Source organism: Molossus molossus, unplaced genomic scaffold (assembly GCF_014108415.1).
Source record: "Molossus molossus isolate mMolMol1 unplaced genomic scaffold, mMolMol1.p scaffold_m16_p_6, whole genome shotgun sequence".
Classification (NCBI taxonomy): Eukaryota; Metazoa; Chordata; class Mammalia; order Chiroptera; family Molossidae; genus Molossus; species Molossus molossus.
Window position 1 is genome coordinate 109,133,194 of NW_023425399.1, and position 242,554 is coordinate 109,375,747.

A 242,554-nucleotide genomic window follows, 5' to 3' on the forward strand; every position below is an offset into this window, starting at 1 on the left:
AATGCATGCGCATTAAGATATAATGGAGAAACAAAAGACCATCAATAATGACCCGGCCATGTCTCGGAGAGTTCGAGCTCCGTGGGAAAGCAGAAGCTGCCTTCAGATCCTTTGTGCTCAGAGAAGCCAGAGTTTCTAGAAGGGATTGTGTTAAAGACCAGTTTGGGGAGAGGGGGTCTGCTTCTTCGGAGTGCATAGCAGGTAACGTTACCCTACTACGAGGTATCCCCAGATGGACAGGATTGGAAAGATGCTGAAAAGACGGAAGATTTGGGGGGCACAGAGGGGCTTCATTTGAGAGAGAGAGAGAGAGAGAGAGAGAGAGAGAGAGAGAGAGAGAGAGAAAACACACTTCAAAACGAGGAAGGAAGCTTAATGTGTCTCATGTGGGCAGCCTGGTAGCCTCCTTCTCCAAGAGAAGCAGATCTCAAACCTTGCTCCCTGGCAGTGCTTGGTGATGGGGCAGAACTTCTGAAGAAATGGATTGTGGGGTATCTGATGAGGCTCAGTCCTGGATCCTGGGGCTCCCAGACTTGTCAGAAATCCCTGCTCAAGCCTAACCCAGAAGCAATAGGGTTACCTTCCTTCAGGAGATCCCCTTGGTTCTGGGAAATGACATCGGTGTTGGCCATGATAAACTGGAGTCCCTCCTCCATTTCTAAGCCAGAACCTCGATTCTTCTGTTCTAGGGAAAGGGAGAACTGCCCCCTGCCAATCAAGAGTGTAGTTATGTTTTTCTGCCAGCCCGGTAGTGAAAGGCAGGTGTAGCATCTTATTTAGTTTTATTTAAATAAAATAAAGAGATGTGTTATTTATTGCATAATTGAGTTTGTGGCATGAGCTTCTTACACCCAAGTAATCTCTGTACCTCAAGGGGATTTAAAGAAGGATTTCCCCCATGTATGCCGGGGGAAAACACCTTCCATGATCACTAGGTCCTGGCACGTCCTGTGCAGTCATAGCGTGTGCTTGCTCCACAGAAAGGCGATTCTCCGTCTGCAGTGAGCCGGCTGCCAGAGGGGCCAGGCTCGCCTTTGCTTCTGGTATGTGGGGAACTGTGAAGCTGGTGGGAGGACAAGGAATAGGAAGGGAATTCATAAGATGACGGGAGACCGAAACACCAACTCATGTGCGAACTGCAGGCCGGCAGGGACACGGCCGGCGTCCACCACCTGGGAGCAACTCTGTTCCACGGGAAGATGGAAGAGAGTCTGGGTATTCCATTTAGTGCTTGGAAACAAAAATAGAACGCAAGGAGCCTCATTTCTTTAATGTTCAGTTAATTCCTGGGACATCTGATTCAATGTCAATGGCTTTGCGTTACCATGGTTAAGGAATCACTGGAAGAAGTAATTTGTCCCAAAGCAATTTTCGTTTTAGCAAGATTCATGGTTATACCTATTCTTTTTTGTCCTTCCTGACTCTTCCTGGTTGAGAGAGCTCTTTAGTTCTATGTGGTAGGAGGGAACTTTCTACCTACACAAAAATGGCTACTTGCTTGGGAAAAGAAAGTTCTAGAAAACCAATATTAAGGGTTTTTTTTGTTTGTTTTTTAGCATTCCTAAACAGGATTTTCACATTTCTATTATAAGCCTGTTTTTCTTGATGGAAAAGAATATTAGGATCTAACAACAACAACAAGGAAACATAACAACTTAAAGGGAAACACATTGTCCATACAGTTCTTCTTCTAACCTTTGACAGGTAGAAAAGTTGGTAAATCAGCCCCAAATCTCATGCAGTTTCTTTAACCGGTTGTCCTCTTTGGAATAGACACGTGAGATGTGGCAACAAGCTCTTGGCTTATCTTCCATGTCGATGACTCACACTAAGGATTTGCTTTGGCCATTTCAGTGATGTCTTGTGGAGCCTGAACCGGACCATCAGACATAAATGTTTCGCAGTGTTTCCCACAGGGGGCACTAATGTACTGAAAAGCAGGCATCCTTGGCAGGCAGCATGAAGTCACACACAGCTTCTGCCTTTAGCTCACAGTTCCAATTAATATACCTCCACAAGCACCATAGCTACAACCTTGGTGGTTTCCATCTCCCACCTAGACTAATAAATTGATGTCTTGGAAATGAACTGCGAACACAGTTTTAAATTTAAATATTGTGTCACCCAGATCGAATGTGCTTTCAGTCATGATATGAGCTCAAATGAAGGACATACTGAATTGAAGATCTGGCTATGTTGGCAGAGGCCTTTAGCCTAATCAAGAAATTTATGGGCAGACAAATCTGCTAGGGAGCCAGACATCTACTCGAAATCGAGACATCACAAGTCATTTAGCAGCTGATCTACAGTGTCCCTGAGCTTCCTCGAGGTCAATTAGAGGACCTTATCCATTTAGTTCAGCTTTATGACTTTAACAAATGACTTGCTGGGTTTTTTTTTTTTTCTTCTTTCTTTCTTTTTTTTTTTTCTTTCTTGGTTACCAGAACTAATAAAAACTTCATGGAGATTTAGAGACACCTAATGAAATCAGGAGGGTTGGATTTCATGCCTACCTGTTCTAGTTCTTGCTTGGAAATTCCACATGCCCTGCTTGAAGACAGAGTGGAAAGCAGTCGAGGAATTGGGCATATTGTTGTCTAGCCTGCAGGATTAGGGAGACCTTGAAAGGTATGCAGAACATCACAGAACGTTCGTTGGCTGCCACTCAACATGGAGCAAGTGACTCGTGGGTGTGATAACTTTTCTGGCTTCTGCCTCTGAAAACATTCGGTGAAAGTTGGTGACTTGGCCGGTATTTCAGACAAAGAAATGAGGGCATGGATTGGAAACAGACAGGGCTCCACGGCTTTAAGAATGGCAGCTTTATGTCAAAATTCCAACAAAAATAGTTATTGGAGATTTTTTTTTTTTTTTATGGCAGCAGAAGAGCCTAGATCCAAAATTCTGTGTAATCCCTCTCAACTGAAATGGACGACAAACAGTTCTCTCCTCAGCTCGAGTTATTCTTGGCAGTGTTCACGCTCAGGTGGCATCAGAGGTGACCATACAGATGTATATGTACAATGAAGTCAGCTTATAATTAACTTCTGTTAGAGTTACAAAGTTAACCGCATGGGGGTCAGAAGTTCCCGTGAGACAGGCGATTCCACAAACAGGTAGATCAAGGCATGTGACAGGTAAGAGAGACAAGTGCTGGTTTCCTTAATATACAAAGAGCTCTTCAAGGTAAATAAGAAATAAGTCACCCAGTGGAATAATGGGCTGCGAACGACCTCACATGTATTACAAATATTTCCATGTGGTGTGACAGTTCCTCTTTGATTTTATAACTTTGGTGATTTTCACAGGCTTGGTGTTTTATGTGGTCACATCTACACTTTTTTCTCTCCATCACCTTAAGGCATAGAAAGGCCTCCTTTGTTCGGAAATACATCTATTTGACTTTGGATTTGGGAGGGCATTAATTTCTGATTCATCTGTAAAATTGGTGTGTGGTTAAAGAGTAAAAATAGACTCATTCTCCTAAATCATTAGGAATAATTGTTCTAGCTTCGTCTGCTGAGTGCTCCTTGCTCTCCCCACCGACGTGGAGTGGAACCTTTATCATGCATTAAGCATTTTTGTGTGCCAAAAATAAAACGTGATTTCGGGGTGTGTGTGCGCACCGTGAGTTCCTCGGAGGTGTGTGCAGGGTGGTGTTTGTCACACGTGCGTGGCCTTCTTCCTCTCTCCCCGCCTCCTCCCCGGAGACCGAGCACAGAGGGAAGGAAGCCAGGGCCGCATTCAACAGCTCTGCTGCTCTGGATGTTGTCTGCAAGGAAAAGACGCAGGCTGAGGTTTTATGATTCGAAAATGATTACCCTGCTTTAAGCATCCTTCGAGGGACAGTCCCTGCCCTGTCCTGGGTGCTCACCCCACGTCAGACACTGTTTTGACCACTTCCACAGACCACATCGCTGCGTCCTCATGACCACCCACAATGTGGGTGCTGTTGCCATCACCTGATTTTAGAGATAAGGAAACTGACGCCCCGAGTCTTGCCGTCACTTCTCCCCAAATCATTTAGAAGGATCACCACCTATGCCAGCCAATCAACAAAGGTACTGGGGTAATGACCTTCCTCTGAACAGTGCCCCTCGGCAAAGACCTCAAGTGTCAACCAACACCTGGAGAAAGGTCCCTGCAGAGGGACTTGTCTGCCGGAAAGGTCGTGAGGATAAAGCGACCACCAGGCGATTCTGTCGTCGTGGGGAACGTGGGCACCACGGATTTCTAGGCCCCCATTCCACTCGCGTTCCTTTCAGGTCAAGGCGTCTCCCCAGGAAAGCGGAGAAAGGCGGTTCCCTGTGTCTCCCCGCCTGCAGAGGGCAGCACCGAGCGCTCCCCACAAGCGCCTTGGGGAGCTCGGGGGTTCTGTGTCTGTACCTGCGGCCTCTGGGCGTCTTCATCACTGACCGTCAGCCGTTGGGTTAGCAGATTCTGAGTGTCTCCGTGGCCGGGAGGTGACAGGCCTTGGGGCGCACGGTGGGGGGTGGGCACGGCCCCGGCCAAGGCAGCCGGGCGCGGGCTGTGACGATCTGGGCGGCCTCTGGCTTGGGGACCACGGCCTGCGTTCTCGGGGTGTCGCAGCACCGGGGGCATGCGCACGCGTGCACATTTCCTGTATGGGGGCCGCGTCTTGCTCCCGGAGTAGAAATATGTCCAGTCCGTGTGTCTGGATGTCGTGTGCACACGTGTCCGAGGGTGTTTGTTACCTCCTTCCTCGGATCAGCAGCCCGTTGGGCCGATGCGAACCCGACTGGCCAGTCGGCTGCACGCCCGAGCCCCTGGTCTGACCCTTGCCAGGGCGTCACGGTCCCCGAAGAAGAGTGAGCTGTCTCCTTTCTTGTCAGCTCAAACCACATCCTGCCCGTCTCCACTTTCCACAGGGCAGCTCGCGACACCGGCGGTTTCAAGACGCGCGGCGATGGCAGGGGCCTTTGTCACGGTGACGGCAACTCAGCCTCGGTCAGCCGGTCAGGCCGGGCTCACCCGCCCCCACCCGCGCCCGTCGGGGTCTGGGGACTGACTTGTACCGCCGCTCGCCTGCGTCTGGCAGCTTTCTGGGTAAAACAGCAAGAGGCAGGGTGACAACGGTCCCCTGTGAAAGGGCTGCGTGGCCAGGGCGTAGCTGCCGCCCTTGGAAGCAACCTCAGGGGCCCTCTAGTCCCTTTGCAGATGAGGGAAAGTCTTCATGTCACCCCCGAGGAACCGGAGTCCAGGGAGGGTCAGTGCCGGGCGAGGACACAGGCTTGTTGGAGCAGAGCCTGGGATGGTACCTGGCTCTCAGGGGCCCTGGCTCAAGTTCATTCTCAGGAGCCAGGGGAGCCCACAACTGCCATGCAAGGACCAGTGGCCTCACTGGAACTGGAGACTCCGTCCTGGTGGACAGGTTGGGTCCCGGGTCCGAGGGGCACATGTCACAGCTGGAAGCTGTTGCCCAGAGCAACGATGGGGCCAGCTGGAGTTAAGCCCAGGCTCGGGACGCCACATGAAATAAATGTTCTGGAAGCATCTGATGCTTGAAGAAGAAAGAGGAGGAGGAGAAAGAGGAGGAGGAGGAGCATTCGTATTAATGATGGGAATATCGGAAATCTGGAATTCGTCAACTGGCAGTCTGGAATCCTTTTCATTTTTCAGGGCATGGTGGCAGACACCCCAATCCTTCAGTGTTCACAGGAAACCGGGCGAAGTCATAGAAGAGCCACAGCCTAGGGCGGGGCTGAGAAGGAGCCAAGCCCAGGAGAAGGACTCAGGGCCAGTCCTCCTGCAAGTGCCCCCGAGTGTGCAGCCCACGGCCCCTGACGTCCAGTGCCTGCTCCAGACCTGCCCCGAGCTTCCTTCCCAGAGGGCCTGGGTGTCCCAACCTTAAGGAGAAAGCTTTTCCAAAGACATGTCCCCAGAGACTTCGGACTCCAGACATTGTTTACACCAGGCGGAGGGGGCTCCCCTACCTTTCAAAGGTACCAAGTGGCCTGTAATGGTTAACTTATTAATTCGGCTTTGATTGTCTCTGGGAAGCCAAGACTGATCGGCACCCTCGCTCCACGCACCCATGGCCTCCAGGTTGGCAGCCTGGGGGAGCCGAGGGAGCCCTGAGCTGGGCCGGGAAGGACTCGGGGGGCCAGCAGAGCCAGCGCCTGGGGAGGGCCCATCCCAGCCCTGCCCCAGCGTGAGGCAGAGCTAATTGTGGCTCCGTTGTGGGGACAGTTCCCCTTTGTCAGTTTAACTGCCATGACAGCCCAGATAAGATGTGCTGTGCTGGGTCCCCTGGTTTCGCAATCAACCACTCTGCCAGCTGGGGAAGAGACTGCAGCCCCGACGGTCAGAAACGGCGCGCCTTCGGGCCCGTCTCTCCCTCTCCTCTCCAGCCCCTATCTTTAGTCTTCAGCTTGGTCTTAACTAGATGTTGGGTTTTGGGGGGTGGGGGTGGGGAGAGCAAAGGGGGATTTGCCTTTTCTTCCTTCAAGCTCCAGCCTGGTTTCTGCCTCCGGCCTCCTGCTCCCTTTCCTGCCCCACGATGTGCCCGGGGCTGCTGTTCACTGGGGACCAGGGCTGGGTGCCTGCAGGGGCCTGGTCACAGGTCCCATGTGGGCCGAGCCCATGAGCTTAGCAAGCAGTGAATTTGGGGCTGCGGCAGGCCAGCCAGTCACAGAGCCTTCTGCTCGCTCAAGAAGGACACTCTCTGGCAGCTGCACCCCCAAACTCACACCCAACAGCTCGCCAATCAGGCCCTCGTGCTGCCACGGAGAGCCATTCGCCTTCCCTCGGATGAACTCAGCCAGCACCCTGGCTCCGACGCCATCTGCCCTGCCTCCCATGTGACGGCCACTCATTGACTGCACCCCCAGCACGGCCGTCTGTCTGGCAGTGGGTGGGAGACTGCGCAGAAGCAGCGAAGATAGAAAACTTGTGATTTTACCTGATAAGCTAACTCAGCCTACACGCTTGGGTGACGTGGGACCCGGGTGCTTCAGCCTCGTGGTGGAGGAACTGTGTGTCCCACGGACCATCCATGGCAGAGGGCTTTTCAATTCCAAGGCAGGGTGAGCCACGGCTGTGATTGCACTGATAGGCCCAAAGGCTCCAGAAAACAGAAAAAGTCCAGGACAGGCAAACAACCCACAAATGAGCGAGACGGAGAGAAAGCGGGAGAGGGAAGAGGGGGTGGAGGGCGCACGAGGAGGTGCCATCTGCAGTTTGCACAAACTTCAGCCCTGGGCTTGTTCAACCCGATGCTGCTGCGGCCCTGGTGCAAAGCAGCCAGACCCCAAGGCCAGGAGAGCCAGCCGCCAGCCAGGGCTCAGCCTCCGAGGCCACACCTCCTCCAGGTCTGCCTGGGACACGGCTGGCATTGCCCCCTGGACGGTGTGGAAGGGGGTGACCAACTCGAACGACCCGTTGTTCCTTGATCTCTGCTCCTCTGGGCTCCTCCTCCTCAGGTATGAAGGACCAGCCACTGGCTCCCTACCCGTGGGGCAAGGGGGGGCCCTGGGGCCATGGTCATATCACTTCCGTTTCCGGACATCAAGGGGAGGAGGCTCGATGAAGCTCCAAGTTCCTAGCAAAACGGCCTTAGGCAGATCCTGTGACATATTCAAGGATATTGAAGCTCTAACTGGAGTAAAGGCTGTGACGACCACACAGCGGTTTAAACCAAGCCTCATGGGGTGTCTGCACTAAACATTGCATTCCCACTGCTCCCCCTTCTCACCTGGGGGACACAGGCGAGCCAGCCAGGTCCCTGACTGCCTGGTTCTGTCTCCCACCTCGGCTGTCACCTGTCTGCATGGATCTGATTCTTGTTCTGGGCTGGAGCCTGGGGAAGGGGTGGAGAAGGTCGCCCTCTTCCCGGCACAATTCAGACAGCTTTCCTGTGGGCTCATGTTTTACCATCGCTGAATTTAAACAGATGTGGTCAAGGATGGCAGGTCCCAGCCTGACCTCCCTGCTCTGCTCCGCATATCTAATCCGCAACCCCCACAATCGATCATCCTCCTTGGGCCACGTCTGCCCCATCCTGGGCGACCACCAGCTGCTCCCCAATAATTCAAACTGTCTTGTGACAGAGACAGTAAGTGCCGGCAGTTCATCTCTTGTGCATGATTCCAAGACTAAAAAGAAAAAAAGGCCAAGAGAGAGTGTTGATAACAACAGAGTTCACTGCTAAGCTGTGAAAATATTCCTGGAGACTTCCTCTTCACCTGGGACAGGTAAAGAAGTATAAACACGTCTTCATCTGAGTTCCCTTTATCACCACGGAGTCTTTTCCGGGTTGATGTTTTTGGCTCCTCTTGAGACATTGCGCTCCTCCTTCTCCACACCTCGTCATCACTCCCAGCCGCAGGGCACCGACAGGCGCTTGCCACCTGTGCCCACCTGGGAGGGACAGCCTCTTGTCACCATGCTGTGGGCAAGTATATGAACATCTGCAGCCGAAAAAGATCCTCCTGGGGTATGGCCGGTGGGAGGCAAAGTCTCCACATCTTAAAAGAGCTCGTCCGTAATGAAGAGGTGCTGACAGACAGATGAAGAAATCCCTACCTTTTCTACCAGGCATTCTGCGGAGAATGTGCAGAGTTGTCTGCACCTACATCAAGGTTGGAAGAAGGATGGTGTTCCAGATTAGAATGGGACTTGGTGGGAGTCCAGGAGTGCATGTGTGTGTGTGTGTGTAGGTGTGTGTGCATGTGTATAAGCAGATGTGCACGTGTGTGTGCACACATGTACATGCATATAGGTGTGTGTGCACGCATGTGCGCACACGCATGTGTATGTATGTACGCATGTGTGAATGTATGAACTTGTGTGCATGTGTGTGTGTGTATGTGCATGTGTATGTGTGTGTGAATATTTGAGAGAGAAGGGAACTGTTAGGCATCACGGGAGAGGGTCAGAGTAAATTACTACTAAGGACCTTGGTTAGTGATCAGAGGAGCCAGGAGAGAAGGGGAGGGACAGGCCCTGTAGAGCACTAGAGGACTGGGAACCAGGAGGGAAGGGGAGAGACGGGCCCTGTAGAGCAGTGGAGGACTGGGAACCAGGAGGGAAGGGGAGGGGCGGGCCCTGTAGAGCAGCAGAGGACTGGGAACCAGGAGGGAAGGGGAGGGGCGGGCCCTGTAGAGCAGTAGAGGACTGGGAACCAGGAGGGAAGGGGAGGGGCGGGCCCTGTAGAGCAGCAGAGGACTGGGAACCAGGAGAGAAGGGGAGGGGCGGGCCCTGTAGAGCAGCAGAGGACTGGGAACCAGGAGGGAACGGGAGGGACGGGCCCTGTAGAGCAGCGGAGGACTGGGAACCAGGAGGGAAGGGGAGGGGCGGGCCCTGTAGAGCAGTGGAGGACTGGGAACCAGGAGGGAAGGGGCGGGGCGGGCCCTGTAGAGCAGTGGAGGACTGGGAACCAGGAGGGAAGGGGCGGGGCGGGCCCTGTAGAGCAGCGGAGGACTGGGAACCAGGAGGGAAGGGGCGGGGCGGGCCCTGTAGAGCAGCGGAGGACTGGGAACCAGGAGGGAACGGGAGGGGCGGGCCCTGTAGAGCAGCGGAGGACTGGGAACCAGGAACAGAACACCTCTGCCTCGGCTAGAATCCAGTTTGAGAGGCCCCTTCGGATTCCTTAGGACTCCCATTGTGTTAGACAAGACCTCGTACTTTATTATTTTTTTTAACTTGTTTTTATTTTATTTAAAATTTTTTTTTTTATTATTGAGTTTAGGGAGGGAGAGAGAGAGAGACATCGATGAGAGAACATTAACTGGCCGCCTCCTGCATGGCCCTAACTGGAGATCAGGCCCACAACCTGGGCATGTGCCCTGACCAGGAACGAACCCGTGACCCCTTAGTGCACGGGTCAATGCTCAGCCACTGAGCCACACCGGCCGGACAAGATCTCTTCCTGTAAAATAGAAACTGGAGAAAAACTCTCTTTGAGGGAAAAGGGAGAGAAGAATCAGGAACTCCTGTGAGGTGGGGTAAACCAGGCCCACAATGGAAACAAGCGACCACGTAGGGGGTTGCCGGCCGGGGAGGAACAGTCTCCACCACCCTGGGGGCCGGGAGGTCCTGGGGGCCTTGAAACGATGAAGATCTTCCCCGGGTTACTCCCTTCCAGTATCAGCTGGGAAGCCTTTTCTGGGAAACAACACAGTAAGAAGACAAGACACCCGAGGTCAAGACCAGGAGGCCAAGGAGAGTGCCGGGGAGGGGTGCCGAGAGCGGAACCCAGCTTCGGGGGGGCCTGGGACACAGCCTCATCGCCCCTCTCCCGGCCTGTTCTGAGGGACGTAGTCAGTGTGGGGTAAAGGAGGGGGTACAGGAGGCCCTCCCCCTGGTGGAATTTTGGGAGAACCGGGGTAAACAAAGGACGGTCCTTCATTGTGGCACTTCTCCTGGCTCTGCTGTGCGAATGTGACTCGGCAAGAGGGAGATGTGATCTGTGGTCTTCCTCAAACTCTTGCCAATGGTTCCCCATTTCTGCAAAGCGCCTCCTGAAGCTGGTGTCCCGAGGAGCACTCTTTGGGAAACACCGACACGGCCAGTCACGGGGAATGTGGCTCCCGCGCTACCTGAGAAACCTGGGTGGAGAGCCGAGTGTCACTCATCTGTGGGCTTCTCTTATTTGTTTTGTTTTCTTAATCTTGTTTCGTCCCCTTCTGGAAGCCAAGACCCCTTTCCTCGGAGTGTCCCCTTCTCTGGAGAGGCAGACAGCACCCGTGAGCTGTCCTTGACCGGCCTGCGGGCAGGGATGGGTTCACCTTGACAATGGCTCTCCTCTAGGCTTAGCCCGCTTGGCAATCCTGTGCCAAGCTGGGGAAGGGCTCTCCCCGACCCTCACCACACCTGGATAGGTAGATAGACCTGGGAGAACCCACTCTGTCTGAGTGACACTCTGCCCGGAGGAAGATAGCCAACGGGGTCTTTGGAACAGCCCAGGGGGCACGGCCAGATCATAGTAACAATAATCATATGACTTATTCGTTGTAGAAGAGAATTCAGAATAAGGAGGATCCTGGACTGCATCCAGGTGGTGTCAGTTACAAAGGAATCAAAGGCAGTTCCTTAGGAGGAAGGGCTCCCTCTCCAGGAGGTCCTGAGCCTTGGGGCCGCGGGATGGGGAGACTGGGGGGTACTTAGGGAGAAGAATGGGCTGTGGGCATAGTTACTGGTTGCACAGCCCCTGGAGGTGTGTCCCTCTGGAGACACAAGGGTTGGCTCCAGAGACAATTTAGCTCGTTGGGAATCTGGAGACCAGAACGTCTAACCCTAGTCCAGCCACCGAGGAGCTGGCTGACCCCAGGGCAAATCACTTTGTGTGGTTTCCTCATTTGGAAAGAAAAAAAATAAAAGAGATAACATCTGATCTACCTTTCAGAGGTTTGGGTGGTTTCTGTTTTGCTTTTTGTGAAGAGCAACTAATAAAAATGATACCAAACCCCTCTGAAAATAAATACAGGCTCCATGCATTTCTAGCAATAATAGCACGTACTCTCATTGGGATCGTGGCTCCATTTACCATGATAAAATCACTGGTAAATTTCTAAAAAGTCACCCCTTTGTACACATACCTTCCCCGCAGAAAATGGTTTTCTGTTAGGAGAAAGTTAACGGTCACTCCAAGTCATTCACTGGGGGGCTTATGTATTTCTTTCCCCTGGTTGAATAGTCTCTCTCTCTCCGACTTTCCATTTTGGTCATATTTCAGAAATGGCTGAACTTCAGATTCTGAACTCTCGCTTACTGAGAGCGAACTTAGAAGAAATAATGAGATCAACAGATAAGTAAACAAACATTTTGATTGAGGCTGGAACTCTAGCAGTGCTCTGGGCAGTATGGAATTACATGTTTCCATATTCTTCGTTGGTCTGCGTGAAACCAGAACCCGGAAGGTTATATTAAACATAATCACTTCGCTCCTCGGGGCCCAAGAAAGAGTTTTCAATGTGGCAACTTAAAGGTGAGCGATTGTACGAAACACAATGACACAAACGAGTGTTTTTGTTGCTTTTGTTTCTTTCAGAAAGAAAGTTAGCTCGTGGGGAAGGTAGAAAAGTACCCGTTTCAGACCCCGGGCCCACGAGGGGGAAACACCTCGACAGACCTCGCTGGTCCCTTAGGAAAGGCAGATTACGGCCCAGCACGCAATGAGGTCTAATGCGAGTTTTCTTTTGTGAGAACCTGGAGTCTGGCCCTCAGGGGCGCTCCCAAGTTGATACTACACTTCATACGAGATATATATATATATATATGTACTTAGTACATCTTTCATAGATCCCTATCTTAAAAGCTTTCCGATTGGCGGCGGGGAGCCAAGTCCCTTATCTCACTGGACGGGGCTCCGGCTGCCTCTCCCGGAGCCCGGAACGTCCAGGACACGGACAGCCTGTTCTGTTCTCTCCCGGCTGACGTCATGCTGTTGTGGAGTTGGGACTACAGAGTGCTCACCCCGATCCTCTCTCCCTTCTCCTTTGGACTCGAGACGGTCTTGTGGTCAACAGCACGCGGCCAGCAGAGGAGTAGCCCTCCGTCAGAGGCTCGCGGCAGACGGGTCACAGGCCACCAGTCCGAGAACATCAGCCTCCACCTCCCTGCCGACTTCCCTGACATCAGGAGGGACCCCTCAGAGCTGCCCTGTCCCAGGTACAACCACCAGCCTCATGGGCCTCTACGCTTGGAATGAAATCAAGTTAAATAAAATTTAAAATGTAGTTACTCGGTCACACCGGTCACAGGTCAAACACTGATGGCATCGGACGGTGCAGGCAGAGGTCAGTGCCGTCCCCTGGACAGCCCCTTTGGGCTCTGCTGCCCGGATTCTCCAGCCCAGACCTTCATTTAAATTCACTGAATTTAAAAAAACTGAGACCCATCAAGGTTAAGTGACTTTTCCAAGGATATGAAGGGATTTATGAGACTATTTCTTGGCCATTTTGGAATCCTGGAGGGTGTCCTTTGTTTTCATCTTGAATTTTTAAAAGAAATATTCTATATGAAATATATAGTTGATTTTATTCAAGTAAAATAATCTACTAGCCCAGTTGGTGTGGCTCACTGGTTGAGCATCAACCCATGCACCAAGAGGTCGCCAGTTCAATTCCTGGTCAGGGGACATGCCCAGGTTGTGGGCCCCATCCCCAGTGGGGGGCATGCAGGAGGCTGCCAATCGATGTTCTCGCTCATCGATGATCTCTCTCTCTCCCCCTCTCCCTTCCTTTCTCTCTAAAATCAATTAAAAAATATTTAAAAAGATAATCTAATACAATGGTGGTCTTGTAGTATAAAAACACTGATCCTTTTTGGAGATGCTCAACAAACACTGTATAATCCATTCTGTCTAAATATTTTCCTATGTTCAGTGACCTGTGAATTTCATAAGAAAGAGGAAGTCTGGAGACCAAGACTTTATTCCGTTTTGGAGACCAAGAAACATCTCTGTAGTTATTCCCTACATTGTGCTGGCAGCACTGTGATGCTGCTAAAGACACCAGGAGCACGGGAAGCAATGACCCGGGAAGACGGGCCGATCGGCTGTGCCCGGAGTCACAAGACCATCACTGTGACATCCACAGCCAGTCCACATCAGTGGTCAGACTCAGGTGCGTGGTACCGGCTTACGACAGCTTGTGTGTCCCCAACAGTCTTCACAGACACTTATCCTCACTTGGTGCAAGACAGACAATAAATGTCTCTCCCTCCACCAGGGCCCCATGCAGGATCTCACGGGGGCAGAGTTCACAGTGGGCCAGAGGCTGGAGACTTGCTCAGCTGCAGAAATCAAAGAGTCGGAGAGCATTAAAGATGGGGAGTTCAGGACTCAGAACTCTTGAACAAGGTCCCCACGATGTACGGTGCCAGGTGGGTATTTAACACATCAAGGGGATCACTTTGTAAAGCATATGACTGTCTTATTGCTATGCTCTACACCTGAAACTAATACAAAATAATATTGACTGTGGACTGTAATGGAAAAATAAAAATTTAAAAATATATTGTTCAATAACTTACCAAATAAAAAATGTATATAAAATAAAAGAGAGCTCTGGCCAGGTGACTGTTGGTTGGAGCGTCTTCCCACACACCAAAAGGTTGTGGGTTCGATCCTTGGTTAGGGCACATACTGGAAGCAACTGATCAGTGTTTCTCTCTCACATCAATGTTTCTTTCTCTCCCTCTAAAAATCAATAAAACAATATCCTGGGGTGAGGATTAAATAAAAAAAGAGAGAGAGAGAGAAAGCTCTCCCCAGGGAAAGGGCCCAGAAATGTCCTCTGAGAGTGACCTTTCCTGGTAGAGTCTTCGTTGTATGCAATTTGTCTCCGTAGAGATCAAAGGAAATTCTGGGCAATTGTTTTAAGTTATTAATCAAGTGAAATTGATCTGCAATTATTCCAATGGTTAACCAAACCATGATATGGAGAGAAGATAAAAGAAAGTATCTGGGCTCACCGTGGTCTTTATTAATCTCCTGGTTCTAATGAATACCGCCCCTTATGTTCTTCCAAGTGCTTGCCCACCCATCTGCAACCAGGAAATACAAAAGGAAGCAATGGAGCATCTCCTCTTGGCACAGTGGGCTGTGTTTCTCTGTGCTGGGGCCCTGACTTGCTGCAGAAGACACGGTGAAAGGCCACCGTCCCCATGGGTGTGATTTCATTGAGCGGACACTGAGAACTGAGGCAGCGGAAGTCCCGGCCAGTATTTCTAGTGGAGTCCATGATAAAAGGGTGCATTCCAGATAACAAACCAGCTTGTAAGGACCCGAAAGACAAGAGGCCGGGGTGAGGAAGGCCAGATGAGGCATGGAGCAAATTGCAAATACGATAGGTTGGGGCAGCCCGGAAGTTCAGAGAATTAGCACACCCGGCAGTCGGGCTCTGTTCCGTTCTGTAATTCCGTCCTGTGTGGCCGAGCAAGGGCTGGCTGGGTTTTCCTGCAGGCCCGAGGGAGGTCGAGGTGAGCAGCGGGTGGAGCCTTGGTGGCAGTGCCCAGAGCATCGCCTCCTCCCGGGAGCCCTCTCGCACCTGTGCCGCGCTGTGTGGGTGCCTGGCGCGGGTGCTCCGTGCCCAGCGCCCTGGCCCTCCGGGTGCTGTTACACTCACATTTCTTGGAAATGATTGTTGGTTCAATCAGATTCTTTCCTAACCGTGGCCCTGTTGGACGAAGGAAACAGAGCGCGGAAGAGCTGTAGGGAGGACAGTGTCCCCGGAGGCTTGAAGGGTAGAACCAGGAAAGGGTTTTGAGACCAAGGCAAACTGCCGGGCGGTGGCTGTGAACGTGAAGGCTGAGTTTTAAAGACGGGAACCTCTGGCCACCAACCTGGTCCCCATAGACTTAGGTCTCTGAGCCCTAGAGCTCCCGGATCAAGATGTGTGGATGGCCAGACGCTGCCTGCACCGGCCGACGACAACGAGGACGGTGGCTGGAGAAGGGACGGGGGAGAAGGTTACCCTCTGCACACACGACACTGCTGAGTTCGGCCTCGTGGGCAGTTCGGGTGAACTCGGAAAGGGGTCTGAGGCGGTTAGAAAACTCAACCCTCAGCTCCAGTACGATGAGCTAGGAGGCTTTGTGAAAATAAATGTACATTTCTGACCCTCAGTTTCTTTATCTGTATGGCAGGCTGGAGGTCCCCAAAGATATCCATGTCGTAGTCTCTGGAACCTGTGAATGTGCCTCCCTGCAGGGGAAAAGGGGTTTGCAGATGGTTTAAGCAATGATCCTGGGTCGTCTGGGTGGGCTCAAGGCCACCCGAAAGTTCGTACGAGAGATGCAGGTGCGTGTGAATGAGAGCAGGGGCGTGATGGGGGAGCGAGGTGCAGGGGCGACTGGGAGGGACACGAACCAGGAGCATGGGCAGCTTCTCGAGGCTGACACCTCGGCTTTAGCCCAGTGGGACCTATGGGATTCAGTAATAGTGCCCCCCCGATAGGGCTTCTGCCACAGGTTAAAGAAGACAAGTCATCAAGAGCACATAACACAGTGTCGGCCAGGAAAGTGGCAGATGGTTTGACTATGTGTTTTATTATTATTAATAGTCTGACTTAAAGCCCGCCCACTATGCTGTTCTCAAGCCACCTGGGGATGGTCGGAAGCGGATGCAACTCTTCCAAAGAAACCATCGTTGAGTATTTTAGAATTACCGGGACCCAAGAAGATGCCTCCGAGTCTTTATCTCAGAAAGCGTTGGGGACCCCAGAGGTCCCGCGTGCCAGCCCCGCACAGCCATGTTCTCGGCGGTGTTGGCAGGATTCCGTGCACTTGTGCCGCTTCCTCAGATGATGTGGCATTAAAGACTCCACGCTGCCAGCCAGCTCCGTGGCCCGGAGCGGGCGAGGACTCCGAGGATGTTGTTAACAGGGCAGCTGCCAGGGTGTTGCATAGCTCCGGTGACTTCACTTGATGACTTCCCGATCACTCCTGTGGGTCCCTTCTAGGTTCCTGCCATCCTCATTGGCTTTGTTTTGCACCTGAGAGACGAAATATACAAACGGGCAAGGGTCAGACCATACATAAAAATTGACCTCTGAGCCACAATCCCCAGCCAGCAGCTCAGGAAACCAAGACACTGGCTACAGTAACCAGCCCAGGAAATCAGCCTGCTCTCCATAAATCAGACTGTGGGGAGTCACACCTCTATCTCCAGTAGGAAGCCAAGCAATAACCCCTGAAACCGGCAGCCCTGGAGGGCCAGGATTTGATTAATAACTGACAGCTTCCCTGATTTTTGACCCCACTTCCACCTGAGGACCTACCAGAGAAAACCAAATATGCTCTCCAACCAATCACATAGGATGCATCGCTTCTAGTTGGCCTTCCTGTGGCTTCCCCATTCCCAGAGCCCCCAAAGCTTCCTCTACAAAGCTTTCCCTCTCCTCTGCCTGCCTTTGAGTCTTTGCCAAACGTCAGTGATGATCGCAGACTCCCTTTGCATAAAAAGCAAGTTCTGAGTAAATGGCCCTTGCTCATTCTCATTGGGTTGGTCTTCATTTATTTCCACACACCACGCAATGGCGAGTGTGGATTTCGGTGTGAAACCATGCTCCATGCACCTGGACAGATCTGGTTTCTGTCTTTGCGACGTGCACACGGCTTTCCAAGGAGCAGATGAGTGTGATGAAATAATGACTAAGTTCTGTTCGAACTTGAATTAGTTCTGGTATCACCGGGTAGAACATAAAGGAAGTAATTAGTGAAGGCAAATGGGAAAAGCCCAAAATTGGAATTTTGTTTTTAACTAACACTTGGGAGAGGGCAGTTAAGAAATGAAGACAACATATTTCCCTAGTCCCCTGCACACAGATCTCATTTTAAAGAAAACAATGAGAAGGTAAGTTTTAAGTGGTGTCACAGGGAATGTTAGAAGCTAATGTTACTAATAGAAAAGCTATCAGGGCAAGGAGTATCCAGGTGGTTATGGGACAGAGATATTGCAGGAACTCTCTGCAGACATCTCAAATTGCTGGTCTTTGAAAATAAGGTCCACGTGCAATGTTCTCCGCAGTGTCATTGTCAAGACTGTTACTCAGTTTATAGCTAAGTGTTACCAAGATAGATTTGCATGATGTGTGCCTGGCTCCAAGGACCACAGCTGCTTATTACCCTGGGGTGTCATTTCTCCCTCTCTTTCTCTCTGTTTATAAAAATGAAAAGTCAAGGTTTGGTAATGATTAAGAAAATTGTTGACACTGGGGGTAATTATAGGAATTTGCTTCTTTAATTCAGTTTTGTAAAATGTAAATCCTTACTCTGTGTTTTTAGATATTGTGGGTTATTATTTTCTGTGGCTGCACAGCTTTTAGTGGTTTAGAATAATCAATAATGTGATTTTTCATTTTATAGGCCACCATAACACCTGTACATTTACCACTTTGATGTCCTCACACCCCTGACGCAGGAGGCTGGTAGGACGCGGTAGGGCCGACAGTCTACCCGTTTAGCTATGAGAAACCTGAGATCCTACGAGGGAGAATGCTTTACCCAGTTCATACTCTAGCAAGCCGGGATTTGGATCCCAGTCTTTTTCTTTTTTTAATGATTTAGAGAGAGAGAGAGAAACAGAGAGAGAGAGAGAGAGAGAGAGAGAGAGAGACATCTATTTTTTGTTCCACTCATTTATGCACTCATTGGTTGCTTCTTGTATGTGCCCTGAACCAGCAACCTTGGCATATTGGGATGATACTCTAACCAACTGAACCACTTGGTCAGGGCACAAACCCCAATGTTCTGAGATCAAGCATTCAACTCCCACCAACAGGGTTTGCAATACTTTTATTGAACACGATGCAATCTAGTTCCCCCTCTCACCTGACCGCCAGTATTTCATAAGTAAGAACACTTTTGGGTAAGTCTGGAAACGAACACTTTAGGGAGAAGGAGGGAGAGATGCTTTTGCAGCATCTTAATTAAGCCTTAGCAACTTAATTAGTGTGCGGGGGTGAGGGGATGGGGGCAGGCAGGCACGTATTTCTCAGACATGTTATTTGTGTATGAGGATGAAAAGTCCAGACCGAGTCTAGAGTTGTGCTGTCCAACCAACATGGTAGCCGCCGGCCACACGTGGCCATTGGGTGCTTGACATATGCGCGTTTGAACTGAGATGTGCTCCAATTGTCAATTTCAAAAGCTTCCTATAAAAAAGAAAAAAGAAACAAACTCAATGATTTTTATATTGATTAAATAAAATATATGATTAAAATGAGTTTCATGTATTATTTTTAAGTTTTAATAAGACTGCTAGAAAATGAAGAATTGCATATGTGCCTCACATTTGATGTCTATTGGATGGGGCTGGCCCAGAGGCTTCCCCTTTGAACGAGACAGTCACTGGGGAGGTGAGGGGCAGGGAGGCCAGGCGTCCACTGGTGTCTCAGACAGGATGGGGACTCTAGCTGCAGAGGCAGGAAAGGCGTGTCCACCCTGCCCTTGGGAGTGGGGCTCTTATTATGCAAGACATATTCAAGAAGCAGCAAGACTTCCACGAGGCAATTTCAATGGAAACATTTTTACTTCTGAAGCCGAGTTTCTTTCCTAAACTCCCCCCAGGCCAAATGGATTATTGCTTCCTGGAAATCGAAGCAGGGGACTTGAAAGTGTTTCATATTAAAAACAGAAAAGCCCAAGGAGGAGGAAAATAATTATGTTTCTAAAAGCTTTTTAGAACAAATGCTTGCTTGTGAGAAATAATTTTCCTATAAATATTTTATTCCTCCTTTTCTTTCTTCTGTCCCCCAGCTGAGGATTTCCACATGGACACAGGAGATGATGTTCCCCTTGGGAGAGGAGATCAAAGCCCCCGGCCTACTTGCTGCTGAGTTTCACTCAAGGCTCTGCAGCCTCTGCTTCCCCCCGCCTGCAGGGCTGAGACGAAGTGGGCTCCAAACTTTGGAAAAACAGACAAGAATGCAGAGAAAAATTCGTAGCTGCGTTGTATCTGAGCCAGTTTCTAACAAAAAGGTTCAAGGCTTGGCGAGAGAGAGAAATGCTCATGGTTTGTCTGTGGGAACCTGTCCATCGGGACAAACTGTTAGTAACATAAATGGGAACTTACTCCTGATGGATGCCCAAGACGACTACAGAAAACAAAGAGCCGGTTAAATGGTGTTCCCCATCCAACGACCATGTGCCCCACGCTTCGAAAGCCCAAAACTCAAAACATCAGGGTTTGGCGTAAGGAGGTTTATTGATGGAGAAGGTGCCAACCCCCAACATGAGAAACCTAGCGGGGCTCAGATCCATCTTGCTCCTGGACCAGGCCAAGGGTTTGGAGGGGCTGGGGACAGGTGTGCGGAAGTGCTGGTGGGCAAGTTCTAATTAAAGGACCTTGGGGCTTGGCCATTCGTGGTAAAGGGGCGTCAACGCTGGATCTTCCCGGACAGAGACCCCTGGGTTCCGAAAGGGCCCGGTGTTCCAGCGGCGTAGGTCCAGGACTTTAGTTCCACGCTGTGGGCGGCAGGGAGGGTGAGGCTGTGCCTGCAGGTGCAGGTGCAGGGCCGCGTGCTCTCCTCTGCGCATGCCCCGCTGCACGACCTGCAGTGTGGGTCTGTTTTCTCGGAAGAGCAACTCAGCATCTCGTTAACCAGGATAGGACCATTTTGACCTGGTTCTGCAATTACAGTGGGACTTGAAAAATATCTGAAGAATAGAATACAGGGAAGGCACTAGCACAAGAGTTTCTGAGGCTAAAGACTGGGTCTTGATAATTCCTAACACCTAGAGCCCAGCCCCACTGTCCTCGGAGTGAAGTTCAGCAAGTGTCTGGTAGATCCATTAATCAACCCATTAAAAGAGCTTTGAATGGGAATACGTGCCCAAGGTGTTTAAGCTGGAAAACTGAGGAAATGATGGTACCACTGACAGAAAAGGGGAAGCTAGGGAAAGACCTAGTCTTGGGAGTAGATGGTAACTTAGATTTGGTTGATATGTCGAGGTGATAGTAAATATTCAACTGCCCACGGACAGCAGGTAGCTGAAAAGAGAGGATTCAAGGTTATCTTTGATGAGCAGCAGCATCGATCCCCTCTGAGCTAAGAAACCGTAATCATATTTGGTATAATCTTTTTAAAGGGATGTTGAAACGTGGGGTGTTTCCAAATGGGGGAAGATGGCGTAGGGCTGAGAATTGTGGCTAGAACTTTCAGCTTCAAGGAGCAAAGCTACAGGTGTATCATTTGCTCCCTGCATTCAGGGGCCTGACCTGTAGTAGGAGTTGTTCTGTGCCTCCTGGGGAGACGATTTGCATGGGTCGCCCGTGTTTCTGCTCATGTTGCAATCAAGACACCAACTGCTCTTGGTTCCAGATGATCCTTCCAAGGATGACGTACAGAGAACAGCTTTGGGAGGCCGAGATAAGGTCTCCCTCCAGAGCAAAGCACAGATTTGCTCGCAGCCTTGGGAGTCACACGTGGTATCTCTTCCACAGCAAAGGGCAGACGTGCTTACTGCTCGTAAAAGATTCGCGTTTTCTAAACTCTTGAACTCAGAGTTCCTCTCCCGTATCACAACTCACTGTGTGTGTAGCTGTCAGCAGGTCCTCTTCACGTTGTCCTGTGGGAACTGGGGGTTGGGGACCTGGCTCCAACAGTGCTGATATTCTGGCTGCGGCAATGGCCACGAGCCTTTGTCTCTGACCCAGGAATCTCATGTTTCCAACCAGCATCCGTAAGATGGTGGCAGTCTGACTTGTCTCAGGCCCTTCAGAGTTTTTGAAAGTCACTCTCAGGGATTCTTATTCCGGTTCCATGGAGGAACTGTAGGAGACCCCGAAGGGAGTGTATAATTAAAGCCAAGTCAGAGAGAGTTCTCTGGGGGGTGAAAAAAGAGAGAAGGAGAAAAGGGCCTCGCTGCTTTGAGGCATGCCTTTCATCACGGGCGTGGGCTCAGATGAGGGCGGTAAAGGAGCAGGCACCCAGGACACAGAATGACAGACAGACAGACAGACAAATGGCAAGTAGGATAGGTGGGCATTGGGCTGCAGTTGTTTTTTTTTAATGCAAAACCAAAAGAAAAGAAAAATTTAACATAAATTTTGCAACAAAAGGAAGACATTTATAATTAATTAGGCTCTCACACTTTTTATAACAAAAGTAAGTCTATGCATTTAAATTAATTTTTGTGGCTCTTTTGGTCCTGGAATGAATATTTATTATAATTATTATTACCCAATTACCTGCTTCCTTGGTGCTGACAAAAAGATATATTTCTATACAAAACCCTGCTAGGCCCGGCCGGTGTGGCTCCGTGGTTGAGCGTCGACCCAGGCACCAAGAGGCTGCCCATTTGATTCCTGGTCAGGGCATGTGTTCAGGTTGTGAGCCCGATCCCCAGTGGGGGGCATGCAGGAGGCGGCCAGTCGATGTTCTCTCTCATCAATGTCTCTCTCTCTCTCTCTCTCTCTCTCTCTCCTTCTCCCTTCCTCTCTCTAAATCAATAAAGAAAAGGACAGAAGCCCTGCTGGGTCCTGGAGGAGGGAGTGTACCTTCTGCCCCTTCCATCCCCTCCTCACTTCTCAAACCTTCACCCCATCCACCTTGGAACTTCCAGGGGAGTGCTGAGAGGGAACAGAGGGTAGGGGTCTTCCAAAATGTTGCCACTAAAGGAAGTTTAAGCCCTGGCTGGTATGGCTCAGCCACACGCTGAAGGGTCTTGGGTTCGATTTCCGGTCAAGGGCATGTAACCTGGGTTGCAAGTTCAATCCTGGGCCCTGGTCAGGGCGGGTGCAGAAGACAACCAACTGATGTCTCTCTCCCTCCCTCTCTCCTTTCCCTCCCCACCTCCCCTCCCTTCCGCTCTCTCTAAAAATCAATGGAAAAAATATCCTTAGGTGAGCATTAACAAAAACAAACAAAAAAAGGAAGTTTAAGTTGACATATAATGTTCAAAATTTAAATGTAAATAGTTGCAAAGGATTTAATATCCAATGCATTGTTAATAGTATGAAAGAGAAAATTGTCCCCAAATTGTTGGTGGCAGGACTTTTTGTTATGATGTAATTTATAGCCCATTCCATGAAGTAATTATATTCCTGATAACATGCTTGAGTAATTTCTGGACAGACTTTAATGGGATTAAGAAATCCTGAGAAGTTAGGGTTCCCCACTTAGCTACCTTAAAACATGTCAATCAAACTTTGGTTATTCTTTGGTTATGGCACCTTTTTTTTCTTTTTTTCTTCTTCTTCTCTAGGTATGTGTTCCAAGAGAGAATCCCTGAACTGAGGTCAGTTTGAAGAATCTTTACACATACTAATGACAACTTTGAGAAGGTATTTTAACAATTGACACTTAAAAGTAAATTTGCTACATCACTTTTAGTTTTTGACATCTAGAAAGTTTACATTTTCCTTTTTTCCCCTTAAAGTCATATTTCTACCTTCCATTGTATCCTAATATGATAGTTCTTACAACTAAAAGCTTAAAATTAACTTCTCATAATTTTCTACAACAAAAGTGAAGTCTATAAATTTTTGTGACCATGAGATTTACTTTTTTGTTTCTGGGTTGAGTAATGACAATTTTTATTACCCAATTGATAAAAAATGTACAAATGTGTTACACATTTTTATAAGTATTAAATATAAACTTTAAATTTTATTGGAAATAGGCCTCTTAATGAAATGAATGGGGCTGGTTTATTCCACCTCCCAGAGAAGGCCATGTATCCATAAATAGAAATGACCTATTACCAGGGAGAGCTAGGGTTCACCGTCAAGTCTATTCTTGTTTTTTGTTTTTAAGATGTGAGCTCTGAGGAGTGCTCACATGACAAGTACATGGGAGTGGAAGTTCGTTATAGTAATATTACTCAACTCTTTGGACTTCTGAGTTATATTCTGAAATCACATTTAAAATAACATATCTGCCAGCTGTCATGACTAGCTACTCTTTCAATTTTGTTGAAAGCAAGGAATTGGAAAAAACGTGTGCAAAAGGATTCGTTCCTCCTCCTAAGGATTCAAACCAAACCTTCTGGTAACCCGACAGTTTTAATACCCAAGGCCAGTACCCAGGAATGTGAAGGTAAATTGGCTCAATAGGAAAAAAAGGGGGGGACTTACCAAAAAAAGCTCTGCTTGGTAGGTTTTGCTCATTTCCTTGGTGGAAATGCTTTTGTGCCCGCAGAACCAGTCTAAGCTGGCCTCCTATTTCTAATAAGATACCAGGCCGTTTTTCAGAGATAACAGAACAAGGCCGAAAATCTTGAAGTTGGACTGTAGACATGTGCTACAAAGAAATAATTCACCCCAGAATAATCTTTCAATGTCAAAGGGTCAAAATCCACCAGGGGTGCATCCTAACCCCACAAAACTGAAACACACGAATCATGAAAAGCAGTGATCCCCTAGCGCCTGCGCAGTAGGCGCGCCTGCCCTTGGCGCATGCGCACTAGGCTCTTGTTGAGGGCTTTATTTCTTCCAACACCTGCTCATCCCTTGGAAAGGCTGTGCCCCAAGGCTCCATGGGCAGCCGTTTGAAGACCGCCACTGCTTGAGAGAAGCATGGGTTTTCTTCACTGAACCACAGCTCAGATCCTGCCTCCTGTAACTTGTGTTTGAGGACATGGGCATGTGTGTAACGTGATGCTCCACCGATGGGTGTTGCTATCAGAGCCCTCTAAATTGATGAAGGGAAGAGACTTGGAGTCTTGACGCTTGGGGAATCCGTACAAGGGAGAAACACAAGAGCCTTGCTACCTGGCTGTTGTTTTCTCTCTCCAAAGCAAGTGACTGCTTTGGTTGTCTTAAAATGCTCACTTCGAAACTTCAAATCTGAACTTTCAGCTTGTTTCTCTCCTTTTTATACAATCTTTCCTCTTATGCACTACAGGTAGAGGCTGGGATCTCCACTTGCTGTGGACAAACACACCGAACGGCAATGATGGCTCTCTCCCAAAGCAGAACCCAAGCCCAGTCCATCTTGGACCTAACTAACCAGGAGGTTTAGAAACCAAAAACAGAAGGGCCTCCTTCTAAGGTGGTTTCACCTGTAAGGCAATCCCGAGCCTGGTCCCCTGGGGCTTCATTAGTATGTGGTTTCTGGGGGCTCTACTGGCTTGTTAAGAAGGCCTTTTAAAATCTTGGGCAGTGACTATGAATGTCAGGGCAAAGTCTTGTCACCACATTATAAACAATTCTAGGGCACAACTGATATCTCACACTGTACTGTATTTTTCTTCACAGTATTAACTGGACAGATAAGAAAAGTTTAATGGCAATGTGGCTTTTTCTGATAACACAAAGAAAGTGCTCTTATATTAATGCTGCTCAACTGGAGACTTACTCTATCTTAACCATAGAAAATATGCTTACCATGAATGTGTGTGTGTGTGTGTGTGTGTGTGAAGTGTTGCAGGATAGCAACCACCCTTAAAAAGTATTTATCACAAATACTTTTTTTTTAATCATAAATACTTTTTATCATAAATACTTTTTATTTATCATAAAAGCAGCTATGGAAGGTAAAAGTGGAATCGTGATAACAAAAGCTTTCAATACAAAAAATCTTTTTATACACTTATTTTATTTCAAACAAAAATAATCTCAAAACAAAAGCAAAGCTTGGTTGAAAACTTAAGACAGTATAATAAAGACAACCACCAACACTTCCCTGAAAGAAATTTGATTGGCTATCACTCCTTCAAATGGTGCTTGGAGGGAAATACGTAATCAAATGAGCTAGCTTGGAAGGCCACTGCAGGTTCCCCCGAAGGTTTGGGTATATGGCATTACTCAGTCTCTACATCACAGTCATTTTGAGTAACAGTCCCAGGATCTTTTGATTAAGCCTGTCTTGCATAGGTGGTTTTAACGGTGGGCTTACATTGGTACATGAAACAAATGTGTCAGCAATAGGATACTGGCTTTAAGTTATTTTTCTGGGGTGGTCATGAGGAATTGGTGCAATACCATTCATACTCCATCTGGTTTCTTTTGTGTCTCATGGGATGCATATTTCATGGTTGTCCAAGGTCTGTCCTGTGAGCACAGACATGGAACAGAATGATTCTTTGGGTAAGGACAGGGACCTGTATTATCACTTACCCAACTGAGCTTCACATTGTTTTGTTTTTTATTTTCTTTCTGAATTGTGCATAATAAATATTTAGAAACAGATGTTTCTACCAACCAGAAGGTTTTCATTAAATATCCTGTTGTTTGAAACTGCAAATTTATTGTTTAAGTAGCCATTAGACATAAACAGGCTTGAAATCTATGCCGTTGCTGGCAAATGTTTAGAAGAGTTTTCGTCCTTCTGCACTGCTGTACAGAGCTGGATTTTGAATTGTTCTGATGTCTGTAGAATCTAAACATATCACAGAACGTTTCTCACTTGTTACATAAGGTCCTTCTTGGAGGTATGACATTGACCCTGGTGAAGGTCACACTTGTTTCCATTTTATACCCCATAGTTTTGGCTCTTCTGAAACCTCCACGCCCTGATCCAATCTTGGGAATGTTTTGCTCATTTGCAAATTTCTCCCTCCCACCCCTGCAACAAATGTTCTTTGTCCCATAATAATTAAAAAAAAAAAAAAATCTCTGGAAGATCCAAATTGAATAACAATAAAGATCTGGTTGGAACCTTCACAAGCCTGACAAGGTAGAATTGTATTTCTTAAAAAGTGTGCAACCACATTTGTCTGGGAAGCAAAAGACACCACAGAATAAGATCAGAATAGAATTTCAGCTGACTCCCTAATTTCCTTAGGATGGCTTGTATTTCAAGCCCTTCCTGTTTCTTTCTGATAGAGCAGGTGTACATTACTAACTATAAGTGATAAGAAAGCATAAAAACAACCACTGCCTTAGAAGTTCAATTAAAATTAGAATTTAAGTCCACATTTGTAAACTCGTCATTTTAGCATAAGTTTAATTGCAAGGTAGACTACTTGCAATTCTGTTCAACCAGTAGATCCTTAATATGAAAGCCAGACATATGTCAGGACTACCTTACTTATGTTTCATCCTGATTATTCTAACTCCTCTTGATTTATAATCACTTCCTAATTTCCCACCCTGGGCCAGGACTAGGTCTTTAAATGATAAGCATGAAATATTCACGAATGAAATAAAAGTCACATCCAAATGTTAGGCCTTATCTGAATATGCAGAGATAAGTGGGCTGAAGGAGAACATGGGTTTTTTTTGTTTGTTTGAACTACTGAGAGGTGCTTCCTTAATTCAAAATGTGAGTTTAACCCAAATCTTAAACGTATAAGAATTTTCAGCCACTAGAAACTGAGACGAACTGTTTGCTGTGGGACATGTGGGTTGTTTGGCTCTCTTTCCAAGCGCTTCTGCACGGAGGAGCCGGGAACACTAGGAGGTTGTTGGGGGATTTTCTCCTGCTGGTTCTTTGCAGAGCCCTCGACCCCCATTGGGAAAGTGCATGTGTCCTGTCTAACCTGCATCCCGGCCAACATCCACACCAGTGCGAATCCCTTCTCAACAAGAAATAAGTAGGTATGGTTCTCTGGTTGTCTGATCACAAAATAATTGAGACAATGAAAAAAGGAGGAGAAAAAAAACACTAGTTGAAGCTTTTATATACATTCATTGCTTCTAACATGTTTCCAATAACAAGAAAAATGCAAATAACTACTCTTAGAGTGAGTGCAGCCACAATACTGTACAGTTCTGGGGGCAGGCGGCTGGGCACACTGACCATTCAAACCAGATAAACAAAACCCCACAGCAAAAGGAAACCAGCCAGAAGCCAACCCCTGTGAGTTTTTTTTTTTTTTTTTAATATATATATACATTTTTTTGAATATTCTGCAAATCCCAGTTTGAACAGTAACAAAAACAACAATAAAAGACAAACAGACTCTGTATTAAAAACGTCCATGTTCTTCATTGTTACTCGGAAAGCAGCGTGGAGGCTGTCGCGGCGCGGAGTGTACTGCACACTGACTCCATTAAGATGATCTTGGCAGAATAGCAGCACAGGATTTGATATTCCATATTCATCACTTTTGACAATGTAAACCTTTTATAAAATAATATTTCTCTTAAAAATTAGAATCATTCAAAGGTCTGATCGTCCTGTTCCCTGAGGCCCGCCAGGGAGGTCTGGCTCATACCGTGGGTTTCTTGCTTTCTCGGTGTGGGGCGTGGGGTGTAAGTGCCGCTGCATTTCAGGAAAAACCTGAAGGACAGCCAGGGAAAGGGCCCTGTGGCAGGAGGGCGGGGGGCTCTAGACGAATCTATGTGGAAACAGGCCATGTAAAGAGACTCGGAAGGTCAAACCCTCGGAGCCAGAATTTAATCCCCTGGTCACTTCCCATCTAGATTCTCAACTGAATGAACCTCATGGGTTTAACCAAACATGTATGCAATCCTAAATAATGTGAGTTAAATCCTGATTTGCCCAGGGACAAATAAGCCCTCAAGGAACAAGGGCAAAGGGACAACAGATATATCCCTCACAATAAACAATTATGTTGTCATGGAAGCAACTCTTATGGTTAAGTCTTACTGGTAACTCTTACTGGTAACTCTTACACTCGCCTTGTGCCCAGCATGCTCCAGGGTTTCTCAGGTAGCCGAGACCCGCCCGGGGCTTAGCTCATCTTCTCAGAAATGCTTTTAAAGAATTAAGAGACAATAATTTCAAATGGAAAAAATGTTCATTTTTGCTAACAAGTAATGTAGAGGCTATAACTAAGTACAACTTTTAAAAAAATGATGAGATGCATGTATTTTTTTTTAAAGCAGCTTTCAAAATATCAACCACAGCATTAAACATTGAACATAGTACATTCCAAAGTTAATACAGATAAATGATATATAATGCAATAATGCCACAGTTATTCCATGTGTGTCTCAGGCTTTCTAAACTTGAAAAAAATATTTCCTAGTTTATTAGCTGAAGATCACTTCTTTTGCTATTTCTCTAGAGTTGTCCATTAATGTTTTTCCCCCTCTTTTTTTAATGCCCAGGATGTACAGATAATCTCCACATCCCACACCTGGAACTTCCCCCCCACCCCCACCCCGTCAGGTTTTCAAATAAAACCAAACTACAATGACAAGCTAATGTTTTACATCATAATTCCATAGACATAGGTCAATTAATCCATGATACATCATTTCAACGCTTCTTTCGGGATTTATGACCCTCCCCTAAGTCATTTAAAGCCTTGCTTTAAACTGCTGAGACAGGTGGGGGGACAGGCAGCCAACGCGCATGCGCCGCGGCTGCAGGGCGTCTGGCCGCACGTGTCTCGTTTCTCTGGTTCCCGCTGGGTGGTGGCGCTCGCGGCCTTCGCCACCTCCCTCTGCCCGGAGAGGCGGTGCCTCTGTTTCCTTCCCTCCCCAGTGACAAATGTCCTAAGAACGTTGGTTCCCAGGCTCCACACTCCACGTGGAAAAGGGCGTTTCTGGAGGAGCCCCGGGTAGCAGGCCCACCCCTACTGTTCTTGCGTGACAGTGGCATCCTGAGCCCCGCCAGCTCCCAGAGCCGGGAGACCATGCTCTGCGGAAGCCCCGGAGCCGGCCAGCGAGGGCCCGGGCTGCTGCAGGACCAGGCCTCCTGCGGGAACGTAGGCACCTGCGGCGGCCTGATGCTCGGGCACTGGAGCCTTCCTGATGCCGGAGGAGTCACCAGAACCTGCCCTTCCTCGCATCCAGAGGATTCTGTTTCATGCACAGAGCCAGTTTTTGGAGGGGGAGTGTATCCAAAATATATGACTATACACATCCGGGCTTAAGGTACTGGATGGTTTTGTATAAATTGCTAAAATGCTTCTCGGCACAATCGGTAGCTTAAAAAAATACTTTCCTATGGTTTAACGGCATTTTTCCTATCACTGTCCTTCAGGGTGGAAATCTCGGCAGATACCAAGTCCATCTGAAGTTCCCGACTTTTTTTTTTCTTCCAACCGGGCATGTACCATGTGAGCCATATGCAAAGTGTAGGTTTTTCTGGCCGGGAAAGAAAACACTTCCTCCAAGCACCTCCCTCTCTTAGTATCCCAGCCCCCGGGGGCAAATAAATGCAAGGAAAATGAACACCTTCCAAACCTCCAGCAGCCAGAGGCTTCTGGGACCGTCGTGTCCTTCGTCAGTCTGTTTGCTCTTCAGATGGTGAGTCAGTCCGGCGGAACATGGAAAGCGAATCCGTTTATAGGCACAGGAGATCCAGGTGGAGCCACACCGGTGGGGCTTGGCAATGACGGGTCGGCTTTCCCAAGATAGATTGCTTCATGGGGCTGTCTTAAATAAATAAATCTTTTTTTTTTTTTTTTCAGTAATGTAAAAAATAAATGGTATTTCCCTTTGGCAGTAAATAGCTGATTTGACGTTGCGCTGAAAGCTGTTTTTGTTGTTTGTGTGTTGCTTGTGTTTTAGAGATCGCAGCTCCGCTTCATGGTACAGCCCTAACAATGCATATATTTCTACTGCTTTCGTGAACCTTTTGCGCGTGTGTTTGGGGCGAGCCTGCTGACTTCACTTGTGGCCCAGATAGGCACCCAGGGTGATGCAGGCTCCCACCAGGGCCAGACTGAGCAGCGCCTTGAGAGACAGCCAGGAGAAGTCGAACAGGGGCCGCATGTTGGGGCCGTACAGTTCCACAAAGGCGTCCTGCAGGGGGGAGAGGACAGGGAAAAAGGGAGGACATTAGAGACAGACAGCAGACCACTCCTTTCACTTTCACTCAAGAACTGTTTACTGAGACCTTATTTATGTGCCCGGCACCACAGAGAAACAGCAGCGAATGGCACAGACGGAAAGTTCCTGCCTCACGAAGCTTTTCTCCCGCCGCGTGGTGCGGATAATAAACAAAATAAATGTATCCTGTAGTGTATGCGAGAGTGGCAGGTGCGAAGGGAAAAGTAAAGCAGCAAAGGCGGTAAGAAATATGGGCGGCTTTGCCATTTTCGCGGGCTTGGCCATTCATAAGAATAATATAAACCCACGACTAGGACTGCATCCCCTTACTGAATGCTTGTATGTGCCAGGCACTCGTAATGAATGCCTAAGGGGCATTACTTCATTTACTGTTCATACCAATCGTATGGGGTCGTTTTATTTATTCCTCTTCTGAGAGGAAAAAAAACCCCGGAGACTCACAGAGATGAAAGGATTTGTCTAATCAATGGTAAGGTCAGGATTTGAATCCAGATCCAGACCGGCCCCCTTCCGTCTGCTGATGCCCTAACAGCAGCTCTGTGAGTGCTTGATCTGCCCGGGAGGCTGAGCTGGTGGACGCAGCGGGGTGGCACGCCTAGCCTCTGGGGTCAAGGACGGGGTGCTCCGTGGGAAAGGAAGCCACCCAGATGGCTAGAATGGATGACCACAGCTCCACGTTTAACTCGAGTTGTGACCTTTCAAGCATGTGGTCATTTATGGTCAGATGGTGCCCATGGACACAGAGGTTCCTGAGCAAAGAAGGCAGCTCCTGTGTCTCCTGGGAAGCCAAGCCTGCAGGGTGTCGAAGCAAAGGTCTCTGGGTTGTCTTAGCTCATTTCTCAGATTTGCTGGGGAAGATCAGTTTCCACATTTGGACCCAATTAGTATTTGGACAACTCTGTAAATCTACCCAAATATATAAATCAGTAAATGAAATGCTTCTTCACATGGTGTGATTTATTTAGGCGCTCCAGCAGCCTGGGGTTGGTGCACACGGTTTCCTTAGGGGAGACGGTAACATGTGAGACCCTGGCGCTGCTGTGCGGAGGAGGTTCTGACAACCTTCTCAGTGTTCCCGCCTGTTCAGGGCACGTACTGCAGTGAAGAGACCAGGTGTCATCTTCGTCTCCCAGGGCTGTGCAAAGTCTTATAGGTGCAGGTGCTTAAAAAACGCTTGTTCAATGAACAATTCAAGTTTTCTGAATTCAATCACTTGTTTCAATTCTGTTTGGCCTAATACGTCACCCAGATGCTTATTCTTCCTGTTTGAAATTATTCCTTCTAAATACAACCACCTCTGAGAATCTTGGAGTAGTCTTGGAGGTGTGAGTTTAAGGTATCATTAGGGGAACTTCCCACATTATTAAATACCGATTTACACAATTATTTTTCATGACTACATACTATTCCATATATATATATATATATATATATATATATATATATGCGCTTTTTCGAACCAATTCTTTATTTGGGTTGTTTTAAACTTTTACTATTTAAACGCTATTATGATACATCCCTTACATAAACATTTATGTACTTGTTCAGAGCTGTTCTTTCTTTATTTTTGAGACAAATTCCCAGCAGGTGAACTCACTTGACCAGCCGTCAGAATTGTTTACTGAGTCATCCCCACTCTCTCTGGTTGCCCTGAGACCAGTGACGCCTTTTACAAAAGGCAGACAGGGGTTTAGGGCAGTGGTTCTCACTGTGGGTGGTCTTGCCCCCCCCCCCCCCCGGGGACATTTGGCAATATCTGGAAACATTTTTGATAGTCATGATTTGGGGTGGGGTCATTTGTGGGTAGAGGCCAGGGATGCTGCTCAACACCCCAAGATGCCCAGGACAGCCCCCATCACAAAGATCATCCAATGCGCTGAGGCTGAGAAACCCTCTGAAGAAAGGTTTTGAAGAACCACTGTGATCATGGACCACAGAAGACCCAACGGCCTATCTAGTATGTCAACAGGTTTGGTCCAATTAGCACAACACAAGGGGGTTAGCCAACAAGTGGGAGAGCTGGACCTTCAGATGTACTGGATTAACTTGTACCAGGAGAGGGCGCAAGGGTTTTCTTCTTTTCAAATCTATTGTTAACATGTTCCAAATCTGAGCCTTAGCAAAGCCAGGCTCTAACAGACACAACGAAGTATGGGCTCAGTGCTCTTCGCACAAAGCTCGGGTAACAATCGTGCCTGCTTGCGGAGAAGCATACGTCCCCTACTTATAATCGGGGACAAAAGGGGCAGAAAGAAACGAGACATATTTACGGGCTGGAGAAACTGCTTCTTGCCAAGGGCATTCTCGGACCACAGACACAGCTGGGGACATCTAAGAGCCCTCCCCTCCACGATGCTCTCTCTGAGGGATGGGCAAGCTGGAACCCCCAACAGGCCAGCAAAAGGACACCCTCAGAGCACTGACACTGGGAAAGAAGGTCCGTGGTGGGACTCACATTTCTTTCATCACCAATGGAGTTTTCCATGGCTGACTATGAAACTAAGACACTGGCCGTCTGACCTTTCTGCACAACGAGCCATCCTGGGAAAGTGGAGGAAGCAGGGACAGACAGGCTGGCATTCCCTCTCCACCTGCCTGGTGCACAGTCCGAGAGGGCAGAAGACATGCCTGTCCAAATCCCCCCCCCCCCCGCCACGGGCTGCCATAACTCCCTACCCTAAGCCCCATCACCTCACGTAAATACTGTACTTCTGATGGGCCAGTTCTGATGTGCATTACAAAGAAAAACATAATATCTAGGGTGGGATGAGCTAACAAAGCATCTTTTGACCCGAAGATTGAGCACAGAGTTGCTGACGCAGCCCCCAGGGTCTGGGAATATCTCTGCGCGCAGAGAGAAGGTCTGGGTGAAATCCCAGTCTTGACATTTTATTGCTTTTGACCTTGAACAAATTACCCAATCCTGAGCCTCATTTATTTCACCCATAAAATTGGTTATTGTGAAGATTAACGTAGGTGACTCAAAGCCTTTTGTCAGCGTGGCCCAGGATACGAGCTAGTGGCAGCATGAACTTGTTCTCTGGCCTGCCCCCCGCAAACCCGCCCTTCCCCCCGGGGACCCCAGAGCGCCTGACTGGCTCCCTCCAAAGACGCGTGGTGATGTCTATCGAAATTGTGAATTGAAATGCACACATGATGTGTTCTGGTGGAAGACAGGAAGTGAAAATACAATGTTCATCTACACTTCCTCATCAATTGTCAAGTCAGGTGGTAGGGCGGAGGGGCCTTATTACCCCCGAGGTTGGATCCGGCTGCTGAGCTTTGCCCACCTAGGTTCCAGTGCCCAGCAGACCCTGTGGTCTCAGGACTGAAGGCCCTCACGGCTACTTTCATGCCGTCTTCTTGCTTTTTCAAACATCCTGATTAGGGCGATTTCCGAAGTCTGTTTGCACAGTCTGTCATTATTTGTTTAAGTTTGAAAGCTGTATTAAATAAACACACGCTCATTTTATGTATGAGAAGCAACAAAGAGGGAGAAAGAAAACCTGGGCTGTCATCATGTGACTCAGACAAAATCCCTGTCTACACGAGGAGGAGGCCCCGCAAGCCTGGCTCCGGCCCGGCCCGGCAAGGGGTGCCCGATCTCGGGGGTGCCAGCGCAGGTGCCCGGGGAGCTCCCCTTTTGCTGGCCCCTTGCATCCCAGAGGAGGCAGGCGGTGCCCCAGCTCCGGTGGCTCTTTCGAGCCAGCTCTCCACACACTTCAAACTCGGAGACCGCGCATGGTCCGAGTTTGAATGTCACCCAGGGCCGGCATCAAGGGGGCAGGAAGGCCCAACCCCACCCCCAGACCCGAGCTGCAGGGCTGGAAGCGAACCAGGGGGTGTGGCCTGGAAGGGACCAGGTTTAGACTCCTAAACTGGAGGGTGGGGGTGGCAGCAAAAGCGTTCTCGTCCCTCCCACACTGGGACCAGTCCTGGGTCCACTGTCACCCCTTTGCTCCCTCTCTAACCCCCCACTTCCGTGGGACAGCCTACCCTCCGAAAGCTCCCTTTTCCTCTTAAGAACGCTTCAAAAAGTTTCACTTAAATCTGATTCCAAAGACAATGAGATTTAAGGAGAAACGAGTCCGATGGGCAAAGACTGGAAAAGAAAGCTGAGTTCTGCCCAAGCCCACGCTGGGGGTTGGGGCGGGAGCCCCAGGCGCTCGCATTTGGCCATGCGTATCCAAGGCTTTAAACAGATTGTCCTTTTGTTAGTGATTCCCCTTCTGGTTGTTTATCTTGAAAAATTAATCGATAAAATGCACAGGTTGTTTATAAGAAGCTGAAACCTGAAAAACAACTTAGATGTCTGCGGATACGATTGGGTGAATAACTTACGGCACATTCACACAACAGCATGGTTCGGCCGTCGATTGTGTGACAAGGGAAGATGTTCCCGACATAAGATTGAGTGGCACAGGTTACAGCCAAACCAGGGGCGGCACGCTCAGCACCCCTCTCCCCCGCCGCCCCGCTCAGTGTTGGGTCTCAGCTCTCCTTAGCCCGTGGGGAATTGAACAGGGTTCGGTTGGCTATAACCAAATGAGAAATTGAGCTTCATCCCACCATCTTTGGGCTGACTGTGGATACCGGTGCATGTGGTCATGGAAGATCCCCAGGGGAACACCATCTTGCCCTCAAAGAGCACACAACGCGGAGGGAGACGCCGCCTCTGTGTGCACCTTGGCACACACCAAACCCAAGTTGTGCCATGCTGTACCCTGCCCAGAGAGGGCCTGTCGGCGGTACGAAGGAAGTAAAAGGAAAATCGGATGGTGCCAACAGGAAATCAAACACTGCTATCAGACGCCCTCGGTATTTTCCATTTCTCATGGCTTTATAATTTTGTCTCCATGGGGATCACCTCTCTCCTGACAACCCGAGGGTTAGTTGGGGAAGGAAAAGAAAAAGGCGAGGACGCACCACAGTCACACAAAACCTGAGCCGCAAGGAGTGGTGTACTAATGCCCGATAAAGACACTAGCACTTTTCTTCCTTTATTGCTATTAAGAGAGAGAGGAAGAGAGAGATAGAGACATCGATGAGCGAGAACACCGATTGGCTGCCTCTTACTGGGGATCAGGCCACAACCTGGGCAGGTGCCCTGACCGGGAATCGAACTGGTGACCTCTTGGTGCCTGGGCTGATGCTCAATCACTGAGCCACACCAGCCGGGTAAGATACTAGCACTTTTCAAATAGGTGAGGCAAATGAAATTTAGACAGGCAGCGTGAGCTATGTACAGTAGGTACAAATAAGCCGATCGGAGGCGGAGGAGAGGAGAGGCCTCCTGTGCTCCAGGGTCAGGGCGCCTGCAAACAGTGGTCCTTCTGTCTCTCTGGGTGCCTCCTCCCTGCCTCCCTCAACGTGCTTCCTCCCGTCCTGACCTCTCTCTGCTGCCAACCCTGACCCCATCCGCAGCAGCCTCCTCTGGCCTTCAAGTGTTGCCGAAGAAAGTTGCCCAACCGTGCAGACAGGGTGGCTCTCAATTCCTGACCTCCAAACTCAGGGAGTTCTTGAAACCACTTAACGCGCCCTTCCCCTTGCTCAGATGCTTCCTCTGTTCCTTTGCGGCCTATTCCGAACAGTCGCCACGTTGCTCGTGGGTTCTCCTCACTGTCCAGCAACCGATATTGCCTCTTTCTCTTCGGAGGAGCTGGGGGCCCTGGTGAGGATTACCGCAGCTACCTGTCCTGGTGCACCCCTCGCCTTACACCTCTGTCTGCCCTTCCCCAATCTTGTGTACCCTGCACCCTCATCCCACGGTCTCCCGTTGCTTCTAGAACCTTCCTCCATCAACTGTCCCTGCCTTCAACTACAACGTCAGCCTCACCCTCCCTTTGGTCTCTTCTTCCTTGGCATATAAACATTCAGATTTCTTCAGTAGAGAAAACATATTTCTGAGTTCATCCCTGAAGGACAAGGAAGTTGGGAGTATTTATCCACTGACCAAAAAAAAAAAAAATGTAAATTCAGATTTCCTCAAAATGACCATGCTGATGCTGTGTTCCACCCTGACCAGCATCTTCTCTCTCCCTGCCGTCCTGGACAAGTTGCTCACCTTTCTTCCCGGCTGCCTTCCACCCTCCTTTTAATCCACTCAGTCTGGCTTCTTCCTCCATTGTGCCTTCGAAACCACCACCCAGGGACCAGAAGTACCCTCCGCGTGGGTCTGCTCACGGGATGCGCTTCAGGTTGATCTGGCTGGGTCGCCGAGCCTCCTGGAGAACTCCTCCTCCGTCTCCACGGCCCCTCCTCCTCTGCTTGCCCTCACAGGTGCTTGATGCGCCCGGGCTGTCCGGACAGTTGTCTCTCTCTTTGGCCATTCTCCTTCACTCTCGTGGTTGTAGATACCATACCTGTGATGGTGTCTGACGTCTTCACATCCAGCCCCACTTGATCTTCTGACTACCCGACTCCAATCCCTGTCACTCCCCAAGAGGTCCTCCTGGAAGTCACAGTGCAGCCTGTCCCTCGCCTCCCCAGCCGGCACGACCCCTCCTGAGAAGGAGCCCTTTGCTGTGTCCACTCTGTTCAGTAAGCCTACACTCTGGGAGGCTTCTAGATGTTTTCCTCTCTCCCCCCTCCCCCACCATCCATTCCTTGGTAAATCCCATGGTCTTAGGTGGGGGTCCTCCAGAAGCAGACCCTAAAACAAAGACTTGAGTGTGAGCAGTCTATTTGGGAGATGATCCCAGGAACCACTACAGGGGGGCCGGGAAGGAGAGCAGCCATGAATGACCTTACCCAGCAAGTTGCTGCTGCTGATAACTGGAACTTAATCCTGCTGGGAAATCTGGGGGCCAGAGCAGAAAATGCACCTTTTGTTATTCCACAAAGGCGCTAGGGCACTGGGGTATTTATACACCAACTCCTTGCACTCGTTGGCTGAGGGTTGCTCCTATGGAGGCGTCAATACCCCAGCAGTTCTGGCCCATCATGTGCACAGGCAAAGTGGGCTCTGGAGGCCAGAGAAAGCCCACGGGCAAGGAGATGCAGATGCGGTACCTCTTGTAGCTAGAGGTCAGCTTCAGAGCCCCGAGGGGCAGGGGGATTGGGCACAGCAGTGTGTATGCACCACCCGTTCCTTCATCCCCATTACTTTCTCTCCCCAGCATTACAGCTATGATTTCCCATTTGCTCCCTCCTCCAGTCTGTCCTGCCGCTCAATACCCTTTCCATATTGCAACCCAAGTTATCTAGTCAGATTCAAAGCTGTCAGTTCCATGTGTAAGTCCAAATTCATTCCCGTGCCAGCCAAGGCTCCAGTGCCCTGGCCCCAACCTAGCTGTCCGGCTCCGCTTCGGTCCCCTGTAAGTTAACTTCGGTTCACTCGGGGATTCCGGGCAATGGTTTTCTGCAGGCAACGTTCTCCGAGCCCCCAGGTTGAATGAAATAACCCCGCGCTGTTCCCTGCTCACAGAATCATCTGAATCATCTGTTCACATGTCTGTCTTCTCCCTGGTAGCACCTGGAGGTGCAGGACACACATTTTATTTATCTTGGGATCCCTGGAGCATGTGTCTGTCACATATTAAGCACCCAGCAAATGTCTGTGGATCTCAAATAAACTCTTTCCAAACGTATCTTAATAGATACTATTTTTGTTGAAGGGAGGTGTTCAAAGGACAAATAAGTGGTGACAGTCTTAGACAAAATTCAGTGTTTTTTTGCGGCAGACTCCAGTCTTCCTATGAGGGGCTGATGTTCAACCAGGACCACCGGTCAGTGTCGGATCGGATCGGTCAGCGTCTGTGCGTTTGGTTGCTGCATATATCGAAGCACACCCTACCTGAATGCCTGGGCGTCTCCAAGGGCATTTTTCACACTCATCGGACCATCTAGCCCTCTGTCATGGAGGTTTCTGCTGGGTTATGGAGGCACACTTGGACAATGCTGTGTTATAGAAGGTTATAGAAGCATTAAACCTGGGCACTCACAGGAGAGGCCGCTCTGGTGCCCGCTGTCCAGGATAGGGGAGGACGTTCTTGGGAAACAGAGACCCCCCCATGGGAACTGTCCTGCACTCTACTCGGGGTGTGCGGCTTGTGCCCAGTGCTGTCAGTGACTGCTGCAGCGCAGAGCTTACTGACATGCCCGCCAGGCGGGGGCACGTGGGCAGGAAGAGAGAGAAGGCAGGCGAGGCACACACAGCGGAGAGGAGAGTCCCCCCGAAGCCCAGGAAGTGCGACTCTCCGGACACCAAGGTGCCTGGGGTGGAAAGGGGAAGCCAGCAGCCCGGCCGCTGTGCGTGGTGGCCAGCAGAGCACACGCGAGGAAGTGAGGGCTTTTTCTGCCTGAATAAAGCAGCTGGTGAGGAAGTGAGTCCATTTCCTCCTTATCATTGGCTGGGCAGGATTTCCTTTGCAGCCGCTTTGTGCTGAATGAGTCTTGAGGGTTCCGCCTGCAGATCCCAGCCCCTGTGGCAGTGGCTGGCTTCTGTCCCTTGCTCTTCCTCTCGCCCCGCCCCCTTACTCCCAAAATATTGATTCCAGGTTTGAGGGAAAAGAAAAGGAGAAAAAAATAACCCATGAACATGTAACTGAAGGACACACAGCTGCCCAGCCTGCAGGAGTGTGGCGACTGGCCACCAGGCTCGCAGGACCACCCTGAAGCCATCTCCCGTGAAGGGGGCCGGATCCTGGAGGGTCTGAGCCCAGGGGGAGGGGCCAGTTGAATCACAGGCCAACGACATAAAATGAAACCTAATCTAAGTGTCATCTGGATGTAACTAGAAACCTGCTAGAGACATGGCAGGAGATGAAAAACCCAAACAAAACAAAAAACAAAACTCGCCCGCCTACCACAGCAGGTCCAGGGACATTTGGGTGTATTTTGTGATGCAAATTGAGCTGAAGATGCAAATTAGGCAGGGCCCTCAGGAGCTAGGGGGAGAGAAAAAGAAAAGCCTGGATGTCACTTCTGTTCCAGAGCAGGGCACAGTCTGAAAATAATTTGCAAAGGAGTCTGATGCTCTGGGGACCCTGAAGCCAAGCAGCTGGGTCAAAGGCCACCTGCCCTGTCCACCTGCTGGAAGAGAGATGAGCCACCGCTGGCTGTTCCCAGGTTGGGACTGCAGAGGCTGTTAGTCTAACTGCCTCCCAGGCAGGGCAGGAGGTACTCTGGGAGGAAGACCACAGACGAATCCCACCGTGGGCTTAGGTCATTCCTACCAGGAGGTGCCAACAACCCAGTGCTTCCAAAGACCACAGGTGAAGCCTTGGCCGGTGTGGCTCGGTTGGTTGGAGCGCTGTCCCATACACTGAAAGGTCACAAGTTTGATTCCCTGTCAGGGCACATACCCACGTTGCAAGTTCGATCCCTAGTTGGGGTGCTTAGGGGAGGTAACCAATTGATGCTTCTCTCTCACATGGACGTTTCTCTCTCTGAAATCAATGAAAACATATCCTCAGGTGAGGATTTAAAACAAAGAAGACCGTAGGTGGAAATGGGCAACACAATGCATCTATAGCAAAAGGTGCTAGAAATATGTTAATACTTGTGCTCTTTGGTTCATTGTGTTCATATAATAAACCACAGCAGGAGAGACGAGAGGCCATATCTATACTAGACCTTCACATCTTGTCTTCTGGTTGCTTATTCATTCAGGAACCAAACATTTTTATAAGACGTTAAAGCACAATGAGACCCAGGCCCTGTCCTCTAAGAACTGCTGGGTAATATTCTCAGGCATTCACAGCAACTTTAATGGGCCGGAGAGTTTTCTCAAGACATTCCAAGCAGTGTGTGTGTGTGTGTGTGTGTGTGTGTGTGTAGGTGCATTTATCCTGCAGGGCTGTGGGGAGGAGAGGGGGCCCAGGCACCTGACCTCATTTTCAGGGTGCCTTCCGCAGGATCTAACAAGCAGAGGCCTCAGTAACCTGCCTGAGCGTTTGGCTTTAAAACAAAGTTTCTCTATTTTGCTTCCTTACCTTCCTCATTCCACTACCTTCTTTTGGCTAAAAGCTTCTGAATGACCTGCAGCTGCTGGCGTTTGGCCTTTTCTTGCTTCGGGCTTATACTGTTTTGGGGGAAATACTTTATAATATTTTGTTGGGCATGAAAGTATGTGGAGTAAAGAAAGGGTAATTATTGCAACTCAACAATAAAGAGACAAGTAGCTCAACTAAAAAACAGGCAAATATTTGAATGGACATTTTGCCAAAGAAGATACACAAACTGCCACTAAGCTCAAGAAAAGATGCTCAACATCATTAGTCACGAGGGAAAAGCAAACCCAAACCACAAGGAGATGCCACTTCACACCCACTAGCTGGCTACAATGTAAAAAATAGACAATAACAAGTGTTGACAAGGAGGAAGAGGAACTGGAGACCTCACACCCAGCTGGTGGAACTCAAAAACAGTACAGCCCCTGGGGAAAAGGGTGGTTTCTCAAAAATTTGAACAGCTACCATACAATTCAGCAATTCCACTCCTAGATATATACCCAAGGTACCGGGAAATACATGTTCACACAAAAACATGTACACAAATATTCACATCAGTTTTGTTGGTAATAGCCTGAAGTCGGTCACTACCCAAATGTCTATCACCTAATGAAGAGATCAACAAAATGTGGGCTCTCCTTACAATGGAATGGTCTTCAGCCAGAGAAAGGAATGAGGTACTCATACCACACGGATGAACCTCGAAAACATTATGCTCAGTGTAAGAACCCCTTGGATGATGCCATTTATATATAATTGCTGAAATAAGCAAATACATAGGAACAGAAATGATTTAGTGGTTACCAGGGGCTGGGGAGAGAGGAGAATGAAGAGTGATAGAAAGAAAGAATGAAAGGAAGGAAGGAAGGAAGGAAGGAAGGAAGGAAGGAAGGAAGGAAGAAAGAAAGAAAGAAAGAAAGAAAGAAAGAAAGAAAGAAAGAAAGAAAGAAAGAAAGAAAGAAAAGTTCTGGAAATAGATAATGATGAGAGTTGCACACACTTGTGAAATACTAAAAACCAATCACTTTAAATGGAAGTTTACGGTATGTCAGTTATTAAAAACCAAAACACTGCCCGGCCGGTGTGGCTCAGTGGTTGAGCATGGACCCATGCACCAAGAGGTCGCCAGTTTGATTCCCAGTCAGGGCACATGCCCAGGTTGGGGGCCTGATCCCCAGTGGAGGGCATGCAGGAGGCGGCCTATCGATGTTCTCCCTCATCGATGTTTCTATCTCTCACTCCCTCTCCCTTCTTCTCTCCCTAAAATCAATGAATGAACAAACAAATAAAACAACGACATTTCTTACACTGCATGCAGAAGGGGCTAAACTATTTGTACTGCATTCGATAGAAGGCCTCAGGGCTTCTATAGTTCTTGCTCACGGGTGTAGGAGATCGGGCTCCTTTGGTTAGAAAGTTTGTACAATTGTTATCCTCCTTTTAATTAATTTTTTAAAACGTAGGAGGTGGCGTGGTGGGTGAGAACTGCTCTGGATGAGAAGTTAGGAAGGCTGAGGGCCAACCTGGGTGAGCCACTCGCTTGATCTCCCGGGCCTCTGAGTTCCCTCATCGAACTTGATCGGTTGCTCATCCCAAGGATCCTCTCTCCAACCTGCCATCCTGGGTCACACAGCCAATGCCCTTATTCTGCTTCTTTTCTCGTGCATCTCTTAGGATGTGATTTGAGATACTGAGATGCATGTCACAGACTGTTACCCCAACTACTATATATGACTGACCCTGTCTCCGTGGGATCTGTCTCTGCCTCCTCTGGCCTCTAAGACCCTTTTGTCCCCCAAATCCAGCGTGGCCACCTCGCCTCCTGCTGAGAACTTCGTCCTCTGGGCCTCTGACAGCCAGTCCCTCCTCTCTGCAGATGGTGGCCAGGCTGCCGTGGCCTCGGACGCCCCTGGGTGCTCCCCATCTCTGATTTACGGCCATACTCCAGGCATTTGTCCCACGGAGCCTCCGCCACTCACGTCAGTGTGCCCCGCGCGGGAACGGTGGGATGCCCTGCTCCTCCGCATCCGTCAGACGGGACTCTGTCTGCGTGGGCCGGGGTTCCCTGGGCAGGCTGGTGCTGGAATATATCCACCGAACGTTCTTTCCTGGGTTCTGGAGCCACCGGGGTGGTGTGGCCCCCCTCCCCCTCCCCGCAGGCGTCGGCACCTGGCCTGGGGTACGTGGCGTGTCCTGCGTTCCTGTGGGCCGTGCCTGGGCCGAGCAGGTGGGCTGCGATGGCACCGCCAAGGTGCTTACCCCTCTCGCTGCCGCTGCAAGAGTTAATTCAGGAAAATATGCCAAGAATGGGAACTGAAAGCAGATGCCTGCTGAGTTCTGCGGCTTGGCCTAATCACTGTCATCAGGAGGGCGGAGGGGGTCCTTCATTTATTAAACGCGGAGGGCTCGAGTTGGGGGCCAAATGTCTGATTCTCACTTGTTTAAATCAGCAAGTGTTGACTGAGGTGGGTAGTGCGGGGTGGGGGGGGGGGAGTACAAAGAACCCGCGTTTCCTAATGGGAACCTGCCGAAAGTGGCCTGGGGCCCGCAGTGGGCACGCAGAGCGACAGGAGGCGCGGAGGGAGTTGGCGAGGGCGGCACCTTGCGGGCATCGCCAGCACCCGGTCAGGCCTGCTCCGACTCTCGCTTTGAGGGCGGGCTGAGAGGTCAGAACGAACAGCTCTTCTGGAGGCTCTGAATGTCGCTGGCCCCGTGGCCTTTGCCTCGACGACAGGCCCAGACATCTGCCCACGCCAGGTTCTGCCCCTGACGCTGCCAGCCTGGCATTCCAGTCAGCAGCAAATGAATCGCAAACTCTGCTTGAACTTCCCGAGCTGCTAACATCGCACTCCAAAGCGCCCTGAGGTAGAGCCAGCCTTACCCTGTTCCCAGCTCCCCAATTCTGCAGCCTGGGAGTCACTGTGTACTGTGTGTACTGGTCAACATGACCGAGGTGATCCGCCAGGCTGCCCCGAGCGCGGACCCCCCTCCCTAAGATGCGCAAGTGTGCGGTCTGCGTGCACCGGGGGACGGGGCGGGCGCGCTGGGGAGCTCGCTCAGTGGGCTCCAGATGGGCGTCCCAAGAAAAATCTGCTTTCACTTTGTAGTTTATGATTTAGTTCAGTTCACCTGGAAAGACTCAACATGAATAGAAACAGATGCATGTCAAGGCGCACTGCCTGGCTCTCTGACAGTCCTCTTCCTTCCCCAGGAGATGGCCTTCCTGTGTCCAGGCAGGGCGACAGGCCTGTCCAGCATGAGGGAAATGCTAGACCACTGTCAAGGGCAGCAGCTGCGGCCGCTGGGGCGTGCAGGGCCCAGCAGGGTCAGCACTGTGATCTGGGTTCAGGCTGGTGAACACGCGGATGCAGGTGGCCCAGGGTGGCCTCTGTCCGAAGGGATGTGCACTGTGAAAAACTCGTGATCACGGGTGAGCCTCAAGTGAATGAGGGGCCAGAGACAGCGAGACAGAGAGACAGAGAGATGGACAGAGAGACAGACACAGAGAGAGACAGAGGTCCGGAAACATCTTCCATCAGCACAGCCTCCAGGGGCACCGTTGACGGCTGGCTGACCTGGGACACGGACACCCTCTTGCAGGGAAGCGAGCCTGCTCTGGACATCAACAAGGTCAGAGGACGACAGGTGCACAGTGAACAAGGCCCGTTAGAGTCGCCGGCAGGGGGCACTTCCAGGGCGAGAAGCTGTACTGAGCTCAGACACGTTTGCCACCCGCAGGGCAGGCCTGTGAGCACGAGGTGCTGGCGCATTTGCCGCTGGACCCCAGCGGGCTCTGAGCCGCGCTCCGGGGCCTTACTGCACGACCACCCTCAGGTCGGGAGCAGAGCTGGTGGCCCTGGCAGGTCCGCGTCGGTGCCCTCGCCGGCACTGACACCTGGGAGGGCATCGGCTCGACTTGCATTCAGTGGTGCAAACACGCACGGCACCTGCTCGGCACGCAGGGCTCGGGGACGCAGTGACCACAGCGTCTGTAGCAGGAACCGAACCCGGGTCTCTCAGTACCGCAGGCCGACGCTCCAACCGCTGCGCCAAACCGGCCAGGGCACCACAGCGTCTGTAGGACGGCGAGCTCCTTGGACCCCACACACTGCCTCACCCGGATCAAGGACTCAGTCAAGGCTCCTCCGGGGGACAGCTCAGAGACGGCAGTGTCTTGCTGGAAATATCGATCACCCCTACGGTCACAGGAAGGAGCTCACGTTTGGGCTGGCGAAGCCTTCAGGAGGGACTTTGGGTCTAGCAAACTGCTATTCCCACCACGGGAACGCCTGGGCCGGGTGGGCGAATCTTGGATCCATGCGCAACGTGCTTTTCATAGCAAGATGGTGCCAACTTTGGCGGCTCTGGCTAGCACTGCTTTCATGAGTGTGGCCATGCCTTCCCTTGCTTTGATCTCTCCTTTGGGCATGTCTGACTGCAGTTAAACCACTAATCTAAGTATTTATTTAGTGTCTACTTGTGGGACGAGGAGAGAGGACGAACTGTCGTGCCAAACGCCACGAGGTGGCTGTCCTAAGAGACTAATTACCAACGGTTCTCAACCTGTGGGTCGCAACCCCTTTAGGGGTCCAACGACTCTTTCCCAGGGGTCGCCTAAGACCATGGGAAAACACGTATTTCCGATGGCGATTCATAACAGTAGCAAAATTACAGTTATGAGGTAGCAGCAAAAATAATTTTATGGCTGGGGGTCACCACAACATGAGGAACTGTATTGAAGGGTCGCGGCATCAGGAAGGTTGAGAGCCACTGAATTCTGCAAAGGGGACAGGCCCCGTGGCTTGCCCAAGGTCACGCGGCTCAGAGGGCCGAGGCTGCCATTTGAATCTAGGTCTGCGCAAGCCCTTGGCACGTGCTCTCTCAACTACACCTCGCTTCTCCTATTGGGAAAGAGGCCTGAGGTCTCGGCCTTGGGGACACGAGCCAAGAGGCTACGGAGGACGTCCTGAGGGGTGACGGGAAGGCTCAGTGAAGGCATCGAGAGTCTCGGAGGTGGGATGGAGGGGCAGACGGGGAGAAGGAGCTGAGCTTGAAGGGCTCTGTATAGGACAGAAAAGCAGGGATGGCATTTCAGGGCACAGAGTCAAGGGGGTTGGGGCCCTGCTGTGGCGGGTCCACAAGTGGGCTTGTGTCCGCAAGCAGGGTCACCCCTGTGACCACAGAGCAAGCACGAGTCTCAGGGACCCTCTGCCACACACACCCAGTGGGGCGCTCGGGGACCTCTCAGCCTGTGGTTTGGCCCTGGCGGGTCACACTGCACACGCCACCTCGAGAGTATTTACAAACGCCACATGGACAGTCATGAGCAGCTCCCCGCAGGGGCTGAGGAAAAGCCTCCTATTGATGGGGCTGCTTCCCAGGGGATTCCGGGATGTCAAGAAGAGCAAAACTTCGGGTCACACAAAGAAGCCAACTGGAAGCCTCTTCAGAATATTAAAACAGGTGAACCAAGAACCTCTCCCATGGCGACTGGATTTCCATCCTTCCGCGGGCTCTGCTCGGTGGCTCCTGGAGAACCAAGAGCAACGGTGGCCCCGGCGGAAGCCAGCGGCTCCCCACACGGGCAGAGCCACCCGCACCCCGACCCTGCCCACAGCCTGCCACCCGGCCGGGGTCCCCGGGCTTCCTTCCGTCTCCGGACTAGTGAGTTTGCTCTGCCGACTTAAACTTCGAAAATTTTCCTCACTTCACAAAGCCGGGGGCCTTTAAACTCCTAGGAGCCTGACCACAGAGCATTTTACAAGAAGCCATCTGCTTGCCGGGGATTTAATCCTCTGATGTCCTGTGTTTCTGGAAGGCTGGAGTGTGAGGGGCAAGTTTGTGCTGCATGACAGGCTGAACAAGTCCGGGACACTCTCCTGCACAGTTCAGCGGCTGCAGCGGAGAGCTTGCGTCCGGGGCGATGCAGAGCCACCGAGTCTGGCAGGACCCCTTCCTTCCTGCCCGCTGGGCTTACGGAACGGTGGGGTGCAGGGGTGGACAGCGAAGGCTGGGCCTGCGACCTCCCTGGTGTCCTGATCCCAATGCAAGGCCCACAGGATGCCTCCTTTATCCCACACCCCTTCCCCCTGGAACTCCCTTTCTGTTGTTCTTTCTTATCTTTGTCTTTGCTTTCCTGTTCTCTCCTGTTCTTGCATCTCATCAACTGAAGCTTGTTCTTCAGCTCTGGTTTTGTTCCTGGTCTCCATTTGTCCGTCCGTCTCTCGGACGGGCTGCTCCGAGTTTTCTGGAGGACAGCGGTGCCCACCTCTGGGACGGCTCAGTGAGCACCTGAGGCCTTTGCAGCCACGGGAAGGGCTTGGCCGCAGCTGCGTGGGGACCTTCCGGCCCTCGTCCTGGCGACCGGACCCTGGTCGTGGGTGCTGATGGGAGAACCTGGGCTGGATCTGACACCCGCAGGAGGGGACGCGAGGGCAGCAGCCTGCTGTCCCCACTGAGGTCTGGGCCACATGCTTGTTCCACAAGCCTCATCTGCCCTTTCTGGGTAAACCACCCGATGTCCTGACGGGACAAGTGCACAGGGACCAGTGTTGGAGAAATGAGCAGATGAAAGCGTCTAAACGTCCCGTTCCCTCGGTGAGTTTCCACTCTTCCAGGTCCCTGGAATTCCTGTCTTACAGCTTTATGTGCCGTTCATTTCTGAAGCATCGTTTAGCTGTCTGCAGAGGCAGTCCCGGCCTCCCAAAACAACCGAAAACACTGCGAGAAAAAGTGTTAGGGTTATTCCGCACACACCTGGAGGGTTTTCGAGAGCGATCTGAGCCCGGGCATACATGCATGGCTGATGGATTACAGATTTGAATAGCTGAGTTTAACTAACTCTGGTACATCCTTTGGAAAGGGTAATTTTATTGAGGGCAATTTTCAATGTTAAAGCATTATAATTTCCCTGCCCTGTCTGCAAGAACCTTCGATAAGAAAGTAAGAATTCCGAGTTTTAATGTTTGATGAGGGAGCAGACTCTTTCCAAGCAAGAGACGTTGCACAGCTGGGTCCTGGCTCCGGAGCACACCACGCCTTCCCCCACTGACATCGGGGGGTCTTGCTGTTCTGCTGTCCTTGTCACATCACAGTGCACACAGTGGCAGGACAGTGGCATCTGGGTGCCAACTCCCCCTGGCTCAGGCTCTCTCCTTGTCAAAAGGGGAGTCACCTCTCCGGGTTCCAAGGGCCTCGTCTGCAACAACAGAAGGCCCACGGGTCCTCCAAGGGCCTTTCCGGTCCTCAGGTCACAGACCTTGCAGGTTCTCGGACGTTGTTCTCCTTTGTGTAGGAAAAGCAGGAAGGAGGAAAAGGGCGACGTCACTGGGAGCCTGGCAGAAACAGGCCACCGGGCATTCGGGGTTCTCACAAAGCCCCCGAGCTGTCATTCCTGCTGCTCTGGGTACAAATGGAGGTTTGAACACTAAGCTGGTTTTACAAGAGGGAACCTGGAAGTAACTAACCTAGTGGAGAAGCCAGGCCTGTGCTGATACTCCAGACACCAAAAGAAAAAGGCTCCAGAGCCGAGAGTCACAGGTGGGCTTCCGGAGTCCCAACGCTCCACCCCAACTCTCCGTGCTTAGTTAGGGGTCCACGCAACAGCCGGCGAGGATGGCGGCTCAAGTGGAACAAAACTACATTTCGATGATTTTCTAAAAAATTAAGGTGATTTTATGAAAAATGAGGAAGTACCTTCCTGGGATGTGTCCTACTCACCACTCATAAATAACGAGCATTCGTGGTCACTTTCAATGATAATTTAATACATCGATCAAAGGAACTTGATGGTTTTCAGATAATAGAATCCCATGATACCAGTATCACCACATCTTCCCGGACCCCCTCGAACTCAGACTTCCATCCTGAAGTCTTTTCCCAGAGTATTTTCCCCTCCTAGGACCCCCTCTGGAAATTACAAAGAAAATCCGTTCAGTCATTTTCAGGTTATCAGACTGTGAAAATTTTGTTTTTCAAGCTTCAGAAGATTGTTGAGCTGCCTTTTTTTTTTTTTTTTTTCATTTCAGATAACTCAAAAGTGGTCTGGATTCATGACATCAGCTTTGGCAGGTACGAAGAATCAGGAATGAGGGCTTCGCCTTGTCTGGAACCAAAAGAGAGGAATGTCCACTTTTTCTCTCTCTCTCTTTTCCATTTTTATTAAGACAGTATTTTTTCCTTTTAGCTGGATGATGTATACTTTTAACATTCCAGGAAAAAAGTGTCAGTGATATGCAAGTCATAATAAAAGAAAATCAAAAGTAATGCAATTACGAGGAACAAGAACTTCATCATTTTCAGTATGAAATGCCCAGAGGAAAATCTAATTTTAAAAATTACCAGCACCATATAAATGAGAAGAGAATATATGAAGAGATTTGTTATTCTAAAAAATTAACTTAATCCGTCATCTTCCTGGCTCTTGGGCTTTCATCCCGATTTCTCAAAGCCAGAAGGATCGTTTGGTGCGAGGGAAGGGTTAGCCTCTCACGAGTGCACCATTCATACCAGAAATGGCAACAGAGAGCCTCCTGGTCCCTGGGCCCCCGCCTGGCACACAGCGAGGCCCCCAAAGCGATGCTAAATGGAGTGAACTATATCGGGGGTGGAACAAGAGCCTCCTCTTTCTCCTGATTTTACCTTTATAAACAAAAACAAATATTCACACGACAGACCTTGGTTGACACAGAGCGTCCATATCTTTCTATTGCTTTGACCCCCCCACAACAACAGGTAAGCGATGACTGCTGTCACCCCCTCTTCACAGGCGAGCAAGCACCCATGGTTAATCGATGGTGGAACCGGGATTCAAACTCAGAATTCGGACATCCACTATCTTGCCTTCCCCTCTCTCACAACGGCCTCCCCAAACGACTCCCAGCTCAACGGGCTTCACGGAGTCAGGGTGGCCCAAGCTTGAAGAGAGGGGTGACTTGCCTATTTCCAACAGCTCTCTCTTGGAGAAAGTTTAAATCATGAGAAAAAAAAAAAATCAAGCTCATTTCTATCGTAAATGTTGGACTGACATGAGGGGGTTTTGACTTGTTTCTGACTGAGTCACTGTTCTAACCCGGAGAGATCTAATTCCACCACCCTCACACCCATATTAAAAATTTGGAATCATTCATATATTTAGAGTGCAAGTCCAAATAATAACACAGTAACACAGCCTTCCTTTAAAAGGCGTTTCTTGATGGAATCTCTTATTTTCCTTTCTAGCGTGAGAAACAACACTGTTATTATAGTGGCCTGGCAGATGGTTAGAGTGAGGAAGAGATGAGAGGCCACTAATAATATTGATTTCTGACTGTTTATCTAGTTTTTGTTTGGAGTCAAACACAACGCTAAACTATATCCTGCTCTCCACAGAACGGGTTCTCCTGCCTAAGGCTGTCAGATTTGGGGAGAGAGCTTTTCTTTGTCCAGAGGTGATCTGTTTACCCCTTTGCTAGTATCAGCCTAAAAATGAAAGAAATGGAGATCTGGTAGAAAGACTGCAACGATTTCTCTCCTCTTCCTTCAGGAATGGATTCCACAGAAAGCACTTTTCTGTCCACGGGGCATTGTAATAATTTTTCTTTTTTTATTGCTATGGATATCTACTCTTTTTTTCCCCTTCTCTTACCCCAGTTAATTTGCCACCCTCCCAGTTGGTCTTAGCGATTGCTTTTGTTCCCATAGCCCTCTCTGTGTCCCACCGCTGGGCACACACTCTGGAACCAGCCTTCTAGAAAGCTGTTTTAGTCTGACACACCAGCCGTCTCGGCGGAGGACGAGGACGCATATCGGGATTCCTCAAGACACTGATGTTTAGCAAACACATTTTGGAAAACTGGCAGGAGACGTTCTGGGAATGTTAGATTGCAACTAAAGTCTGATGCTCAGGAAGAGGTTATCTGGGTTTGGAGGGTGGGGACTGACTTTCCACCCTGCCCTGGGCGACTCCTGCCCTGTGTCTCTAGTTCGACAGGAAGGCTCCTTGGAGGACCAAGTGGAATCTCCACTGAGAAGGCAGAGAAGCCTGTTTTCTTTTTTTTTTTTTATCCTCACCCGAGGACACTTTTTCATTCCTTGTTCAGATGGAGCAGGAGGGAGAGAGAGAGAGAGAGAGAAACATCGACGTGAAAGGGACACATCGAGTGGCTGCCACCCGCACGACCAACCAGGGCCGGGGACAAACTGCAACCGAGGTACATGCCCTTAGCGGGAACCGAACCCGAGTCTCTCCGGACCGCAGGCCGACGCTCTAACCGCTGAGCCAAACCAGCCAGGGCGAGAAGCCTGTTTTCATTGTGACTCCTCTGAGCATCCTTTTTAGCTTCAACAACTGGGCAAGCCATCTTGGTTTCCTCCTCTGTAATGCCATCAGGGGCACCCCCCGCTGCCCTTTCATCTCTCTATTGCTCAGAGGGAATTTTCCCCTTCTGTGCTTCTTCTATAAATTAGCCTCATAGGCGGGTCAAATTAATCTGTGCAGATTTCCCCCCCAAAATTCCCTTCCCCGCACTTTCCCCTGTGGCCCATCTCCCTCCCGCCATGCCATTCTGCCCCCTGACTGACACAACCTCCATCTGCATGCTTTACTGGGCACCGGCATGACGAGCACGACCCCAGCTCCGGGGTGGACTCAAGAGAAAATGACAGTCATTCCCTCTCGTTCGTTGGAGGCGAGTCTGTGGGAAGCCAGGAGGGGGCAACCCCAGGGGACATCTAAGAGGCAGACCGTGTGACACTGTGCCACAAGAGTTCTGAGAAGGACAAGTTGGAACGGGTCAGCTCATGCAGGCGAGGGGGCCACAGGGCGAGGGGCGGGGGCGAGGGTGACAGCCCAGGCCGGGGGTGGAGGGAGAGACGAGGGGGATTGCCTGCTGAGTGGGCTTCAGAACGAAAATCTCACGGAGAAGATCACTGAAATGAAAGTCGGGGCTTATTAAATTTCTGTCGGCCCAGCGCGATTGCTCCTCATTCCCAGTCATGTGGATACATGCTAATTTCCTTGGCAGCCTCAGATAAAGCTCTTAATGTGATTTGAGTCCCTTTGAGATTAGCACCATTATAAATATAAATGTTCAAACACAAGCAAGTTGAAACCAAATGCCCCTCAAACACTGGCTTTCTGTTATAGGAAGGTTTTCCGTGATGCACTGAACCCTTGAACAGACGAGCTAGAAAACAGAGCTCAATGGGCACGTCGGCTAATTCTCCAGGCCAGGCTCCTTCTGGGGAAGTAACCAGCTTCGCAGCTGCTCTCTCTGTATGTAATCTGCAGCCGCTGGCCGGACAGCTTTGGAGGACCATCTGAGAACTCCTCCATCAGAACTTGGGCTTGGGTAGGCTGCACGAAGACCCTGATCCACAGATACTCTCCACTCAACAGCCAGCCTGCAAAACACCCCCCTCATGCCCTAGCTGCTCTGTACCACTTACGAGAGACTCACCGACAAATCGTTATAAACAGACATCAAGGAGTTTGTTTACATAACTAAAAGAAAACAGTGTTCAAATTCTTTAGAAATACGCAGTTGACACCACGCCGACGTAAACGCCCTGGGAGCAGAAACGAAGCGCTTGTACCGAGCCTGGTGTTTTGATGTGGTCACTATTCGCTAAGCAGAACCACCACTTGGCAACACCTTGTGTACCCAAAGCTAGGTACTTGAAAATTTTAAAAACATATCTCTTTCAAGAAAATTCTAAAGGGGAAGGTTCTTTTCGCTGGTTTGTAAACACGTTCCCCAAAGTTGACCCAAATGCCTGAGATGTTACCATCAAGTCAAGTGAAGGCAGAAGGGATTGTGATGACCGAATCTGTTCTTTAACCCTCTAACATTTGTGCACAGGGCTCTTGTCAAGCTAACCAACCAACAGAGTGCTCCTCCCAAATGTCCTTACTACTAAATAACGAAGTGCCAAGTATTCTCAGGAGGCAAAACATAAAAATAAAAACCAAACACCGAAGAAAAAGAGAGAATTCATGGGCCTGTCCTCAGCACCTACTAGAGGCCCCTTCCTTACTGACAGACGTAATCACTCAGGTCGGTGAAATTTGCAGGACATCTGTTATAACTGTATGGGGGGCTGGTCAGGTGACGATGACTCACCATGCCTTCGATCTTAGCATGTCCTACCTGTTTGACATTGGTTTCCCCAGCAGAGACTCCAAGAGCTATCAACGTACGTAACTTCAGCTCAGACTTCAGACAGCCTCCAATTGCTTGCCTGAAGATGCACAGCCCCCCGTCCCCTCACCTGAGGAAACACCCCACTCAGCCTCTGGGTCTGCACCTCCACTTCCCATCCTCTAGGAGGCAGCTTGACGGAGAGCAAGGGCCACAGACTTAGAACAAGGCAGAACTGGACTTGAACCTTGACTCGGCAAAGTACTAGCTGTGTCAACGAGCTGGGTGAGTTACTTGCCTGTTCTCCTTTCTTTACCAGGAATTCTTAAATCCAACTCATGTTCGATGAGATCTTTAACCTCTCTGAGCCCCAATTTCTTGATTCATGAGACTCTATTCTTGAGTTGTCATCAGAAGAAGTGACTTCCACGTGTAGCACAGGGACGGACACTAGTGATTGTGATCCCCTTCCATTCCTCTCAACGCTGCATCTACCTGTCAGAGATCGCAGCTTCCCTCTCCTGGGGGCCTTCTCTTTTTTTGACATTTCTTTTTTTTTCTTATTTATTTATTTTTAACTTATAATTTATTTTTGTTACAGATGTTTCTCCTTTTACCCCCCACCCAGACATCCTCCTCCCACCAAGCATTGTTATTTATGTCCATTGGTTATGCATATATGCATATAAGTTCTTTGGTTTATCTCATCCTTCCCCCCTAACCCCCACTCTGAGGTTTGTCAGTCTGAACTGTACTCTTTTCTATGTTTTCAGGTCTGTTTTGTTTATCAGCTTTTTTTGTTCATTATATTCCACAAATAAGTGAGATCATGTGGTATTGGTCTTTCTCTGGCTTGTTTCGCTTAGGATAAACTCTCTAGGTCCCTCCATGTCGTCTCAAAGGATAAGAGATCTTTCTTTCTTACAGCTGCATAGTACTCCATTGTGTATATGTACCACAGCTTTTTTATCCATTCGTCTACTGATGGACACTTGGACTGTTTCCAGATCTTAGCTATTGTAAATAGTGCTGCTACGAACATGGGGGTACATATATTCTTTCTGGTTGGTGTTTCAGGCTTCTTAGGGTATATTCCTAGAAGTGGGATCACTGGGTCAAATGGCAGTTCCATTACCTGGGGGCCTTTTTTACCACAAGGAGCGAAAGGAAACGCATGGATGAAAGTGTGAAACGTGTGAAGCTGGTTTGTAGTTTTGATTTTATTTTAGAATCTTATTTCTTAATACCATTAGTCAAGGTGCGTTCTAAAAAAAAAAAATTAAAACCAGATTTGATACCTTTGAACTATGAGCTACAAGCCAAGAAGAGTTCTGGAATCAGCAGAGCTATTTCTTGAAGACCTCAGTGCAGCAAGGGCAGCCGAGTCCTCACCAGGAAGGGATTTCCCATCCCCCAGGAAGAACCTGACCTTGCACTGCGCCCCGAACCCACCTGGAATGCTCTATGCAGAGAGGGTACTGCAAACGCCAACGGCAGGTCCAGAGAAAGACAGCTGGCATAGAGGGGAGAGGACCTTCTATAAGACAATAATATATAAAACTCAGGTGTGGCCCTGGAAAGGGGCAGCCCGAAGGTGGGTGCTGGGGATATTCGCAAACCCTCAAAGGTACAGAAAGGATGACCATCACGTATTGATCGCACACCTAAACCTGAACGGATGGCCCGTCAACTTGAAGAGGCAACCTATCCCCAACTTGCACGTTTGAGAAACCATCCAGCAAGTCAGTAACGTGAGATGCGTCAAGTAGACCAAACCCAACCCGTTGACGGGTCAATGTAGAACACGGGGTGCACTGAGGGGGGAGGGCTCTCTGAGGGATGAGGGTGGGGTGAGAGGCTAGTGGAAGAGGGGGGTCTCCGAAAGTCAGTCTGCTGGTGGGGAAGACAGGGTGCTAGGTGACGGGGTGGTTCAGAGCTTGGGTGCATCACTTTTAGACTTGTTTGCTGCTCTCTGCTGCCCCCTGTTGGTGTGGAGAGGGAAGAGCAGATGGTGGCTGAGATGGAGAGAGGGAGGGGCAAGCAGGTGAGGGACAGAAATGCAGCGATGGGGGCAGGTGGTGGAGGTGGGGAAGACTGCTTGTCACGTTGTCCCCCCAATCCCCTTTCTCTTGGCCGGTCCGAGGCATCTTCCGTCTCCCAGTGGACCACTGGTAAGCAAGGTGAGATGTAAGGCCAGAACCATTGTAGCCCTGAATAATGCCCAGTCATAGTAATAAAGTTTGTTGAAAAGCAGGGAAAAAAAAAAAAAAAAGACAGGGAGGCACAAAGAAGTGAAGGCAGCAGGAGGTGACACAGGTTCGTCCAGCAGCAAGTGGCAGTGGGTTGCCCCTTGGAAGTGGGGGTGAGGGGACAGCAAATAACTTGCCCATTCATGTCAGCCCAGTGCTCCCTGCTTACAAAACGTGAGGAGGCTGTGGGACTTAGATCAGCTGATATATTGGGCCTCATAGTCTTTATTGGGGAAGGGCATTATGGGATGTTCAACAGTATCCCTGGCCTCTACCCACTGGTAGCCCCTGCCTTGTTGGGACAACACAGATGTCTCCAGGCCTTGCCCTGGGGAGCAAACTCACCCCCCGCTGAGAAGCCCTGCCTGGGAGTATCGGGAGGCCCTCCCCAAATGTCCACAGGCTCCTTTCCCATCTCACCCTCACCTGAGCATTGCGAGAATGCTGCGTCTACCTGCCCGTCCACTTGACATTCACAGGAAAACAGACACAGGCTTCCTTCCGACGCCCGGGAAGGCAGGCCCTTCTCTGCTCAGTAACTGCAAACCAGTGGACTTCGTGAGCCCCGGGGGGCCCTGCGCCCCAAGTCCCGATTTCCTGGGGGACCAGAGGGCCAGGGAGAAGATTTGCCCAGAGGGGCAGCTCTGGGCTGGAGGTGTAAACCTTGGAGACTGCTCTCTCTTTCCTCCCCTCATTTTCTCCTCCATCCCCCCAAAGCTGGTGCTCAGCATGAAAAAAACACTGCAGCTCCTCGTGTGAACAGGAATCTGGGGCCACCCCCTTCCACAGATTTAGACAGCAAGTCCTGGAGCTCAGTAAGAAAGCCTTTGCACAAATAAACAATTACGTTAATTGTGGGTCTGACCATTTTATTTTTTCCTAAGGAATTAAGTACGCAAATGGGGTTAGGTTCCCAGGCTGAGCCTCGATCCGGAAAAACCAGAAACTGAAGGAGCAGGGTCTGAGTCTCTTTCTTTTGTGAGTGAGAAGCTGAGTCCGGACAAGCGCGACGCCAGCCAGAACGGAAGCCAGGACCGGCTGCGTCGCGGTGCCTCGCTGGAGACCAAGTTCCCAGGCTCCCCTGCACCCAGGCGGACATCGGGAACACGCCCCGGGAGGGGGCCCCGGAGGGTGTCAGACTGTCACCAAGCACGTCTGCACCTCAAGAGATGGCTTATTTCATGGAAACCCTTAGCTTGGGGCTGGTCATAAAACCACGCAAGAGGGAACAGGACAGAGTCCCCCTACAGAGACACCGAGCATGGCTCTGTGACATTGTTTTCAGTGAAAATTAGTATTAGCTGTTTTCGGCTTTAACCTTAAACTCCAGCTGGCTTTATCTTCTCTCACTTATTATAATTGTAACGCTGTGCACACTGTAAAGGTCACACCTGTGTTTATACACCATGTGCTATCAAAATACCGTGAAGAGAACACTATGTGGTCTCCATCAGAACGTCAGGCTCGCGTCCTAACGGGCGCGCAGGCATCAGCCGCCCAGCCAGGCCGGCCGGCTCTGCCCCGGGCCCACACGCGCTGTTTATTGACAGAGAGGCAAACAGGCACCTGTCCGGTTTCAGGATGACTAGGGAGTTTCCAACGTGGACATGAAAAAACTTTTACACTGTACCCAAACATTCTTCTTTTTTTTTTTTTAAAGCCAAAATTAGAAAGAAAACAAACATATTCAGGGCACAACGTGGCAGGAAAAGAAACTCAAAGTCAAGACATTTTGTAAGAAAGGCTCTGGCTAGGTCTGAACCCACCTGGCCTAGAATCTGGGGTGCCTCTGTTTGAGGTGGGAATAGGCTGCAAACCCCAGAGGCCTGGGAGAAAATCCGTCCCGGGGAGGAGGTCCCTGCTGTTTCCCACGCTGCAGGGGTGCAGGGGAGGATGTTGGGGAGAAGGACCTCGGAGAGAATGGCTACAGCAGCATTTTTCTAGACTAACCTAGTGGTGCCTTGAGGTGCAATTAATAAATAACTGGCAAGAACAGCTCAGTGAGGGGCATTTAGCCCTCTGCCATCGAAAAAATAACCCGACACCTTTACCTGGCCTCCAAGTGACCTGACCCGAGTGGGGATCTCGCTAATTAGCATAGTCCCTCCTAGCCCAGCCCAGGGACTGGCTGTCACACACTCTCCCACATTCCAGCCACCAGTCAGGCAGCCGGCCAGCCAGGCCCAGGACCAGCGAGACCCACCTTCCTCCAGCGGCCCTTCTGCCTGCTGGCCCGGCGCTGGCCCTGTCCACCTGGGGCACAGGATCCAACGCCCACCTCCATCTCTCGGGAGGCATCCTCGGAAGCTGTGTGGGGGGAAAGCTTTTGGCTTTAAAATAGCCTGGCATTATACCCACTTGCAAACAGGTCGGCCAGCTCCAATGGAGCCAGGCTGGACGTGGAACTGATGGATACATTAACACACAGCACGCCCACAGAAATGCACAGAGCTGTCCGTCCACCCGCCCGCCTTGCAGGCTGGCGTGAGTCACTGTTTCATGAGAGAGTCGCCCGTTTATAAAAGGTCCTGGATACGTTAATGATTTAAAATCACGCGAATCCAGATTTATGCTCAGGTCATCTGCTTTTTACAGAAATATCGATGGCGGGCTCTTCTCGCCCAGGCCGTGCAAGTCAAGTCATCCTCTCTCCAGCCTCACACCCGAAAGAGGGCGAGGATCACGTCAAGGAAACCAGAGGTATGGCTGGGCAGAGAGATGTTCACCCAAATCACAAAAACACAACTGAGAAAACTATTCTTAAGAAGACTCATGTACCATAAAAGGGGAATTTCCAGAAGCCTCTGATATTAGCAATTCGCCCTTCCATTCCCTTCCTCTCTAGTTTCAAGATGAGGTGATGAAAAAAGAGACTGACTTGTCACACACACACACACACACACCCACGAAACTCTATACAAACGTGGAAACTGACACAATGTAACTTGTGGGAATTTCCACACCTGTTCTTCGGATGTGTGAGGAGGAGGAGGAAAGACAGAAAGAGAACAAGCAAGGGCACCTTTGTCCCCAGCCACCCACATTCAGACAGGACCGTGAACTCCGTTCTCTCCCTTTGAAACAAATGTCAGTGCCTGGGAGCACAGGCTTGACTTCTCTGGATGGGCAGAAACGGTGTTTCCAAAGTAAAAGTTCTGAAACGGGCTTCGTAGAGGCAGAGATGGCTGGGAATTTTCTCAAAACCAGTGTAAGTATGGATGTTCCTCCTTTCACTTTCCATTCTTACATATGCCTTGACGGCCGATGTGTACTGGCTAATTTCAACAGAACGTTCCGGAGCGAGGGGCAGCACCCCATCTCGGGAGGAGCGGACGTTTCTTGGGCACTCACTTTTCACAGGCCTGGGATCGTAGGTACTGCGGGGGAGTCATGTTCAGGAAATAGAAGACAAAGTCCAATTGCATAGGGAGATGAGCCAGACAAAAATGGACGTAAAGATTAAAAGAAAAAAAAAAAACACAAAAAACACCTACAAAAACACAGACGCATGCATATAGCCAGCTGCCGTCTCTCTACACTGGGCTGAATCTACCCACCACCCTGCAAAGATTTCCCGGACGGCGGGGCTGCCCACGTGCGTTTCTTAGTTTCTGCTGGCCAGCCCAAAAGTTTCTAAATCCTTTTTAATGGGGCCATTTACAGCACGTCTACTTTTTATTTTTCTTGCCAAACTCCAGCCACTTTATCTTTTGAAAAAATTCTCATGGAGGTAAAATTTACATACTGCAAAATGAACACGTCTCCTGGGTACAGCTGGCTGGATATTCACCAAACACACACCCCTGGAGCCCGCACCCCCATCCAGATAGGGGGCATTTCCATCCCCCAGAAGGATTGCTCGGAGCCACTTTGTTTGGAAATTATTGGCATCCGAACGTCTTTGCGTGGGGATTATCAAAGCCAAATGTGTGGGAAGACAGCCTAATCATCAATCATCCTCCGCAAACACAGGTAGTGGAGCTCTGGAGGAGGGGCCGGGCCTGCTCGGGCGCGTCTGCAGGGACGGGCGCTTTCATGCAACGCCACGGGCCTTTCGGGGACAGGCGCACGGGCCTCTCGGCCACTCTGCCGGCTCTGCGGTGGAGCTGAGCCCGAGAGGGTTTCTTGTCTGGTTCTGCGCTTTGGGCATCAGGCAAGGGCTAGAAAGAGAGAAGTTGGGGCTGGATAGTCAAATCGACCATATTCTCAAAGGAGCAAATGTTCTCCGACGAGGAGGGTGCAACCACAGCTCAGAGCACGGCTTTCCAAAATTCTGTTGCAACATCGACACAGGAGTCCACATGACCAGGCAAATCAGACATTTTCTTGACATTTCCTGTTTCCCAAATTTCCGAGGCGCTCTTCAGGGAATGTCTGGCCCACAGGCGCACACGCAGGGTGAGGGACGATGTCTCCACTCTGGCAAAATACTGCCCCAGGGGCCTGTCAAGGGGGGAGGGGCAGGGCTAGGAGGAAGACCAAGGCTAAGGGCACTTCCTCTGGGGGTGGGGTGGGGGCACCCCTGCTCCAGCGAACAGAACTGGCACAGGGACCAGGAGCCGACACCCCTCCACTTCTGGGCGTGAGTTTCTCACGAAAGGTTGAGCTACTTCGTGGACCTTTGAATTGCGTGTCTTCAAAGTAAAAACAGAATGAAAAAAAAAAAAAAGTCCCAAAATATTATGCAGGAAGCAGGTTTTTTTGGTTTCAAACATCACTTTTCCAAAATGGTACCCCAAGGCGATCCTTGCTTCAACCCCCCAGCAATCAAAACAATGTGGTGCAAAAGGTGACAACGGTGAAGCCTCTCAAAGGTCACCTCCCTGCCTCACCCCCTCTCACATCAAGAGCATAACGGATATTTTGAGTCACATGCATTGTTCTTTGTTCATTTGCATTTGGTGAAATCCCTCCTTTGGACCGATTTAGTAAGCGGGGCCTCGGTCTTCCTTGTGGTTGTCTTGTCTGCCATATGTATGTTTTTTTCTGTCAAAATAATTGAGACTCCCAACGGATAGAACGGAGGTGCAGGCTGTACCCCTGCTGCTTTCTTTCTGTTCAGACGGTTCTCCCATCTTGCTCGGCGTGGAATCTCTTCTCCGTCACCATGAACTACGCCCTCCAAGGCTCGCTGAGGTTCGCCTGCATGCGGCGCTGGGCCCTCTCTCTCCTTGCCCACTCCCACCTGACCTTTGGTTGAACTGACAGACTTCTCCACGTTTCGGGCTCAGATGGGTTGGTCTGCACACTGGACTGTGCCACTGGAGGCCTTACTCAAGAGTTCCAGTGCCAAAGTGAGACTGTGAGAGCAGCTGGTTAGATGGAAACTTTATCCTGAGCACCCAGTGCCCCAAGGCAGGGGTTCCCACGATGGAGCTTCTCACCTCCAAAGATAAAGCACAGCCAGGAGCTCACAGGTCCGGGGCCCCTCATCCCACCCGGCGCCCCTGCTCGCCAGCTGCCCGGAGGCCGAGTGCTCAGAGCTGCCTGCTCACGCCCCCGGCTCCCTGTGTAAGCCGACGGTGCTGGCTTTCAGAATCATGTTTCTTTCTCTGTGAGTAATTTGAAAGTGACTCAGGCTCAGCTTCACCAGCCGGTCCATGTGACCCACAGTGCTGGTTGAGTGTATCTATAGAGGTATAAACCAAAGCAGTTCTTAGAACACAGATTTCCCCCTCCCACGTGCTGTTTATCTCCCGTCGCTTCACAGGGACTGAGCGGTGATACCGGGGACTGCCTGCTTCTTACTCGAACTGGGGTGGGCCCACTAGAGGAACAGACATCATCCGACAGGACAAAATAAGAGAGACCTGGGGAGGAACGGGACGGGCAAATGGCCTGACAGATTTATTTTGTAGATTATCAAGTAGCTCTGAGAAAAAGCCCTACAAATCTAATACAGTGAGGATCCACGTAAACAAACACTATTCTAAGTTCTGTCTCTTTCTGTCCCAGTAGAAATCGAGACCCAAAAAGCAGAGAAGACACACACACACACACACACACACACACCACGTAACCCATTTCTTCATTTCTAAAGCAGAGGCACATTCCTGGGATGTGCTGAGGCTTGACTTGCAGACTCACATACATGAACATGTTCCTTATTTCTCCAAGTGGCTCTATTCCTCCGTCACCGGGCAAGGGACGAGGCCCGGCAGGAACGCCACCACTGCAGGAAGGGCACAGTTGGGTGACAGCTGCCGAGCCTTCTAGAGAACATTTCCCACCTCCTTCTCACTTCCTTTTTTCTAGTCAACCAGATCTGAAAGCTCTCTGGCCTTCTTGGTGAAGACCTCCACCATCTCACCTGTCTCACTTCCTAGCACGGTCTCTGTCAACTGCGCAATGTGGCCTCGGCCACGGCTGCGTGACGTCTTCACTGCCCCTCCAAGAAGCTGAGTCGTTGCCACCCCAGAGTCTCACCCTTCCCTCCGAACCCCCAGCACCCCGCGTCACTCTCCATCTCTTCCACTCGTGGTGGTTTCTTGCCTTCATCGCCCGAGGCCTACCCCAGTCCTCCAGCTCAGCCCACGCCACCTGACGACCCTGGCCATCCAGGTGGTCCGAACATTCATGTCTGCTAAGGGAGACAACTTCATCATGTTCAAAGTAATCAAAACCTAGGGGGGCCCTTTGTCTAGAGTGTCAAACTCCTAAACGTCTGTTACCAGCTTTCCTCAGTTCGACGGCAAGGTCTTCGAGGAGGGAGTGACATCGTGTATTCCTGCGTACATATTCTCACAGGACCTAGCACCACAGCCACAGGCGAATGGAGCTTGTAGATAAAAATAATAATAATACTTCTGTTTTTGCCAAAAAAAGTGTAATATGCAAGCTCTTTCCTAGCTTTTAGCCCTCTGTTAAATCAGACCACACACCAGCTGAAAGATACACTACTATCATCCTACTTGGAGGCAGTGTGGAGAGAAACAAGTGCACTGAAGGGTCAACTAAATGACAAACGCAGGAATAAATGCATTGAAGAGTCAACTAAATGACAAATGCAGGAATAAATGCATTGAAGAGTCAACTAAATGACAAACGCAGGAATAAATGCACTGAAGAGTCAACTAAATGACAAACGCAGGAATAAATGCATTGAAGAGTCAACTAAATGACAAACGCAGCCAACAACAGGCATTTCTACAGCGCCGTGTACAAGCACTGATCTCAGCATTTAGCAAATATCAACTCATTTGACCTTCATTCTGACCCAGCAATGTAGGTCCTATTATTACCCCCACTTCACATGGGAGGAGGCAGCAGAGCAGGTCACCTGTCCAAAGTCACACAGCTAGGAAGTGGCCAAGCTGTATTCAAACTCAAGCCAGTGAGGTTCCAGTCTGTGCTCTCAGGTGCTGAGCTATAGTCCTGTCAACAGGTGCGTGTCTTTAACAGTCTGTCTTCTCCACAGACACCTTGTCAGTTATGGATACGAAGACTCATCATCACTCAAGTCCAACGTAAAGAGAACTGATGGTTAGATGTCACCTTCCACGGAAACTTAAAAAGGAACATGGTGTGTGGAAGCTGAACCAACAGCATCTTGTTTGAAGTGTAGGGGACAGAAGTCTGCCAGTTCATCCTGGGGACCTCACAACATGGCACGGCCCATACTCCACAGGAATACCAGTTTGAACCTTGGGGCAACTTTGAGGTTGGATACCCTTTAGCCAAATGTTACTACGCACCCAAAAGAATCCCCCCAAATCCTTAATTTCTCAACATAAAGAAAGTCAACAGAACCCAAATCATAGCTGCCCTTAGATTTGTTCACTATATTTTAAATAGGATCTTACAGGCCCACACATGGCATGTTTGAGAACTCCAGATGAAGTACCAGAAGAAAAAAACCTCATCCTGGTGGTCAAATCATGGCAGGAAATGATGCCACCAGCAATTATTCATGTATTAGCAGTCGCTTAAGTACCATAAGGCTTTTAGGGGGAAAGATTGGGAGGCAGTGGTTGGAAATGAAGCCCCATTATTAATGCAGTCAAGCTATTCAGCTGGATTCAATAAAATAAAAAGCCCTGCCCAGACCAGTGTCTGTAGTAGAAGATGCTAAGAGCTGTTTTTAAAAATCTGGTTTTATTGAATCCAGGCTTTATACACAGCATTCCTTCTTCCTGAATGGCTGAAAAACCATCCCAAGCCTTTTAAACCACTGGAGAGGAAGTGGACTTAAGCTGTGTCAAGAAAGCAGAGTTAGATTTAAGGGAGACAACTTCATAATGTTCAAAGTGATCACCACCGAGGTAGCTCTTTGGCTAGAGTGTCAAGAACGGCTGGGGCAGCCTCTTCTATCAACTCAGTTCAGTCCGAGACCATTCCTGAGAGCCGACCACAGCAGGCCCCGTGCAGACTCTGCCAGCCCCGAGCACACGGAGATGAACTAAATAGCCCTGATATGAGGAATTCACACCCCTGGGGAGGACGCAGGAGTCCGAGCTGGTGAGCAATGGGGGAAGTGTTGTGGTTTGGATGGACATCGTTTTGTTGAGCTGTCTGTCTGTGAGTCTGTCCTTTCCCCTGGACTCGCCACTGTCACTGTTCATGCCTCTGGCTGTCGTCATTGTTTGGGGCCTGTTTTGTCCCCATCTCCCAGGCGCCAAGCCTCAGACCTCCCTGGCCTAGGGAGCCCACAGGCAACTTCTGTGTTTATCCCTCCAAACCACATCCTAGGCAAACTGCTGCTCCCATCCTGCTGCCTGCTCAGCGGCCCAATTCCACTGGTCAGGAAACCGGGGGACCTCTCTGTCCCAATCTCCCTTGCACTACTTGTCTGTACAACCCGGGAAGAAGCCGCAGAGGAGCTGACTCCTTGGGGAAGGCATCAGGCCTATGTGGTACACATTCACCACCTCAAAAAACATTTACAAATGCCAAGAGCCCAGGTGCAGGGAAGGGGGAAGAAGGTCTGTGCAAGACTGTCCGAAGGGACCCTATGATCTGGAGAAGGAATAAAAAAGACCTTGGCCCCAAGGAAAGTGCAAATAACAAGCAAACTCTATGACAATGTTAAGAACAGAGATGAGTCCCAGGAGGGTCTAACTGAACCAGAAAGTTATTGTTGAATATTAAATGTCCCAAATGAGCAGAGTTCTTGTGCCAAATCATCTTCCACCTGTGCTGTCTACCTCGGAGCGAGTTCACTGACTTGGTTAAACCATGGGTTTCAGTCCAGTACTGGTCATGGTCAGGGTTGCAGGCGCACAAAATACAGCACCAAGCCCCTTGGGGTAAGGGACAGTGGCTAGATGCCCCTCTCAGTAGGGAACTGTGGGTGTGGCGGGCAGCTGAATACAATGACCCAGACAGATGGTTAGCTGGGAAAAGAGGGGTGCCAGGAGGTGCTAAGGAGGTCGGAGACAGCTCCCAAGATGTTCTGCGGAGGAGAAACTTGGCCAAACCTTGGACTGGGCCTTGAAAGATGATGGACTTGGATTCGGGAAGAATGAAGGGGAATCCCTCTAGACCGATGGAAGGCAGGTGCTCCGGAGGGGTGTGGATAATACACACACCCTGACAGGCTCAGGGCACCATCTTGGGCATATAGGGTCACTGTGGAGTGACGTCCCTAGCATCTCACTCTGTCACTTCCCCTTGTCCTAAAGTCCATAGTCATGCCATGCCTCCAGCCTCCTTCAGTTACCCCTTCAAGCTACAATGATGCGGATGACACCCTTCTCCAGGTCCCAGGACTTCCCCACAAACCTGAATTGCCCGCTGATCTTTGCCCTGTGTTCCTTAACTTCCCATGATGGCATTTGGAGCCGGTCCTTCTACCCACACACGTCTTTCATCAGACGGTGTGGCAACGGCAGACGGAGCCAAGGAGACAGCACACGCAACGATGGAAAACGCAGAGAAATCACTGGCTGAGAACATTCGCGCAAAGTGCACTGAGAGTCATCGGCAGAGAGGATGCCCTCCCTTCTGCCACACCAGCCCTCACTGGCTGAGACCATTCAACAGTACCCAGATCATGGAGAACGTACATAGATCAACAATGGGCTGTAATGAAATACGCTTGGGGGGAAATTATTTCAGAGACAAATAGTTTTATAATGAGCTGGTATTCCTTAGAATAGTGTTAGTATTAACAAACCCTTTCAACACTAGGCAGATTTTATTAATATGTTGACGTTGAGTGTGATAGCTAACCGAGGAGAAATGAGATAGCAGATAGATAAAATTGGGTTAGGAAAACATGAAGCACCTCACTATTAGGAATGGTGCATGCCGCAGGGGCGTTATCATCTCACACGAATTTATTTAGCATGTTGGTTGACCTGCTTATTCCCTTTCTCCTTTCCTCCCTTCCTTCTGTGGAGCTAGGCACTGGGCTAGATGCTGAGACCACACAGCAGGACAAGGTTCACACTCCAGCTAAAAAATTCTAACGCAACATGGTGAGGTGCTATGGTGGAGGCACTGCACGAGGAAAATGCTGTGGCCAACGACGAAGGGTGGCATCTGTTTCGAATGGGTGTTAGAGGACTCCTTGCATCTGATTCTGTAAGAAATGTTTCTCATATGTCTCATTGCTAAGGGTTTAGCTCTCTCAGTCACCTACTCACATTCTCTCTCTAATCGCCTACTCATATTCTCTCTCTAACATCTATTCATCTATCTACATCTATCTATCTATATCTATCTATCTATCTATCTATCTATCTATCTATCTATCATCTATCTATCTACCTATCATCTATCTAGAACATTTTCAATCACATAATTTTCTAGGGCAGTTTCCTCTCCTTGCTCCAAGGACAACCGAGCTACCAAAGACCATTCTGCCAAAGTGAAAGCTGACAAAGGGATGCTGGAGTTGCTTCTCCGGAGGTCTTTCAAAACGGGATGTTCTCATTGGCTGGGGTGGTTGGCTGGGTGGTCCTGCTCGAAGGCGGCGGGGCCGACTAGAGGACGTTTCAAGGGCTCCCGTACCTCCTTATTTCCTTCATTGCCAAGAACCCCTAAGTCCCCTTGGACCACGAGCAACTGCTACCTTTTCATACTGGGTCTGGCTGCCCGGACCAAGGTGAGGTGAGGAATGGCAGCCCTGGAGGGCACATTTCCATAATCTTCGAGGTCACCGTCGCAGCTGGCTGCGGTTCTAATAGAGACTGCCAACTCCGCACGGAGGCGCACAGCAGGGTTATAATCATCCAGGGCTGACATCAAGAGCCAAAAATCCATGCGATGCTTGAACTTAGCATTTGTTATGTAGCTTGCATTTTCTAATGCTCTAAAGCTTCTGATCTGTTTCCAGCTGGAGGGGAATGCAGACTGCTCTGTTCGCTGGTAAATCTGGCCTCTGTAGCACAACATTCCCAAGGTTCCCTCATCTTCCATTAGGTATAAAGTCCTCCCGAACGTCAGGGCTGTTTAGGTGGTCTGTGTGTCCACGGGAAGAGGAAAGGTAACCCAAGGGTGGTATCTAGAAACATTGCTAACATGGTTACTGCCCTTCCTCTACCAGTAAGATCTGCAGCTATTCATTCCGCAACTGATTCCACGGAGGACTTCTTTGGGACTGTCAGAAGCAACCAGGCTTTGTTTTCTAGATGCCTTTTCTTTTAGAGGTAGATATAATGGCCATCAATGAGGTCATTTCAACCCTGTTTTGGGGAATCAGAAGCGATCTGTTCATACTCTTTAACATTTTTCTGTTTTCCTTGTAATGAGAACAATCACACTAACAAAACCAATAGTCGTATTATGGTTATAATCAGGGGTCAGTATTGAAGAGGGAGTCTGACATGGTGACTAAAAGCAGAAACACAGGTTGAATCCTGGCTCAGCCACTTAGTACTGCCTGATCTTGGGCAAGGTGCTAACCATCTCTGCACCCCAGTGTCTTCATTTGCAAAGTGGGGATAATGATAGAACCTATCTCATTAGGTTTAATTGAGTTATTATATGGAACATGTTTAAAGCAGTGCCAGGTACACTCTGTTAGTTATTGTTATTGTTATTATTATTGTTAGGAAAGAATGTATCATGGAGCTAATTAACACCAAGCAGAAGAGGCAGCATCTAGAAAGATGGGTTATAAACAGGACACTACTCCAGCAAAGAGCTCAGTGCATGGTACCTGCTCAGTGTTAGCAATGAAGACCGTGGGCACCTGGACCCTACTTTCGTTTGGAACACGTTTATATCTGAATTATTTATTTTGACGACCTTGACTTATCCTTGCAGAGTTCCATGGTACCATTTTACATTTTGCTTCCTCTCGGCCATGTCTGGGGTTTGGAGATAGAGAGTTATGCTCCCATACGTGACCAGTAAGTTGGGTCCCACTGTGGAATCCTCTCCCCTCCCTCACTGTCCTGAAGTCTTCAGATCTTGGAGCCCTCTGCACCCTTTGAAACCTTCATTCACTCATCCTTCTGTTTGGCACACGAGGAAACATTGGTACAGATGATAACGAGCTAATCACAGAAGGTCCCTGTGCTCCCACGATACCTGTCTCACGTGCTGCTGTTGGGAGCAGCTGGGCGTCAGTACAAAGAGAATTACACCAATCAGGTGCCTTCTTCCAAACACTTAGAATCAGAGGGGACGACCCTTTCATCGGGAGTTCTTGGTAGACAGATTTTTGTGGAGAAGGTCAGAAAAGAGTTGATTTACTTTTGAGACAATGTTAATAAAATTATAATATCATACACCGAGTTTCTGTGAGATTTTTCTCACTGTTAAAATTAATGTCTTCTTCTGTTTTGAATTCAAAGTGGACCTTTTTGCATAAGTTTAAAAACCACGGGCTGCCTACGCATGCGCAGCCACGTGTGATGCGTGCTGACCACCCTGCCGATGGCTTGAGTTTACTGCACACTTTCCAAGGTGCAGCTCCTGTGCCAGCCTGATGGGCTTAAAATAGAGACCACCTCGAGTTCAAAGATCTGGCCTTTGAACCTTTTAGGGAATGAAAGGGTTTAAAGAGCCTGCTGATAAATTCCGTGGTGTCTGCTGTGCATTTCTGCAGGCAGGGTGTGAATGACCCTGATTCACTGCCAGGGTTAGGAAGGTTCGGAGATCCTGATAAATTCAGATCAAGGGTAATGAAAATGCTTAGCAACTGGGGTCCCAGCAGGGTTCAGAAGGCTTGCAAGAGAAAAGCACTTAGAATCATGAGATGAGAAGGGAGGTTAATGACAACAACCAACAGACCGATAACGTCATTTATTCTCGTACCGATCTGGTTAAGTGCACTCACAAAAGAGCTATGTGGCACAATGGGTTAAGGGGAAGCTGGAACATCTTTCGGAAGAAAGTGAGTCCAGTATGCACGGTAAACAGGCTTCGAGTTATAGGAGATCAACATAATAAATGCAATGAATAGAACAGAGATTTCAACTCTGACCTATAGTTGGGGTAACACGCACAAGCACCGACTATTCCAACTGACCCCCGGAATGCAGAGCACCGGGCCCATTTGTGTCTATGTAGTTAAAAGCTCAGTGAATGAAGGAACTGCTTCTAAAGACAGAATAGGTACCTCCTGGATAATTACTTTATTCATCCTTTTATTCACCTCCTTGCTCAGTGAATTCTGTTTACTCATTCATGAGTATCAACCACAGTCCTAATGGAACAGGAACAACGCAGACATTAAAGACGGTGGACAGCTTGGCCCTGAGAACTGTGCGATGAATTCTGCTTTTTAAAAAAATTTTATTGATTGATTTTTAGAGAGGGAGGAAGAGAGAAAGAGAGAGAGAGAGAGAGAGAGAGAGAGAGAGAGAGAGAGAGAGATCAACTTGTTGTTCATTGGTTGATTCTTTATGTGTCCTGACCAGGGATTGAACCTGCAACTTGGTGAATTTGAACATCACTCTAACCAACTGAGCTACCTGGCCAGGGCCTTGCTTTTTCATGAAGATATAATTATTTCCTCACCTTCGCTGTTTGAGATGTCAAGGATCATTTGCCCTTAGAGTAGGGATCAAATGGAAAGTGAAGAGTTTTAAACCATCGACTGCACCTAAAAATTTAAAAAGCCTCCTATGAGGTCATGAAGGCAGAAATGTCTATTATATGGTGCATGGATGACTCATTTTTATTTATTTATTTGTTTGTTTTTTGGAGAGTCAGCTCTTTATGGTGACTTGGGCAGGATAATGGGAATGATGCATTCATTCCTCTCCAAACTCATCTTTTTCTTCATTTGCACCATTACCTGCATTTTTACTGGCTCTGCTCAGGATGTCTATAAATAGTAATTAAAAACTGGGGGGGGGGGGGGGGGTATGGCTTGAAATCACTTTCCAAAACAACAGGAAAGTTTAGTTCCAACATAAAATTGTGATCAATTGGTCTCTGTTTTATTCCTGAAAGACATTAACATATTTCAGATGAAGAAAAGGTTTTGTCTCAGTACCTTCCCGGCTCACTGTTAAAATACGCAGGCACCGAAAACATCAACTCTACCTCAACAGTTTGGGTGTTATTTGTTCAAACATGTTTGTTTTCTCAGTTGAGTTAAAAATATTTTCCCCGGCTGTTTCCGAAGGGACATTTAGGCTAAAATAAAAATAAAAATAAATGACATGTTTGAAAAGTTGTATTCATCAGACCTGGACCGGAGCACAGAACATGAATGCAGGAAGTAAATTTAGGACCTGCGTAGTACTTTTCCTATTTTGGTTGCTCTAAATAGGTGTGGAAAAACAAATTGAAATAATAAAGTACATCGCCGCCCCTGCACAAGGGAGAAATGAAAAACGAGTCTTTGTATCAAGCTAAGCTTCGAAATGAATTAATATATGTCCATATAATAATTTTTCCTGTTAGTATGTGTCAAACCCTGTTACCAGGAACTATAAAACCCCTTCTAAAAATGTCTATGGTCCTGCCATTTTACCTAAGACGTCACCCTGAGCCACAAGTCAAAGTTAAGGGGAATCTCGACATTCTGTATAAGTCTACCATACTCTGTCAAAAGTCAACTTCCTCAAGTTATAATCTCACTCAAAAGGTCGACATGAGTCACTCTGTCAGGTTCAGATAGGGTTCATTCCCCGGAACCTGGGGGAGCCACACCACTCATGAAAAAGCACTGGACAGAAATATTTGACTAACCGTGGCGGTAACTCTCCGGTCTTGAGCCTCAGAAGACACAGGCTCCAATGTGCAGACTGTTAATTTGCCAACGAATAAGAAAAATGTAGGTCGGGAATATACAGTGTAGGTTGGATGGGACATGACGACTGCCCCAACGCCACAGCTGAACTGGCTGAGGGTGCACTGTACTGTCTACAAACGTTCACCTCAATGTTCTCCAGCAGCTATGCTCAAAATAGCGAACAAGCCGTGCATTGTGCCCGGTCCCACCAGCACAGACTGCAGCCGGCAGAGCTGGGCTGGGCGTCCAGGTGAATTCCGGCCCTGGTTAGTTCATCTGAGGTCTCTCTCGGTGTGAACCCTGCTTTAGCAACAGGTTCGAGAAGAAACTCAGAGGGGAAGAATCCAAGTTCAGAGCAGTTAAGAGGCGTCCGGGGCCCACCGGCTGGTCCCTGGTAAACGTGAGATTCAAATTCAGACCTGAGCCCCGCTCCAGCCTCCCACCACTACCCAGGTGACCGAAAATGTTCTCTGGGAGCCTGGGTTGCCGGAAGCCCCAGGCCACACGGGACGGCGAAGCGACTGGGATCACTCAGGAGATGATCTGTTTAGACACGATCTTTGTAGAGCCTGTGGGACAGGTGACCCCTGCTCTCGAGCTTCCGTGGGGCTGGCTCCTCTCAGAACAGAGGGATGGATGTTGAGTCCAAAGCACCGGAGCCGTGCTGGGCATCCAGAGCTCTGACGTGGGGGGCGGGGGGGAAGGCGTGAATGAAGTGGACTTGGGATGACGGGAAGGTGGGGGAAGTTGTGGATGGCACTTTCAAGCAGAGGTAAATCTCAACTGTCACTTGGTCCTGTACTTCCCCGGATGGACACTTCAGTTTGCTCCGGTCAGCACCTGCATGGTCCACTGATAAGACAGCACCTGGTCAGACCCGTGGTGGGAGTGCAAACAAGTGTTTCGAGAACCCTTGTGACAAAATCACCTGAGACTCACCGGTATTCTCCACAATACTAAAACCCGGCCCGAGCCACGGGGTCTGTGGCTAGTCCTCGCCACACATCTCTGACACTCGAGACCCAGTGGGTGTGGAGAGGGGGGCCCAGGAGGCCAGTCTAGGTGGTGGAACACAGAGGGGACCAGGGTCCTAAAATGTTCCGGCTGTTGGCTCATGATGGGATGTTTGTCTGTCCTGCAGCACCCAAGGCACAGTAAGTGCTTGCTTGGAAATCGTTTGTTGATTGGATAAGTAAGTGAGTGGCTGAATGGGTGAAATAATGAATGAATGAGTTTGTGAATGAGTGAGTGGTAGGTATGTAGGTAAGTGGCCAAGAGCAGTAATAATTCAGATTTTAGTCCATTCCTTGAACCCCCTCCAGTAGAATGTACCAGAAATGCCTTTCCTAAGGACAGGTGAGGGCCAAACATTCAGCGATACCTTTGCATTTCTCATCTAATTCACTCGCCCAAGATGCTCTCCCACAAAATGAAGACCAGCAAAACACCTGAAAACAAAACCTAGCCCAGGACCTCCGACAGGAGTGCAGCCCCTCTGAGCTATGTCAGGGGGTCCCCGGCATGTCTCTGAACGTCCCCCCTGGTCCTCCCGCTGTGATGCTGTCTGCCCAGGCAGGGGACCCTCTCTGCGCGGGCTCTCTTTCTGAGCTAGCCCGTGTCAGGAGGCCGGGCACCTTCCGTCCCGGGAGGCCCTCCCAACACACTCCCCTGGCGACGGCTGGCTCCTTGGACTGGACTCTCTGCTCATGTCTGAAATTGGATCACGACTCCTCCAGTGTTGTAATGTCTTGTAATTCATCATCAAATATCCGTCTGTCAGGCCTGGTGTGACGGATATTTGATGATGAATTACAAGACATTACAGACACTTCGACTTTTCCCTTCCAGTGTCCCAGCTTTTATGTTGTCAGGGACCCGCAGGAAACAGAGCCCCGCACATCGGGGAGACGTGAAGCTGGGCGCTGCGAGCGGCCAAGGAGCGGGGCACAGGACCGCTCTGGGGGTCGAGGCCCACTGTTCGCCAGGGAAGGGCTGAATGTGCGCGCCCCGAGGACACTCTCCCCTCCCCCGAAGAACAGCACCCCAAAGCCAGCCTGCACGGGTGCGGGGCATCAGCACGCCTCTCAGCAATCTTTGGCCATCAGTCGCTCCCCGAGGCCACAGTCCCGACATGCCGTAGGGGCTGCTGGGGGTCCAGCCCTGAGTGGTGTCCTCTGAGCAAGCGCCCTCATCATAGACTCACGGGACACGAGGGCCACGGGAGAGCTGGGTGGCATAAATGGCCACACGTGTCATTCTATGCTACTTGGCTTAACACTGGCCCCGAGTGCCGGATCCTGCCAGTTCTCATTCTCGGGAGATCACCCGCCAGCTGAACTCGGCCCGCCGCGTAGTAGGAAAGGCGTTCCAAGATGCCAAGGCACGACAAGGCACAGACTGCTGCTGAGAAATGTAAATGGACCCCGAATTATAAGCAGAGGGCAACGCACGGAGGGTGGGAAGGACATCGGGTGCTGGCCTCGCCGACGCACTGGGCGAACGCGACCGTTTGTAGATGTGGGTGAAGGTTCTCAGAGCAAGGCGCGCCCACTGCCATCGGAGATTAAAATGCAGTTTGGGAAAACAATTACCTGCCCGGGGTCCTGGGAAAGTAAAACTTCCTGGTGTGTTCGCCAGGAACAGCGATTGTAAAACAAGGGCTGAGAATCTCACAAACAAGATTTTAGAATTTTATCCAAACAGCTGCAGTTCACCTTCAAGGAGCCCAGACTCACTTGGGTCTGAGGGATGTTGCAACACCAAGTCTGAGGTCTCCCCAGTCTGGTGCCAAGAGCTGGCCCCACGGGACAAAGAGAGATCAGTTGCTCTCTTAATGGGAGCAGAAAACACAGCTCCCTGCCCCCCAACCAACCTCCCTGCCCTGTTGTGAAATTGTCACTGTGCCTTTGAGGAGAGATTAAAATCCTAGCCATGTCAAATTTAAAGGGCAGGTTCCCAGGCGCAGAAGGGAGAGGGGTTCGAGGAGGGGGGAAAAAAAAAGTCAGTTGCAGCAAATTTATGGAGGATTTGAGGATCACAAAAAGTCATGGGACTTGACTCAATTAAAAATAATGGAGATCACAAGCCCGCAATTTAAAAATCGTCGTGAAATAAAAGCGGCGAGGGTATTCTGGCCCGTTCTCTGCTTTCCATTCTCGAGCCTGCCTGGGAACGTGGGGGCAACTTCCTGGAACACAGCTCGGGTGCCGAGCGAGCGGCTGTGTTTACCCACTCTCCTGCCCCGGACGCACCAAGATTGGGATGGAGAGTGAGAATGAATGGTCCACCCGCCGCTGGACACTTCCTGAGAGCTGGGGACGTGCTCAGCTAGTGGCTGGAGTGGGGGGGAGGACGCAGCAGGGCTCCCAGTGGGCAGAAGAGACAGACGCGAGCTGGCTGGCTTCCCGGCCGTGCCAGGCTCTCTGGCATACAGGGTGCCTGGCTCTGCAGGGGGCAGCCCTGGATTGGCCAGGGCCCCGCGTCAGTCACCTGCTTCCAGATCTGCGGAAGTGAGTGTGCCCGCTGTCCCCGGGAGCCGTCCACGTGTTCTCCCCCAGCGCCGTTTGCAGAGCTGAGGAAAGAGGGGTTTGGCTCCCAGGGAGCACGTGCCAGCTGCACCGTAGGGAGGGAGCACATCCTCTCGAGGGGCCTGAGCGTTACTCGAGCTGAATAGTACCACCTTTGGACGGACAGACACTGAAGAACTCCTCCTGAACTGCTCGAGTCAGGAGATTTCTCAGGTCCAGCCGGTGTGGCTCAGTGGTTGAGCACTGACCCACGCACCAAGAGGTCGTGGGTTCGATTCCTGGTCAGGGCACATACCCAGCTTGTGGGCACCATCCCCAGTAGGGGGCATGCAGGAGGCGGCCAATCGATGTTCTCTCTCATGGATATTTCTCTCTCTCTCTCCCTCTCCCTTTCTCTCTCTGTAAAATCAATAAAGGAAAAAAGAAAAAAGAGATTTCTCAGGTGGGCTCATCCCCCTTTCTAAGTTGAAGATACTGCTGTACCTCTCATAGGTCAGGGTCCCTGTGAAGATGAAACCAGTTGATACACGTGGTGTTGCAAGTGGAACGAGGCCACCACGTGACATTCCACTCTGCTGCGAGGCCATCATTTTCTGTTCGTTAACTTGGCATCCTGCCTTCCCGCTCAGTGAGATTTCTGTTTTGACACATGTCAAAAAGGCACTTGGGTGAATACTGCACACCCCCCTTCATCCCTGAAAGAACTCCAGGGTCCCCGGCTAAACGGGCCAATGGCAATCTATGCGAGTCATCTATCAATCAAGCACAATTCTTCACATATTTCTGCAACATTCCTTCCTTCCTTCCCCTTCACCCTTCTCCTTTCCAAGGCCCCTAAACAAGAGTCCCGGCAGATATTTCATTAACCCCTGACCGGTTACGGAAAATGAGTTTCAGTACAATGAAGATGGATGTCACGTATAAAGCTGTGTTTCTGAATCAAACATCAGCACCCTGGCCGAATCGTGCAGAGCAGAGGAGAAAAAGAAAATGAAAATCCTGCCACACAGCAGAGCTCTGGGTGTCGCGAGGAATTCCGGTCCTTCAGCAAAGCCTGCAGCAGGGCTGCCCTCTCCCCTGTGGTCAGGAGCCCTTGCACTTGGGGCTCCTGGGCAGCTTTCACCCCCCTGGAAAGAGGGGCGGGGTGGGCTGTCTGCCCGCCCCGCAGTCCAGGCTTAGTCTCCATGGCTTTTTCCACTTTCCCAGACCAACCAGGGCAGCGAGAATGATTTGCTGCTGGCCTGCTGAGTAGGGGGGTGAGCAGTCTCCCTCCCAGAAGCAGCGGGGCTGCCGCTACCTGGGAGAGTAGGGTCGCCCACCTGTACTCCGGAGACCCGCCCCTGCAGCCGTGGGGCTGCCGGAGCAAAGCTCCGACCTCTGAGCGCCCCGTCCTCGGAGCAGGGCCCACAGTAGCGGCTCCTGTGGGCAGACACATCCTTTGTCCTGTTATAGTTACGACAAGAACAATAAGCAGTGCGTCCACCGAGGGTCCTTGCAGGCTCCCACAGACCAACATTCTCACACCACCCGCGCAAACTTGTACATGCACAGAGCCTTTGATTCGCTGCAGTCCAAGGGGCTTCTCACGCTTTGCAAATAAATATTAACGCTGAGCGGGGGCTTTGTTTCACTCTGACTCCCAGCGCTGATGATCGAAGGTGGAAATAAGAGGCTCACGGGGCGACCATGGGTAAAAAGGGTGTGAAATCACTCATTTTTGCCTCTGCAGTAAGAACCCAGAACTGAAAAGGTTTTCGCCTTGTTGGCTGGGGGTTTCTATTTTGGAGGATGCCGGTTTTAGAGTTCACCTGTTTGACTTGTAAATGAAAGGTGTAACCCTCACCAAAATTACCCCTCTGTGTAGCCCCTACCCCAACACGCCTCACACACCCCTCTTTGCTATGCTGGGGTGGGGCAGAAGTTCACTGAAATCTTTAGAAAGTTCAGGAAACCAGGGGGTGAAATGCAAGTCCGCTCGGTGCAGACAGATGCCGGGCCCTTCCAGGAGGCAGGGCTCCATCCTTTCTGCTCGCGTCCTGGACAGCATTCAGAACCACGGCCGCTCGGGGAGCGCAGAGGAAGAACAGTGGGGGATGTTGGTGAAGCGGGCAGAATGCCTGGCCCGTGCCCAACCTCACCACCATTCCATCAACTCCATAGCCACCCCCGAAGGTGGGACTGAACCTCTCTCCTTGTTTTGGGGGCGAGGGCCCGGAAGTTCAGAGAGGTTAGCGTGAACCCTATGTCTAAGGATGCTCAGCCGCTAAGTAGTGCGTCCGGGGGCAAGCCAGGGGCAGAACTCCCAAGTGAGTTCCAGTTCTTCCAGCTCTTCCCATTCGGGGTGGGGGCGGGGGCGGGGGTGGGGCGGGGGCACCGGGCACATGCTGGTGGCTCCACCACACCCGGGCAGCCCGTCCTTTCTTCTCCTCTTCCTGATCATTCTCTCCTCCTTGCTTTGCCCTGACCTCGTCTCCTTTCCGGTAAACCAGTCGCTCTGTCTTACCCACACGGTGACCTCTCTCAGGGGGTCCTGATTGCCACCTGTAGACGGTCTCATGACATTTGTTCAGTGTGGAGCCCGGGCATCGGGACTAATAAGTATTCCTGGGTGATGCCTGCACACATCTCAGACTGAGACCTGCCTTACTGAATCCAGCCAGACACAGCTGCAGAATCCAGAAACCCACCCGGACGCACTCAGCTTGAAGAGGTGGCCGACCACCGGGCCAGCCTCCAGCAGCCGAGAAAACACCTGAGCACGTGGGGCGCAGAGTCCCCCGCTGGAAGGGCCACGCGTGCCTTGGCTGGTCTCCGAAGAGGGACTCTGGGAACACACACGCTGCTCCCTTGGGACCAGGGGACAGAAGCGACTCCTTGCCCAGCAAAGGGCCGGAAGCAAGGCCTTGCTGTGCAAGCTCAGCTCTCCCAGTGGGACCAGCACCATGGAGCGGATCATGAACCTGCCTTCATCGACCTCTTCGGCAAACCGGCTCCCCAGCCTGTTCCACATCCAAACCCCGTGCAGGGCAGAACATGTCACCCCGAGCCCTGGTCTGCACCTGCCTCCCTAGGGAAGGTGGCAGCATGCCTGGCATTTCTCTGGAACACACCTTGGTTCCTTCCTCGGGCATTTGCCTGTGCACGAGAATAAGTCACCGCCAAGGATTCCGTGTAGAATAGACAGCAGCCGTGAGGGAGGAGCAGGCTGGACACAAAAGCCACGCTACCGCCGTGGAAGGCACGTGTTGCATAGACCGTGCTTGGCACCAAGCTGGTGCACACAGGTGACCAGTGAATGAGCACATGCCTGTCGTACTGAAAGTGGGACCTCAAGCCACGAGCAGGAAATGCTAGGGAAGGAAAACAAACACGACCCTGTCCTCCAGGAGTCAGTAGGCTGGCAGATCAGGGTGCAGAATGAGCTAGAGCGCCTCACGAGTGCAGGCCACGGGGGGCTGGAAAGGACCCCTCTGACAGCCCTCCGCTGGCCGTGGCCAGGACCCAGGACGAGAAGGGCAGAGGTGGGTGCCTGCTCCTGCAGCTCCCAGGTGTGCTGCCGGGCTCCAATCGGCGCTAGTGTTGTGGGGCACGCCCCAGGTCCCAAGAGGCCGCATGTGAGCTCATAGCCACAGGGGTGTGGGGCTCAGAGATGGTTGGGGACAGAGGCTTCCCTCTCTTGGCTGGGACAGCTGCTCCTCATGAGAGACAGCTGCAGTGGGGGCCCTGCACTTGGCCGCCAGCTCAGCTGTGCCCTCGGGGACCTGGGAGAGTTGACGCCGCTTCTAAAGGACAGGAGTTTCAAAGACATAGAGAATGACACCAACTCTGAGAAAGATGACTGAAGACAAGGGGTGGCATTCGAACGGTTACAGGTGCGGTGGGAGGTCAGGAAGAGGACATGAGGACATTGCCCTCTGTGAGGGTGTGGGGGCCGGAAAGTGTGTCCGAGGATTCGGTAGGGACATCTGTGACACGCAGTCGGAGGAGTAAACAGTCGCTGGGAGGGATCGCCCTGTTCGCCTTCCCACCCTTGTGTACTTGAAGCGGTGTGATTTATTTCAGCAAGAACAACAGGACTCCTCTCCTGTGGCCTGACTCTGAGCTTCTGAAGGTGGCTTGTCCTGGGCCACCAATGCTCCGCTCCACAAGCACAAAGCCGGCCCTGGGGCCCCGCCCCGGCCCACCAGCTCCCATGGGGGCACACGCGGCAGCCGGGGCAGAAAAGGCAGAGGCATCTTAGAGCAACAGAATGGACCCAAGCCTGCAGTGTCTGCTGCGGCCTGATGGGTGGGTCTAGGGGCAAGGCCAGGCCCATCTGAACGGAGGCTGGTCACCTGTGGCCAGTGAGCTGGAGAGGCCAACACTGCAGTGCCCATGTCAACACTGGCCGACTAACTGAGGCAATCATAGGAATGAGTGTGTGACACCATCTTGGTACCACTATCTCGACACAAACCAGTCTCCTCACGGCCTTTGTTCAGATCCTGTGCTCACCAAGCTTCGTCTGAAGCCCACCTGGTTTCCCAGAAGAGTCTGCTCACAGAGAGCAAGGGCTGGGGCAGGAAAACATACGTGCCTCATTGCAAAGGAATACCCTGGCGTTGAGGTCTGAACACCCGGCCAGTGGGCTGTCGGCCCCGAGAAATGGATCTGCCCTGAGGGATGGACAAACCAGGTCTCTGGGGTGTCATGATGAGGTTCAGACCCTGAACTGGGGTGAATCCAGAAAGTAGTGCCACCTTTAGCAGTCTCTTGAAGGCCATGCTCACTAGTCTTTCCTTAGTGACAGTTCAAGAAATTACTGAAAGTCTTCCGTGGCCACTTATTGAATGTCTACACTTCTTGAGTAAAGACTAGAGGGCTAGGAATGGGCTGAGTTTGGCAGGGCCTGGATGCTGTGCATGGTGGTCCCGGTGCCAGGAATAGGGGGCACCTCCATTCCACTCCTTAGCTCTGGGGCAAGCTTCACAGTTGACATCAATTTTAATCTGTTGAATCCTTCAGCGATGCCTGATTTTGATAGAATCAAACTGGCATCAAAGGTTGACCAGAAGGTGTAAGGTACCTGCTCTCAAATAATACAAGGACTTGGGGAGATGTAATACAGACACACACACACACACACACACACACACACACGAATAAATAAAATGATCAACTATATTCAACATCACAAATAAAAACATATCCAGACTGATACAGGAGTGAGTCAGAACTGGGTGGAATGCACCTGGACAGGCCTTCTGAAAGAAGAATTTCTAAGGAAAAGCAGCTTAGTGTCACAATGAAGTCAGAGACTCAGGTTGCAAGGCTTGACTGAGACCTCACAAGGGGCAGGCGACGCTAAGCAGGGTGGGCACAAGGTGCTGAGCACACGGGAGGTCATTAGGAACGGTCACTAGAAAGTAGCCAGCAGAAGGGAAGAGGCTGAGATAAGACACGAAGGCTTGATACTCTGCCCCGCCCAAATCTACCTGCGTTGTTGAACTGTATTAACTCATGTTGCTTTTACAACATCCCTGTGAAGTCGGTGCTGTGATTAATTAACCCCCCTGACCGATGAGAAAACAAGGCACAGAGAGGTTAAGTAACTTGCCCACGGTCAACACAGAGCTGGGATTTGAATCCAAGCAATCTGCACCCTGAGTTTGGGATGTTAACCAGTTCACTGCCTTTTCCTGTTACGGACACCACACCCCATTATCTTTGAGCTGTGTTTACAACCAGACAAAACTGTCAAAGCAGCTTAGGTTTCTAGGATGAAGATTTAAAATACTATACGTCTCTTGTGTGTTGGGAGTGGCCATTTGGTGCAGTTTCTGTTGATCACTCAGTAATCTATCCAAGACAGTGATGTGTACCGACTATTTTTGTCTCGGTTAATGTATAGCACTGACTCAACCGGAGTGCCCGAACAAAATAAATTGTCACTAGCCCAAATGCAAAACAGCACTTGGTTCCTCTCTGCCTGAGCTTGCTGACTATTTATACTCTGCTTACTTCTGTGGGGATCACAGAGCTTTACACACATTTCATCCCAGCTAGACTTGTCGATTGATTGTCTTTTTATACACACATGACAAATGTACCCTGCCACAATCAATATTTACTACGGGACCCTCAGCTCCCTTTTCTGAAATCTCAGTGATGTACTAACTGCCCTTAATTATAATGAGTGGGAACTTGTTGAAATGTAAAGACTAGCATTTTACTGCCTCTTTCCGCTCAATTCATTTTGCATCTGATAGGATCATTCTTGTCCCTGAATATTAACCATACATAATTTTGTCGTTGTTGTTCATCCTCACCCAAGGATATTTTTTCCATTGGTTTTTAGGGAGGATGGAAAGGGTGGGGGAAGGGGAAGACAGGGAGAGAGAGAAACATCGATGTGAGAAAGACATAGCGACTGGATGCCTCCCCACGCTCCCTGACTGGGGCCAAGGAACCTGCAACCCAGCTATGTGCCCTTGATGGGGAATCGAACCCGAGACCTTTCGTGCATGGGCAGGAGCTCTAACCACTGAGCAACGCTGGCCAGGGCACCATATATACTTGTTTATCCTTTCTTTCCAATTTCATTAATGGCTGCCCTTGAACTAGAATAGATCTGTTATTTTTAAACTGTAAGTACAATTGCCTTTTCTTTTACTCAGTTGACTTAAAAAAATTTTTTTTTCTTTATTGATCTTTAGAGAGAGAGGAAGGGAGAGAGAGAGAGAGAAACATCAATGAGAGAGAACATTGATTGGCTGCCTCCTACATGCCCCCTGACTGGGAATTTGGCCCACAATCTGGGCATGTGCCCTGACCGGGAATCCAACCGACGACCTCTTGGTGCCTGGTCCACACTCAACCACTGAGCCACACCGGCCAGGCTCAGTTGAGTTTTTGAAGTTCATTGTATATACTCTCCTTTTTTCAGGTTGATTAGTGCATTGGCGCACACATGAATTTCCCAATTTGGACTCGCCTGTTCAGTTTTTATATGTATGGGCACAGAATAAATTTAGATTTGAAACAGCAAGGAAAGACCTCCACAGAGAGGTTTCCTCGACCAGTTGGAGGTCAGAGGAGAGCCCACACCACGGTGCACGGGAGCTGGGAACCAGGTGTATGCGCGACTCAGAGTGAAGGGGACACGCCATTCAGACGCAATGCCTTGGTGCTAGAAGCCTACAGAGAAAGAAGGAAGAGTTGTCACTTGATACTTCTGTCAGTGACAAATAAAAATAGCCCTATGCTTAGCCTAAGGCTAGGTGTTCTGTTTTCTTTTGTCCTCCCCTCCCTTGAATATCCGTCTTCATTATTGAAAACAGAAACCCCAGCCTTAAGCATTTCCCTGTTTTTGCGAGAAGGATATTAGACCAACGACAGCCCCTTTTCAGACATCGGCAGTTATTGTTTCATTCCACACGCGTCCTTAGAGATTCCCCTTGCCCAGGTGTGTCATCTGCCAGGGTGACTGCGGGGAGACGGGACAGGTATCGCCAGATCGGGGAGATGAGAGAGTCGTAAATACCCCCGGTATCAGGCACGGTGTTGGAGCGTGTTTAGAAACAAAGTCGCTTATTCGAGGAATGTGTCTGTGCCCTGGCCATGCTGATAGGACGGGGGTCAAGGCCGAGTCTAGCAAACACCCTCATTCGGGAGGAAGGTCGGACCGGAGACTCGGGGTCCTGCGCGTGCCCTGGGCTCTGTTTCACCTCTGGTCTCTCTTCCTGAGAAACGGTGCCTCTGTTATTTGCCTTCCAGGACTCAGTTTAGTGACCATTTCCCCCAAAAAACCTTTCCTAATGTTGGGGGGATGCCTATTTCGTGCCTATTTCGTGGCCACAGCTCCGCAGGCCCACGCCACTTATCTTAGGGGCTGACGATGTCAGGGTCCCCTCCAGATGAAGACCAGGTCTCGGGAAGCTGAGTGAAGACTGGGTGAAGGACGGCAGGAAAGCCAGATGGGCCACGGGCACGGAAGGGCCTTCCTGTGACTGCTATTGTCCCCGTGCCCCGGCCACCCTGGGTGCACCCTACGGAGCTGTGGCAATCTCTGACACTGAAACCAGGCCAAGCCCCAAATTAGTTCAACTAATAAAAATTACATTACTTGAATGTTTTCAAAAGCAGATTTTGCCCTTTCATTTTTCTTTGTTCTTTATCTGAAGAAAATAAACAATGCGTAGCGTTCTCCCCTCAAAGCAGGTCCAGCCCCGACGGCTGGCGCAGTTTTCGGAGGGCGCCCGCCACTCGGCCCCGCGACACGAGGCTGGCGCGCTCGCGTGGAAAGAGCCGCAGCGTCCAACGGGCTGGGGGAGTCTCCACTGCTCCGTGAGAACATATATGTTCAGAGTTCAGACAAATAAATGTGAAGCACAGGACAAAAATAATAACAATGGTGAGTGGAATGTGCTAGAAAGCAAGAATAAGAGCAAACAATGAGAGCATGTTTTGTGTTACAGCTCTTTTCCAAATTCTCTGTGGCAACAGCAAAACACTCTGAGAATTCAGTTCACGGGGCCACAGCTCAGGCAGGAGGCACGTTTGGGAACAGCACGGCCTCTGGGGTGAGACCCGTTCGGGTGCAGCCCCCAAACTCCTGGCTGCACGACTTTGGCGAGTTCCTTTGGTGGCCGGAACCCCCGTTTCCTCATCACCTTCCAGGATCTGGGGAGGTTTTGAGAAAATACAAGCACATGTGTTCAGCACATAGAGGGGGTTCAATAAGTAATGGCTGGTGTGCTCACCATTGTCTTCAACACTGTTGGAGAAACAGTAAAAGCCTCGGTTGGGAAACTATGAAGGACCCCGAGATGGACTGAAGCGTCATTGTATTTGTGACGTACCCAAAGGTCCGCACAGGCAAATTAGATTGTAACTAGAAAATGCTTACCAGACATAGGGAACGCGAACTTCGACGTAATTTAATAATACCCATTTTACTACACAGTATGTTTACGTCGAGCAATCTTATTTCGTCCCAGTTATTCATTTCAATTTATAGTACTCACAATTATTACATTATATGATATTAACAGAACGGTGTATTGTATATCCTTCTGGAAAATGCTATGCATATACCTGCATATGTATGTGTACCTGATTTTTTTTCTCATCTATGAGAGCACACTCTCCACACAGACTTGAACCTTTTCACTCTGTAGTAATTTTGGGCACCTTTCTAAGTGAGTTCATCTATATTTCTCACGTTCTTTATCTGCTACGTTGTATTTCATAGTGTCAATTTACCATAGCCTGTCCTCTACACAGCTATTTCTTTTTGCCCCCAGTTTGTGTGTGTGTGTGTGTGTGTGTGTTTTCCCTGCAAAAACAAAATAAATAATGCTACAACAAATGTCCTTCCATATACGTAGGAAAGCCCCCTAGAAATAAAATTGCTGGGTCAAAGAGTATGTACATTTTCAAAATTAAGGTCAAACTGCCTTCCAAAAATGTGCTAGAATATATACTTTTTTTTTTTTTACACTTTCTTCTCCTAATTCTCTCTCTTTCTAGACTCATTCCAGAGAAGAAGGTATAAGCTGAAGTTTAATAGTAAGTGATTTAAATCTTTACCCTTAATTCATGATCATTTCTCACCTGCAGATGCTTCTCTTAAAAATATAAACAAAGCTGGGGGTCCTAGCTCTGCTACAGAAAGTTCCTCCAGCAAGAGGGAGGCGTAGGAAGAGCTCCGGGGATCCCCCCTCCCACCAGGAAAAAGCAACAATAACCCAAACCCAACCCCAGATAAACTCACTGAACCTACTTTGCATGTACTCAAGGTTTCTCTGGTAGGCTCAGCAACAGACACTTTACAGACCTTATCTCCCTTCAGGGTCTGTGTATTTGTGAGTCTTTATAAGCCCAATAAAAGCCTCACCGATTGCCTGATGAGACCTGGGAAAATAAGAACTGTCCTTCACCTCTGATGAACAGTGGAGATGATATCAACCCCCGCTCCCTCCCCCGTGTCCCCACAGGAAATCAAGAGCAGTTTTCCACCAACAGTCACAGGCCAGCCTTCTCTCGACCCCCAACCCCTACTAACAGCCACTTCCGACATAACTGATGTTCTTCTTAATGGCCCTGAGGTTTGGTGAGATCCCTGACTATCTTCTGAAGCATTAAGAGAGACACGCACGTGTCCGGTATAGATCTGGCGTTAGGTGTGTCTTGTTGTACTTGAGTTCTGTAGAAATTGGTCACAGAGAAGTGGTCTATCGGCACTTCGAGGGGAAACAGAATGTGGAAGTAACTGGAACACCTCCTTCTTTTCTAGCTAACTGGAGAATTCACTCACTGCATTTGTGATAAAGTGGCCTTTACCGTATTACTCACCCTGATCTCCCCAACCAAAGTTCATGTTCTGGACTTCCCTCCCCCTGTCAAACTGAGCGAAAGAACAGATGCCCCCCTCCCAGGGCAAAACATTTTTTTTTTTTTTTAAGACAGCTATTTCCCATCATTCCCCTTGTCAGAATTCAACGTCACTGTTAAATCCACCCTTAATAATGATCTCCCGGTGAACAGCCACATCGCCGATTAGAACAAGGAAGCAACGGGCCTGGAATGCAAAGCTTGACGAAACGATTTCATGCCCCAGTATGTTCCCCGTGATTTGTAATATCAAAGTAGCCCCCAATTTATATCTTAAATTTTTTCTAAAGTCAGTTTTTGGAAACTCGATCTATATTTCCTCCCCAATTAAGAAGGTGACACCCCCAAGTACGAAGCCATGTTTCTTAAGGGATCAGAAGCCGGAAACCGAGTGTTGGGGGACCTGTGTCCACTTGCTGGAGGTCACGTCTCACTGAGACGGCAGGACCACAACCATCGCCCGGCCCCGGCCCCTCGAGGGAGGAAGGCTTTCTCCCAGCCCCTTTCTGAAGGCCAAGCCCCTGGAGATGTTTTCCAAGCCCTAGAAACCATGGGGCAGCCCCAGTAAATGAAGCCACCTCGAGAATCTTTATTTGAGTCAAGATAAGTCCCCTTGCTCTGTCTATGACAGGCCTGTCTTCGCTTGATTTCCACTTCTGAGCCAGAAAAATTTTTTGTGAAGTTCCAGTGTGTTTAGGAACAGGTCATCTGCACGCCACAGTGTGACGAACCTACGCAAATGAACAAGTGCTGTTTGTGTGTGTGAAACACACCAGACTCAGGGCCGGGGGTGGGTTTCTGCAGAATCCCTCACTGTGGGTCTCTGAGCACACGAGGGGCTCGGTGAAGAAGTTAAACCGACCTTGAAGCTCAGGAAGGTTCTGATGCATTAAGTTGGACTCTGAAGTCGGTGCCAGAGAGTAAGTAAGGCTGCGGGACAGGCCGGTTTCCTTTACAGCACGTGGCCTCGTGCTGGGGGTGGAACCTTATTCATTTGGGTAGAAAATGTGGGTTGAGCTACAAAAACCCGACTTTTGAAAAACTTTTAGTGAAAAAATTTTAAACATAAATTTGGGGCCACCCTTATATTCGCAAATCACAGAGCACATACTGTGGCATAAAACCATTTAGTCATGCTTCCATTTGCATTTGCAAAGCTTAAAAGAGCCCAGTGCGTGGGGGGCCCCTCAGGACCGGCTGCTGTCTGTGATGAATAAATCACTGACCATTCAGAAGGCGCTCGAGGTTGAGATGTAAAATGTAAAATTTTAACAAGATCTGGTTTTTATTTCTTTTGCATTATCAACAACCCTACAAATACGGCTTGTGACGTTTCAACCACCTACAATTTGAGCGCCTCCTCTCTGCGTCGGCCAGCCCTGTGCTCGGCGCTCTGGGTGCTGGGGTGTGGTGGGCAGTAAGACAGGCCTGGTCTTGGCTTCCGTGGGGCTGAAAGACTAAACGCGCAAAACACTGATGCTTAATATGAACATATCCAGAGGACTAAAGGAAGGTGCAGGAGAGGGCGGACAGGGTGGCCGGGGGGGCTTCTCTGAGGGCGTGATACGGAAACAGAGACTTGAAGGGAGAAGAGGGGCGGCCCTGGGACCGTCGGGACAGCGATCCAGACGGAGGTCACAGGTAACACAGGGCCCTAGGAGGGGGCGAGGTGGCTGTGTTAGAGGATTGGGAGCTCAGCCCATGTGGCCTGTGGACACTGGGCAAGTGCTGAGAGGTGAGGCTTGAAGCTGGGAAAGGGTCAGGCGCTGAAAGACTGGACATCAGACCGCAGAGTCAGGATAGTATCCGAGGAGCGGTGGGAAGTGTTTGGGGCGATGAAACAGACTGAACACAACCCCTATGCAAAGACCCCAAACTAGAGAGATGACCAAAGTGAGCGGGGAGAAGGGGCAGCTGAAATGTGCCCATCTCCTGACACCCCTCACTCAGTCTATGGGGCTCTAGGAAGTGCAGATGGCAGCTGGGGCGGGGGGGTCCTAGAATGACATCAGGGGGTGACACCACAGCATCATGCATGCCATTGCATCAGCATTTACTTGGTCAAGACCAAAGTTGGCAAAGACCTTCTCCCTTGCCCCTGCCCTGGCTCCCAGTCCTAGCCCAGCATCGCCTGCCTCCCCAGAAAACTGCTCCAGTCTCCTCTCCGGGCTTAGACACGCCACGGGGTTTGGGCCCTCAAGCACTGGTCGACTCCATACGTCTCCTGTTACCTGCTGTTGGGCACACAAACACGGGGAACCATCTCTGAAATTCTTAATGCCTTTCCTCCAAGACATGGGGTCAATCAACTCAGCAGCTGTACACAGGCATGTCTCACGATACGAAGAGGAAAACTCCCGAATATCAGCACCCCGTGACGAATGTCATACTCAACCATTAAAGGCCTATTTTTAGCAAAGTCAACCACTAAGTGCTGAGCCAAATGAAAGGTCATGTGTTATCTGAGAAGCACGTGTTTCTGTGGTCATCAAACAGCTAATCTGAGTGAAGGGCTCCACGGGAGATGCTTGCTATGAACACAGCGTCTAGAGCGAGGGCGGCTCTTCAGAAATTTACATAAATTGGCATACATGGCAAGGGGAACATGGACTTAATGACTACATTTCGAATGGCACTTCAAACAAGTCCCATGAGGTGACATTTCTTGCTATTGATTATTATCATTGGCAAAAATGTGCCCTAAGGCTCCCCAGCCGATTTTTCCATGGCAGGTGGTGACCATACATCAGATACACGGTTCGAAAGTTAATGGCAGCATCTAGCACGGCACAGACCTCTTTCCTAACTAGCAGGACCTTGAGCAAGATACATTCCTGTTTCCAAAATTGATTTACTGGAGTGACACTGGTTAATAAGATTATATAGATTTCAGATGTGCAATTCTATGATACACCCCAGGTCAAGTCTCCTTCCATCACCATTTATCCCCCTATATCCTCTCCCCCCCCACCCCCTTTCCCTCTGGTATCACCATGCTATTATTGTCTGTATCTATGAGGGTTTTTTGGGTTTTCTTTGCTTAATCCCTTCACTTTTTTCACCCAGCCCCGCAAATCACCTCCCTTCTGAGAGCTGTCAGTCTGTTCTCTATCTATAAACCTGTTTCTATTTTGCTTGTTAGTTTATTTTCTTTGTTAGATTCCACATATGAATGAAATCATATGGTACTTGTCCTCCTCTGACTGGCTTATTTCACTTAGCATAATATTCTCCGGGTCCATCCATGCTGTCACAAAAGGTAAGATTTCCATCTTTTTTACAGCTGAGTAGTATTCCACTGTATAAGAGCAAGATACATTCTAGACCTTGCTTCTTCAGCTGTAAGAAATAAAGGTCATCATATTCATCTGTCATAGGGTTGTTATGATCATAAATGAGATAATACACTCAACACAGCACATGGCAAAGTTGCAGGCATCCAATACACATGAGTTCACTTTCCTTTAGCTTTCTACTTCTCCAGTACTCCACATTTTTAGCAAGCTACGAGTTTTCATTTCTTGGGGGTACATTTATTGACACCATCCAATGGCATATAAGCAAAAGGGCTGACATTTTTATCTGTTCACAGCTGTATCTCCAGCACCCAGAAAAGTATACGATTATAGTAGGTGCTTAATGAATAGTCAGTGAAGGAATTAATGGGAGGTTACAGTGACATGAAGGTGAATTATCTTGATAGTGGAATTGTCTGGTATGTTGTTGATGGAAGAGAGAGATCCTGAAAGTAATCAACTTGCAAATGCAACCATCTAACAAAGTAAATATCAAAATCATCCATTAAGGGCACAGTGGTTCAACTGTGTATGTGATACTTCAATCTCAACTAAAGCACTGATGAGAAAATTCTGGTCCCAAGAGTTCTAGGATCCACAGGAGATCAATGATCCCCAGGAAAGTAGAACCACCATATGGAAGACTTGCCTTGATCTCAGCTTCAGGACACCTGAGCCAGACTGCAGGCCACCTCTGCAGTCCTCCCTCTCCAAGGCCGGGGCTGCCTCAACATCTGAGTAGTTGGGAACCCACCAGAGTGACGTCCGAGCGGAAGGACACATTGTGCTGTGGCGAAGAAACCCTAACCGCCTCGGGAAGCGCGGGATCAGGAAACAGGCTACCCCCAAGACGCTGTGTGGCTCTGGGTACGTCCTCTGACGTCTGGCCAAGCAGGCGTCGGTTTCATTGTGCTCGAACGACAGCCTATCTGACCTCTAAAAATTCAAGTCCCATGCCTGGGCCTGGTGGTCCCAGCCCGGATCCATCCACATGGCCTCGTTGTAGCAAAAATTACATGTGGACAAACCAGAGATGATAAAAGAGGGAGAAAATAAGGAAGAAAAAGGCCCTCCTTGGCCCTCTTTTCAAGAGCCCCTGCTCACGACTGCTCACATCTGGCATGCCCCAATGGTAATCATTTGCAAGGTTCAAAAACACTGAACCTTGAAAGTGAAGTAAGGAGCTTTATCTTCAAAAGGAAAATTAAAGGCCTGGAGCAGACCACTTGGGACCTTTTATTACACCTGGATAATGGCAGGTATTATTCCTCTATCCAGCAGTATGTTTTTATGAATAGGCTAACACATACCCTTAGGCTGTAAAATCATGCTTTAGGATATAGCATGTTGATTCAGAAACAAAATAAAATACTGTTTGCGTGGTAGGTTTTTAATGAAAAAGTCTAAAAACACATCTATTTAACAAACCCCTATTTTTATAGAGCCGGCCTAAAAAAGCCTGCTTTAAAAAAAAAAAAAAAAATCTAACTATGGGTGGTCTCACACCTAGAGGTGGCACAAGAACCCTTTGTCAGACCATGTGTCTTAATTTTTGGTATGGAAAATGTGGTCACCATAATTATAAGCCAGAGAAAGTAAAAAGCTTTACAATTCTGTGCAGGAGGGGGGTCATAATTCGTTAGCATTCAATAAAACTGTAATGGAACCAGCTTTTAGGTATGTAACAATCAGCGTTAAAATTACGGCACTTGACAGTTTTCTATTTTACCTTATGGCTATTTTTCGAAGCCTCTTAGTTTCTTGAGAAGACTTAAGCTCCTTGAGGGGAAAATGCTGTGTTTCCCATGTCCTCATACCCCTCACCCAACCCGGGACATGGTTTGTTTCTTGTGTTCAATGAACCACAAAGAATGTTTCAGGAAAAACCTCAGGAAAATCAGGCGAGAAATAATTCAGGGTAAGAGGAAATCAATGCGTAACTTGTTTCCAAGCTATTCTCTGAGGCTTACAGACATTTCGAATCCGTGTTTTCAAAGGTTCAGGTGTGGAAAAAGTTCTCTGGTGAGGGTTTTGACTCGGGACCGAGCCCAGAACAGAGTCAATACTAATTAAGTATTGATGAAGGAGGTGGGGGCGTGTTTCGTTGTAACATTGTCATTTGATTACTAAAACATTTTTCCCTGGTCGAAAGGCAGGGTGAGGGGGCCACAGTGTGATCCGGCTCTCTCTACAGGGTTTTTTGAGGGGCCTTGGAATGAAAAGATCAAAGCAAGTGTGGAGAGTTAATGAGAGCCGAGCATCGCGTGCAGTGACTCTGCTCAGCACAGGCAGCAAGCAAGAGAGAGCTCGGGGCCTTGTCGCACGGGGTGAGAGACAAGCACTTTGCGGAAGGCCAGGCAGGGGCTGGCGTCACCTACATCTGGAAGCGTTACCGTCATGGACTCCTCGGCTAGGGTGTCCTCCACCTCTCCGATTTCTTAAACTGCACATTGCAACCTATTCCTCCTCTTCCCCATTCATAGCGTGCTGTGATTATTACCATAAATCCCAGGATCCTAGCATCTAAGCTCTGTCTCCCAGTCTGCACCTCACAACCAGAATTGGCAAAATCTAGCTCTTGGTATGTTTTGATGTCTTGCAACAGAAAACAGGATGACTATACATACAGGTGAGGAGTACCATGCTCCTGAGACAGGTAAGGTCGTCACGGCTTAGTGACACGTGGCTGCCACATGCCCACAGGTTGACAGACGTGACTGCGTCTCAGGTTCTCAGGGCTGGGCTGCTTCTCTGGACGCTGCCAGGATCAAGGCTTGGACAGCAGGGTCCTGCCTGGGCTCGCCCCCACCCTGTCGGCTCGGCTGTGCCGCTGTGCACGGATCAGCGGGTTCTGGTTTCGTCGCCTGGGAATGCGGAGAAGGTTCGGACCTGCCGGGGATTTCGGACTCAGACAGCGAGGCAGGGCGCGCGCACAGCCTGGGTCTGTCGGCGGGAGGACCCTACCGGCGGCTGTTTCCATCACCTCCTTCTGGCTCTGTCCTGCGGGCCGGTGGCCGTGTCACCGCACGTCTCACTGTGCCCGTTTGCTGGGAAGTTTCTGGGGAGGGAGCTGCCTGGGCAGAACAGTGCCCCAGTGAGGGGCAGCCTCAGGGGGCGGAGGGAGGGAGGACAGGGAGGAGAGCTTTCCTCAGATAATGTCAGATTCAGCCTCTGGTCCTCATCCTTGTCCAATCATCACCAAGTATTTTCAGTTCGAGTGAAAAGCACGATCAGCAGAGACGGAGAGGTGAAATGTGTCCGGCGAGGCTGCGTTCCTCTGCTGGCAAACGGGGGGCAGGGAGAAGGTGCCAACGGGCAGGAGTCCAGTTAAACGGGCCTGTCTTCCTCGGTCTGCTGTGAGGTGCTCTCCGCGGAAAACTGCGTCTCTGAGTGTTGGGTCATAGTGGATTGTATTTGAGCTCTTCAGGTTATTTGTTCTTATTTTGTAAGAAAGCAGTTACATTCGCCTTAACAAAGCAAAGTCGTTTCAGATTAAGGAGAGGAGAACGGAGATGCTAAAGGAAGAAGGTTCAGCCTGATGACATGTATGCACAGGTGCCAACTCACACACAAACACGCACAGACACACATGCACAGACACACAGACACACATGCACAGACACACAGACACACATGCACATACACACAGACACAGGCACACATGCACATACACACAGACACACACAGACACACAGGCACATACACACAGACACACATGCAGACACACAGACACACATGCACAGACACACATGCACAGACACACATGCACATAGACACATATATGCACATACACACAGACACAGGCACACATGCACATACACACAGACACACACAGACACACATGCACATGCACACAGACATAGACACACAAACACACATGCACAGACACACATGCACATACACACAGACACACAGGCACAGGCACACAGACATATACACACATCCTATCCAGATTCATCCCACTTCCCCTGTGCTGTGGGTGCAGAGTCTTATCTTCCCTCCCCTTTTTATCAAGAAAATCCAGACATTTCCAACCACATGCAGGGTAAATATAGTAGTAAGAACCAAAACCAAAACAATGGCATCGCCACCAAAGAAACGAAAAGCCTCTTTTCAAGCAAGTAGGTCTCAGTGGCACTTTCAAGCACCAATCCGAAACCTGAACTGCTCGGGAGGCACGGAGCTCCCTGTCTCAGCCATGTTCCTGTTGTGTTTGTTGGTTATTTCTGCCTTCTTCCTGCAGGGCCTCGCAGAGATGACATGGTGACTTAATTCTGCACAGACCTCGCCTCCCTCAGTTCTTAGAATGTCGGTAGATACCACTACCGGTATTCTTAGAGCTACAGAGCCTCCCACACCCGAGATGGCGAACAGAACCCACATTTCACTGGAATCCCTACTTTTAGTTATTTGCAGGTTTTTCTTTACAACACAGGAAACCAAATTTGAGGCGTTTGTAGATACTGATAAATTGGCTTCTAAAATGTTCTCCGTGGCTGGCAAACAAAACCTGATTTATATCCGAAAAGGGATATAATGGTTTCCCCCTTACACCTTGTAGAGGAGAGTAAGAGTCTAGACACTGCTGCCAGGTGTCAAAACTTACTCAGGACAACAGATGCGGTCAAAGGCATCTGTACAAGGATGTGCACTGGTTTCTTCCTACTGTCCCGGGCGGCAAGGCGGTCAAGAACCAAAGAGGAGAGATGGTGGAAAATTAATTAGGCTGTGTACGAAGGGGTGGCATTCCCAAGGAGGGGTGGCATTCCCAAGGAGGGGTGGCATTCCCAGGAAGGGGTGGCATTCCCAAGGAGGGGTGGCATTCCCAGGAAGCGGCTGCATCTGCTGAGCCCTGAGCCCCAGCAGGAGGGTGTTCAGAACCAGCCAGGCACCTGGCACGTGAAGAGCAGCCTGCGCATTGTGGGGATCGAGAGAAAGGCGCAGACCGCTTCCTCCGTGATGTCCACCCTGCCTGCACACTGACATCCAATTCACAAGAGGAAGCCTCTCACACTCGGGCTGATTCTCTCAACCAGGCTATCTGCACCTTGACCTCGAGTGCATAACACATAAGAAATGTCCATTTTTTTTCATCCCACGCTGATATTTTAGACTTCCCGTAAGTTGGCCAAAATGTCTTCAAGCCCAAATTCCTGAAAGTCTTTCAAACGGCACTAACCAATTCATCCTTATAAATCTCTCTTTCCCCTCCACCCCCGACACAGTGTACCCGGGGTGATTGTCTAAGATTAACACGAAAGTAAGTGGACGATTCTAGGTGCCTTCGCTGAATGAGTGGTTTTGGAAATGAGCTTCTTTCAAAAGGAAGTTGGTGTGTTCCCTGGTGGGCCCCGTCCTGCCGGCACAACTCTATGGCGCTGAACGTTACTGAGGTTCCGAAGACTGATTCTGTCGCCGACCTTCCTAACCTGATCAGTTTACTGATCTCTCAAATGGTGAGGAATGGATACGATGGTTTCTCAGGTGTCGGCCGCAGCATTTTGGAGCAACAAGATTACGTGGACTTGACTCTGAGAGACACCTCGTCGGATGCCATGAAGGAGCAAACGTGCGAAGACGCGGTCACTCCCTCATCCTGTTTGCAGCGTCATGGCTTGGCTGTTTCCAAACGTCCACCATAGCTCATGCTTGCTAAGCAGCAAACGTCTATCTTTCTTTAAACGTATGCCTGTCTTTGAAGTTGGGAGATTTTTAGGCAAAGGGGTGCAACTCCTCTTCACACAGGCTCGGCTCAGCATCCCCGTTCACCCGGCTTCTCGTTCCTTCTGCAGCTGGGATTTCAGGGCGCCAACACCATCAGGGGCTCCGACAAGGACTACGTGGGCCTGAGCTGTCATGTTGGAGGACTCTAGAAAGTGGGGCGATTCCTGATCCAGGCAGCCCTGCTCCCTGAGTGGATCCTCTCTCCTCCCTCGAGAGCACGCGTCCTGGGCCGCAGCTGCAGCCCGGGGACGAGAAACCTGTTGTAAAATCTGTGCAAGTCGCCCTGCCACCATCCAGGCTCAGGCCACCCGGCTGCCCTTGGGCAGAACGGCTTTGCTGACCAATCATGCTTCCGGCGGGGGGCGGTGTGTCTGCCGGCCCACTTCGCCGTGACCAAGCCCGTATGAAAGCGTCTGAGTGGACATGGAAAGAAAACAAAACAGTCCACCTTCCATGTCCACTCAGGCGGGCCAAGGCAGGTTTTATTTAAAAACAACTCTTCCCCGAGACGGACACCGAGCATGTGGGCAGAGAGAGAATCCCTCCTTCACAACCTGCTCGTGCCTGAGACCAGGAAACAGCTCTCAGCCTGGACAGGGACGCCGCACACAAAGCCAGAGCAAGCCGGAGGGTGTCCCACAAGCATTCAGAACTGACAAATGAACTGTTTCTGTCTTTGTTTTTTTAAAAAGAGCCTCCTGAGAAGGTATCACATGTGACTGTCATATATTAATGTGGCAATTAGCAAGAAGAGCAAATTAATGTCATTTGAAGCTAAGACAGAAGACACAAGTCCCTACGAATGAAGTGCGGTTACAGGGAGAGATCTCGTTTGTTGCCACAGGCCCAGCATCCTGGCTATAACCTGCTAGTTGGAGAAAGTTATGAAACTTCTCTAGGTCTTAAAACACACACACACACACACACATACTATATATACATATATATATAGAGAGAGAGATAGTGGGCCAATTGTACTTTCAATGTATAGAATTGTGAGAACTAAGTGACACACTATAGGTAAACTGTTTCTATACTATAAACACAACAGAAATGTACAGACATGTTTATTCAAATGTATGTCACTTTACTCAAATTTATTTGATTTCTAGTGTTTCACCTTTTGGGTTATTTTAGGAATGAGTTTCTAATGAATTCCGTTTAGATGTATTTCTTATCTAAACTCTTTACACGTTTTCAAAACTCCTACACTAGTGATGGAAGAACACATGCTTAAAATAACCAGAGAAACAGCACCACAGAAATAGACTGGATGGATCATTTTAGAAGCATTTAACCTTTGCCCCAGCAACACGCTTCTGGCCCTTTATCCTGCTCACATGTGAACTGCCTACTGAATGGGCTGTCCACTGGAGGATTGTTTGTAGTATCAAAAAGTTGGGAACAACCAGGTGTCCATCAACAGGGTGACTACTGAAGCAGGTGCAGTAGATAGTAACATAATGACCTCCACTGAACGGCTCCTCCTGCTGTTCACTCCCTCGCGTAGGTCCTTCCCACCCTGACACTGGGCTTGGCCCTGTGACCCAATTTAGTTGTGAGACATTAGCCAGCGTGATGCAAGCAGAGGCTCAGTTGCCCTTTAGGACTGGGGCATGATCCCCCTCTGCTTTTGGGATCCAGTCACCAGGTGAAGAAACCTGAGCTACGAAGTCCAGCCGGCCGCCCGAATCTACCACTGACAAGTGAGTGATGCCACTGAGGACCACCCAGCCCCAGTCAAGCTACCGAGTGGCCTCGTCCATGAATAAATCCACGCAAAACCACTCAGCTGGCCCAGGCCAAGCAGCTCACCCACAGAACTGTGAGTAAATAAAACCGTTGTTGTTTTAAGCCTCTGAGTTATGGAGCAATTTGTTATGCAGCAATAGATAACCGAGACACCATGATATCCCCAAACAGTGAACTATAATGAAGGTAGTATCCTACCTATGAAGAAGGACAAAGGATGTGCTCTTTGTAGGACTAAGGTCTCCGAGATAAACTGTCAAACTAACAGGCCAAGTGAAGAACAAGGCAAACTGCCTTTTGTGTAAAATAAGCACAAAACAACCAATCTATATATTTATCCTGCGTGAAGAGACACTGGATATATACTCCAGAAATCAGCATACATAGTTACCTGTTTCGATGGGTGAAGGGGTAATGAATTGGGTAGATGGGGATACGGCAGGAGTGAGAGTTATGCATATATATCTTTCTAAAGTGTTTCAGCATATGAATCATGTGATTATATTACCTAGTCAGAAATAATATATATATATATTTTTTTATCCTCACCCGAGGATATTTTTTCATTTTTTGTACAGATAGAGTGGGAGGGAGAGAGAGGAAGGGAGAGAGAGAGAGAAACATCGACGTGAAGGGACACATCGAGTGGCTGCCACCCGCACGACCAACCAGGGCCAGGGACAAACGTGCCCTTAGCGGGAACCGAACCCGGGTCTCTCCAGACCGCAGGCCGACGCTCTAACCGCTGAGCCAAACCGGCCAGGGCAAATAATATATTTTTTTGAAAAGTGAAAAACCAGCCTAAGACAAGGCAGAAATGGCGAAGCTTGAAAAACTCGAATTTCAAACTGATTATTATTATCCTACCACGATGCCTTCCTTCTTAAATGTTTTCCTTTGAATCTGAATAACCCTTCTTTGCAATCCACAGGGTTATTTGCACGCACCTTTTACCTTGTGCTAGATCGCCAGTGCTCGTCAGGCAGGGGCCACATCTCATGCATTTTTGTTTTTTCTGCAACTGACAAGCACAGTGCAGGGTACAGAGTAAGTGCTCAGTAAATAAGTGGTTGTTGAGTCAAAGAAATAAACAACATTCTGACATCACGAGACCTCTCCCTTGTTAACGCTGGCGAGTTTCATGAACTCTTCAGCAGTTAACATCTCCCACCTGTGCACCGACTCGACCCATCCTCTTGGAGGAAAAGGGAAGCATGGAGCATGATTTGGGTCCAGCGACTCACATACATGCTTAGATCTACTGTGCAGAGCACGTACCAAAGCTAAATTTGAATGCCACGAAAGGGGAAAAAAGCTAAGCAAACTCCCCCATTTAGAAAGACAACAACAACACCCGTTCGATTAGAGGAAGTCTAGAAAAAGAAAGATCTTTTATTATTTCTCATAAGTAGCAAATTTCACTTCTGTGGTTGAGTAAGCAGCAGCCTGCAGCAAGGTAACTCTGCACAGCAACCCGGGGGACGGGACGGAGCAGTGGGCTGAGGGACGGAGCGCCCCCGCCTCCCCGGCCCCCTCAGGCCTCCGGGGGAGCCGCTCGGGCCGCGCGGGGTCCCTGGACTGCAGCATTTCTGCGCAAGAGACCACAGCCTTCTCTGTACCCCTCCCGGGCTTGGACGATTCTCACTGGGAATCTTCACTTACTCTGAACCCTTCTCACTGTGCCGTACCGGCCTCCTCTTCCATCGCAGTTCACTGTGTCCAGGTCTGATCCCTGGGGCAGCTTTACCCCTCGAGGAGGAAGTCTGGGTCACCTCCACGCTGTGTCCACGCCCCTCCCTCCAGGATGTGCTCGGCCATCCCAGCCCTTGTGTGTCCTGAAGGAGCGTCGGGCAGCCGCCCAGTCAGGGCTGTGTCCAGGCTCCGAGAACACGGCCCAGGGCAGAACCACAGGGGTAACGAGGTAGGAGGTAAAGCGCTGACTACTGAGGGACATGCATGAGTAGGAGTGAAGCTCAGGGTGTGGACACCAGTCTCAACAGAAGCAGGGCAGCTCCCCGCCAGCGCCCACCATTTAGTCTCTCCCGCATCAAATAATTCCGACTCCTTAACTCCCTCCCGGATGGCATGTCCCAGGTTTTTTTATCTGCTTCACTGTTCTCTGCAACGTTGCACTCACCCCCCACCCCTACAGCCCACAGGTACGACAGTGGGGCCTCTGTCACTGAGGGGTCACCATTTGGAGGTTCTGCAAGGGACAGAAAGATGGGAGGAGAGTTGGGCTTGACCGTGTGGAGTCTAGGCATGCTTGTGCCACAACGGACCTACGAGCACTGGCTACATGCCTACTGCGTGCAAGGAGCTGGGCTAGAATCTGTGTCGCCAGGCCCTACAGAAGGCCAGGGCACTGCTCTGCCACTTAGCAAGGGGGACGCCCATAAATGGGGTTTAAAGAGGAGAACATGTTGGCTTGGGTGTGCGGAGCTCCCTGGAAGGACAACGGCGGGTGTGGCCATCAGGACCAGGCAGAATGGACACCGGGCGAAGGGCGGAGGGAACCAATGAGCAGGTCGGAGGAGGCCTGAGCGCTGACTCCTGGACACAGAAGAAAGGGGAGGGTGACCCAGGAGAAAGAAAAATGGGGTGACTCCTGTCAGAGGCAGAGGGCGCTCACGGGGAGCTGGCTGGCTCACTCATGGGACATGTTGAATTTTGGAGCAAACAAGAGGAAATTGAGTACTGAACAGATAAGAAAAGAGGACTGGGGATATAGTTTTATCATCAAAGCCAGGAGGGAAAGTAGTCTTTCTGAAGAAGCGAGGGCCCGGGAGAGAGGACAAAGGGCTGGCTTGGGGACCTCCTCTCTGGCCCTCTGAGCTCTGCGTGCTCAGCGTTACAGCGGAGGAGGAAGGGGTGTGGGGAGGCAGTGGTGCCGGCCTGGGGGGCAGGGTCCCCTAAAGGGCAGGACACGTCCCTCTCATCTATGTGTAGAGTCCCTGCATCTGGGCACTCTGGTCCCCAGTAGGTGCCACATAAATGCTTCTTCATGAGTGTGTGTAGGGAACATGGAAATGCAGGTCTCAGAGAAGTGGGGAGAAAACAGGGACCGGGCCATGTGACATGTCAAAGGAGAAGAATTCAGATGGTGAAGGGCGAGGGCTGTTGGGAAACAACAAGATTTCCTGGAAGTCAGGGGTCACAGACAGGTCCCAGCCTACTGGGCCACCAGGGTGTTGGAGGGCGGGGCGGGGGGGGGGGCAAGCCAGGCACAAGCCCTGCGTGGACAGGGAGTCTGCACACACCCCCGGGGTCACGCTGCCCTATTCAGTGGGGGGAAAATCCCCCGGACTTATCTTATTTTTCATTTAATTTCGGTGCTGTTTTAATTTTGACTGTGAGATCTGGAAACTTCTAATAAAAGTCTGAAAGGAAACTCGGAGTATTCCAGCCGGCACAGACTTCACTGACACTGTCCGTGAGTTTAACCTCGACTTGGGCGAAAGGAGAAACTGATATGGGAATTTCTTTAAAAAAAAAAAGACTATTCGAGACACTGCCGTTTATTTGACTCTGAGAGAAGGTGCTCGACTGGAGGAGGGACTCTTGACAAGAGGAACTGAAGATCTAAGTCAACATGCCCACCTGCTCCTGGTCCCGCCACCGGGCCATTATGCCTTCTGCTCTGCTGATGGGCGTCCGCCAACCGATTCTCCATCATTTGTGCCAGTGGAGACCACCTGTCGCGGAATAGACTCGCGCACTCAACAAACGGAGCATTTCTTGTTTCTCTGCTTCCCATTTGATTCTGGGAACACAAAGAACTCCCTTTCACCTTGAGCAGATTTACGAAATGCTGACTCGGAAGACGGGCGTAAACAAGGCAATCTTTTGTTTATGAAGATTGTTAATGACCCACTCCTAGAAGGACCCCTCTTTCCCCCCAAGACTGGTGAATGAATCCATCCACACGTTCCTGCTCGTTTCCCGGGCTGCTGAGGCGACCGCGGAGAAAACGGTTTTACAAGGGGACGGGGTATATTTGTGCTGGAAACTGGCACCAAGCAACACCAGAGCGGGGAGCCCAAAAGAAACACCAGGCGCGGGCCCAGCGTGAGTGAAGGCGACATCGAGAAGAGGGAAAGCATGCCATTTCGGGGGACAGCGTCTCGGGGCGAGGAGGGGGCGGGGTAGAGGACGGGGTTGCAGATTAGCAGCCAGGACGGCTGGGGGAGAGGGAAGGGTCTTCGTGGAGAATTTGAATCATCAGGCTAAGGCAGGCGGGCCTCTTCCCAAGAACTGGCACCAGGGAATACAAAGGTCGCAGGGAGGACAGTGAGCCCCGGCAGCAGGGCGTGGCCAGCCCATCAGCTTGCACAGAGTGTCGTGGGAATGGACCCGCAGTGGAGCTGAAAATCCAGGGATCAGCTGACCTCCATCAACCTCTGTTCTGACTGGTGGCCCACAGTGACATTGGGGGTCTTGGAGTTAGTGTCCAGTAATCCCTGAAAGGTCCATTTACTTTTCCCCAGTGTGCAGTCACGCTGGTAAAGGGCTGGGAGAAAAAATAACAGTATAAATATCAACAGTGTAACAGGGTCCTTCCTCAAGGGGACCCGGCCTCCCCCTCATCCAAGGTGGTCTGGGAACAGGTTCAAGTCTGGGACTTGATAGAGGGGCCATGACTCTGTTTTTATGATTCAAGTTAGACTTGCGTTCACTTGGTTTAGAACTCCTCTGCTTCCACAGATCAAGTAAGAATTTCGTAGACTGCCCATCAATTTCATGTGTAGGAACATGGGGAGGACAGAGTATGAGATGAAGGAAATGAGGGTTTGTGTTGGGAGCTAGAAAAAAGTGAGCCCTGGCCGGGCAGCTCAGTTGTTTACAGAATCATCCCAATATGCCAAGGTTGTGAGTTCGATTCCTGGTCAGAGCACATACAAGAATCGACCAATGAGAGCACCAAGAAGTGGAACAACAAATCGACGTTTTTCTCTCTCTCTCTCTCTCTCTCACTCAAATCAATTTTTAAAAAGGTGTCAAAAAAAGAAAACAGTGAAAAGATGGAACCCAACATCACTGAGATGTGGGGACCAGGATGAGGGGCCCCCATTACCAGGCTCTAGGAGGGCTTGGTGTGGGCGAGGAAGAGGCAGAGCGGAGGTCAGCGGTGGTGGATGACCCGCAGGGATGTGACCAGCAGCGAGCTGGGGACATGGGATGGAAGTGGGAGAACTCTCAGGTCTGGAGATGGGGGTTTGGGACCAACCTGCATACAAGTGGAAATGTTCAGAGGGCGTCGATGAGATCCCCGGGAGAGAGAAGCAGACGAGCACACAGCTGTGTCGGGACAGATGTCTGGCCTGACCCTCGTGGAAGAAGGAAGAGAAGCAGTGTGTTGGAGAGAGATGGGCTGGCTGGCAGGCTCAGAGGGAGAATCAGTCTTGTGTAATAGAAGCGAGAAGATCTAGTGTTTAAAGAGAGACGTTTCCCCGGGTTCCAACTGCTACAGAAAAGTAAAACAGCATGGCTCTGGAGGTCCTCGGAAATTGGTGCGTAATCCCCTTATAAAACAGCTGTTTTATTAGATGATAGAAACAGAAGGCCCGCTGGGGGTGGGGGTGTGGAGTTAGAGGGAGATCATCTAGCTTTTAAGAAGCTTAAAAACATGGGGAGGAGACACGAAGGCCGTCCAAAGGAGCAGCAGAATTAAAGGCATTTTTTTCTCCAGGATTCGAGAGCCCTAAGTACACTTGTGGGCAGGGCAGGCTGGGGGGCCCAGGAAGGCCTGGGTCATTCCAACGAGAGGGCAAGAGGGAGAGGGGATTTGTGGGGGCCTTGGCCGGGGAAGGCTTCTGGCCCAAGGAAGAATAATCTTTTAGTCCTTGCAAAATAGTCAATGGATGGTGAGCCCTGAGTCTATTATCTTATCACTGGCTTAAAATGTCATACGTCACAAGTACATTTGCTAAAAACTCCCTTAATTTATAACATCCTCATCAGCAATGAGTTTCTCGCCCCAATTCTATGGGCAAATATACTGATGTAAATGCCTACTGTGCTTTTGTGAATGAAATACAAAGAAACTGAACTCCGAATGAAAGGCACGGGATTAAAAGATAATCGTTTATCTGGGTTTCGGTTCAGTCATATGTCTCCGAAGGAGCTTATCTTGCCCATGAGGCTTCTCTTTGCCTTGCTGTTCATTTTCCCGGCCTTGCATGGAGTAGGGTCCTGTCCTCGCCACCCACTCTGCGGGACGCCCCTGAGTGAAGCTGGTGGCGTCCTGCAAAGCTGTGCCCATCTGGCCCGTCCCATCGCTGCTGGGCACTCGCAGGCTCCATCCTTGCGCGTGTCCTCAGTGTTTCCGACCCAGTTCCAAGTCTCCAGGCCTCTCCGGACTCCATTCACCTCGTCCCAGATACCAAGTGTTTCGCTCCGACGCTGCCCTGCTCTCGTTGTGTCCGCCCGTCATGTCAGGATCTCTGTCCCTTCCCGTCTGTCCAAAGCCGTCCGAAAACCGCCTCTGAGTGCGCCCGGTCTTGTTTTCTTGTGCCCCAACACTGCATCTCGACGCACGCCCACGGGAATCTGCGTGGCCCCCTTGATTTCCAGTTCCAGCCGTCCCCATTTCTGAAGTGGTCACCGTCACCCCTTCACTAGATTGCCCTTGGGCGAGCGCCGCAGTTTTAAGTGACCCCTACTTCCTACGTTGGATTTAGGGAGTCTGGCCTCTTGGGAGCCCTTCACAGGCCCTGGGTGTCGTTCTCGCTTGGTGGGGATCTCTCTCCACGTGGCTGATGGCCCACAGGGCAGAGCCCACATGCAGAAGCCCTCCGAGCCGGGCAGGGCTCCCCAGTCATGAAACTGGGGACACAGTCCCAGGGACGACTCAGGCACGGGTTTTATCCGAATGCGATCAGGTTTTACCAGAAATGCAACCTGTTTGCTCGGGGTGGGGGGATTCTAATGACTACGTTTGTGGACTACGGCATTTCTAGCTGCTCTCTACTGTTGGGGCGACTCCTACGTGGCCCTGAAAAGGGTGCACTGACTGGTTTTGAACACGCTGAGTTTCTCCAAGTGAGAGGAAGGAAGGACGGTGTGATGCTTTCTGTGGCCATGTGTCTCATTTTAGGGATTAGAAAACCCAGACCAGTGACTCCGTGGGCATAAGTGGCCATAAGCCAGGCCTGGGACCCAGGTACGTGTCTGGATTCCAAAGTTTATTCCATGCAGGTCACTACCTTCACATGGATGGAAGTGTGTGGGGAGGAGCTGCAGGAAGGGGCTGAGAGAAACGATACAAAGAAATTTCCAACCTGTTAAGTCCCCTGATGTGCTCATCGCTCTCGATTAGGACGAAAGGACCCAAAGTCCCAGCAGCAGTGGAAAGAAAAGGCAGGTAAACAGATTCACACTGACCTTATATGTTACTTTCCCTCCCCAAACTATAAAGGTAGGTTTCAGATTCTCACATAAAAATATATGCCGAAACAGCAAAGCAGGCCAATCTCTCACTCTTGCAGCGAGTCATGGTGACTGGTGTGCTTTCTTTGGCAAATATTCAAATATCACACGCCAGCGTCACATGCTTAATACTATTTTAGTCAATATGACTTGTGTTAAAGTCACCTGAATCGGGAGGTTGTTTGATCTTTTGATCACCAACAGGTCCTCACACAGCACCCCTCACTGCCGATGAACTCACGAGAAAGACTTGAGTTTAGGAAACTAGCGTTTTCTTAGAAAAGGGAAAAAAAAAAAAGCACTTCTCAGTAAAAGATAAACCACAGAGCTACAGCGTTCAGACAAGTTGTACATATCAAACCACACGCGAACTGTATCAAAATAATGCTTCGGCTTTGTCTGACGCACAGATGTGAGTGAACGCGGAACTCAAGGAGTGAAGGCCGGACCCCGCTTGTCACTCTCCCTGACACTGAGAACAGACTGGAGCATGATGAAACCATGTTCCCGGCGCCCTCCTGGCTTCCCAGATAGCTCCAACAAGCCATCGTAAGCCAGGGGCCCTTCACCTGGTGGGCAGCTAACCACCTTTCCTCCCAGAACAGGCCAGTCGGGTCTGAGACGGACCCTAGTCACTTCCTCTGGCTCTCGGGAACTCAAGGTCCCAACACGGTGTCAGATAAAAAAATTAGAGGGGGGCCTGGAAGAAGCATTTGTGTCAGGTGGAGAGCCTCTCAACAGAAAAAATAGGGATAAAAATAGCTAAGACAGACCAATGACCTTGAGGTTGTACCCATTAGGGCGTGGGAGGTGGGCTCCCTGGTCCCGCAGCACAGTCCGGAGGCCTCCAAAGGCAAGCAGGCCTCTCTGTGCAAAGCTGAGTGATAAGGCGACGTGGAGGGGAGGGGGCGGAGGGGCAGAGCGGAGAGAAAGCGAGAAGGACGGGTGGTGGCAGGTGCCGGCAGCCAGAATGCAGGTCAAAGGCCAGACGGCGTGGGACTTGAGGACGGGTGAGCTGCCGTCCCAGAGGGCAGGAGCTGAGACAGACACCCCGCACCGCTCAGGAGGTGGCGCGGAAAGGCCCCCGCCACCTGCTCTGGACGCCGCACACCACATCCACGGGCCTTCGGAAAGCATTCAGAGGATCAACCACGTTCTCGGGGCCTCGCGGGCAGACCTCAGCTTGGCATCCATCTCGCTGCATAGTTTCGAGGTTGACTCAAATGTTCAGAAGCTGTGTGTGATGTGTTTTACTGAGTTCTGACAAAAACTGTAAAGAAGCAAATTAAAGCCAAAAGGGAAATTTCTAGCTGCCATGATAACCAAATAATGTCGGTGAAAAAAAAAAAATCATCCTAAAAATAAAATAACACTTCAGGCCAAGGGTTCATTTCTGTAAATACTACTTCCCCAGAACCCAACTCTAGCAAAGCATGATCTCCTCTTAGTAAATCATCATTATATATATATATATATATATATATATATATACACACACACACACACATATATATATTAGCATGATGGTCTTATTATTGCCCCATATCTATCTTGAAGTTTGGGATTTCAAAGGGACCTGCTCCCATGCTCCCCTGCAACTTAGAGGCACTGCCCTTGGCAGGACACGAAGAAGGTGCTTTCATACACGGCTGGTGAGGAAACCAAATGCTGTCCCAGCAACCTGGAAATATCTATCCAAGTTTAAAAACACCGTCATTGATCAAACCATTTCATGCCCATGTGAGCACAGGGATATTCACTACAGCAATGTTAATAAAACCATGCACTAAGCTATGCTACTGTCCACCAAGGAATAGTACACAGGCATGAAAAAGGAAACGCAGGAATTTCAACAATGAGTCACCAAGTGAGAAAAAAGCAAGATTCAGACAGGGACAGAAGATCTAATTTTTTATAAAATAACAAAAACACAACATGTATATAAATATCTGTATCTATTTCCATCTATGTAAATGTTTGATACAGTAATTTGAACGCGGAGGAAAGCATGGGAAGACGTACAAGGTTGATGACACCGGCAGCGTGAGGAGAGGGATTAGGGTGGAGGGAGGGAAGGGAGCAGGCAGGAGGAAAGAAATAAGTGAAAATGAAAGAACATGTCAACCATAAAAACCACATGGACACTATGATCTCACTTATCGGAAACCATGTGTTTACTTAGGCACACGTATATAAACAGATGATGATGGGATGGTCTACAAAATGACAATGGTTTCATTTCAGGGTGTTGAGATGTTTTTAAATATAATGTTCACTTTATTCCTGATATGCATTTTTAAAATATTTACAACCACATGTATTATTTATATAATTAGAAGAGAATCCATTGAGTGGGAATAAGAAAAGCCCTATGCGAGGCATTATAAAGTCCCAAAGAGAAAGCAGGCGAGGAATCTGACGTGCCCGGTCAGGCTGGGCAGAGTGGGGAGGCTCCGGTCAACATGTAGGCTGTTCATAAGCTCATTAACAACAGGCTGTTTTTTCTGGAGGTGAATTAGGAACAATTTCTTCTTCATTCTTTTCCTTTTTATTGAATTTATTGGGGTGACACTGGTTAACAAAATTATACGTTTCAGGTGCACAGTTCTACAGCACATCATCTGTACACTGTACTGTGTGCCCACCACCCTAGGTCTTCATCCATCACCATTTATCCCTCCTATACCCTCCTCCACCTCCCAACCCCCCTTCTTTTTGATTTTCTCTATTTCCCAGATTTTATGCAACACCCATTATCTTGCTTTTGTAATCAGAACAAAAGCATGCTCCTAAGTGGGAGGGGTTCGTCATCAAAGTGACATTTTAGGAGATTAAAACCCATTTATGAAGCGATGGTGTCAAGGTGAGTTGATAATAGCCTCAACTAAGGAAGAAATGGTGGAAATGGAAGGAATAAGTGGGCCTCAGATGTTCTCTCAAGGAGATGAATGAGAGAAACACCACTGAAGAGGAGTCGCGAGGTCTCAGAGCCTTTGTGAGGCCTACGTGAATACCTGCAAAAACACAGCCGAATGTCCAAGTCGGTTCATTTGACCCCAAGGTGACAGAGAGCTGTAACTGTTTTAGCCTCAAAATGCAGCTGCTTCTTGGAATCCACATTCAGGACTCGAGGGAAAAGACAAAAAGTGGTCGAAACCATGAAAGATGAAGAGAAATGATGTGATAAGAGGGTATAAAAAGGACACACATCATTGACAAGCATTGCATCCAAACAACAACGAAAAACAGCCCTGGGATTTTGTAGATCAAACAGAAATATTCCCAGGTAACTCCTGGCTGGCGTTCATTCTCGGCTGCAGCCAACGTAGCAAATTTATGACCAGTGTTAGGAGAAATTAAACGTTTGTATTTCGTTGTGGTTTGCCTTTTTCTGAAAGCTGCACATTCTGAGAACTCCCCTTCGTGAGAAGTATCCAGGAAGAGGGTGGGTGGCAGCACGCTGAAGGAGGGGGCAGCAGAGGGTTCCAGAGACCTTCTCGGCGTCAAGAGTCTCTGGTTCGAGATGAGACAGGGTGCCAACTGCCAGATTTTACGCCTTCTCTCTCGCAGAGGCTCCAGCGGCGGTAGTTGACTAAATAAGCTGTGTTTATGTGTTCTGGCATTCCTGCAGCCAATGTCATGTAACTGACGGCAAACACTGTTAGTCATGCAATTCACGCATCGCCATTTAAACACCGTGCAATCACGAAACTGCAACGCTTACCCAATAATCAGACACTGAGGCAGAGCCAGCAAAAGGCATTTTGTGAGACAAAGCGTTGGCCAGTACTTCCAACAAAAGAATTTATTGAGTGTTATCCTGAAATGGCTCCGCAGAAAAAGTCATTGTGACTTGGTTTCTAATCACACCAAGGTCAGACACAATTCGGGAAGAACTGGGTTGGAACCAGGATTCTCCTGACAGAGTTTCAGCTCGACTTGTCGGAAAGTAAGCAACACCCTCCTCCAGATGGCCCCCCGTTGCTCCCCGTGACATTGCTCCACATGCCAATGTGCCCCCAAGGTCATGGGCGTCCCTCTCATTCCGTGGGCTGGCTCCTGTCCTCTTCCTTCTCCGCGCCTCTGCCCTCTGACCCGATACGGCCTCTTCGTCACCCCCGTTCTTCCCCTTCCTCCAACCCTGGCTCACACTCTCCTGTCTGACACCAGCAAATTCAGGTCGCTCATTCTTCCTGAGTCCTCTCCAGACTCGTGCACTCGATTAACACGAAATAACTAGCAGGTCTGTTGACAAAAACAGCCCCAGCGAATGCCTCCCACCCGACCCCCTAAAACCCCAAGGGTCTCCCCCTGCTGTGGCACAGTGTGGTCAGAGAAACAGCTCCTCTCTCCCTTTCTTTCCTTCCCGCTTTCAATGTACTGTTTATTGAACACCTACTTCATGCAAAGCACTGTTCAAGGTGGTGCTCTTTGCCTTCAGTGTCCTCACCAGCCTCCCTAGAGATCGAGACGGGCTGCCTGTCGGACTCTGACCCTCTCCAGCGTCCAGGTTGGTTTCACCATTTACTTCGTTCTTTGGGGTTGTGCTCGGTTCCTCCCTCCCCCTCAGCCCCACCTCCAAGCAACTGCCCATCCTGCATCTCATGTCCATCTCCTCCTTTGGGTCCCCTGCCTTCATGTCCTCTTCACGACTGGCCTCCTGCTTCCGGTCTCCCTGCCACCAGGGTATTGTTCTAACGCATGAGTCGGTTGCCATCACTGCCCACACCGAAAACTTAACGGGACCCCTAGTGTCTACATGCTCCAACTCGAGTCCCCTGGCTGGACATCGAAGGACGTCTGCCTTTCCCACCCATCACCTACCACAGCTTGTCTTCTGGTTCCCCAAACACACCAGGCAGCTGCACTCTCCCAGGGTTTGTTCTGGCAGCTTCCACCACGTGCAAAGGCCTTCGGCCTCCTCTGTCCTGGAGCACAGTCCTGCGTGCAAAGCCCGCTCGAGTGCCACCTGCCTGCCCCCGTCAAAAAGGGTTGTTCTTTCTTCTACACTTGCTCAGAGGTGGTTGCTGACGGCTCTGATCCTGCCTCCGGGTCAGACAGTCCCGGGGGGTAGAGACCGTGTCTGTCCTCTGCTCTCCAGCACCAGGCAGTGCCCCTGAGCAGCCGCTGGAAAGGAGGTGTCCTGCACTGGTGAGTGAATTTACTAGCCACCACTGTCTTCACAATGCTCCCGGGGCGTCAGGCTATCGGACCTTTATGAAGGGCCCACTAGGCACAGACCACTCCGATGGCAGCTGCAGAGCCAGCCGGTGAGCCGTGAGCTCAGAACGCACCTTCGGAAAGACCCGCCTCGCCCGACTGCGCTGACTCCCCAACGCACCATCCCCGGAAGGCTCGGCCAGTCTGACGATCAGCAATCCCTCCCAGACCTTCCCTCCATCGCGGGATGTACCGGGGGTCGGATCCCCGTGTTTCACAAGGCACCCCAGAGAAGAAGGCTCTGGAAATCAGGGCTGTCCCTCCCCCCGGACAGACAGCGGGTCGATAGGGAAAATACAGCGTTCGCCTCTTAGCAGTGCTAACTCTCAAACCCGCAATTTACTTGGACGTCGGTTACAAGGAGCCCTTACAGCCCTGAGCGTCGCTGAGCAAACACAAGTGTCTGGCAAAGCAGGGATTCGAGGGCCTGCGAGGCTGTGCCGGTGGAAGGAAGCTTTTGGAAGAGACGACAGTTTCGCGTGTGTGTAAAAGGTTGGTGTTTTGATAGCAGCTGTGCCAATATTTCAGAAGAGCTCAAGGTGATCTATGACATAAGGTGACCACATGTCCCGGCTTGTCAGGGAGAGTCCCGCTCGACACCTGTTGTCCCTGGAACAGGATTAATAGTGCCCCCTTCGCTCTCATAACCGCCCCGGTTTGAGTGACGGATGGCGCGACCACCCCATCCACCAGCGTCGTGTCAGACGGTACGGCCTGTCCACGGGGGGAGACCGTGTGCGGGACACAGCAGGGCGCAGAGCCTGAGAGACGAGGCCGAATCCCGGCTTCCGGACCCCAGGCCCAGGCTCTGTCTCAGAGAACACACTTCCTCTCAGTTGTTTCCTCATCAATTAATCAAGAAAAACGCTTCGGGAAACAGGCGAGATGGCATCAGCCGGTCTCTGCAGACCAGCACTTACAGCGGAGTCGGGGGCTAACCCACGACGCGATCAATAACTGAGCAGGGTCAGAGAGGTTCAGAAGACGGTGCCAACGCTGTGGTCAAGGGACCGTTTCGAAAGGAATTGGAGAGAGAGACGCTTCTGGGATCCGGGCTTCAGGGAAGCTTTTCTGGAAAATGAGGGAACTTTGAACTGGGCCTTAAAGGAAGAAAAAGGAAGAAGAAGAGGGAGAGGTATTTTTCTCTGAAAATCTAAAAGCAGAAAACAAAGAAAATGGGACAGGAACTGACACCACTTACGTGACTCTATGAGCACGATTACTTTAGATGCCAGAAGAGGTCGACGAGACAAAGGAAACACGAATGGTCAGGTGGCTTCCCCCACATCCCACAGGGACGGGAGGCCCAGCAGTCGCCGGGCCGAGGTGCCTGCAAGCAGACCGGCTGAGAGAGGGCAGCGCTTGTCCCGGCGCCGGGGTGAGAAAACAGGGGCCGTGCTTTGGGGTCTGGAACTCGCGGGCCACGTGTCTGTAGGCCAGTGGTTTCGTCCGTTTGGGGCATCCGTTCCTTAAAGAAAACGCTGGATGAAGTGATCGCTAAGAACTTTTTCATCTCTGGCAATCCATGACCCTTCGGTCAGTCCCAGGTTTGGTTTGGCATGTTCTTGGTTTGGCTCCGTAATGGATGTGGGTGTTGATTTCCAGCAAACACGGGGCTGATCCTAGGGGTGTCTTCACTGCAAAGACGTGAAATTCTCAAGGAAACATCACAGAGCTGAGCCAGGACAGAGCAGAGAGAGGAGAGCACGGGCCCCGGGAATGAGGATGAAAACCGAAGGCAGAGCTTCAACGAACTGTCGATTCCATGGTACCCAAGGAGGTTCAGACCCGCATCAACGCCCCTGGGATCCGATGGTGCTTAAACTCTAACGCCAGCGAACAGGCATGCATGAGGGGGTGTGGGAGGAGGGAAGAACTGAACGCCTTTCATAAATCTCAAAGCCTTAAAAAGTCACCCTACCCTTGAGCTCGGCCACTGTGGCTCATGATTGAGTGTCGACCCACGCACCAGGAGGTTGCCGGTTTGATTCCCGATCAGGGCACATGCCCAGGTTGTTGGCCCGATCCCCCGTGTAGGGCATGCAGGAGGCGGCCAATCGATGTTCTCTCTCATAGATGTTTCTACCTCTCTCTCCCTCTCCCTTCCACTCTCTCTAAAATCAATAAAGGAAAATAAAATAAAATTTAAAACGTCGCTCCACTCTTGAAAAGAGGACTAAAAACACTTTGCCCACTGCCCCTAAAATGAAGAGCAGAAAACTGCCATATACCCAGAGCTCAGGATACCTTCAAGAAAACAAAATCTAAACAAAAGCCACACTCAGTTGTAGGAGCAGAATTTACACTATATGTGTATTTGGGTGTGGGAGTCCCATGATAAGAAATGAACAAAAACACAATTCCAGGACCATGGAAACTCCTTAGATCCCCAGAAATATGTGTCCACTTTGCAGAAATAATTTCACAACTCAGACCTCACAACACTCCCATAGAAAATAAATCTCTGTGAAGATGAACTTGCCAAAACACACACTCCGTGCAAGTACACACACACATACAAGGGAAGAAAGTACCATGAGGGACAGTCACAAAGGGACATTTTTAAAAATTAAAATCCTAAGAACTAAAAAGGTACAAAGGAAAAGTAGATTTGAACAAGAACATAATAAAACTCTTGAAATCAGCACAATGAAAACGTGAGACAACAGAGTAACACAAATATAGAATTAGTGAACCGGAAGAATAGATCTGAGGAAATCAACCAACATGTAACGTAAGACTTCCAAATAAAGGCTAAGACTTGAAAACCCCGTATCTAATATTGGTCTATCCTGGAACCTCACTAAAACTAGAAAAAGTGACCACTTGAAAAACAAACCCACGAGGACAAGGAGAACAGGTGAAGAGATAATAGTAATAAGATTTCAAAAGATGGGAAACAGATGGATAAGTAGAAGCAGAAGAAGCAGACCAAAGGAAACTGAACCCTGAATGGAGTAAGGAAACTTAGGAACCAACCTGCAGATGCTTTGCAGGTGCAGGAACAACAGCTGGAACTGGGGAGAGAGGAGGAGGGGGAGCGGCTAAAACAAGGAGAATGAAAGCTGATTAAGAACGAGTTATATCCCCAATCTCCAGGTCCCCTCCATAGCTCCACCCCACTGGGCAGCGGCTTCCATCCCAACTGGCAAAACCAGAAGTTTGGTCTCTGGAGACTGGGTTCTTGGATTGGGAGATGCAATACACCAAACAAAATAGGATACTGCATACTGGATGTTGATCTCTCCAGTCTTATTCCTCACCTTAGCTCATAGCACTGGGACAGACAGACCTTCATCCTCTCGAGGACAGTTTGAACAATGAGTGTTCTCTGGACAATCTGACTACCCCCATGTTCCCCAGTGAGAGACTTAGGGGGTTGACTTGAGGAATTCCCCAACAAATGGCATAAACATATTATTCTCCAGTGATGCTCAAAGTCCACCAACCCCTCACACATCCTCTGTGCTTTCAATAAGCGTTTGAGTTCTTCATTCTTAAATAAAGGCAGAGAGCCAAGGACTAGTAGACATTCAAAGTCTCTACAGGAAAGACAGAGACGAACAAAAAGGCAACGTGGAGGAAGCAGGGACCACCAAGGGAGAAGAAAATTTCGAGAGAATACCATTTATTTTTCAGAAAGCGAAGCAAATGTCACACACATGAACACAGAAGAGAACACTTTGTAAAACACACACACACTATTTATAGATGAAAAGAGGAAATTTAAAACAATAACAGAAATGACAACCCCATAGACAGATTAGAAATTGAAGATGAAGAAATTGTCCAAAAAGAGAACAAAAATAAATAAAGAGCCGGAAAACAGGAGAGAAAATGAGGAAATTGGAGAATTGGTCTAGAAAGTTCAACAGCCAAACAATAGGAAATCTGGGAAGAATCAGCGGAGCTAACAGAGGAAAGCAAAGGTTGGCCGATGGAAACAACACGACGATTGCTCGGGACAGCAGAAGAAAACAGACACACAGGGAAAATCACCACGACACTCAGGATCCTGGGGAAAAGGAGAGTCTACAAGTCCCAGGGAGAAAGCGAGAAAACGTCAGGTTCAAAACATCAAGAATCAGAAGGGTTGGGCCTTCTAACAGCAACGCCGGCAGATGGTATACCATAGAGCAACGTCTTCAAACTTCTGCAGAAAATAGTTTGGGGCCTAGATTTTCTTGGGCACGACAGACAAGCCATCGGGTGAGAAGACCTTGGTGATATTCAGAGTGTGATTGCCTTGCTCATGGGTCCTTTTCCACAGGCTGCCACAGGCTGAGAGCCACGACAACGAGGAGTGGAAGGAAGAGGGGTGTACGCCATCCTCCACTGGACTAGAGCAGAGGGGTGTTGTCGTGAAGTGAGCTGACGGCCAGGCCCCAGGCAGAGAGCAGTTCTTCCAGGTGGGACAGTGGATTAAGAGGGAGACATGGGGAAGGCCACCACTGCACCCAGTTTTCACCTTGATAGCCTGCTGGAGACTGTGCTCCCGCAAACCACGGAGTAAATCAAGGAAGGGGAGGGAAAGGCAAAGGAAAGTTCTAGAATACTAAGAGAAATCCCAACATGACAGCTGTGCACGAGGCCTAGGGAAATGTCCAGATAAAAGGAAAACGGAAGTCTCCAGGAGGGATGTCCCCAAGAAAGGAGGTCAAACGAACAGTCACAGATGCGGTCGGTCGAGGGAAGTGTACTGTGAGCCTACGAAAGACACAGGGGAAATTTGCTGTAAGTACAAAGAACACTAAGGAAATGAAAACCAAGACTGACATTGACTTCATAAAAATAAAAAGGTCAGCTGTGCGTGCGATTTACATAGGCAAAATAGGGACAACACTAACAACTGATTTAACCAAAAATTGCAATAAAATTATAGGGGGCGAAAGGGGGAGAGAAAACAGTGGATACGGTTATGTAAGAAAGCGAAATCTTTATCTACTTTAATAGGAAGTTAAGACATCATAAATAAAATCAATAAAACAAAAGATAACCGCATGCACATTATTTAGAAAAGTGGAGATGTGTATACACCAAAAGAAAAAGCTAAAATATAGAAAGTGATTTCTTTGGGAAATGGGATGGGGAGGTAGGGTGGGTAGAATTTGTTCACACAGAAACTAAGGAAGCGGCACACAGATAAACATGTACAAGGGTGTTTTTGTCTTCAGTGTTTGTGGAGACATAAAACTGAAAATAACCTAAATGTTCACTGATAATAGCGGAATGGCTGAATAAATTGTAGTACAGCAATACCACAGAATTTACTTAGCTATTCTTTTCATTTATTTTTTTATCCTTACGCAAGTACATTTTTGCATTTGTCTTCAGATAGAGCAAGAGGGAGAGAGGGAGGAAGAGAGAGAGATAAACATCGATGTGAGAGAGACACATTGAGTGGCTGCCACCCACACAACCCCAACTGGGGCCGGGGACAAACTGCAACCGAGGTACGTGCCCTTAGCAGGAACTGAACCCAAGACTCTGGACTGCGGACTGACGCCTAACTGCTGAGCCAAACCGGCCAGGGCTTAGCTATTCTTTTAATTTGCATCTACTTATCTTGAAGGATAGCCTTAATGTACTGTTAAGAGAGAAAGACGAGCTGTAAAATAATACATAGGGTATGACTGAAGTTTTTGCAAACAACAATAAAACACTGTTACTTAATTTGTATGAATATATGTGTGCATGTATTTATATGAACTTGGAGAGACATGTAGAAGGAGGTTTATGAGATGCTAACTCTGATCACCTGAAAAGGTTAGGAATTAAAAGGATAAGGGAAGTCAAGAAAAAAATAGACCACAGAAAAACAGAGACGTGGGAGACGTGAAGAAGAGGATAACAAGGTCTACTGCACATACAACAGAGGACTAAGAAAGATATCATAAAGAGAGCTGGGGAGAGGCAATATTCAGAAATGATGACTGAGAATTTTTCAGAATTAATGAATACTAAGAAACTTTAGATTCAAGAGGCATACTGAATCCCAAATAAGATTGTGGGAAAATACAAAAACAACAACAACAAAATCTTTAAAGTAATCAGAGAGAGAAAATTATATACCTCTAAATGAATGACAGATGGACACTAACAATGCCTCGTCAATATCAGATATCATAAAGCAATGGAATAATACTTTCAAATGCTGAGGGAAAGTATCTAGGTAGAATTCTCTATCTAGAAAATGATGATTCAACTCTGAAGGAGAATTAAAGATATTTTCAGATGGAGATGGAGAGGAATAGTTTAAGATTCCCAGATCCTTGATGAAATAACTACTTAAGGATACACTTCAGCAGGAAGAAATTTGAACTGAGAAAGGAGGAGCATAATCCAAGAAGGCACATTAGTAAAAATTTACTGAGGGCACCATTCTAACTGACTTACAACTAAATTAGGATTCATAAAAGAAAAACTGGATGAAAATAAAAAGGACAGAAACAAAATGATAGATGATAAAATATTCAACAGTGGAGAGAAAAGCTTGGTTAAAGTGTTCTAAGGAGTCTGCCTTATGTTGTTTGGAAAGAAAATAGAGATACAGATAAACTTTAATTTTAGACTTTGCTATTCAAATAGAATTTTTAAGATTTAAGGGTGCCCTGGCTGGTTTGGTTCAGCAGTTAGAGCGTCGGCTCACAGACCAATGAGTCTCAGGTTTGACCCTGGTCAAGGGCACGAACCTCGGTTGGGGTTCGGTCCCCAGCCCTGGTTGGGTCATGCTTGGGAGGCAACCAATCGATGTGTCTCTCTCACATAGATGTTTCTCTCCCCTCCCCAACTCTCTATGAAAATAAATGTAAAAATATCCTCGGGTGAGGATTTAAAAAGAAACAAAGATTTAAGGGCAACAGCTAAAATAACAGAACAAAACATATACATTACAAATCAAGAGCAAAACAGTAATAGATTTTAAACAGTATGACTGGGAGGCAAGGTGAGGAAGAAACCTCAGCAGGAAGAAGGTGGGAGAAGTGTGGTGTCCCCCGGGAAGAGGCAGGAAGGCCCTGCAGAACCCATCACGAAATGAGAGAGAAGGCTTTCAATACATCATTCCCTTTGTTTCTCCCCTGGGATTCTTGAGCTTCTCAAAGTTCTTCAGGATGATGTCATACAACACAGCACAAGCGTTGCAGATATATATGGCCATCAGCCAAGGTCCTGGACCTCTGCCTCACCCAGCTTGCACACCAGCTTTTGATAATTGTGCACATGAGGCTGCTTGGCTACATCGCCCACGCAGGGAAATCCTTGGAGATTTGAGTGTGGAAGCCTTCCAGCTTGGTGTGAAGGATGGTCATCAGCTCACACACTCACCTGGAGAGCCACTCCAAGACTGTTCCCATTCTCAATTCAAGGTACCTGCAGCTGCACCCATGTGGTGACCAGGTGGACTGCTCAGTGACATCTCTGCTGCAGAAGGACCCTGATCTTCTCCTTGCTTTTCGCTGAGCCACCAGGAGGACCTCTGCTGTCATCATTTCCTGTTGTCTTTTCATCTTAATCTTCCTTCTGTTTCTCTGCTCCTCCTTGTCTTTCTCCTAGAGTGGGTCAGGCACCAGGACTCCACATTGTTCAGGTTGGCCTCATTGAGATCTAGCCCCTTTAAAAATGCATCCAACCCAGAAAACTTCTTGGGGAAATAACTCCCAGCCAGGTTCTTTGTCTTTTACACAGCTCTTCACTGAACAGATCCACCTGGGCTTTCAAACTCCAGGCTGGGCCCTGAGAGTGGCCATGGCCAGGGCCTGGTGCCCCAGGAGAAGCAAAGAGTCGGCGCAGGGAAGGGAAAGTGAACTCAACAGGAAACTCAGTCGAATGGAAGGCGGAATAAGAAGAAACATATAGGCACAGAAGACGCATGGCATATAGAAAGCATCTGGATTCCTAGTGAATTCCAAACACAGGACCAATCATAAAAAATGTAAATGGCATAAGCTAATCTGTTAAAAGGCAGAAATCTTCAGATTGAATTTTGTGCGACTCCAGTTGTTTAAAAGAAAGAAGCCTAAAACATGTCACAACAAGGAAAAACATAAAATAATGTATTCAGATAATAAGTGTCCCTGTAAATAATGAATGTTCAATAAATATTTGTTTTAATCGAATGAATGAATGAATCTAATAAAATGGACTTTATATCCAAAAGTATTTTGGGGGATAAAGAGGATCATTGCTTAATGATAAAAAGATACATTCACCAGGAATCCTTCTGTATGTCTAACAACACAACATCCAAAAAAATATATATATATATACACACACACACACATATATGTATATATATATTTAGTTACATGAAAGTAACAAATTCAAATTTACAGTGAGAGACTTTAATATACAGCTCTCAGAAATCAACAGACCAAGCTAAAAAAAAAAAATAGACAAAAATGGATTGAAATAATGCATATTACAAACTTCATCTAATTGATATGAAAAGAGAATCTTCCACCCAATAAATAAAGAATACACATGAAATGTTTATAGTAATTGATCAGGTTCTAAGCCACAGAGCAAGTCTCAAGAAATTCCAAAGAACTACTAACATTTAGACCATATTCATCGACCAAAAGACAATAAAAGTTGAAATCAATAACAGAACTACAGCCCTCCAAACCCAGTACATTTTGAAATTTCAAAAGCACACTACTAATATGAAAGTAACAAAGTATTTAGAACTGAATAATAATTAAAACCTTAGGTTTCAGTAGGAGAAATGTTTAGCATTAAATATAACGTCAGAAAATAAAAAAAAAAAGTTAAACTAAGAAGATAAAGAGCAATAAAGTAAACTCAAAGATAAAAGAAGAAAAGTCTTTCCCACAAATGGATAAAGCAGTAGGAAGACAATAATGCAGATAACAACAAATCAGTAAGATAAAAAAAAACAATATATAGTAGGAACAAAATAAAGGTTGAATCTTTAAAAAGTCTAATAAATTAAGTAGATATTCAACAAGGATGAGCAAAAGAAAGCGCAAATAAACACTATCCGACATGAAAAGGGGCCATCCTATGCACATAGTAAGGTTATTTTTTTAAAGTATGAGTACTCTATTCTCTACTTTAAAGCAGAAAATCTAAAAACATGATTTGGAAACATCTCCTAGAAAAATGTCACCGAAATTGACACACAAAAATAGAAAAGGACATAAAAGCCCTGGGCGAGATTTTAGCAATACCAGCCAGCAGCAGATCCCACAGCGCCATGGAGCTGAGACATTCCTATTGCCTGGTGACATCGTGGCCGTGGCAATGTCACAACACATGACTCACGTGTTTGTGCTGATGTGGGTAGAAACAAACCTACTGTCCTGCCAGGTGTGTAAAGGCTGAACACACACAATTATGAACAGTATATACTACTTGACGATATTCATAAATGACTACTACTGGTGTATGTATTCATGATACGACACTATTTATCCATATTTTTTAACATTTTTTTTCCCTTAATTGATTTGACAGAGAGGAAGGGCGAGGGAGAGAGAGAGAGAAACATCGATGAGAGAGAACATCAACTGGCCGCCTCCTGCATGCCCCCCACTGGGGATCAGCCCCACAACCTGGGCATGTGCCCTGACCAGGAATCGAACTGGCGACCTCTTTGTGCATGGGTTGACCCTCAACCACTGAGCCACACCGGCCAGGCTATTTATCCACATTTTAGAGCGCATTCTTTCTACGCCAGCAGGAATCTCATACGTCTCATGTTTCCTGCGTCACTTTCTCACGCTTGATTTATCTCATTTGTCGTGTACAGGACATGCTACGAGGTTTGTAGCATAGGAGCAATAGGCCAGACCACAGCGCCTAGGTGAGTGGTAGGCCACACGTGTGCAAAGAACACGTACATATTATAGCACTGTCTGTAATGTCAAAACATTAGAAACAACTTTACTGTCCTTTGCTTGACAGAACACTATACAGCACAGAGCATGGATGAAGCAGAATACGGATGAATCTTACGAATACAATGTAGAACACAAACCCAATGACATTATGGAGATAATGTTTAAAAACATTTTCAAATATAGTACATATGATCTATGGGTCCACACATGGAAGATGAAACCCTGCATGGTAAGAACAGGCATCACATTTGAAATTGATGCTGTGAGGCATGGAGAAGGGGGAGGGACCTGGGGACGGCTTCATCTCTAGGCGTGAAGACATGACAAGACCATGACGGAACACACACACGTGTCTGCTGTCTCATTCCCTCTATTCCCTGTTTGCTTGAAATAGTTCAGGATGAAAAATCACTGTTTGCACATTTTTCAGACGTTAGTGGATATTACCATTTGTTTCTCAGGGCCCCCAAGGTAGGTAGGACAAGAGTGACTTTATCACGGAATGGATGGAGGCGAGGGGGAGGCGGGCACATGGGCACACGGTTTACTGTCCAAGGGCTCGAGGCCTCAGCATGGAACCGTGGTGCTCACCCCACTCATTCAGCAATTTATGTAACAGGGAACCGGAACTTGATGCAACTTAGGGTAGGTGGGGGAGAAGACAACCTCTTCCCTTCTGGAACAAACCACAGCCAAGGATGAGCGATGACATAACTTGATAAAAAGGGAAGAAGCCAGGCTGCCCAGGTCATCTGACTGCTTTTCAATGAATCTGTCACTTACTCGTGGAGGAGCTGGCCATTCACTGTGCAGCTGCTGAGGAGGAAGCAGTGGCTGGAGGAAGTGAGAAAAGTGACCTCAGTTCCAGCCTCCCTGTGCCTTCGGAACACAGCCTTCTATGAAGGAGGGACCGGGCGCTGCCCGGGCACCGGAGCCCTGGGTCCAGCCTGGGATCGGTCCCTTACACACTTGGTGTTTAAGTCTTCTCACTGAAACCCGAGGAGTTGGAGGACCATCTCAAGGCCCCTGAAATCCAAGAATCTATTTCCTTGCTCTTTTTTCAGGATTCTTCTTTCTTTTAAAGCCCCGAAGAGGAGCTTCAGCACTTAATATCTGCACGTGGTTTGAGGCTCAGCCCCTGGATGTGTTGCAGCTACATTCTTCCCCCGGTGACATACAGGGAATGCCTAATCCTCGTACCTGGCACCTGGTCGTTGCAATAAACGCTGCTCCTCTGCCCCACTCCCCAGAACCATTCCCCGTCCTGGGATCCACAGACTTTGACTAAGCAGCAAGTAACATGCTCCATCCCACCCTGGGAGTAACGCATGCTGCGGGGAGCTGGGGTGGTGCTGATCCGTAACGTATCCCCCAAACCTCCACTCCATGCACATTTTAGGCTGGGAATAAGGACTTCCTGCCCGTAGGAATTGCAAATAATAGGGTGGGTGACCAAGGGAGGTTCTGGAATCTGCTCTGGAGATCTTTAAAAACCATGAACAATCATCTCACATATCTGAGATGAGTTTGTGCAATCCTGAGTCCAGACAGAAGAGCCTGCGCCTATCCCCAGGCATCGGCCCTGCCTCTTGCTTTCCTCTGCTCCTCTGCGTGTTATACTATGTGCCTCCGGTACATTCTCTGCCCCCGAGAGGCACCCAGTACTGCCGCCCGCAGGCTTGTTTTTGCTCCGTTCCTGCCTCCTCACACCTTTCCTTGTTGTTTTATGAAAAGCTGGTCAAAGGTCAGAGTTGCCCAATTACCCCCACATAGTTTGCTGGTGGCATCAGATACCCAGGCAAAACACAGCCAGGTTCCTATTCCAGCCTCAACTCCAAAGCTGGATGGAAGTGCAGAAAATTAGCTGTTGCTAACAATCCACTGTAAATGAAAATATGATCCCAGTAATTGATTTTAAATAGATTTTTAAAAGAATCCTTGGCCGCATTTCATCAAGAATACAGAGTTTCAAAAGCGTCCGTTCCAGGGATGGATTTTTTTTTTTCCCCTGTTCTTCTGGCTTAAACCCCAAATGGCCAGGATCCGAGTCTGAATAAACAGTGTGGGTGGTGACTGTTCCATGAGGCCCAGTAGAGGATGCAATCACTTTCTTACTTGGTTCAGCACTAAATCATGTGAAATTCGCCTGATTAGCCCACGTATGTTTTCCTGGGCCGTGGAGGGCGCCGGGCCGGGCCCTCGCTCTCTCCTCGGGGAGGGAAGAAGGCTTCTCCGGACTGCGACTGCTGAATTCTGTGTAAAGTTCATTGACCTCACAGGCGGCTGTCAGATGATCCAGCAGAGGCCTGCGAAAGGCATCCCAGGAATGCAGTGATGTGGGCAGCAACCGCGATCCATGCCACCGAGCGGCCTCCGGAGACCGCGCAGACGCGGCCGAGCAAGTCGCACCCCGGCATTTCCAGGCCCAGGGCGAGCCCGGCACACGGGGAACCCAGGCAAAGCCTGTGCGGACCGGCCCAGCAGCGGGGTGCAGCGAGGCACCGTCTGCTGCGACTGTCCCCGCCCGCAACGTGCTCTCCCGTGGGGGCAGCGCTTGCTTGCCCACTCCCCTGTGACGGCCAGGATGAAGCGATCTCATTCATAAATGCACGTGGGGCTGGAAGAGAGCGGAGGCTGTGTTTGCGGAGACAGTCTTGATAGAAGGCAGCACACACGGGTGTGCAGGGACCCCCTCTGTTTGTCAGTAACCCCCTGCGAGTGCAGTCTTCAAGCCCGGGCTGGATTTCCCTGGAGGGCAGAGGGAGGGGAAGGGACCCGCAAGGTGAGCTTCCCAGGCATCTCCCTCTGCAGTGTCCCCCTGGGGCAGACCCCGGGGTGAGGAGACGCTGAAGGCTGGCGGGTGTGGGCCCCAGGGGACCCAGTCGGTAGCTGGCTCTGGGGCCCTCCTGCTGGGAGGGAGGAAATGTGTAAGATCTGGGCTTCCAGCTTCCTAAAATATTCAAATGACCTGTTGGGGGGGAAGGGGGTCCAGTATTTTTTTTTCTTCTTTTTTCGGTAGCTTTCTCACCAAACATACTCACTTTATCAGTCAAAATATTATCCTTTCAGTGGGCAAAACATCACAAGGCCATTTTCTAAAACAACTAAGCTGCATTCACTCGACATCTTATCATTAGGGAGATAGAGCAGGACTCCGGCCAACAATTCCGATCCTCGGATGGAAGCAGGAAAGAGTCTCACTTTGTTTCGTTTTTGGACAGACCTGAAATTCCTGGGCCCTGCACCAAAACCAGCCACCTAGGTGTTGAATGCACAGTGTCGGCCCGCGTTCAATTCTTCTTACTTCAAGAGGTAGTTAGAAAACACAAATAACGAAGTGGGTACTCCTGGTGACAGAAATCAAAAGGGCATGCACTCTACCCTCCGCAAGTCACAGATGAAGAGGCAGAGGGGGACCCCGAGGGGGGATGCAGGAAGGCTTCCTGCATGGACTGTTCCCAGGGGGAGGCGACACTGGGTCTGAACCTTTAGGAAAAGCCCCATTCACACTTGTGCACTGCAGCATCGGACAGGACAGAGAGAGAACCGTCACTGAGCCATGCTTCTTCACGGCTGGGGTTCTATCATTTTACCTTGTTTTTAATCCATCTGCTATTTGAGGGGTTTCCTAGCCTGGTTTCCTTTTTTGAGACCTAGACCAGTGTCGCTAGAAGTCCAAACCCGTAAGAGTTATTTGAGCCAAGCTGATGAGACACACCGAGGAGCGAGATCTCAAATGCTCCAGAGAACAATTTAGCAGTCTCTCTGACGCACCTGCAATTAAAGAGGGAACGTAAGGAAGGTGACAGAAAGGTGGGAGCAAAGGCAAGGCAGGAATTAGATTCCAGGACAGTGGACAGGATCACGTGTTCTTCTGAGGGTTGTCACGCTTTAGAAGGAGGGGTCTGGAAAAGAGGCATTGCAAAGGTGTGTTAACCTGGGTGCACAGGACAATGGGCAGAACTTGCTTGAGGCAAAGATAAACCTCTTACTAAAAAGTTACATGTCTTGGCCACCCGGTGTGGCTCAGTGGTTGAGTGTCAATACATGCACCAAGCAGTCACTGGTTCAATTCCCAGTCAGGGCACATGCCCAGGTTGTGGGCCAAATCACCAGTAGGTAGCATGCAGGAGGCGGCCAATCAATGTTCTCTCTCATCGATGTTTCTATCTCTTTCTCCCCTCTCCCTTCCTCTCTCTCTAAAAATCAATTAGGAAAAAAAAAAAAAAGAAAATTAAGAAAAAAAGTTACATGTCTGGGGCATGCCTACCCACCATGAGAATTTATGGTCAAATCACCCTGTGAGGTTACTTTCCATCAAATCCCCCTTTTCCTGTCCACAATATTTAATATTACTTTGTTCAGTGAACAGTCAGTAAAAAGAAAAGGAATTCCCTGTCTTCCCACCCCGCAGTAGGAAGCCTTCTTTCAAACCTTCAAAAATGTTCTAGAAATATGATTATCTCCATAGTTACAGGGGAAATAAGCTTCCAGATAAAGAAATCTGGATGCTAAGTAACATCCTCAATCACTTCCACCCTCTGGATGATACAATTTATAAAATTCCATGAAGGAAATGACTCTTATTTCTCATGAAGTTCCACGGGGAAATCACTGCGAGCCAGTTATGAAAGCGATATTCTCGTGCTTAACCCAAATCCTTCCCTTTGTCAAGGGTCTTCGCCATCTCTGCACAGCCATTTAGTTATTTCTTGTCTGGAATGTGCTTTGCAGTCCACCCGATCAGGTGGCAATTTGAATACATGACTCGTCCCTGTTACACTGTAAGTTCTTGGACACCAGGGACTGATTTATTCAACTCGATACTCCCTGGAGTGTCACTAAGAGAATAAATAAATGAATGAGTAAATAAATATCATGGAGATGTCTGTGACAGGGGCTGGAAACTTCTGAGAAAAGAACAGGATAAGTAAATATTTTAAGGTATATAGGCTCTATCATAACTCTCAGCTCTGCTCTTGTGGTAGGGAATCAGCCACAGAAAATCCATAAACAAAGGGGCATGGTTGTGTTGCAATAAAACTTTACTTAACAAAAACAAGTGGCAAGACTGACTTGCCCACAGGCCATAGTTTTCTTTTTCTTTTTTTAAAATCCTCACCTGAGGACATTTTTTCCATTCATTTTTAGAGAGAGGGTGAAAGGGAGAGAGGAAGAGGGAGAGAGAGAGAAACATGGATGTGAGAGAGACAACTTAATCAGCTGCCTCCCGCACATGCCCCAACTGGGGAAGGGAATCGAACCTGTGATCCTTCAGTCCATGGGCTGATGCTCTAACCACTGCGCAGTGGGCATAGGCCATCGTTTTCTGACCCTCAATCTTTGGTATTTATTTTTTCCATCAATCTCAGTATAGTCTTTAGATTTTCATATGGCACCTGTGCTTTTCAATAATTAGATAAAGTGCAGAGTATGTAAACATTCAAGACTTGTTTTGGAATTCCACATGAATGAATTCACTAAAACACACACACTCACTAGCACAAAACAGGAAAACACATACAGAAATCAGCTATTACTCCAAGTGTATTTTATGGTCACGTATTTTGTACATCGCACGTCTGTAAAAGGAACAACCTTTATCCCCCCAAATGAGGGTAGGCGTTTTTGCCATTTGCATCATCACTGTTAAGTAAACTGGGTTCAAGATCTCAGAGTTCTTGGGGGAGAAGAGTCTCGTGCTGGGTACGGTGAACTGGACACTTTTCCTGGAGGGGGGGGATGAATGCCCCTAACCACCCCGACTCCTGCTCCCCACCAGATCATCTGGTCTCTGATTTTACTGCTGAATTCCTTCCAGAGGTTATTAATGCACAGTGGGGTACTCCTTTTTCTTGATGACCCTCTGGAAAACATCCAGCTACAAAAAGCACAACAGAACTCAAAAGCCCAGCAAACACACAGGGAAGTCAAGGGTAGCTACGAGAACGTGATGAAAACAAGATGTCCCAGCCTGTCACCCTGGTCTGATGAAAGACTGCCCCGCCCATCATTACTCTCCCCTTCACGATCAGGCTACCTTTTATGTAAAATACAGTTGGTTTAGTTTTTTAAAAAAACAAGGAGTTAGATTTGAATTGCGGTGGAAACTCAAAGGATGCAACGTCCTCAGTTTAACTGCTTGGTTTGGAGACATTCAACTTGTCTCTTTCAGGTATGAGAACATGCACAGTGAATGACACAGAGGGGCCAGTCTCAGGGGGAACCTTCACACTGCATCGGTCATCCCCAGGTGTCAAGCCAGAGTTCTAGACATTTCTTGTAAAAAAAAAAAAAAAATTAAAAAAGAAAGAAAGAAATGAAGTCGGAGCCTTTGCAGTTTGCCAAGCTTCTCCTCAGCACCTGGACCAGGTACAAAAACAAAAAGAACTCTGTGCTTTAAGAACACGAGAAACCACTGACGGTACCATGGGGAAATCAAAAGACCCAAGTTCAGATTGACCATGTTCAACCTAGGTGACCTGAGGCAAATCATCAGACTTGAATGTCACTTGTCCTCATTTTTGTTTTTTTGGTTTTTTTTTGGTTTGTTTTTTTTTTAATCCTCACCCGAGGATAGTCTTCCATTTATCTTCAGATGGGGGGGGGGACATCGACCTGAGAGGGACACATCGATTGGTTGCTTCCTGCACAACCCCAACCAGGGCCAGACACGAATCACAACTGAGGTACATGCCCTTGACCGGAATCGAACCTGCGACTCATTGGTCCTCGGGCGGATGCTCTAACTGCTGAGCTAAACTGGACAGGGACTCGTCCTCATTTTTAACACAGGGCTCGGATTCACACATTGCGGAGAAATCTAGAAATCAGAGGATGTACTGCCGATGGCCCAATGTATTCCAACGAATGTCCGGAGCCCATCATGCGTCCGCACTGGAGAGCAGAAACTAAGGATGCCCCCGACTCTGAGCGCACGGAGCAGGTGATCACCGCGGACAGCTCTGCAACCCTCCAGCGCCCAACCGTCCTCCGTTCCTCTCCTCCACTTACTGAACTTCCTCCCGGTCACCCTGTCACCATCCCTTATCATCAGTCACTCCTCACTCCATGGTCCCCCCTCCTGGTGTTCAGAACCGAGCCCTAGCAAACAGGCACCGTGCACGGAAAGCGAAGTCCTGCTGCAAACTTAATTCATCATATTCGATAAACTGTCACATGGCTTCCAACATGCGGCAACGGGTACGGGACTCTCACTGCAATCCTGGGTTGGGATCAGATGCCAGAAAAGAAAGACGGGAGTTAGAAAGAGGGGTCGCGTGGAGCACACGGTGGGAGGAAAGTACAAAGCTGAGCAGTGGACTGTCCGGAGAGGTTGTCTACGATCATTCAGGACCACTTCCTCCCTCTCAGGGTGGCAGTCGTCCGGTGACAGGGACCGAGATGCTACTGTGCTTCAAGGAGAAAATCACTGACCGTGAAGGTCACGTGTGGGCACCCCACTGAGAAGTCGGTGAGCACGGATCAGAACTGGCACATCCACGGAGAACACCTGGGCCCTGTTTTCTTTCAGTTCGCCTCTTGGGCTGTGCCTTCCGGATACAAACCAAAGCCTGGAGAGCAACAGCAACGCACAAACCAAGGGGTTTACTGACTTGTGTTACGTTGACTCCATCGTTGCGGAAGACGCTCTGAATCGCTCTCGGAGACTCCCGAGACCATCATCTGCTCCTTCTGGTTTCCAGCGTCTTTAATCCCCCAAACTGCTACTTGAAACACATAATCTTTGAAGAGTCCATCTCGAGATTTCCAGAGGTTTCGTTGAGCAAAGCTAATGGGCTCATCTGAACCCATGTGTCTGGAACACCACCAGTAAAATGCCTTTTGAATCAGCCCTTCCAAAGCCGGCGTCGGTGGAATGCGACTTCAGCGTCGAGGCTCGGGCTCCGGGAGTCGGCCTCCTCGGCCCCTGGCAGCGTGGGCAAAGCGAGCAGAAAGTCGCGAGGGAAGGGGAACGCTCAGAGCCTGCTTTGGGCCCCTTCGCATTCCTTTTCTAAGCATGACGAGACGGATCCTGGCCCCCAGATGCAGCTTTTGGATGTCAGATGCAGCAGGGCAGATGTTTCTCCTTAAACCCTCTGTCTCTCTCAATCTGTTTATAGCTGTTTCCCTTTCACTTGCACCTCAAGTTCTTCCTGCTCACGGCACGTCCAAAGGTTTCCTTCCCCCACGCAGGGGCATTTTTCTACCATTTGCTCTCTTTTCCGTAAGGCATGCACCTACGCATCAGGCAACCTGTCTGCCCGTCACTGAGGGGTTTCCTCCCTCGGCCATCTGCAGAAAGTATTATAGTAAAAGCCCCACATAGACTAAGTCCCCAGAGGTAGTGGCAACAGAAAGTGTTTGGTTTTTCTTAGAAGGAAACACTGAGGTCACATGATGGGTATTAGCCTCTTAAATCAACTGGGTGTCAACTGCTGGGCTCCCATGACCAGATCAGGGCTATGTATGGGCACCTGCGCCTCTTTGTTCTGGGCTTGGAGGTGCTCTGCATACAAGCCGGACCACGGATCTTTGCGCGTCAGTTACGTAGTCCGTGGACGCCGACCCGAGCGCCAGATCTCGGGGCTATCCAACCGCGCTATGGGACCAAACAGAGTGTGATCCAGGCGAGAAGCAGGATGACGGCTGCGGCTCTTTCTTCCATGAAGGTGTCACGGGACCAGGGAGTGTTCCTGGGGGTGATCAAATAGTTCTGAATCTCGATGGCAGATTCTGCTCACCAAAAATCGTCCCCAGGACTTCCCCTGGCTCCTCCTCGTCTTACAGGTCTGGGGCCAAAGCAGCATCTCCTGTAGCGCTCTGATTGCAACACATATGTCCCCTCCCCAGCAGATGACATTACCCTTTGTTCTACCACCACCTTACTTCCTGGCTTACTTCTTTATCGTCTACATCTCTGCTTTCACACATGAGCTCCCGGAGCAGCTTGTCCCGTTTACCCGTGTGTCCCCAACACCAAGGACTGTGCCGTGTTTGTTGACTGAATGATGAAGAAAGGAATGAAACATCCCCAAAGCAATGGCCTCTTATCAGACTAGGGCAATTCTATGACACGGCATGTGTGTAAGACCCTTTCATGTTTGTCTCAAATCTGCGTGGTATCCTTAACTCTCACAGCGAACACGAGCTATGAGAATCCCGGTGAAAGGCATGCTTCCTGCTGAATTTCCTGGGGTAGAAAGACCAACAGGTAAGTAGATAGATGGAAAGGTAGGAACACACGTTTACATCCAAATACACATACACACACCCATTTTCGCATCTCTGCAGATATAATGGGATCTTGGTGGTACTTCCTTTAGCCTCGTAAGTCAACCTGCAGTGAATGGGAGTCCTCTCTGGGGCAGGGTCAGAGAAGTACCCGGGGGGCAGTATAAGGCACAGGTAAGCAGAGAGGAGAGAGAGCCCCTGTGTGATGCTGAGAGGGTCTGGAATGATGTCATCACCTTGACCACGTGGTTTCTCAGGATGAGGCCCACCCTGTCCACCGAGTCACCAGTGAGAACTGGCATCCAGGCTAAGACCTGACACTCTTCCGACCTTCTCTTGGACCGACTGCTTCATGGTAGCACAGACTCCTAGCAGGCCAGGCCTGGAAGTGCTCTTAGAAATGATCATAAAGTAAAGGCCAGCCCTGAAATGGGGTCTGTCTTCCCCCAACAGGTCACATCACCGGTCACCACCGGAGAGCCTTCGGATGACCCACCATGCCAGAGATGTCAGAAGAAAACTCTAAGTGGGTTGTGCTTTTAGAGGCGATCAGATGTTTTAAATAAATGGCTAACCTTACATGTATCTGCTTTAGGGAGGTAAAAAAAAGACAACAAAAAAAACTCCCCCCCAAGACCTCTTAAAATCCTGGGAATAAGAAACAAGGAGGCCTGTGACCCCTTGACTTGAAAAGTGTACCCCAAGCCAAGCAGCCCGAAGTCAGCCTGTGCTCCCTGACTCCCCTTCATTTCACGCTTCTCTTAAAAGAAAACAGGCCGGGCTGTTTCAGTAAATAACAAAAGGTCAGAGAAATGCTACTCGCAACATGAGCAAAATAACGGCGCAACCTGCCAAGACGTTTCCTAAGGCCGAGCAGGCGGACACAGCCAGTGGGGAGACTCACAGATCTGCCTGGTGAGGAGAGAGGCCTCTCCGAGAAACCTGCCCCGGCCCAGCGTGCCCATCTCTCACCAGTGGGGACGTGGACAGTCCACTCCCCAGCCCGTGCCCCCTCGCCCCTGTGCGTGGGGTTCGTGTTTCTAGGCTCCGCTCCTTAGACTGCATTTCGACCTCAGAGCTGAGCGTCGAAGGGTGGGGAAACGATGGTGTCCTCAGAGCTGAAGCTCAGTGTCAACTCTAAAATCTCCTGGATGAAACTTCCAGCTGGTGTCGCTCCAGCCACCTGAGGGTGGGCCCCGCCTGCCCGTGTCATCTCCGGAATTTCTCTGGAGTGAACGGGAAGCAAAGACCACGATAAGAGCTTTGGAGGGAGACAGAGGGACACACGCCCAAGGCAGGACCAGGGCTCCTCACCCCCGGGATACGGCCCCAGCTGATGCTGCGGGGACGGGACGTGTCTGCCTGGGCGTCCCCGCTCTCAGCCCACGGACGCCACCACACCTGCAGCCTCGCGGCCGGACCCGTGCAAGCTCTCCTCCATCTCGGGCGTCCCGGGACCTTGCCAGTGGTCCACTCCCAGCACCTCCGGTGGGATGAGTCAGGGTGTCCACATTATGCCACATTCCTGGTTTATAACCACAGAACGGCACTTTTGCAAAACAACTCCCATGAAATACTCGTCTGGCAAGATGTTACTTGGGTGCAACATAACTCTGATTCCATGGTGAGATACACGATTACTAGACACCCCCCCCTTCTGGAAGCGTCATGCACACGAGAAGGCCTGTAGGAAAGAAACGTGTTGAAGTCGGCACCTCCCAGGTGATCTCAGAAACCTTTTCTCTGTGCAGACCTATTTCCAGCCTCAGGAACCAGTGTTTGGAGGAAGACAGGACTTAGGAATGCGGCCAAGAGTGATTTCTGATTCACAGCTAGTCCTATCTGCTCTGTCCCTTAAGGCCACCAGCCAATTCGTTCTTCCCTCCCACTGTGTGTCATTAGGGTCCATGCTGCCCACGTAACACCCCATCAGTAGTTTCTTATTCTTTAACCTATCGCTTCATAATATCATAGACTCCCAGAAGGTCAGATCTGGAAGTGCTCTTAGAGATCATCACAAGGTAAAGGTCACCCCTGAACTGAACAGAGTTGTTAACCAAAACCCCCCGCGGTGAAGGGACTGGCCCAGGATGTCACAACACAACGCATTCGGCTCCCTAATGGCAAGGGTGCTATGAAGCACCTGGGCTCCGTCTCCCCAGCCACACTGTGGACAGAGGTCACAGTGGACGGTGGGCTCCGAGTGGGCAAGAGAAGGGTCAGGACGAGAAGAGAAGCCACGGTAGCACCCACGGAAGGCCATTCACGTGCACCCCCACCCTCTCACTTAACTCTTACACAACTCGGTGGGTCAGGGCTTGAAAGCTCAAGGCCACACAGTAAGCAAGTAGCTGAGCCAGGATTTCAGCCAAGAACAGTTTGACTCCAAAACACATCCTCCTGCTAGCGTATGAAACGCTCTCCACAAAGAGGCCCTCAATAAAAGCACGTTGAATTACATATTAAACCAGGAATTCGCGTATCTGAAATTGGAGGCACAGGCTCTCGCCATGGCTGTGAGGAAGCACACAAAGTGAGCCTTTGTTTTCCATCGAGATCCTCGATCATCTGGGGATGCAAAGGAGATAGGGAGTTTCTGACTTGACTGTCCACGAAGGGAATATTTCTGAATATTTTTAATTAGTGAAAGGGGAATCAAATCAAGCAGACAATGAGAATGCGATTCTGGTATTAGGGACTCTCACAAATCATGTCTTTGCCAAGTGTTGCATGATCCTTGAACGTTAGAATTTATTGGCCTCTTTCAAGTGTCAATTCCTTCGTTATGGTTCATGAAATCTGTGATGGGCACAAGTCCAGTTAATATGATGATGATGGTGGTGGTGAGCAGTATAGTTTCATTCTTCTATTCAAAACTGCCGTGGTCCGCCCTGGCCGGTTTGGTTCAGCTGTTAGAGCATCGGCCTGCGGTCCGGAGAGACCCGGGTTCGGTTCCCGCTAAGGGCATGTACCTTGGTTGCAGTTTGTCCCCGGCTCTGGTCAGTCGTGCAGGTGGCAGCCACTTGATGTGTCCCTTTCACATCGATGTTTCTCTCTCTCTCTCTCTGGTTCTCTCTCTCCCTCCCACTCTACCTGAACAAAAGATGAAAAAATGTCCTCGGGTGAGGATTTAAAAAAAAAAACTGCCGTGGTCCTAACAGGGAAAAGAGACTTTCTCCAGATTTAATCAGCGGATGAGCTCTGAGCGTGTTCCTGCCCCATTCTTCTTTCTGTAACTCACATTTAAAAGTTAAAACCTCTTGCCCTGGCCGGTTTGGCTCAGCGATTAGAGCATCGGCCTGCGGTCCGGAGAGACCCGGGTTCGGTTCCGGCTAAGGGCGCGTACCTCGGTTGTAGTTTGTCCCCGGCCCTGGTAGGTCGTGCGGGTGGCAGCCACTCGGTGTGTCCCTTCACGTCGATGTTTCTCTCTCTCTCTCTCTGGTTCTCTCTCTCCCTCCCACTCTACCTGAACAAAAGATGGAAAAATGTCCTCGGGTGAGGATAAACAAACAAACAAACAAAAGTTAAAACCTCTTTACTTTATTTTTTGAGGTACTCTGAGCACTAGTTAGATGCTGTATTCTACTTACAAAGCAGATGTATTGCCTGTTGAAGAATCTCCGAAGCAATATGTGCTCTGTAAGTTGAGTAAAATATTTAAAATGACAACAATACACCCCAAGTGATAGTTGTCGCAACTCCAAGAGTGGCCAGTTTTTTAAAAAACCTGGCTTGGGGAGAGTGAAAGTGTTCTTTATAGTAATTAATGTGCAATTCAGCTTAGTTACCATGGCCTTTCGATACTGGTTGAAGGGGAAATTTTTAAATTTTAGCATTTAGGAGTCGACCATGATCGTGTAACCTTGAGAAAAAGAATGACTAAGGAGGCCGTTTTATATGTGAATGTCACTTTCAGTCAGTGTTAGAGAGTGACCTTTAGTGTTAGGGTTACCGTCTGGAAATGAAAAACAAAAACAAGCTACAAGGGTGAATGTATGTCTCTACCCATCTTGTGTTTCTGAAATCGGAGTAATGCCAATGTTTCTCTTTTTTTTAACCCTTACCCGAGGACACTTTTTCCATTTTTTTGTTCAGATAGAGTGTGTGTGTGGGGGGGAGAAACATCGATGTGAAAGGGACACATCAAGTGGCTGCCACCCACACGACCCAACTAGGGCCAGGGGCAAACTGCAACCAAGGTAACATACCCTTAGCAGGAACCGAACCCGGGTCTCTCTGGACCACAGGCCGAAGCCCTAACTGCTGAGCCAAACCGGCCAGGGCCATTTTTCCATTCTTTATTCAGATAGAGTGGGAGGGAGGGAGAGGAAGAGAGAGAGAGAGAAACATCGACGTGAAAGGGACACATCGAGTGGCTGCCACCCACACGACCCAACCAGGGCTGGGGACAAACTGTAACTGAAGTACATGCCCCCAGCGGGAACCGAACCCGGGTCTCTCTGGACCGCAGGCCGACGCTCTAACCGCCGAGCCAAACCAGGATCCAATGTTTCTAATAGTTCAGAAAAAGACATCAATAGAATCTTTGTTCACTGAGATTATTAGAGATAATGAAGTGAAAGGTTACAAGGAAACAGAGCTTGTTTAAATCTTGATCATTCTTGTTATGGTTTATCGACAGAAGATTTACTTTCAAGTGAATTGACAATTCCTACTTGCTGAGCTCACTTGCTTCGTGAGCATCCCAAACTCCCTTTATTCACCCCCTTTCTGCATGTGTCCTCACGTCTTAGTGGGAGAGCGCCCATAAGAAACCACGTTTCAGTTCTTCCCATGCCCGAGTGCACTGACAGGTCAGCTCTGCACAGGTCCCGCACAGAGAAAGCTATCAGATATGGGCCCCGAACAGAACAGGTAGCAGCAGAAACCAAGAAGGAGCAGGACAGGCCAATAATTAGCTTCCTAGCATCTGCTAGTCCAGATCTGATTTTTTTTTTAATTTATTTTTCCTTTACTGATTTTAGAGAGAAAGAAAGAGAGAGAGAGAGACAGAGAAGAGAGAAACAGAAACATCAATGAGAGAGAACATTGATTGGCTGCCTCCTGCATGCCCCCCACTGGGGATTGGACCCACAACCTGGGCATGTGCCCTGACCGGGAATCGAACCAGTGACCTCTTGGTGCCTGGGTCAAAACTCAACCACTGAGGCATACCAGCCGGGCATGAGATCTGATTTTTTTAAGTGAATGTACAGACAACAGATATCAACTCCAAAAACAGAAATCGATTTTAACGGTAAATGGAATGACTCCTCGTTTTCCAAATTAAGGGCCGCCACTTACACAATGCATAGTGCCTGCTAGGGACCGTTCCAACGACGTGGTTCATATGAACTCACGACAGCATCCGTGGGGAAGGTGCTTTGTAATATGCACTTTGCAGATGAGCAAAAGGAAGCACGGAGAGCCAGGCAGCAAAGGGCAGAGATGAAGTCTGAGTCCAGACACCTGGCTCGGGTCCATGCTGCTGAGACCTGACACTCTGCTGACCAGGTAGGAAGTTAGCTGGCTTTACTATTCTGACATGCTTGAGTAAGAAGCATAGTCAAGGTAGCTAAGAACCACTTCCTATATAAGAATACATTTCGATACTCAGAAAAGGGTTAAACTATTCTGTGATCCTGCCACTGTATCACAGAACTGGAGAGACCTCCAGAGGAGCTCTCTGTGGGCTATTTCAAAACATCAGTGACCAGGGAGACCCCTCCTTCAGCACACGATCCATGTACAGCATCAACTGGCGGAGAACACTCTTTGAGGTGGACATTAGAGCCCCCTATAATTCTTTCTTTTACATTCTAGATCTGCACAGTTTAATTGCTAGAGGTAAAGACGTGTCTGTTTTTCAGGAAAATGAGATTTTTATTTGGGATTCCCCAGTATATTAGAAAGATGATTCTTAGTATAATTGTGGGCAAGAAGGAAATAATATACATATTTGTGGCTATGAGCAGCTAACCAGAAAAAAAAAAAAAAAAAAAGGAAAGAAAGAAACTGTCTGGACTTGCACAGTTCCAAAAACGACTGGATGTTTTCTTTTTTTTTCCACACGACTAAGCATTTCTTTCTTATCAAGGAGGATTCGTTTCCCACCTGTGTCTTTGACGTTCTTGAAATACACATAAAGGTCGTGTTTATTTTCCACCCCCGCAAAGCTGGAGTTATTCTTTCCTCCGGGTTTGACTTGCAGGGCTCACAATTTGCTTGGCGAGCTGTGGCGTAAGAGAAAGCTTCCTTTTATGTACAGCAGACTCCTGACTCTTTAGAATGTTTGTTTGGGAGTTACAGGGATGCCTGGTGTTGTTCTGTTTTATAACAATTACCATGAACAACACGAGTGGACAAAAACCCCAATGTGCTCAGACTGAACTCCATCTTCCTGATGAGTACTCCTCACCATGGGGACCATGGCGATCGAAGCCAGTTTTTTTGTTTTGTTTTGTTTTGTTTTAGTCCGATGTTATTGTTTGTATTATAAACTAATGCATATACTCCACACACGGGTTCTGGAGAAGACGCGGTCTGCAGCCGTCCAAACCGTGGAGTTATGCTGTGTCCTCGTGCATCACACTGAGTGTTAGATTTCAGCTCAGATGGAGATTAGATCTTCAAGGGGATTGCCACAAAGCACCATTCCTGATGGCATGCAAGGAGCACATTCCCTGTATCACAGCAAAAACTACTGGATGGGAACAAGAAACCAGCAAGGCGTGAGGTGTTGTGAAAGTCAAGGGGCACCAGATCAGAGATGAATGCAGACGGGGCAGAACGCAAAGCTACAGAGCACGGGCCCTGCCTGGACCCGGACCTGGTCCTTGGGAGGGGCCGCCGTGGTAAAGTGTGCAGACCTAAGGAGCATGGGGTTGGAAGTCTCGTTCTTCTTAAGAGCATTTAGAAGAATCAAAGCACTGGGAAGGTCTGGTCTGATCCCCTGCAGTTAACATCAGTTTCCCCATTTTACGGATCGTACGGCTGAGGCCCAACAGAGCTAAAGGACACAGAGCTAGAGCAGGATAAGGCCAGCAACGCTTCCAGCACCATAAATTACAGCCAGATCTTTCCTGGGTTACATGTTAGGGGTCACCAACGAAACGGGGTGGCACTGTGGACAGCTCCGTCCAGATCATTACTTCTAATAAACAGAGCAAACTTGGCGATGCTGCGGGTTGAGTCCACTTCCTCCTCTACCGAAACCGGACTGTGCCCAGGAGCATGACAGCATCGCCACCTTCATTGCTTGGAGCACCGAGACCTCGAGGGACACAGCTCTGTGCTTCTAGCTGGACAGACATGTGACCTGACGTGGCCTGGTGTGAACCCCGGAAGCTGAGAACGTGGATCCAGAGAGATGCCACTTACTAGCCAGAATAGGTGATGTGGTGTTAAGAGACTGGGCTTCCTCTTCTCACTTTGCAACTCACTTGCTGAGTGAACTTGGGCTACTTGCTTCTTAACTCTGGATTTCCCCTGTGTAAAAACCGTGGGAAAACAAAGTCTAACTACCTCTCTGGGCTGGTCTAAGATGACCCCATTGATGATTTAAACCACATGGTCCTACGACAGCACCGTGTGCTCTCTGTGACCATCCGTTAACACCGTCTGCAGATGGTTATGGAAACACACCACCAACATTTGTTACAAAAAAAAAAAAGGGCAAGAAATTAATTCTGTTCTTATTTGGGGGAATTTCACAAAATGTCATATTAAAACATGAACATTCTCACCCTGGCCGGTTTGGCTCAGCAGTTAGAGCGTCGGCCTGTGGACCACAGAGTCCCGGGTTCAGTTCCCGCTAAAGGCACGTACCTCGGTTGCAGTTTGTCCCCGGCCCCGGTTGGGGTCGTGTAGGTGGCAACCACTCGATGTGTCCCTTCCACTTCGATGCTTCTCTCTCTCTCTTTCCCTCCCACTCTATCTGAACAAAATATGGAAAAATGTCCTCGGGTGAGGATAAAAAAAACAAAACAACATGAGCATTCTCAAACTTAAATTCCATTGAATGTAGCAAAGGAACGTCATAAAACTTGCTAATGGTAATATCCCAATCTGCAAGTTCTTTAAGGAGAGAAAGAACTTAACCAGATGCTTAATTAATCAAATATATTTGATGGCACAAATATAGTCACTAATCTCATTCTGTTTTAAATTTGGTTTGAGAATGCTGTAAAAGTGTTGTCTTCCTGCATCTGCTGAAGGCTACAGTTATTACAGTACCTCGGTTACAGAATGGACCTGGTAGAATACATGTGGGCAGACACTGTTTTGTGACCATGTTTTCTTAACTTTAAGAAGTTACGACAGGGTTAAGGGGTGACTTAATCAAGGGCTACATATGCAAAGATTATAAACCTTAAATTCTTCTCCTGCCCAATACTCCAAATTTGTGAGCTGGCTCATTTGGCCTGGAGTAGGGGTACGTAGTTGGGGAATGGGGTCTATTATAGCTAAGGGTCACAAAATAGGGTGACCAACCTTCCTACCCCACATGGACCCTGCTTCCTGGTCTTGAGCATCTTGCAGCCTCTAAGGAATCCACTTAACCAACCACAAAATAAGTGGCGTAATGGACAATTCTGCTGAACATCCATTGAAACCAAACGCATGCCCGAGACAAGGCTTCCTCCAGACTGTTTTCACCAGTTCACACAAAATGGGAAACGTTAGGGAAGATCGAGAGTTATTTTTTTAAGTTAAAATTCACTCCCTTTAAAAATCCATAGTGTGATTTAGTCTGAGATTATGTCCTTCCTGCTTTTTTGGTGTTCGGTATTATTTATTTTACCAGTGGGGGTGAATAGTAGCTAATTTCTTAATATCCCAAGTTGGCCAAGCAAGAATTTAGCGTCACTGTATTGCTCCTTAAATTAAAAGAACAAAAGGAAACAAACGAAAGAAGCTCTGAAATCCAGAAGTCTGATTAGCACTGCCTTAGAATGAGTCACCTGCTGTCAACACTCAGAGAGCAGAGACCCACGTGGCCATTATTTCATGTGATCGAACATTTCCTAATAAGACACAAAGCTCCATTTCAATATGTAACACAAGAGGATTTCAAAAGCCGTGCTGATAAAAGAGATTTCCAAACTGTGCTAGAAAAGTACCCGGCCATCTCAAGTCAAACACAACGTAGATTCTGACGTACTCTACAAACATACATTATGTTGTCCTTCTTCAAATGCTACAAAGCATTTTAATTAAAACCCACAGGGCACACAAAGGCAATAGAATCCAACAGACATCATCGTCATCATCAAGAATGAAAACACTGTTGCCCGGTTCGCCACCTGTAGACCCTCTCCACGGAAGCTGTCGACAAATATCGATTCTGCATCTGAGGACAGATGGCAGAGCATTCACCATGCAGCTCACCCAAAGGAACCCAGGTGTTAGCAACCTTGGCACTAGGTGACAGAGGCTGGGAGGTGGGGGAGGGGAGGGAGCCAGAGGGAGCTCATGTTCTCATTTTTTAAATAAGTAATTAAGTGATGCTCTCTATGGTTAGTAGAATAAGAAATAAAGTTGCAAGAATTTGAAATATAAGCCATGTCCTTTGGGGGGGAGGGGCTGACCAGGGTGACAGGTGACAGCCACGGAGGGAAGACGCTCAAGGGTGGGATGGGGCTGAACAGCGGAGAGAAACCTCATCTTCCCCAGAAGGAAGTCAACCAAGCCAAACGCCTGTGAACTAATAAAAAGTGGGGTCATGGGTTGAACTGTATCCCCCCAGAGATACACCGAAATCCAGACCCTGGTATCTGCGACTGTGACCTTTAGGGAAATAGGGTCTTTACAGAGGAGGGCTCTCATCCAATGACTGGTGTCCTCATAGGAAGAGGAAAATGCTATGTGATGACGGAGACAGCGGTTGGAGAGAGACAGCTGTACAGCAAGGGGCCAAAGACGGACTCTTCCCTGGAGACTCAGAGGCAGCGCGCCCGGCCCGCCCCTTGAGTGGGGATCCCATGAACCGTGGGAGAACACATTCGCACTGCCGTAAGCCAGCCGGTTTGCAGACACTAGTACGAACGGTGCACATATATTATTTAAAGAGATGAAGGTCATCACCAAAACAACTTTAAAAAAGGGTGGGAGGGTGCAAAGACGTTGCCTCTGGGAAGGAGGCCTAAGGGAGGAGGGGGAAGACAGAGCACACTGTGTTTTATTAAATGCCTTCTGGACTCTGGCTTTGTAAACTACAAACATGTTACTTTGATCTTAAAAATGTATCAGGACAATATCGCTAGGATGTCACGGTCAGCTTTCTCCATGTCCCCCTGACCTTGCCCCCACCCTCCAGTGGACACGCCCTGGACACTGTGCCTAGCTGTCAGCAGCGGAGCAGGGAGGGAGGGAGTCAGGAGGTAGGCTCTGGGTGTCCGGGCCGTGTGTTCACACACCCGCTGTGCACATCTCGAAATCAGAGTATTTGGGGACTTTCTGTGGGTTTGTATCATCTATGATGATGATTTTCCCTATTGACTCGGGGGGTGAAGAATCAACCATAATGAAAACAGAGGACATCAGAGAGCTTGTCACTTGCTCCCTTTGCAGATTAACATGCAAAACAATGCCTGACAACGATGTCAGTGGTTAGGTTATGTGCTCTCAGGGAACCTCACAATAGGCTTGAATCACAGACATTGGCTCATCGAATTTTAGTTAACCCACAGAAAGAAAGGCTCAGGGCTCCCCCGTGGCTGGATGGAGGATCTTCGATCTGTGCTGTGGTGGTGTCCGTCCCAGCCCCAAGGAGTCCCGTGGCCTTTGCTCACTCTAAGAAGAAAGCTCACATTGAACCCAGCAGCCTGTAATGTTGGGGCAAACCGTGTTGTCACCTCCCACATGAACAGGCCTATTGATGACTGTGGGACCCAAGAGCCAGGGCACCAGCCGCCAGCCCCCGTCACAGAAAGAGCAGGAAGCGTGTCAGTGTTCCTAGCACGCCCTGCGAGAGAGCAACAGCGCACAGAGGACAAACAGGGTGTGTGGGCACCGGGACCTCTGCACAGGTCTGTCTGCATGCGGCTCCAGGGGCAGCTGGGGAGCACCTCGCCATGTGTTGGCTGAAAACAATGAAACGCCCAACAGCTATCACATGGATGAACACGCGGGAGGCGGAACAAAGGGGCGGCATTTTATCCGGAGCGGAGTCCTGATTGCAGTCGGTGCGCTGCCCGAAGGAAAACAGTTTGCTTTTATCATCAGTCCAGCCTTCAGTTTCCGCGGCTAACACCTCCCTGCCACCCAGGGGTTACCCTCCCTACTCACGAGGCTATCACACATTCAGACTCGGCAGGTGTCTTCCCTTCTGTGTGGCAGGAGCCAAGGTCAGCCAGGATGGACTTCCAAAGACAGGTGTGAATTGTGCCCACGAGACAGCGAGTCACCATCCACAGAGCCACTGCATGTGTGAATCTACACTGAACACAGACTGGAACGGCTCGGGTTTATTATGTGACCTCTCACAGAGCTCTCCCGTCAGCCCCGCAGAGAGGGACTACGGATCCACCTAGAACCGACGCGTCCAAGGGCGCACATCTGCTTCCCAGTCGTCTCGGTTACCGTTCTCCACAGCTGGCCTCTTCTCCTTTCTTGCTTCAAAGCATCACCTCTCAACATATCGTGAGGAAGACCAAACCCTTAGACTCAGATGTTCCAGAAACCTGATCTATTAGATGTGCTTTGATCACGCCTAGCTACTTCTCATCTGCTTGGTTCTTTGTCACATTAATGCTGCTGTAAACACATTCTGTCTTTTTAGTTTTGCTGCAAGCCTAACCCGTCTTTGCTGGTACATAACAATGGGCTATCTCACGCTCCTCATTCTGTACATGCACACGCATGCACACACACACACGTGCGCGCACCCAGGCTGAGTTCCCTAGCAACGTCACTGAAAACACGCCAATACCCTGCAGATCTCCAAGTCCTGGATTTATTATGTAAATTAAAAGGCATGTGATTGAGGGCTTCACAACCTCGTTTTACCAAAAGGAGATTGTAGTAGCTCCTACTCTGTAGAACTTGCTTCCATGACAGGGCTCGCCTGTGAGGAGGGCTCACCTCGGTCAGCAGGGGTGGATGATGGCGCAGACCCCAACGGGACGCCCAGGCCAGGATGGTCCCTCAGTCCCTAAGAATAAATGACCCAGTTCCTTGGGGGGTCAGATTTAGAACTAACGAGGCTCCACATTATGTAACAAACTCACTAGGGGAAAGGTGACTATTTCTAAAGATGTCTAGCCAATTGATTTTAAAAGTGGGGGAGAGCCTGGACCAAGCGCCCCCATCTCCTCCCATTCCCCTGGCACACAACAATGGGAATTGACGAAGTGGGAAGAATAAGAGGAACAATAACTGTATAAACAAGAAGAAATAAAATGAAAAAGAAAAATAAACATGAGCTGGATCAGAAAAAAAAAAAGCAAAACAAGCAGAAATGATCTTTTGATAAGACCAGTATTACATAATACGGCGCCTACAACATGTACAGCCACTTTGCCTACAAATCACTTTTCTACAAAGAACTAAGAGAGCAGAATGAACACAAAAATCAATTAAGGTCCAGAGAAGGGCTCCATCCCCCTCGAGGGGCTTGTTCTTATCCAAACACTGCCTGACTAACGCAGGTGCTGCCCGGCTGCCCACTGGAGGGCATTTTTTATTATCACTTGAGCTTGTCAGTTCGGTGAGTCAGTTTCCCATTTTTGTTTGCAAGAAAAGGTTAACTAGGAAAAGTAGAACGCTCACCCACTTAAGAAATAATCCAATGCACCCCAGGGCCAAAGGCTCGCGGGCCTCCCGTGGTGCATCGGCTTCCAAAGAGCTCTCCTGGCCACACCAAGGACCAAACATCACCCCTTCCTCCCGGAGCGACCACAGCACCCCCGGTCCAGCCACGCCCATCAGGGAGGCAGACACCGAGCAAACCAGCACAGAGCTTGGCCGGCAGGAAGCACAAAATAAACAGTCACTGAAGACAGGAGGAGCAAGAAACGGACTCCTGACCCACAGTGATTATTAAATGCCGGGGCCGACATGCTCCCTGTATGACCACGCGGGGCAGCCTGGCCTCACGGGGGACAACTCAAGGTGCATTTGTCCAGCGAATGAAACTTACACAGAAACAGAAACATTCTTGGGGAGGAGATCATATTTTTGTTATACCACCTACGCCATTTAAGGAATGTAAGGATGACTTTCCTGAAAAATAAGTTAAAATGTCCCACTTTGCCTTACAAAAGTGCAGTTCTATACTGTTGGGTTTGCCTACAGAGGAGAGCACGTATACTCACTTGCAAAGAGGACAAGTACTCGACACGAGCACGGAATAGAGGGGGACGGGCAGAGGGTGAAGGGTGCTTCACCGGCTCGTTGCTGCCGACCTGGCTGATGAACCCCGAGGTTGTGCAAACAGGGCGGGCGGTGAACACCCAGCACTGGAGCGAGGGCGCTCAGGCCAGGGTCAAGCGCAGTCTCCTGGTCAGAGGGCGTGTGGGGTGTGTGACCAAATTAGGCCTCCTTGGACCTCCAGGGCTGCCCTCTGCGTTTCCAGGAAGGAGGTGGATGGGTGGCTACTTTGGTCTGTCTGCCCATCTGGTCTCTAGCTCAGCCCCTCAGCTCACAGGCAGGCCAACCATTCGGTGCCTTTGCTCTGACCATCCTGCCATCCCACCGCGACACAGGACACGGACCGGAGACAGGAGGCGCCCTCTCTTCACCCTCCACAGTGCAGCTCCCCGCCGCCCAGCAGCTTCCTTGCCACGGAAGAAGGGAAATCCCCTCAGGACTGGACAGTGTTGTCCCCAAATAAAGAACTCACATCAACAGGGCCTATAAAAATGTTATGTAGGACTTTCGTTCTCTGATCCGTGACACAAAGGGGAGCCTGCTGGGCCAGGGAACAAAGCGACCCAATATTCACAAGGCACGGATTCTCCTGCTGCACACTCTGGCTCCAAAACACTCAGGAATACAGCAAGACTTCACGTGGGGGAAAGAAGCTCCTTCCGGAAGCAAACTAGGAGAGAAGGGAAACCTTTCACAGACGGGCTGAGATCCTTCCGAGAACGCTGCAGGCTCGCTGGACCGTCGACACTGGGGGGCATCCAGTGCGGATGAAATGGGTCTGGGTGGGGGGGGGGGAGAGGAGTTTTTAAAGCTACAGAACATTCTGGTAACATCTCATGGGCATTTAGGAACCCTCGGGCATTTCTTCAGATTAACCCTTTGGGCGCAGGGTTCCAGGCCGACCAGGTAGTTCTGCTTCCCCGGGCCCGCTGCCAGCAAGGAGCCAGCCTGGCTTCTTTATTACATATTTTAGAAACCTGTTTTGTTACCTGCAGGCGAGTCAGGTGGTGAGGAGACTTCTTGTATCAAGTGGGGGTTGGGGGAGCAGAACGGCTGGGGAGTGACCTTTCTCTCCTGAGTGCTCACTGCGCGAGACAACGCGGAGCCAAAACCCGGCCAGAGGGAAAACTCGCGGGGATCCCCACGCTCCGCGTATCTTCATGCCAATCGTTTCACTTTCCCACGGACACAGTCACCCTGTCCCCTTGACTGGAGTTATGTCCCCCGAAGGCGATGCAGTCCAGCCCGGGAGACTGGGCCACCTCAACCCCAGCTGCACGATCACTGCAGGTGATCCCACACCCGGGTCCCCAGCTTCTCTCCAACTCAACTCCCTTCTGCATGAAACGGGCCCTTCCTTCAGGATCGCTGCGAATATCAAATGTAAACATGGAAGTCAAGTGCTCTGCACGCAGGGGGTCCCGCCGCGGACCGCGAGGACTGTGACCAACCCATCTGTGTCCCTACGCCACTGCTCCCTCAGCGGGGCTCCTGTGAAATTGAACAAAATAGTCAGATGGCTTCTTTCCTCGGTTCTTTTCCCCTCATAATCTGTCCGTTGCCCCTGCCCTAAAACTCACTGAGCTGGCACAGTTCGGATCAGCCACTTTGCCATCTGACACGCCCCACCGTAAAGCCCGACGCCTGTGCCCCAGTATTACTTTACTGATGGCAAGGCTAGTGGCAAAATTAAATAGGAGGCCATCTCACCGCCTCGATGCATCTCCTACACTGGAACGTCAAGGGGCCACTGCTAACGCTGAGGGTACAAAGGAAATACTTAAAGAGGCAAAGGATGATTAAAGGGAGCGACAGAGACGAGAGTCAGGAAGTTCAGGCCGAACTCTCAAATCCGACACCAAAGCACTGGTGTCTTTAAACAGCCTGCATAATATTAAACATTCTTAAGGAGTTAGCATCTATGACAACTAAAACTGAGTCCGTGATAACAGAAGCTGACATCATGGAAATTTTTAGGGTAATCATCCACTAAAAAATGTCCTACTGTGGATTGCCCCCCGCCCCCCTTCAGGTGTGGTCGATGGGAATGGAGACCGAGTCAAGTGATTTTCGGCTCTTACGATCAGTACCTACAGCCCACACCTCTTACTTCTGCCACTCATCTGCATTTAGGCCACAATATTTCCTTAGCACCTGTCATGTGGACTATACTGCTCTGTTTCAAGTCCCCTCGGATGCGAAGGAGAACCAGGAAAGGCGCCAGCCCCCAGAGATCCCGCAATGAGAGAGGAGGTGACTGTCCACAGAGCAAGAATGTCTGCAGAGCGGACGGCACAGAGCAAGGGGACCCTACCGGGCAGGGGCTGCAAGGCAGTCGAAAGGGAGAACGCAGACGCTCACTGACAACCCACAAAAAGAAACAAAACTTCAGGGTCCTGCAAAGCGCCAGGGTCCTCAAGGGGCCAGGGAACAAATGTGCGGCAGGTGAGGACTCTGGAGAAGCTTGTGGCCGTCCAGGTGGCTCCAGCCAGAACTCCAGGTTTCTCCCTCGCAAATCCACATACACAGGGAAGCTATCCAAATGACCACTCATGCGCTTACAGAAGAGCCGGTGCTAAGGTGGGAGAGGGGCTGGGAGGGGCCAGGCACCATGGCAAGAGGGATGGATGCAAGAGAGAGAGAAGAATGGGCTTCTGTCCTCCTGCAACTATTACTGCATTTGCAGAGGAATAATAAGACAATAAAGGCAGCTACCGGTAACGAAACGTAAGACACTTCCCCGTGTTGCTGCATCTGATCTTCCTGGTAACCCGAGGATAGAGATACTAATAACCCCATTTAAACATTTCATCCAAGATTCTAGAACTCGATAGAGAGGAAGCTGAGGCTAAAAGTGAGGGCAGTCTGACTCCAGAATGTGCTTTCCAAGCACTTACACTCCACTGATTCTCTCTGAAACAATTCCACACGCACACGCGTGCACACGCGTGCACACGGAAGAGGACTTTATAATCTGGGCGTGAGAGCAGCCCGACGCACTGTGACTCAAACCCCACAGGCTGTAAAGGGATGAAACTGATAAATGTGACTACATGAAAATAAAAATATTCTGCCTGGGGAAAAAGAAAACCATAAACAAAGACAAATGACAAAACAGAGAACCATTTCGAATATAAATCATGGACAAAAGGCTAATTTCATTAATACATAAGGAATGCCTATAAATCAATAAGAAAAGATCCAACAAAGCCAAAGGGACTGTCAGCTGATATAAAAGAAAAATCAAAACAGTTCAAAAACACACTGAAAGATACTAAACTTGACTCACATAAGAGAAATGCAGACTAAAAGCATTAGGATGGGTGAACATCCAAACGTTTTCATACAGCGCACTGGTGAGGGTATGAGAACAGAGGCACTGTCATAAATCACTAATGAGAGAATAAATGGATACATCCGCTCTAAAGACAATCTAGCACTATCCATCAAAATTATAAATGTACTTAGCCTCTGACCCCAAATTCCAATTCCAGCATTTTATCCTGCAGATAAAACTCTTATGTGTGCAAAATGATGACTGTAGGAAGCCAATCTTTGCAGCAATGTTTGTTGTACTAGCAAAAGTTTGAGGACAACCTAAATACCCCACCAAAGGAAACCGATTCAATAAATTATGGCATCTCCCTCGACCGGTCTATTATTTAGCCACGAAGGGGAAGAGGAAGCTCTTCATGTATCGATATGGAACAAGCCCCAAGGAATACTGCTAGGCAAACGAAGCAAATTAAAAGTGGCCAGCAGAACATACTGTCACAGATGGATAACGTACATGGAAAAGATACACGAGAGACCAGCAGCAACAGTTGCTCAGGGAGAAGTGGACGAGAGGCAGGAGGATAGAGGCTTCTTAATCCTGGGTTTTTGTTTTTTTTTTTATCCTCACCCGAGGACATTTTTCCATTTTTTTTTGTTCAGGTAGAGTGGGAGGGAGAGAGAGGAACAGAGAGAGAGAGAGAAACATCGATGTGAAAGGAACACATCGAGTGGCTGCCACCCGCACAACCAACCAGGGCCGGGGACAAACTGCAACCGAGGTACGTGCCCTTAGCGGGAACCGAACCCGGGTCTCTCAGGACCGCAGGCCGACGCTCTAACCGCTGAGCCAAACCGGCCAAGGCAATCCTGGATTTTTTAAATGTTATAATATATGCTTATATTACCTACTCAAAAAATAAATTTTATATATGTATATGTACAAATTTATAAATATATATTCATATGTGTATATATAATTTATTTTTAATAGACTATATATACAAACATATGTGCATAGATATATGCCACATACAGATTACATATCACATATATACACATATCAATTACATGCATACTCACATATATATGTATAGATATATGCCCCATACAAATCAAAATCAAGGTGCCAAACAATGGCCAAGGCGTCTCTGGCCCAACCTTGCAGCCAGTGGGCCACCAAGAGAAGCAACAAAAGAGCATCCAGGGTACCCCATGAAACCAGCCCAGATGAGGGGTTAGGACATCAGCTCCGGAAGAGGCTCCCCTCCTCACAGCGTGTGACCTTGGACAAGGTGCAGCACCATTCAAACAAGGTCTCAGTTTCCTCATCCCTAAAATGGGGACAATACTCCTCCCTCCGGCTGAGGTTTTGGGGAAGTAAATGAATGAATGTGTGTGTAAAGCCCTTAAACCAGCGCCTGGCACTCAGTAAAAGTAGGCGAGTATTCATTAAACTAAGCTTACCTGGTTGGTCAGGGGTGACATCTCTGAAAAGTGCCATCCCTGCTGAGACCACAAAGATCCACAGGAATTAGGCAAGGAACAGGGAAGCGGAAGGTGCCGCTTAGAAGGAACCGCATGTGCAAAGGTCGGGGGGTAGGAAGCACGCCGGTGCCCCCAGGAAACAGGTGTAGCCTACGAGGATGGGACAGCAAGAGACATGGCTAAAGGAGTAAGCACGGGCCAGTCAGGACAGTTTCTCCGGGGGAGGACAGCGAAAGTGGAGCGTTTCAGGCAGGGGAATCCCGTGACCGGACATGCTTTCCTAGAAAGAGTTCTCTGGCTCCTGTCTGGAAGACAGTTGGAGAGATGCAAAACCTGGGTGGCAGAGAGGCCACTTGGAGGTCGTCGCAGCAACTCAAGAAGAAATGATGAGCCCTGGCCAGTTTGGCTCAGCGGTTAGAGCATCGGCTCATGGACCGATGAGCCTTGGGTTTGATTCTGGCCAAGGGCATGTACCTCAACTGCGGTTCGTCCCCGGCCCTGGTTGGGTCCTGCGGGAGGCAACCTGTGGACGTGTCTCTCTCATGTCGATGTTTCTCTCGCTCTCTCTCCCTCCCTCCCACTCTCTCTGATGATAAATAGAAAAGTATCTTGAGGTGAGGATTAGAAAAAGAAGAAATGATGAGGCTGCGAGGTAAGAAGCAGCAGCGAGTAAGTACAACAGGAGGGTATTGAAAGATAGCACCGAAGTGGAACCCGCAGGCTTGTTGAGTGGGAAGGGGATGGGGTGGGAGGGAAGAGGGGCTCAGGGATTATTCCCATAGTTATGCCTTGGCCAATTTGGAGGACTGTAACGCCACTCAATGAGATAAACAGCTCAGACAAAGGAACACCTTGGGGAGGAAGTAAGATGGCAGGTTAAGTCCCAGATCTGTTGAGGTTTAAGAGTCTCAGAATTAATCTGCCGTTAGCTATAGGTGTCGTAACTTCAGATGAAGGACTGGCTTTGGAAATACAGCGTTGGGAGGCACCAGACATACTTTTAACACTTAAAGAGTTCGGGACTAGGGTGAAGGCAGCTGCCACGAAACAGTAATGGTCCATTTGGTCCAAGTAAGAGACTTCAGAGAAGGTACATTACCTATGATGCAGGTAAGACCCATGCTCCCTCTCTCCTGTCCTCTCTCCTCTTCCCTTCTTACTTCCGCTTCTCTCTCTTTTTATTTCTTCCCTCTATCTTCCTTCCTAAACACATAATAATAGTCCTTAGAAGAGGTTTCCTTAACTGTTTCACGTAAAGCATCCATTTATGACCAGCCCCAGCTTATCAGCAGCAATGCCTTTATTTTTTCCCCAATATTCCTGATATGAACCCTGAGGACTAAGAAGGGCTCCTGGTGGCTAACTGGACTCAAATGAAACAAACAAACAAAAACAAACAAAACACATTTCTGCACAGGAGCCTCTCACACACTTCTTCAGAGAAGCCTCTGAGCTAACCTGCCTGCCTCCTCACTGAACTGCCTGCCTGCACTGTGTCTCTGCCATCTGAGCCAGTCCTTATAAAGGAGTTCCTGGAGTCCTATTTCAACCAATAGAACTGAGGCTTTCCCCATCCAACCGCAGCTTTGACCAATCGGAGTGGCTCTGTTCTGAGCCAGTCCTTATAAAGGAGTTCCTGGAGTCCTATTTCAACCAATAGAACTGAGGCTTTCCCCATCCAACCGGAGCTACGCAGCTTTGCCCAATCAGAGTGGCTCTATTCTGAGCCAGTCCTTATAAAGGAGTTCCTGGAGTCCTATTTCAACCAATAGAACTGAGGCTTTCCCCATCCAACCGCAGCTTTGACCAATCGGAGTGGCTCTGTTCTGAGCCAGTCCTTATAAAGGAGTTCCTGGAGTCCTATTTCAACCAATAGAACTGAAGCTTTCCCCATCCAACTGGAGCTACGCAGCTTTGACCAATCGGAGTGGCTCTGTTCTGACCAATCAGAAACCAGGGTTAGGGACTTCTATCTATATAAGCCAGTTCCCCTCTGGCCCTGGGAATGTATTTTTCACCCAGGACTGAAGATTTCATTTCCAGGCTGGTGCAGGCTGGAGCAGAGCAGACCTGCCCAGCTGAAGAGGGGCCTGGCCCCAGGGCGACCTCATGGCCATGCTGTGTTCACAGCCACGATGTAGCACAGCCACGATGAGCTGTTCCACGGCAGAGCTATTTTCACAGCTATGCTGCATCACCATGGAGCTATTTGCACTAAATAAACCTTCCTTCTTCACTGCACCCCAAATTGGAGATCTGAACTGGCACCCATGACCATGGGTTGACACCTTTTGCTTCTCTCTTCACACAGCAGAAGTCACGAGAAAGATGCCACTGCCTTGTAGGTGTGTGTCCACAGCACAGGGAGCATCCCTGAAGGCCTCGTTTCCCTTGTACCTGTCTCAGCAGGCGCACTGTCTAGGTGTTTCTTAGAAAGGGCGGTCTGTGGTTCTCTCCAGCTGTGGGTGTTCAGCAAATCCACCCTCCCCCCAACAGTCCACCTATGGAGGGTTTTGTCAAGAGCCCCTACAATGGGCTTCTCAAAGAGTATGCATTTCTCTAGTGAAAAGAGAAAAAAAAAATCATGTTTAAGCAAGATTTCTGGAACAATTCAGCCAGATGAAGTCTGGGGCCAGGATTCAACAGTGCCAGTTCTGTTACTCACAAAAATGATCACACACTCTCACTTTCGGTTTCCTCACCTGTAAAACTAGGATTCGCTGCTGGGTCGCCTCCAACGTCCTCCAGCTCTAAAGCTTTATGAGTCTAGATTTGAGGGAAGATTGCAATTGGTTTCATAACGGAACTATTTCAACAATTCGAAACTGCCATTAAACATTCAAGGCAACCTCATTTTTGAAGACTCGTTGATTTCCTGGCTGGGCAATAAAAATATTCCCATTTATTATTCACAGAGCTGGTGCCATGGCCAGTACGCTTATCCAAAGGGAAACCCCTACTCTGATGAGGCAGGGGAGGTGCCGTTTTCAAACATCATGCTTGCCAAAGAAGCATCTCTTCTCATGGCCTGAAGCATCCACAGCTGGGACCCTCGGGGGAGGAAAAAAATGGCATTCACACCATGGAATTATTCTTCAGTCTGTAACCATGTAAACTATTGGCTTACTTTTTTAAAAATAGAAAACAGAAAGTTCAGTCTACCAAGAAATAGATAATGTCTTTTCCTATTTGCAGAGATTTATGTGACTTGTGAGAGAGCAAGGAAAAAACATGGACCAGTAGACCTTACGCTAATAACACTCCTGACTTCGCTCTCTGGCAGAGGTCACGGGATCGGCTGGACGAATTCAGTAACGATAGCGAGGCAAGAGCCATTGCAAAGAGGCATGAGGGATTTCCACCCAATGCTCAGCACAAAGGAAAATAGCAAGGAGGAGATGGCCATGCTTTATCTTTTTAAAAAGCATTTTTTACATCATGCCTTCCAAAATATGATTTCCCTAGAATCTGTGTACTTTTAGTAAAAAGCAACATGTCAGAGCTTAATTTACTTAAAATATTGTATCTTAAAAGATATCATGTAATGTACCCTTACAAATCGAAGCTGGATTAGATTAGTTTGAAATACATTATTCTTAACATTTTCAGTTGAAATTTGATTTCAGCAATATGCTTTTGGTAATTACATAAAGGAGAATATTAGGTATCTTCCAACAGCTATAGCATGTTTACTGTTAATAACACAACAATGTGGAAATTAGATCTCCAATTTACTAGACACCAGATATCATTTACTAATGTTTTGAGGGGATAGAGGGAGGGAATGAAGAAACAGGCTTCCTCATGTGAAATACATATCTTTTACTTTAAATGGTTCATTATACCCAACATTACTCAAAATAAGAGAAAGAACAAATTAAACCTGAAACTGAGATAGCTATTTCACCTTATTTTTACAAATGTTAAAAAAAAAAAAAAAAGGTCGATGACTATTTACACTGCTGGGGAGCTGTAACCTGGTAACTTCTAAAGGGCGATTTGACAGAATCCATCACACTGACAGGCACACTCACTCTGGGTGGCAGCAATTCCATTTCTAGGATTTCTTTCCTACAGACACATAAAATAATGGAACACAAAGCTATTCCCTGCATCCCTGTCTGTCCCAGAAAAAAATTAGAAGCAACCTAAATATCTATCAGCGAGGGACGGGCTAATAAGTCAGTACTTGAACACAATGTCGCCTTAACAAAGAAGAAGCCCACTGCAACACTGCCCCTACCATCCCAGGCACTGAATCCCAAACTGTGGGAAGTGGGAAGACATGTGCAGAACCACACGCTTTCCTCCCTCTGTATAAAAAGGGGGAAACGAATATATACACATATCTATGCCTATATATGTGCTTGTTGAATTTCGAGCCCTGTGAACATGTTACCTATTAAGAAATAAATGAACAAATGTAAATAATAATAAATTGTTCACTGCAAAGCACTAAATACATACTCGTATGTCCTGCTGCTTAACAAGAACGGAGAGGACCACATTTTTAACACCAAAGCATTGAAGCCAACGTTGGTTTTTTAAAAAGCCATAGGATTAAAGCTCTAAAGAATAAAAACGAGGTGCTCTTTCTCTTTCCATTCCTATAAAATAATAAATGACATATAACAGTTTGGAGGAAAACCAATTAAAGGGACATAAATCATCATTAACCCCTTCCCCAGATGAATGACAGAGAGACACGTGTTCTAATTAACACCGAGTAACGTCGTGTTAAGAGCAGTTTGCAATCGAAATGAACAGATGGCCAACAAGCATAGGAGGTATTGGGGTGTCAGAAAGAAAACTTGATCTGACGCTGAAAACTTCAAGCCGCTGGAAGAAATCGTACCCGAGTGAAAACTGCTCTATAAACCGGGATGCGCTCCCCTATCCCACTTTCTCTGGTTTTTCGGCGCATCTGGTTTTGTTGCTGTGTCCCCACAAGGCGAATGATATTCCACTTCCACACACGAAAAACTCCCACACACCGACCAACCAGCCACCTTTTTCCAACAGAAAGATTTCCTATCCCCGGGCCATGAATGGCTCAGTTATTTCAAACCAATCTAGCACTGCAGTTCAACAAAAGGTTTTGGACATCATCTTGGAGTTTGATGTAACAAGACCTGACCGGGAGGTTTATGCTTTAACAACCATCTCTTTTCTTTCCTTTGAAACAGATTTATGACAGGAGGCAGAGAAAGAGACAAAGATCCAGGGGTTGAGGAAACCCCCCTGGGACCCACAGAGCGAGGGCCAAAGGGGTCGTGCCTCTGACTTCTCTTTGCTCAAGGGCAGAGCAAGGCATCATCTCCCCCTGATTTCAAGTTCATCCCATTCTTACCGACTTTTCTCTGGGAAACAGTCGCCACTAGTAGTGGCAGTTTCATTGGCTGAACACTCAGCAAAGAACCAGTGACTGACCCCATATGTGGGAGACTTCAGCACAGCTGACAGATACTATTTCTCTCTGTCCCCACTGACCCAGGCTGGGGAGACAGCACATTTCAGACAGGATGCCCTCCCAAAGGCGTGATGCAACCCTGCAAAAAAAAAAAAAAATCTGTTCGTGATCCAAAACCAGAATCTGGTTTCTGCCAACTCAGAAGGACAGAGACCAATGGCTGAGACACTGTCATTACAGAAGGTACATTGAATTTACACATATTTAACATCAACTGGCACTTCATAGTCTTGTGTCTTTGATTGTTTTACTTACATATCATGTTTTAAATGTACATTCTGCAGTGAACAACAGCTGGATTAAAAACATACACGTTTGAGGAAACAAGATACAGTTCTTGCTCTCCATGCAAAAAGCTGAAACGTTTGGAACGCCAAATAACAACTCAAAGGTATCAACAACATTTAAGGTTATTAAGTACAAACGATTTGTGCAATCTGAAGTTCTGGGCTTAAACTGATACTTCAGTTCATGTGTTTGAGAGGAAGATACATATTATATACATTTATATAGGTCCACAGCTGATTCATGTATACATTTTATACAAAGCAGACCCTTTACACTGATCCATTATTTGAAGTACTGGGATCCAAACTCAATTCCATTCTCTGTCTGAGACAACAGACTCCTCTGATTTGAGGATATTTTTAAATATAAAAACTAATTACTCCATCTCACTGTCTATAAATTCAATTTCTATTTCTGAAGCTGCTTCTGTTATACGTCTCTTGGTAGCCCCTCTGCCTGATGGTTTGTTTACAGCCTCGTCTCAAATCACAGGAAAGACAGGGGTCAAATAAAAATAAGCTCCCTAACCTTTTAGGAGGGTTTGGTAATGCAGCAACATTTCCATAATGCTACTATAGAAAAAAAAAAAAAAATCAAGTCCATTTTCCATGAAAGGATAGTCCTTTTCACGTGGCTAATTTTATAGACAAAAAGTCGAGAGTATAAATTGGATACACAAGGAACAAGGCTCATGCCAGCGTCACAATGCTTTCTCTTGGTTGGATTTCCCCACAAAACCAACCAACCAACGCATGTGGAGGACGCATCATGCAATCTTTGCAGACAGGAGCCTGGGTTGTGCATCCAACCAACCTACTAAGAACCTCCAAGGCCATTCCCAATGACTGCAAAGTAGAGGTGCGATGTACAACAAACACACTCCCTTCTAAACCCTACCATCTCCTTAAAAAGAGTCCTTCACAAACACATCCAGGAAAGCAAATGAACAATTTCAAGTTACGCTTACCAGCGGGGGTGGTAAAGATCAAAGGCAAACCAAAGTAAATTGACAATGACAAAGAATTAAAATAGCCTATGGTTATAAAAAATTTTTTTAAATCTTTCAAGCCCTCTCTGCTGTCTCAGTGCGTAGGCATATGAATCTATCTGAAAAATTCCAGCAAATTCCTCCACAAAAATCTGCCCTTAGATTCTTAGCTCAGCCACCAATTAGCTGCTCGACCTCTAGAAATCTCTCTCCTTAGACCTTATTTTTCTTATCTATGAAATGAGGGAGTTGAACAAGGTGACTCTGAGCTTCCTTTCAGCTCTAACTGTCCATGGTTAATGATCAAAGGCTGTGGCCACCGCCTAACCGACTCCCGCGAAGCTTCGCCTTACTCATCCTCTGGGCTCTGTCTACACTGCGTCTTCAGGACAAGGCAGGCGATGGCAGCCGGCAAAGACGAGATCTTTGTCAGACCTTCCTGACAAGATGCTTTCTGTTTCTTGGTTTCATAAGCATCTCACATCAAATGAATAGTAAGAAGAAGATAAAAGGATGAACTCAAGATTACTGAGTTGATATATCTGAAAAAGAAAAAGACAATGTGAGGAGGGAAAAAGCCCCTTTTGGAGACTCTCTGGACTTCTTTCGAGAAGACATCTAGAAAGCCACCTGCTGACTCCACGTCCTTAGTCCCATACTTGAAGCTCCGATTCTTCCTTTCTCAGATCCCTCCAGATCAGGAAGGGCATGTCCTCTGTCTTCTGATGAGGCCAAATGTGGATCATGCCTTCTTCCGAGGATTTTACACCCTGGTTTCTGAGTTCCGGGGACACCTTGATCAAGGGCCATCTACGACGGCAGTGGACCTTTTAGAAATGTATTCGAAATAACATTCTCCACACTGAATACCCACAAGGTCAGTATGTGAATTCTCCCCACCCTCATTTTCGAAGCAGTAAGGTCTTCTTCCACCCGCATGCCAGTGAGGGCACGGGTGTGTGGAGCCTCCACGAGCCCCACCCACCCTCCTCCTAAGGAAGATACCTTCAGGCACTTGGCTGAACCCAGGTATCTGCCAACCTATTTGGTAAATCTAAAGGAACGCTTAATTTTTCAAGCAGAACATCCAAGTCCAGCCATGCCCACGGTGAAAGAATGCAGTCCCGATACTTCCCCGGTCTAGGAGGCAGACCGTCATTCACCAGCACACTGAAGAACAGGTCGGTGTGGCCTTTACAAGTCCATGTGCGGTCCCTGGCTGCTATGGTATACACATCTGCTACTTTGTCCCCAAATCCTTTTTATATCCAAAAATCTGGAAACCATTTTTGATGGCCAAAGTTTGGGTGAACTGAAGACTACTGCATCACTGAAGCCGTGATCAATAATGTTAGAGCTCATTAAAACACACACGACGTCAGTAATACCTTTCACTCCTGCCACACCTGGCACAGTGAGTTGCAAGTGACACGGCCCACACTGTCCCCCACTCAACAACCCTGAGCTCATCGGGAGCCACGGGATGGCAGAGAACTTGGCCTGTCTTTCCATTCTGGTGCGAAGCGTGATCTGGCCCCCAGCCTTCTCCTCCACACACTGTGTGAGTGGCTGGAGCTCCTCCACTAGAGGAGTTTCATTGTTGTTGGAAAATAAAGGACCTGCTTAAGTAGTTTCATGTGTAAACAGCCCAGCTCAGAATAGTGTGCCCACTCCATTATGTGGCGTTTTCTTTTTTATTGTTTGTAGTTTCCCATCTAGGCTTTATCCAATTATCTCTCTATTGTCTGGCGGGCCTGCGCGGGGCATTCGAGTGGCGGGAAATGCTTCTGTGATCGCGGGCCCAGAGCAAAGCCTGGAGCAGATGGCACCACCTCCAGGAGGGGTGGGCCAGCGCCGGGGGGTGGGCTCCAAGGGAGAGGCTGGCTGCCTGGCAAAACGACGCGGGGTGAAGTTCAACTACAGAGCTATTCCTAATCAGTTCGCTTGGGTCTGTTATTTACTGCAGGAAGGGGAGTAAAGACAGCTTAGGGGACTAGGGGACATGTAAGGGGCGGGGGTGGCGCTGCAGAAACTGCCTGGTGGCAGCCTGCACCTGCCCCCGCAAAGGGCACCAGGGGGTGCCGTGCTGGGTGGACAGCGTGGTTCCGCTGAGATGCTCATGGGGCCCTCCGAGGGGCCATCTGGACAGCTCTGGGGCAGACAGACAGACTTCTAGGTGGGCAGGGCGGAGGTCAGCGTGGCACCTCTGCAGCTGTCTCGGGGGCACAGTCCTGGCTGAGAAGCAAAGAAGCCTCGGCCCCCACTTCATGCTGTTTATGGTCAGGAGATGCCTTTCCAGCCTAAGTCAGATCATTTCACTTCCCCACTCATGACTCTCCACTGGCTTCCCATCACACACCAACGAAACCCAAAACCTCTGCAGGAGTCCGCCAGCCCCACTGAAGTCCTCCATGGGAACAGGACTGGCCCAGGCCATATGGGGAAACCTCAGGGACCCGCTGGCAGTCACATGGTCCCTGCAGGTCGTGAGTAGCATTTAGAAGGAGGACAACCTGCAATGCATGAGATGGTCCAGCATAGCCAAGACATGTCCCACGTCCCCCACGGCTCAGGTGAAAATCCTAATGCCACTCTACAGGTCGACCCAAAGCGTTTTCTCTGCGATTGTCATAAACATCGAACTTCTGGGACTTCGGCAGGAAAGGATGCAGGTTGTTTGGTGTGGAACATTGCAGTCTTCACCCCTTCAGAACTGTCAGGTCACTGAAGGTGGCGCTGTCACCGAGTGGCCGACATAGCACATCACAGCCCTCTCCCTTCTCCGCTGCCCTGCTCCCAGGGACCCTCCCTGGGGGTGCAAACCACGACCATATCGCTGTGCCTACAGGGACAACACTGAGATGCTCAAATACTGTGTTACAACGGACTCTCTCTGAAGCATTGCTTTCACAGGATGGTAAAGGCATTGTGTTGATGGTCTGTGACGATATGGGTAGGTAGACTGTACGTTCTACAGATTTCACCGCAGGAGAGGAGTGTTACTAAATGCCTATTATAAGAAGCGAGATTTGGGTCTGGCCAGGGTTCTTTCCCCTCATCCGTGTCCCCCCCAGCCCCACCCCCTGCACCCTAAGTGCCCCCTCTGCTCCTCTGTGAGCAGCCCAGCTCCTGTGTCTGTCACCAGGCCACACGGCCACCTCCTTCCTTCCCTTTCACTGTCCCCTTACCCGCTTTGACCTTTCTATAGAGTTTATCACTGCGGGCATTACTTTTTGGTTAATTTTATTAAATTTATCGGGGCGGCATTGGTTAATAAGATTATAAGTTTCAAGTCCACAACTCTGTGATACATCAGCTGTATATGGCATTGTGTGCCCACCACCCAAGTCAAGTCTCCTCTGTCACCGTACATTTGCCCCCTTGACCCCCTCTACCTCCCCTCACCTCCCTTCCCCTCTGGTAACTGCCATACTGTCGCCTGTGTCTATGAGTTTTTTGTTTGTTTGTTTGTGTTATCAACATTAAATTTCTACCTAATTGTTTATTGACTTTCTCTGCTACTAGAGTTAGGCTCTCTCTGTGAGACCAAGGACCCGTCTGCCTTGCTCCCGACACATAAAGGCACTTACTAACGTTTGCTGACAAACAGCAGCAAACAAACAAAAACAGACAAACTGAAGTTTGATCCCAAGGGCTCAGTGTCCCTGGGAACCAGCAAATCCTTCCACAAAGCTGCTGAGAAGGTGCCCTTTCGCCCACCGACCACAGTTCTCACGCCGCCCCCGGGTGGGCGAGCGCAGGAGGGAAGGGCCTGTGAGAAGGCGGGGGACTCTTGTTTTAAAGAACCATCTTCTCAGGTATTTTCGTGGAACTTGATCGACTGACCCTAAAAAGGAAGCCCAAAAGGTGAAATACAGCCAGGGTCCACCTGACGAAAATGAGGCAACAGACTTATTCCACTGGGTGTCAAGACCCCTAAGGCTACACAGGGTAAGACACTGTCACTGCTACAGGTGCAGACGAACAGACCAGTGCGATAGAACAGAGAGCCCATATCAGACCCCCCCCACACACGGAACCTGCTTTTTGAAAACTTGAGCTGCAGAGCATTAAAAAAAGATGTTCTCCCCCAGTAAATGGGGCTGTGTTGATTGGACATCCACATGGGAAAAAAACAACAACATGTCACCCATCCAGCAAAACATTCACGTAAGTCAGTTAAGGGGTGTTATATAAATGTCGACGTGAATGGCAAGACAATAAAACTTTTAGAAGTTAATATGAGAGAACATCTTCATGACATTGGGATAGGAGAGATTTTCAATATGGCACAATAAACACTAACCATGAAGGAGGAGTGATCAATAAGCTACATTAACATGAAGACCTTCTTGCCATCAAGAGAGTGAAAAGGCAAGTGACAAAGGAGAAGATATTTGCAACACGTGACGAGTGAAAAGTTCAGCCCAGGAGACAGAAGAACGCCTACCACTCCATGAGAAAAATACAGGCAATACGGTTGAGAAACGGGCAAGTCACAGAAGAGGGTGATCAATAAATACATGAAAAGCAACAGTCATCAATAATTGGTAATGAGAGAACTGCAGCACACACATAAGGTGATAGATATCATTATGAACACACCCGAATGGCTAAAGAGACTGAAAATTCTCAGATCAGAGTTTATGCAAAATTCCAGGACCTCTTATACACACCTGGGGGAGTGTACCTTCATCCAAGCGATGGCGTCACATCTACAACAGCAGCACTACTTGGGTGTGTACAGAAATGGGTGTGTACAGGCCATGGAACATTAGCTTACAAAGGAAGCTCCGACACCCACTGCAACACTGGTGACCTTGAAGACATTGTGCTGCGGGAAACAAGCCACACACAAGCAGGATTGCACTTCTACGCGGGCCCCAGAGGAGTCAAATTCACAGACATAGAAAACGGAGCGGCGGTTGCTAGGGGCTGGGGAGGGAAGACGGGTGAGTTAGTGTCTAATGGGAACGGAGTTTCTGTTGGGGAAAAGGAAAATTGTTCTGGAGATGGGTGTTTATGATGGTTGCACAACAATGTGCATGTACTTCATGCAATTAAACTGTACATTTATAAATGGTTAAGATGGTAAAATGTATGTTTTTCGTGTGTGTGTGTGTATTTACACATATATATAGATGTATATACCACAATTTTAAAAGCGACTTTAAAACAAAAATAAATAAATGATAGCAATTGTTATGGTGAGGCACACCTACAACCCAGACAGGTTCATGTCAATGCTCAGAAGACTGCAGACAGCACCTCTACCATAGGCTCAGCATTCTTTGTCTGGCTGTTGGGAGTTGTTACTTTATTTTATCTTTTTTATCCTCACCTGAGGACATTTTAGCATTTATCTTGAGATAGAGCAGGAGGGAGAGAGAGGGAGGAAGAGAGAGAGAGAAACATCGATGTGAGAGAGACAGACATATCGAGTGGTTGCCACCCGCACAACCCCAACCGGGGCCGGGGACAAACTGCAACTGAGGTACGTGCCCTTAGCGGAACCGATCCCGGGACTCTCTGATCCATGGGCCAATGCTCTTACTGAGCCAAATCAGTCAGGGCGGAAGTTGTTATTTTTTTTAATCACCCTATCCAACATTCAGTTAACAACTCCCCCAAGTTATTTCATTTTTTGACATAAACACCAACAAGAATTTCTAATGGTAAAGAGTGCACTCAAATTAGTCCAGAGCAGTAACTAATACTATCAGAATCCCTATCAGTATTAACTAAGTATTCTATTTGTTGTTTGATGTAGTCCACAGCCCTCATTAGGTAAGATGAGCTTAATGCTGATCAAGTAAATTAAAGATTAGAGTTGATTAAAAGGGCATTAATAGTGCTTGACAACTCATTTCACATAGGGCCGTTCTCCCAAGTTCCTGACATGTATAATTAAGAAAGTTAAGCTACCAGGTCACCCTCTGATAAAGTTTAAGGTGAAATTCTGATCATCTTTAAACTGAGTTTCCAATCCATGAGATGCAACTAGTAATTTCTCTCATGTGCCAAAGGATCAGCATTTACCCGAGAAGTTTACAAAAACTGCTTCCAATCTACGAAATCCCAAATATGCACACAACAGCCTCTAGAGACCTTGAAAATGACCAGTCCCAACGCCACTTTAGCCCATGGTTTAAGCAGTAAGAAAGTTGACTTCACTTACTTTTCCTTTTTCCTCCCAAATGGAGGTCCAATTTGTAAAGCATGTGAGTGGAATGGAAATCTTATTTTCAAGGTCAGCTTCGACATACATCTAAACAACATTTCAAATGTCACTACAGAAACACCGAGTTGGCATCATGACCCTTCCATAATCTACTAATGACTCCCTCGAAAGACACTGAATCTTTGTAATCATCAAAAGTAAGATCATGAATGTCAAAACACAGGCCGTGGCTCACAGAAAAAAATGCTCACTAAATGGCAGTAAAACATCCGATAACAGCGAGAGTCGAACGTGGACGGTCGGAGGAAGCGGAATGTGCGGCCCCCGTTCGGCGGAGCAGAGGTTAGAACAATGATTCCAGTCCATTTTGTAAATTACCCAGCTGCCCCAATTCAAAAATTCTTCTGAAACTCAATTCCCAGGCATTTGGCTTTTGTTCCTGGGATTTCCACTGCTCTAGAGGATCCAGCTTTAATGGGCTCTTTCTGAGAAATCCTCCATGGGTTCTGAGAAGTACTTTTATTGAATGCTCCATTTAACTTCATTTTGCAATTAATGAAACTTTCAAGACATATTTCCCCTCCCCGTTTTTTTTATTCTAGTTCCTCTCTCTCTTGCCTTTAGGTAATTAGGAGCGGAAAACTACTCCCACTAGGAACTAGAGGCAATAAATATGACAACAAAAACACCAAATGCCAAAACAAATGTAATTTGCAGAGTTCTGAAAAGCCCATCTCTCCAAATTAAAAACATTCCGTGTCACCGCTGAAGGTCTTTGGTTGCTAGCTATCAAACAGATCACTTTCTGATCTCAGTGAAATTCAACCAGTAGTAAAACTTGTTGAGTCTTTAGTCTTCTTTGACCAGAATACTTAACCTTTTCCAGGCTGGGAGCTAGAGTCCTGCCCGAATGACTCGACCAGTTTAGTAATAAAACAAACCACCAATTTAGTTGTTTATTTTTTTTTTTTAGCCTAAACATGTTTGCAAGGCTAAGTGAGTGCAAATGAACTGGATCTGGTCTTCTTCTTTTTAAGTTTTAAACAAATAATCACTGGACAAAATCAGCCAGGAATAATCTCCTGCTGGTGAAACACACATCCCAACCTGGAAACACCACAGAAAAAGCGCCATTCACGCGGACCCGCGGTCTCTCCAAATCACTTTTGTCACTGTGTTGTGAAAAAGTGTTTCAATCACTTTGCAGCCACTTTTCCCAGTCTCCCAATGCACGACCCCAGAATTCCCAGTTCAGTTCTATGCGTAGGAAGTCCCAGGGCCCCTCTGGTAATGGATCAAAACCTAAGGCTCGGTTCCGAGGGAGCGGAGATGCATTCACATGTGAGAAGAAACTGTTCCCACAGGAGCCCTGAACTTCCTAGTTTTAGGTAGATCAAGAGCACTTTTAAAATAAACTTGGCCTTTGTTTCCTATCCCAGTGGAAAATCTGACTTCACCCTCTGCAGCGACAGACGAGAAACCCTACTTTTCTGGGCAACCAGGATCCAGCTTTTGTCCCCGTAACCGCAGCGGAACCACAAAGCGGGTACCGATGGGCCACTGAAGGCTCGGAAGAGCCACGTCGGCGGCCTTGGCCCGGGAGCACCTGGGGAGCTTTAAAAACCCCTGATTCCTGTGTCCCCTCCCCCGCCCCCATCCATTTGGATGAAGTTGGTCTGAGATGGAGCCTGGGCACTGGGACTTTTACCTGTTCCCTGGGCGACTTCAATGTGCAGCCAAGGTTGAGAACGCCTGTGTCATAGTCTGCTCGGGCTGCGAGGACAGCATACCGTCGGCTGGTGGCTTATAAACTACAGAAGTTTGTCACAGCTCTGGAGACTGGGGAGTCCAGGATCAGGGAGGCAGCAGGTGTGACGTCTGGGTTCCCACGTACTTGGGGCCGTGAGGGGGTTCTCTGGGTCTGTTATGAGGCCACTAATCCCTTTCATGGGGGCTCCACCCTCAGGACCTAATCACCTCCAAAGGCCCCACCTCCTGATACCATCACCTGCAGGGAGTTAGGATTTAACATATGAATTTTGGGGGGACACAGTCTGTAGCAACCAAAAAGTTGGGCAAGACCCCCACTGCGTTTGAAGGTAAGGGCTGTGGGGCTCCCTCTGGGCTGGAGCATGAGCCCAGTGAGGACCCACATGTCACACTGATCACAGTCTCCCCTACCTGAAGGCCCCAGAAGTAAATCTTCTCAGATCCGAGTTGTCCCAAAGGTATCCAGACCCCTCATGCCCAACAGGAGGGTTTGGCCAGGAGGCCCTGGGCCAGCTGCGGCCATGAGAGGACCATGGGCCTGTACCCCAGGCAGGCTCGATGGGGACTTTGAATAAGTTCATTATTTTGAAATTTTAAATGCAAGAAAGGTAGCTTCAAATCCATGACTCAAGAGCACAGCATTTCAAACAGAGAACTCGGCTACCCTGGTCCTTGGAGCATCTTATCGTCAAACGGCGTGGGGGCATCCGGACAGAATTTTTGGTTGCAGTGCATTTTGGGTTGAGGGTGGGAGAAATGTGGGGTTTTACTCAAAACCGCCCTCTCTGGGCTCCAGGTCAGACAGAATCAAGGCCACGGGGCTGGCTCTGGCAGGCTCCACCCACCAGCCTGGATGCCAGTGAGGGGAGGGGCTGCTGGCGACGGGCAGCACAGCTCCCGGGGCAGAGGTGGCACAAGCCGGGCTTCCCACCTCGCGCTCCCAGGTCTGCTCAGCGATGGCCACGCCAGCCACGGAGCCAGCGGGGCGCACAGGCTGGAGCACAGGCTGGAAGGAGGGCTCTTCACACGTGGAGAACTTCTCATTCGTGCAGGGGCCCTGCACACTCGCTGCCCTGGCAAAGAGTGAGGGGCTGTCGCTCCCTGCTGAAGACCACACAGTCCAGCCGGTGTGGCTCAGTGGCTGAGCGTGGACCCAGGCACCAAGAGGTCACCAGTTTGATTCCCGGTCAGGACACACGCCCAGGTTGTGGGCCTGATCCCCAGTGGAGGGCGTGCAGGAGGCGGCCAATTGATATTCTCTCTCATTGATGTTCCTATTTCTCTCTCTCTCTCACTTCTTCTTTCTCTAAAATCAATAAAGGAGGGGGAAAAAAAGACCACCGCCCTGGGGACAGGCTGGCGGGAAAAGAGATGTCCATGGGGCTCTGTCCTTGCTGCGTTCCCCCGCTGGCTGGCCTCTGGCACCGAGCCCCAGGGGTGAAGGGGCCCTTTTGAGTCTCCTGACATCACTCCGAGGATGCGTGGCCTTAACTGGAGCTGTCCCCGGGCAGGGAGGCAGCTGGAGACGCATCATGCCCACGGCCCTGTGAAGGGAAATGCGTGTGGATACAAGACGGGGATTCCTCGCGTGCTGCTGGGCAGGAGACGTGTTCGCGGGGCTCGTGTGGACCACAGGCTGCACACACGTAGGGGGACCCCTCTTACCCAGGACCGGGGCCTGAAGGTGGCGCAGGTTCACCTGGAAGGCGACACGAGGCACCGGCTCTGCAGCTCAGCCTGGGTTTGGAGGGAGATCCTGGAGGGACTCGCGGACTCGATTGATTTAGCAAGTGTGTCTGTGTCCCCTGCCTCTCCGGCAACTTGAATTTGCAGCACACAAAGTACTTAACGGGGATGCAGGAGGAGCAGCGTCGATGGCTTTGTCGGGGCAGGGGTGCCCGTCTACTCGGGGTAGATCTGGACTGTGTCCAGAAAGGGTCACCTGAGGCAGCCTGTCCATGACAGTGTCTGAGAACGGAAACCTCTGAGATAAACCCACGCGGCCGCCCCAGGCACGCACCTGGGTATGAGAACGAGCACGCGATGTAAGAGGCAGGACGGTCCTGCGGTTCTTCACGTTGCTGTGTTTACTGAGGAATTCTTTTCATTTGATCAGATATGAAGCGAGAACCTTTTACACAGCTCAAGGGGGGTGATAGAGACACAGATGAATAATTACTGTACAAAACCTATTGTGCTTTATATAAACAACAAGAGGACGTAAACAAAGGAGAGGTTAATTCTGATGGAAGGGGAAACAGGATTCAACAAAGGGGAGCTGAACACAGCTGGAGCATGAGATTGGGGCAGAGGGGTGGCCGGGGGTCAGGAAGTGGGGAGGAGAGAGCAGAGAGAGGTAAGCTTGGTGCCAGCCCAGGGGGTCAGCCCACAGGTCCCTATACATCAAGTTAGAGTTAGGATTGGCTCACATCAGGCTCAGATTCACCAATCGAGGACCCCCTACCCTAGCACCGACCAATCAGTAGAGGCCATGACCCTGACCACAACCCTAACTACCCGACTCATCATGATTGTTGATTTGCCCCCTTTATAACTCATTCCCTGGGACCCGCTGGGGAACCAGGTCTTTGAACATTCGCTCCCCTGTCTCCAGACATGGGCCGCTCCCTAAAAATAAACCCTTACTTTCTTTGCTGCAAAAAAAAAGAGTTAAGATTTGGGGCAATTGGGGGGTGAGGGGTAGAAAATGGCAGAGGTTGGAGATGGCACAGGACCCTGGGAAGAGGGTCACCATTTCCTTAAGACCAAGACTCTGCCAGGCACTGCCTACCTCGAGACACCTTCGTGATGACCACACTGAGCAGAGGTGATCATTCCTACTGCAGATCCGGGTCTCCTGGCCCCCTTTCAATGCGGAGACCCCTTCGAAACCAGCCCTGTACTGCTCTAACAGAGCTGAGGGCCTGCGGGTCTCTAATGCGGGGTTCCCGGGGTCACCTTCCACAGCTGCTCTCCTAACCCCCCTCTGAAACACCTCTTCCCCTAACTGCTTCTTCCTTCTGGCCACTGTTCCCCTCTTTCTCCTTCCTCTTTCACCCCAGTAGTTCCAGGGCACCGTTTCTTCCAGCAATGTACTGCTTCTCGGGTTTCCCCATCAATCACTCCAAGTACCGAGACCAAGGGTTCTCTTCAGAAACCACCCTTCTTAAAACGTACTAGAATTCCTCAGGCTAATAGTGTTCTCGTCTTGCCCAGTCACACGCTGACGAGAAAACGAAAGCTCGGAGACAGTAAGGAGTTCTCAAGGTCGAGAACAGGTGTTTTAGGGAGACAGTGTGGCTTTGACCAAGAGAGTGGCAGGGTTGGGACAGGGCCTCGAAGAGAGGGCGACCAATTGTATGCTACTTAGAAATGGCAAAGCTCCAAGCATGGGGAAGAGTCAGAGGTTTTCCAGGGGCCAGAAACTATTCTATGTCCTGGTTCTGGTGGTGGTTGTGTTTCTACACATTTGTCAAAACTCACCACTGGTATACAATAAGGGGCTTTTACTGTATGTCAATTTAAAATTAATTCCGGAAAATGACGGGGACACTGGCTGAGAGATTAGAGAGCAGTGGAGAAGTAAGGAGAAGCTGAGTCCCCGCAGTACTGAGGTTACAATGAAAGGGGAGCCTGAGCGAGGGAAATTTCAGGGGTGAGATTCAGCTGCGTGGGCAGTAGGTACGAAGAAGGAACCTCAGAACGGTAGACTGGATCTTTAGAGCGAGAAAGGATCTCAAGAGATGATCCAGGAAAGTTCTGCCTCACGGATGGCAAAGCTGAATTGAAAATGATTTCAGGGTTTGGGCTTTGTCTGGGTGGATGGTGATATCATTAACCAGACAGAACAAGAACGGAACAGCGGGCTCAGGGAGGAAGTTGATGAGTTCACTTTTGGATATTTTGAATTTGGAACATTTATGTCACCGAGATTTCTTTTTTTAGGTTTCAGGAATTTGAAAACAAAATGGTTAGGTTTTGGCATGGAAAGCAGTGTCTTTCCCCAAACACGGTTTCACTGCAGCTACACTTAAAAAAAAAAAAGAACTCGTGGCCACGGAGTCCCACACGAAGATGGCACATCAGAACACCCTGAGTCCGTGTGCGTGTGAACGAGTCGCTGGAAATCACAAATAAAGACTGATACCGCTCCAATAATGATTTCAGGCACATTCTTCATTAATGTGTTTGCCATTAACACCACCACATTTTCATGTATCAGTACAACTAAGTTGGTTCTTCCTTACCCATAACATACAGACCAAACTTTGAAAAGCAGCGGCTTCCCATTCTTACTGCTGCTTTGTTTTTGCTTCTGCTTAATCGCATGTAGCAAATCACCAAAGGAAGATGAGCACTGTCTTCCCACAGTCAACCGAGAGCAGCCTAGCAGGTATCGGTGCTGCAGACGGGACCGGAATCCAGGAGACTTTTGTCACTCTTCCAGAGCAATTTGCAAGATGACTTGATGCAACAGTCAGGCAGGGAAAAGAAGGAGAGTTTTCAACACCCTCACAGCCCCTGGGATATGTAACCAGTTTTAAGAACCAGATCCTCAAAGCTACAAGCCGACAGGAAGGCATAGTGTTTGGGGCTGTAAAGTTTAGTTACAGAGTAACAAAATATAAAGTTAATCACATTTAAAATAACTGCTTCCTGTTTTTTCAAGAGCTGAGCTGGGTGAGTGCAAAGATGGTGTTAGGGAGAATGAAAGCACCTTGGAGCCAAGATGTTTGTTTTGCTCAGTGTATCCAATGCTCAGCACTGTAGCAGACTTTTCATATGTAATTGTTGGATGGATGAATGAAGTTAGGAGAGACATGAACAAGTCAAAGTGAGAGCTGGTAAAGCCACTATACCTCATTCATTCATTCATTCATTCATTCATTCAGCATATATTATCGAGCACTTACTAGTGCCAGATCACTTTCAGGCATGGCGGTGGATATATAAATGCAGAAGACAAGGCTCTGGGCCTCCACACATTTATAACTTAGGAGGGTGGCAACCATTTGTCTATCGAAGCAATAGCAGAGCATGTCAGGAAGCTTGGAAGAGAGGCACAAAAAATGGAAGAAAGAGGGTGGTAGAGATGTAGAGGTCAATGGGGTCACTCCCAACCGGAACACCTTCATCCAGGAGGTCTGAGCCTTAAGCGATGAAGAAGTTTGTAAAACTTGGATGGAAGCAGAGTATTCTGGGATGTATAAATAGCAGCGGGGAAAAAAATTCCCAGAGCAGAGAAGACAAGATGGGTTTAAGGAACAGCAAATCTTGCTAAGGAGTAGCAGGGAGCTCTGGATGCTGAAAATTCTCAACCAGAGAGGAACCTGGCTCCTTTGTCTTGCAGGAGAGGACACGCCTTTTGTTTTGTTTTGTTTTTTCCTTTTTAACCAGGGAAGCATTTTAATCAAATCTGTCACAAAGCATAAGGTAAACTGGAGGAGAAACCAGAGCGAGTTACTGGGATCACCTAGCGACAGGTAGCGAGGGTGGTGACAGCGAGATTAGGGAGGACCGGAAGGGCACGGGGCTCTTGGCTGCTGCACAGGGAGTGAGAAGAAACAATAAAAATGCATCCTCAGTTCTGAGCCCAGGTGATCAGGAGAATGGTGGCGACGTGAAGAGAAACTGTCGCGTCCAAGGCAGGTTTGGGAGGGATAATGATACGTTTAGTCCTGAATTAAATGTTTTGATTATATGTTAAATTTGAGCTGCCAACAGGAAATCCAGGTGGAAAGGTGAGCTCATCAGGAAATAGTTTAGAAGCAGGACTGGAGTCTGCAGAAATGCCCATGTGAGAATCAGCTGCATAATGGTATAGTGGAGATGCAGAAGGAGAGAGACAGAGAGAGAGAGAGAGAGAGAGAGAGAGAGAGAGAGAGAAATCAAGGTAAACAGAAGGTATTAAAGGACCTTCCAAAAGATTTACTCGACATATTCCCCCAGAACACATTTTGCAAAGCAAAAGTGAATTCCTAAAACTGGTTTTAACCGAAATAAAGAAAACATCTCATTCATAAGAAGAGTAATGCGCAACTACACTTCTGCGTGGGATTCCACTGGAGCCCGAGCGAGCAGGGGGAGGGGGAGAAAAGGCAAAGCTGCTTGGGACAGCTCTCCGTGCCCAGGCTTCACTCAGCGGGGGAAAACAACGAAGGGCTCATATAGGTACTTCTGTCGGGTGGAAGGCAATGGAAACGAATAACCTGGCTCATTTCACCCTCAGTCACCACAGCTACAAAAACAAGAGAAGAGATGAGCACCGTGTAGGATGAATGTCTCTTTCTTACTCCTACCCTATCCCGCCCATCTCTCTCTCCCAGGTCTTTATCAGCACCTTTCAAACGCACCTCGGAGATGTTGATCAAGCAGCCTACGTCTGCGAACTCCTCCACAGAGCGGAGACGCGCTTCAAGACCAAACCTTCCCACCTTTGCGTGGAACAAAAGCCTGACCCCTCCCCCCCCGCACCCACAGCTGTTTTCCACGAAGAGAAAGAACCCTGCCCACCCAACTGTCTCTTTGAAGGTGGCTATCCCTTTCCTGTGGCCTAATTTAGCAGCAGACTGAGAAGTGCCAGAGAAGCAAGAAGTGGATCAGGTTTTCAAGCGTCACGTGAGTAAGATGAGGCTGACTGTCTTCCAATATCAGATTCTCGAGGTGTGGGTTCTTGGTTTTCATGCTTCTTTACTTGTTGAAAGGATCTCTAAACGATTCCCAAAATGTATTATTTTGACTAGTTCAAGGTTATAAAAATATTGTGCATTTTTCAAAGAAGTCATCACTCTTCTTATCGAAGACTCACCAGACAGTGTTGATGGGAACATGACCTAGCTGGACAGCTCTGGTCGCCTGCGGCCAGATGCTCCTGAACACATCATCGCGCATGGAAACCAAGACTCCGAACGGGCCCACGGCCCCGAACTGGGCGTCATGTACAGTTAAACAGACAGAGCTCCCACCCTCTTGGCGTTTGTGATTCAAACCAAGGAGGCCTAGCCCAGCCGGTGTGGCTCAGTGGATGGAGCGTCCTCCCACGGACTGAGAGCTCCCAGTTCAATTCCCGGTCAGGGCACATGCCCAGGTTGCAGGCTCGATCCCCAGTAGGGGGCGTGCAGGAGGCAGCTAATCGATGTATGTCTCTCACATCAATGTTTCTAGCTCTCTCCCTTCCTCTCTCTCTAAAAACAAACAAAAAAAACAATAAAAAACATTTTAAACCAAGGAGGCTTATCCTGAGCACTGCCCAAGAGTGAGCAAATAACCTCTGAAGGACTTAGTTCATTCACAACCCTTTGTCACACTATCAAACACACGGGTAGTCTTTTTCAATTTTTTTCCTGAACAGAAATGTTTTTAATGCTGAAGGGCTTTTTGGATGCATTCCTTTCTCGTGGAGGGAAGCTAGGAGGCAACCGTACAACAGACACAGAATCTAGCTAATGTCTCGTCATCCTATTAGGCTCCTAAACAAAGAAATGAATATCTAAAAGAGAAGAGCCCCATGGGAAGGAAGTTCAGTTAGAGCCCAAGAAGGCTAGGAGACCCTTTATTTTATTTTATTTTATTTTTTTTAAATCCTCACCCGAGGATATTTTTTCATTTATCTTCGGATAGAGTGGGAGGGAGAGAGAGAGAGACATCGATGTGAAAGAGACACATCGATTGGCTGCCCCCCACATGACCCCAACCAGGGCCGGGGACCCAACTGCAATTGAGGTATGTACCCTTGACCAGAATCGAACCCCCGACTCTTTGGTCCACGGGCCGACGCTCTAACCACTAAGCCAAACCGGCCAGGGCTAGAAGACACTTTAAAGCGGTGCAGAGCTCAGGAGAGAGCGATGCAATGAGAAAATGCGATGTGGCCGCATCATGAGAGGGAAATGTGGGGTTTGGCTCCACCCTAAAGAAAGACTGGGCGGAGCAACTAGGAGGGCTCCAGTGCGTAAGTTTGCTGGGTGGTTTATAACGACACAGACACCTACAGAGAGTTCGTCTGGTTTTCACAAAAATGCGGAAAGGACTCCTCACAAAACCAAAAATTAATCATCATCATCATCATCATCCTGTCCAATCCCCCAAAAGATAAAATGAATATGTCCAGGACTATTACTATAGGTGCCAGTGTACCTGAGACCACCCCAGTTTACCCAGATGGCCCAGTATAATAACCAGTAAAACCGCTTTTCACTTTTGCCAGTACCCCAGCTTGGACAACGAATTCTATGGTCATCCTACATATGAAAGAATGGCAAGCGACTAAACCAAGGCGAACACTGAAACGAGATACCGAATTTTCGAAAGCCTTTCCTTCTGCATTGTGCGATGTATTTAACCAACAACCCAGACTTTCTGCGTTGCACTCAGCCGAGTCTCGGTTGGGACTTGCATTCTGGATCCGAAGCTCGGGGCTCGCACACGGGGTCACTGGGTGGCCCCGGCAGCTGCTCTGTGAACTGGCAGCAGAAGAAATGGTCTTTGAAAGAAAGCAACGGCAGAACCATTTTCACCAACCAGTGTCGTGAATGAATCGCTCTTCAGCCACAAGATAAGACACGGAGGAAGAGCTCACAGCTCTCTTTGATTCTGTGGGTGCGACAGGTGCGTGTGTAGGTGGGAGGAGGGACCGGCAGGAAAGGTTTCTGCTGCAGAAGGGCGCACAGCGTGAGTGGGGCGCTCTCCACACCACGCATTCGGAAAGAAAAGCGAATTCTCTACCGCACGCGGTGAGCAAACAGGCCTGAGACAGATTCTCATGGTCTGGGCAGCCTCCTCCTAAAGCAGGTGACAGGTAGGACCAGCGATGGCTTGTGTACCATGAGCTGGTGGCTGCCGGAGCCTCCCTGTGTGCTCAGACAGGGGCGCGCAGAGTCAAGCTGGGCTCTAAGCCGCCTGTGAACATGTGACGTGCGCATCTGACGACCAGCACCTGGGTGGACCCAGCCTCTTCCCAGTAGGGACAAGCCAGGGTCTCAGCAACTGCTCCCTCACCACCCCCACACGCCCCGCAAGCAGGAGAGGGTTAATCACATGAAATTAAAATACTTCTCCAGATGGCACCGCCCAGAATGAAATGCTCTCTTACCCACTGAACATTTTTTTAAATATGATTTTTTTAGCCCTGGCCGGTTTGGCTCAGCAGTTAGAGCGTCGGCCCGTGGACCAAAGAGTCCCAGGTTCGATTCCAGTCAAGGGCTTGTACTTTGGATGTGGTTCATCCCCAGCCCCAGTTGGGGTCGTGCGGGTGGCAACCAATTGATGTGTCTCTCTCACATAGATGTTTCTCGCTCGCTCGCTCTCCCTCCTACTCTGTCTGAAGATAAATGTAAAAATATCCTCGGGTGAGAATTTTAAAAAATAAATAATTAAACATGGTTTTTTATTGATTTTTTATAGAGAGAGGAAGGGAGAGAGAGATAGAAACATCACTGTGAGAAACCGATTGGCTGCCTCCTGCACATCCCCCTCTGGGGATCAAGCCTGCAACCTGGGCATGTGCCCTGACCAGGAATCGAACCGGCAACCTCTCAGTCCATGGGACAATGCTCAGTCCACTGAACCACACTGGCCAGGCCCCACTGAACATTTTAAACCAAAACACACTCAAACCCTGAACATGAGCCATGTTTGTACTTCTCTTTTTTGGGGGCTGTGAAGGGAGGGTGAGGTGCTGCACCGAATAACCATGTTCGGCCTAGGAAAACCCCCAGCACACAGGCACACACCTGCTGCTGCACCACCGCCCACCCAGTGACACTGTCACAGTCTGGACGGAACGTCCTCCCAGGCTAAGAGGTGAGAGTGACCAGGAAGAAAATGTGCATGTGCCAGGGTGGTGGGTGTGAGTGTGGGCTGAGAAGGGGGTGGATTCCTGGAGGGGGAACAAGAGGCTCAGACGAATCACTGCGTGGAACAGCGTGGCAGCGTGGAACAACGTGGCAGCGTGGAACGGCACGGTGCGCGTCAGGCGGATATGTGGAATATTCACGAGTGTGTGTTTGTTCAGGGCCTGGGGGAGAATACAGAAATCACCACTTTTTCTCTAGTCCACGTTCCAAGGAAAACACGATCAAACTAGCGGGCAACTTGAAAAGTCCCATTCCAAAATTTAACACAATACATTAAAGTGGAAAATGCTTGACCCGATCATGTACACGTGTGGAAACACTTCCTCGCCCTGGTCCAGACCTCTCCAGGCATCCATTCTGAACCAGGTCATCTCTAGATCTTTGTAAGAACGAGCTGCCTACCGGACATCTTCACGGCTACACTAGTTTTTGTGTTTTTTTTTTAAATCCAGCAGCTCCTTCCCATGTGATACCACGATGCTTAGCGTTGGCAGAGCAAACGCCTGTCATTCTTAAAACATGAAGAAAATAATTTGGCACCTTTTTTTTTTGTGATCACAGAGAATGCAATTAATACTCCTGCTGCCTTGGTATGTAGACCAAACCTTCTGCCACCGTGTTTTACAGCGGCTCAGCCAGCCTGCTCATTCCAACAGAAACGATGCCAGGCTCTGCGGGCTCAGCAAAGTCTCATGAGGCTGAAGGGGTGGCTGGAACCCTCCTTGGGGGAATGTGTTCCTGGGGGCTTCTCTGCAAAGCACAAAGCTACCTCAAGACCCAAGGGCTTCTTCGCCCCACACCCACTAAAAGCAATTACAATATAGACTTGGCAGAGGACAAGCAGTTAAAATTTTCTGTCGCTCAGCGATGGCCCAGAAGCTTTTTCATTTTTAGGAAGAAGAAGGCAGAGAAAATAGTTGTGGACAGAGGACAAGCAGTGATTTACAAAAGCGTATGATCAACGTGAGGGAATTGCTGCCTGCAAAGCACTAGGCTCTCAGGACATAAAATAAGAAATAATGATAACTCATAGAAAGGACAGGGACAGGGACAGCAGAGAGAGCCAAGGAAGAGTCTAAATGTGTGGATGTCACCCTACAAGACCAGGGTATTGGCTCAGCTGTAAGATGATCCTAGAGCCGGCCTCTGTCTCGCCCAGGCCGACTGAGTGGTCCAGGCCAGTTATGGCCTCCGCCACGAACCTCGGTGCCCCCAAGTGTCGTAGAAGAAAGAACAGCAGTCGGAACCCAGTGCCTGTGGTGTCATCGATAGCTTGTTCGTGCTGTTCTTGCGGGTTATCTGGACTTCAAAACTCACAGAATCACACCTTTTTTTTTTTTTTCTCATGAGAGACCCTCCAACCCAACTCCCTGTCTGCAGATGAAGAACCTGAAGCTCAGAAGTGTGCGGTGTGCCCCGAGCAGCAAGGCCTGGAGGGCTCGGAGGATCCATCTGAAGCCCTGGCCCGAGCGCCCTCCACGCTACGCTGGTCTCGCCCGTCATGCCCGACTCCCGTTCTTGACCTTGACCTTCTCTCTTGTTCCCTAGAGGAGTGGCCCCCACCCTCCTTCAATAGAGGGTGTGTGATATGGTGGTATGTCTGGTCCTTGTCTCCCGTTCCTGGTACAGAGCTTCCAAAACCCTCGTCATTTCCTGAGTGACAGAGTGAGAGGAGCGTTTTTCTTCTATTTGGTCTTGGTTCCCAGTTTCTAACATAAGAGCTTCTAAGACCTGGCAGGGTCCAGAGTGGTGAGTCTTCTGTGTGCTAATGAGATGACTGTTGGTTGGGATCCCTAGGCAGCCTCAGGATGGGGACTGGTCACTAGAAAGTCCAAGGCAGGACCGGAGGGTTGGAAATTCCAGCCCCACCCCAACCTCCAGGGAGAGGCGAGGGACTGGAGAGCGAGTTAATCATCGCTGGCCCATGATTTAATCAATTGTGCCTACCTTACGAAACCTCCATTAAAGCCCCTAAATTACGGGGTTCCGAGAGCTCCCTGGTGGGTAAATAGGTCAAGGTGATGGGAAGTTAATGAGCTCCACCCCCTCCTTTCATACCTTGCCCTGTGCACCTCTTCCATGGGCTGTTTCTGACTTGTCCTTTATAACAAACCAGCCACAGTAAGTTAAGTGTCTCCTGAGTCCTGCGAACTATTCTAACAAATTATCCAACGTGAGGAGGGGGTCACGGAAGTCTATCATTTCTAGCCGGTCATTAAGAAGTAGGGGTGGCCTAGACTTCTGACTGGGGTCTACAGTGGCGGCAGTCTTGTGGGACTGAGCCTTCCACTTGTGGGACCCGATGCTAACCCCGGGAAGCTAGCGTCAAAATGGAGTTAAATTATAGGACACCCGGTTGGTGTCCAGAGGGTTGGAGAATTGATTGATTGTGGGTATAACACCTCTGGTGTTAAAAGTGTGTGAATAAAATAACTCCGAGGTGACTTCCTGGATCGGATCCCTTGTCTCTTTGGTCCAGGGTGACCCATCCTTCCATCCCGTGGGTGACTGACTCAATCTCAGGCCTTTCTGACAGGTGCGATCCACCAACCTTGCTCCATGCTGCCAAGAATCTGACATGACAATAGATGGCTCCCAACAGAAGAAACATCCTTATCATGGCAACATGCCTATTACCCAAACCCTGCCTTCACCTCGTGGGTCTCCAATTTCAACATGAGCCCAACCTTTCCAATGACCAATGTGTCACATTACCTGCAGGACATGCTGTGTCCATTTAATACATAAAACACACATACATAGTTACTTCCAAGGAGGACTCTGTCCTATTACCTCTAGTACAGAAACACAAACAATATTTCTGAGGGTGATTATTAGTATATTTTTAACAGAAGTTGGACTAGAAGTCAAAACTCTGAAATGCTCCTCCCAGCTCTGACTCAGAGCAGGTGGGCAGGCTCCCCTCCAATACTCCAAGATACTCACTGCCCATGTGTGGCCAGCCCTTCCCTGCCCCCTCAGTGGACCACGAGCAGCATCGACAAGAACCTGGATGTGAGTGCATGCCGTCGAGTGTTACACGATGTGCCACGACACCACCTGACTCTCCCCCGTCTGTGCAAAACAGAAAGGCCTTTCTACCCTCCTGCATAATGATATCCAGACATGGGACTAAAAAGGTGACCACCCTGTACAATAAATGGTTATAAGTCTAGACCAGTTATGCCCAATAGAAATATCATGTGAGCCACATACGTAATTTTACATTTGCTAGGGGCCACATTTATTTTATCTAACCCAATGCTATCTAAAATATCATTTCAATGTGCAATTAACAAAAATTACTAATAAAATATTTCACTTGTCTTTTCACACTGTGTCTTTGAAATCTGGTATGTATTCTACACTCCATTTTTCCAATCACACTCCGTTTGGACCAGCCACATACCACGTGCCCAGTAGCCACATGTGGCTAGTGGCTCCATACTGGACGGTGCAAACTTTAGACATAGCATATGGCTCCACACTTCGACGGTGCCTATGAGCCCTTCTGTAGTGCCCAGCACAGAGCCCTGTAGTGAGTCAGTGCCCAGTTAATACATGTGGGATGCTCAAGTGTTTGGATGCAGCCTATACCATGGAACATCATTGGGACAAGAGGAGGAATAAAGAACTGTAAGAAGCATTAGGTCTGTGTTGACCTTCTCCTGTTCTCAAAACATAGAAGTCCTGTCTTGTAGGCTGCTTGTCATGACGACACCCTTGGCGCAGGCTCCTGATGGACTGACCATTCCTCCCCAAACCTCCTTTAACCTGCCTCACTGCAGACGTGTCCTTCCTCCACGTGACTGCCTGTCCCTGGGCCTGCATCACTGCGAGACCATTTGCATGCTGCGAATTTGCATAAAATTAGAGCCAAGAGATCTTGGCTGGGTGTCCAGGCCCCACTCTGTGTCCACACGGCTATGGCCACCATTATTTATCACCATTTACCACGATTTATCACCATCTAGGAGGGTGGTGGAGCAAGACAGCCCCCAATGAGAATCAGCATAAGCATGGAATCCCCTCCCCACAAGGACAAGAAAAGCAGAGTCCTTGGGGGCAGACCCAGATGTAATCTGGCGGCTGCATTCTTTGTTATGACAAGAGTTTATTTTATAGGACTCTGACCTATGGCACAAAAACACGGCTTCGGGGGGGCTGTAATGAGCCATGACGGTACGCACACCTGAGCGCCTCGGAGCCCGATGCCGCCCATGGGCCACCTGGGAAACCAAACTCACCACCCTTCATTCCTGGAAGCCACAGGCCTCCCGCCCAGATGCAATGTTCACCCTGCAGGACCCCTCCTTCCAGCCGCATGGCGCGGGGCAAACTCCAGGCGAGGTGTGACAGCCTCGGGGGCACACACCTCTCTCCCCCTGGGACCCAGTGGCCCGATCTGCAGGCGGCAAACGCGGAAAGTCAGCGGAGAACAGAGAAGGCGAGTGTGGAAGGAAAACCACAGAGAACACAACGTGATGCAGTTTACAGTTTGTTATTTTATCTCAGCTGCCTATCTCTTTCTCGGACTGTTTCCCAGAGAAATTCCACGTTCATTACCCAACTGGTTTCTTACGCCAGGGTAAAGACTGCAGGGCTGTTATTATCGCCATTGTTATTTCTACAAAGGTCATCTCAGATGGTATGTCTACGTGAGATAAATGGTTTCCTAAACAGGCTCTTCTGCATCCTGCCACCGGTCGCGTTCACCCCGAGTCGTCGCTTCTGCGGCCTCGGTCAAAGCAGTTTCCTGGAAAACTCCAGAAGACAGGCGACACAGTGCTGTGATTAAGAGCACCCAGTACTCCGCAGGTGCCTGGGTTCAAATCCCAGCCCAACCACCAAAGCAGCTGTGACCAGTCACCTCTCTAAGCCTCATCTGCAAGACAATAAAACCATGCCAACTCCTGGACTGTTTAAGAAGTGAATGCATTGCCCGGGTCGGTTTTGCTCAGTGGTTAGAGCATTGGCCTGAGGTCCAGAGAGACCCGGGTTCAGTTCCCACTAAGGGCATGTACCTCGGTTGCAGTTTGTCCCCGGCCCTGGCTGGGTCGTGCGGGTGGCAACCACTCGATGTGTCCCTTTCATGTCGATGTTTCTCTCTCTCTCTCCCTCCCACTCTAGCTGAACAAGAAATGAAAAAAATGTCCTCGGGTGAGGATTAAAAAAAAAAAAGAAGAAGTGAATGCATTAAGGTAGACAGAGTGTTTAGAAAGTGTCTCATGCAGAGGATATACCTATGAACATCTGCTTCACCATGAGAACCACAGTGTCCCTCGAATGCAGCCAGTACGACTTGCAATGTCCACTCAGCCAGGGACACCCTGGCTGTACGCATGCAGAAGTATAGCAGAATGACTGTCCATGCATTCAATCTGTCAACATTTATTAGGCACCTACTATGTGCGTGCCCTGTGCTAAGCACTGTGGATCCAGTCATGATCCAATTGCATCCATACTCAACTCCTATGAACAACCTTGCTGATTCTGCCTTTGAAATGCCCTTCCTGGTCATGCCATCCCTTCGGGGCAGGTGCCCAGGTGCAGCTGCTCAGCCCATGCCAAGATGGACAGCTGTCTCGTCCAGCCTCCTGCGGCCCTCTCTGCCAGCAACACAAATCACTGCCCTGCTGGACCGCTTCATTGCTCTCCACTGCACGGAAGGTCAAGTCCAAGTTCCTCGAGGAGGCACTCAGGGCCCCGGGGAGTCAGCCTCCACGAAGCCCCCGGCTCCACCTCCTCCCATCCCCTATATTCTGGCTACGCTGACCTTGTACTGTTCTCGTCAGAACCTCTGGCACACTGTTTTTTTGCACATGGTACCCTTTCCCACTGTCCACGGGGAAGCTCCTACTTAACCGTCTAGACCCAGGCCTGGTGGCGCCTCCTCTGGGAAGCCACCCTTCGCTTTCTCAGGAAAGACTCACTGGACGGTAACACGTCTGCTTGAGTTGGTGCCCCCCGGAGACTGCCCTCTGTGAGGCCGGAGAACACGTCCAGAAACGCTGCGGCCCGAGCTCCCTGCAGGAGCCAGTGAGCACGTTTCGTTGTGCAAAGGTTTCAGCGCGCAGCCACCAGGCAGGTGTTCAGAGTTAAGGCCGCGCAAGGCAGCTCCCGGCGTCCTGCAGCTGGACAGGCCCTATGCTAAGTGTGCCGACAGCGCCGCCCTGCGGAGAGGGCGCTCGGACCCAGCGGTCCAACGGCACCGCCACCGAGTCACACGCCCGCGCAGTCCCTGCTCCGAGAAGCAACGGAACGGGTGGGCAGGTGCCACTCGAAGTCTCTCGGCCTCTTTTTGACTTTATTTTACTTTTATACGATGATTGCTTTGCTTCTTCTCCTTCACCCCATTCTGGAACGAACCATTTCACATAAGTGGATTTTTCAGGTGACCGAAGCCCAAACTTTTAAAAAAGCGTAAGCATTTGGAAGGGAGATGTTTTCGAAATGTATTACCCTCCCTCCCTGAACTCTTCAACTCTTCCCATGGACAGTCACCCCAGTCTTGATGACTCGGCAGCACTGGGAGGACGAGGAAGACTGTCCCGTACCACAAGCCAGGGTGACCTCAGGGGCTGGTGACATCTCCGTTGCTGTGTGCCCCACACAGAGGAGCCTCTGACAGCTGTGTTTCCGAGTCCCTGGGCCGGTTTAATAGCATGTTTATCTTCTTCCTTACAATCAGACTCTTACAATAATTTTTCTAACAATTCACAGGCCTCTCCTGCCCACTCAGTACCAGTTTACTGTATTTCGTGTTTCCACCGACTGGAAAAATATGATAACCAATCTTGTGAGAAACTTTTTTTTTTTAACAAATTGGGTGGAAAATTATTCAGCCTTAAAAGAAACGAAATTCTGACAGATGCTACCACACGTTGAACCTCAAGGACATTGTGCTTAGTGAAACTAGCCAGACACACAAGGACAAATACTGCCGGATCCCACTTACTGGGGATGCAGAACAGTCGACGTCAGACAGACAGAACGCAGGAGAGCGTTCCCGGGCCTGGGGAGGAGGGGAGGGGGACTCACGGTGTGATGGGTACAGAGTGTCAGTCTGGGGTGATGAGGAAATTCTGGAGATGGGTGGTGGCAATGGGACTGTGCTTGATGCCACTGAGCTGTGGGCTTAAAAATGGTGCAAATGGTCAACTTTACGCCATGTGGGTTTACCACTCCATATGTGATCTTTGTAAAAAGCAAGCCTGTTAAGAATGATGGACAAGCTCTTATGAGTAATGGGTGTGACCTTCAGCACGGGAACTTCTGTGACATCTTTCTGCAGAGCAGGGGCTGAAATTACTTCCTAGTTCCATCATAATCGCTAAACGGAGATCTCAGAGGTGTTCGTGGACTTTGCGGCCTTAAAGGCCCTTTCTTCACAAATTACAATACAGGTGACACGGGGTGCTCCTCACTTCCGCGTGGACATCACGGGTGACCTCAGGGGACCCCGGGCAGAACTCGCTCCCCTTTGCACTGAAAATCGCCGGGCCCGTCTGGGCATGGAATCCACCCCTGTCCTGAGGTCCGTCCCTGTAACCAAGAGGTCACATCTAAAGCCCTCAGAGAACAAAGATCCTAATTCTCTGAAGTCATTAGGATTTTAAGGATTTCTAAAAAGACATAAAGCGGCCTTTTAAATATTACACTGTTGAGTTATAGAGTATAAATTAGACATTTTAGATGATATTGGACCAACTTTTTAAAGCAGTCTGGTCCGTGAAAGAGAGAGGAAACGGCTGGGGTGTGCTCAGTTCCCCCGACGCAGAGCCCAGGATTTGGGGAACCTGGTGCTGAACTCTGTCTCGCTTAATGAAAGGTTACTATTGTCCCTCTGCCTGAATAATAATTTCCCTTCCTTTTTTGCTTCCTTACGAAATACCATGAAGGTCTACTCCCAAAGTTATAACATGTTGTGCCTGGGAGAAATGTTTAAGTTAATTTTTTATTTATACGTGCTTTATTCAACGAAGCCCTTGAAATCGTTCTTTTTCTTCTGAGTTTGCATTCCTGATTGGGCACACTGACTTTGAATTAGTTAACTAGTCCATCTATACCTGTGTCATAATGCAGAGGTACGTAAATTAATCAGAAAGCAGAAAAAGAGAGGCTTGATGAAGAACCCAGCAAGACTTTCCTATCTTGTCAGAAGTTCATGTTTAAGTTTCTTTAAGAAAGTAGTTTCCTGGCCCATGGTGAAACTCCCTGAGCCCTGCAGATCAACACAGCAGCATCCTGTGGAAATGTTATTATGGAAACACTGTGCTGTTCTAAGCCAAGCATATCCAAATTAAACCGAAGGGATGGAAATAACTCTCCCTTTGGTACACCCGGGTTGCTAAAGGTGGGTTTGTTTATGAGTAGAATAAAATTTACAGCTAGATATAAAAACAGATACATCATCATCTTGTAAACTTGAGTAACATGTCATTCCACTTCTGGAGTCTGAAAAAAACACCCAGGTCGTGCCTAAAATAAGAACGGCCAAGGGCTGAGGATCACACCCCAGGTAAAACCGCAGACTTCCCCACCTTCGGAAGCAGGCATGAGGCTCGTTACAATTGGAGAGTGAGATCATTTCTCCTGAACCAGGAGCACACTGTGGATTTGTTATTCACACACACACACACGCACACACACACACCCGTGGAGAGCTTCTGAATCAGGTGTCTGGTCTTGGTATGAAGCAGTTTTTACCACTCATGCTTCCAAGGCTATTCATGCAGACTAGTAGGAGCCAAAGAGGAGAGAGCCCGAAACGAAGTGTCCTCTCTCTTCTTTGAAACTATGAGAACTTTTAAAAAGGCACCTCCTACTTACCCAAACACAGCTAGACTGCTTGCTAAAGAAACACAGAAAAAAAACCCAAAGTTACAGGCCTCGAGTTGGTATATTCGATAGGTCTCTGGTTTAAATTTGTAAAAGTGTCTTTTAAGTCGCAGAGGACATCAGCTATCACTCACATTGCCCAGAAACACAGGCGGCCAAGTTACTTGACTTTGCAGAACCTCTGTTTCCTCATCTATGATTCCACTTCCTACCCTCAGGAGAGGTTATCAGGGTTAAATAATCTCCTGTCCATAAAAGTGTTACACCCAGAGTCTGGCACATGTTGGGGTTCAAACTTGCTAGCTTCCTTCCTTCCTCCTGACTGTCAGTGGCTGTGGCCAACGACCGATGTCGTGATAAATGGAAATGGGGGGAATGAGAGGGGCAGCAGGGATCAGGGAAAAGTGCTCCAAGTATTTTAGCCCAAAACAGTGGAAGTCTTTAATTCTGTACTGTGCATGGTGACCCATTTTAAACTGATAGTCAGGCTGCATTATACTAATACATACATGGATTTTAAGGTAGAAAACCATCTTTTCAGCTGTTAATTCTAAAAAGCCATTCAACCTCCTCTGTGTAAAGGGCAAAGAGGACCAGAAGCACCTCAAAGCCTAACTTAAGAAGATAAGATCGTCCCATCAGTGCTCCTGTATCATTTTGTCCTGTTCTTGTCACATTTCAGTCTGTCTAGTATCTGTGACCTCTGATGCTGCCACCAGGTTGGACGCGTGAATGGCACAGACAGTCCCTGGGTGCCACGTTTGCTGTCACAGCCCCAGCACTGTGACAGGTGCCCGCTGATTGAATAAGAAGTGGAACTAACACAGCCATGTACCCTGTAGACACGGGAAATCCTACTGTTGAAGGCTCCACCCTTTTCCAAACCCAATGAGCCCTTCACTAGCCACATTTCTGTTGGTTAGCTAAGGAGAGGAGCCCGATTTTAAAAGTCGATAACTATGTGGGTTGTTAGTTAGACACCAACCATCAAAACCGATCGTCTGTGTTCAGGGGCTATTTTCCGGCCCCCTCACGGGGAGTTTCAGAGAACGCTCACGTCCATCACTGCTGTCCCCCAAGGAGGCCCCGCCCACCTCACACGCACACCCCTCTTGAGTGAATGTGTGGGAATGAAGGACAAGCAGGTGGGTGCCTCTCTGCAGTGACCATAAAACACACTTTAAAAGCTAAAGCAAAGAGGGGAAAATAGCCTGAAAGAAAAGGCTATATTTTAATTTTCTGCAAATTTTTAGATGAAACACAAGAGAGGATACATGTTTAACAACTAGATGTATTTGATTCAGTTTCTGATGAGGAATCTGGTGTCCTCATGAAAACACATTCCAGAGGCAGCACTGTGTAAAGAAATAGCTATGCTGGCTGGTGTGGCTCAGCGGTTAGAGCATCAGCTCAGGAAACAAAGGATCTCCGGTTCGACTCCCAGTCAAGGGCATGTGCCTGGGTTGCAGGTTCAATCCCCAGCCCTGGTTGGGGTTTTGTGGGAGGCAACCAATCAATGTGTCCCTCTCCCTCCCTCCCTTCCATTCTCTCTAATAATCGATGGGGAAATGTCCTCGGGTGAGGATTAACAAAACAAAACAACAACAACAACAAAGAGAAATAGCTAAGGACTCCCGGCTGGGAATGAATACCAGCTCCTCTTGACTTACTGGCTCTCACATAGCTTTGTTAGGCAGTTTTCTCTTCACAGGGGAATAAACAAATAACAATAAGGGTGTGGGGAGAGGAAGGCAGAAACAAGTGGGAATATAATGCCTGCCTTGCCTAGGGTTTGTCCTCCAGATCAAATGGGCCAGTAGATACAAATCCCTTTGGGAACTTTAAAATCCTGCACGAGGGCAAGAAAACATGGCTATAAAATTTTCACCTGGAGGAAAATTCTATGAAAACTGCTTTCTTCCATAATTGAATTCATTCTTCAAATACACTTTTATTAACTGGTTGTTAATGAAGATTTATTACAATGTGAATTCTAACAAAATAAAGTTTTTCAGCCAGGCAGTGTTCATTTAAGAGAATGGGAAGTAAGGGGGGGAAATACTCCTATGTAACCACAATCACGACCATATTCTTTTCAAAAGGATTGTAGAAAAAGGCCACTGAAATTGAAGAAGAAATGAGCAACGTTTCGAAGCATTCAGTCAATCACTACACCTTCCAACAAACGTCTGTGCTCTGGCCCTAATCATTGCCCAAAGCGATCAATTTCTCGCTGCCCCCACTAGATTCCCCTCGGCCAGGCACACGGGCTTCCTGAGCGGGCCCTCCCGGCACTAATTTCTCGCCAGTCTCATTAACTGAATGAAGTGGAGCCAGAAAGTCCTTTCTGGAGGGAAGCCCTCCATGGCGGTCCATCTCCAGCGTCATCCCTGTGATCTGGCCTCCTCACTGGGGCGGGCTGGCTCCCCAATCCCTGCAGCTCACCACGTGCTCTCTCGCCTCTGGCCTTTGTCCTTGGTGTTCTGTCTGCTGGCCACACTCTGGTCCTCCTCCCCACTCCTCTGGGTTAATTCCAGCTCATCCTTCGGGCTTCAGCCCCCCTTTCTGGGAAGACGCCCTTGACTCTGGTGAATGCCCCTACTGTGATTGCGTTTCTTCTCTCCCAGCTGGACTGTACCTGCTGTTGGATGATCCTCGCCCCCCAGACTGTAAGCCACATCTAACCGGTTCCCATTGCCCCCTTACCCGCGGCTGGCGCACAGCACGCACTCAATGAAAAATACACACACAATGTGTGCGCTAAATGAATCACCAACGTCCTATTCTTTCTGCTTTAATTGTAAGATCCAGTCCCCCCCACATGATTACTTTCTAAAAACAGAGATGCGAGTGGGTCCTTCGTAGAAAGAAGGGGGACACCCTTTTTAATTCTGTGCCGAGCCGAACGGGTAGAGAAGTTTGAAGGCCAAGTCAAGCGTCTCCGCTCCTATTAAATTTTCCCCAAGTCTCCATAGTTTCAAACCACTAATTTACTCATTGGTCATGCCCTTTTGATATTCCTTCCAAAAGGTGTTTTCAAATTCCATTTGACATGTCCTTCCATCAGTTAATTTTTAATTGAGCTAAATATTAAATGCTCGCGTTCACCAGCCAAGGCGCGTTCGGCCGCTGAGCTCCATCGATGGCCCGTGTGATCCGCTCACACAGGCCAAGCATGAAATAGAAAACTAACAAGCCCTTAAGTGTATTCTCCAAGTATCATTTATGGGAAAGAAAACTACATTCAAAGAAGGCTTGTGCAATGCTGTCATTTTCTTTCTCTCCCTGAGCTGCAAGCTGTTACTAAGCAGACAAACGCATTTTCTCACGGATACGGAGCAGCCCGGGAAGCCCACTGTCACTGGATGTATTCATTAAGCAGGAATCTGGCAGCAGCGCCGGGGACAGATACTTTGGAAAACAGGCCAATTATCTGGGTGTCCTTTCTAATTTGAAGTTTCTGAATTCACTCCTAGATAAGCCACTTGAAGACGGCCTGGCAGCGGCAACATACCATGCAGATGGTCACCGAAGGAACGACAGGGAGGAAGGGAGGACGGGGGAGAAGAGAAAAATTTGCTTGTGGTTTCATTCATGGGGACAAATCTGTAAGCTGACACATCCCTCTGTTTAAAAAGTCCCTAGAGCAGTATGGTCAAGCTTCATTACAAGTAAACAAATCATACCATCTTTCTCAAACAGATGACACATGGTGAGTAATAAGACTTTGAGTTTGCTTCATGCCAGGGGATGAGGAGTCTCAAACTACAAATTCCACCAGTTGGTAAAACCACAGAAATGCTGCGGTGCTCGCGTCAACGAGAACAGAGAACTTGGCCCCAAGCTGCCCGGCCAGTGGTTTTATCCCTGACATCCCTGGTGGTCCTCTTGTCGGTCAATGTATGGGGAAACGAAATCAAAGGTTCTCTCACCTCTGGTAACACTGAGCTGTACTGACTCTACCTTCAGTCGGCTGCTTGTTTTCATGGGGACTGGAGGACCGTTGATCCCCGCAACTCTCGTGCTGTAGTTCTTTTATATTTGAGCTGCAGCACGGATCCGAAGGAAAGCCCACCTTGTCCCAGAGGGAAAACCCTGGACAAACCCCGATTTCTTTATGAATAAGGTGATGAGCCCGGCCGATGTGGCTCAGTGGTTGAGCGTCAACCCAAGCACCAAGAGGTCGCCGGTTCGATTCCCGGTCAGGGCACACACCCAGGTTGTGGGCCAAATCCCCAGTGGGGGGCATGCGGGAAGCAGTCAATTGATGTTCTCGCTCATCAATGTTTCTATCTCTCTCTCCATCTCCCTTCCTCTCTCTAAAAAAAAACCAATAAAGAGAAAAATAATAAGAGGATGAATAATCTCAGACATTAAGACTTTCACAGTCTGGATGGGGCTTGAGATATGACACTTGAGGACTCAGGGCACCTCGGCTCATGGATGTATGCTTTTCTGTGTAAACGAGACATGCCATGACAATCAGTAGGCTGGTGTCTAACGGTAGCATTAAGGGCTAAGAAAAGTTGAATGTTTCATATAAAGCAAAATCTAGACTATTCTTCGGGTATAAATGACATACTTTTTCAATGCAATGATGAAGGATGTAATCAAAAGGGTTAATAGGTATTTTACTTCTTTTTCATTTCTATTAAATATGAACCGATCTGTGGGCTGGGACATTTGAAACACACACACACACAATAACAAGGGGAGAGGGAAAACATCAGTTGGGTTAGGATGAGTTAAATGCCCCAAATGCCTCTAACAGAATCATTTTATTAATTCATTAATTCAATAAACAATCAATGTGTGCACCACTACCTTTTATGCTAGGTGCCAAGATGGGCTTAATGGGAGAAATCGTTTATTAAACGAAGAAGCCCCAGAGAAGGAGAACACCTTGATTTGGAAGCCCACCACAACAGAGGGTACGACTAGGGTATCGGAACAACATTAATTTCACTCAGGTTGAATTATTTTTAAGTAGGCAAACTGGTAGTGGGAAGCCAGCCTTTGAAGAGTAAAACTCCAAATTAATAACCTAATCCAATCCACAGAAGTCTACAGAACCCTTGTGGGGGAAGGTGGTATGGGAACAGCAGTAACAAGAGAAGGTAGAATCAGCAGCGGCCTTAGGACTACTTTGGGACTTGAAAGAAAAAATGAGAAATCCACATGGCTTTGGGGAAAAGGCCCCCAATTCTCTCTCGAGCTCCAGATCCTTAAGGCCAACTGCTACTGGGCACTCCACTTGGACATTCTACTGGAAACTCAAGCTGAGAATGTCCAAAATTAACTACATTGCAGTTACCCCACAAAACAGTGACTGTTCTTATCTTCCCTTCTCTCTTAAGAACAATATCGTTTTATGAACGAGCTGGGTTTCCAACTTGAGTCTTTTGCTTCTTCTTGTCCCTCATTCCTCACATTCAATCTGTTTACTTTACCATCCCCCACATCTGCCCTGTTTTCCCATTTCCCATTCCACCGCCATGGTCCAAACCTCCCACCAGGTCCCCCACTGTCCTGCCTTAGTCATTGCCAGTCTTCTGCAAGCCCACAGATGACTCAGACCCCTTCAATATCCTTCTAATGGCTACCAAGTTAAATAGAAAGCTCTCCACTTGGGACTCAGTCTTATCTTAGGAGAGATCTCTATGCCCCGATCGGGTCCAACTCTTTGCAATTCCCTAAACATTCCTCATACATTCTTACCTGCTTTGACTCCTGTGGTCCAGTCGCTTGAAGTGCCCTGTCCCTGTATCTCCTACCTTCATCTCTGGCATGAAACTCTTCCAGATCCCCTTCCACCTGGACCCAATTTCTCCATCCACTAAAGAGTGGAAACTGCAAAGTAATTTACATATGGATTTATCTTAGTCTCACTACTAGTTGGTAAGTTCTTTGAAGGCAAAGATTATCTTACTGTTTTTTTTGTACACAACTAAAACACCTGGCATAGAGCTTTGCACATAGTAGCTCTTAATAAATGGTTTTTCAGTAAAAAAAAAAAAAAAAAAAAGTTAGTGAGCATGATATCAAATAATCAGATCTGTATAACCCTATCCATTCCTACCACCGTCCTGGTGACTAAGACCTCGGGGCTAAGTTTTGTTCATTTTCCTTAAGAATCCTTCAAATCCTTTTCTTCTTATACTGTCACTTTAATACTTAGTAAGTGGCTTTGCCTCATTGTACTTATAATATTGTTATGAAATAGCTCAAAACCACCTCTAAAAGTTTTCAGTGTTGAGACACAGAGCGAGACAGAGAGAGAGGGGCTGGCTGGAATTCATCATGGAAATGGCTAGGAGACAGTCCTTAAGTGTGAGACTCGGAAGTGCCAACTGGCATCCTTTACGAACTTGCTTTTCTTCCAAAGAGATAAAAAATCGATATCTAAAGCTGATGATATAATTTGCAATTAATTTTACTCCTAGCCTAATTGTAAGAAGGTAATACATGTTGCCGATAGGCATGGAATGAACAGCACTAATATTTGTCCCTTAGTCTCTTAGAAAATTCTAATGCAGCTGAGCGGAATGTTTGGCTGCAATTCAATTTCTGAGCGAATACGCAGAAATAACATTCAACACGTTATAAAGCAGAAATCTCAGTGTTGCTTAAGGAGAGTTGGAAAAAGTCAAGAGAAGTCAACGGGCAATAGTCATCCCTCGTTTGGTGCTCCAAGTACTAACTGCATTCTCTTTTGAAGCTGAAGAAAAGATAGTGAAGGACAGAGAAATATAGAGACCTGGCCAGGGCTCAGTTGGTTAGAGCATCATCCCGATATGCCAAGGTTGTGAGTTCAATTCCTGGTCAGGGATCAACCAATAAATGCATAAATAAGTGGAACAACAAATCGATCAATCTCTCTCTCTCTCTTTCCCCCTCCCTCTCAAATCAATCAATAAAAAAAAAAAATAGAGAAATATAATAATCAGAACTGTCACAGGGAAAAGGCGTTGGTTTCCATGGTAAGCTCTCTCCTGAAAACTTGACGCTTCACTTGACACAGTGGGTCCTGGTTGGTCTCAGGAGACAGAGCCCGGAGGAGAATGAAATCAGCCATGAGCTTTGGAGTCGTTCTGGTGAAGTCGCAGAGAGCTGCTGAGCTGGTGATCAACTAGAAATGAAATATGGCTCTATTCCTGAATTCTGAAGGCAGAGCCAAGAGAAACATGGGAATACCAATCTCCCAAATCAAGGGTTTCCAGGGAAGCGTCACTCCGTGTGCAGCATGTCAGAGCGATGGGTTCTACAGCGAGGCTTCTGGAGAGTCAGGCAGTCACTTAAGCAAGCCACCCATGTAGCTCTTAGCATATCGCTACAAATGGCCACCCCGGCACGGCAGGGAGAGTCCCTTTCTCACATGCTGAAGAGGCTGTTTGGGGAAGTGTCTTCAGTATAAGCTATTTTAGTTGACTTCGGTAAGTCAAAACCCATCCAAGGCAACAGAGTAGCCGCCGCTCTCATCTCACATGGCAGAGATCTGGCCAAGGAAAAACCCGGCCGGCAGATTCCATCTTTTTCCTGCACAGGTCAGAATGTGTGGGCTGTGGAGGGAACGCACCGTCCCTACGGACAGAAGCTTTCATGCCCTGCTACCGCTAGTAAGACTGCAGTGGGGGTCAATTCTAGCTTGGGCCAGACCCCTTTTCTGCTGCCTCTTGCCGGTACCCACGCTTAATGCTCTTTCTTCAGGTGAATTCCACCATTCAGGTGTGGAACAGAACGAGGAACCACACCTAGGAGGTCTGTCTGTCGTGGGACCATGGGCAGGTAGAGGACACTCATGGGGGGTGGGGGTGAGAGGGCCCAAATGGCTTTGGAGAGAGAAATAATCACTCAATCATTGTTCCCACTGAAGGCTTTCTCTTTGACGGGGAAAGAGCGCAGAAGTAGTGTTAGCTCCACAGAACTGAGCATAGACCAGAACCAGAGGCAACCCACAAAACACTTTAAAAATGCAAACGGCTTTGTTGTAATTTCCAAAGTTTTACAACCTCCATTTAAAGAGAGAGGACCATGAGGCCAAGAAGTTAGATGGTGAACACCTGCTCTTGAGGAGTATGGGAACCAGGAATTTCTGCAAATGGCATTTGGAAGAGGAGGCTCTGATCAACAGAACAGTACTATAACCTAAAACCAAACCAAAACAAAAGCTCTCCCCCCCTCCCCCTTCCAAAGGAAGAACCCATGTTTTGGTTCAAAATCAACTTGCATTGTTCTGCATGTGAAAATGGTTTAAGAAAGACAGTTCTTCAAACGAAGCTATTCTAATCATCCTAATCAGAGCCTTGATTGTCTTTTACTTAAAAGAACTAATGAAATGCTTTAAGAACGACAGACTAGTATTTATTAAGTCTTCTTAATGTGTAGAAAGAGTGTTTAATGGGTAAATATTTAACAAGGGAACTCCCCCTACCTTTCAGTTCTCTTAAGTGTATGTCTGTGTTCTACAGAATTTCAAAATGTATCTACATTTCTCTTCCTATTTAAATCAGGCCCAATGCACACACGAACAGCCATATGGTTAGAAATAATCTCCTTAGACAAAGATCAATGTGTATCCAAAATAACATATACTTCATTTTCTTCTTCTCCCTCTAGCATCATGCCCATCAGGCTGCGTGGTGCCTGAGTTTACCAAGGCACTAGTACTGGCCTGAGTTTTGCCCCCTGTGCCCCAAAACTAACCCAGGGCACACAGAAGACTTGTGATCATGGGTGTTGAATAACCGTCGCAGTCTCTGGCTGACTTTCCTGGTCAGTTCCATTAAAGGTCAAACACTAATTTTGTTTGACTCGAACCAAGAGGGATGAACGAGAAGCTTCCCAGAGAAGCAAATTCACTGAGTGGCCTCTGTACCGAGCGGGGGGAAGGATGACCAGCTTTCGAGGCTACTGCTATACTTGAATAAGGTGATATTGGATTACCTTAAAAAGGTTTAACAGAACCTTTGAACCTCAAATACAATATATCTCTGGGGGGAAACCTTTCTCCCTGCACTCTACAAAGACGGTGTTGTTTTCCAGGCACGAATGCTCTTCTGTTGAATCCGGCTCAACCATCGCAGAGACACGCTGAAGTGGGTGTGGGGTGTGCTGAGTGGGAGAGATCACTCTGAATAAGGCACCCACACACCTGCTTTGTGAGTGGTTTATCATTCCTCCGAAAAGCTGACTAGGACTGGGGTAAAGATAAGGAAAAACTATGAGTTTGGCTTAAAAAAAAAAAAAAAAAAATCTGTGGCTTTCTGTTTCCTGGGGTGCTGTGTGGCCTAATGACATGTAAGCAATCTGAAATGTACCAGTTCGATCAAGGATTGCTAAAAAGATCAATCGGTTCTCACTAGAAAGCACAGCTAAAAGTAAGAGGAGTAAAAGCAAGCCGCATTTTCAACGGCCGTGAAAGAGCAACCCAGGCCCTAAACCAGAAGAGAGAACTGAGTGAATTATACAATTTCACAAAGGTCAAGAAATATAATTACTCAACAGCACATGACTGCAAACTCTAGGAGCAATATGTACTTTATTTTCCCCTACAAAATGAATTATTGAAAGGGGTCATGTGGTTCTTAGCAGGCAGAAAGATGCACTTTCCCAAGGAAAGTTCATCATTAAATATATCATTTACGACGGGATCGTCTTCAGGCTATTTTTAATCTTATCATTCTGCTGCCAAAATTGGCCATTAGCCGCTGATCCTCAGCCACTGGAAAAGTGATGCTTTTCCATGTATTTTGTACACAGGCATGAGGATGGTATTGCTTTCCAGCTAATCAAATGTTTTGGTAGATGTGGACGAGATACAGAAAAGAGAAACTGCTTGTTGACCAACTAATAAAAAGGAAGCTACCTCTACTGGATGTGGAAAAGTAAGTTTCTGTCTTCCTAAACCACAAAGACCAAAAAAAAAAAAAAAATGCGCACCACCATCTCATCAACAGAATGAAGCCAGTCTCCTGGTAGTCCACACACCACTCTCTTCTAAGACATGAAACTAAATATCACATTTCTCAGTGTGGAGGGTGCTGTCAATCTTCACTCACCATCACCTTGCCCGGACCCCAATCCTTCTCGTCTTGAAGCAGTGTTGGAGCTACTAAACCCATCTGTGTTACAAGGGGATAAAATAATAACTAGCGCAGCTATTAAAACAGTTAAATCTCCTGCCTTTCATTGGAGCAGAAAAGCCATCTTGCTTTTACGGGCGACGCCAACACAAACGATAGAGCTACCATGAAAAACATTCTGGAGAAGAATGAGCGTATCATAATTTATCTCCTACCGCCTTCATTCCAACCTGTTTCTCCCAAGGGTCAGGTCTAGTGGCCATCTGGGAGATAATCAGTATTCTAGGTAACACTACAGACCTGTGAAGCCACAGAAAGGGACACTGGAGGATCCATCCCAGATTGTCACTCTTTATAAAAGATGACCCCAGAAGCGGTAGATGACAGCATCTCTAACCTTACTGTCCACTGAAACCGTTCACATCCGAATCGTATGAACCAGATTCCGACTCCATAGTTCTGGGGTGGAACCTGAGATTCTGAATCCCTGAGAAGCCTCCAAGTGACACCCATGTGCTGGTCTGTGAACCACACCTTGACCAGCAGGGTCTTAGATGTTCCCTAGAATGCTGCCATCTCTCTGCTCCCTCCATCCCGCCTCTCTCTGGATGCCACACAGTGCCTTATTCAGACTTAAGAATAAAGCCACATGCCACTCTGCACCCAATTTCTTCTTTAGTCTTTATATAATTTGTAGGAGTCGGGGACCATCTCTCAACCACCTCTCATTCCAAGGACCCGCTTTCTCCAAGTTAAGGAACACGGAATGCAAAGTCTCCTCGGCCTCCAGGGGTCCCGCCCTCGCATCAGCAGCAGCAGAGAACACGAGTGACTACGTGCAAAGCCCCCACTAGTACATATTCAGTCGACAAGCTGATCCACTGAGTCCTGGATCCAGCGCAAGTCCCTGTCAAATGTCAAAAAGATCGTGCTAGCTCTCCTTTGACACTTTATTATTGTTATTAACAGCACTCTTCACTGTCAGGAGCAACATATTATTAGAGACGGAACCCTGAGAGATGCAAATTTGGAGGAAAATCTGTCTGTATGCCAGATGCCAGATGCCTAAACCAAAATTTGGATGAAGAGCTCACATTTGAAAGGATGGGTAAATCATTTCTACCGCTTTTATTCCAACGTGTCCACTTTCGATCGCGTTCCTTGATGTATACATTTTTGCCAAATTGGTTTTCCTGTATAGTCATCCATCTATATGTTGTTCTGAAAATTACACATTTTCCCATTGGCCATCTGTGCTTCCCTCTGATTTATTTTTACTATAAGAGGTTTTGTCAAAAAAAATTTTATCACGTTCTATGGTATGTCGTTGTGGTTTGGCATCATAAAATATGGCCCCTGCATTTATTAACCTCAGATACCTGTTGACCACAAAGATGAGATCTGCAACAAAAACTCTATTTTAAAAAGAGGAAAAGTGAGCCTTCACTTTGAAAGAACACTCAGTTGTATGAGATTACTACAACTCAACAACAAAGATCAAGATTACATCTTAATTTCGATCATAACCATATGTCTCTGTTTCCCATCTTTTTATTAAATTACTTGATGGATGACAGTTACCACCTCGGCTTTCTTTCGACTAGAAAGAACATTTTTAGGTATTTTATTTTTCATAAAAATATGAACTAGAAAAGCTGTTAAATCAGTTTTACTTTGGCCTCAAAATGATCCTTTCAGAGTCTGCAAATCCCTACCTCTTTGGTTATGGTGGTTAAAAATAAACCACCTACTTAACCAAACATTTAACAAAAATATTCTTCCCACCCTTTGGTGAATTCTTCCAGAATAACTAACGATCTGATAATACAGGATCTCAAAAAATAATTTACAAGAAGCATTTAGACTGTAGAGATTTCAATGGGGGAGGGAGTGGTATTTTAGTCAATTTTACTTTTAAACATTGAAGAGTGTCATCAATATTTTATCAGCTTTGGTCAAGTAGGATCAGATGTTCCTGTCAGCCATATACTTTTCTTGGCCTTTTCTCTTTTTGGCCCCTGAATATCAGCACATTTTGTAAACTGTAGTAAAATACATAACATGCTTCTTGAAATCAAATCCACTGGTAATCATTTCTAGGCTTTTTGCTCCTGTTAGGTCCTATAAAATAATAACACCGGTAATTCTCCCTAGAGACTATAAAAGGAAGCACTGAAGTGATTCTCTTCTCAAAGGTAATTCTTCAGATTGAAACAAAAAAGTCCGAAAAAATTTTTGGCAAGAACTATTCCTCTTACATTTTCATAAATTAGCAATTTTAGATGTAAGGTGCAGATGTTAATTACAATTCTTTTCCTCCCCCAAAGAATCACACACACAAAAAGAACTTTATGGTAACATGACAGAAGCTCTATCTAACACAGTGCGGGGGGCGAGGGGGGATCATATCGCAGATATTCTTCAAAGCTACAGGCATCGATCACTTCAACTAAAGTCAGAGCATGAGAATTCACAGCTAAGAATCAATTCTTCTGTGCTTCATGCAGACACAGTAGACGCAAGTTTGCTCAGCAGAGGAACTAAGTGATGTGCATTCTAGATCGTGAACACTAATTAAAAGATACTAAAATTCCAGTGAACTTTAAGTCATACCCCCGTTATAGAAATAGAACACAAGTTCACAGCCAATGCAAATTCTGTCTCCGATGAGACAAAGTAAAGCATCCACAGCTGAATGTTCTTTAAGTCATTTGGTCACGCCCACTGGGGATGTGGCACACCTACAGGTTGGGGTCCCCAGGCTTTTGGAAAGTCAGCTTACCCTTCACAAACACAGCTGAGCTTTCAGGGGACAGGGGCTGCACTGGTTTTCCTCTTTGGATAGATTTTACTAATTGAGTCAGAAAAGGATTGCCCCCGAGTCCTCTGGTGCAGTCTGTTCTCCTAATTGGGTGGTTCTCAAATTTTAGTACAAAGAAGGAACCCCCGGGGGAGTCTGTGTAAGATGCAGATTGCCAGGACCCAAGCTGGAACTCCCCATTTCAACAAGCTACTCAGACCAGGTTACTGTGGTGCTGGGGATCCTTGGACCCCAAGTTTGAGGAACCCTAGAGGGATACCATGTATCCCAAGATCTCACTGGATAGCAAATGCTGAATCTTTGAACCTCAACAGCTGGCAAGCAAGGGGAACACTTTGGGTAGGAAGGAATAATCACAGTAGGGTTAGCCGGGTGAGTTTCGTCCAAGCGAAGAGGGTGGGAAGCAACAACCCTGACTACTTCACAGGCTCAGGCCAGTCCTTGGCCCAGGAGCCCACCCACACGCCAACCACCGCATCTCAGACCTGAGACTTCCATCTCAGACTCACATTCAACCAGACATGCACCTACCCAGCCTCCGTTATCCTGGATCCAGGTGTGCAGGTGCCGGTTCAGGTACTCTGTCATCCACAGGGCGATGCTGTCCACCAGGGGCGACATCTCCCGGTTGACGCTCTCCACACACATGACCCCACCGAACTCAAAGAAGGCCACAATCCTCCCCCAGTTCACCCCATCCCTGAAGAGCTCCTCCACCACCGTGGCAAAGCGTCCCCTCGCGGTGAAGGGCGTCAGGTGCAGCTGGCTGGACATCTCGGCGAAGTCCCGGCGGTAGCGACGGGAGAAGTCATCGCCGGCCTGGCGCAGGGTCAGGTGGACCACAGGTGGCACGGGGCTGAGCGCTGGCCCCGCGGCGGCGGCGGGGGCGGCCGGGGGCGGCGGTGGCGAGGTCCTGGCGGGCGCGGGGGCGCGTCCGGGCTGGGAGGAGAAGATGCCAGGCGCGGGGGTGGCCCCCGGGGGCGCGGCGCCCACGTCTCCGGCATCCCATTCGTAGCCCCTCTGCGACAGCTTATAGTGGATGTACTTCATCACTATCTCCCGGTTATCATACCCTGTTCTCCCGGCGTGCGCCATCCTTCTCCCGAGGAAAAGCAGAGGAAGGCAGCCGGATACCAACAGCACCTCTTGCCCCCGTCCCCGCCCCACGGCCCCGAAAGAAAGAAGAATAGTTATAATCCAGCTATTTTATTGGATGTGCTTTGCATTCTTGGATGAGGGGGTGTCTTCAGTCACGCGGAACACTTGATTCTGGTGTTTCCCTCTTGGCATGAGATGCAGGAAATTCTTATTTCAATTCCCTTTGGATCTTTATTTCATGAGGCACATTATTATTAATTATTGTCAATATCAGTCTACTTCCTCCGCGATCCTGAAAGGTTTAAAAACAAACAAACAAACCCGGTAAGTCACAATCAGGTGCATTTTCCTTTACACTCTGGGTGAACGCAGAACACACACACTACAATCACACGGCTCAAAAGAATGTATTAAACTGCCTGGAAATTAAACTTACTCGAATGCACTTAAAGTGAAAATCGCAAATGTTTCTATTAAAAGTTACATTAAACCAATTTCCTGGGCAAAGAACTTACTTGTATTTTCTAAGGACAGCATGATCCTCTGTCAAGTTTCCTTTTTCGTGAAAACAGAACAAATGTGTAAGGCAAGGACCCCATCGATCTTCAGAACGCCCGGGCGATAGCTGCTGTGGAACTTCCAAGTGAATCTGGAGTTGGGGGTGCGTGGGGGAGCGGTGAAAACGCGAAGAACTGGCAGATAGTCCCCGACTTCTTCACAGAAATGTCAATCCGCCGGAATCCCAACCGGAGATCTCAAGAGCACGAGAAAAAAAAGGCAGCGGCGGCGGCAGATGAATTACAATGTTCAGTCCAGTATTTGCATAAGTCCTGTGATTTCCCCCCCTCTCGGCAATATACACGCGCGCACACACGAGCGGGCACAGACATGGACCCCTGCCCGCGGGACCGCTTCACGCCTCCCCGGGGGAGAGACAGGGATCGGGGGCCGGTGGACGCGCCGGGCACGGGGACAGGACTCCTCTTCTGATTAAACTCCGAACGGCAAATGCATTTTCCGAAAAGCTGCCTGATAAATGAGGGCAGGACGCGCCCGGCCCGCCGGTGCAGAGCCGAGGAGCCCGCGCTGTGTGTGGTGCGGCGAGGGGTGGGGAGAAGGAGATGGTGGGGGAGGGTTTTATTTTTTCCCTCTTTTCCTAAAAAGGATGACTGCTACGAAGTTCTCCCCCCTGGACCCCCTCTTCCGCTGCACCCCACCGGCGCACCCCGCCTCCGGGCTGCGCACCCTTTCTCCTCCTCCTGCTCCTGCGCGGCGGCGCTGGCGGCGGCCGTGCCCCGCGCTCCCGCCGCGCACCCGCTCTGGGCGATGACGGCCGCGCCGGCGGGGAGGGCCCGGCGCCCGGCACCTTCGCTGGAGCGGCGGCGGCGGCGGCTCGGCGGGGAAACCGAGAGCGGCGGGCGGGCGGGCTGGCCGGCGGGCGCGCGGCGGGCGGGGGAGGGGGCGGGGAGGAAGGGGGCGGGCGCGGGGCGGGGGGGCCTGGCCTCTTACTTCATTCTCCGCTCAAACCGACTGGTTTCCTGTAGTACGTCACGGTTCATTCAAAAAAAGAAGAAAGAAAGAGCCCTCCTCTGAGCGGCCCCGCCGCCCCCTCCGCCCGCTCCCTTTCCCGGGTTAAAGGAGCCGCGGCCCGGCAGGGAGCGGCGCGCTCCGCCCGGGACACATGGCGCGCAGGGCCGAGGCCGGGAGGGCGCGCCTGGGACGGCCCCCGCCCGCCCTCCGGGCCCGCTCCGCCCGCTCCGCCCGCTCCGCCCGGCCGGTGGGTGGCGCGGGCGGCGCAGGCCTCCCGCGCGGCCGCGGCGCGGTGGGTGTGCGAGGGCCTCCTCCGGCCTGCGGCGCGCTCGGGGCCCGCGAGGGGCCGGGGCGCCCGGGAATCGCACGCGGCCGAGCTGGCTGGCGGGCGGGCGGGCGGGTGCACCCAGAAAACAAGCGCTGGAAAGACGCGGGGGATCGTGCAGCCTTTCCTCGCCGTGTGAGTGAGTGTGAGTGTGTGTGCGTTGTGTACGCCCATCGCGTTACAGCGCTCGGCCTCCGAGGCCGCTCGGACCTGGAGCCCTGGAGCCCGGGCACCTCGGCGCTACCCTCCGGTGCAGAGAGGAGACGCCGCACATTCATTAGCGTCGTGCGTCTTGTTTACTTTCAAGTTGCTTCCTAGGTGTCCACGCAGAACGCACACTCTGGAGACACCATCCATGACCAAGGCCAGACAGACTCTCAGCAGGCCGGCGGAGGGGCGGGTGGAGGGTATCTGGGACTTTGAAATGGTTCTGTAAATGCTTTTCCTCTGCTGCTGACAAATCCGGCCCTGGGCTAGGGCTGGGCTCTGAGAAGGTCTACTTGGTAACTTTCAGGCCCACAGTCCCCACGCCAGGGTGGGTAGGTTTCTAAAGGCCTCCACGGTCACCTAGCAGCCAATCCTAGATGGCCACACCTTCTCAAGTTAGCTACACACATATATGTACACACAAGCACACACATTTTTTTAATTCATCAGCATGAATAACCCCTTGGAGAAAAGCCCAAGACAGCAATCAGGTTGCACGTGCTTAACTATTTTTATCTCTAAGAGTCTTTGACAAATAAAGCCCCGAGAAAAAATGTTTACTAAAAGCGCAGCAGCTTACTTATTAGGACTCAAGTACAAATATATAGGAACACTGGATTAATGTGGTCATAGAAACATGACAAATGAGCGCGGTACTTTGTATGAATTTGTTCAGACCCTAGCTTTATTTTATCTTGTTCCTGGTCTCAAATCAAAGCATTTATTCCTAAGCAAAACAAGCACAACAAATTATGTTCCTTTGTCATTCCCAATCAGCCCATGGGCCAAGCCCTTGCATGTGGGAATGGGTGCCTAGTCCAAACTTTGTGTCCAGGCAAGAGGGAGTGAAGGAAGACGATCTGCCCTGTGTCCTGATGGCCGTGACCCATGGCAATGACGGGGAGGTGTGGATTGACCTGAGATACGCGTTCCCACAGAAGTAGCAGAAACCCACCTGATGCCACAGTATTCTGGTTTGGGGATCTTCTCAGAATCGTGAAAACCTCCAAAATTACTTAAGAGGAATTGAAAGCCTTAGTGCTTCTGCGCCCAGCATGTGAGTAAGGAAATGAGAGGACAGAGCTGGAAAAGAGATTCTACTTCTGCAAAGGGGCAGCCAGAACGAAACATTACCCCATTCCCAGAGAAAGAAAAGCTTCCTTATTCTTCCTCTCCTTTGCCGATTAGAGCCTCACTTTACAGATGTCCCCAGGCCGATTCCGTATGTGACATGTTGACCATAACCAAGCTTTCTCAGGACAGGTCTGCATGACAGTCATTGACTAAGGATTATATATTTCCTGGGACTTTGTACGGAAAGAGTGAAACCCTTCCTCCATTTGGATTCCATGTTTCTTAGACTTCACTTTAAAGAGTGAGGTCAAGTATTTTCAGAAGTCTGTGCATTAACTCGTTGTCTCCCCGGGCACTGATCTGTGCATTGATGAGGTGGCGGAGGGAGCATTGGCCTGAGTCAGGAGTCCTGGATTTGAATCTCAGATATGTGATGGAGACCTTCCAACAATCTTCCAAATGTATGCTATTGACTTTTAATTTCCCCCTTAAAAAAAAATCCTCATCAGAGGATATTTTTCCATTTTTCTTCAGAGAGAGTATGAGAGAGGGAGAGAGAGAGAGAGAGAGAAACATCAGTGTGAGAGAGATGCATCAACCGGTTGCCTCCTGCATGACCCTGACCAGGGCAGGGACCCAAATGCAACCGAGGTCGTGGCCTTGACCAGAATAGAACCGGAGACTCTGGTCCCTGCGCCTCACTCTAACCGCTGAGCCAAACTGGCCAGGACTGTCTTCCACTCTTAGGAGCCAATAGACAAACCTTTTGCCAGCGTTGCCCGGCTGGATTCTAGGAGGAGGGTAGCACCAGGAAGAGAAAATAGCCAGACGCAGGGAGTGGAGGCTGTACCCAGAGTTTGAAAGGCCTGTGTTTTCCTTCTTTATTCTCCAGTCAGCCAAACAAAAAGCTTTTTATTGCCAGTTTTCGCCACCTACTGGTTGATGTTTAACAGTATCATTCAGAAAGTTCTCTTCATCCAACACCAATATAAATATTTCCAAGGTTTATGCAATTCAAAGAGAATATTAGTTTAATCTGGACATACTATACTAATGTTTAATATAGGTATACATAAAATCTTTCCAACTATTAAACTTTTTATTTAACATGAGAGTAGAAAGACACCATTAACAGAGGAAATTGACACCTAATAGGTCAGATGAAAGAGTTAAAAATATAAAAATGACCCCAAACCATTTAGGCAAATTGAAGTGAAAATAAATCCATACACAAAACAAACTGACTAGAGAGAGTAAAATCAAGTAGTCCATAATAGTCTTCGTGAAAAAAAAAAAAATGAATTGCTTAAAAATATATTTCACAGACCTAGATAAACAATCCAAAACTAATTTCCAATTTCAAGTATCTTCTAAATTATTGTTTCCAGCTTTAATGAGATTGTTGGCATAAGTGTTTTATACATTATAAACTCTTATGCTAAATAGTGCCACACTCTTTCAGATCGTTTGTATACTTTGTTGGCAAACAGTATGTAATAACATGTAATAATGTTACTAATGAGTTACTAATATAAATACTAACAGTAATACTGCTCCCAATTCACTTATGCTCCAGAGTGTCTTCGGCTGACCACATCTGAGTCATCTGCTCCGTGGGCTCTCAAACCATCCTTGTCATCCTCAGGAAACTCTTGCCAAATCTAAGCCAACAAGCTTGGGTGTAACTGAGAAACCCACCTGGCTAATTTGTGATGGGTCCTACCTCAAACAATGTTCAGAGTAATTAAGCAACCACCTTTGAAACGAGGCAATGAACTCTGCAAGTTTCCTAGCAGGCAAATAATGTTTACTTTTGGTTTACAAAGGAAAGCACAAGAAATTCACTTGTAATTTTTTCCCTTTCAAGGTAATGACTTTGCTTTTAAAGTGAAATCAAAGAAGAGGAGAAACTCTAGTTAGCACAGAGCACAGTTATCTCCCAGATAGTAATTCCTGATGAACACATGTAGAAAAATCAAGGGTACTATGTTTGATTCCTAAGGCTGGTCTGACAAAATAGACCATCCTGGGGGACTTAAAACAGAAATGTATTCTCCCCACAGTCCTGGAAGCCTGAAATCCAAAATCAAGGTGTGGGCAGGGCCACGGCACCCGAGGGCTCCCCCTTCGGGTGGTGGCTGACAGACCTTGGCTTGCAGCTGGGTCACTCCAGTCTCTGCCTCTGTAGTCACATGGCATTCTGTCTGTGTGTGTCTTTTTCTCTGTTGTGAGGTCACCACTCATATTGGATTAGGACCCTAATAAGCTCATCTTAATTTATTTCTGTAAAGACCTTATTTCCAAACAAGGCCATAGTCACAGGTAGTGGGGGTTAGGACATCAACTTGTTTTGAGGGTAGACTACTGAACCTATAATATGCATCTGATACTCTTCAAACAAATGAGGATGGTTTATTTTAAGGCCCAAGGACTAGCAACCTTTGAATTTCGAGGAGGAACCATGTTCTTTCTAAAGCTGAAATCTGGCCATTTTGTTTCCTGCTGAAAGTTCATCAGAGACTAAAAATCTCGACTCCTTTGCAAGGCATGGTGGCTTGTGTGGCCCAAGCCTACCCCTGGCACACTTCCACTTTTCTTTCTTCATGTAGCTACCACCTTTGTGTGCTTTCCGCGCTGTGCAAGATCTCCCTCGCCTTTGCCTCTGCACACCTGCTTGTCTCCCTGAGATGCACCCAACCTGCTCATGGCAAATTCATCCTCATTCTTCAAGTTTCGTCTCCTCTGTGAGACCATCCCTGACTCTCCCGGGCAGTCCTAGGAGTTCATTTGTGATTTAGTAACGAGGCTGAGACTTAGAAGTCAGAAAACAGAGATTTGAATCCTCGCTCTATCGCTTAGCGGGTGCGACCTTGGGCGAGTTCCTGTGCCCTCGTTCATGACACGGACATATAAATGGTGCCACAGTAGTTCCCCTCCCCACGTCTTCAGTTTCACTTACCCATCGTCAACTGAAGTCCAAAAATATTAAATGGAAAATCCCAAAAGGAGGCGATGCCTAAGTTTCAAATTGCACACTGTTCTGAGTATCGTGATGAAATCTCTCGCCATCCCGCTCTGTCCCACCTGGGAGGTGACTCATCCCTTTGTCCACACTGTGGACGCTCCCTGCCCGGTAGTCACTTAGTAACCATCTCAGTTATCAGATTAACAGTCCTGGCATTGCAGTGCTTGTGTTCAAGTCACCCTAATTTTACTTAACAATGCCACACTCACAACTTTTATTTAGCACACTGTTTTGCTTGTTCTGTTTCATTACTAGTTCTTGTTGTTAATCTTTCACTGAGCCTAACTCACAACTTCAACCGGATCCTATAGTATAGGAAAACCATAGTATCTTTAGGGATCTGTACCATCTGTGGTTTCAGACATCCCCTGGGGGTCTTGGAACATAGCCCCCTGAATAAGGGGGGGGGGGGTCTATGTACTCAGGCTAGAGTGTGATTTAAATGAGTTCAACCTGAAGCACTTACAACGGTGACTGCTACTGGTTACGTTTTCAACGTTAGTTATTTACATCTTACCCGTAGCTATTGTTGGATCCATGGTGTTAATATCTGGCATTTGTTTTCCTCTAGATTATAAGCCATTTGAGAGCAGGGACCATTAGTTTCCTTTGATCATTCCAAGCCTAGGATAGTGCCTGGCGTTCAGATATTTGTGGCATAAAATCCAGAGGCCCCGAGCCAAAGATAGGAATGGGGAGTGGTCCTTGTTCTCCAGGAAGACTCGTAGACCTCAAAGGGATGAAGGGACGGAGGGATTACAAGAAATGTCATCGCCGAGGGAGGGGCAAGTTGTTTATGGAGCTCTATCCTGAGTGCCTGGACCATGGGCTCATCGTAGGCACTCGACAAATACATGCTGAATGAGAGAAGATGGAAGTTATAAAACCAGAAGTGGAACAAAAGAAATATTCTTTTCCTTTCTTTAAAGGTTTGAAAATAAAAATTATAGAAGTGATGCTGTCTGCCATGCATGTATACAAAATGCTCAAATGGTGAAGCTGGCACACCAAGATGTCCAAGAAATCTCTTCTCAACGTGACCCCAATTTTTCTATTGAGGACTGAGAAATATTCAGGCGTGTTTGTGTACATGTCAGTATTGTATGCCCTTCAGAGTCCAGGAGATATTTCATTATTAGAAAATGAAGGTTTAAAGTATGGGAAATCAACTTATTTGAATATAAAACATAATTACTTAAGAAATTGTACTAAATTCCATACTTCGTACAGTTTCACTCATATATCCCATACCAGAAGTGTTCCAGATTAGGAAGGTTAGGAAATCTTATGGAAGAGGTTTGTGTTTTGCTCAAGTCTCTAAAAACACAAATTTCTACAAAAGTAAATTTTCAAATCTGCAAAGTTTATTCACCCTTTATTTTTTGCTGGGATTCAGAAATACAAGGTATGACAATCAGGTTACAGTTTTGCCGCAAAAGCTTCCAAAGTAGCAAACGCAAGTTCTCAGATATATCAAAATAACCATGTGCACTGTTGTGGATCTTTAGTGTCCTGGCTGTGTGGCTCAGTTGGTTTGGTCCTGTACACCAAAAGGTAGCAGGTTCGATTCCTGGTCGGGGCACATACCTACATGTTGGGTTCCATGCCCAGTCAGGGTGCATGTGGGAGGCAACCAATTTATGTTTCTCTCTCTCTCTCTCTCTCCCCCTTCTTCGATCTCTAAAATCAATAAAAATGTATCCTTAGGTGAGGATTAAAAAAAATAAAAATAAGTAAAAATAAAAAATTTCTTTAGAGTTGTGACATCAAGTGTAAAATAGCTATTATCTCCTCTTCAAAATATAAAATTCGCCATCCCTGTATTGAACTAAATAAGATTTAGTCCAGAAAAATGGAAAGTTATAATTAGTAGGGTACTTTTAAAAAATATATATTTTATTGATTTTAGAGACAGAGGAAGGGAGAGAGAGAGAGAGAGAGAGAGAAACATCAATAAGAGAGAAACATCAATATCGATTGGCCACCTCCTGCATGCCCCCCGCTGGGGATTGGGCCCACAACCTGGGCATGTACCCTGACTGGAATCAAACAGGTGACCTCTTGGTGCCTGGGTTGATGCTCAGCCACTGAGACACACTGGCTGGGCAGTAGGTACCTTTTAAAGCCGAGTTACTAAGAACAAAAAGAAATAAGAAAGATACAAAGCATCTTAAGTAAAAAATGTATGAATATCTAAATGTCCTCGAGTAAGACAAGTTTAAATTAGAATATGATGTAATAAAATTAAATCTGTTGATGATATAGTTCAGTAAAAAAAAAAAAAAAAATCATAGTATTGGATTCTTCTAGAAAGACAACGACATACAGTTCTTTGCTTCGAAGCAACTGCTGTCCAAAGACTGGAAACAGTCTCTCGACGTTTACTCTGATATGTGGTTTAACAGAACCAAATACAGATTTATAACTCAACACATGCGTTCTTGATGCCAAGAGGCCGCTGCTAACAGCATTTTTAATTTCTTCTCTTTTCAACTGTGAAAGTTAAACTTAAAAAATACAGAAAACCATTCCTTTGACTTTGTTTTTATTTTAAAAAAGAAAAAGAAAAAGAAGAGTATGTTCTTTATATCTTTTTGAATCATGAAGGGTCCCTGAACACAGTGGAACTTCTATGGCTGATGACGTTGAACACTCTGACATTCGCGTACTCAGAACGACACTGCTGTAAGACAGCACGACCAGTGTGCAGTGCGGGCACCTCAGAGCTGAAACCCGCGTACTGAGCTGGGCAGAACCAACATTGCATCAGAAATACAATGAACTCCTGCCACAGGTAGGACTCAGTCTCTTCTAGATACAACAGAAAGTGCTGAATCAATGTGATCCCTTAAAAAAAAAAAAAAAAAGCCAATAATTTCCCTAACAATCTGACTCAGGGCTTTTTTCTCCCTCCCCCTAGGAAAAGTCAGTGTACAAAAAGTTATGCAAAAACTAGCTACAAAGATGAAAAATAGCATTTGCTTTGTGAGATTTTCATGTTTCTGGTGAAGTCAGATCTTTGCATGATGCTGCTTAAATGTCTACAATCCGTTTATTCCACACCCTCAGGCTAGTTTCAGAATTCACAGTTCTTTCAGGTACTATGGGGCATACGCTCGATGTCACGAAACATTCCACAGAATCTGGGGCAACCCCTGTAATCAAACCCATTGGTAGTTCTTCAGGTGAAATTAATGATGTCCATGAAGTAGTATGAATAAAAACTATAATAATCTATCAGTTCATGTTAGGTTTTGCTATCAAATGAATTATGGCACCAAATTTAGAAAGTAAAAAAAAAGCACCTTAGTTTTCAAAGCGTTTTGGATAAGGGACTGGGGACCTGTGTGTGACATCTCTGGGACACTCCCTGACACTGAGATCTCCACACATCATACATCTGCTCTCATGCCTGAGCTTCAGCTGGGCCGGGGACATCACCTGCCACCACAGAACAGGGGTCTCACATGTGTCCAGGCAGTCACCTGCAGTCACAGTACTATGACGACACCTTCAGAAATGAACACTGAAATAACTGTTAATTACTTTTATTAAATGAGATACCATCTTGGGCTAGATTTCCATATAGACCAGCAGAAGGTGCCAACATGTGAAGAACATTTATGAGAAAAGAATAAAAGTGAGAAAAATCCAGATGTGAATGTAACCGTTTTCTTCGAATGAGGAAAACACGCTCTTACTGCATTTCAGAGTCTGCGCGACACGACTCGTTTGCGGGCGATGGCTGCCTGAGGCTGAACGACTCACCACGCCAGGGGGGCACCAACCCGCCCCACCAACGGCACTGAAATCATCCCAAGCAATTTATACATTAAATAGTCATTTCTTCTGTCTCTGATGGTGGTTAAATATGCCACCCTCACATCTTGATTAATAAGACCCCATGGATTAGAGCCATTAAACATCTTACTTTTTTAAAAAAAATCCTCACCTGAGGACATCCTTAGAGAGAGGAATAGGGGGGACGGTGATGTGAGAGAGAAACATCCATCGGGCTGCCTTCCATGGTTCCCCATCAAAGCTGCAACCCTGCCTGTGCCCTGCTCTGGAATCAAACTGGCAACCTCTCCGTGCACGGGATGACACTCAACCAACGGAGCCTCTCCGGCCGGGCAAACATCTCACTTTTAAAAAATTAAGTCAAGAGGTTAAAAACCTCAAGAGCAAAAAAGGCTTTGCTAACGTTGTTAGGTCTTTAATGTTTTATAGATTTTTTTTTTTAACAATTTTAAAAAAACACCTTTCCTCTTTAAAAGCAGTGGTCTGTTCTCACCCAAGTGACCGGGAGAGGTGCCCTGGACACGCATACTGACTGTGAGAGGGCGCGATGCGCTGGGGTGACCGTCCCTGTTAGAGGGGAGCAGTGACAGGACGAGGCAGGGCGTGTTGGCCAAGACGCATCAGGCACCTGCTGTGGAAACCACGCACGTGCACGGACGGAGGGCCGCAGAGCTAACGGGACAGCGAGGACAGGCTTCCTGGACACGCTGCAGAGGGAACGTTCTCGGGGTGGGTGTGAGCCCCCGAAGGAATGGGGTGGGTGCTTTAGTTCAAAAACAAGTATCTTCAAAATTGGCTTTGTCGTCCAGCTTTTTTTTCTTAATGAGCACAATTTAAACACGCCATCACCAGCCCTTCCTAAAAGCTACCTATATACTACGAGAAGAACGTTACACTTCTTCAGCTTCTTTCTTTGTTTTCATTAATTCATGAACTGAGAAAGTCGAGTCAAAAAATTTTAACGGGCTTTTTTTCTTTTTTTTTGTTACAAAAATATTAGAGTAGTGTAAGCAAAATTGGAAAGCAAGAAATGAGGAGACTGAACGATAATGGAATGACATTTAGCTCACTGTGGCTTGTGACAACATTGTCAACGTTCAAGCTTCTGAGATTTTACTTCTCTTCAAAAAACACTTGAGGAGGGTGCCCTTCCCCATGAGAAGAATGGAGAGGCATTCAGATCTCAAGAAGACAAAAAAGCATTCTTTTTCCTGCTGGAAAATGCTTATCTCCTTCCCTCCCCTGAACCACCCTGTCCCATCCTCCTCGGAGTTTTATGGGATCAACGCGCGAGAGAACCCACGAGGGTCCACCAGCAAGCAGCACAGTGGGCCATTGTTATGTGTCCACACTCACCACCAACATGTAAAACTCATCTTGAATAAAACACATTAAGTTAAAGAAGGGAAAAAAAAAAGGCCCCAGAAACCCACAAACTGGCTTTCATGGAAGGTTAAGTCCTCACAACACATTATGTGTCATGAAGTACGTTTCTGGACTTGATCTCTATGGGGGAGAAAGGACAGCTAGAAAAAATGTAGATGACCACTCTAGAATCCTGACCTTGAGCCTACTCGTACCTGTCACTTCCCACATGGTCGTCACCTCTCCCCGGGAAGCAGATGCTCTCCTAGTCCACGTCTGCAGAGTGGTAACAACATCGTCTGGAGCTGAACCTCTCCCCTCGCTTGCACCCAGGTTTCCCAAGTCCACTGGTCCCGTCTGACATACTCAAAAGCAATACACAAGTGTCCGCGGGCTGAAAGCTGGGTCCTGTCCAGCAGCCAGCTGCTCACATCACTTAGAAATGCTCCTTCTCCAAGGGTTAGGCAGTTTTGTCCGCAGTTTCGTATTTTGCTCTTTCGATCATGCAGCGACGAATTATGTTGTCGAAGCTTCCGAGGTAAAACAGGGACAGCATACGGAAAAGGCCCATGGTGACCACCTGTGAGATGAAGACACACCGTGAGCTCGGCCAGCAGTGCAATAGCTCGTTTCAAGGGATTTTAGGATATGTCTCTAATAAAGAGTTTCTGAGCCACAGCTTCTAATTTGCTGCAAGGAGTACAATGGACACTGTGTCGGTAAAATGCTGAGGACAGAGAAGCTGTCTGCTCCCATCACTGGATACGCAGTGTCTGCCAGACAGACAACAACGGAACATCCGTCCAGTTAATCAATTCAAATTAAACAAAGAACAGAATAGGTATTCCTGGTAGTCCTTGGGGTGCTAATAGCCAGGGAAAATTCATTCACTCCGGCATCTCAAACATCCGAAGCACAATCGAGGCTTTTTGGCTTAAGACTGATGTTCTGGTCACAACGTCAGGTGTGCCAGGTGCTCCGACAGACACAGGTCTGCGCTCCAGGAGCGTATTCCCTAATTGGAAAGACAATTAATTGGAGAAAGACAATGACTATTTCAGGATTAAGAAGGCAACTAACCACATCTGCGAACTTGCACTTTTTCCAATAAAAGACTCACTACCAGCACCTCGGAATGGAATTTTTGAAAGGCATGACTGCAGAGAGAAACATTTTCAAATGTGCAAGGGCTCAAAAAGTTTGCCTCCCACACACCCTTTTTTCAGAAAGCCACGAGAAGACGTCAACCGCCAAAGCAAGGGGACAAGAAAGAAAGGCAAAATCATGTGATGCAGAGGCAGGGGACCCCATAGGAGAGAGGCAGAGGGGCTCCCCAGGATGACCGTCAAGGGGGGGGAGTCAGCTATGCACAGACACAGGGACAGCCAGTCCTGATGGCAGGTTCCAGGGAGAATTCCTTCCTGAAGCTGAAACTGAGAGCGCATCTGATACTTCTGAGCAAAGATGAAGACAGTCATTATGAATAACACACAGAAGCCGTACATTAAAAACACCCGTAACAGTTTCAGAGAAAACACAAGTTGGTGCGAGAAAGGGAAATGCATCGTGTATCTGTTTCACCGCTCAGCTGCGAACAGCATTTACACAGCCATAGAAACAGGGCCCTGAGGCGGACGTGACGGCACAGCCCAGGGAGAAGGAATGACCGGGGACTGGAGTTCAGGCCACAGCCGAGCGGAGGCTCTCGAGCTGTCGCTGGTGCGGAAGGGACGACGGGCAGGACGGCCGCACAGAACGAGCGCATTCTCGCGTCCCTGCTGCTGCCAGGCAGGGGCTGTGAGGGAAACGCCCAGGACACGAGGCACAAACTGTCCTCCGAGGGCTCACGTCTCCCAGCCTCTGAGAGGGGGCGCAACACCGTGGGCACGTCACGGAGGGCAGAGGGGTGGGGAAGATCAACTGTGCGTTCGGCCTCTCGGTCTGGACGTGGTCTGCCGCACGTGTTCCAACCTTGTCACACACGGCACCTGGCGTGGGCAGCCTCCACCCTCTCCACGCTCTTCATCCACCCTCCACGTCTGCGGCAGGTCTCGCCAGAGCGATCCCTCCAGTACAAGGCATCGCCCTACTCTGTTAGCATCACCGTGTCCGTCTCTCTCTCCCACCAGACTGGAAGCCGCCTGCAGGTTACCCGAGGCTCCGGCACAGAGCACATCAAGACACAGTCAACTGTTTGCACCCTGGACAAGCCCCAGTAGCCGTTAGAGCGGGGTTGTGTGAAATCCTTCGTTTATATCTCCCTACGCTTAGTATCTACGGCCTGACTCACCAGGACAAGTTCTCACTGAACATCCCAGGGCTGTCAGGCAAGGCCGCACCGAACCTACTCTAGAGAGAATTCCATTTTCCAGACCCTTCAGATCCGAGGACCCAGACTAGCCCCCCCCCCCCCCACACACACAGCAGAGGAGGCTTTCTCTCTGGATGGGCAGCACCCAGCACTGGACACCTCCCCCCCAAATTTCTCAAGTTGAACCTTTCACCTGTTTCCCAAAGACAGCCCTGGTAGAGAAAGGGGAAAAGTTGGTATTTTAAAAAAAACTTTCCACATGCTCAGATCAAGTTGCTAAGTTTAGTTAGCCTTTATTTAGCCTTTTCTCGTGGGGGTTTACTGAGGGGCCCTGTTGGCCCGTCTGTCTGTCTGTCCGTCTGCTGGCCTAGGCACAGCTCACCTGCTGGAGCCCTTCCGTAATGGACGTGACTGGAGACATCCCGCAGGTCAGGGACGACAGCATGTACCCATCGGAGCCAACGGAGCTGTTAAAATTTCCTTGCTGAACAGAAGGAAAAGAAGAGAGAATGGCAGCCGTTACTAACCAGCTCAACACGTCAGAAGCTGGGCGTGCGTCTGTTTACTCTACGTGGAGTGACAGGGCAGCAAACCACGAGTCACAGCTCAGACATGGACGTGCCTTGGCAGAAAGGCCAAATGGCTAGATGGAAGGTTCTTGACATGTGGGTCGGCCCTGGGCCCTGGGTGTCCATAGGGGGAGGCGCGGTCTGTGAGGACAAAACGATTGGACAAAAAGCATTATGGCCTTTTCCACAGAGTGACATTTGCAAAATGCTGGCTCATTAGCACAAACCACAGTTGTCGCTCTCTCCACTGCCCCTCACGCTGGCTGTAACAAATACACAAAGAAAACAGAATTTTCTATTTTCAAAGAAAAAGCCTATACAATTTTGAAAAATCTTGTACAATTTAAAAATGTTAGTTTTGCTTTAAAGTGCCCTTGATGAGGCAGGAAAATGAATTGTTTTATTAAATCTCAACCATTGAGGACATGTCTTCTTAATAGTCAGTTTAACAACAAGAGACTATGCTCCCGGCTGGGCACCAAACCCAAGGGGGCGGCGCCCTGAGGACACGCCCTCGTCCTTTGGCTGAGGCTGAACCTTGCCGCTTTTTCCACGGGAATACCATTTTTACATGAAAGAACCTCGAACAGCCAGCCATGCTTATTCATGCTCGGGATTTGGAAGATATTTTGTGGAAATTAATAAAATGGGCCCATCACTTCAAGAAAAATTGGCTGTGTTTGTGGTCAGTGTTAAAATCTGAGCCTTTCATGAATGTGAGCTTCCAAATATGTGCAGACTTTTATAAGATCAGCAGCAACATTAATGAATGCAATTTTTTGGATAACTCAGAGAACCCATATTTTCCAAATGACTAATACATGACATTACAAAATCATGAATGGGTAAATATTCAAAGTGCAAAGACCAATGGATTTGGGTGCAACAGAGAACAAAAAGTTCATTAATGGAGTCTCCAATTCCACACTGCAACTAACCTTTAAGAAACTACTATTCATCCAGTTTGGGTTTAATACTAAAAAAGAATATCCACAATGATCTGAAAAGCCTATAAAATTCCCCTCCCTTTTCCAACTACATATCTGGGTAAGGCCCGATTTTCTTTATTTCCTTCATTCAAAACCACACATGACAACAGATTGAATGGAGAAGCAGCTCTGAGAACCCAGCTGTCTTCCAAGAACAAAGACATTGAAGAGACTATCTAAGTGTAAAACAAAGCCTCTCGTCTCACCAAAGGTTTGTTCTGAGAAATGATTATAGTTGTAAAAATGTTACACTAAAATGTAATGGGTTTATTATTGTTAATTTAAATGAATTAACAAATAAATATTTAAAAAATTATACAGTTCCCACTTCTAATATGGCAAGTATAACCAATGTAAACCAAAGTTCTCTGGGGTTGTCAACCATTTAGAGTGGAAAGTGGTGAAGAGGTGAAGAAGTTTGAACACCACCAGATGAAACGAATCCCGCCAAGATACAAAGAGCTGTTTCAGATCATTAAAAACACTGAGTGTGTTTGCTTTGACCTGAGATAAGCAGGAAAAAGAGAGCCCGCCCCCTCCACGGTGCCGTCTTTCTATGCCTTTGAACACAACAGGGCAAAGTTCTGCCAACGTCTGCATGTGTTTTAATAGAGTTCGAGATTTCTCATATTCTGCCCAGGTCGGCCTCAGATGCCGTGTCCTGACATGTCTCATTCCAGTGGTCCCCAAATTTCCTGAATTCAGTGTGGGCTTTAGATGCACAGACATGCCTCATCATTGGCTGGCTGGCTGGCTGTTGGGTTCTCAGGAATGTTGTCAAGAGCCTGTGGCACGTGTGGTTCTACAAAACAGCGCGTGGTTTCTGAAGAGACATTGTTTTACTCCAAATAAACTCAGCAGCCCAGAAGCACATTAGCTGGCTGGGCAGGGGGATGGCTCGGTGGGCTGGCCGCACTTGCTTATTAGTGAACATTTGGGAAAATGATTCTGGGATGCAGGAAGGTGGAAGAAAAACCCACGGGCCTGGCAATAAGGCGCCTAAAATAATCTAAAGCTGACAGTCCCGTGGGAAAGGAGAAAGAAGGGCGCACGCCACGCACAGTAGGGAACACATGACTGACGCACCACAGACAAGTCTCATTTTCTTGTTAAAGAACCAGCATTCCCAGACACCCATGCTGATCAGTCTGCTCCTGAGGGTAAGATATGTAATCCGTTTCCAGATGCCTACTAATTAACATGGGATCGATAAGGTGTCTCGGGGAAGAAATGCAGAGCCCATATTAGATATGATGAATGCAACTGACCCAAAAGATACAATCTGTGTTCTGAAGTAGGCCTTGGGACAAATGTCTTTTCGGAAATACAGAACCACAACGACTCATAAAGAAAACACACAAACAGGATGACTTACTATGGCATCTTTCACGATCTGTTTGGCCACTTGCTCCGGTGAGCAAATAGACGTGGTCTCTGAAATGAGACGGGTTTCCAGAGGCTGAAGTGGAAAAATGGACACATTGATATGATTCAATTAAAAGTCTCAGTAATTCTCACAGCCCCACCCCCACCCAGTTTATAAATAATTCCAGTTTTCAACCTTTGAGTAGATTCCTGTTAGGGGAATTAGGTCCATCCGGATTATACATCAGTTTCTACCTGGTCGTGTGTAAAAGGCAGCCCAGCCCAGTAGCCGGACCCAGATAAGAAGGCCCTGGCCACACTCCCTGTAGGACGTGGTGTCTCAGCTCCAACGTGGACCATCAAAACTTGAATGAGAACATATCGCCGATACGAGACCAGAAAAGCCCCCTCCTTGAATCCTCTGCTGGCCAGACCCTGACCGGTGGTGTTTACACAGAGCCTGGACTGGATGCCCTAAGCAAGTCTGCTCGTATGACCTGCATCTCTGCTCTCCCTGGACTCCCAGGCCAGCGGAGGGCTGCCACCGAGACAGAGCTGAGGTCCTGAGCAGGAACAGCCGCTGTTCTGTTCAACACCACAGCCGTTTCTTAAAGGGCCCGCAGGAGGTTATGAGGAGACTGGAAGATGAAATATTGAGTGGTCCCTCCCACGCATATGCGCTCTTTACTGAGGGGGGTGGGTAGCAGAACCCTAAATCTTAGCCTTTGTCAAAGGTCCATCTCAACTGTCACTGAGGTCAGAAAGCCTTTCGTGAACTCTTAACTGGCAGCAATGTCTCTTCCCGTCTGTGAACACGTCTGCCTTAGCATACATCGGAGCTACTTTTGTATTTACAGTGTTCCTCCTGTTCTTTGTGCACAGGGTTCTGTCCCTTTCTGTTTTTTTGTTTTGTTTTGTTTTCTTTGTGGAGACATGCACACAAACACTCAAAAATTCTTTAAAAGGGAATTTCAGTTAGAAGTTTCAAAACTGAAGCCTTAAACTGCATGAAACTAAATTTTATTTGCCATGCAGGCTTAAAATGATTAAAATTAAAACCAGAGTATATCTTCTTAAAATAGAAAAGCACAGCACTTCCTAAAAGTCCAGTACTTCTTGGCAAACCTGAATTGGGAGAAAGGCCTCTTTGAAGGTGCCACCGTTCATTCTTCCAGACCACCAGGCTGGTTACACCACACGTGGCCAGACGCACATTAGGTTTAGAAGCACTATGGCGCCCCCTGAAGGGCTCAAAGACCAACACAGGATTTGATTTGCCCCAAGAAGAAGGCCCAACATTTCAGTGGACGGAAAAAACAACAACCAATGTAACATCAAAATGAAATCTTCACAGGGAAATCACCACCCTTTGTCAGCTTTGGCTTCAATTGAAAGACTGCTTCGCAAACGCTACAAATCTGCTTAGCAGGTTCCCTGCACATTCTAGAACAGAAATTTGGCTTAAATTTACTGCTTTGAAATAGCAGTAATTTTAAAAAGAGGCAGAGCCAAAGAGAAATGAGTAGAAAAAAAGCTTCTACATCATAAACACCTTTTAGCAAATGTACTGTCTGCGGAGCGTAAGTGCCCGGTTTTATGCGGCGGAGATTCACACTGAGCATCATTAGAGAAGAAGGAAAGCGAGCAACGCCCGGTTCAAGGCAACACGTTCTGATGGGTTCCTTTCTTCTCCACTTTACTCCTTTGCTCAGTGACCACTGTGCATCAAGGCACAGCGGAGGTTCCTTTGAACAACGCAGAGCTTGCATGCTGCTTAATGTACCTGCCCGGTGGTGGAATGATAAAGCAGAGGATGCTGAACGCCTAGGGATGCCAGGAGAGAAGCAGAGGGCAGGGGCGTGGCCTCTACAGAGAAACCAGGGAGTGAGCCACTCAAACATCCAGAGGGGACAGCGAGGGGGAAGCCTGCAGGTGACCACAGGGACAGCCCCGGCAAGCTCACAGAACCGAGCACAAGAGGCGGGGACGTGCTGCGGGCAGGCAGGTGGCCAAGGCCCAGACACTGCGGGCCCCGTCAGCCTCAAGGACGCCGGGCTCTGTTCTGGGCTGATGGGGCCACGGGAGCTGTGCGCTCCAGTGCGTAGCCACTACCAACACGCAATGTTTCATTTTAACTTCATATCACTTTAAAAAAAAAGAAAAATTCTATTTCTCAACCCCCTCACCAGATTTCAGGTGCTCCAGAGTCACAATGTGACTACCATATTAGAGAGGAAAACATAGAACATTTCCATCATTCTAGAACATTCTATTGTATTGGACTGCGCTGCCCAAGAGGTGTTTGGCCTTTTCTTCTTCTTCTTTTTTTTTTGCACAAGAGAATTTGAAATAGAAAAGTGGCAAGACCTGATTTAAGCTTTAAAAAGGCCACCTGCGACCTCATGAAGAACAGACCCCAAGGGAGGTGAACAGAAGCAGGTAGACCATTCGAAGGCTAGTAAAGTAGTCCAGGCAAAAATATCAGTGGCACCAGGCTGGTGTGGCTCAGTGGCTGAGCGTGGACTCATGCACCAGGAGGTCGCCAGTTCGATTCCCGGTCAGGGCACATGCCCAGGTTATGGGCCCGATCCCCAGTGGGGGGCGTGCAGGAGGCAGCCCATCGATATTCTCTCTCATTGATGTTTCTATCTTTCTCTCTCTCTCCATCTCCCTTCCTCTCTCTCTAAAATCAATAAAGAAAAAATTTATAAAGAAAAAGATCAGTGGCTGTCGCTGCTAGAACGGTGGTGACAAGTCCAGTTAAATAAATGCAACAGGTCAGACTGGGGACACGTTCAGACAGGAGCCCGCAGGGAGAATCCTGCTGGCTGCTCAGGCTGGAACAGTGGGCGCCGGGTGACGAGATGAAAATGATGAGGGGGAACGAGAGGGGATCAAAAGTTCCGCAGTGGAAATGTTAAGTCTGAGGTGTCCATGAGCCTCCAGGCGGAAACACGGGAACAGCAGCCAGGTCGTCAAGTGCAGGGGAGAGAATACGCGTTTTAAAGAACATCATCTCATTAGTTAAAAATATAAGCCATACTCTCCACCCTAAAGAAAACACCGTATTAATTCAATAAGGCTTCAAAGATTATTAGCACAACTCATGGCCTTTGAAAATATGCCTGCGTTGTCCAAGATTTGAAATGAAAGTTCCAGAAAGTTCAGGGGCCTCTAGCCAGCACATACATTGGAAGGAGCTCAATTTTCTGACTCAGGAAATGGCCCGTGGGCTGTAGTGCGAAGGGAACATCAGAAAAGGGTTTTCTAACGTTAAAGACTAGAGTCGGGGCCAGAGGAAGACTCACCTTCGTCTTGTTTTCTTCTGCAAACCCAGGTGTGTCTGTGTCGGGCGGGTAGGCGACGGTGACATAGACATTATATGGCTTCACCTGCATTTCAGAAGCAACAGTGGCCCCTTCAGTAAACAAGACAAAATGTCACACCCACCCTCCCCAGCCTGCACCGGGTCCAGGCAGGCATACGTAATACACACTGCCCTGATTTTCTCCTGGGCAGCCAAGACCAACGGGTGATTCTGTAACAGAGGAACCGCCACCCGCTGAGTCAGGACATAAAGACAAAAAGCTCATCCTAACTTGCACTCCAGGAGATAGCTGGTCGGAAAGTCTGGCCATGCACCCCTTCTTAGATTCTTCCCTCCCCTTGCTGCCAGTGACGAAAGAGACAAGCGGACAACGCCACAAGGAGTCCCCTTGGTCCCCCTGGTTGGGCTCCATGCATCTGGGGCCCTGAGGGCCCGTCCACTCAGCACAGATGGGGCCTGCGGCTTCAAGGCCCAGCTCCGCTCATAGAACTTGGATTCGGGCCAGGCGGTGAGGCTGAGAGCAAACAAGTTCTCTCCCACTCGTGTTTGAGACAGATCTGAACACTGTCTCCCACGGCCTTGCCCTGTGCTGTGCACAGACCAGAGAACTCATAAGTGGGGCATAAAACAGAAAGCAACAAATGAACAAACAAACAAACAAATAAAAACATGTAGACACAGACAACAGTATGGTGGTTACTAGCGTGAAGGGGGTGGGGGTAGTCACGGGTAAAGGGGGTCAAATACAAGGTGACGGAGGAAGAGATGACGTGGGGTGGTGGACACACGATGATGCAGATGATGTATCCCCAAACTGTCCACTTGAAACCCACATCATTTTCTTAACCAATGGCACGCCAATAAATTTAATGAAAAAAGAAAATTTTAAAAAGCTAGTAAGTGGTCATCAGACAGCCCCTGTGAAGGCTGACGCTGCCCGTCTCCCCAGCACAGGGCAGTTCCTCAAGCTCAAGGTTACAGCTGAGCTTCCAAATAATGATGACAGTGTTCCAGAACAGCCTTCTCCTGGGGTGGGCACAGACGGTCAGGGCCGGGAGAGACCAGTCCAGTCGCTGTCGGAGGTGGTATCCTCTCTATAATCGTGAAGCCAAATGCCTGTCTCAGCCTCTGCCTGGGCACCTCCAGTGGCTAGTAAGCTGACCATTTTATTTACTCATCCCGCAAATACTAACTGAATTACTACTACATGCATCGTTCTAAGACTAAAGCATATGGATGTGCTCTCAGGGGGCCTGCAGTCTCCTGAAATTCTTGGTCAAATAATCTGCTAAAATCCAAATACATTAAACTATACCTATACTTTCTTATAATCGACTGATCCCACAACCCCGGCAGGAAAGGAAATGAGGTTCGTTTGGCTTCACTTGTTCTTGCTAAGTCAATGCACACTCCAGAAATCACCACGTCTCCTACGTATCAGCAAGGCAGGGCAGCTCCGACTCCCTGCTCACCCAGCCACTGTCTGCTCCCGGTCTCTGCCCTCCCCTCTGCCCTCCTCCCATTTTCTCCCCGCTGCCTCCACTCGGTCAGCAGAAAGACAACCACCTGCTCAAGAACGGCTCCATTATCAGAATAACGCTGCCCACGATGTGTGTTCCTAACACACCCAAACCAAGACACGGGGGCAGGAAACAGTGGAGCTGTCGCTGTGAAGTACAGACTCGACATTTCAGCTTCTGTTCGGGCCGTGTGGGAAGAGGTGGAGCCCAGGGGCCGAGCAGAATCCAGGCAAGAGAAGAAAGGCGGACCCCGCCCCCCCCCCCATTTTCTTTTACTTGGTCTCTGCTTTTCCCCAAAATTAACTTTTAAAATCTTCAAAGGATGTATTTGTACCTAAGAGACTGAGTTTTTAAAAAGACAAATGCAACAAAGCATTCTTTCAGAATTACTCATTGTAGCTAAAACATTTCTAGGGCCCGACTTTAGTTTTGGGGCAAGGGGTGGGGTGGACAGGAAGACGTAAGAGTTAAACCAAAAAGAATTATCCAAAGTACTCAACATTTGAGCAATTCTTTTTTATCCTCACCTACATTCTTCCATTTTTTTTTGTTCAAATAGAGTGGGAGGGAGAGAGAGGAAGAGAGAGAGAGAGAGAAACATCAACGTGAAAGGGACACATCGAGTGGCTGCCACCCGCATGACCAACCAGGGACGGGAACAAACTGCAACCGAGGTATGCGCCCTCAGCGGAAACTGAACCCGGGTCTCTCTGGACCGCAGGCCAAGGCTCTAACTGCTGAGCCAAACCCACCAGGGCTTGAGCAATTCTATAAGGTCTGTTTCATTCACAGAAAACACCACACCTTGGCCAAACAAACTCAATTATCCAGGTTTCAAAAACACAACACAGGAAGTTTGTTTTCACGTAAGTTCTGCTATGAACAAACTAGATTTGGATTACTAAATTTATTTCTCCCCAAACCCATCCTTCATAGTACAGGTTTACTTCATTTTGTTTTTTTTGTTTGCATGAGGACATTTTTAATGGAGTCCAAATACAGGCAGAAGTCAAGCCGACTGGCAGGCCAGCTACATGCAGCATGTGAATCACTCTCGTCACAGAAAGGCTGCAGGGACTCTGCACTTGCTACTCATGTTCTTGTCCCTCTTCTTCATTAACACCTCCATTCTATGGAAGTGAAACCAGGCCGCCCACATGGTGCGTTTTGCCCTAAATCAGTGAATCCTGAGCTGGTTCTGCCAGATGAGAGGCAGGGAGGAAAGGCCCTAATGAGCAGCTTTGTCATTTCCAAAACACCCCTTCACCTGCTAGGTTTCCAAGACCAGAGTCAAGAACTGAGGAAACCAGCCAGATGAATCAGGCCACGTATGACTTGGATTACACGCATATCTTCTGCGGCAGGTGAGAGGCAAAGGGGAAGCCCAACGGCGTAGGCTGTGTCACTATTTAGGTCGCAAAGTCGCCATGTGGCTTTGAGGAACGCCAGGAACCTCGTTTTCTGATCTCTAAGGTAACATCATCTGCCTCACATAGTTCACAAAACTGTTACAAAAATAAAATGGTGATCCGCAAAGGGACTTTTTCAAACTAAAAATTGCAAAAGAAATACCAGTATTCTGGTTTGAAATTTCACAGTTGTGTGTCCTTTTGGTTAATCATATTGCAATGACCTATTACTGATTTAAGCAAGCTGATGAAAATGAAGTCTGGAGCTGGTTCATTTGAGAGGAAAACGGCATGGTCTACCAGTTCCTAAGTGGTTCCCCAGGACTGTCACCGACCGGACAACTCATCTACCACAATGGCTGTCCAATATTTAGGCACTATGGCTGTCACATACCATCGAGGGCTGTTCTAGAGATTTTCTAAACTAGGAGTCAGCAAGCTACGGTCTGTGGGTCAAATCTGGCCCTTCACCTGTTTTTATAAACAAAGTTTTATTGGAACACAGCCACACCCATTCATTTACACATTGCACACGGCTGCTTTCCTGCTATCACAGGAGACGTGGGTAGTTATACCACCTAACCCTCAAAGGCTGAAATATTATAATCTGGTCCATTACAGAAAAAATGATCTTAGTCATTACATGGGATTCTCAAATCACACTGGTACTATAAGAGGGTTGGCCATAATGAATTCTCTTCTGGGTTTTTAATATGATGCAGTGTTATATTCCTGCATATATTGCAAGAGTGAAATTTTACCTTGCCTTATTTTACCTTGCCTTATTTAGCACGTTACTTTGGAGAGTTCCCAGGTGACAGTAACGCAAGGTCTACTTCACACAGTGAGGCGCAGGGTGTCACACCATGACAAGTACTTACTCTGTTCCTAAGCCTAGCCTTACCCTTCTTCCCCCCAATGCACTATTAACTGTGAAATTAAAAAAGCAATCACGTGTATCAATATTTCTCTAAGAAATGTAAATATAAGTATTAGGAAAGCCAATGATTTTTTTTTAGTCTAACCTTCCCTTTTATAGATAAGTAAACTGAGACCAAGTTCAATGATTTGTCTAAAAGCTGAGAACCAGACAGCTTCAGCTCTCCCCTCAAACACATGCTAATTTTATTATTTAGTCATAAAGGACAGATCTTTTTGATAAAGAAAAAAATCTCTGGAGAATAAAATATCTGGTTAACCCTGTCACACGTGCTCACTCAGTATTAGACCAATATCGCAGTGAAGACATTAGTAGTACGTTGTGTATTAAGTTAAGCAAGCAAAAACCTCACAATCATTTGGCTGGTCACAACTAGAATCATAAACAATAAAGAATGTTAACTTTTTAATTGTAAACTTCAGGCACTGAGCCAATGATCTTTCCCCAATGTCAAATCTACAAATGTCTAATTCGATATAACAACATGCGTACAGAAGCTACAGACTAGAGGGGAACATCTGCTGCGCTGAGTGGGACAAACATAAAACCGAATACAGCGCTTACCTCCATCTGCAGAGCCTCCGCCAGGCCCCTGATGGCGAACTTGGATGAAGAGTAGGCGGTGAACCCGAAGAGTCCCACCTGTCCCGCCTGGGAGGACAAGAAGACGATCCTGCCCACCCGGCGCTCCTTCATGGTGGCGATCACGGCTCGGCTGGGGTACACGCTGCCCAGGTAGTTAATGCTCATTAGTTTCTGCAGGGAGCAAAGAGGCCATGAGGAATGAGGAAGGTCAAAGCCACAGGCAGGGCTCCCGGGAATTTGATCTGCTCCCCAGATTGCGGTTCTTCAATGGAGCCCAACGGACTAGGAGCTCGGTGGATTTGCTGAGTGAACGAATGATTTAAATGAGTCAGTCAAGGAGCCATGAAGGTCAGGATCCACTATTTGAAGTCTGTTTCAATCTGGTTCTGCATTCTCACAACTGCAGTTACGTCTTTGCAGAAAACAGGTCAAAACTAGTTTTCTCTTTGCAGGTGGTAGTACTTTTTGAAAGACAGTTTTAGGAACGAGCTTCCAAATATGTCCAGCCCTTCAGTTCTAAGCTAAAGAAAGACCACAAAGAGACTAGGACAGTGGTTAACAGCATGGACTGTGGTTTGGAGACTTGGCTCTACCATGACTACCTACTTGATGATGAGCAAGAAAGTCACTCTACATATTTCTGCAGCTGAAAGCTAGGGTAAAGTAATGGTGTTATCTCATAGGGCTGTTGCAAGGATTACAAAAAGACACACAAGTTGGGTGCCAGCATAGCCCCTGACTTACAGTAAATATTCAATAAGCATGGACTCTTATTTATGATGAGTAGAATCACACCTAAGTACCAATAGTATATCTCCCCTCATCCTGGGAACTCTTAAAAACCTTCCATTTTAACTTGAAAATCTAAGATCACTTGCATCAAAATGTTTTTATGTTAAAAGTCTTGTAAAAATATTAAATCTATCACCATGTAAACCGAACACTTCATTGTGGAAGCACAGAGTCAATCGTGAAATGTTAACTCAACAGGATGCTAGATAACTTTTAGAAATAATGACCAGAAACATCAGGAGGGAGAGTACTTATTCTTTAAGTTTAGAAAAAGCTGAAGGCAGACTGGATTTAAACAGTGACTGCAACTATCTCAAATATTAAATAAAAGCACATGTACACAGGTATAAAAGCAAGGAAACACAGAAATTATATATGTGATCGTGTTGGGATGCCTGGAATTCCATTTCCCCCCAAATGCCTTTTAATAGCATAATATTGTTTGAATAATAATTATTCTCTAAGACAGTATTTGAAAAAAAGATGGTGCACTAAATCCAAGTGTTAACCTCAGCTCCCTTCAGCGACTCCACTAAGATTTCAGAAAAAAAAAAATATTTTTAACAGCAAGAACCCACAAGAACAAAGAAAACAGGACAGAAAATAACAGCAGTAATAGTTTGGAAATGGAAGAACAGAATGGCAAGTGATAACTAGTTTAACAGAAAGCTGAATGCTAAGCAAGGAGCAGAGAAACTAAAAAGCAGGATTGTACCCCAGAACCCCCAAAAGGCTCAAGGACCTCTGGGGGCAGGAGGTGGGCAGGGAGCTGAAAGACAGGAGTATCAACTACGAGTCTGTTTAAAAAAACAGTCAGGTCCTGGCCGGTTTGGCTCAGCGGTTGGAGCGTCGGTCTGCGGTCCAGAGAGACCCGGGTTCGGTTCCCTCTAGGGGCACGTACCTCGGTTGCAGTTTGTCCCCGGCCCTGGTTGGTCGTGCAGGTGGCAGCCACTCGATGTGTCCCTTCACATCGATGTTTCTCTCTCTCTATCTCTTCCTCTCTCTCCCTCCCGCTCTATCTGAACAAAAAATGGAAAAATGTCCTCGGGTGAGGATAAAAAAAACAAAACAAAAAACAGTCAGATAGGCAAATTCACAATTATAATCAGAGATTTCAACACCCCTTTTTCAATAATTGATAGAACAAGTAAACACAAAATCAGGGAAGATACAGAAGGCTTGGACAATGTTATCAGCCAACTGGACCTAACTGGCACTAACAGAACACTCCCCCCCAAACAGGATACAGACGCTTGCCCAGCGCACACGGAATGGCTACAGAGAGACGATATTCTGGGCCATAGACAAGTCTCAATAAATGTAAAATGTCGCTGACCACAATGGAATTAAATGGGAAATTAATAAGAGAAAGAATTCTGAAAAACACTCAAATAGTTGGAAACTAAAGCACACACTGCTAAATAACCCAAGGGACAAAGCAAACATGAAAAGGGAAATTGTAAAATGTTTTTAACCGATGAAAGTGAAAACACACATGATCAGAATTGGTGGAATGCTACCAAAGCAAGACCCGGGAGGAATGTGCATAAATGTCCGTGTTCTGGACAAAGGCCTCAAACCAACGACCTCGGCCTCCACTTAAGGAATCTGTAAAAAGAAGAGCAAATTAGAACAAAAGCAAGCAGAAAAAAGAAAATAATAAAAATAGTGGAGGAAATAAAACAGAAAACAGAAAAAAAAATTTTGGAAATCAATAAAACCTAAAGCTGGTTATTGAGCAAAATCAATAAAATTGATCAACTTCTAGTCATTCTGGCCAAGAAAGAGAGAAGACACAAATTATCACTATCAAGGTGACATTACTACAAACTCTATGGAGGTTAAAAGGATAATAATAGACTATGACAAATAACTTTGTACCTATACACACATTCAATGATTTACATAAAAGGGACAAATTCCATGAATGACATAGCTACCAAAAGTAGTTCAAAAAGAATATACATATATAGCTATATATATATTAAGTAAATAGAATTAAAGTAATAAACTTCCCACAAAGAAAACCTCAGGCTTCATTGGTAGATTCTACCAAACATTTAAGAAAGAATAATACCAATTCTATACACAGTCTTCCAGAAAACTGGAGAAAAGAGAATACTCCCCTACCCATATACCACAAGGCCAACATTATCATTATTCTAAAACCAGAAAATAACAGTACAAGGAAAGAAAATATCCCTCAAGAACATAGAAATATGACAGCATAATCAAGTGGAATTTTATCCCAGGAATGCAAGGTTGGTTTAACATGTGAAAATAAATCAATGTAATTCACCATATTAATAAACTAGGAAAAAAAACAAACACCTCTATGATCATTTGACAAAATTCAACATCCATTCCTTATAAAAACACTCAGCAAACTAGGAATAATAAGGACCGTCCACAACTTGATAAAGGGCATCTACCAAAAACACAACAACAGAAGTACAGCTAACATCACACTTAAATGGTCAAGACTGAACATTTGCCCCCTAAACTCAGGGGCAAGACAAGGTGTCTGCTCTCACACATGCTGGGGGTTCCAGCCAGCACAAGAAGGCATCCAGAAGGCAGCGCTAGAAGTAAAACTGTTGCAGGTGACATGATCTTCGATGCAGAAAATCCAATAAGCACTAGAACTAATAACTGAGTTTAGCAAGACCGCAAGATCAATATCCAAACAATCAATTGTGTTTTTCTACATTAGCAGTGAACACCCAAAAACTGAAATTTTAAAAATACCATTTACACTAGTATCAAAAAATATGAACTACTGAAAAGTGAGGTGCAAGACCCATACCTTGAAAACTACAAAACCTTGCTGAGAGAAATGAAAGAAAACCTAGTTAAGTGCAGATACAAACCATGGCCATGGGTTAGAAGATAATACTGTTAAGATGTCAATTCTTCCCAGATGGATATACAGACTCAATGTAACCCCAATCAAAAATGTGAAATAACTCTCCTACCAATGTCCACAGGTAGAGAAACAAGACACAGCTCCAAGAAACCATAGAGAAAGGTACTGAAAAGGAAAATGAGAAGTGTGTTAGAGGTCCCCAAGTCCACTCCAGTTTTGTGATTCATGTGAAGGTCTCACAGCACTTTGCACAGAGCTGTGCTCATGACTAAGATTTACTATAGTGATGGACACAAAGCAAAATCAGCAAGAGCAAAAGGCACCCAGGGCAGAGTCCAGGGGACACCGGGTGCAGGTCCCCAGGAGTCTGCTGCCCACGGAGTCACACAGGACAATGCTGGATACATGAGAGGCTTTCTCGAGTATTTGTGGGTTAAACGAATACCAGGGAAAGGCCATTAGTATTTACTAAGCAGCTACCATATATTATGTTATTCAATCCTCACAGATCTGGGAGCTGGGGCTGGAAGAGATGATCTGCCTCTGATCACACAGCTAGCAAATGGTCAGACTGGAAACCATTAGACCCAAGACCTCAAACTGGTTTAGCCTGATGCCAAAGTCCACCTTTCTCTCTGCTGTGCCTGCTGTGGAACAGAGAGCAACAGAGAGTGATATGGGAGGGTGCAGTGTGACAAGGTGCAGCCCGTGTGGAAAGGAAACAACTCGTGATTGTTCGTTTGTTTGTTTGTTTTTTAAACAAAAGAGAAGGTTAAGGAAGGGCAGGGCAGGGCAGGGCAGGGCAGGGAAGGGAAGGGCAGGGCTGGGAAGGGAAGGGAAGAAACTGTGAAGGCTGAGAGCAAACTGAAATTTTTTAAAAGATTAGAACTGTGCATTTTTTATGTGTCACCAGCTTCACATTATCGTTGTTTTCCTTCTTCCTTCATCTCACCTGCTTCACTGTCTGGTTATCACCGACACCCACGTACAGGCAATCCCCTGGTACTGTACACTTAGTTTCCTCTATTCTTGCTCACAGTTACACGCCCCACCACACATTCACTTGTTATCCTCCTACTTCCATCGAACACACAAATGTAAACCACCCTGACTCCCTCTGTCCCCGAGCAGACATGCCTGCTTCCCAAGGTCCCAGCTTTGCAATAGTGCATTAATTTACTATAACCCTGCAACTAAGTATACCTCAACCCCCTCGAACTCCATCAAGGGGAGCCCACTGACCGTCCCCCTCCTCATCATCATCGTCATCACACACACACACACACACACACACACACACACACACACACCACTCCTCTTGTGCCGGCCACCTTTGAACTCACTCCCTCATCCTTCCAGGCCGGGATCATGACTACAACTATTTCCGCCCGTTGAGTCTACACACAGCTACTGAAACCGTCTGCAAAGTCCCCTCCGATTGCTCACAAAGGTACACCAGGCGGCTACCTTTAGCCCAGTTGATACGGGAGCCTCGGGCTCTGGAGCCCGCTCTGCTTGCACTGCACGCGGACTCTGCTGACTCCCTTCGCATCACAGGGCTCACGGTGCCTCCCACGGCCCCCCGAGACGACGGCTCCAACGTCTCCTTTCCTAAAGGGGTGCGACTTCGCGCTGCGGACCAGAGCGTCCCAAACCCACGACTGTGACGGAGCTCGAGAGAGCTCTAAGGAAAGGGTGATGCGGTGCTTTGCCCTTAAAGATTTCCGATCTGACGTCCACTTCTTTAGGGCTGAGACAAATGACTAGGAGAGGTTCCGGGGCAAACATGCTTAAAAATGTAGTCATCAATACGATGCCTTCTCTTTTTATTCTGATGTGAGAACTCTTCAAGAGTCTGCTCCTCACTTGTTTGGCTTTTCCACGTCCTGACACTTGACATGAAAATCCAGCACCTGTTGGCTTACGAAGAGCTGTCGGTGACCCCGGGAATTCATCAGAGTCAGCGGTGTCAGATCAGAGGGTCCATCCCCATTTACAACAGGGGGACCTGAGGCTGAAAGACTTGTCTAAACCCTTAAGGCTGGATGGTCATAGCACCGGCACCAGGAGCCTGCCCCGCCCCCTCTAGTCCTCTGCAGCTGCTATGGGATCCGAACACCCACCATCTCCTTCAGTCATAAACCCTCTACCCGCGGACGTGTCTTACTTTAGTGTGTGGGTTTCCCCATGATCCAAATAGCCACATTCTTACTTACTTCAAAAGAAGTAACTTCAAGATCTTCGAATTTCCCCGAAACGGACATTCCCGCACAGTTTACCAGCATGTCCACTGGGCCCAGTTTCTCCTGTGCCTGGAAAGAGGTAGAGGAACAGGCAGTAAGGAAGACAGAACTACTCAGGAGCAAATCAACACCAACAAATGAAACCTGTAAACTATTAGACTGACCTCAAACCACACAGCACAATGGTAAGAACCAAACAAGAGGCACATGAATTAACTCCAATTAGCCCAACCTCTTACTTGTTTTATGACATTCTCGACTTGGCTGTAGTCTTGGGATACGTCAACTGATATGCAAAGCACCACCTGTTAGAAAGAGAAAATAATGACCAAAGCTATGCAGGTATTTGAAACTACTTCTTAAAGTTTTTTTGTTTTGTTTCTTTTTTTTTTTATCCTCACCCGAGGACATTTTTTTCAATATGTTGTTCAGATAGAGTGGGAGGGAGAGAGAGAGAAACATCGATGTGAAAGGGACACATTGAATGGTTGCCACCCACACGACCCAACCAGGGCTGGGGACAAACTGCAACCGAGGTACGTGCCCTTAGTGGGATCCAAACCCGGGTCTCTCCAGACCGCAGGCTGACACCCTAACCGCTGAGCCAAACTGGCCAGGGCTGTTTTGTTTCTTTTTTAATTAAGGAGAATTCTTTCCACAAGATAAGGAGTCCAACTTGGATGTACCAATTGCATTGTTTGAAATCTGCTGACAATGCAATTAGCAGAGTCTAATTTTCCTGGAAGTTTTCATAGACAACTGCTTCGAGCAAACTCAAAAGAAGTGTTGGTCAAAGGGTACAAACTTCCGTGTGTAAGATGAACAAGTTCTGGGGACTCTAACGTATGGCATGAAGTCATGGTTAATACTGATCGGGTGTATATTTAACATTTGCTGAGAGTGGATCTCAAGTATCCTCACCACACACACTTTTACACAAATAACTATGTGAAATGACGGATGTTTAATCAACTGGATCATGGTAATCATTTCACAATGTCAACATATATTAATTATCATGTGGTACACCTTAAATATATACAATTTTTATTTGTCAATTATATCTCACTAAGACTGGGAAAAAAAATAAAAAGAAATGTAAAACTGTTCCTCTTGAATTGCCACTGATCTATAGTGACAGAAAGCAGGTTGGCGACCACCTGCAGCCAGGAGGGAGGCAGGATTGGCCTGCGAGGTGCGAGGACCAACTCTGGGGGGTGCTGGACATGTTCTGTGTCTGCATCTCAGGGGTAGTTTCCCATGTGTATACGGCTTTAAATGGGTGTGGTTTATTGCACATAAATTCTATCTCAAGTTGTTATGAAAAAGAATATATAAATTACATAAAGAATTCATAAAGTGTACACAAATTATATCTCAGGTTGTTAACATCTTAAGTTGTTAAAAAGAATATCAAGAAATCTAATAAACAGATTTAAAGAACAACTCCTCCTGGAGCAATATCCGAGCTGTGGCTGCCCTGTTGGGATTTGAATACCAGCAGGTGGAATCAAGAGATAAGCAAACAGTATCTACTAGCAGAAGCCACCTCGGTTTGGGCCCGGCTGGAAGGCTCAGACACGGGACATTATCTTAGGAGACCAAGGGTCAATCTGCGCCTGTGGGAACTGACCTGGGAGCCAAGTCACACCAGGTTCCCTCCGAGGTTTGCCTGAGATCCCTGCCTCTGCACTGACCACCCACTCAACTGATTCTCTAGACCAGGGGTCACCGAGCCCAGCCCCGGAGCCCACCTGGTACAAACTGGCCATGCCCCGGGGGTGTGCAGCCCAGAGGGACAGGGGGAAGTGCTCAGCCTGTGCTCACCTTGGAAAACAAGTCCACTTAGTCTTTGAAAAGGAAAGGGGGGGGAGGGGGATGAAGCACATATTTTGGTGCTTACTTTGATAGAAATTTATGAGACAGAAATGGAGAATACTAGTGGGAACAAACAATGAGCTTTTGGGTAATGTTTTCAAAGCAGAGCTTAGATCCCTGACCTAGGCATGCTTAGGTTCCCAGGGGGGTTGAGGGAGAAGCAGGAGGTGTTCGTGGCTTCTCGGTCTTTCCGTAAGTTCCCGCCCGTTGACGCTGGCAGAGGAGCACGTGAGTGGGCGGGCGTGTCAGTACATCAACACTGCACTCCCACGTGTGGCAGCCGGTGGCAGTGCAAAGGACACGCACGTGCCGGGGGGCCTGCCTTCCCATCCTGTCCCTTTATCATCTAGCTGAGCAGAACCTGGGGAGGTTGCAGTGACCTGTACAGTAAGGGTGTCAGACCCTGGCGATGACCTAGATCCCTTCGGGCTCTAAGAAACCACGTTGTGAGAAATGAAGCCCTGACGTGGGAGGTCAAGGGATGAGTGAAAAGCAATCAATGGCCGTAGGGTTTCAGGCAGGAAGTTTTACGTTACACAAGGACTCCGTCCCAACGATCTAGATCCCTAACCAAAGGGAGCGCACCCCCTTCGCAGACGCGACCTGGCCTACTCCAGACTCCAGGGACAGCCCGGATTTCACCCCGGCACCACCACACAGGAACTACTTTCAAAAATCAGAGTAGGAATCATGGGATGAATTTTTCAACACACCTTTTTACACAGTATGAGATCACTGACTATAAATAAAACCTATACCACAGACAGTGAAATGAAAAAAAAAAAAAGTGTTAACAAATTATCAGGGAAAAAATGCCCACAGGGCACTGCTGATGCTAAGAGGTGCAACAAGCCCAGTCAGGCCCCTGCAGAAGGGCAGGCTGCCCCTTGCCCTAACCCTCCCCGCCCCGACGTGGAAGTCAGGAACTGTCCACACGGCCGGACGCCTCTGATGGGTGAGGAGGGGCGAGGTGCCGAGGGAGCCAGGGCAGCCCAGAGCAGAGAGGCCGTGCTCAGCCACGAGCATTCAAGCTCCATGCTGTGGCGGATACGTCCTTCTCCACCAGAAGTTACACGAATATGGGGAAAGAATGAGGAGGTCTGCTGAGCTGGCAGCTTCCCAGCACGTGTGGGCCTCAGAGAGGGGAGCGCAGGCGGAGGCCACGGTCCTGGACGAAAACCCACATGTGCACAAGGAGACGTGGGTGAGGATTTCCACCTGCAGCAGCCAATGCAATAGCACAGAAAACAAAAATGCCAACAGCCTGACAACAGGGGACTGATTAAATAAACTCTGGGGTACCCAATACTATGCCGCAGCAGTTTAAAAAGAGAGAGATTTATTTCTATTGACATGGAAGACCTCTAATATGTTCTGGCAAGGAAAAGAGGTAGTGAAAACTACAATGAAATGCCGTTTAAAACCATGGAAAAGGCACAAACTAGAAAGCCAGCCAATACCAAGTGTTGGCGAGGAAGCGGGGCTACAATGGCAGCAACCACACTGGTGTGAGTGTAACCGCTTTGCTGAGGTTGAAGACACAACTCAGCAATTCCAATTCCTTTCTTGCCCATATGCACAAAGAGCCAAACTTTAGTAACAGCAAAAAACAAACCTAACCAAAAAACTAGAACTCAACTTCAATATCCACCAACAGTAGAACAGATGAACACAAGGTAGGCTGAACATATAAGAGAATTCTGCATAGCAGCAGAAAAGAGTGAGCTTATGCATCAACACAGAGGATTTTTTTTTATCCTTACCGGAGGATATTTTCCCATTTTTTGCTCAGAGAGACTGGGAGGGAGAGAGAGAAACATCGATGTGAAAGGGACACATCGAGTGGCTGCCTCCCGCACGACCCAACCAGGGCCGGGGACAAACTGCAACCGAGGTACGTGCCCTTAACGGGAACCGAACCCTGGTCTCTCTGGACCACAGGCCAATGCCCTAACACTGAGCAAAACCAGCCAGGGTGATTTTTTTTTTTTAATCCTCACCTGTGGATATTTTTCCATTTATCTTCAGATAGAGTGGGAGGAAGAAAGAGAAGAAGAGACAGAGAGAGAAACATCGATCTGTCATCAACTGGTTGCTTCCCCCACGACCCCAACCAGGGCTGGGGACGAACCGCAACCAAGGTATGTGCCCTTGGCTGGATTTAAACCCGGGACTCCTTCATCCTTGGGCCAGCGCTCCAACCCCTGAGCCAAACTGGCCAGAACATAGAGTAATTTTTTAAATAGTATCAGATGAAAAAAAGTTACAAGAGAATCCATAAAGAATGATGTCATACAAATCTAGAAAGAGAGAAAGTAAATTAGTGATCGCCTGGGAATGGGAAGAAATGGAAAGAGGTGGGAGGGGAGGGGTGAGAGAGGGGGAGGGGATGGTAAGAAAAGCAAAAAACGAAAAGGATCAACACCAAAATCAGGTTGAGGTTCCCTCTGGGAATGACACACAGGATGAGGCTGATGTGGGCTCAGGAGGGTCTATAGAGACTTGGGAAATCCTGTTTCTCAAGCTGGGTGAAGTGTATGGTTATTAACTTGTTATTATGTTTTATATGAACACACACACACACACACACACACACACACCATTTTATCTATCAAACAATTCCATAACCCAAAAATATTTTTCTTTTTTTTATCCTCACCGGAGGATATTTTTCCATTTTTTTGTACAGATAGAGTGGGAGGGAGAGAGAGGAAGAGAGAGAGAGAGAGAGAAACATCGACGTGAAGGGACACATCGAGTGGCTGCCACCCGCACGACCAACCAAGGCCGGGGACAAACTGCAACCGAAGTACGTGCCCTTAGCGGGAACTGAACCCGGGTCTCTCCGGACCGCAGGCCGACGCTCTAACCGCTGAGCCAAACTGGCCAGGGCCCAAAAATATTTTTAAATGCCCCTTTTCCCTTAAGTGTTGGTATAAAGTTGATTTAAATAAAAAAATTAAAATAAAATCATTTTCTAGTAAAGCCTTTTATTTGATCATCTGTTTGTGTATGTGTGTCAAAGTCTATACGTTATTCTAGACAATTCAAACAGTTTCACCTTTTTCACAGCAGTCTAAGATGTATTTTAAGTTGGAAAAGCTTACATCTTCCCATAAACTGTTCGGAGTTGCAGTAAACCTTCTCCCCTTTGTGCACCTGTGCTGATTCGTACAGAAGAGGCATCAGGCAGACAGTGATTTTACCTGTTTGTCATTGATAGAGTGCTTTTCAATTTCCTTCTTCGCCTGCAGCAGCCTGTCCTGGAAGCAAGAGAGAACAGTCAGTTCTGGAGATTGTCTGTCGTCTGCTTGTTCGTTAAAAAGGAGAGAAAAAGTAATTACTTGCGGAAGTACTTACTAAATTTTAAAAAACACAAGACAGGACCTGCACTGCAGAGCAACAGGCCACCGTTGACAAGCGTACGTTAAGCTATGGCTAAAGGACAGCAAGTTTTAAAATTCACTGCATAGAAAGATAATAGAAGGATAAATGAACTTCAGAATCCCAATTGGCAGTGTTAATTGCTGACGGTCACCCTATCCATTCTCATCAATGTTTTGATCGGACATGATTCAGTTGATATAAAACGAGAACAGCAATATGAATAGGAAATTAGGGCACATGTGATTCCATGTTGAGAGATTGCCCAATATTTTCCTCCTCTGCTACAAAAGCAAACACAGTAAAAATCACTTTTGAAATGGACTGGGTAAATATATATCTGGCTACTCTCAAAAGTACTCTTAAGATAAGCAGAGCTATCCATGTAACAGTAATTCTTTCAAGGTCTCAATTTGGTTTGTTTCACTCATTCTCAAGAAGGCAAATACCAGACTACAGTGTCTTAATTTGCTATAAAGGGGTAATTTAAATACAGGACAGCAGAAAAGCACAAAACGGAAGGCAATTCTTTGGAAAGATGCACCAGTTTTCTAAACATGAATGTGTCTATAATAAAATAATACTGTTCTATTAATAAAGACAGCCCTGGCCGGTTTGGCTCAGCGGTTAGAGCGTTGGCCTGAAGACCAGAGAGTCCCGGGTTTGGTTCCCGCTATGGGCACGTACCTCGACTGCAGTTTGTCCCCGCCCCAGTTGGGGTTGTGTGGGTGGCAGCCACTCAATGTGTCTCTCTCACATCAATGTTTCTCTCTCTCTCTCTCTCTCTCTATCTGAAGATAAATGCAAAAAGAAAAAAAAAATGTCCTGGGTGAAGATAAAAAAAAAAAAAAAAAAAGACATACACAGCCCGACTCTGCCAAAATCAGGATAAAGAATCACATCAGAAAACAGTGGACTTCTCGAGGCCAGAGGCTAGTCTGATCTTTACCTCCAGCCACGCAAGGACCACACCACGAGCTTCTGAGCACCCAAAATGTGGGGCCTGCCAGCCTCCTTTTCCACCTGCCTCATGTCAAATCGTTTAAACCTCACAAAATGCCTTCTTATTAAAGTTGTGTTTCCATCCCCATAAGGTGGCATCAATGCCCAAGCAAATTCTCCATCAGAGAAGACAGCATATAAATAAAAGGTCCCGAATTTTGCCTTTCTTGATTTTAAAAAGAAATTATGGACATCCAAGCCTAATTCTGTGTCATTATTTGAACGATTGTCCCAGAGGCCGGCTCACCTGTGTACCCCCCACCGGAGCAGTCACCATACTCATGCCCTAATTTGCGTAGGAGTATCCCAGGCCCTGGGCAGCGATGCCACGCTGACGTTCCCATTCCCTCCATCACGCCCCTTCAGGCCTTCATCCAGCAAAGACCTCTGAGTGCAGGCTCGGAGCCAACTCCGGCACCGAACAACAGCCATGGGCAAGACAACCCTGGCCACCTCCCCCGCCCACGGAGCAAGAGGACACCATCCGTGTCACTGTTGCACAGGGCAGAGAGGTACTTTGGGCGAGAACAACAAATGGTGAATTAAAAGAAAAACAGACCTGTATCAACTGAACACAGAAAGCCCCACGTTTTGCTGAACTGCTGGGGCGGCGTGCAGTCCCGTGATGCACTAGAGACGTGCATCACGTCACAGCAGACGAGAAACACCTACAGCCTTCGGGATGCAGGGCCGCTCCAGGCTCCACCCTGGCTCCAGGCTCCAGCACCCCGTGGGCGGAGGGCCCTCCAGGGCTGCCTAGGCGGGGGAGGGGGGGCTGCTTCTCTTCCACTTGGCCTCTCCCATCCCAAGGTCAGCAGCGCCTATGGTGTGGCCCAACCACTGGGGCACCACATAAATATCTGTGGAGCTGATCTCACTTCGACCATGAAAGTGCCCTGACTATGGGCAGGGGCCAGGTGCAGGTGGCACACCTCAAACCAGGGAGTCCCAGCGCAGGTGGCAACACCAGGACGTGTGCACCGGATTGAAAGTTGGGGGAGTGAGTAACAACAGACCCCGCAGACTCACCTCATTTCTCGCAACCAGAGTTATGAACGCGCCTTGTTTGAAGCACTCGATAGCGATACACTTTCCGATGCCACTGGAGCCGCCCGTGACCTGCGGCAAACAGGAACAAAGGCTTCTTAGCGCTTGGCATTTCCCTTCGGTGGGAGGTTCACTGAAAATAATTATGATGGGCTCTAAAAACCAACATGAAATCTAGGTTTTTAGCGACTGTCATTTCTTCATCTCAGACTCATGCACGGGAGGAGTGCACACGGGAAGGCTGCACCGTCGGTGGGGCTGCGGTGTCCTCATCCTCAGCACCGAACCACACACACTGCACACCTAGACTACTTCCCGGGTCCACCAGAAGAAAGTGCCCTATAAATCTAGCTAATAAATAATACATGAGTCCTAAGTGCCCAACAATAGAGGAATGGACAAAGATGTGGTACATGTATGCAATGGAATATTACTTGGTCATAAAAAAGAAAGACAGCTTCCCATTTGCAACAGCATGGAGGGACCTAGAGGGTATTAGGTTCAGTGAAATAAGTTAGACAGAGAAAAGATAAATACCATATAATTTTACTTACATGTAGAATCTAAAGAACAATATATAAACATAAAATAACAATTTCCATGAACAAACAAAACAGACAGAGATACAGAGAACAAACTGATGGTTGTGAGCGGGGAGGGGTTGGAGGAATGGGTGAAAAGGTGAGGGATTGAGAAATACAGATTGGTATTTATCAATAGTCACAGGGATGTAAAGTACAGCATAGGGAATATAGCCAATGATACTGTGATAACTATGTATGGTGTTAGGTGGGTACCAGAATTATTGGGGGATCACTTGGTAAATTATATAAATGTCTAACCACTATGCTATATGCCTGAAACTAATATAAAAAAATATTTAATGTCAACTGAAATTGAAAAAGAAAAAAAAAAAACTACTACTAATAGTCTGGCTTTGAGTCGAATTCCAAGAGAATCTTATTTCCTTACTGATACCTCCTATGCACGACCAACTCTACAAGACATGAACAGAATGGTCACCTGCATGTCTTATGATATGTTCAGTGACTGCTTATTATACAGTAATATATGATCGTATGGAGATCCTGAAAAGTACAGCTTTTGTGCCCTCACCATCTACAGTTCAGCCACCCTGGCTGTCTCTCAGCTCCACGATCTCGCCGACTGCACATCGGGCCTCTGCACATCCTACACCCCGGCCAGGAAGGCTCTCCCGCCCTCTGTTCATTCAGCTGGCACCTGCTCACCTTCACGTCTCAGCTCAACGTCGCTTCCTCAGCAAAGCCTTCCCTGACTGCCCCGCATCTCCGCCACCCATTCTTCAGCACTGCATCCTTTTTCCCTTTAGTTTGTGACACTCCCAGAATCAAACAGCCATGGACTGATTTGCATGGTTATTTAACTCACAACCATCTCTCCTACAACCGCCCATTAAAATGCCATTAAAAATACCATCTCTATTCACCCCCCCCCCCATTTTTTAATCCTCACCCGAGGACATTTTTCCATTTTTTGTTCAGATAGAGTGGGAGGGAGCGAAAGAGAGAGAGAAACGTCGACATGAAAGGGACACATTCAGTGGCTGCCACCTACACGACCCAACCAGGGCCGGGGACAAACTGCAACTGAGGTACGTGCCCTTAGCGGGAACCGAACCCCGGTCTCTATGGACCACAGGCCGACGCTCTAACCGCTGAGCCAAACCTGCCAGGGCCCATCTCTATTTTTTGTTACCCCTATAGTCCTAGCACTTAGCACAGTGCCTGGCATATAGGAAGGACTCAATATATTTTAACTTAATAAGATAAATGCAGTATTTTCTTTCTAGTCATTTATCTTTTGCAGACTGTATAACATGGGCCAGGGGAGATGGGCACAGAGGAAGGGGAAGGGAAGTATCAGGACGCAATCTGTCCTAACAGAGTATTGTATCCTACTTAAAAAATAATTGTCATAGTATCTAAGGTCAAAAAAATAAAAGGCTTCACAATATTGCATTCATAGCTCTATCAAGACTTAGTTCAGCACTTCCCTATAGTCAGACATTCGGATGATTCCGAGTATTTTATGGTTAGCTATTAGTGGTGCTGTCGTGAACACTTCTGACCCATCTCCTGACTTTAAATCCCCATGAAGCCCCTCCTACATAGCGCACCGTCTCCTTGGGGCTCCTAGGCACCCGATTCTTCTCTTCAGCCTCATCATTCCAACACTGACCAGATTTTCTTTGGCGGATCATTGACAAACTACCTGCAGAAGGTTATCGTAGATATACCTGTTGCTCTGGCCAGTTTGGCTCAGCACTTGGAGCATTGGCCTGCGGACAGAAGGGTCACGGGTTTGATTCCCGGTCAGGGGCATATGCCTGGGTTGCAGGTTTGATCCCCGGCCCTGGTGGGGGTTGTGCAGAAGGCAACCAATAGATGCATCTCTCTCACATACATGTTTCTCTTGCTCTCTCTCGTCCTCTCTCCCTTTTACTCTATCTAAAAAGCAATGGAAAAATATCCTGGGGTAAGGATTTAAAAAATATATATATATATATCTGTTGCCTAGGCAAGTGGTCACCTCTGAGGTCTCTGCTATGGAACCATTTCATGGGTGGTTTCGGTTTATTAATTTGCACCTGACATGTCTTGGCTGTTCTGAGGTTCCTGCTGCCTATAAGTCCCACCACCCAATATCATCCCCCACGTACCTACATTTCCAAATCCCGCCTATCCCCCAGGGAGGGGCCAGCTCCACTGTCCCCTCCTCCAAGCAGCTCTTCCTGACTGTCACTCAGGCCTGTTGTTTACCTGTCACCTTCTACCTGTGCACAGTTACTTAAGCACATGTCTTAGCTCCCTGGCCAGGCTGTAAGCCCCCTGAGGTCAAGCCCCCACTCCAGTATCTCTCTCCCATTCCTAGCACAGCGCCTTGCATAAGCAGGTGCGAAATAAATACCTGCCTCCATCGACTTGCAGAATGGTGTGTGGTGCCATTTCTCCGAAAGACTTAACGACGAGAACACTTGTAAGTAAAATTTCCCTCTTTGTTATTCAATGCATTAATGAAGTTGAAGTTATGAGGTTATTGAGAAAACGTGCATGCTGTAAAGCGCCATGTAGATATTAGCTATTGTTATTATTGCTGCCTTTTTCCAGACTGCAATACACTTAGCCGTGTGAAATTACTGCACAGCAAAGAATTGTCCGACCTGATCACTTCTGACCTCCGTAAGAACAAGAGTAAGACTTCAACTTCTGCGTCATGGTTCACGGAAAACTAACCTTCCAGTCAAGCCAGCTAATTATTAGAAGGCATCAAAGAACAAGCCGTTTCTAGGCTATGTTATTCCGAAAGTTATAAGCAAATATAAGAGATTTTCATAATGGCTGAGAAAAATGGTAAATATGCATTAAGTTACTTCATAATTGGTCAATAGAATCCAGATGTGGGACACGAAAGGTAACAGTTTGATTTCCTCCCTCTATCAGTCCCTCGTACTGTTCATCGGAAATACCGTTTTCATGTTACTAGCGCGTTAATCACACCCTACTCTTCTTATTGAGGGCAGGAGGGGGAAGGGTGTGATAGGGAGAGTTGCTCCCAGCCATCTCCAAAAAAGGAGAACTTGACTTTCCATTACTTAAGTCAATTATGCAGCTTTTTAAAAACCACCTGATGTAAATAAATAAGTACATACCCTGTAGGACTTCTGCATGGTAATTAGGGAGATAACACTAGTAGGTAAGAATTGTTGTAAAGATGAAACAATAAGCAGTTATGACCTCGTCCATCCATGCTTCCACAGAGCAGGCATTCTAAAAGTCACCCTCTCCTAAACACCACCCGGCCTGGTCCCAACAAATCTCAAGAAAAAGAATTACGTTTCCGCTCTCCTTATGACAAGAAAAAAGAGGACAGATGGTGACATCATGTGAATTATTCATGTCATCCTCACATTATTTATAAGAGCGCTTTAAAACTAGATGGTGACAATGAGAAACTGCTCTTGGTCTATCCCAGACCTGACTGTCATCTTACCTACCTGTGAACTGCAGCATGATGGGGCTGATAGCACCAGAGTCAAGGTTAAGTGAAACTCTCTTAACTTTTCATCACTGCTTTTGGCTTTCTCTCTTTCCAGGAAGTCATACTCTGCACACATAAGTTCTGAAAGAATCCAACTTTGAAAGCCACGCTGTTGTGGCCGGTTATCCCGGGGATGGAGGTGGCCCCTTCGGGATTTAGCATGGTGGTCAAGTCTTGCTCCTCTCTGTTTGTTGCTCTCTTGCACAGAATGCACACACATCAATCTTCCACATCAGAAACAGCACGAATTTGAAATTCACTAGTTTCACCCAAGGAGCTTGGAGCAAACACCTTTCCTCATTCCCTAAGCTCCAGATTTAAAGAAGTGACCAGCCAGGGGGGAGACTCAAGCCTGTCACCTCCAGCACCTGGAGGATTTGTGCCGCCAGCTTAGTAACGAACTGTCCTTTCTCCTAACCTCCCACGTCAGTGTGCCTCCTCGGGGCGGGGGCATTGGAGGGCACCGCAAATGGGGAGGTGCGGGGCACAGGTAGGGTAGCGTTCACCCTCAGTTCAAGAGAGGTGCTCTACCTGCAGAAAGGGGATCTTGGAAGACGCGAGCTTCCTGTAAGAAACCAGCCAAACCCATCCACCTCCCCTTCGCTCCTAGAGCACCAGCCAGGTGGGTGAGCTCATCCCTCGGATCCTGGGGTGCTGCCGCGGGATCGCGCTGCACCCATCAGCCCAGGCTGAGCCCCCGGGGAGCCCAGCAGTGCGGACGGGGCAGAAGCCTCTCTGCACGTCCGCGCGGCCGGCGCTGCGGGCCCCCGGGCTCGCGCCATCCCCGCAGGGAGGCGCCCCCAGACCTCGGGCCACTGCTCTGACACCTGCGCAGGCCGCCGCCCGGCTCCAAGCCGCCCCCTCGCCGCCTCGCCGACCGCGGTGCCCTTGACAAAGTTTCTCGGCCGCCCGGTGGACTCCGCGGGGGAAGTGGGGACGGAGCCCGCCCAGGTCGGGGGCGAGGCGGGAGGACCAGCGCGGCGGCGGCGGCCCGGGCCCTCCGCGGGCTGCGCGGGGCGCGGCAGGTGACCCGCGCGGGGCGGGGCGGGGCGGCCGAGCGGGCCGGGGGCCACTCACCACCACATGCGCGCCGGGCAGGGCGAGGGGCTTGGGGCTGATGAGCGGGGACAGCATGTAGAGCAGCAGCACGAAGGCCACGAGGCAGGTGCCCACGAGCAGCAGCATCGCTCGGCGCGCGGGGATCACGCGCGGCCGCGGCAGGCGCCGGTGTCTGGGCTCGGCGGGCGGCGGCCGAGGGGAAGAGGCGGAGCCGGCAGCGGGCGCGACGGCGGCGGGGCGGTGCCACCGGCTGCCCAGCGCCCGGGCGTCCGGCCGGGCCGCGGCCTCCCCTCGGCGCCCCCGGAGGCCTGTGCGCGCGGCGGCGGCGCCGGTTGGGTCGCGGGGGCTCTTGGACCGCGGAGAGCCGGTTCCGGGCCTTCCCGGCAGGAGGCGGTTCGCGGCGACCTCGGCCCGGCCGGCCGTGGGGCCGGACCCTGGCGGTGCCTGGAAGCCCGGGGATCAAGCTCCGAAGTCCGGCCTCCCCTTCACAGGTTCTGGGCACCTAGAAAATGGGCCCAGCCCGCCGTCGCCCTTCGGAGGACCGGGAAGACCTGAACACGGCGCTGCCAAAATCACCCGGGGGATCAGTTTCCGGGAGCTGAGTTCGTCTTTTTCACAAAGCAAAACAAAAACAAAAAAACAGCTTGAGCTCTAAGTCACACCCCATGTGAAGTGCATAACAAATGTATTCAGTGTACCCAGGGCTGTGCAACCCCCACCACAATCAACGTTAGAACATGTCCTACCCCTGCCCCCAGTCCTGCCCCCCCCCCCCGGTCCTGCCCCCCCGTCCTGCCCCCGGTCCTGATCCCAGTCCTGCCCCCAGTCCTGCCCCCGGTCCTGCCCCGAGTCCTGATCCCAGTCCTGCCCCCAGTCCTGATCCCAGTCCTGCCCCCAGTCCTGACCCCGGTCCTGCCCCCGGTCCTACCCCCGGTCCTGGCCCCAGTCCTGACCCCGGTCCTGCCCCGAGTCCTGATCCCAGTCCTGCCCCCAGTCCTGATCCCAGTCCTGACCCCAGTCCTGCCCCCGGTCCTACCCCCGGTCCTGACCCCGGTCCTGATCCCAGTCCTGCCCCCGGTCCTGACCCCGGTCCTGACCCCGGTCCTGACCCCAGTCACCACCACTACCTCTCGGCCCTGGTGATCAGTCAGCCGTGTTTGTCGCTATAGGTTTGCCTTTTCGGATTTATCCTCGCAATGCAATCATACACTGTGAAGCCTGTTGTCTGGCTTCTTTCACTTGGCAGTGTTTTCAAGGTTCATCCCTGTTGTGCGGTGTATCTGTACTTCATTCTTTTTATCACCAAATTATATTATTCCATTGTGTGGACAGACCACCTTTCATTGCTCCAGTTATGAAGTGGCGGCCGCTCGGGCTGCTTCCACGCTGGGGTTCTTACAAAACCATTGCTGTGAGCGTTCACACTCAAGCTGTTGTGAGGACACAGTTTCATTTACCTTGGGTATCGACCTGGGCGTGGACTTGCTGCGTCCTGTGGGTGGAAAGGGGGTTCTATGGGAAGTAACCTCACAGGGTGATCTGGTCATAAATTCCCAACTGGGCAGGCCATGGTTGGTAGTCACGCCCCAGGAACTTTAGTGAAAGGTTTACCTTAAGTAAGCCCTGTCTGTCGTTTCTGTGCACCTAGGTGTACACAACTTTGAAATGATCTTTTTCGACCCCTCCTTATAAAGTATGACCTCAAGAGAACACATGACCTTATTAATTATTCTGTAACCCATCCCTGCCTTGCTTTCTCCCGCCTTCAAGTAATCTTCCTCACATCCCTCTTTAATTCTAAATGCAGGAAGAAGCCGCGAACTGTCGTTTTTAGAAGCATTTATCTCTGTGTTGAGATCTTGCTTCCAAGCATATACTCCATTTGGCTCAAATAAATTGTTATAAAAATCGTGTACAGAGTTGACCGTTCTTACATCAACAATCTTTGAAAATAAAAAAATTTTTTATTGACATTTAAAGAGAGAGGAAGGGAGAAGGAGAGAGAGCAAAACATTGATGGGCTGCCTCCTGCACGCCCCCTACTGGGGATTGAGCCTGCAACCTGGCCATGTGCCCTGATGGGGAATCGAACCAGCAACCTTTTGGTGCACAGGACAATGCCCAACCAACAGAGCCACACAGGCCAGGGCCATGAACAATCTTATAACTCTGTTTCACCAAAACTGCCAGGCTGTTTTCCAAAACAGCTGCACCATTTTACATTCCCAGCAACAATGTGCGAGGATCCCAATTTCTCTATTACCTCAGCAATACTCCTCATCTGTCTTTAATTATAGCCTTCCTGGTGGGTGTGAAGTGACATTTCATTGTGGTTTGGACTTGCATAAGGCACACATTTTTGTTTGCTCGCTTGCTTTTCCTTTTTGTTGTTATTTTTAGGAATACTAAGGGGCTCGGGAGCAAAGGATCTGAGTTTTTCTTCTTTATTAACTTACCCCAGAGTTAGCCAAATGACAAGGTTTGAGGGCACAGGCCCCAAGACATATGACACCATTTGCAAGTTTCAGCAATTCCTGAACCACCTTCTGTTTTGATGAGTCTCTAGAAGGACTCACAGAACTCACTGGAAACTGTTATACTCATGGCGGTGGTTTACAACAAAGTCAGCTCGGGGCCAAACACGGAGGGCTTCTGTTGTCATTTCCGTGGAGTCAGGGCCGGCGACCCTCCAGCATTCTGTGTGACAATAGGCATGGAGCACTGCCAACCAGGGAAGCTCATCTGGTGTCCAGAGATTTCTTTTTTTTTTTAACTGGGGCTTCCTTATTTGGTGTGATTGATTAATTGCCCACATGGCTGAACTCAGTAGCCAGGCCAATTGATAATGTACTGTACAATGGTTTCATATACATCACATGGTCGGTCTTTCTGACCTGGCCAGCCCTCATCCAAACAAAGACACTTCTATCAGGCATGACCTAGATTACTTCCCAGAAGCCAAAGACAAAGGCCAGACCTTCTCTCGGGCAAGGCCAAATCCTTTACGGCACAGGCCCCACCTGGTCTGTGTTCAGAGTGCTCCTACAGATAAACCGATGCTAATGTTTGGAGGAGGCTCTTCACTCAATTTGATATAGATTTGACCATTAATATTAGCACTGCAGTCTCACTAAGACAAAACAGTGTTACACTGTATCGCCGTACCAGGTAGAAAAAAAGAAAGTTGAGGTGATACGGAGAAAGAAAGAGAAAAGTGTAATTGCAAGAGCTACATAGTCGAACTAGCACCCCCCCTCCTCCAGCTCCCCCTGAGAAGTGGAGGAATCTGTCTAGTGGGGACCCTCCCTTGGTCCCCCTCCTGCTGAGTGTGAGCACATACTCAACAAGGCATGTAAGTCAGCCCTCCCTGCCCTTATCTTCCCCTCCTGTTCCCAACTGCCTGTTTCAATTCTTGATTAGAACTTTAATCTGAGGATGATAGGCAACATGATACGTCCATCTGATGCGGTATCTCTGACCATTGTCAGACTCTGTGGGCTGTAAAATGTGCTTTAGGTCTGCAGAAACATGATTCGAAGGTCCACGTTGGTGCAATATCTTCTGGTTCTGTCCTTTATAACATTTTGAGCACTGCATCTACCTCTGGGCATGCAAAGCCAAGTCCAGAGTCTGTCTATTCTGGGCAGGATCCATTTGTAAAGGTTCAGGGCTAAATGCATCCATCTGGCGCCAGCTCTGGTCACACCCTCCCTCTGGGGACTCTGCCCCATAGCCACTGGCAGCCTCTGTTGTTGGCACAGGACAGTTATTGGCATTTCGTGCCCCAGAGGGAACAAGGGGACTAGATTTATCCCATCTCTGCATTGCTGTCGCCCCTACATCCATTTATTTCATGATCCAGGTGACCACTCAAGGGAGCACACCAGAATGTCCACCTGCTGCTTCTAATGGCCTTCCGATCCTAGAAGGAGGTTCTTCTGATGACTAGCAACATGCCCAGCTTTAATGTACGTCCTTGAGTTTCTATAGGGATTTCCCTACAGCTGTGGCCCCTGCAGGCATCCCTTTAACAGACATTTCTCCATCCTTCTTCTACCTGATCTTGTGGCCAGGCCATTAGCCAGTGCCCAGGAGTTGATTCAATACCCATAGGAACTAACAGTATACAGTTCAGCCAACTGAGCTGCTTTGTTTTTTTTCTTCAATCACAGTGGCAGCCTTCCAAGCAGGATGCTGTCCATTCACCTTGAACCTGACATCCATAAACCAAGCAGCTGGTCAACAGAGAGCTGTGCATAGGACACGGCCCGAGTGGCCACGAGGGCTCCAGGTCCAGCAATTCCTCGGGTGGTTCCAAAGTCGGCCCTAGTTTTTCTGCTGGGAAGACAGTTTATTTCCTGGTAGCATGTTCCTGCAAAACCTGTTCCATTTGGTGATGAAACTCTTCTGGGCCCTGCCCTCCCCATTAGTTTCTGTACCATCCCCATAGATGATGCGTTTCCGGTTGGTCCTGTCTCTCTGAGGAACCCTGACTGATACAGGAGGGATCCCGGGCTTAAATGCAAAACGAGGAAACCTTTAGAAAATGCCCTGGATTCTAAAAGAATGAAGACGTTAGTCAGGAATAAAAAAATTAGGTCACTTATTCACAAAAGAAATCAGGCTAGTTTCAGATTCCTCCGCAGTAACATTCAACCTCAGAGAACAATGCTGCGTCTCTAAGAGTCTCCAGGAAAGAATGTGGAGCCAAGGTTTTAGATCCAGCTAATCTGTTCTTTACTCACCGAACATGTAATAATTAGGGAAATATTTTTCCCACGAGTGCTTCTTGAGGAAAGTATTAAGGTTATTGTTTTCGTCCACCTGGGCTGCTCTAACAGAATCCCATGGACTGGGGGGCTTAGAACCAGAGAAACTTATTCTCACAGATCTGGAGGCTGGGAAGTCCAACATCAAGGTGCTGGTGGTTGTGGGTCTTGGACTTCCAGCCTCCAGAAAGGGGAGAAATCTCTGTGGTTTAAGCCATCCATCTGTGGTGTTGGTTACAGCTGCCCTAGCGGATGCCACGCCACTAAATAATTTCAAATCTAAGTTAGAAGCGTTAGGGAATCCACACATGTTACCACCCCACCAAGCCTATTTCTCACACCAAGAAGGAAGCAACGCATCGAGTGACATTCTGGCACCGACTCCTTATCAAAGTAGCTGCTCCAGTGTGGGGGCCAGCGAGGGCCGCTGCCCTGTTGGAACACAGGCTGCGGGAAACAGAAACGAGCCACGTTTGTTGACAAAGGAACACTTTCCAGTGTGTAAAGTTCTGAGCTAGCTGGGTCTGTCAGCAAGGAAACCGGAGATGAAGAATTTCCTTTCATCTTATCATGTTAAAATTGCATACGTATTTTAAAAATTGCCCTGTTGCCAGTTTCTGTGCAGCCAAGAAGTTGTGATACTCCGCTAGCTTTGCTTGGTCTATGAATTGGTATTCGGTTCCTGAGTGTTAAGTTGTGGTTTATTGGAAAATGGTCCTTTAGCTACCTTCTTTGATGCAGATCCATCTAACAGGCCCACCTGCCATTCGATGCGGCCCTTCACTGACCTCTCAGCAAATGCACATGGGTTTCTAGTCTTACTTCAACTCTGCAAAGCCCTAATGTTCACATGTGTCTCTATTCAATATTCCTTCAAATTCTTTTGGTCTTGAACTTATTTCTTTATAATTCGATGTAAATTCCACTGCAGTTTTGACGTTTGCATTGTTTCATTAATGAGTACTTCTCCTTAATAAGGACACACTACGATTTTAACACTTCACTGTCAGTTATGACTACCAACCAAATCATATTTCAAATGACATGAGTATAAATATCTTGGTGTTCATTTTTCATCATCACTCCATCGTCATCCTTCGGTGCTATTTGCCATATTCAGGGATTGTGTTTTGTTTTACACAAAAAGTCCAGTTAAATTCATACTACTTCATAAATTAAGATGAAAAATAATAATACAGATTTTACTTCTGCAGTTTAGCTTATAATGTAAAACTCCAAGTTAAAGGGAAAAAAAGAAACAGGCTTGAAACTGGGAGAGAAAAGTCACCCCTTACAGGAGAATTCCAATTAATAAATGCAGCGGGAATGAGAGAAATTGAAAAGCATCATTAGAACACCAAGTAGTAATTGCTGCTATAGATGAGATCAACCAAGAGTGGGTAAAAAATGAAGGAGAAACAGAATAATGCGCAGCCTCAGGGGCTCTCACCCGTTGCTGAATGCTGTGTGGCTTTAACATGTGCCCACAGATTCTTCAATTCTCCCTCCAGACGTGAAGCTTAATTTCCTTTCTCTTTCCTCAAGGCTGGACTTTGTAACTAGCTTCTAAAGAACAGAGTGTAGAAAGGAAAAATAGTAACTTGACAGTGGAAAATACCCACCCGACATCATATCTTAATCACATGACTGAAGTTAATTAACATCACCGAGAATAAGACGTTGCTAGCACATCCCTGATTTGATCTGATAGTAGAGTACATCACTATTAGTCCCTCAAATCCCTAACCCTAGTCTAATTGAGAGAAGACATCAAACATTCTTCAAAGTATCTGGCCAAAACTCTTCAAAAGTCTCTCAAATTCGAAAGCAAACAAACAGACCAAACAACAACAAATGTGTCCTAAGTCCATGAGAAATAAGAAAAGACAGAGGGTACATTACTGTTTAAAGGAGACTATGATATGTGACGACTAAATGCCATCCTGGATTGGACCTTGGGACAGAAAACAGACATTAGTGGAAAAATTGGTGAAATCAAAATAAAGTTGTAGTGTGTTTGGTGGTGTCAAGCCAACATTAATTTCCTGGTTTGACTGTACCATGGTTATGTATGACGGTTACACAGAAACTCTCCATTAATTTTAACTTCCTCTTCTGCCCAGCTCTGCTTCCGCCCCCTTCTGTTCACAGGTGCTGATCTGTAATAAACATCTTGGCCCCCAAACTCCACCTTTTGTTGGCTTCTGGAGGACCCAACTTATAGCAATACAGCTCCCTCAGCACATACCCCGACAACTTCCCTTTGCAGGTACTATGAAGTCTGGACGTAATTTGTATTTGCCTCCAATTCTTTGCATTTTATTTATGCAAAAGGTAAAATAAACCTGGCTAGATTTTCGACCCAACTATAAGAAAGCTTACTTCCGGTGGAAGACAGGCACGATTTAGGAAACCCCCACCTTCATGCAGATCATGGTCCTTTCTGCAGTGAGCAAGTAACCTGGGAGTGACGCTTCGAAATGTCGGGAGATCACCACCACCAAGTCCTCCCTCCTGTCTGCACACGCCGCTCTCCCCGCCAGGAGGTAGAATCTACCCGCCATCCCTGCCTCTGGACTGGCCTTGTAACTTGGTTTGACCAATGAATGGGGTGGAGGTAGGATTTCCTTCTTCCTGGGCCCAGACCTTAGCTTCTCTCTTAGCCATCTTGGGACAAAGTGGCCGACGACAAGAATTCAGGCTGGGATACTGAGTGGTAAGGCCACGTGAAGGTCAGAGGCCCAGCCAGCCTCGCTGGAGGCACCAGCCAGGAGAGTGAAGCCATTCCAAGTCTTCAGCTCCGGTCAGCCTGCCGTAACCAGCACGAGGCTGGGTGGAGGCAAGCCCTCTCCACAGGCTCTGCAGCCATGAGGCACGAAGGTGTTTCAAGCCACGACGATTTTGGTTGGTTGGCTGGACAGGAAACAGATCTCATGTGAATGTTCTTGTCTGGTGCTGGCTAGGGCCGACTGGGTCATGTTTCTTTGTGAAGACTTCGCACATCGTTCAGATTTATTTAGAGGTATTTGATGCTTTCTGATGTGACTGTAATCGGTATTAATTCTAATTGTTGCTAGAATACAGAATAGTCATTTTTATTAACCTCATGCCCTGTAACCTTGTTAAATTCAGCTTCTGAATTTATCTAAATTTTGATTTTCTGCGTACAGTCACGTCATCTGAGTATGATCATTTTGTTTCTTGCTTTCTAATTCCCGAACCTTGAATTTACTTTCCTCGCCCTGGCTAGACGCTCCTGTACTGAGCTGGAAAGAAGGTGGTGATAGCAGGAGCCTGTCTTTTTCCTGCTCTCTGGGGAGTCAAGTTTTCAATTATTCACAATTGAGTATGGTGTTTGCTATAGGTTTTTTGTTTGGGTAGATGCTCTTTACTTTTTCTGTTTAAAGATAATGTAATTGTTCTCGTTTCTGTAAATGCGGTAAATCACATTTGTTTTTCTTTCTTTCTTTTTTTTTATCCTCACCCGAGGACATTTTTCCATTTTTTGTTCAGGTAGAGTGGGAGGGAGAGAGAGGAACAGAGAGAGAGAAACATCGACGTGAAAGGAACACA

At 48.4% G+C, this 242,554-nt stretch overlaps 2 protein-coding genes and 1 pseudogene across 4 annotated transcripts; all 3 read right to left on the minus strand.

Moving 5' to 3' along the window:
* Window positions 1-28,488: 28,488 nt before the first annotated feature.
* On the minus strand, window positions 28,489-192,747 carry BCL2 (BCL2 apoptosis regulator). 3 transcript variants are annotated; one of them, XM_036245652.1, is made up of 4 exons: window positions 192,034-192,747; window positions 190,952-191,810; window positions 183,292-183,367; window positions 28,489-30,070 (listed from the first exon to the last, which is right to left on the minus strand). In XM_036245652.1, exons 2-4 carry the CDS (start codon window positions 191,513-191,515, stop codon window positions 29,853-29,855), a joined length of 858 nt encoding a protein of 285 aa, XP_036101545.1. In that variant the 5' UTR covers window positions 191,516-191,810; window positions 192,034-192,747; the 3' UTR covers window positions 28,489-29,852. The 3 variants fall into 3 exon arrangements, with proteins under 3 accessions (XP_036101545.1, XP_036101546.1, XP_036101547.1); XM_036245653.1 differs by lacking the exon at window positions 183,292-183,367 and having other exon boundaries at window positions 29,832-30,070; XM_036245654.1 differs by lacking the exons at window positions 28,489-30,070; window positions 183,292-183,367 and adding an exon at window positions 169,483-173,440.
* Window positions 113,838-114,763, minus strand: LOC118619010 (annotated as a pseudogene).
* Window positions 192,748-200,995: 8,248 nt separating the features above from the next.
* KDSR (3-ketodihydrosphingosine reductase) lies at window positions 200,996-234,395 on the minus strand. Its single transcript, XM_036245701.1, has 10 exons — window positions 234,231-234,395; window positions 229,056-229,145; window positions 226,847-226,903; window positions 222,002-222,067; window positions 221,736-221,831; window positions 215,841-216,032; window positions 211,388-211,471; window positions 208,090-208,173; window positions 205,539-205,640; window positions 200,996-203,425 (listed from the first exon to the last, which is right to left on the minus strand). The coding sequence occupies exons 1-10, from the start codon at window positions 234,336-234,338 to the stop codon at window positions 203,306-203,308; spliced, it is 999 nt and encodes a 332-aa protein (XP_036101594.1). The 5' UTR covers window positions 234,339-234,395; the 3' UTR covers window positions 200,996-203,305.
* Window positions 234,396-242,554: the final 8,159 nt, after the last annotated feature.

Bases quoted from the DNA above. Each gene is read 5' to 3' on its own strand.
- BCL2 (XM_036245652.1), bottom strand. From the start codon at position 191,515: ATGGCGCACGCCGGGAGAACAGGGTATGATAACCGGGAGATAGTGATG. The intron at 183,368-190,951 runs GTAGGTGCATGT...ATTACTTTGCAG, and splicing joins TCCAGGATAACGGAGGCTGG to TTTCCACTCTTTAGTGGATG. The intron at 30,071-183,291 runs GTAGGAGATACA...TCCCCCCTGCAG, and splicing joins GTTTCATGCCAGAGATGAAG to GACGCCTTTGTGGAACTGTA.
- KDSR (XM_036245701.1), bottom strand. From the start codon at position 234,338: ATGCTGCTGCTCGTGGGCACCTGCCTCGTGGCCTTCGTGCTGCTGCTC. The intron at 216,033-221,735 runs GTAAGTAAGAAT...TGCTCCCTGCAG, and splicing joins TTGAAGTTACTTCTTTTGAA to AAACTAATGAGCATTAACTA. The intron at 205,641-208,089 runs GTAAGTCATCCT...CCTTCTGTTCAG, and splicing joins AGATCGTGAAAGATGCCATA to CAAGGAAATTTTAACAGCTC.